This window comes from Parasteatoda tepidariorum, chromosome 5 (genome assembly GCF_982258835.1).
Source record: "Parasteatoda tepidariorum strain Cologne lab strain chromosome 5, Ptep-v5.0, whole genome shotgun sequence".
NCBI lineage: Eukaryota > Metazoa > Arthropoda > Arachnida > Araneae > Theridiidae > Parasteatoda > Parasteatoda tepidariorum.
The window spans coordinates 80,410,184-80,618,361 of NC_141759.1; the positions used below are offsets into that span (position 1 = coordinate 80,410,184).

At 30.6% G+C, this 208,178-nt stretch overlaps 4 protein-coding genes and 53 non-coding genes across 59 annotated transcripts; 4 read left to right on the forward strand and 53 right to left on the reverse strand.

The window, feature by feature from the left end:
* Positions 1 to 76,400: 76,400 nt before the first annotated feature.
* LOC107457206 (uncharacterized) lies at positions 76,401 to 112,261 on the forward strand. 3 transcript variants are annotated; one of them, XM_016075306.5, is made up of 11 exons: positions 76,401 to 76,627; positions 93,629 to 93,808; positions 94,964 to 95,322; positions 96,407 to 96,554; positions 99,253 to 99,330; positions 101,096 to 101,263; positions 101,990 to 102,059; positions 103,144 to 103,235; positions 104,517 to 104,668; positions 105,890 to 106,054; positions 109,693 to 111,140. In XM_016075306.5, exons 1-11 carry the CDS (start codon positions 76,574 to 76,576, stop codon positions 109,859 to 109,861), a joined length of 1,635 nt encoding a protein of 544 aa, XP_015930792.1. In that variant the 5' UTR covers positions 76,401 to 76,573; the 3' UTR covers positions 109,862 to 111,140. The 3 variants fall into 3 exon arrangements, with proteins under 3 accessions (XP_015930792.1, XP_042908524.1, XP_015930793.1); XM_043052590.3 differs by having other exon boundaries at positions 109,682 to 109,818; XM_016075307.5 differs by lacking the exon at positions 76,401 to 76,627 and adding an exon at positions 89,289 to 89,586 and having other exon boundaries at positions 109,693 to 112,261.
* Positions 112,262 to 116,036: 3,775 nt separating this feature from the next.
* LOC147809546 (uncharacterized) lies at positions 116,037 to 118,334 on the forward strand. Its single transcript, XM_087162873.1, has 2 exons — positions 116,037 to 116,346; positions 116,389 to 118,334. Exons 1-2 carry the CDS (start codon positions 116,037 to 116,039, stop codon positions 118,332 to 118,334), a joined length of 2,256 nt encoding a protein of 751 aa, XP_087018999.1.
* Positions 118,335 to 118,670: 336 nt separating this feature from the next.
* On the forward strand, positions 118,671 to 119,633 carry LOC147809547 (uncharacterized). The gene has a single exon (XM_087162874.1). The coding sequence runs from the start codon at positions 118,671 to 118,673 to the stop codon at positions 119,631 to 119,633; it is 963 nt and encodes a 320-aa protein (XP_087019000.1).
* Positions 119,634 to 119,795: 162 nt separating this feature from the next.
* LOC147809548 (uncharacterized) lies at positions 119,796 to 120,950 on the forward strand. The gene has a single exon (XM_087162875.1). It carries the CDS (start codon positions 119,796 to 119,798, stop codon positions 120,948 to 120,950), a length of 1,155 nt encoding a protein of 384 aa, XP_087019001.1.
* Positions 120,951 to 123,383: 2,433 nt separating this feature from the next.
* Positions 123,384 to 123,545, reverse strand: LOC147809549 (U1 spliceosomal RNA). The gene has a single exon (XR_015434457.1). It is a non-coding gene; the product is annotated as a U1 spliceosomal RNA (small nuclear RNA).
* Positions 123,546 to 124,155: 610 nt separating this feature from the next.
* Positions 124,156 to 124,296, reverse strand: LOC147809550 (U4 spliceosomal RNA). Its single transcript, XR_015434402.1, has one exon. It is a non-coding gene; the product is annotated as a U4 spliceosomal RNA (small nuclear RNA).
* A 1,462-nt stretch (positions 124,297 to 125,758) lies between these two features.
* Positions 125,759 to 125,876, reverse strand: LOC147809551 (U5 spliceosomal RNA). The gene has a single exon (XR_015434374.1). It is a non-coding gene; the product is annotated as a U5 spliceosomal RNA (small nuclear RNA).
* Positions 125,877 to 126,734: 858 nt separating this feature from the next.
* On the reverse strand, positions 126,735 to 126,895 carry LOC147809552 (U1 spliceosomal RNA). The gene has a single exon (XR_015434462.1). It is a non-coding gene; the product is annotated as a U1 spliceosomal RNA (small nuclear RNA).
* Positions 126,896 to 127,505: 610 nt separating this feature from the next.
* Positions 127,506 to 127,646, reverse strand: LOC147809553 (U4 spliceosomal RNA). The gene has a single exon (XR_015434438.1). It is a non-coding gene; the product is annotated as a U4 spliceosomal RNA (small nuclear RNA).
* Positions 127,647 to 129,110: 1,464 nt separating this feature from the next.
* On the reverse strand, positions 129,111 to 129,228 carry LOC147809554 (U5 spliceosomal RNA). The gene has a single exon (XR_015434375.1). It is a non-coding gene; the product is annotated as a U5 spliceosomal RNA (small nuclear RNA).
* An 858-nt stretch (positions 129,229 to 130,086) lies between these two features.
* On the reverse strand, positions 130,087 to 130,247 carry LOC147809555 (U1 spliceosomal RNA). Its single transcript, XR_015434463.1, has one exon. It is a non-coding gene; the product is annotated as a U1 spliceosomal RNA (small nuclear RNA).
* Positions 130,248 to 130,857: 610 nt separating this feature from the next.
* On the reverse strand, positions 130,858 to 130,998 carry LOC147809556 (U4 spliceosomal RNA). Its single transcript, XR_015434439.1, has one exon. It is a non-coding gene; the product is annotated as a U4 spliceosomal RNA (small nuclear RNA).
* Positions 130,999 to 132,462: 1,464 nt separating this feature from the next.
* Positions 132,463 to 132,580, reverse strand: LOC147809557 (U5 spliceosomal RNA). Its single transcript, XR_015434376.1, has one exon. It is a non-coding gene; the product is annotated as a U5 spliceosomal RNA (small nuclear RNA).
* Positions 132,581 to 133,438: 858 nt separating this feature from the next.
* LOC147809558 (U1 spliceosomal RNA) lies at positions 133,439 to 133,599 on the reverse strand. The gene has a single exon (XR_015434464.1). It is a non-coding gene; the product is annotated as a U1 spliceosomal RNA (small nuclear RNA).
* Positions 133,600 to 134,209: 610 nt separating this feature from the next.
* Positions 134,210 to 134,350, reverse strand: LOC147809559 (U4 spliceosomal RNA). Its single transcript, XR_015434440.1, has one exon. It is a non-coding gene; the product is annotated as a U4 spliceosomal RNA (small nuclear RNA).
* A 1,463-nt stretch (positions 134,351 to 135,813) lies between these two features.
* Positions 135,814 to 135,931, reverse strand: LOC147809560 (U5 spliceosomal RNA). Its single transcript, XR_015434378.1, has one exon. It is a non-coding gene; the product is annotated as a U5 spliceosomal RNA (small nuclear RNA).
* An 859-nt stretch (positions 135,932 to 136,790) lies between these two features.
* On the reverse strand, positions 136,791 to 136,951 carry LOC147809561 (U1 spliceosomal RNA). The gene has a single exon (XR_015434472.1). It is a non-coding gene; the product is annotated as a U1 spliceosomal RNA (small nuclear RNA).
* Positions 136,952 to 137,561: 610 nt separating this feature from the next.
* On the reverse strand, positions 137,562 to 137,702 carry LOC147809562 (U4 spliceosomal RNA). The gene has a single exon (XR_015434429.1). It is a non-coding gene; the product is annotated as a U4 spliceosomal RNA (small nuclear RNA).
* A 1,466-nt stretch (positions 137,703 to 139,168) lies between these two features.
* On the reverse strand, positions 139,169 to 139,286 carry LOC147809563 (U5 spliceosomal RNA). The gene has a single exon (XR_015434379.1). It is a non-coding gene; the product is annotated as a U5 spliceosomal RNA (small nuclear RNA).
* Positions 139,287 to 140,145: 859 nt separating this feature from the next.
* Positions 140,146 to 140,306, reverse strand: LOC147809564 (U1 spliceosomal RNA). Its single transcript, XR_015434473.1, has one exon. It is a non-coding gene; the product is annotated as a U1 spliceosomal RNA (small nuclear RNA).
* Positions 140,307 to 140,916: 610 nt separating this feature from the next.
* LOC147809565 (U4 spliceosomal RNA) lies at positions 140,917 to 141,057 on the reverse strand. The gene has a single exon (XR_015434430.1). It is a non-coding gene; the product is annotated as a U4 spliceosomal RNA (small nuclear RNA).
* A 1,466-nt stretch (positions 141,058 to 142,523) lies between these two features.
* LOC147809566 (U5 spliceosomal RNA) lies at positions 142,524 to 142,641 on the reverse strand. The gene has a single exon (XR_015434380.1). It is a non-coding gene; the product is annotated as a U5 spliceosomal RNA (small nuclear RNA).
* Positions 142,642 to 143,499: 858 nt separating this feature from the next.
* LOC147809567 (U1 spliceosomal RNA) lies at positions 143,500 to 143,661 on the reverse strand. The gene has a single exon (XR_015434377.1). It is a non-coding gene; the product is annotated as a U1 spliceosomal RNA (small nuclear RNA).
* A 610-nt stretch (positions 143,662 to 144,271) lies between these two features.
* Positions 144,272 to 144,412, reverse strand: LOC147809568 (U4 spliceosomal RNA). Its single transcript, XR_015434401.1, has one exon. It is a non-coding gene; the product is annotated as a U4 spliceosomal RNA (small nuclear RNA).
* Positions 144,413 to 145,878: 1,466 nt separating this feature from the next.
* LOC147809569 (U5 spliceosomal RNA) lies at positions 145,879 to 145,996 on the reverse strand. Its single transcript, XR_015434381.1, has one exon. It is a non-coding gene; the product is annotated as a U5 spliceosomal RNA (small nuclear RNA).
* An 858-nt stretch (positions 145,997 to 146,854) lies between these two features.
* LOC147809570 (U1 spliceosomal RNA) lies at positions 146,855 to 147,016 on the reverse strand. Its single transcript, XR_015434388.1, has one exon. It is a non-coding gene; the product is annotated as a U1 spliceosomal RNA (small nuclear RNA).
* Positions 147,017 to 147,626: 610 nt separating this feature from the next.
* LOC147809571 (U4 spliceosomal RNA) lies at positions 147,627 to 147,767 on the reverse strand. The gene has a single exon (XR_015434403.1). It is a non-coding gene; the product is annotated as a U4 spliceosomal RNA (small nuclear RNA).
* Positions 147,768 to 149,233: 1,466 nt separating this feature from the next.
* On the reverse strand, positions 149,234 to 149,351 carry LOC147809572 (U5 spliceosomal RNA). The gene has a single exon (XR_015434382.1). It is a non-coding gene; the product is annotated as a U5 spliceosomal RNA (small nuclear RNA).
* An 858-nt stretch (positions 149,352 to 150,209) lies between these two features.
* Positions 150,210 to 150,371, reverse strand: LOC147809573 (U1 spliceosomal RNA). Its single transcript, XR_015434394.1, has one exon. It is a non-coding gene; the product is annotated as a U1 spliceosomal RNA (small nuclear RNA).
* A 610-nt stretch (positions 150,372 to 150,981) lies between these two features.
* LOC147809574 (U4 spliceosomal RNA) lies at positions 150,982 to 151,122 on the reverse strand. Its single transcript, XR_015434436.1, has one exon. It is a non-coding gene; the product is annotated as a U4 spliceosomal RNA (small nuclear RNA).
* A 4,655-nt stretch (positions 151,123 to 155,777) lies between these two features.
* LOC147809575 (U5 spliceosomal RNA) lies at positions 155,778 to 155,895 on the reverse strand. The gene has a single exon (XR_015434391.1). It is a non-coding gene; the product is annotated as a U5 spliceosomal RNA (small nuclear RNA).
* An 858-nt stretch (positions 155,896 to 156,753) lies between these two features.
* Positions 156,754 to 156,915, reverse strand: LOC147809576 (U1 spliceosomal RNA). Its single transcript, XR_015434467.1, has one exon. It is a non-coding gene; the product is annotated as a U1 spliceosomal RNA (small nuclear RNA).
* Positions 156,916 to 157,525: 610 nt separating this feature from the next.
* On the reverse strand, positions 157,526 to 157,666 carry LOC147809577 (U4 spliceosomal RNA). Its single transcript, XR_015434404.1, has one exon. It is a non-coding gene; the product is annotated as a U4 spliceosomal RNA (small nuclear RNA).
* A 1,466-nt stretch (positions 157,667 to 159,132) lies between these two features.
* Positions 159,133 to 159,250, reverse strand: LOC147809578 (U5 spliceosomal RNA). The gene has a single exon (XR_015434383.1). It is a non-coding gene; the product is annotated as a U5 spliceosomal RNA (small nuclear RNA).
* An 858-nt stretch (positions 159,251 to 160,108) lies between these two features.
* LOC147809579 (U1 spliceosomal RNA) lies at positions 160,109 to 160,270 on the reverse strand. The gene has a single exon (XR_015434413.1). It is a non-coding gene; the product is annotated as a U1 spliceosomal RNA (small nuclear RNA).
* A 610-nt stretch (positions 160,271 to 160,880) lies between these two features.
* LOC147809580 (U4 spliceosomal RNA) lies at positions 160,881 to 161,021 on the reverse strand. Its single transcript, XR_015434405.1, has one exon. It is a non-coding gene; the product is annotated as a U4 spliceosomal RNA (small nuclear RNA).
* A 1,466-nt stretch (positions 161,022 to 162,487) lies between these two features.
* On the reverse strand, positions 162,488 to 162,605 carry LOC147809581 (U5 spliceosomal RNA). The gene has a single exon (XR_015434384.1). It is a non-coding gene; the product is annotated as a U5 spliceosomal RNA (small nuclear RNA).
* Positions 162,606 to 163,463: 858 nt separating this feature from the next.
* Positions 163,464 to 163,625, reverse strand: LOC147809582 (U1 spliceosomal RNA). The gene has a single exon (XR_015434358.1). It is a non-coding gene; the product is annotated as a U1 spliceosomal RNA (small nuclear RNA).
* A 610-nt stretch (positions 163,626 to 164,235) lies between these two features.
* LOC147809583 (U4 spliceosomal RNA) lies at positions 164,236 to 164,376 on the reverse strand. The gene has a single exon (XR_015434406.1). It is a non-coding gene; the product is annotated as a U4 spliceosomal RNA (small nuclear RNA).
* Positions 164,377 to 169,048: 4,672 nt separating this feature from the next.
* On the reverse strand, positions 169,049 to 169,166 carry LOC147809584 (U5 spliceosomal RNA). The gene has a single exon (XR_015434392.1). It is a non-coding gene; the product is annotated as a U5 spliceosomal RNA (small nuclear RNA).
* An 858-nt stretch (positions 169,167 to 170,024) lies between these two features.
* LOC147809585 (U1 spliceosomal RNA) lies at positions 170,025 to 170,186 on the reverse strand. The gene has a single exon (XR_015434468.1). It is a non-coding gene; the product is annotated as a U1 spliceosomal RNA (small nuclear RNA).
* Positions 170,187 to 170,796: 610 nt separating this feature from the next.
* LOC147809586 (U4 spliceosomal RNA) lies at positions 170,797 to 170,937 on the reverse strand. The gene has a single exon (XR_015434407.1). It is a non-coding gene; the product is annotated as a U4 spliceosomal RNA (small nuclear RNA).
* Positions 170,938 to 172,402: 1,465 nt separating this feature from the next.
* LOC147809587 (U5 spliceosomal RNA) lies at positions 172,403 to 172,520 on the reverse strand. The gene has a single exon (XR_015434385.1). It is a non-coding gene; the product is annotated as a U5 spliceosomal RNA (small nuclear RNA).
* An 858-nt stretch (positions 172,521 to 173,378) lies between these two features.
* On the reverse strand, positions 173,379 to 173,540 carry LOC147809588 (U1 spliceosomal RNA). Its single transcript, XR_015434465.1, has one exon. It is a non-coding gene; the product is annotated as a U1 spliceosomal RNA (small nuclear RNA).
* Positions 173,541 to 174,150: 610 nt separating this feature from the next.
* On the reverse strand, positions 174,151 to 174,291 carry LOC147809589 (U4 spliceosomal RNA). The gene has a single exon (XR_015434408.1). It is a non-coding gene; the product is annotated as a U4 spliceosomal RNA (small nuclear RNA).
* A 1,467-nt stretch (positions 174,292 to 175,758) lies between these two features.
* On the reverse strand, positions 175,759 to 175,876 carry LOC147809590 (U5 spliceosomal RNA). The gene has a single exon (XR_015434386.1). It is a non-coding gene; the product is annotated as a U5 spliceosomal RNA (small nuclear RNA).
* Positions 175,877 to 176,735: 859 nt separating this feature from the next.
* LOC147809591 (U1 spliceosomal RNA) lies at positions 176,736 to 176,896 on the reverse strand. Its single transcript, XR_015434471.1, has one exon. It is a non-coding gene; the product is annotated as a U1 spliceosomal RNA (small nuclear RNA).
* A 610-nt stretch (positions 176,897 to 177,506) lies between these two features.
* LOC147809592 (U4 spliceosomal RNA) lies at positions 177,507 to 177,647 on the reverse strand. Its single transcript, XR_015434409.1, has one exon. It is a non-coding gene; the product is annotated as a U4 spliceosomal RNA (small nuclear RNA).
* Positions 177,648 to 179,112: 1,465 nt separating this feature from the next.
* Positions 179,113 to 179,230, reverse strand: LOC147809593 (U5 spliceosomal RNA). Its single transcript, XR_015434387.1, has one exon. It is a non-coding gene; the product is annotated as a U5 spliceosomal RNA (small nuclear RNA).
* Positions 179,231 to 180,088: 858 nt separating this feature from the next.
* On the reverse strand, positions 180,089 to 180,250 carry LOC147809594 (U1 spliceosomal RNA). Its single transcript, XR_015434466.1, has one exon. It is a non-coding gene; the product is annotated as a U1 spliceosomal RNA (small nuclear RNA).
* Positions 180,251 to 180,860: 610 nt separating this feature from the next.
* LOC147809595 (U4 spliceosomal RNA) lies at positions 180,861 to 181,001 on the reverse strand. Its single transcript, XR_015434410.1, has one exon. It is a non-coding gene; the product is annotated as a U4 spliceosomal RNA (small nuclear RNA).
* A 1,466-nt stretch (positions 181,002 to 182,467) lies between these two features.
* On the reverse strand, positions 182,468 to 182,585 carry LOC147809596 (U5 spliceosomal RNA). The gene has a single exon (XR_015434389.1). It is a non-coding gene; the product is annotated as a U5 spliceosomal RNA (small nuclear RNA).
* An 858-nt stretch (positions 182,586 to 183,443) lies between these two features.
* On the reverse strand, positions 183,444 to 183,605 carry LOC147809597 (U1 spliceosomal RNA). The gene has a single exon (XR_015434369.1). It is a non-coding gene; the product is annotated as a U1 spliceosomal RNA (small nuclear RNA).
* Positions 183,606 to 184,215: 610 nt separating this feature from the next.
* LOC147809598 (U4 spliceosomal RNA) lies at positions 184,216 to 184,356 on the reverse strand. Its single transcript, XR_015434411.1, has one exon. It is a non-coding gene; the product is annotated as a U4 spliceosomal RNA (small nuclear RNA).
* A 1,467-nt stretch (positions 184,357 to 185,823) lies between these two features.
* On the reverse strand, positions 185,824 to 185,941 carry LOC147809599 (U5 spliceosomal RNA). Its single transcript, XR_015434390.1, has one exon. It is a non-coding gene; the product is annotated as a U5 spliceosomal RNA (small nuclear RNA).
* Positions 185,942 to 186,800: 859 nt separating this feature from the next.
* On the reverse strand, positions 186,801 to 186,962 carry LOC147809600 (U1 spliceosomal RNA). The gene has a single exon (XR_015434400.1). It is a non-coding gene; the product is annotated as a U1 spliceosomal RNA (small nuclear RNA).
* Positions 186,963 to 187,923: 961 nt separating this feature from the next.
* Positions 187,924 to 188,064, reverse strand: LOC147809601 (U4 spliceosomal RNA). Its single transcript, XR_015434435.1, has one exon. It is a non-coding gene; the product is annotated as a U4 spliceosomal RNA (small nuclear RNA).
* Positions 188,065 to 208,178: the final 20,114 nt, after the last annotated feature.

Below are 208,178 nucleotides of genomic sequence, written 5' to 3' on the forward strand. Positions count from 1 at the left end.
CATAAAAAGAATAAACATCATCAGTTAGTCAATATTCTTTCATAACAGCAATCATATGTAATAAAGATTTTTAATCTTTAAATAATTTTAATGTAATTATTTTATAGAAAAGAAGAAAAAAAATTTGCTACATGATTCCCTAATTCACCATTTAAAAATTCTGTGACAAGATTATTGTGGTGGGTTTGTTGCTGGATTGACTGAAAATAATAAATAAATGCATTCGTCATCATAAAAATTTGATTATGTAAAATTTTTAATTAAGCTTTCAAATTTTGATTAGACTACCCCACAATCAAATAATATTAACATCTTCGCAAGTGTTATAAAATAGAGAAAAGATAGGAAACTTTTCCCGTATTTGCATGAAATTGACAAATATTTGTCATCGACAAAGAAAAGGTTATGTAAGCGATAGATAGTTGGACCACTACCATGTCTGTGACTCTGCAGTACCACTCGTTTCTGAGTTTTTCATCACACTACAGTTTTTAATTAATCATCCCCGCGGTTGAGGGTTGCTCGTATACAGTGGAGCCGATGAATTATCACTCTTGAGCATTAATGAGTAGAGAGCCTATATAAAAAATGCGATAGTACGTTCTCACTTCCCGACTGATTGGGGCAGAGCGAGGGAAGGGAAACTGTATGGTGTATATCTTTACCGATCAGTTGCTCTAGTTGATCATGAGCGACGATCATTAATGTACTTTGCTTTCCTCTCAATAAGTTTTACTAACCCATACCTGCCAACTTTTACGCATTTGGCGTAAAATTTTATTTTTACATTTAAAGTGGTAGTAAATATGTGCTATTATTTCTTTTATAAACTGATTTTTAAATGATTTTGATCACCACTATTCTTAAAAAAATTAATCATATATATTAATATGTGCTACTGTCATGGTTTATAGTTTAAGCTTTTTCAAATCCATCGTATTTTTGTGCTTAAAATCGAAATTTTAATTCCATTTTAATACCACTGGGAAAAATAATAATGGAAGGGATAAAAAGTTGGCAGGTATGCTAACCAACGCTCTTTTATTATTTAATATAACTTAAATATTGTTAATAAAGTGGTATTTTATTTTCTACAAATCGGATAAAATATTGTTAAAAGGTAACGCCTACTTTATACAACTGATAAGGTATATTATACTAAAGCAGTTGTTCCCAACCTGGGGGCGATGAGTCAACACCTACTAGTACTATGTATTAATAACAAAAGCTATTTGAGATCGAAATTGAAAACACGTATGAAACTTATGGTTCTGGTGTAGACAAGGAATTATGATAGTTAAAAATTAAAAAATTTCAAGTACCTCATCGTTTTCGTCATACGTTTTGGCATCGCAGGCGGAAATCTGACTTTTAAAAATTATCTCTTGTTGAAAGACAAGGTTTTTTTATAAACTTCTTCTCAAATGTTCCTCTCTCGTCTCGTTCCCTGCCCCCTGATTTTAAAAGGCATGTAATAGGAGAAACGGATTGATAGACGAAATATTTATAGCTAGATAACTCTACTGTTTGGCAGTTATAATACGGCTTTCAGGAAAACTCCAGACAACAGTGTCGCGTCGTTGCTAGTGCTATGGTTACGAGGAAAATTCACTTTGTATAGGTGAGCGTGAGAAAAATAGTTTTGTCTTAATCTTGACATAGGTCACCGCAGGTAAACCAATCGTCACATTCAATTCCTTCATTGCACCTCCGTTAGAAATGTGCTGTTGCTTGTAACCATAAAAGCAGACATCCCCAGACCAGTTTCTTATAGACCTGAGAGCTATAAGAAAGTTGGAGAGAGAAAGGTGGGAAATGTAACACTAAACTTTTGAAAAGTAGTTCCGCATTTCCTTGAAATTAATTACAGTTTTAGTATGAGTACAATTATAAAGATGTATTGCATAGTAAGACGATTTTATCTTGAAACATGTATTTGAAGTTTTTTCGTCTTTAAATGTATTCTTCCCATAAATAAGCTTTCAGAAACGCAAATGTATAAAGGTGTTTTAATTTGGCGATGAATTAGTTTCCAAGGCTAAATAATTGGCGCTTTGGCTATGTTTTTGTACTGGTCAGCCAACTCTATGATTCTCCTCGCCATTGCTATAGTGTCCTTACTCTTGTGCAGTTCTTAAATCGATTTATTTCCCTCGCTTCGCTTAATTGTTTTTTTCCTTTTTAAATTTTGTTATTAGTTTTTGACTGTCAATTGTTAGGATATTTTATATCGTTATTAATTGTTTTTATCGTTATTAATTGATACTTGTTTTTCACCGTCAATTATTGTTAGCTTGTTTTGCACAGCCATAAATTGCTTGCTTATTTTTTATAGTTATAGCTTCCATCCATTTTTATTGAAGCGTCAATGGATTCGAAAAGAAAGTGTCGTCAGTATTCGGTTTTCATCATAAATTCCGTTTTATCGCGTCATTAAATGAACAGTTTCCATATTGTCTTTTGTGTGCTAAAACATTTACTAGAAATAAGGTGATGAAACCCTCGCGAATGAGAGACCATTTATCGAGATTACATAGTGACAAAGTAAGCAAACCCCTAAGTTATTTTCAAGATCTGAAATCTAAATTTGAAAAACAGCCTAATTTAAATGAACTATTTAAAAAACAAACAACCGATCTTGACAAAGGTCTTCTTGCTTCCTACGAAGTTTCCTTATTGTTTGCTAAATGTGATAAACCTCACACAATTGGCGAAACTCTTAATTTACTTGCTACTAAAAAAATTGTTGAAATCATGTTGGGTGAGGGATCGAACAATAAGATAAGTCAATCTGTTCCTCTGAGCAATAATACTGTTTCCAGGCGTATTGATGAGATGGCCGAAGACGTTGAATCAAAACTCATCAAAATTTTGAAGGAAGATAAATTTGCGTTGCAGATTGATGAATCAACTGTGATAGATAACAAAGCTATTGTATTAGCTTACCTGAGATTCATAAATGAGAGTAAGGAGATTAATGAGGAAATGTTGTTTACAAGAACTTTGATCACTGATACAAAAGGATCATCGATTTTTAAATTGCTCAAAGAATATTTTGAGGAAAAATAAATTCCCCTTACAAAAAATGTAACTGCTTGTGCAAAAGATGGTGCTCCTGCCATCCCTGGTCGTCATACTGGGTTTCTGGCACACCTTAAAAAAGAAGTACCGGAGGTCATCACCATTCATTGTGTCATTCATCGCTAACATTTGGCTGCAAAAAAGTTGAGTGGTGCCCTGCACGACACTTTACAATTCGTTATTTTTGGCATCAATAAAATCAAAGCTAATTCTCTCAATCACCGTTTGTTCCGAGAATTTTGCCAAGAAAATGATGAGATGCAGGGGCCCCCATAAGGGGGGAAGGTGGGCGCAAGATTCGCCCACTTAAAGCTTGGGGGGGATTTTTACACTGAATAAAACGAATAGTTTGGGGGGGGGGAATTTAGACGAGAGAATTTGTTTTTTTTTTAAGTACATAAATAAAAAAAAGCTAACATGGAAAGGGGAAGTTAGCAAATTTTTTGGGGGGAGGGGGGATGAATGCGCCTAAGAGCTTGGGGGGATGGGGGCACTGATGAGCTGAGCCATCTCACAGCTGTGAGATGGCTTTCAAAAGTTTCTTCGGATTGTTTGACTTAGTTACTGAGTTTCTCGACACCACTGATCATGTTTTAAGTGAGAGTTTGAAGCAACTCAAGTTGGAAACTGCGTACCTCACGGATATTTTTGAAAAAATGAACGAAATCAACGTAAAACTTCAAGGAAATAAAATGAACATAATCAAGGCTAAGGGAATCATATCTTCACTCATCGCCAAGTTTGATACAAGCCAAACATTGGTCACAAAGAGCTATACAATTTTCAACTCTTAAAAAGTGTTCAATGGCAGATATCGAGATTCTCGAAAATAAAATCTTAATTTTTACTGATCACCTTGATCAGTTAAAAACTGATATGGAATGAAGATTTAAAGATTTGATGAAATTAGAAATTCCGGATTGGAATTTCGATCCTTTCTCTTTTGAAGTTGTGGATAAGTGGACAAGCTCACTTCCTCTTTGCAGACTGAGTTTTCAGATTTGAAGTATGACTGTGAGGCTAAAGACGTCTTTAAAAAATATGGGTACGAGTTGGCTTGGGTAAAGCTTTTGAACACTTATCCACATTTGTGGAAACAAACTGAGCAGCTCTTCATCTCGTTCCCGTCAACATAATTAGTGGAGAGAGGATTTAGTTCTGTCTTCCAGCTGCTCACACATAAAGCAAAGAAATAGGTTAGACATTTGCTTCAAAGGAGACCTGCGTTTAAATCTGACGAACATAAAACCTGACATTCAAGCTTTAACTGAAATACACCAAGCACAGGGCAGTCATTGAAGTGATAAAAATATATTGTACTTTCTCACTCTTCATTTTTTTTTCTCAAATTTTAGTTGCTAATGTTTTAATTTTTTCTTGATTACATTAAAATATGAATTTTAAAAAAATGTACTTTTGTTTTGATTATTCCGTTTTAAATATAATTTCTTTCTGGAAAAAAAAAGATGCACAATCTTTTTTTAATTAATAAAAATGGCAGGATAAAATTGCCTCCTTATTTGCATTACAATTTAAATTGAAATCAAATATAATTTAGCATATTTTCATTGTTTTTTTGCTCACAAGCGACAATGAACGGTTTTTGAGCAAAAGGAGAAAGGGGCGATGCGTGTCAGCCAACCCCAAGAGGGGGGCGATGGTCCACAAATGATTGGGAACCACTGTACTAAAGGATTTTACACTTAAGTAGATGTATATTCTACACCTACTTTTTTAATGAAAGTTTTTTCTTGGAAGCGAGACTAACTTATGTATTGATAGTCACATAGTACTATGTAATGCTGCACTTAGAATAGAGCCGGGATAGCCTTGTTGATAAGGCACTGGACTCACGTTTTTGAGAAAGCGAGTTCGAATCCAGCCGGCCGAAGACTCCTGTGTAGTGGATGGTGACTGGTGCTCATTAAATCTGTCGGGTCACAAAGTTCTCAATATGCCCATAGCAAATTATACCTTTGGAGATTGATCGTTTTCTGGTTCAGGTCAAAATATTGTGAAAGAGTGAGAGTTTTGAATCATCATTTATTATTAATGCTTAATTCCAAATGTAGTACATGGCATTTGTAATTGATCGTAATAGTTTATTCCGTACAATGTTAAGTTTATTTAGTAAGTGATGTAGTGCTGTGACCCAAGTTGGTGAAGCATACGTGGCCATCGATTTTATGTCTTGTTCATATATTAGAGTTTCTTTAGATGAAGTGGCATATCTAAGTTCTTTCCTATGAGGAGTCTCAGAGCTTTGATCACACCCCAGGTTTTTGAGATGATGTGTAGGGTAGGTAGGGTACTTGTAGAATAAGGATAGTAACGCCTACTCTTTAAAATATTAACCATAAGGTACATAAGGTTTCTTTAGATGAAGTGGCATATCTGAGTTCTTTCCTATGAGGAGTCTCAGAGCTTTGATCACGCCCCAGGTTTTTGAGATGATGTGTAGGGTAGGTAGGGTACTTGTAGAATAAGGATAGTATCGCCTACTCTTTAAAATATTAACCATAAGGTACATAAGGTTTCTTTAGATGAAGTGGCATATCTGAGTTCTTTCCTATGAGGAGTCTCAGAGCTTTGATCACGCCCCAGGTTTCTGAGATGATGTGTAGGGTAGGTAGGGTACTTGTAGAATAAGGATAGTAACGCCTACTCTTTAAAATATTAACCATAAGGTACATAAGGTTTCTTTAGATGAAGTGGCATATCTGAGTTCTTTCCTATGAGGAGTCTCAGAGCTTTGATCACGCCCCAGGTTTTTGAGATGATGTGTAGGGTAGGTAGGGTACTTGTAGAATAAGGATAGTATCGCCTACTCTTTAAAATATTAACCATAAGGTACATAAGGTTTCTTTAGATGAAGTGGCATATCTGAGTTCTTTCCTATGAGGAGCCTCAGAGCTTTGATCACGCCCCAGGTTTTTGAGATGATGTGTAGGGTAGGTAGGGTACTTGTAGAATAAGGATAGTAACGCCTACTCTTTAAAATATTAACCATAAGGTACATAAGGTTTCTTTAGATGAAGTGGCATATCTGAGTTCTTTCCTATGAGGAGTCTCAGAGCTTTGATCACGCCCCAGGTTTTTGAGATGATGTGTAGGGTAGGTAGGGTACTTGTAGAATAAGGATAGTAACGCCTACTCTTTAAAATATTAACCATAAGGTACATAAGGTTTCTTTAGATGAAGTGGCATATCTGAGTTCTTTCCTATGAGGAGTCTCAGAGCTTTGATCACGCCCCAGGTTTTTGAGATGATGTGTAGGGTAGGTAGGGTACTTGTAGAATAAGGATAGTAACGCCTACTCTTTAAAATATTAACCATAAGGTACATAAGGTTTCTTTAGATGAAGTGGCATATCTGAGTTCTTTCATATGAGGAGTCTCAGAGCTTTGATCACACCCCAGGTTTTTGAGATGATGTGTAGGGTAGGTAGGGTACTTGTAGAATAAGGATAGTATCGCCTACTCTTTAAAATATTAACCATAAGGTACATAAGGTTTCTTTAGATGAAGTGGCTATCTGAGTTCTTTCCTATGAGGAGTCTCAGAGCTTTGATCACGCCCCAGTTTTTTGAGATGATGTGTAGGGTAGGTAGGGTACTTGTAGAATAAGGATAGTAACGCCTACTCTTTAAAATATTAACCATAAGTTACACGTAAGATTAAATAACTTAGCTCAAATCTGCCGCCAAGGGGCATTAACTGAATCGTCTGATTTTTAAAACATATAATGGAGGAATGAGGGGGTGAACTATGAATTGAGAGTAGAATTTGGGAAAGGGTGTGCCAAGCACTAAATAATAAAGTCATGAGTGGGAAACCAGTCTGTTGAACATATGATGAAATCGATAGGAAATTAAACGTAATTGAGATTAAACTAGTTTAGAATCTAATAATATTTACAGGGATCAGAATAATAGCAACAATTACATAGGTGTAATAAAATAGAAAATAATAAAGAAAAGATATGAAACTTTTTTACGTATTTACACGAAATTGACAAATATTTGTCAACGACAAAGAAAAGGTTATACTATTAGCCATAGATAGTCCGGCAACTACCTTGTCTGTGACTCTGTTATAGTGATTACCCAAGAGTCCTGGTAATACCACTCGTTTCTGAATTGCTCATCACACTAAAGTTATCAATTCATCATCTCCTCGGCTGCGACCCATTTGGGTTGCCCGTATACTGTGGTGCCGATGAATTGTCGTGTTTTAAACTCTGAGTGTTTTTTTGAGATTAAATTAATGGAGTGATAATTTTGGGGAAAGGGCAGCGTCTGTATTACTCTAGGAAGATTGGGGCTATATTTTGTGTTGTCATCAATAAGATCATTGTCTAGCAATAAGTTGAAGTCATTTGTAGTGCAATCGTATGCTTTTTCATAAAATCTGGTGTTGAATTTGCTTATTAAGATGTCTATGTCCTTTATCTTTAAATCGATTCTTATACTGTTGAAGCTAGTGCACCTTAAGAAAACGTCAGTCAAAAGTAGCGTTTCTTAAACTTTTCGGTGTGGCCACTCCATAATATACGAAAATCTTGAGGGACCCCAAACGCATTGTCCGAATCCGACACACACGTGAGTGAAATTGTCAGTTTCTTCACTTGTACTGTAATATACTATTGCTATTGTACTTGTACTGTAACTGTACTGTACACTTGTACTGTAATATACTATTGTAATATACATATATTAATATACTTGTACTGTATTAAGTAAATAACTTTAATTTTAAGGCACAGAACTCTGTGATAGTTTTGAATAAGCAAAAAACTTAATAAAGTTAAATTATAATAAAGTAAATTTAAGTTCTTGGGTGAAATGAAACATTAACTATAATATGTCCATCAAATGTAGTTAGCCACTTGAAAGGTAACTTATTGAGTTAAGCCACTTAACTTCTTTCAGCGCGTATGCGATAATTAAGTATCAATGGGGAGGTTGCGCATGTTTATTTTTAATTAAATTATCAAATCTTAGTAAAATAGTCTATTCTGACGATCATTAGATTTCACCGACACTTTGATTCTCTGGTGGTTAAAAACGAAAACATCGTCTCACACAAATGTGTCGTAAAAAAAAAGAAGATAAAAGCAAGTTCATGGCAGTTTCAGAAATTATTGAACATTTTTTGCGACACGTGGAAATCAAGTAAAATGAACGATATTATAAAATAATGCTTCGAAGCGTTTTTTTTTTTCTTTGTCTGTATTTTTTTTATTTTTTTTTAACACTATTTTCAGATGCGTTTTGTAAAAATATTTGGTTATTATCGTAAGTTAAAAAATTATCAAAATTATAAACATTTTTGGAGACCGTTGATTTACCCGACCCCAATTGGGTTCGTAATTCGCAGTTTAAGAAACTCTGTTCCAGGGTGTACCGGGCAATGTCACTTAACCTTAAGAAAAACATTAGTGCAGGGTGAACTCGGCAGTGGCATTTAACCTTAAGAAAAACATTAGTGTAGGGTAAACTCGGCAGTGGCACTTAATCTTAAAAAATATATCAGCTAAGAGTATACCGGGGCAAATTTATACAGTATTTTACAGGGAAGTGGTACTTTAAACAAATTGTGGGGTATACTGGACAATGGCACTCACACTCCTTAATAAATTATTAGATTTTATATATATATATATATATATATATATATATATATATATATATATATATATATATATATATTACAAAATTTAAGTAGCAAATAATTTATCTCCACACTTCTCATATTATTAATCAAAGAATCGACAGTATTTCAAACAGGGAATTTTATTGTTAGAATTACCCCTTTTTTAGAATTGCATTTTTCCATTAGAAAAAGAAAAAAATATAATGAAAAGTAGAGTAAAGGTTATAGTCAGAAAATTTGTGAAATTAAGTAGTTTAGAATTGCTTCAGAAAAATATTCTCGTTTTAGTCTTGACAATGAGGGAGATAAATTTCTGAAGTTATGAGGAGTTCCCTTTGACGACTGTGTCTTTGATCAGCTGCGCAAAATACTTCTCTCTAACCTCTTGCGGTATTTTTCGAAAATATCGAATCGATTTTTAAGATTGTTCCACGAACACTTTCAGCGTTTGTTTGTTTTGACAAGCAGAACATCTGTCTTCCAAACCTTTTCATATTCGTAATTTTTCTAAAAGTAGACATAAATAAGTTACTTTTTTTTTCTTTGTATCTATCGATTTCTGCGCAATCTGTAATCACAACTTCAAATGGTGGATGAATATCTTTAGAATCTTTTGTTGTTCTCGAAATATGTTTTGCATCAAGTGATATGGAAATTGTTTTTTTAATCTTGAAACGAGAATCCATGTGCTTTGGAAACCTCGTGTTGGGAAGATAATTACCAATCATGTAAGCTTCAAGCTCATTTTCCCTCGAACTCATACTATCATTTGAAGAATGAACAAAGTTTTTATTATATGTGGATAAACCAGCTTCGAATTTTTGATCAACTGTGCCGTTTAGATCTTTAGTACTCTTTATATATTTTTTATGTTGATGGGACTTCACGCTGTTTTTACTTAAATTTTTAATTATGCAATTCTTGGAGTCGAAACCATTGCTACATGAATCTACAATTTCAGATTCACTGATAAAAGTTTTTTCCGATTCTTTTGATAACTTATTTTCGCCATTTTGATTTCGTTCCAGTTTCGTTTGAATGAAGTGTTCCATCTTTCTATATGATTTTGCAGAATTTTCTGTAAATTTTAACTCAGTTTCGAGTTCTTCAACAGATATAGTACTCAAGCCAACATTTCCAAATTGTTTAGATTCCATATTCTTAATACTCGAATTCTTAATTTTCAATTTATTGAAGTCTAAACAACTATATGTTTCGTCAGCATTAAACTCAGTGACCGAATTTTTTTCTGTCTCCGCTAATAAGCCATTTTCTCTAGAACATTGTATTACCTTACCTGATTCTGAGAGGTTTCGTGTAGATTTCTTTTTATCTTCAAAAGCTTCATAAATTGTAGATTTTGTTTCAGCTTTGCTAGGTACACAAGCTCTATATCGCTTAGAAATCGTGTTTTCTCTACCCGGGGCATTTATAATGTTTAAATTCCCCCAGTCTGAATTCTCAGCTTCACATCCATTTTCTTTAATTTCTTCTCTTAGCTTTATTATGTCTTTTTGAGTTTCTTTAAACTCTTTTGGATTAGAATAGTTTATTTTCCCAGTTGATTTATCGTGGCTTTGTATAGTTTTCTTCAACTTAGTATCGAACTCTCCATGGGATGTGGAACCCTTACAATTTTTACTAGATACATAAGTTCTAGCTGGTTTGAAATTTGAATTTATACTTGGACTATTAGCATTTGATTGATTGAAGTTTAGACTTGCATCATGTGTTTGACATCCTGTGTTCTTATTTTCATCATTCTCCTTCAGTAGCTTTAATGTACCATTTTGATTTTCTCTTAACTCCTTTTGGCTAGAACATTCGAACTTTCTCGGGGATTCATTTGAATTTCGAATAGATTTCTTTAACATTCTCTCTTTACTTAATACATAAGTCTGAGATAGATTTAAATTTGAACTCTTATTACTTCGAGTTCCAGCTTTAGAAATTTTGATGTTCAAATTAGCGTTTCTCAAACTAATTGTATCCTGTTCAATAATAAACTTTTCTCTCGTTTTTGTTGATGACTTAAATTTATCTCTTTTTATCTCTTCATTTCTACCAGAACATGTTCTTTTTTCTGTTAGTTCAGCTGAATTTTCGACAGATTTATTTAACCTAGATTCGAAGGCTTCATAAGACACAGAACTCACTCCCTTTTTACACGAAAAATTAGTTTTAGACTGTTCGGAATTTGAACTTTCAGAACTCAATTTCTTAATTTTAAATTTCTTCAAGTTCAAATCCACTTTACGTGAACCTGTGGTCTTACACTCACTGACAAAGTTTTCTTCTGGCTCCTTTGATAAAGAGATTGTATGATTTTGATTCGGTTTTAACGCCATTATATCAAGATTCAAACCATTTTTCTCACCAAAGATATTTTTTCCGGAGGAAGTAGAAGAAATATTTTCGTCGGAATCATCAACCTCTTTAATTATTCTGCTATCATAGGTTGGGGACGAAAAAGACAGACTTGATAATTTGCCACTAGAACTTGAGTAATGGCTCTTTTTAGATTCATAAAAATTTGGATGAGAAGTTGTTTTTTTGACTGGTGATTCTTGGTAGCATTGATTAGACTGTCTGCATTTGTACATCTCAAAGCTTGACAACTGTCGTCTAGTTTTGTTTTTCTTCGAGTTGACTAAGCTACTTCTGAGTTCTTCAACTAAACTAGTTTTTAGTTCATTAACTACACTAGTCTGGTGGCTTTGAACGGATTTATTAGTTGATGCAGTAGATTTTTTCAGATTACTCCTTTTTCGTTGTTTAGGTCTTTTAAGATGTGTTTTTGATTTAATTTTCAAAGCATTTTGCTTTTCAATATTTGATTTCTCGGAGTCAAATTTCCGCCAATAATTTCTGGCACGTTTATCAATTCTTTCGCATCTCATGTTTAGAAAACTGAAAGAAAGCGCTCCACTTGCAGATATCCTATTATGTGGATTTTCTGCAAGGAGTGCTCCGAGAAAGGTTTTTAAATTTAAGACGCTTTCATCAAAGTTCGAACCAAAGTTAACCTGGTTAAGCAGATCGATTGTCAAACCATTTAAGATATTGTTTCCATGATTGTACGATGGTAAAATGTATCTTGTAAACATTTGTAAGCATATTATTCCACACGACCAAATATCAATAGCAGGACCATCAATTTTTCCACAAGCAATCAATTCCGGTGGTTTTGAAACTCCAGGATGGGAAATGTTATAAATCTTAATATCATCAATTGACGACAGAGTGCTGAAGTTGCAAATAATAGCACTCTCAGTTTGTTTACATATAGCTATATTTTCATCACAAACATTAAGCAGACAAAGGGATTTTTGGTGGAGGTATTCCAAACCTTTGAGTATACCTTTGACAAAGAATAACTTGCGTTGAAAGCACTTTGGATGTTGTAGGAAGACACTAGAGTTTAAAACGTCCCGCAATGTTTTTCTTTCAAAAGGCGAAATGAAAATGTACATATCCTGGCCAGCAGTTACTACATGCAGGAGAGGATTTAGATTGATTTGGCGCAATTCTGACCAATAATGCAATTCTCCAACTGCTGGCTTAACGACAAGTTTGGCGATGATCTCCTTTTTGGAATATTTATTCTTAAAAAGAATGCACCGAGTAAAGTTACCTTTATTTAGAAATTGATTAAATTCGTAACTTTTACTCTCTAGAAATTTTAATACCTCCTTCAAGCGGGATGGCTTAATTAGTGATCCATTCATCCTAATTTGATCTGAAGAAATTTAAGAATCAATTATATGGTAAAAAAATAAGTAAACTTCTGATATTTTGAAATCCATTACTTAAAACAAATGTTTATTTATTTTATGTTTGTTGCCATTTTGATTGACAGAAATAAATTCGGAAATTAATTTTTAAGCTTCATTCTTATAAGCATGTGTTTAATGCAGATAATTTTCGTAATGGTGGGTCAAAAGCCAAGGTTGAACTAGATCAACGATTAAAGATGTTCAGCTTTTTTGAGATAGGAGTTTTTTCTTTCTAATCGAATGTGGTTGCCACCCCTATGATGACCGTCGAAAAAATATGAGAACCTGATTAAGTGAAACATTTTTTTTATTTTTTTTTATTTCCTATGAGCTGCACAATTCGCGATCGCAACGAACTATAGGGGGCGTTGTTGTATGAGACTAATACCTGCGATTTCTATATGAACAGTCATTCATTTACTCTAGAGACGTCTTAAATGTAGCGTGTAGCATTGCAACGTTCCTTTTTTATCGTGACTAATTAAATTTAAAAAAGAAAAATGTTTAATGTCCTTTCTTATGTAAACGAAAACAAAATGGTATTTCTTTTTTTTTTTTTTTTTTAGAGAAGGAACATCCAAAACACATCGATAAAATATTTGCACATAAACAGAAAAAAATATGTATATTCTTATAAGAGTTAAAACCTAATGCCCGAAAAATAGTTTTACTAAATTTAATGATTTAAGATGATAGGCCTATTTAAACTTTACATTCCATAGTTTTAAAAATCATATTAGTTCAAAAATTAAAATGAACAAAAAAGTATACATAAGCCTCATAATTTTATGAAATTTAATTTAGTAAAAAAGGTTTTTTTACAAAAATTTTTATAAAAAAATTTCAAGTATCAATAAAAGTCATTATTTAAGAACCAAAAAACGTAAAATAAAGAATGCTTACGATACAAAGTAAAAACCAATTCTAAAAATTCCTTACATTAAAATAAACAACTTTCATGATTTTTCTTTTTTGATATATAATCGGACGCAGAAAACCATTTTATAAAAAACTATCATCAAATAAGAAAAAAACTACTTAAAAGAAAAAATTTTTATTTTATAAAAATTAACACTTACCTGTTTTATAAATCAGAAGAATTCCAAAATGATTTGTTCTTCGATTTTTGTAGCCATTTTTTAGTGCTACGAAAATGCGCCTTTGGGATTTGCCAAAAATAGAACAAGATGCAATTTTATTTTTTCAGGAGCGAAATATTTTGCCCATTGTCCACCGAAATCCGATAAACTACTTTGATTTTAAATAAAGTGTTTCATTTTATGATTTGTCACAAGAATTTTAGGAGTAGATTGGCGGCACTTAGAAACCGCCAAATCTGTAGCTGCTGTAGCGTTAATACATAAGTACAGAATTTTTATTGATACTTTTCTGAATCATATTACTTGAAACATTAGAATATGCAAGAAGTATACATAAACACATAATGTTATACCATTTATGTTTTCAAAAAAAGTATTTTGACAACAATTTTTATCAAAACGGAAAATAAAGAATTCTTAGGATAAAAAACGATTTTAAGAATTCTTTACATTGAAATAAAAACTTTCATATTGTTTCTTTTCTTATTATTCTCATAGTTCTTAATCAGATGTAAAAAAACCATTCCGTAGAGAACTATCATCAAATAAGAAAAAAAAATTTACAAGCTAATTTTTTATTATAAAAATCATAACACTTACTTGATTTATATAATTCCGGAGAATTCCAAAATGATATGTTCTTCGTTTAAAAGTTTTATTTTCAAATAATATGTACATAAATTATTCCTTTATTACTTTTAGATAACATACCACACAACAAAATTTTATAATTGTAAGATCTCGATATAAATTTGAATATGTAGCTTACAAGAACAGCTGAATTCTAGTTGAAATTATCTATTCTTTCAAAACTAAAAAATACTTACCAAGAAAATGATAAAAAATTTATTATTCATCAGCACAAGTGACACTATTTCAAGTAATTTGGTTGATTCATTATTTTTGCTTTCCGAATTATATTGATACAGAAATATATACTGTGTTCTATAGCAAAGAAGAGTATTCTGTAACTATTACAGTTCTTACCGCTCTGAATTCACATTTATTTATTGAAATGACGAAAGCAATGTTGATTTCACTTTAATTCGTAATGAATTGAAGACAGAAGAAATGCATTTTATCTTAATACACACATCTGTAACAGTATGCGATAGCGAAATTGGAAGTTATAAGTTGCAAGTTTGTTGATAATAGAAGTTGAAAATTATTGAGGAATTTTCTTCAAATGTTTGGCGTGTTCTATTTCTGAAAGCTTTAACAATGTTTTGGAGAGTTTTTTCAAGTTTTTTGGCCTTTTCCTTAGGGAAATTTTGCTTCTTATTTCGTGCAAAGAAAATGGCGACCGACTCTGTCAGTGATTTTGACGGAACTGAATGAAAACGTGATAAATTAATGTCCGATATTTACAGGCTCCCGTTAGAGGGCGTACTCGAGCGTTGCGATCGCGAATCAGTCCTCCCGATGAGCAGACCTAGTGCGTTCTCCAGAAGTGGCATCTACTCTTTTAGGACCACCACAATGGGTGAGATACCGTTGGCCATGTTAATTTGAACGTCTAGTTTCTGACGCACTAGATGACAGCACCGAGACTCTATTTGAATGCTAAAGTGCATCAGGAATTTAATTTTGCCGGAAATGCCAAGAGCCAATAAGGCACTCCAGGGATCTTTTACATGCCGCATAATCATACGACATGGCCGCTGAGGATTTTCTGCAACCTGAAAATCCGGTGTCTGGGCCGGGGATCGAACCCGCAGACTAGGGCTCAGAAGGCCAACGACAAACCAACTGCACCTCCCAGCCACGAGTGAAACATAGTTTCCTGCGAAAAGCTCATCAATTAGGTTCTCTATTTTCCTCGAAGGTGCGGTAACCGAATGAGAATGCTAAATTAGTTCACAGCGAAGAGTGATATATCCGTGCAACGCGTGTTCAATTCCTTTTCTGAGAGCTAGAAGTGAATTTTTTGCCATTTTTCTGGCAATATATTTCAATGTCAATTGAAATTCCAATCACAATTTGCCTAGCTAAAGTGAACAAATATAAATTTTTTAAATTTATCTTTATCTTATCTTATTTAAATTGTAATTTTAAATTAATAAATCGAAATTCATCTCCATTATATGGCTAATAGAAATTTTTACCTTTTTTTGACAAAAACCATGCAACATACAAAAAGTTTTTTTTTTTTTTTTTTTTTAAGAAAGAGAATAAAGTAATTTAAAAATAAGAAAATAAAATAAATTTTAAAAATTCAGTTTTTCAAACGAACTTAAAAGTAGAAAACTATTCTGTTTTTCTTACACACACGGTTGGCCTGACACCAAGGGGAATCTAACCCATGATCCGTTTACCACTGTGGATATATAGCGTTAGCACTGTGGGTGCTGTGTGCTGATTGAGGAATTCATTTTGGCCATCATTAGGATTCGAAACCGGGCCACATCATTTGGAGACGACTTCATCTCATTGAGCCATTACGTTACCTCACTGAGGAACCACCGCTCTAGTTTTCAGAATTTAAAAAAAAATAATAATAAATCTGAAGGGTGTGTTTTTCTTTTTGGTCAGCAAAAGAAATAATGAACAAATAAATAAAAAGTAACTAAAATAAATCAATATTTTTTGCAGCATTATTTTTTTTAATCGTTTTTACCGCCCAACCTCCGTTGTTTTTTGTCAGCCATTATTGTTTTGTTCCTTAAAAGTCGATAAAAAATCATTTTGCTTATAAAATATTCTGTTATTATAATTTCATTTAAGTACATTTTAGAAATAAGTGAATCAAAAAAGCATGAAAGGATATCTGGATTTGAAAAATAATCAACTGTACCTGAAAAAAAAATTAAACCTAGAGGTTTTTTCATTCTAATTTTTTTTTATTAAATTAATCAGTTTTTTTTATTTTCATTTCTTTTTTCGTCATATGTATTCATTTTTTAAAAATTACTTTTGACATCAAGTCAAAGGCAAGCTTATAAAATGTAGATTGCGAGAGAGTTTAATTTTTCTACAACAATGGAAAAATAATTATTATTTAAAGCAAAAAATGTTTTTAAAAAATCATGAGAATATAGTACTTAATACTAACTTACAGTAATTATCGGACAAATTTGATTTTCGAAAAAAACTCGTTATTTTATAAAAAGGCCTTTCGGCTGGTCAAATTTCAACATTTTAATTGCATTACCATAGACTTCATAACGGTTCGCTTATTTCTTTTTCTTACTTTAAAATAACAGTTAATATTTTTCGAATTAACGGTTTTATAAAGAAATTCGGTTTACCGAAAAACGGAATGTCAATTTTTTTTATTCACTTTCTACACACTTTTGAAATTTTAAGTCTCTATACTTATAGTTTTTGCACAACAAAACAATGTAACGTAAAGCATAAGAAGTGTGAAATTTTTTGTGACATTAGTTGTCATGACTACTGAACAAATTGTAATTTCTATTTAGTTCATAAACAAATATGGTTCTATCAGTCTAATTTCAACCAAAGAATATAGAAAGGAGAAGCATAAGAAGCTCATCGAATACGCGAGAATCTTTTTGGTGAGGTATGCTATACCAGAAGAATAACTTATCGAATGAGCAACATACTCAGGTATAGCAAAACATCATATGTACTAAAAGATACAGTGCATGCTAAAAAGAAACAAAATGACAGGAAGAACGTGCCCTGAGAATTGATTGTTAGACAACTCTACGTGTATGGTTGCATACGCTGTTACCCACCAACCTCCATTTTATTCTCTCTTTCTATCTCAAAATATGTTAGCAGATTTACTCAACATCGATGATATAAAAAATGTAAATGGATGATATGTAAAATATATATAGCTTAACCCTTTAATGGGTCCTTTATTTCTAGTAAAGGTAAATTAAAGTATTTTTGGAATTGAAATTGTTTTAAGAACAGTAATTGATATAAAAAAACTAATTTAGTTTATAAAAATGCCATTTTTTTGGTGGTAAATATATTTAACATGATCTATTAGGAACTTACTGACTTTTATTTTTCTTTATTTATAAAATAAATTCCTTAAATGCTACAAACTTCAAAAGAAATTATGTATTTTATAACTTTTATACGTTTTTTAAAAGTTGCAAATGGTTACCAATTTTATTCAAACTCACTTCAAGAAAGCTGAAGTTATTGAAAAATGGAAACCTAAATTAGAAGTGGTAAAACGTGGTGGTAAGTATACTTACCACGGCCTTCAAAAGGGTTAGGTAAAAATAAAGTTCTGTTTATAAGTAGTGCAAAAATGCAGAATAAACCAACACTTTAAATTTTTTATTTATTTTTTATTTATTTTTTATTTTTATTTAAACTATATGATTTTTCTTTTTTAATGTCAAGACAGTTCTTTTCAGCTAGACAACATTTTTCACTTTTTTAACTTTCTTATTTTTACTGTTTAATCTATTATTTCCGTTAAGTCAAGACAGTTTTTTTTTCAGCAAAAGAATTTTATTATTATTATTATTATTATTTTAACAATTTAATCTATTATTCCGTTTTAATGTCAAGACAGTTGCTCTCTGCAAGATATTTTTTTTTTCTTTTTTTTCATTTTCTTATTTTAACTACTGGATCTATTTATCTGTCTTAAAATCAAGAGAGTTTTTTTCAGCAAGATAATTTTTTTTTTTACGTTTTATTTTTGCTATTTGATCTATTTTGCCGTTTTAAAGCCATGACAGTCCTTTTCAGTAAGATAATAAGGTTTAAAATTAAAGCTTCGCTTAGAGACTAAGGTGTGATTTTCATTTTCCTAGAAAAACAACTCCTTTAAATCTTCCCTCGAAATCATGAGATTCGTAAATATAGAATCAGCTTTATATAAATAAACAATCAAATCTTGAATGAAGCGTAGCCATATCGCCAACTTTGTTTATGTTTTTCTAAACACTATTATTTCCTCATCGATAATACATAAAGAAGCGGCTTATTTGTCCAACCGTTCAAAACATGGAATATAACTTCACACTACCAACTGAATCAATAATGTTTATGTTTTTCGTTTTCTTTTGAATAAATTTCTACCAAGTAACAAATGTATCCTAAATTAGCACAAGTCTGTCCGCGTGACGAAAATTCGTCATTTCGCTTTCAACCATCCGTTGCCAAATGACAAAAATTCGTACTTTGTATATTGCAGTAATTAACTATCAAAAAAAGGTATAAAGTATTCGAGTTCGTCTCCAAATCATTAAATTACTATAAAATATCAGTTTCTGGGCTTCTTTGAATGAAAATTTTAACACTAACATTTCATTTTTTAAAAATTATAATCGGTGTTGACCAGACAACCCAATTCTTAATTTACGACTATCAATGTTCAATCCTGTAGCATTATAATTATGAATCCAACCCAAAAGACAAGAGAAATCCTAGATCAAGTATTTGGACAAACTAAGTCTTCATGAAAGACTTTTTTGATAGAACTAACCCAATTTTGCGTTGCTTGGAGAGAAAAAACCACGAAAACATCCTACGGTTAACCAGATGGCAAGAGGGCTGTAACGATGGTTTATCTACCACTGATGATATTTTACCTCAACACTGTGGTCGGTGCAACTCGTGAGTAGAATTCATATCAACCAGACACCACTGGAATTCGTACCTAGGTCACCTCATTGGGAGAACACTCTATCCCCTGAGCCACCAAGGCTTCTTTTCACACTAATAACTATGTATAAAACGTAAAACTAATATAGGATCTAGATAATTTAATTAAATAATATTTCATCTTCGTATGTTCAAATGCGCATGAATAGCCAGCTTATAACGGGAATCGTACCTCGCACCGTAAGATGATTGTTCCAGATATGGGTTGCTATGGAAATCTCTAAGTTTGAAACCTCTGTACTGAATCACTCTGTTCTTTAATCTTAATCGGAAAGCGAACTAGATCTTGAAGGCGGTTCTATGTATTCATGTAGGACGCCATACTGAAGAAACGGTTGGTCAAGGAAGGGATTTTATAAATACTGAATAAAATCTTTTTAACCCTTTCGAAGGACGTGGGAAGTATACTTCCCACCACTTTTTTACCACTTTTAATTTAGGTTTCCATTTGTTAATAACTTCAGATTTCTTGAAGTGCGTTTGAATAAAATTGGTAGCCATTTGTTAGTTTACAAAAACGTATAAAAGTTATAAAATACATAATTCCTTTGAAGTTTGTAGCATTTATGAAATTTATTTTATAAATAAAGAAAAATAAAAGTCAATAAGATGCTAATAGGTTGTGTTAAATACATTTACCTCCAAAAAAATGGCATTTTTATAAACTATATGAGTTTTTTTTTCTTATATCAATTACTATTCTTAAAACAATTTCAATTCCAAAAATACTTTAATTTACCTTTACTAGAAATAAATGGCCCTTTAAAGGGTTAAAGTTACATTATACTTTTTCTAATACAAATCAGCGATGACATTTTGATTTAAACGCTAACATACAAGAATACATTTAGGTACATTTAATTTACCCTTTCAATTTGGAATAGCAACAGGACGTGAATATAGAAGGCGTTTCTTAAATACAAGTAGGACGTCCCACAATAGAATTGGTTTAGAAAAGGAATTTATAATTTGCTTTTAATTGTTTTAAAAAGTGTGTTGCGTTTGTACTCTTTCTTGTACAAATTAGATTTTAGTCAAAATTTAAGTTTATCAACCAACTTTTACGAATTTTTGTAACTATTATTATTCTTTTATTTCTATTGACAGCTCTGTTAGATAAATATATAAATAAAAGTTTTGAAGTATTAAATCGTACCACTTTAAAAAATTACATTTTTAACCATATGTATATATACCTAAAAGTAGGAGAAGATGGTTTGGGAATGATGTACCGTGTTTCATCTGATTAAATGATTACTTCTAATTACTAACCCAAATTCAACGATTCATAGCAAAGCTATCTTGTTAATTAGATTCGATTGTCAATGCATATTAAGTTTTAATTTTTCCTCAAATTTAATTTGCAAACTATTCATTTATCGCTTATTAGTTCCAATTTTATCTTAGTTTCGCATGAACATTTCTTATGCATATTCTATTTTCATTTTCAATGTATTTCGTTTCGAATTCAACACATGGAATCATAGCAAATCTGTCTCGTGATTTTGAATCATCTTAATTGTTAATACAAATTACATGATATGTTTTCCAATAAATGTATTTATAAATTATTCCTTTACCTCTTGCAGTTTCGCATGAGCATTTCAAATCCGTATTCTATTTTCATTTTCAATGTATTTCGAATACCGAATTCAACTCATCGAATCATAGCAAATCTATCTCGTGACTAAGAATCATCTTAACAATTGTTAACACAAGTTATATGATAAATTTTCCTATAAATGTATTTATAAATTATTTTTTTATCTCTTGCAGTTACGCATGAACATTTCAAATCCGTATTCTATTTCTATTTTCAGTATATTTTCTTTATTATATAAAAATTATAAATTCCGCTATTTTTTTTATTGAATGTAAAAATTAATAATCTCTGAATTTTATTTATTTAGTACAAGCACTTTATAAAAAAAATGCTTCCTATTTAGCTTTCATTTATAGGTTAATATTTTTTCATCTCATTTTTTAAGTGAAAACGGAGTATTACAATCGTTAAATTTAGTTTTGTAATCAGTTGAGGGCTACCCATAAATGATGTCACTGTTTTCCATTATTTTTGAGCCATCCCTATGTCACAAAGTATCAATATTTAACAATACATTTTATCTTGTCACATATAACGGATAGGATACATAAGCATATATTTGCAGTTCAGAAACAAACCATGACACGTTGAATCTTATTTTAAGTTTTGTTTCTAAAATTTAAACATGCGTTTTAATGAAGTTTGTGAGCATAACAATAATTTTATATGACTACCAATTTTGAAGGAAATAAAGAAAAGTTTTTTTAACAGAAATTTGTTTTTACAAAACAGCAATAGAATCCTTGAATTTGATTTATATTGCCTTAAATCTTATACGTATTTTATACCTGCCAACTTTTAATCCCTTCCATTATCATTTTTCCCAGTGGTATTAAAATGGAATTAAAACTTCAATTTTTAGCAAGCAAATGCGTTGTATTTGAGAAAACTTAAATTGACAACCATGATAGTAACGCATATTAATATATGTGCTTTATTTCTGTAAGAATAGTGGTGATCAAAATCATTTGAAAATTAAGTTTATAAAAGAAAAAAATAGTATATATTTACTACCACTTTAAATATTAAAATAAAATCTTCCGGAAAATCCGTATGAGTTAGCAGACATGTATCTTGAAAAAGATTTACAATCTCGGTTTTGAGCGCGAAACGCCACTAACCGATTAATCTAAACTTTCAGCTTCGTCTACATTGGACCAAAGAAAATGAAAGTAAAAGTAAACATATTTATATATATGCTTAATTGTTTTAAAAATAGTGGTGGTTTTAAAGATTGTATATTAAGTTTATAAGTACAAAAAATAAAAAGAAATTATATATTTTACTACCATTTTAAATATAGAAATAAAATTGCACACCAAATGCGTAAAATTTGACAGGTATGTATTGAGATCGATTTTAAAACAATTGAAATTTTTTTTACTAATTTTTTTCATTTATTTTTTTAATATTTTTTTTATTGACGCAAATGTAAGCGACAAATTAAACGAAATCAGTGATGGATTTCATCCTATGAGACTTTTGGGTGGACCAGAAATAAATTTTCAAAAAGAGATCTGTGAATAACTTTGAGCCCCCACAGAGACACGGTAGAAAGTAACGCCTACTTTCTACTTCCTGCTACTCGAAATTCCGAAATGCATATTGATCAATACACGGGAATTTAAAAGTAACAAGTAAAAATATCTGTGCATAAAGCAGAATTACGGTCAAAAGTAAAAAATATATAGATCAAGAAAAAAGTAACGAGTAAAAATTAAAAGCATAAAACAAAATACTAACAACTAATAGATAAATTAAAATTTAAATGTTTTGTGTTTGTTCGCCCCTATTTGATTATTCAAAGGCACGTTTCTATCACTTTCTATCGTAACCATATCGAATGAATCTACGAAAGCAGTCGAGCAACAAGACAAAATCCAAAATTCTGAAATATTTCGCTTTTAATTGATTTTAACTCTATCAGATATTTCGCAAAAAAGGGTAGAAGTTAGCAGCCCTAATTATTGCCCTAAAAATTGTATAATTTAAAATTTCGTGTAAACTAATGTTCTTTCAATTCGAAATTTTTTTTCCATTATTATATAAAATTTTAAGAAAAATTTAAATGATTCTTAAGAATTATTTTTTTTTTGTGACATTATCTTGGGGTAGACGAGTTTCATAATAGTCTACCCCAAGATAATGTCACAAAAAAAATTAATTCCTAACAATTTAATTTAATTTTTTAAATTAATTAATTAATTAATTAATTTTTTTTGTGACATTATCTTGGAGTAGACGAGTTTCATAATAGTCTACCCCAAGATAATGTCACAAAAAAAATTAATTCTTAACAATCATTTAGGAATTAATTTTTTTTTGTGACATTATCTTGGGGTAGACTATTATGAAACTCGTCTACTCCAAGATAATGTCACAAAAAAAAATTAATTCTGAACAATCATTAAAAAATTTTTTAAATTTTATATAATGGAAGAAAAATTTAAATGATTGTTAAGAATTACTTTTTTTGTGAAATTATCTTTTTTTTTTTTTCTTTTCTTTTCTCCAAGCTTTGGACATGTACCTAGGTCATGTGAAATTATCTTGGGGTAGACGAGTTTCATAAGAGTGTGCAAAAAGTGTCAGATTCTCTTAAAGAGTGCTCGAGACAGGTCCGGATTACCCATTATGCCAGACTAGGCCATGGCCTAGGGCCCCCAATGATTAGGGCCCCCTTAAAATGTTTTTTTTAAAATAAATTTTAAAAAATTAAAAGAAACAATGATTTTTCAAATTGTTATGATTATTTTTTTAGTTCTAATTTAATAAAATAAAGTAAAATTTAAATTATTATTATTTATTTTGAACATGCCTTCTTAAATGAAAAGATATATAAATACTTTTATATTTGAATATATAGAAAATATACGAGAAAAAAATTTAATCTAAGGGCCCCAAAAATTTGAATGGCCTAGGGCCCTTAATCCGCCCCTGGCTCGAGATATGATCCGTTATTTTTGAAAGTGGAATAAGTCCAGCTTCAGAGGAAAAAAAAGTTTGTTAATAGTAATTTTAATGAGTTACAAATATTCATTTTTTATGTTCATACATTCAATGGAGTGTGATTTGAAAGAAGAAAAAAAATTTAGCTAAAAATTTTACGACAAATTTTTGTGGAATAATAAAGTGGAATAAGAAGTGATAAGAATTATATATATATATATATATATATATATATATATATATATATATATATATATATATATATATATATATATATATATATATATATATATATATATATATATATATATATATATATATATATATATATATATATATATATATAATTCTTAATTCTTAGTTATAATTCTTATCACTTCTTATTCCACAAAATTTTAGGAAGTGATAGCGCACCCAAGCAAACAAGTTTTATCAAAGAATGCATGGTCGAAATCAAAATGCAAAGGTGCTGGCGCATTTGGAAAGTTGTTTGATGTAAACGTGAAAGCTCCATTCCTGTTGCGAGTTACTGCGCTGCGTTACTTGTAGCCAAGCTTCGGCCGCTGCAGGGAAAGTTCGTGATATGCCTGGTGTGTTTCAGAATGTTCGCCTACCTTTTCTTCGCCGTTGTACTGCGTGCATAGCCGCTGCCGGCCACTGTTTTGAACACTTATTGTAATCGCATGCCATTAAATTTGCTTTTATAACTTAACTTCATCGTTCTTTGTGTGTTTTTGCCTCATCTAAGAACATAAACTTTGACACCCTCTAGCGGTTTTGCATTTTGGTTTCGACCATGCATTCTTTGATAAAAATTGTTTGCTTGGGTGTGTACTATCACTTCCTAAAATTTTGCCCATCTTTTTAGAATCACCCTGTATATAAACTAACTTAATTTTGAAAAAAAAATTGCATTAAAAAAAACCTTAAGTGAAACATAGTTTACGATTCGTTTATTTTCAAACCCAACATAACTAATATCAGGTTTACGCAATCCAGCAATGATTTACTAATACATTTATAAAATTATTTAAATTTGGATGCATTAATATGTTGTTTTTAAAAATCTTATATTATAATTTATTTAATTAACCCTTTAACGGGCCCTTTATTTCTAGTGAAGGTAAATTAAAGTATTTTTGGAATTCAAATTGTTTTAAGAACAGTAATTGATATAAAAAAGAAAAAACTCATTTAGTTTATGAAAATGCCATTTTCTTGGTGGTAAATATATTTAACATGACCTATTAGGAACTTACTGATTTTTATTTTTTTTTATTTATAAAATAAATTCCTTAAATGCTACAAACTTCAAAAGGAATTATGTATTTTATAACTTTTATACGTTTTTTAAAAGTGACAAATGGTTACCAATTTTATTCAAACTCACTTCAAGAAAGCTGAAGTTATTGAAAAATGGAAACCTAAATTAAAAGTGGTAAAACGTGGTGGTAAGTATACTTACCACGGCCTTCAAAAGGGTTAAGTAAAAATTAAGTTCTGTTTATAAGTAGTGCAAAAATGCAGAATAAACCAACACTTTAAATTTTTTATTTATTTTTTATTTTTATTTTAACTATATGATTTTTCTTTTTTAATGTCAAGACAGTTCTTTTCAGCTAGACAATATTTTTCACTTTTTTAATTTTCTTATTTTTACTGTTAATCGATTATTTCCGTTAAGTCAAGACAGTTTTTTTTTTCAGCAAAAGAATTTTATTATTATTATTATTTTAACAATTTAATCTATTATTCCGTTTTAATGTCAAGACAGTTGCTCTCTGCAAGATATTTTTTTTTTCTTTTTTCCATTTTCTTATTTTAACTACTGGATCTATTTATCTGTCTTAAAATCAAGAGAGTTTTTTTCAGCAAGATAATTTTTTTTAACATTTTTATTTATTTTTTAATTTTTTTTTTGTTGCTATTTGATCTACTTTTTCCGTTTTAAAGCCATAACAGTCCTTTTCAGCAAGATAATAAGTTTAAAAATTAAAGCTTCGCTTAGAGATTTTGGTGTGATTTTCATTTTCCTAGAGAAACAACTCCTTTAAATCTTCTCTCGAAATCATGAGATTCGTAAATATAGAATCAGCTTTATATAAATAAACAATCAAATCTTGAATGAAGCGTAGCCATATCGCCAACTTTGTTTATGTTTTTCTAAACACTATTATTTCCTCATCAATAATACATAAAGAAGCGGCTTATTTGTCCAACCGTTCAAAACATGGAATATAACTTCACACTACCAACTGAATCAATAATGTTTATGTTTTTCGTTTTCTTTTGAATAAATTTCTACCAAGTAACAAATGTATCCTAAATTAGCACGTGTCTGTCCGCGTGACGAAAATTCGTCATTTCGCTTTCAACCATCCGTTGCCAAATGACAAAAATTCGTAATTTGTATATTGCAGTATTTAACTATCCAAAAAAGGTATAAAGTATTCGAGTTCGTCTCCAAATCCTTAAATTACTATAAGATATCAGTTTCTGGGCTTCTTTGAATGAAAATTTTAATACTAACATTTCATTTTTTAAAAATTATAATCGGTGTTGACCAGACAACCCAATTCTTAATTTACGACTATCAATGTTCAATCCTGTAGCATTATAATTATGAATCCAACCCAAAAGACAAGAGAAATCCTAGATCAAGTATTTGGACAAACTAGTCTTCATGAAGGACTTTTTTGATAGAACTAACCCAATTTTGCGTTGCTTGGAGAGAAAAAACCACGAAAGCATCCTACGGTTAGCCAGATGGCAAGAGGGCTGTAACGATGGTTTATCTACCACTGTTGATATTTTACCTCAGCACTGTGGTCGGTGCAACTCGTGAGTAGAATTCATATCAACTAGACACCACTGGAATTCGAACCTAGGTCACCTCATTGGGAGAACACTCTATCCCCTGAGCCACCGAGGCTTCTTTTCACACTAATAACTATGTATAAAACGTAAAACTAATATAGGATCTAGATAATTTAATTAAATAATATTTCATCTTCGTATGTTCAAATGCGCATGAATAGCCAGCTTATAACGGGAATCGCACCGTAAGATGATTGTTCCAGATATGGGTTGCTATGGAAATCTCTAAGTTTGAAACCTCTGTACTGAATCACTCTGTTCTTTAATCTTAATCGGAAAGCGAACTAGATCTTGAAGGCGGTTCTATGTATTCATGTAGGACGCCCTACTGAAGAAACGGTTGGTCAAGGAAAGGATTTTATAAATACTGAATAAAATCTTTTTAACCCTTTCGAAGGACGTGGGAAGTATACTTCCCACGGCCTTCGTGGTGGGAAGTATACTTCCCACCACTTTTAATTTAGGTTTCCATTTGTTAATAACTTCAGATTTCATGAAGTGCGTTTGAATAAAATTGGTAGCCATTTGTTAGTTTACAAAAACGTATAAAAGTTATAAAATACATAATTCCTTTGAAGTTTGTAGCATTTATGAAATTTATTTTATAAATAAAGAAAAATAAAAGTCAATAAGATGCTAATAGGTTGTGTTAAATACATTTACCTCCAAAAAAATGGCATTTTTATAAACTATATGAGTTTTTTTTTCCTATATCAATTACTATTCTTAAAACAATTTCAATTCCAAAAATACTTTAATTTACCTTTACTAGAAATAAATGGCCCTTTAAAGGGTTAAAGTTACATTATACTTTTTCTAATACAAATCAGCGATGACATTTTGATTTAAACGCTAACATACAAGAATACATTTACATTTAATTTACCCTTTCAATTTGGAATAGCAACAGGACGTGAATATAGAAGGCGTTTCTTAAATACAAGTAGGACGTCCCACAATAGAATTGGTTCAGAAAAGGAATTTATAATTTGCTTTTAATTGTTTTAAAAAGTGTGTCGCGTTTGTACTCTTTCTTGTACAAATTAGATTTTTGTCAAAATTTAAGTTTATCAATCAATTTTTACGAATTTTTGTAACTATTATTATTCTTTTATTTCTATTGACAGCTCTGTTAGATAAATATATAAATAAAAGTTTTGAAGTATTAAATCGTACCACTTTAAAAAATTACATTTTTAACCATATGTATATATACCTAAAAGTAGGCGAAGTTTTTTGGGAATGATGTACCGTGTTTCATCTGATTAAATGATTACTTCTAATTACTGACCCAAATTCAACGATTCATAGCAAAGCTATGTAGTTAATTAGATTCGTTTGTCAATGCATATTATGTTTTAATTTTTCCTCAAATTTTATTTGCAAACTATTCATTTATCGCTTATTAGTTCCAATTTTATCTTAGTTTCGCATGAACATTTCTTGTTCATATTCTATTTTCATTTTCAATGTATTTCTTTCGAATATCGAATTCAACACATCGAATCATAGCAAATCTATCTAGTTATTTTGAATCATCTTAATTGTTAATACAAATTACATGATATGTTTTCCAATAAATGTATTTATAAATTATTCCTTTACCTCTTGCAGTTTCGCATGAGCATTTCAAATCCGTATTCTATTTTCATTTTCAATGTATTTCGAATACCGAATTCAACTCATCGAATCATAGCAAATCTATCTCGTGACTAAGAATCATCTTAACAATTGTTAACACAAGTTATATGATAAATTTTCCTATAAATGTATTTATAAATTATTCTTTTATCTCTTGCAGTTACGCATGAACATTTCAAATCCGTATTCTATTTTTATTTTCAGTATATTTTCTTTATTATATAAAAATTATAAATTCCGCTATTTTTTTTATTGAATGTAAAAATTAATAATTTCTGAATTTTATTTATTTAGTACAAGTACTTTATAAAAAAAATGCTTCCTATTTAGCTTTCATTTATAGGTTAATATTTTTTCATCTCATTTTTTAAGTGAAAACGGAGTATTACGATCGTTAAATTTAGTTTTGTAATCAGTTGAGGGCTACCCATAAATGATGTCACTGTTTTCCATTATTTTTGAGCCATCCCTATGTCACAAAGTATCAATATTTAACAATACATTTTATCTTGTCACATATAACGGATAGGATACATAAGCATATATTTGCAGTTCAGAAACAAACCATGACACGTTGAATCTTATTTTAAGTTTTGTTTCTAAAATTTAAACATGCGTTTTAATGAAGTTTGTGAGCATAACAATAATTTTATATGACTACCAATTTTGAAGGAAATAAAGAAAAGTTTTTTAACAAAAATTTGTTTCTACAAAACAGCAATAAAATCCTTGAATTTGATTTATATTGCTTTAAATCTTTACGTATTTTATACCTGCCAACTTTTAATCCCTTCCATTATCATTTTTCCCAGTGGTATTAAAATGGAATTAAAACTTCAATTTTAAGCAAACAAATACGTTGTATTTGAAAAACTTAAGTTGACAACCATTCATTTCATTTCATTTATTAACAGAAAATTGGGTACCTGGGCCGCGCAGCGGCCCCTATCCCATACATCATGAATTAAAAACATTGTGTGAAAACATTTTGATTTTGCAACATTATGGTATGCAATGATAAGTTGACAACCATGATAGTAAGCATATTAATATATGTGCTTAATTTTTGTAAGAATAGTGGTGATCAAAATCATCTAAAAATTAAGTTTATAAAAGGAAAATAGTATATACTTACTACCACTTTAAATATGAAAATAAAATCTTCCGGGAAATCCAGAAGAGTTGGCAGGTATGGTATTTACTTAATAAACGAAAAATGCTCTTAAAAAAAGTTTTTTTTTATTTTTAATAATAATCTTTAAGTTACTTCACTTTATTTGTCTTATTTATTAATGTCACATTATTTGTGACATAATGAAATGCAACAAATAAAATAAGTAACGCATATTAATATATGTGCTTAATTTTTGTAAGAATAGTGGTGATCAAAATCATTTGAAAATTAAGTTTATAAAAGAAAAAATAGTATATATTTACTACCACTTTAAATATGAAAATAAAATCTTCCGGAAAATCCGGAAGAGTCACCATGCATGATCCATTTGCGTTTGAAACCGACTGGTCGAAGCATGATTCGCAAGTAGGAGTCTTATTGTCCTTCGGGTCCTCGCCCAGTTTAGTTACTTACTAGCGGAGACTGGAGATGTTAATTATGAATTCGAGATAAGTAATCTTAAAAACAGAGAGATGTTTTCCTCAAGCAAAGCACAGTAGACTTCATTTTTGTTGATCACTCTCAACTCTTTTTCAAGTCACCACAGCTTTTCCGCACCATGGCAATGCGCCATTTTCTCCCCACTTCAACCTTAGCATTATGCTTATCACCTCAACGATCCTTACTTCATGATGAAGGGGTAAAGGGCCTTCTTGGCCTCAAGGACCCCGACCAACCAACAAGACCATGCATGATGTATCTTAAAAAAGCTGTACTATCTCGGTGTTGGGCGCGAAGCGCCACTAACCGATTAATCTAAATTTTCAGCTGTATTTATTTAGGACCAAAGACAATCAAGGTTCAAGCAAACATATTTATATATATGTCTAATTTTTTTAAAAATAGTGGTGGTTTTAAAGATTGTATATTAAGTTTATAAGTACAAAAAATAAAAAGAAATTATATATTTTACTACCATTTTAAATATAGAAATAAAATTGCACACCAAATGCGTAAAATTTGACAGGTATGTATTGAGATCGATTTTAAAACAATTGAAATTTTTTTTTACTAAATTTTTTCATTTATTTTTTTAATATTTTTTTTTATTGACGCAAATGAAAGAGACAAATTAAACGAAATCAGTGATGGATTTCATCCTATGAGGTTTTTGGGTGTAGCGTGGACCAGAAATAAATTTTCAAAAAGAGATCTGTGAATAACTTTGAGCCCCCACAGAGACACGGTAGAAAGTAACGCCTACTTTCTACTTCCTGCTACTCGAAATTCCGAAATGCATATTGATCAATACACGGGAATTTAAAAGTAACAAGTAAAAATATCTGTGCATAAAGCAGAATTAAGGTCAAAAGTAAAAAATATATAGATCAAGAAAAAAAGTAACGAGTAAAAATTAAATGCATAAAACAAAATACTAACAACTAATAGATAAATTAAAATTTAAATGTTTTGTGTTTGTTCGCCCCTATTTGATTATTCAATGGCACGTTTCCATCACTTTTTATCGTAACCATATCGAATGAATCTACGAAAGCAGTCGAGCAACAAGACAAAATCCAAAATTCTGAAAGATTTCGCTTTTAATTGATTTTAACTCTATCAGATATTTCGCAAAAAAGGGTAGAAGTTAGCAGCCCTAATTATTGCCCTAAAAATTGTATAATTTAAAATTGCGTGTAAACTAATGTTTTTTCAATTCGAAATTTTTTTTCCATTATTGTATAAAATTTTAAAAAAAATTTAAATGATTGTTAAGAATTATTATTTTTTTTTATGACATTATCTTGGGGTAGACGAGTTTCATAATAGTCTACCCCAAGATAATGTCACAAAAAAAAATTAATTCCTAACAATTTAATTTAAGTTTTTAAATTAATTAATTAATTAATTAATTTTTTTTGTGACATTATCTTGGAGTAGACGAGTTTCATAATAGTCTACCCCAAGATAATGTCACAAAAAAATTAATTCTTAACAATCATTTAGGAATTAATTTTTTTTGTGACATTATCTTGGGGTAGACTATTATGAAACTCGTCTACTCCAAGATAATGTCACAAAAAAAATTAATTCTGAACAATCATTAAAATTTTTTTTAAATTTTATATAATGGAAAAAAATTTTAATGATTGTTAAGAATTACTTTTTTTGTGAAATTATCTTGGGGTAGACGAGTTTCATAAGAGTGTACAAAAAGTGTTAGATTCTCTTAAAGAGTGCTCGAGACAGGTCCGGATTACCCATTATGCCAGACTAGGCCATGGCCTAGGGCCCCCAATGATTAGGGCCCCTTAAAATGTTTTTTTTAAATAAATTTTAAAAAATTAAAAGAAACAATGATTTTTCAAATTGTTATGATTATTTTTTAGTTCTAATTTAATAAAATAAAGTAAAATTTAAATTATTATTATTTATTTTGACTATGCTTTCTTAAATGAAAAGATATATAAATACTTTTATATTTGAATATATAGAAAATATACAAGAAAAAAATTTAATCTAAGGGCCCCAAAAATTTGAATGGCCAAGGGCCCTTAATCCGCCCCTGGCTCGAGATATGATCCGTTATTTTTGAAAGTGGAATAAATCCAGCTTCAGAGGAAAAAAAGATTGTTAATAGTAATTTTAATGAGTTACAAATATCCATTTTTTATGTTCATACATTCAATGGAGTGTGATTTGAAAAAAAAAAAATTTAGCTAAAAATTTTACGACAAATTTTTGTGGAATAATATATATATATATATATATACAGTGGAGCATCGTTTATACGACGGTGGTCGAACACGTATCCGGACTTGAAAACAAGTGAATATTGCGGGTCATGTGATTATGATAAAAGATAGGTGAGATAGGTCGTGCAAAATTTCCGATTCGTTCAAAGTGATCCTGAAAACGATATAAGGATTGATGGAGTAAAATTATTCTACAGGTATGATTTCTTTCTTAGTGAATTGATAAAGTTATATTTGATCTACAACAACGATTGTTGTGACCAGATATTGCAGTGACAAAGTTTTGTGCCGCAAAATGTGATGCCTATTTGAAAACAGACTTATTTGTTTACTACCGCCATTGGGGCGTATCACGCTAACTTCTACAATTTGTGTTTACGATTTGGATTGCAAATTTCAGTTTCAATAGTGCTTACGTCAACAATTATAGTGGGCGTCTCACGAAAACTTGAAATAAATTAATAGTGTGATTTATGACTACAAAAGCTGATTATTTGTGATTATTTGCAAACATTTGTGCATTCTGAAACTTTTATTTATCCTGGTCACGGCACCAAATAGAGCTTCATAGTGCGAGTTGCACTAAGACAATTTTGTTTTCTTGTCAGCATAAAGTTTATGCTGAACCACAATTTTATTTACAGATTATAATTTTCGAGCAGCGGTAGCTGCATTTATTCCAAGTAAGTGCAGATAAATATATTTTATAAACTTTATAATTATTTCTGTGCATACAATAACACTATAATGTCTAATACAATTCAAATTAGTGAAAGTGCTGTTCCCAGCAGGGTAATGGACACTATGGATATACTAAAGCAACAACTTCAACAACAAACCGAACTCAACAAAACTCTATCTCAGCAAATAAATGACATCAAAACAGTTTTTGAAACTAAGATGACCACACTGCAAGAAAGTATGGATAAGATCCAAGCTGAAAATGATGAATTAAAAATAGAAAATAGACATCTACAAAAAATCAACAAACTGAATGCAGAGTCAGAAATAATAATCCCAAGCAATCCCACGATATCCATAGCCACTCCAGTAAAGAAAAACAAAAATCGAAGGAAATCATCAACAAAAGCCAATACGAATAACAACCAACAAAAAACAATCAGTGACGAAGGAAAACAACAAGCAGTTACAAAAAGAACCAGATCATCCAGTTCGGAGGAAGATGAACCCACCAACAAAAAATTTCCCAATGCAAAAAATTTTATTCCAATTCAAAAACAACAAACCAACACCACAGCAGCTCAAGATGGAGCCACCATAGGGCAGACATCAATAGCGACCACCTCTAAGGAATGCCAGTATGGGGAACCGCCCGCTACATCCGAACCTAGGAGAAACCAACTGAACCAGCCTAATGACGTCATTGAAGAAGCAATGGAAGAAACAACAGATTTTCAATACCAGAGAGCAAGCAAACCCAGGATTCCACCGATAATAATAAAAGATAACAGCGTACAATGGCTAAACCTAAAGAAGAAGCTTCAAGACCAGCAAATAACCAATTTTGAAGGTAAACACACAGGAGAATATTTAAAATTACATTTTTTTGAAATTGATATGAGACGTCGTGCCATAGATATACTAGATGACCTACAGATAAAATACCATACTTTCCAATTAAATGAAGAAAAGCCAATCAGAGTTGTCATTAAAAGTATTCCGGTAGAAATTACAGAAGAACAAGTGAAACAAAACCTCATATTATATGGATTCACTCCGAAAAAAGTTACGCAGATGACAAAATTTACTGAGCAAGGCAGGACAAAATTACCTCTACATATTATCACATTTGACAAAACGGAACAAAATAAAGATATCTTCTACCTAACCCGATTCATGGATCTTGTTGTCTCAGTAACGAGTTACAAAGGGCGCCGAGGACTCACACAGTGTCATAGATGTCAACAATATAACCACGTCCAGGCCAGCTGCAGACATACACCTAAATGCTTGAAGTGCGGTCAGGAGCACCTAACTCATCTCTGTCAGAAAACCAAAGATACTCCAGCTACATGTGCCAACTGTGGTTGACCACATCCGGCCAACTACAAACAGTGCCCAAAATATCCGACTCTCAAGATCAACAGCTTCAACAATCAAAACAACAGAATTACTCCTGGCAGCACAAACAGCTATGCAAAAATCGTAAAATCAGCATATCAACCAAATACCAGCAATAATCTACAAACAGACATAACCATCATCAAGGAAGCAAAATCACTACTATCAGAGCTCAAGCTCTTTGTGAACTTTTTACAAAGCAACGAAAGCTTTAACATGTTCAAGAAAATCCAAAAAGCAGTTTACTCAGAAGAACAAGAAGCAATAGATTCAGAATACTAAGATCAGCACTGAAACCAACCATCAATATTTATTTTTGGAACGCTAATGGTATAATCGAAAAACAGCATGAACTAAAAAACTTTATAATAGAACACAATCCTGATATATTCATAATAACAGAAAGTCATCTAAATGCAACCCAAAATCTTAAAATAGCCAACTATACAATCTACAGATGTGATAGAAGGTACAGAGGGGGCGGCGTAGCACTTCTAGCAAAAGCCAACTTATTAACAACAGAATATAACTCAAAAGATGATAATGGATATGAGCAAATTTCTATTTTATTAAGCTACAGAAACAAGAGCATCAAAATCACAGGAATTTATAATTCTCCAAAAAATAAATTAACAGATAATGATATGAACCTCCTATTTCCAGCCACCCTAGATACAATAGTTGCAGGTGACTTTAATTCCAAACATCCAATATGGGGCTGCAACAACTTCAATCACAGTGGTTCAAAATTGAAAGATCTTATAAGCAAATATCAATTAACAGTAGTAGCACCAACAACTCCAACTTACATTCCAAATCGGATTAACCATAGTCCGGACATACTAGACTTCGCAATAACAAACATGCATGTTCCTATGCTCGCCTGCGCTCATAACCATTTGTCATCAGATCATCTGCCAGTTCAACTGCTCGTTGGGGAAACCATAGAACAATCTGAGAAACCAAATTATAAAACTGACTGGAACCATTTTCAAAATACTCTTACAATCAATGGAACAGACCTACCATCCTTGGAAAACGAAACTGCAATAGAAAACTATATACAGCAAATCCAGAATGAAATAACAGATGCTTTTAAAAACGCTTCCACAGAAACCAAGTATATTGCCAATCATTACAGATTACCACCTGAAATAAAGAATATAATAAGATTAAGGAACTCGCACAGGAAATGGTACCAAAGAACTTACGACCCAGCACACCTGCACGCAATAAAACAACTCAATAACCAGATTAAAAAACACAGTAAAAAATATAAAAAACAACTGTGGCAGGCAAAAATCGCCTCCCTCTGCACTACCAGCAACTCTATATGGAAAATGGCCAAGAAACTGAAAACAACTCCTCAAATAGACAGACCAATAATTGGACCATCAAGCACAGCTTACACAATATCAGAAAAAATCGAAATATTCGCAGATTCACTTCAAAATCAATTTTCACCACATATCAACTCTGACCAAAATCATCACAATATCATCACAAAAGAAGTTAATAATTTTCAAACTGAACACCTCATCCCAGAAACAATAAATTCAACCAATAATCAAGAAGTTAGCTGTATCATACAAAAACTGAAAAACAATAAAGCTCCAGGTGAGGACGGGATAAAGAATAAGATGATAAAACTATTACCAAACAACTACATCTGCAAAATCACGCATATTTTTAATGTCTGCCTTGCTCATAATTACTACCCACAAATCTGGAAAAACGCATCAGTCATTCTATTTCTCAAGAAAAATAAGAACCCAAGCTGCCCTGAGAGTTATCGCCCAATCAGTCTACTTAACATACTTGGAAAAATATACGAAAAAATCATCTACAATAGAATAAAACCACTTCTTACAGCCCTCCCCGACGAACAGTATGGATTCCGACAAAAACTAGATACCACCAAACAGTTACTCCGAATAATAGACTATACTGGCAGAGCAATCATAAATAAAGAAACAATAACCTTCCTGATGATCGACATATCCAAAGCATTTGATAAAGTATGGCACACTGGTACAATATATAAACCCATACAGCTGAATTTTCCACCCGGCATAATCAAACTCCTATCCTGCTATCTTTCTAATAGAACATTTCAAATCACCATCAAAAACAAAAAATCCACAAAGAGAAACATCACAGCCGGAGTACCACAGGGCAGCATTCTGGGACCGATATTATACATATTATACACTTATGATTTTCCTGTAAACAAAGCCGATTATAACAGCATAACAGCCTATTACGCAGACGATACCGGTATTATTATTAAATCCAGAAACCCAAATCATGCTCTTCAAAAACTACAAGACCATATAGACGAAATAGAAGACTGGTGCTTAAAATGTAAAACTGCAGTAAATGCTGGAAAATCACAAATATTAATTATACAAAAAAGAAGAATTAAAATACTTCCACAACTTCAACCAAAAATGTTCAACATACCAATACCAATAGTTAAAAAAGCAAATTATCTTGGCCTTATAATCAATAGCAAACTCACCTGGAATGATCACATCAAAAGCACAATAGATAAAGCAAATGCAGCAATAATAGCCATACAACCATTAATATATAATCAGAATATGTCACTTAAACTAAAGAAGCTACTATATACAGCAATGATCCGCCCAATACTTACCTATGCCTCACCTGCCTGGACAACGATACCTCAACATCTACTGAAGAAATTAAACCAATGCCAAAACAAGATCCTTAGAAAAATAACCTGTGCAAGATGGTTCATCCGGATTACCAATATACATGCAGACCTCAAAATACCAACTCTATCACAGCATATATACAAGCTAAACGCAGATTTTTTCGATAAAGCCATAGAATGTATTTTAACAGCAAATTTTAATGAAATCTTTAAATTTGAAAATTATATCAAAGATAAAAACTACAGACCAATAGCTGCACATTTCACCTCCGACGCCTCATATCATAACTATCAAAACAAATAATTTCATGAACCTTTCTGAAAATAACGTTTACTCATGCTGATACAATTCTGAACAACTCCAAAATCAAACAAACACAGTTTAGAGCAAGCTGCTCAATTTATTTTTGATTCCTTTTTAGTTATTCAAGCAAAGAACTTGAAACATTCATAAAAGCAACTCCATTGCCTGCTTACCTCATTGTTCAACCAAAACTGTTCTAAAATTCCAGATGAATGGGATAGGGGCCGCTTCGCGGCCCAGGAGCCCAATAAAATCAAAACACCAGGACTAGGACGTTTATACGACGGCGAAGGGACCACCGAAAAACGTCGTATAAACGATAACGTCGTATAATCGATTTTTACTTCTAAAACTGAAACTAACTCTGTTTTAAGTTAATTTTAATGTTTAACGTGTTGATTTACATAAATTTCTAAATTAGACAAAGCAAAACAAACAAATAACCAGAGAAGAAAAATTGCAGTGAGCAATTTGAATGAATGTTACCTTTAATTATACTTTCTTGCTATTAGTTTCTACAATGCTTTGAATAGCGAGTTGAACTTACTGCTTTCTATGATGCAATTTTAGATTTCTAATCACGACCAAATCTAATGACTGAAGCGCACTTGTGCAATTTGCAGGAAAAAAGAGAGCTTTTACATTTTCCAAAATAATTATTATCGATGGGTGCGCTGGACATTGGTCGATGAATAGCAAAATTTTTCGTTTTTGAATCTTCATAACATTGTCTAGTTTTTTCAGTCATCTAGGAAAAATTACGGTCGTCATCCAAGCATTCTTGTTGGTACCCTTTTCTGTATCATTCATGTCGGCAAATTCTGCCCTTTTTTAAAATACACAAGAAAAATTAAATAAACGTGAACAAAATCTAAAACCCGACGTATAACCGATTCTGTCCGTCGTATATATATATATATAATTCTTAATTCTTTCTTATAATTCTTATCACTTCTTATTCCACAAAATTTTAGGAAGTGATAGTACACACCCAAGCAAACTAGTTTTATCAAAGAATGCATGGTCGAAATCAAAATGCAAAGGTGCTGGCGCATTTGGAAAGTTGTTTGATGTAAACGTGAAAGCTCCATTCCTGTTGCGAGTTACTGCGCTGCTTGTCGCCAAGCTTCGGCCGTTGCAGGGAAAGTTCGTGATATGCCTGGTGTGTTTCAGAATGTTCGCCTACCTTTTCTTCGCCGTTGTACTGCGTGCATAGCCGCTGCCGACCTCTGTTTTGAACACTTATTGTAATCGCATGACATTAAATTTGCTTTTATAACTTAACTTCATCGTTCTTTGTGTGTTTTTGCCTCATCTAAGAACATAAACTTTGACACCCTCTAGCGGTTTTGCATTTTGGTTTCGACCATGCATTCTTTGATAAAAATTGTTTGCTTGGGTGTGTACTATTACTTCCTAAAATTTTGCCCATCTTTTTAGAATCACTCTGTATATAAACTAATTTAATTTTGGAAAAAAATTGCATTAAAAAAAAACCTTAAGTAAAACATAGTTTACGATTCGTTTATTTTCAAGCCCAACATAACTAATATCAGGTTTACGGAATCTATAAATGATTTACTAACACATTTATAAAATTATTTAAATTTGGATGCATTAATATGTTGTTTTTAAAAATTTTATATTATAATTTATTTAATTAACCCTTTAACGGGCCCTTTATTTCTAGTGAAGGTAAATTAAAGTATTTTTGGAATTGAAATTGTTTTAAGAACAGTAATTGATATAAAAAAGAAAAAACTCATTTAGTTTATGAAAATGCCATTTTCTTGGTGGTAAATATATTTATCATGACCTATTAGGAACTTACTGATTTTTATTTTTTTTTTATTTATAAAATAAATTCCTTAAATGCTACAAACTTCAAAAGGAATTATGTATTTTATAACTTTTATACGTTTTTTAAAAGTGACAAATGGTTACCAATTTTATACAAACTCACTTCAAGAAAGCTGAAGTTATTGAAAAATGGAAACCTAAATTAAAAGTGGTAAAAGGTGGTGGTAAGTATACTTACCACGGCCTTCAAAAGGGTTAACGTATGCATAAATGTTTAATACGCCAGCAAGTATTAAATGGATTTATTAATTAGAACTCAATCTGGATTTTCACGAACCTTATTATTTTTAAAGACTGGTAACGAAACGATAACAAACCTCGATTACATTTCTGACTTTAATATGCATATTATTTTTGCAACGGTAATATATCTTAGTGAAAACTGTGTTCTGTCATACCCCCAAAAGTTAAGGTAGTATAAGAAGTATGTTTAAAAACAAAGGAAGTAGTATGTTAAAAAAAGAAAGTAATTTATTAAAAGAAAGTAGTATGTTAAAAGAATAAAATAGTATGTTAAAAGAAAGAACATGCCTAGAAGTATAAGTGCCATTTAACTAACCCATGAAAACCATGCTGAATTAACTAATTTTAATATGATTAATTATTAACTTTTCTGCAAAAGAGGTTCTTTCTACAATTTAAATAAAAGAACGCAACCATTAAGCGTTTATAAGACAAAATGCACTCCTAGTCCTAGTGTTTTGATCTTATTGAGCACCTGGGCCGCGAAGCGGCCCCTATCCCATTCATCTGGAATTTTAGAACAGTTTTGGTTGAGCAATGAGGTAAGCAGGCAATGGAGTTGCTTTTATGAATGTTTCAAGCTCTTTGCTTGAATAACTAAAAAGGAATCAAAACTAAATTGAGCAGCTTGCTCTAAACTGTGTTTGTTTGATTTTGGAGTTGTTCAGAATTGTATCAGCATGAGTAAACGTTATTTTCAGAAAGGTTGATGAAATTATTTGTATTGATTATGATATGAGGCGTCGGAGGTGAAATGTGCAGTTATTGGTCTGTAGTTTTTATCTTTGATATAATTTTCAAATTTAAAGATTTCATTAAAATTTGCTGTTTTACATTCTATGGCTTTATCGAAAAAATCTGCGTTTAGCTTGTATATATGCTGTGATAGAATTGGTATTTTGAGGTCTGCATGTATATTGGTATTCCGGATGAACCATCTTGCACAGGTTATTTTTCTAAGGATCTTGTTTTGGCATTGGTTTAATTTCTTCAGTAGATGTTGAGGTATCGTTGTCCAGGCAGGTGAGGCATAGGTAAGTATTGGGCGGATCATTGCTGTATATAGTAGCTTCTTTAGTTTAAGTGACATATTCTGATTATATATTAATGGTTGTATGGCTATTATTGCTGCATTTGCTTTATACAAAATGCACTCAATGCAAAACTACCATAATAGCACATAGAGACCAATAAATAAAGTGGTTATTAAGCATTGAAGAGTAAAAATTTTAACATTCTGAGTAATTTATGGTGCCGGAGAGGCGCCTTCCAGTAGAAAGGGTTAAATTTTAAGATCATGAAAGTTATTAACTAATTATGTAAGTCTTGTCCATTTCATTATCCATTTAGTCCGCCTATCTTGTCCATTTCAGTGCTAAATATTTCCAAAATACGCTAACACTATCGGAAGAAGATTATTACTATTTCCTCAGATAGGTTGGATTTTTGTCTGTTAGTCCACCGGAGGTAGTTGTGAAAGTCAAATTACAATATTTAATAAAATTAATATGCGTTTTTTATGGGAAGGGGGAATAAAACATTTTGAACAAAAACAAACTTATTGGTGGTTTGCTATTTTTTGATTGGGTCTGATAAAACCACGAAAACCTTACTTAGAACCTCAGTAACTCAAGGGATAGAACATTCGCACAGATTCGAATGCCAGGGATTGCTGATTGATACGAAATCTGTTTCCGGGTTGCATCAATCACAGTGTTGATATAAAATATCCTCAGAGGTAGAAGGATCATAAGTTAGAATCCCCTTCAGACTAACCGTGGTCTTTTTTAGTGGTTTTCTCCTCTATGCAACGCAAATGCTGGTTAGTTCCATCAAAAAGTCCACCACAAAGTTTGTCCCAGTGCTTGATCCTACAGTTCCCTTGGGTTAGGTTCAAAATTACAAGGCTACGGAGTTGAACAGGTCGTAAACACAGAATTCGATAGGCTGTTCAATGTCGGTTATAAGATAAACTAAAAACCTTACTAACAAAATAATAGAATAACCTCTTAGGGTTCAATAAGACCTTGAATATTTATCCTTCAATTTCTATCTAAGAAACTTTTATTTTAAGAAATCAAATTAGTAATTTAAATTTCGAAAAAAGGGGGGAATCTTATAGGTAGTTTGCGATTTCCTACTTTTAAATTGAATCCAAAACCATCAAAACAATTCTTGCGTAGTATTTGAAAGGTCTTTTAGGGACCAATAAGTCTTGAATATTTACCTTTCAATTTCCGCCTAAGAAGCTTTAAATTTAAGAAAATCAAATTAGCAATTTAAATCTTGGAGAAAAAATGAGAGAAAAAATCTCGTAGGTAGTTTGAGATTTCCTACTTTCAAATTGAGTCCAAAATCATCAAAACAACGCTTGCATACTATTTGAAAGGTCTTTTAGGGACCAATAAGTCTTGAATATTTACCTTTCAATTTCCACATAAGAAGCTTTCAATTTAAAAAAATCAAATTAGCAATTTAAATCTTGGAGAAAAAATGAGAGAAAAAATCTCGTAGGTAGTTTGCGATTTCCTACTTTCAAATTGCGTCCAAAATCATCAAAACAATGCTTGCATACTATTTGAAAGATCTTTTAGGGACCAATAAGTCTTGAATATTTACCTTTCAATATCCACCTAAGAAGCTTTCAATTTAAAAAAAATCAAATTAGTAATTTAAATCTTGAAGAAAAATGAGAGAAAAAATCTCGTAGGTAGTTTGAGATTTCCTACTTTTAAATTGAATCCAAAACCATCAAAACAATGCTCGCATAGTATTTGAAAGAAAGGTCTTTTAGGGGCCAATAAGTCTTGAATATTTACCTTTCAATTTCCCCCTAAGAAGCTTTCAATTTAAAAAACATCAAATTAGTATTTTAAATCTTGAAAAAAATATGAGAAAAAATCTTGTAGGTAGTTTGCGATTTCCTGCGTTTAAATTGAGTCCAAAATCATCAAAACAATTTGTGTACAGTATTTGAATGGTCTTATAGGAACTGATAAGACCTTGAAAATTTATCCTTCAGTTTCCACCACATAAGCTTTTACTTTTGGAACTTAATCCCATTCCATTTAGAACATGTCAGTCGAATTTGCTGAATTGTCCTGACTTACTTATTCTGACCAGAACGACACTGACACGCGCGTTCATGGTCACTCAAATGAACTGCTCGTAAACACACGATATCTTCGACAGGTGCCCTCACCAAAATAGAACGAATTGAAAAAAATCGTCAGTAGTTTAATACCCGTAACTTTGTTTTAAAAAAGAAAAACAATCCGCGCAGGTGGAAAAATAACGGATCTTACCAATGAACTCATTAATGATTCTATAGTGATAAAAATATAGGGGCTGCGTTGGAAGAAATTTCAGGCGTAGAACGATTGTCAAATGTTCGTATTAAAAGGTCGATGGCATACAAATGAGAAAAAAATTGAAACAACTAAAGAGGCGTTTAATGAAAAAAGACATTTTCTTATGATTAAACAGAAATTAAAAATAAATAATAAACTTGTTTACCTCGACTGATCATGGTTCGAAGTATATTTACTTTATATATATTTTTAAAATGCCAACAAAAAAAAAAAGAATAAAAAAAGGGGCTAGTGGAGGTTCTTGTATCAAGAGAAAAACAAAAACTTTCTCGAAATACAATGAATCACTCATAAATTATGCGGGTCAGAAAGCTTTATAACTTTTTGTTTGTCGGGGAAAGTAGAGAGAAGTTTGAAGATAATTATTAGAAACACTTTCAAGTTTCATCAGATAATCAAACTGGTTTTGATGATGATTCTCAATCAGCTTTCCTCACGAGTGATTCGTCAAATTTAACAGCGTCATTGTTTTTGTTCTCGCTCAAATATTAATTTTCTACTTCTCGGTATAATTTGCAACATTTTTTAGTTTCACTAATGGGTTATTTTAAAGGATATATATATATATATATATTTTTACTTTTTAAAAAAATTTGTGTAAAAAAAAAAATCTTGAAAAAGACGCAAATGCCATCAAATAAGATACATATTATAATAAATATAAATTTGATACATAAGCTCTCTTTTTAATGCTGCTTTTTTTTTTTTTTTGTTTTGTTTTTTTGACATGGTTAGTTTCACTAATGGATCATTTTAAAAGATGTATATATATATATATTTTTTTTTACTCTTTAAAAAAATTTGTGTAAAAAAAAATCTGGAAAAAGACACAAATGCCATCAAATAAGATACATATTATAATAAATATAAATTTGATACATAAGCTCTCTTTTTAATGCTGTTTTTTTTTTGACAAGGTTAGTTTCACTAATGGATTATTTTAAAGGATATATATATATATATTTTTTACTTTTTAATAAAATTTGTGTAAAAAAAAATATCTGAAAAAAGACGCACATGCCATCAAATGTGATACATATTATAATAAATATAAATTTGATACATAGGCTCTCTTTTTAATGCTGTTTTTTTTTTTTTTTTTTTGACAAGGTTAGTTTTACTAATGGATTATTTTAAAGGATATATATATATATATTTTTTTACTTTTGAAAAAAATTTGCGTAAAAAAAAAAATCTGGAAAAAGACACAAATGCCATCAAATAAGATACATATTATAATAAATATAAATTTGATACATAAGTTCTCTTTTTAATGATGTTTTTTTTTATCTGCATTTAAAATGTCAAAGTTCAAGGGCGTTTAACTCGAAGATCGGAGCCGTGTATATTTATTATACTACATCTCTACGATAACGTGACGCAATGACCTAGTTGGTTACAAATATAAATTTATATCCTACGTATCGTAAACTTCATCACGCATTTTTACTCGCACCATATGTTTATTCCTTGGAAGTGGTTGAATTCACAAATCTATTTTTGGAGACTATTTATTATTTGACCAGATGACTTCATTTTGATGTATCAACTTCAGTGTGTCGTAATAAATATAGATGGACTTTCATGCGTAGAACGTCGTGGATGCATGCAAAGGGTACAGAAACAGACATTATGTTTATAGATTATTGAAAAATATGTTTATAAGTAAAAAATGAGACAAATTTATATATTTTCAGTTTTAAACGCACAGTAAAATCTGCCAGGGTTAGAATGTCTCTAACGGCCACTCTATACATATATATATATTAAATTGTTTAGTTGTCGTTTTTTTCTTATGGTGAAATAATATTTTATTGAATGAAGTAGAGTGTTAATGAGAGTTCTGGACCAGGGGAATCAAAAACGGAATGCGTAACCCAATTTTTATAACAGTGGTGTTGAAAAACACCATAATATATAAACACACATACATAAATACATCTAATTGGACATGGAGACCACTAGTCTCCCCCACCACTTATTATCGATGATGCTCCGTGGGTGATCCCCCTGAGAGCTTAATGCAAATAGCATTACACTACTCGCGAAAGCTGACTGGGGATCGAACCAGCGATCTTTCTGGTTGCTAAGCGCTTAGACTGTGTATTTAACCACGGAGCTATGGGTACCCAGTCATTATCAACTTGTCATCCTTATAAGCCTCACACCACAGACGAAAATCATCGAAAAACAGTTTAAAACAAGTCATTTTCCAGGTATTATGCGTCGAAACCGGACAGAGATTTTTGATAGCCTAGCTCTTGTCCAAGATGTTCTTTATTGTTTCTTCTGAATGATATACTGCCCATTCTGGTTCAATACCTTTTGCCATCCCTCTGACATGATTCCTCACGCATAAAAGTTTTGTTCTTAGCTGGTAAAAAACTGATCCAGTTGATTTTTAACCTGTTTATTTGAAGTAAAGGTTTTATCGTTTAAAAAAGCTTTGAAAAGTCCGGAAAGGCCATTTCTCGTCTTCGGTAATAATGCGCTTCAAAAATATGTAATTTTGTTGACGTTTGAGAAGCAAATTACAGACGTCAACGCGATGGCACAAATTTTTTTCGGTACGAATATGAGAAAACCCATATATCGAGCTTCTAAATTAAATTTTTCATGATCCATTATTCGCAAGTTTGCATCAATTAATACCCTAATTGTGTTTTCATCAACTTCAATGGACATGGTGCATCTACGTGCATTTTAATCGAAATTTTGCCAGATGTAAATTTTACAAACCAGTTTTGGCCCTAGCATAGTGCCAATACACCTTCTCTATGCGCATCGGATATTTTTCTTCTTAATTGTAGAGTATTTTTACACTTTCGATAGTAAAAAGAATAAAATATGCCGACAATTCTACTTCTTGATTTCCTGATTTGCAAGGGCACCAACCAAAAACTACTGAGTAGAATCAATAGAAACTAAACTAAACTCAGCGGCGCGACAGCCCTTGAGGGCCAAGGCCTACTGTGCCCATTTCAGTTTTCTTGACCTTGGGCTCTGGGGTGCAGAAGCAGATGTTCCGGTCAGGTGGTCAGCCGATCGGAGAACCCCCAGTGATTAGTTCCCAAGCATGCTTGGTACTCATTTATCGACCCACTGAAGTGATGAAAGGCTGAGTCTACCTTGCCCGGCCCGAGGATCGAACCAGGGACCTGTGGCACGACAGCGCGAAGCGCTACCGCTCAGCCACCGGGCGTCAGAATCAATAGAGCTTTTTCACAATCAAGTCTTGTTTTATCAGGAGCCGAAATGGCTCAGGGGATCGAGCATTCGCCTTCCAATGAGGTGAACCGTGTTCGAATTTCAGAGATGGCTGGTCGATACGCATTCCGCATCCGGCGTGCACCGACCACACTGCTGACGTTGAATATCCTCAGTGGTAGACGGATCATGAGTTTGAGTCCCCTTGCCGTCAAGCAAACTATGGAAGGTTTTCCACGCCATGTAAAGCAAACTCGGGTTAGTTCCATCAAAAAGTCCTCCACGAAGGCAAATTTCTCTCAATACTTGATCCAAGGCCGGGATAGCCTGGTCAGTGGGGTGCCGGGCCCATGTCCAAGAGTTCGTGGGTTCGGTCCCCGCCGGTCGAAGAGCCGGTGTAGTAAATGGTGACTGATGCACGTTAAATCAGTCGAGTCTCAAAGTCCTCCATGTTCCCATAACAAATCAATACCTCTGGGGGATTGGTTCAACCTCTGGGGGATTGGACCTCTGGATTGGTTCAAAATTACAAGGCTACGGCGTTGAACATTAGTAGTCGTAAACCCAAAAATTGGGTCGACTGTTCAACGGCGGTCATAAAATAAAATAAAATAAAATACTTGATTCAGGAGTTCCCTTGTCTTCTGGACTGGGTTCAAAATTACAAGGCTGCGGAGCTGATCATTAGTAGTCGTAAACCCAAAAATTGGGTCGGCTCTTCAAGGACGGTTATAAAATTAAAATAAAATACAGTCTTGCTATCAGCTTGCTGTCAAAATATACAATAATTATGCCCTTTAAATGTAAAGATGGCAGTGAACAATTATAACAACCATATATATTATAAAAAATCTTTGCAAAAATGAAATTAAAAAACAATTGCAAAGTAGGACTTGCAATTCAAGCAAGGCAACTATCAATATAAATTTTCAATTTGAAAATAACGTATCAGACTCGAATGAATAATTATACAGAGGTTGAACAAAGCAAATGTGAAAGCGAAATTATCGAAATCGTATTTATTTGGAGATGAAACTATTATTGTTGATTGGTAACGTGAAACGCATTACATTACCAAAAGACAAAAAATTAATTTTAGATGATTCTAGCTATAGTTGATCGATCATGGTTTTTCAGAATATTCCCCAGTTTTAATACTGATACATCAGTATATATGGTTAAAAAATTTTAAAAGTGATAGCCAATTAATATTCATCACTATGCTTCATATTTCTGAATATCTAGTCACGATATCCAAAGTGTAGACTTTTTAAATAAAAGTTAATAAAAAAATGTGTAACTTTTTTATTAGAATAATAATACGAAATTTATAATTTTCTGAGGGCTGTTGGAACCATGCATATGCATACCCTCCAACTTATGAGGATTTTGAAAATAATTCTTTCTAGTGGTAGCGAACCAAAGTAGAAATTTTTAAAGCAAATGGATCTCTCATAAAACTTTTATCAGAACTTAAGAATCTAGCCATATGGCCTGCACTTTTATAAGTAATATTGGACAAGTTACGCTAAAATAAATTTTTTTTAAATATTAAGACATTAATTTTGCTACCGTCTGAAAAGAAGATTTTTGAAACTACGGAAATTCTGTAGCAGTTGGAGGGTATGCATATGTTACAATCACATTTTTACATATGAAAATGTATTCAACAAAAGAAAAACTATAAAAATAAAATCACCACTTTAAAATTTAAAAGAAAAGCAATAAATAATGCATAGTTTAGCTCTTATTAACAGAGCTCGGCCGGAGGCCGATGCCGGGAGGAGCGAAGGACCAGCTCAAGCCTTGCTAGAGACAAGACGTGTTTTTCTCTGCTCCGCAATTATGCCGTATCACCGAACTGCCCGCGGCGGAAAAGTTTTCCCTTCCGGCCGCATGCCAGCATCAGACTTATATGAGACATCTTCGATCGTCAAAAGGTTTTTACCGGCCAGATCTATGAACTACGCACTTTACTCAAAGTTTCTTCTAGAACAAACTACTGATATCGTGGAACTTCGTAAGCTGCGAGATTCCATTGGAGAGATTTCTACCTCAACACCAAGTAGATATTACAACGAACTCTTTAACGCAGCGGTGTCCGCAATTCAAACTGTTGAGTCGAGTCAAAAGAAGGCAACTGCCTCAACTACAATGGAGACAACTATCACTGAGACAGCGGAAATCCCTGTGACCATCCCAGAAAGTAGTGTTACTAATGAAATAGAGACTGAGCCCGTTTCCGAGCACAGTGTTCCGAATAATATCACAACTCCTTCCAGTAAAGATTTGAATATGGATATAGACGAAGAGACATCAGCCTCTGAACCTGAGATCCAAAATAGAAACAAAGAGCCACCAGCTAAAAAGAGAAAGAAGAGGAAGAAAAAGTCTGCCGCAGCTACAGAAAATGTTGACCCATCCAAGACCCAGAAAAGCTGCACTCCTCCGGAATCTCTTTTCATGCCGGAGCCCACCCCTATTACTGCATCAGAACCTACGGAGGAGACTACCAACAAAGCCACAGAGCCTTCCACTTCAGTAGAAAAAGCTCAGCCAGTTAAAAATGCTAAAGTCCTCATCCGTGGCCTTCCTGATGATTTTAGTACAGATGAAATATCCCTTGAATTAGGGAAGCGGAACATTGAAATCCTGAAAATAGTCCAGTTTAAGAAGAAAGTGGGTGAAGCCTTTAGGCCCCTCCCCCTGTACCTCATCGTTATGCCAATGCTAGCCAATCACGAGATGATCTACCATATTGAGAGCATCAAGCAGATCCCGATCAGCATAGAGAAATACCACGGCGGCCGCTGCAGTGTTTTCGATGTCAGAGTTTCGGCCACACCCAACGTTCCTGCTCCTCCAGCCCAAGATGCATGAAATGTGCCGAAGGGCACTATTCATTCCAGTGCAGAAAGAGCCGAGACTCCCCAGCTAAATGCTGCAACTGCATGCAAAACCACACCTCAAATTTCACTGGGTGCGAGGCCCGTCCCAGTCGAAAGAGAAAAACGACCAAGGACACGACTACTTCTACAGCCCACAGACTTGTTAGCCTCATCAGTGAACTTAAAGACTTGCTGAAGGACCAAGACGTACTGCATCTTCTCACAACTTTAATCCAGGGGAATTCCCCATACAACTGATGTACTACTGAATCAACTCATGCCTCACCTCATCATGGACTTATTATCTGATCCTAACTTAGAACTATGAACTGTATATGACCTCTGGACTAAATGCCAAAACAGTATAGATGAATCGGTTAGAAGCGCTTCGCGCTTAACACCGAGATTCCACTCATATCAATCAATCAATCTTATTAACAGAGATGTCAACTTGCTTCAGACAGCAAATGTATATTTTAAAGTGGTAGCTTATCAATTGTGATTCTTGGTTTAATAAATTCAATTTAGTAGATTTTTATCCACCACTATTTCTAAATAATTCGCAGACTTATATAATTCATCACTTTATTAATACCTGCCAACTTTTACGCATTTGGCATAAAAAAAATTTTCTATGTTTAAAGTGGTAGTAAAATTTATGCTTTCTATATATTCCTTGCATTTATAAACTTAATTTATAATCTTTTTGATCCACCACTATTTTTAAAAAAATTAAGCATATATATAAATATGTAATACTGTAAGAAGAAATTCCGCATAAGCTTACTCAAATTACAGCAAATGTTTCTGCTTAAAATTTTATTTTACTACCACTGGGGAAAATCATCCTTGAAAGGATTAATAGTTGGCAGGTATGCCATACCTTTTAGAAAGCAAATAAAAAAAATCAAATATTTTCAAAATTTAGTTTGTAGTTATTTACCACTTTATTAATTATTTTGGAGTGTCCGGAGCAGTTGGCATCTCTGTATTAATATCATCACTCTAATAATTAATCACAAAAAACCTCGAATAATCACATTTTCAGAGTTGCAACAGACTGCTAGTGGTGACTAATAAAATAAAAAATTTTCTTTGAAAAACCTTAAAATTGGCAACTTTTTATAGCTTTTTATGTCAGTTTACTATTGAAAATGAATGCACTGCATGTTTTTGTTTTAAATATGAAGAAATTGAATCTTGAGTCCTAGTGATAATTACGAATTAATAATTAAATAGTTAATAAATTAATTAGGGGTAATTTAGCTTCTACCACTTTTTACATTTTTAGTAGCTTGTGGCATCCCTGTATTTCAATAACTGAAACACATATAAGGTGTAAAAAAAGTTTTGAAACTGGCAAGTATCTAGAGAAATATATATCAGATCGAAAAAGTGAAACTAGAAGCTTCGAAGCAGTCACTATTTTCTAACAACTATCTAATGATACCAAAATCTATCTTCCCCCTGAGAAAAAGGGCCATGAACGCAACTTTGAAATTATAACCTTTCTTTTTTTCTTTCTTTTTTTTTTGATGCAGATTCGGATTCTCCAGAAAAAAGTATTCTTATAGAGGTTTATGCATTTTACTTCAATAATGGCGTAGTTACCGAGATAATTTAAACAAGGTGCAAGCTATTTAAAATTGCGGTATCTTGCGACCCATCAAATTGAAAAAAATAAGATAAAATATAAATGTTTCGTTTTTTTTTTTCAAGAAAAACTTGAAGAAAAAAAAAATCAAAATTTGTCTATTTAAGTATAAAACTATTTTCAGTTACATGCTTTTTTCCGTAAAATTTTTTAAAAAAGAATCGAAACATGTCTGTTTTTATGTTCTTCATCTGAAGGGCGTCATTTATAGCATTTTGCACCCCTTTTTTTAATTTTCTCATTTAAAATTCTTAAAGCAAATTCTCATTCTTAAAGCATATACCTATAAATAAAATGGGGTTATTTTTTCTAGAGAATCCAAATCTGCAATAAATAAATAAAAACAATAAAATAAAATAGGGGTTTATATTTAAGATTTCAAAGTTGCTTCTCATCTTAGTTTATTATCATTTCATAAAATTTTAAAAAAAAATATTGAATGCGTCTATTTAGACTTTTTCGATTTGATGAAAATTTTTAGAGTTAGTTGATCGGTTCCAATTTTTTTTGTACACTCTGTACTTAGAAATTTGTAATGAATCTGGGGAAAATTGACAACATTTAAGTGATTGCAGAAGGAGGTGAATTTTTATTGCTTTCATGATAAATTAACTACCACTATAACATTTTGAGGGATGACTGATCGCCCTGACATTATAATAAAATCTTGAAATAAAGAAGAAAAAATTGATAGTCATTATAAAATGAAGAGAACGTGAGCTTTATTGAGTAGTTTGAAGACAGTAAAAGAATAAAATCAGCTCATTAAAATTCTCTCTCGATGTCTGTAAAATTGTTGAACTATTGAAATAGAAATGGCGCTTCAAGTAAAAAAATCACGTATTGAGTAAATTCGTAGAATATTTAGGTGTTCAATTTTTTATTCAATAGGTCAGAACCAAAAATCTTTCGAAATAATTTTATTGTAATTGTAAGACAGGAAAAAAGAACTAATTGCTGTTCGTGACAAATGTCAGGCGGAAATAATTAAACTAAAGAAAGTAAAGAAAATAAAAAGGAATAAATAAATCTCTATTTTTTTTCTTTCACTTTTTGTTGAAAGCTTTCAAGTGAAACTAATTCTAAAAACCTGTGGATATGTCTTTCTAGTATAAGAACAATACTCTTTTATTTTATTGATTGCAGGTTGATTTGAAATAATAGTTTTTTACTTACGTATGCATTTAATCAACTTGATACAATTTAGATTTGAGATTAAAATTGAAGCGCAGTTAAAAATCAATAAATGAAACTCAGATGTTTTTTCTGAAGATTTATTAAAACTCAATTGAAACTAGTATTTGAAATGCGATAGGTTAAATGGGATTACACTTTCTGAAAGGCAATTATCTATTGATAAATTAAATAAAAATAGTAACTTAATCTGAATAGTAATTTAATTAAATTCAATTACAATTAGTAAATAGAATAAGACTGATTTTTATGTTCAAGCTTTTGAAAATGCAATTCAGTTGATAAATGCAATTAGAATACATCTTTTGAACAGTAATTGAAAGTAATTGAAATTCAATTACAATTAGCATATTGAATGCGACTGATTTCTTTGTTTAAACTTTTGAAAAAGCAATTAAAAATTATTAAATTAGAATTCATCGTTTGAAAAGCTATTAAAATTTATTGAAACTCTATTACAATTAGCATACAGAATATGATTGATTTCTATGCTTACATTCTTTAAATAACAATTAAAATGAGATAAATTAAATTGAAATACATCGCTTGAATAAAAATTAAAATTTGTTGAAACGCAATTACAATTAGCACGTTGAATATTGCCTGACTTTTATGCTTACACTTTTTAAAATGCAATTAAAAATTTATAAATTGAATTAAAATACATCGTTTGAAAAGCAATTGAAGTTTACTGAAACTCAATTAAAATTATCATATAGAATATGACTGATTTCAATGTTTACACTTTTTAAGATGCAATTGGTGCAATTAAAAAGTAATAAACTATGCTGCAATGTTATATCCGAACAGTAGGTAAATTTTATTAAAATTCAATTACAATTCAACGATTACACTTCTAAATATAGACATAAAAATGTGTGATGCTTAAACGTGTAAATAGATATCTGTAATAAATAAATAAAATTGAAAGAAATGAATAAAAGTTAAGAAAAGCAAATTAATAATAAATTAAATTCATTAATAAAAAAATTAATTAATTTTAAAACATTATCTTTCCTATGTATCGTAATTTTGGATAATTCTGAAATAAGTATTAAAATCAATGGCGAATTGATTTATAAAATTATTCATAAATATTGATAAATAAAAAAAAAATAAAAAAAAAGTTTGTAGTTATTTACCGTGTGGCCAGGCGGGCAAGCCATGTAAAATTAGCGTGGCATTCAAGGTGTTAATAGTTATTTCATTACCCTCAAGAAAAAGCATTTTTGAAGAGCATAAAAGTTGCCAGATATGAGGTTTCTTGAGCTTATATAATTAGCTGCAAATAAATCATAAAATAAGCAGAATTATAGCCTTCGAAAAGAAAAAAAACTCTCATAAACGTCGAGAATTATCAGAGAACCGTAATTCGTTGTTCTTGAATTTGGTTATTTTATTCTGATGTGAAAAAAGTTCGACGAGAAATACTGATAATTTTTTTTTAGAAATTTTACCCTTTTTTTCTTTTTCTATGGCATTTTACTAAAATAATTTAATAAAAATGACCTAACAATCAAACAAATTATGGTTTATTGTTTTGATGTAAACATATTTACAAGTTCCAAAATTTATTACTGATTTCAGGGATGTAACAGGTGATTAAAAATGTACGAAGCGGTATAAACTCAAATCATTTTTTATTTATTCAATTTATTTAATTACTAAATCATAACTACCACTATGACATACATTGTACATTATTTATATTTAAACCGAAAAAATCAACTTCAATGGTTCAGCTTGGGAGTATACCCCTTAGATTTAAAATTAATTGTATTCGAACTTCAATTCTTATTATTAGATATTTATTAAGTTTTTTTTATCTATTTTATCATATATTATATCTTTACTTATAAATCATTACCTGAGCTTTGCACCACAGCATGCTATTTCAGCCGCCAACTGCCTCATTTGTCTCGAATTATCATGCTAACAATCCCAGCTGCCTTAAGGCAAATTCCAGATGAAGAAGTGTGGTGCCGGCTGCCGCTGGCAGGAATTTCAACAAATTCCAACATCAAGTCAAGTCAATCTTCAATAATAAACTGAAAAAAATAAAATAAAACGAGTTGTTAATTTTAATCACTTTTAATAATTTTTTGATTTTAATTAATCACTACTTTTCACAGCGTTTAGTCGACGGTAGTATCCCTTTGATTAAAAGAATTTAAAACCCCTGAGACCCTTCCACGGAGTCCCATATGGGAACTGCCGTTGTAGATTATGTTTAATCAGGGGTCAAAGCCCTTACTTAGCCACCTATAAAAAATTAAAATTCGATAACCGATTTACTTTAAACTATCAATTTAGTTTAAAATTAACAACGAAACCAATTTAGGAACTAAATATTATTACTTATGTTGTTAACATAACATGGCAGTTAAAATATTTCATTTTATCCAAAAAATAAACGAAAAGTGTTTTAAATCTCTTACCACAATTTTAACTTTAATCGGAGGCTTTCACATTTGTTTTATGAATTCAACGAATTTCAAAAGAAGTACTTTATGAATCATGTTTAAGGTTTTTGAACGTGGCACGACTTTCTGAAGAATCAATATATGTATACCAAACAAAATTGATTTTGTGTTCTTATTTCAAAATAATTTCATAAATAGAACATTTTAAAACTTGAGAAAGATAAATTTTCTGAGACGGATTGTTTTTCGAAATCATTTTCAATTCTTTAATTTCCTTTCGAAAAAGAAATATTTCAGAAATACGAAATTTCTTTATTGTTCTCTTTTAAGAGTATTGTCGAAACAGATGTTGGAATAAGCCTACAGCACTCATGATTGTTTCTTAGAATAATATATTTATCCCCAATCCTTAAGGGATCAATAGCACCTGGGTTTGAGAGTGCCTCATTCATACAGTTAGTTGAAATGCATAGATCTCATTTCTACAAATGCATTAATATTTCTTTTCTCTTTTAAATTTTTAGTTTAAGATTCTAAAAAAAGTTCTTTTCATAAATCAGCGAGGAAATAATATTGACTAGGCTTATGCATAAAATTTAAATAGGTTTCTATCGAAAAAATTTACTAGGGGAAAAAATATACACAAAATTTTAGACCTATGAGGATTAAAATAAATTGGCTGTTAAATCATTTAAAGAAAAAGGACGAAGGAACATATTTGTAACCACCATTATGTGTAATTTTCCAAAAACAAAAGCGCAAATTGAGCATAACTAGAGGAGTTTTCTTTCAAAGTGCACTTATTGCGCTTTTATTTTCATAATTTGCAATCTGGCAATCTTATTACGAAAATATTTTTTAAATTATTCTTGAAAAATTTCCCGTTCATGTAAGTACATTTGAATTCGCTACTCGCTTTATAGATTATGTTTTATTATGTTTTTTCCTTTTATTCTATTTTATTTTCTGTTTTTACGTGTTATTTTTACTTATTGTGTTCTATTTTATTTGTTGTAATTTTTGTAAAAAAATTTTTGTGTGCTCCTCACACTACTGTATTGATATATTTTGCTTTGGCTATATGGATACAATATCAGGAAGTATTCTTTTTTGTGGATATAATCGTGTGGGCTGATGAAAAGTTTATATCTTTCATTTTTCGGATTTTTTAAAAAAAATTTATCCTTTTTTTTTCCCCAGTTGTTTGTTATTTTTTTTTATATTTTTTTTTCTCCCCCCCCCCTTTTCATAAGTCTGTAATTTTCCTTTGTTTTATCTTCATTTTGAGTTCTGTTTTATGATCATTTTGAGTTCTGTCTAATGAGTTCTGTTTTCTTGGAGCTAATGCGCAATAAATGAAACTTATTGTTTTTCTTAATTTTTTTCGTGTTTTCTTTTGCATTTATTTATTTTGCTCTGTGTATATATATATATATATATATATATATATATATATATATATATATATATATATATATATATATATATATATATATATATATATATATATATATATATATATATAGGAATTTTAAATTTTGCACAAACTGACAGGATCTAAATGGCAAAAAAAGTTAAGTAACGAAAATATGGTTCCTATTGTAAAAAAAAAAATAATTCACGCTTGCTAAACAGCGAGAATTTTTGAATTCTTATCGCGATTAAACATCGGCAATCTGCCTTTGCCTATGTGTATTCTTTATCTATGCACCAGCCTCAGAATGGGTTTTATCACATTCCTCTGCATGCATGGAAATGATGAATAATTTGGAGCGAAGTTATGAAAAAAGTTCAGAATAAGAATTCGGTTATCACAGCAGAGCTGCGGTAGTCTTGAACGACAGTTCATGAGTGAGTTTAGGTCGTAACATTAGTGAGTAGCTCGAAATAATTTTCCTTTTTAAAAATTATTTTTATTTTAATTTTAAATTAAATAATGGTAGCAATTTTTTTAATAAAAATATCCATTTCGTTTTTTTTTTAAACTTATTGAAACAAGTACAATCGCGTCCTGTCTCACTTCTGCAGAAAAGAAGACATGAGCAATAAGTTTTAGCCGACATTCACCTCAATAGAGCTAAGAAGTTTCACAAATTTTTGGAAGATTTTTTTATATATTATAAGTGGCAATACAATTTATACTTTTCTGTTCATATTTTGAATTTATTAATTCAGTTTAGAATTCTTTTGATCATCTATATAAACGCATGATTATCATAAAATGGTGTGATTTGATATTCCCCAGAAATTAAAAAGTATTTCTACCTACAAATGTGATTCATTTATTATCGCACTACCACTTATAAAAATCTACCCCCGAAAGAGCAAAAGATGGCAGGTATTCTCCAATACTTACGAAGCTTCTGTTGCTTTCCTTAATGTAGATTAAGAGATTTCGTAATTTGACCTTTCAGACCATTCTTCTGTAAAAGCACTTTTTTCAAACATTCTGCTTTAGTTTGTCACTGGTAAAAATATATAATATAAAACCAGTTATATTGTTAATCAGAAACAACTTTTAATTTGACCTTTAAGACCTTGTTCTGTAAAAACAATTTTTTTTCTCAAAATTTTTGTTTTATTTTGCCAATGAATATATAACAAAAAACTTTTAATATTATTAGACATAAGCAACTTTCAATTTGACCTTTCAGACCTTGTTCTTTAAAACAACTTTTTTTTTCAAAATCTCTGCTTTAGTTTGTCACTGGTAAAAATATATGACAAAAAACCTGTAATATTGTAAATCATAAACAACTTTGTATGCTGCTTATTCCATCACAATCATATCCTGATTTTTCAGGATTATTACCGATATCTTTATAACGACAATTGTGAAAGACTCGGCATTAGGCACTAAAGAATTACGAGCTTCTGAAAAAAATGAGTTTCTGAAAATTATCTAATTTTAATATTACTTATCTTTATACATATAATAAATTTTTTAAAACTATTAATTGAATTCAACCCGTTCAAATATAAATTCGAACACATTTTTCATTATTTTGTATTAACTTAAGTCAAAATAAATAAAAATATTACATTTAACATTTGAATATAACTTGTGGTTATGAAATACAGCATGAAACACCGGTGTCCTTTTCTGTGTAAAAGATAATAAAATCTAAACACGTCTCACTTCCAAACATTTACTTTTCTGAATTGCACTTATTTAAAGTTATTTAGAACTAAACTATTAGAAAACTATTAATTGAATTCAACCCGTTCAAGCATAAATTCGAACACATTTTTCATTATTTTGTATTAACTTAAGTCAAAATAAATAAAAATATTACATTTAACATTTGAATATAACTTGTGGTTATGAAATACAGCATGAAACACCGGTGTCCTTTTCTGTGTAAAAGATAATAAAATCTAAACACGTCTCACTTCCAAACATTTACTTTTCTGAATTGCACTTATTTAAAGTTATTTAGAACTAAACTATTAGAAAACTATTAATTGAATTCAACCCGTTCAAGCATAAATTCGAACACATTTTTCATTATTTTGTATTCACTTAAGTCAAAATAAATAAAAATATTACATTTAACATTTGAATATAACTTGTGGTTATGAAATACAGCATGAAACACCGGTGTCCTTTTCTGTGTAAAAGATAATAAAATCTAAACACGTCTCACTTCCAAACATTTACTTTTCTGAATTGCACTTATTTAAAGTTATTTAGAACTAAACTATTAGAAAACTATTATTTGAATTCAACCCGTTCAAGCATAAATTCGAACACATTTTTCATTATTTTGTATTAACTTAAGTCAAAATAAATAAAAATATTACATTTAACATTTGAATATAACTTGTGGTTATGAAATACAGCATGAAACACCGGTGTCCTTTTCTGTGTAAAAGATAATAAAATCTAAACACGTCTCACTTCCAAACATTTACTTTTCTGAATTGCACTTATTTAAAGTTATTTAGAACTAAACTATTAGAAAACTATTAATTGAATTCAACCCGTTCAAGCATAAATTCGAACACATTTTTCATTATTTTGTATTAACTTAAGTCAAAATAAATAAAAATATTACATTTAACATTTGAATATAACTTGTGGTTATGAAATACAGCATGAAACACCGGTGTCCTTTTCTGTGTAAAAGATAATAAAATCTAAACACGTCTCACTTCCAAACATTTACTTTTCTGAATTGCACTTATTTAAAGTTATTTAGAACTAAACTATTAGAAAACTATTAATTGAATTCAACCCGTTCAAGCATAAATTCGAACACATTTTTCATTATTTTGTATTAACTTAAGTCAAAATAAATAAAAATATTACATTTAACATTTGAATATAACTTGTGGTTATGAAATACAGCATGAAACACCGGTGTCCTTTTCTGTGTAAAAGATAATAAAATCTAAACACGTCTCACTTCCAAACATTTACTTTTCTGAATTGCACTTATTTAAAGTTATTTAGAACTAAACTATTAGAAAACTATTAATTGAATTCAACCCGTCCAAGCATAAATTCGAACACATTTTTCATTATTTTGTATTCACTTAAGTCAAAATAAATAAAAATATTACATTTAACATTTGAATATAACTTGTGGTTATGAAATACAGCATGAAACACCGGTGTCCTTTTCTGTGTAAAAGATAATAAAATCTAAACACGTCTCACTTCCAAACATTTACTTTTCTGAATTGCACTTATTTAAAGTTATTTAGAACTAAACTATTAGAAAACTATTAATTGAATTCAACCCGTTCAAGCATAAATTCGAACACATTTTTCATTATTTTGTATTAACTTAAGTCAAAATAAATAAAAATATTACATTTAACATTTGAATATAACTTGTGGTTATGAAATACAGCATGAAACACCGGTGTCCTTTTCTGTGTAAAAGATAATAAAATCTAAACACGTCTCACTTCCAAACATTTACTTTTCTGAATTGCACTTATTTAAAGTTATTTAGAACTAAACTATTAGAAAACTATTAATTGAATTCAACCCGTTCAAGCATAAATTCGAACACATTTTTCATTATTTTGTATTAACTTAAGTCAAAATAAATAAAAATATTACATTTAACATTTGAATATAACTTGTGGTTATGAAATACAGCATGAAACACCGGTGTCCTTTTCTGTGTAAAAGATAATAAAATCTAAACACGTCTCACTTCCAAACATTTACTTTTCTGAATTGCACTTATTTAAAGTTATTTAGAACTAAACTATTAGAAAACTATTAATTGAATTCAACCCGTTCAAGCATAAATTCGAACACATTTTTCATTATTTTGTATTAACTTAAGTCAAAATAAATAAAAATATTACATTTAACATTTGAATATAACTTGTGGTTATGAAATACAGCATGAAACACCGGTGTCCTTTTCTGTGTAAAAGATAATAAAATCTAAACACGTCTCACTTCCAAACATTTACTTTTCTGAATTGCACTTATTTAAAGCTATTTAGAACTAAACTATTAGAAAACTATTAATTGAATTCAACCCGTTCAAGCATAAATTCGAACACATTTTTCATTATTTTGTATTAACTTAAGTCAAAATAAATAAAAATATTACATTTAACATTTGAATATAACTTGTGGTTATGAAATACAGCATGAAACACCGGTGTCCTTTTCTGTGTAAAAGATAATAAAATCTAAACACGTCTCACTTCCAAACATTTACTTTTCTGAATTGCACTTATTTAAAGTTATTTAGAACTAAACTATTAGAAAACTATTAATTGAATTCAACCCGTTCAAGCATAAATTCGAACACATTTTTCATTATTTTGTATTAACTTAAGTCAAAATAAATAAAAATATTACATTTAACATTTGAATATAACTTGTGGTTATGAAATACAGCATGAAACACCGGTGTCCTTTTCTGTGTAAAAGATAATAAAATCTAAACACGTCTCACTTCCAAACATTTACTTTTCTGAATTGCACTTATTTAAAGCTATTTAGAACTAAACTATTAGAAAACTATTAATTGAATTCAACCCGTTCAAGCATAAATTCGAACACATTTTTCATTATTTTGTATTAACTTAAGTCAAAATAAATAAAAATATTACATTTAACATTTGAATATAACTTGTGGTTATGAAATACAGCATGAAACACCGGTGTCCTTTTCTGTGTTAAAGGTAATAAAATCTAAACACGTCTCACTTACAAAGATTAACTTTCCTAAATTGCACTTATTTTAAGTTATTTAGACCTAAGAGAAACAGTTATTCATCATTGAAATTTCTTTAATTAAAAGAAAATCAATTATTGATACATTTTTAAACATCAATGAAAAAAAAAAGTTCAGTTTACTTTGTTTTTCTTTTTGGATTTTATATTTTCGCACAAATATAATTCCGATAATCTCACACATTTTTTCAGCAACTATTAGACTGAATTTTATAACCGTTGTTAAACAGCTGACCCAAGTTTTGGGTTTACGACTGCTAATGTTCAGCTCCGTAGCCTGGTAATTTTGAACCCAATCCAGAAGAAGGGATCACCTGGATCAAGTATTGGGGGAAATTTACCTTTGTGAAGGATTTTTTGATGGAGCTAAACCGCATTTGCGTTACATCGAGAGAAAAACCACGAAAACCTCCCACGGTTTGCCTGACGGTAAAGGAACTCTAACCCATGATCCGTCAACTACTGGATACTTTACGTTAGCACTGTGGCTCGTGCAAGCTGGATGCGGAATTCGTATCAACCAGCCATCCCTTGGATTTGAACCCGGTTTACCTCATTGGAAGGAGAACGCTCTATCCCTTGAGCCATCACAGCTCATTTTTTATAACAAAAAAAAATTCACAAAACAAGTTGCACCAGAAAAAGTATACATACAAAATGGACATCGGTGCTAAAGGGTTAAAGACTATTAGAAGAAGTACATTGTATTTAATATTGCGCAAATAAGTGACAAGGCATTCACGAAATTCCGGCAGCGCCATGAAGGGAATAATAAAGCACGCTTTAAAATATGCGATTTCTAATGTAAACAAATTTATTAGAGAACTTTCGATGCCGTAATTTCAAAGAGGAAAAAAAAATCCATGGTCATTTGCATACAAATTCGCCCTTGAATGACATCTGGTTGAAGGATTCACAAATATCAATCGATGATCTCTAACATAAATCTCCTTCATCCTTCTCAAGCTCTTTTCCGGCTGATGTATTTTAGGATTAACATTTCAGTAGCCTAAGATAACATAGGAAGAGCTGTCAGTAAAACGCAAACATATATCTAATTGAGAAACTTTATTTGACGCCAGATCAAGCACTAAAATAGAAATTGATGCCAAAGAACTCATACGCAGCTGATAGAACATTTCGGAAACGTCATAATATCTGGCCGTGACGTCATTTCAAACCGATGTTTTCGTTTCGCATGGTAAGCGAACCTTTAATAAGTAGTTCTTGTTTTTGTTAAATAATTTGTATATTCATGCTTCGGCTTTTTTGTCTCCAAAAAACCCGATTTTATCTTTTAAAAAATAGAATGTATCATATTCTTTTAAGAGCGATTTTTCAGGATGATGCAAGAACCTTAAATCAATTTAATTGCTTGCAAATTTCGTTTGCAAATTGAATATTTAAAATTGTTTGCTCGAACATTTTAAAAGATGGTGCGAGTCAAAAAAAAGGAGAGAAAAAAAATGTCGACTTAAATTAAATAAACAACCGGTCGCTTTTTCCAATCGCTTTTTTTAAAAATCGTTTGATGATTAAAGCACATCAATATGAGAAGAAATTCTGGAAAACGGAATTTTCATTAAAATGTCACCATTCAAAATATTGATCTTTCTGGAACCATCAATTGGTGGAGGAAAGATTCGTGTGGAAGGCGAGTTTTTTTAATAATTCACATATTTCAAATTTGTAATGTATACATCAAATGTATTTAGCCTCCCAAATTTTTTATAATTAAGTCCTTTAAAGTCAGTATGTTATCTAAATTTTGTTACAAATTAATATTATATTTATTGTTGAATTAACTTTTTATAGCTGTAGATTATTTCTAATATTGATTTTCTTAAAACTTTACATACACTAAATGTGTATTTTGCCTCCCAAATTTTCTTATAATAAAGTCTTTTAAAGTCAGCATGTTTAACTAAATTTTGTTACAAATTAATATTAATTTTCTTAAAACTTTACATACATTAAATGTGTATTTTGCCTCCCAAATTTTTTTATAATAAAGTCTTTTAAAGTCAGTATGTTTAACTAAATTTTGTTACAAATTAATATTAATTTTCTTAAAACTTTACATACATTAAATGTGCATTTTGCCTCCCAAATTTTTTTATAATAAAGTCTTTTAAAGTCAGTATGTTTAACTAAATTTTCTTACAAATTAATATTAATTTTCTTAAAACTTTACATGCATTAAATGTGTATTTTGCCTCCCAAATTTTTTTATAATAAAGTCCTTTAAAGTCAGTATGTTTAACTAAATTTTGTTACAAATTAATATTATTTTTATTGTTAATTAACTTTTTATAGCTGTAGATTATTTCTAATATTATTTTTTTTTAATTTTATAATTTAATCTTATCAAACAAAAATTTGCAAAAAGTGGCTATTAAATAAAAAGGACCTATCGATATTGGTGCCGACTCATTAAGTTTGAAGAAAAAAAAGCTACTAAGTTATTAGAGTCTAACGGCCACTGGCGACTAACTGAAAATTTAAATATTTTGGTCTACGTAGTGGTGTTATATTCATTTTTAACCATGATTAAACTGAGTAGAAATTTTCTCTTTTATTAGCTATTATTTCAATGTTAAAAATATCCTAGCTGCTTCACAACAAACATTAAATTAGATATTAAATTTTATAAAGTATTCGAGTGCTCATAGATTATTTCGAATTTCTTTGAATAATATTCATAACATAATAGCTCTCCCATCGCTTTTTATGTTTTGAACTGTTTTATATAAATATAAATAAATAAAGTAATTAAAATACAAAATCACCGTGTTTCAGGGGATATAGCGTTCACATCCAAATGAGGAGACCCAGGTTCGAATCCCAGCGGTCACTGGTTAATAGGAATTCTGTTCCCGGCTAGCACCGACTACAGTGCTGACATGAAAATATCCTCAGTGGTAGGCGGATCATGGGATAGAATCCCTTTGCCATCGGGCTAACAATGACAGGTTTACGTGATTTTCCTCACCATATAACAAAAATGAGGCTTAGTTCCATAAAAACGTCCTCCATGAAGGCCAGTTCGTCCCAATGCTTTATCCATGAGCTCCCTTTTCTTCTGGTTTGGTTCAAAATTTAAAAGGATACAGAATTTAACATTGAAAGTCGTAAACTCAGAATTGAGCCGATAAAAAAAAAAAAAAAAAAAAAAAAAAAACTTATTTTCAAATTGCATGAGGTCTTAGAAGGTTATAACGTCAGATTATACCGTACACAATCGTAAAAAACACCCATAAATTCAAATAACTTTTTCGGAGAATGTTTGGCGCAATATTTTTCTTTTAAGATGTCTACAAAAAAGTTTTGAAATTTGTTAAAATTGTTAAAGAATATACTTTGTTCAAATAGTCGGAACTTGATAACCCAGTAAGCTGTCTAGACAAGCTTTCGTAAAAATGTAAATAATTCATGAATTTTTTTATTTGATTTTATCCCTTGAAAAAATTGTTAGAATAAGTCTTCAGAAATAATTTTTAAATCTAAACTTTACGAATAAAGAAGGACATTCTGACAAATATGCCGCTGTTTTTATGGAGAATGAAGAGATTTACTTAACAAATCACGTATTAGTAACTAATTTCCTCTAAAAACAAACAAAATCTTAAAAAAAAAAATAATAATAATTTCTATAAACCCTATAAATTTTAACCTGTATATACGTTCTTTAAGTAGTGGTAGTCATAGTATCAAATCATTCTGAAACTGACAGGTTATTAAGTAAGTCTACCACCACTTTTAATGCTATATATAGCATTGCTCCTTATTTATCTGGACAACTGCGGTGACTGCTAAAGCCACAAGTTAAAAAAGATTGAAACAATGTATCACTATCTTATAGCATCGTTTTTTCTTGGCAATTAAAACTATGACACATGCATTTAAACTCTTAACACTGACCATGATGTTAATCCTGAGGGAATACTGGGGTAAAAAAGAGCTAAATAAATGCTAAAATTTGAAAAATAAGTCTATACAGGTGCATGAAATCATTTCTTTGGCTGTCAAAATTATTAGGACTAGGTTGAATAAATGACGTCACCAAAAAATGACAGCAGCTTAATTTATAATGTAAAATAATGACATAATTTTAACTTATAAACTAAAACAGGCCACTGAATTGAAAAATTACGCAAGAGTTAAGCTCTAGCCAACTAAGAAATATTTAAATTCATAATTATTGTTTGATTGTCCGGTCGTTTCCAATAATCAAAAATTATTGTCCATATAACATTCAGGGCCGTGCTTAGGGATCAGTGAGCTGGGCCAACGCCTCCTGCAATTGAAAGCCTCCACAAGGTTTTTTATAGGTAGTCCGATCAGACCACTGTGAAGGATATCCACTCTCCGAACGAGTCACTTAATACAAAATCTAGTAAAATAAGAAAGTGGTAGCAAATATATGACTAAAAATTTGTTTTATTTATGAATATTATTGGTTTGCCTTATTCACTTGTCAACCACTACAGATTCAATTCTCAAATTTATAAGATGAATTTCTCTCAATTACTTTTATAAAAGGTTTTGGGTTCATGCGCACAACTGGTTCACTTTTTAAATAGTCTGCGCGGACTACTTATAAAAGACCGTGTGGAGGCTTTTTGATGTAGGAGGTGATGGCTGGGCGGCCGCCCAGAGCCGTTAAAATTTCTGAACGATTAAGAGTTTTTACTTTTACATTGTATAAATCTTGGATATATTTTTACTATTCCGTGGATATATAATTCATACGAGTTATTATAATTCACGTTTCCAAACATGAATTTCATTTCTATTAATGTTCCTTTATATCAGGAGTGTAATTTTTAAAATAACAACATGGAACTTTTTTCCCACTTTCAATCTTTATGTCATAGAAATTAATTGTATTAAGAATTTCAACTATTGACGATATGTTAGCCTGTGTGCAATCCCTTATTACTGCTGTGGAAAATGTCAAGAAAAATAAAAAATAGGGTTGGAATGATTTAAAAATATTGATTGAAAAAAATCATTGATTTGAATCACATGATTTTTTTTAAAATCACATATTTATTTCAAAAATATTAATACAGTACTCCATTAACTAATATAATATACTTAAGGCTGGGATAATAAACCATTGATATCAAATCTCATTAATAATAAAAGTTTTATTCATAGAATCAAGAATTAAGTTAATTAAATACGAAACAAAATATCTCTTTTTTTAAGAGCGTAAATTTAGAAAAAAATGTATTAATTAAATCACGTACAATAATTTGAAATTTTATTATCAATAAATATATTTCAATTCGATTCATTTAATTTTATACGCATTTATTTTAATACAAGTAATTTTAAAACTTATTAAACATCAACTTGTAAATAAAGACTTGTTCTGTCAAGAATAGTTTATTTTTAAAAAAATTTTTTTAACTAAATTATACTTTTCATTCGGCAAGTTGGTTCTCTGCCTTTATTAATGTTTTTAGTTTGATAAAAAAAAAAATAACTGACTTTATTTATTCAGTAATTAGTTTTCAATTATTAAATAATAATATTAACCTTTTTCTTATTAGAGGTATTAAAAAATTTAATTGGAGTATTATTGTTAAATAATATCAAGTATTATTTATACATTTTGTCATATCGTAAAACGCGAAAACAAATTTTATAAAAAAAATGCGACTGAAATAAAACAAAAATCAAATACTTAATATATACTTTGTAAAGCAAAACATGATTTTTATTATCCATGATAAAATACCTTAATGTTTCGTCCAAGGTGGCTAAAATCCTAAGCACATCTCTGATCACAAACTCTGATACCAGAGTTAAAAATAATCATTTGAATGTCACGGTGAATAAAGCGTAATAAATACGTCTAATTAGAGTTACGCGTGCACATCTGAAACTAATATTTTCTTAATTTTTAACGGAAAGAGAAATAAACTCTTGTCAAATAATGCAACAAAATATTTGGCCCTCTCAATGTAGCTAATCTCAACTTCAGGTTATGAAGTAAAAAAACACTATATGACACCGGCACACATGCACCGCTTGTACTTCTCTTTGGTATTTGACCTCATTGTATAAAGTCATATTTCTAAAGTATGTGCCTATTATTGTAATTCTCGTATTTCCTTAGCAAAATAATGAAGTAACTCAGTTTAAAAATTTGACCATTTATCGTCAGAAGTTTTGCGGATTTTCAGGATTTTGTGTTTAAATTTAAAGCCGCTGTAAAATATATGCTTTTTTTATTTTTAGTTAAATAAGTTAATTTTAAAATAATTTTAACCACGACACCACTATTTGTAAATAACTTAATGCCTCCAGCTTTACTTTACGAGTAAAAGTGAAATATCGGAGTTCAGGAAATTATTAGCAAAATAAAAATCTTCCCGAAGAGAAAACCTGTAAAAATTTTCGGAAAAAAAGAAGAAAAAATGCTCCATTTATTGTAAATATGCATTCTATCTTATAAATACATTTCAATTTTGATAAGCATAAGCACTTCAGGCCCTAGTTCCTCAAAGAAAGAAAAAAACTATAGCGTGTTTATGTAGTGACAAAATAAAAATAGATATTTTCCTGCTACCGTAATTTATCAGTCATTTCACTACCAGTTGGAAAAATAAAAGTTGGCAGGTATATAACTGTGCCCCCCCCCTCAAAGAGTGTTTCACATAAATAATAAAAAAAATTAATATATGTTACTAGTGCCGTTTTATAAAAAGAAAACAATAAGTTCAAAATTTAACGGTCATAATCTGTTATGAAATGAGCTTATAAGTTAAAAAATTTTCTTCTATTTTTTTATTCCACTATCGCTTAAAACAGGAAGAAATAACTATAAGTAAAAGATGAAACGATGTAAATTAATTTAAAACAAATCTCAATTTATTTTCTCGCGTGCATGTAGTCATTCCAAACCGTCAATTATTTCAATCATAATCATTCGCACAGCCCAAGACTTCAATGCATCATTGACCAAGAAGAAAAAAGTTTCAAAATGAGCTCCTTTTTTTAAAAAATTTCTTTTTTTCCTCATAAAGTAAACAACACTTAAGACATTTTTGCTGATATGGAAAATATAAGAGTATAAAATAATTTGTTAATTCTTTAGAGTAGATTTTCTTTTTTGCACTAAATTATAAAAAATTTAGAAATCATGTGCAGAGACGGTTTAATTCGGAACTATTACTTGACAAATAGGCTATCAAAAAAAAAAAAACTTATATAAATATTGAAGGGGGGGCATTGTTTCGCTTGATGCAGGAATACCACAGATTACTAAAAATGTAACAAATGGTAAAAACTCAATTCATTTTTCTTTATTTAATTTATATAAATATTCAACCGCAACTACCATCATGACATTGTAAATTATTCAGATTTAAAACGAAAAAAAAAAGTCTTTGCAATCACTTTCAATAGTTATCTGAAAAACATATGTTACAAAATGTTTCTAATTTTTATCTCTTTGGAAAAATTTTTGCTTTTAATTAACCCGTTATGTCCCGAATTTATACATTGAAATGATACAAAAAGTGGTATAATATATTATCGAATTTAATTGGTTTTTCTACTGTTAGAGCATTCAAAAAGTCTTTGATAGATCAAAAAGTACTTGCTCCTTATAATTTTTGTTCTAATCAGAAATAACTAAATCATTATGGTATCTGAGAATCTTTTAATTCACCCAGATAAATGAAAATACTGAAAATAGTTTCCCATCACATTGAATGTCTTTGAAAAAAGGAACTGTCCTAAATAAATGACGCTGGGCGTTAACCGCTTAATCAACACTTTTTACAATTTTTGCAGCCTGTGGTATCCCTGAAATTGTAAATAAACTAATTTCAGTAAAATTTTCGATAATTTTGAAAATTTCCAATGAACATTTAAGAAGCATTTTATAAATAAATTTCACATAGAGAAGCAGTTAAGATCTATTTTTACCTATTTTAGGGCAGCAAATTGCGAGTAATAATTTTCATCAGGGAGGTCATTAACAAGTGCGACCTCAGACGGTGAGCAAACTAACTGAAACAACATACTTAAATTCTTTGCTGTTTTTTTTTTTTTTTTTTAACTTTATTTATGAAAAATTGGGCACCTGGGCCGCGCAGCGTCCCCTATCCCATACATCTAGAAATTTACATAAGTTTAAAGTGACATTAATTGAACAGTGACAGTTTAAAGTGAATTAACATTTTGAATTTAGCAGTCGATGTGGTTGCTAATACAAAACTACAAGCACTTTGCTTGGGTAAACAAACATTTGAATATCGAAATTAAATTTACAGATATAAGCATATAAATATAAACATAATTTGAAATATATATACATAGGTTGACATAGATAAATATAGTAGATATAACATTTGAATATCGAATCTAAATTGACACATATTGTCATATATTCAATTATGTCAATTTCAAATTATGTTTATATTTATAAACATAATTTGAAATTCTTTGCTGTAGCGGGTGCTATGCGTTTAAAAACAATTATAAACAACATTTCCAGTGGTTTGTAATATTTGTTGGATTAGTGTTGCCAGACTGGTTACAGTGCACCGGAAAGGGTTAATCAGATTTACTTAGTCAGGAGTTAAAAATAAAAGCTTAACCTTTTCTGCTATACTTAACTATTTTTCCTCACAAAGAGCAGCAAGTTGGCATCTCTGATGTAATCACATTAATAAAAACTTTAAATTTTCTGGAAACTATAATAGGTTTAAAACATTGATTATTTTGTTTAAAACTATACAGGGGAATTAAAATATTTTTTTATTAATAAAACAAATACAAGTATTGAAAAAAAAACTCGTGAAAACTGATGTTTTTCAGAAAATAAGAATGGTTAAATAAGTTTAATTTTGCTAGGGTCTGTAATAGATGTAAAATTTTAGATTTTTATTTATTTATTTACTTTTTTTTAAAAAAAGAACTTTTCTTAAACAACAAGGCATAAGTTTAACCCTTTGCGAAGTGAATAATTTTAATTAAAAAATTTAGTCAAGAAAAGCCAAGAGAATTGTAGTCATCTTACGTACATTCATAATGAAGTTATTTACTTTATATTTACATTTTTTACAGAATAAAAATTAATTGATGAATAAACACTTTATTTAAGAGATAAAAACTATTACAATTTTATTAGTTTATATTATTGTCAAAAATAAGTGGGGCAGTTTTTATCACATCATCCCTGAGAAGGATATATATAAAAAAATTCCCTTATGAATATCTGATGTCAGCTAGAAAATAAATAACGACAGAAAAGTTGCCAGCATTAGTCAGGAAATAACAATTCCGAATTTCAAGAATCATATATGATTAGTCAGCCTTCCTATCTTCAAAAATTCTAATTTGGAAAAACACAGTCCTTGGCAATCTCTTATTCACAATTTTGATCCTGAAAGACATGATTTTGAGTTCTTTCTCACAAAAACAAGATCTTAAATATTCAAAATAACATGATCCTGGCATCATACCTATTTACGCGTAGATTTTTAACAAAAAGAGATTTTTTACAAAAGGTTTGAACAAGCCACCGTTTTTCTTTATTTTTTTGTGAAAAAATTTATAAAAAAAACCCTAATTTTTGAACACACGCGAAATTATGAATAGATTTTTCAAGATTTCACAAATCTGTGACTTTTTCAGGCATTCCAACTACTACGCTTATTTTATGGAGAGGTTGAACTTTAAAAACCAAAGGTTTCCCAATTTTTGATAATTTTGCTTACATTTTAAAAACCTCATAAATAAAAAAGAAAAGTAACAAATCTCTGAATTTATATTTAAAATGCAGAATACATTTTTAAAAATTCAAGAAGAAAATAAGAAGTTATAGTAATCTGTTTTACTCCTCCCATTCTGGAGGCACCTAAATAAGCTGTGTGGGCTCTGAAAAACCTCTGAATATACACACTATAGAATGAATTTTTATAAATTTTAAAAAGTTATCCTAAATAATTTGTGGTTCTTGGGCTCTGAAAAGCCTCTGCATTTATATTCTATAGAAAATTTTTTTAAAAATTTTAAAAAGTTTACCGTAATTAGTTTTACTCCCCTTTATTTTTGCACCCTTAGCTGGGCCTCTAGTTACCCTAGACCGCTTAAGGACTTAGGGGTCTAGGGCTGTACCCCTAGTATCTTCCCTTTTATCCGGTTTAGCATGTAGTTTTTAAAAAGCAATATGAAACGAAGTTTAATAAAATCTAGCAGTTCTTAAAATCTAACAGTTTCATTTCTTCATTATTGATCTTATCTTTATGCAATTGAAGATAATGGAATATCTTTAATGCAGTTACTTAGTATCTTTCGTTCAACTCTTCTATTGTTTTCACTGACAAATCGGCATTTATCAATTATACGGAACTATCTGTTGCTGAAAAGTCGCTTCCGGCTTTTTATCGAAGTCGGTGCCATTTCTCAGAACTGAGGGAATTAGGAGCTATTAGCGGGGAACAAAACGATTGTTTCAAAAAGTATAATTGAAATGCTTTTCAGTAAGGGGCCGATCAAATATTGCGCTAGTACCTAACGGGAAGTTGGTTTTATTATTTTGTAGAGCGGTTTTGTGAAAATGATAAAATAAATAACTATGGAAAAAATTCAGATTTTGAATAAGAGTTGAGTTTTGAAAAATTTAGAAAAAAATTTCTTCGATGTAAAGGTCTAGAGCAGGGGTTTCCAACTGGCGGCCCGGGGGCCGTATCCGACCCGCGAAGCCTTTTTTTGTGGCCCCCGAACTAAAATATATTAGTTGTCATTTTTTTACGAACAATTTTCGTAAAAAATCTATATGGGTTTAAAATACTTTTCTTGTTAATAAAAACCTAATTTCTTCGTTTCCGTGAAATTTAACATACCAACGGTGCAAATAAATTTATTTTTCAGGTTTTGCTTCCAAGGAAATATTTATTCAAATACAAATATAATTGTGTATGTTGCTCTTTTTTAATTTCATTTTTTTTTTTGTATTTTGTGAATATAATTTAACTTGCGTGTATCAGAAATTTTCTCGAAGAAATTCTCATATTTAACTTTTTGAAACCACTCATTTTGGACGAAAATATTTTCACACACATTTGTAAATTTTAAATTTAAATATTTATTCTCCGGTGGTTGCAGCAGACAAACCTCAATTTTCTCATTGAATATTTTGTGTGCTACTATGCAAGTTTTAATACCTTAACAATTAGATATCTGTTGCACATTAATTGTTTAATACATAGGAGCGCATTAAGTTATTGTAGCCCGAATTTTTATTATTTATTTAATATTTTTTAAAATATTATTAATAACAAATAAATATTTTTAAAAATCCACTTCTTTTTTAAGTTGTAATTCAATACTTTTGCTTCGTACAACTTGGTAAAACTCTGACAGCAATATTTAATGTTCCTTCAAACATAAAAGAGTCCTACAAAAAATTTTGATAAAGGTGCGGCCCGCCATTTGATTTGTGTTTTTAATTGTGGCCCCCGGCCTCATGCAAGTTGGAAACCCCTGGTCTAGAGTTTTGAGCCCAGAAGGAATTCTAATTGAATAATTCTATTCAAGATTTTAATAAATGGATTCGAACGCAAACTTTGCAGCGATGTCAACCACTTCGATTTGGATCAAATATTTTAAAAAAGGAAGTGAACAAAGAACTAAAATTTGCAGATTTCAGGTTAATTTTGCCAATTTTTTAAAATGTTAAGCACAGCTTAAATGCATCAAAGTTTCGTATGACATAAGCCTTTGAATTACTTCGAAGTAGAGGTGAATAAGAACTCTATAAATCGAATTTACTAAATCAAGAATTATACATTTAAAGACTACCACATGAAAATATTTATCCGCCATCGAAGCGAGTTCGCATCTCCGACTTTAGCACCTGTAAATTTAAGTTTTCATTTAGTAGCAAGAGGCCAGTAGACTCTGTTAACTTTGTAGCCACTTTTTCTTCAAACCTAATAAGTTTGTGGCTGGTATCGATAGGTTCTTTTCATTTAATAGCCATTTTTCAAACCATTTTTTTTTTGTTGCTTTGATTATGTATTAAAGATGTTTTTTAAAAAATTATGTATTTTTAGAAAAAAAATAGTATTAGAAATCATCTGCAGCTATAAAAAATTAATTCAACAGTAAAATAATCTAAACATGCGACAAAATTTAGTTTTACAAATTAATTTTGAAGGACTTTATTTAATTATATTTGAAGAAGCAGAATATATTTAATGTTTATGTTAAATATCATGGATCTAAATTTGTTGTTGTCGCCATGTAAAAGACATTTTGTCAGTTTGGCTACTTTTTCTTATAATGTTTTGTTTCTGTAATTATTGCATATTCGTTCTTTCGATGAGGATACTCTATGGTGAGCGCTCAAGAACAAAACTGTGGATAATCAATTAAAAATATATTGTTCTTCTATGGGACATTCTATGGTGAACGTCCTGTAAAAAAATATTTGCTAATTTTACAGTCCACTCGTTAATCTTCGAAAACAGTATACATTACAACCTTAAAATAATATGAATTGTCAAGGAACTCTCTTTTCACCACAAATTGATGGATTCTGAAAAATCAAAATTTTGAATGGAGACATAGGGCATCTTAATGATAATTCCAGAATCTCTTTCTGAATTGATGTACTTTACTCAATAAACAATTTAAAAAAGTCCAAAATTTTCAAAAACATGCTAATGTAATATATGATCGGACCCCTAAGCAGTAAAGGATTTTTTTTTACAATTATTATTTTTAAAGATGACATTGAACTGATCTGTTTTGTTCTTTGATCAGATCGATTACACATCTTCTTCAATAACACTTTAAAGCATTTTAATGCCGCTCTTTGTTTATTCTAATAAAACTCTTCGTGATATCTTACACTGATTTATTGATTGATAAAACTGGACACTTCCGTGTTACGAGTTATTTTACGCACAAATAATTAGCCAATAGCTCATTAAAAAGCGTACTGAGAAGTATAAACAATCTTTTATCAGTAATATTTTTGATGCAGCAACTTCTCTATTTTTGCATTTGACTCTAGATCTTGATATTATTTGATCTTGATATTATTGATTTATGAATTAGTACAAAAACACTATATTATTTAGAAATAATTTTTTATATTATTATTAATGTATTATTGCGATCAAAACTAATTGTGGGGTGGGACTCATACCTATTACAGAATTTTCGTAGTTTAAGGAAATATTTTTCCTACTCGTTGGCTTGTAGAAAAAGTAATGTATCAATATTTTAATAAATTAGAATTCTGCCACCACTTAAAATAATATTCATAAATAATTTTGAAAATGTATGTAAAAATTCAAATATGCTCAGGAAGGTTGTGGTTAAAATTTTGTTGCTAACCATAACACTTTAATAGATCGTATAACTTGCTACTTTGTTTGAATTATTTTTTAGTTAGCCTTTTAAAGTATTGGTGAATTTAAAAACGCAATTAAATAAGCTAAATGTTTAACTCCCTATCACCCCTTAAAATCTTTTACGGAAAGCAAAGCAATTGGCATTACACCATTCCTGGCGACTTTTACCCAGAATGAGTTGTAGAAGTGGTAACGAAGTTATAACTAAATTGCAATTAAGAGCAAAAATATTTTTACAATTCTGTATAGCTTCTCTAAGCTAACCTGAAATGACTTGATATGAGTTAAACGAACTCATTACTCATTTTAATCTTTACTTTACTTACAAAAATTGGGCACCTGGGGCGTGCAGAAGGCCCATATCCCATACATCATGTAATATTACTTCTTCTTCTTCTTCTTCTTCATAAGCGCAACAGCCTTTCACAGGCCAAGGCTGACTCACAGATTTTCCTCCATCTGGCCCTGTCCGGTGCGACGGCCCGCCATCGGTTGACTCCCAATGGCTTGAGGTCCTTTTCAATGTCGTCTATCCATCTTGTAGGTGGTCGTCGGTGATGTAATCTTACAGAAATTTAAAATAAAAAACACTTTGAGTTTAGCAGTCTATGGGGTGGCTGTGAAGAACCAATAATCAATAGAGCCAAATGACTTTATTTATAAAATAAATTAATCTACAGTGGTGGTTAAAATCACTTTAAATTATATTTATAAAATGAAAAAAAAAAAAAAAAAACTTAAATTTTGTCACCACTTTAAATATAAAATCAAAATTTTCCCTGAAAATCCAAATGATTCTTAGACTGGATTAGTTAGCATAAAAACGTTCATTCTGGAATATCTTAGGTCATGACAGTAAATCCCAAGATTTCGCAACGTCCGATGTATTATCCAATTCAGTACTTAAACTAAGCCTTTGCGGTAAATCCTAGGAGTATTAAAAGCCTAAAACGAGGGATTTATTTATTTACATAAATTTTTTTTTTCAAATATATTATGAGTACTACTCAATTAAAGGAAAACGAAAATGAAAAGATAATTAAATCGTATCGAGCAAATTAGAGACCACAAAGACTACACTTCGCTTATACGGAGTAATGGCACTTAACCTTAAAACAATATTAGTGCAGAGAGAGTATATCGAACAGCGGCAATTAACCTTAAATTTAAAAAAAGTAAAATAAATAAATAAAAAAAACTCAGAGTAGGGCAGCGGTTAGCAAATGGTGCTCCATGGAACACTGGGGTCCTGTGGAAGGCTCACAGTGGTTCCGAGAGCTCAAATTTTTTTAAACCAATAATGATTTTTGAAATCTGTCTTATATCCAAACAATGAACCATCATTTATTTGGCATTTTGGTTATTTTTAGGAAATTATTTAGGTTAAATATCAATAATAAAAAAATTGCTAAGAAGAAAAATTTTAAAAGGAATTTTTTCGAAAAATATTTCTTCCGAAAACAATATATTGAATAAATTTTGAAATAGATATATGTCTTTATAAAGAACTGCATTATTATTTCTCATCCAACTTTTCAATTCAATATAAAATGATCAAATCCTAGAATATAAAATTATGTTTCTCTGATAACTATTCTCAATATTTGTAAAAAGTTCTTTTCCTTTTCATTCGAACAAACGCCAAAAACAAATTTAAAACTTGTCTAGATGATACTCCAGACATGCAAATTCTAGTTACTGATATAAATCTATAACTTTAAGTCTGTTACTGATAAAATATTGACTAAATAAATTTCATTCTTTACATTAAATATGATCAAAATACTTTACAGTTTTTTTTTTCTTCTCTTTTTCGGTTAGTATATTCAGAGCTACTAATTTTGTTTATTATCTTGAAGTTCCACAAAAGATGTTTGATCATTTAGGGTTCCGTAGCAGTGAAGAATTGAGAACAGCTGGTGTAGTACCAGGCAGCGGCACTTAACCTTGAAAAAAAAATCAGTGTAGAGTAAAGCGGGCAAATACATACCAGGTAGTGTCACATCGAAGAATTAATAAAATTCTTTTAAAAATAGTGTTACAAACTTAGTATAATGTTAGCACATCCGTTACTGTTTTGCTCTTCATCTTTGTCCTTTCTCATAACCGCACTTAGATCCATTTTTTTTTATAAACAGACGGAAAAAAGTTTTGTTCCATATGTTTATTAAGTTTGATCATGAAATTCGTTTGTTTATAATTAAACTAAAATCTGGAAAATGGGTAAAGTGCAATAACATTTTGAACTTTTATTACTCATAAGAAAATAAGTTTTTCTATAAGAGTAGGAAATAGAGCATGTAAAAATAGAGTGCTTAAAAAAAGTCCGAAAAAGTCAAACATGTTGACGTAATTGTGTAATTTTACCCATTATTTTTCAAAAATCTATCTAAACAATGAAACTACGGACATCACAAATCTGTCACAAAATAAAGAAGCAGTAAAATCTTTTGCTCTCTCATTCTACCTTCAAGCAAGGTGTTGAAAACTGTATTTATTACCATGACGTACCATTCTACGCTTAGATTTTTTTTTTTTTTTTTACTTATTATTTTAAAAATCTAGCAGCTGCTGAAAGAAAGCGCGCTTATCTCCATACTGCCTTTCTAACCTTTTTGACAAGCAGGTTTTATCCACAAATGAGATTGCGAGAATGAACTTTCCTTTTGTTTCACTCCTATTTGATAAGATTTCGCTGAATACGTTGCCAGATTCTTCCACCGGAACATTACGTCACGCGTCGGAACTGAAAACGATTTATTTACTTTACGGAAAAGTTAGAAGGTGTCGTCTGCTCAAAAAAGAAGGTTTATGATTTTCGCTTCAAATGGCTCTATGTTGGGAATTGGGAGGTGTATTTTGAATTTTTTCACTTAAACTTGCGATTTTTTGTTGGGAGATCGTTTGGATATGGTACTTTGGAAAAAAAGGCGGTTATTTTTTACCACTTCTAATATCATCCGAGTAAGTTTTATTATTTATTTATTCCCTTAATTTATCTATCGATTTATCATCTACTGACGCTGAAAACCACCCGATAGACATCATCATTATCATATATATATATATATATATATATATATATATATATATATATATATATATATATATATATATATATATATATATATATATATATATTACCTTCCACTTATTATTTTATACTATAAAGCTAAACGCATATTCAATATATTTTTTTTCTTCTTTGCGATATTTTTTTACTGTTATCTAATTTCAACATATTTTTATTTTATTTTACTTCATATCAGTAAGTTTGTTTGCTGCTTTTCATCTTTCACCTTAAACTCATTTACAATTACTATTTTTTTAATTTTTTAGGGGCAAAGATGTGTTATAAAAAATAAATGATTTTTATTTTAGAATAACTATTCTTTATTTTGAAAAGTCTCGCAGTCTTAATGGAATGCGATATATATAGATACATAGATGGATATAGATAGATAGTTATAATGTTATTTATTATTTATCACTCGAAATTTCTCTGCAAATTTTGGCAGACTGGTAAATCTGTGTTACACACTTTCATATATAGTTGCATGACAAAGCACTTGATTGCTTATTAGCGAATAAAAAAAAACAAGGTTTTTTGTTATAGAAAAATAACTTTTTAATTTTTGCTTTAATTTATACCATGAACTATTTTATTCGTCGTTTTAAATAATAGAAGTCCTTATACAGGGTTGGCACGGGCGATTAAAAATGCAAAACGTTGTGACAAATAAAATTCAAAATTTTATTAAGAAATAAAAATTAGCTACCCTTTCTAGCAAATTTTTTTTCTCCCCAATTTACTCTTGGAAGAGCAAATAAATGATGTTTTTGTTTTAAATATAAATTAATTTGAAATGTAAATTATATTGGTGGTTACGGAGTTTCTGCCACTTTACATTTTCAGTCGTCCATGACATCCCTGATCATATTATGAGTGAATATGCTTATTACAAATTTTAGTAATCATATCTGATTTACCTTCCGTTTAATGAACCCATTATGAGTCTGCACGCACGAACTAAGTACTTCACGGGACTAGTGTGGACCAGGGGTGAAAGCGAGACGGAAAAGAGGAAAGGCTGGTAGTAAAACCATTTCAGTTATAGCTAGTTTTGGGAAGGAGTTTACTTATTCTTTTTTTAAATTTTTCAACAATATCTACTTTATCTTGGAAAAGAAGCAGTTTCATATATATGCCCGAATTATAAAAGAAATCTTGATAGTTACAGATATTTCATTTTTTCGAAAAAAATGCTGGAATGAAATGTTTTACATACCAGGTTTTTCTCTTTTCCGTCTTGCTATATAAGGGCTTTCACCCCTGGTGTGGACATACAGTTGGCTGTGGGGTTATCTTATTGTGGTACTAAATTCACAATAATGTTAGAAGGAATTTATTTTTAAGGATACCAAGCTAGCGATTAGATATCTGGTTGGGCACAGTTCTTATACAGATATATTTTCTTTGCAAAGTAATGTATAGTGGTGATCACATATATATTAACACGTTGAACGCCACGCTAATTTTACATGCCTTGCCCTTCAGGCCACAACGGTAAATAACTACTAACTAAATTTGCAAACATTAGACAAATTTTGCTAGTTTTTAGAAGGTTTAGCATGACCTATGCGAAAAAAGTGGTGAATTATATAAGCCAACGAATTGTTTAGAAATAGTGGTGGTTAAAAACCTAGTAAATTGAATTTATTAAACAAAGAATCTCAATAATTAAGTAAATTTTGAATCAATTTTCTGCAATTCCATAAAAGAGTGTAAATTTTATAGTTCTATATCATGTTATACGCTGTCAGCCAGCTGTTTTTCGCGGCCTATGTGAAAGGTCAGCAAGCGGTGGCAGACGCAGCCTAAGTGTAATTTCAGTGTCAGCCACCTGTGGTTGACGCAGCCTAAATGTAATTTCAGTGTCAGCCACCGGTAGTTGACGCGGCCTAAATGTAATTTCAGTGTCAGCCACCGGTGGTTGACGCGGTCTAAATGTAATTTTAGTGTCAGCCACCGGTGGCTGACGCGGCGCTCAACGTGGTAACTGATCAAAACTTGTCTTATTTTTATTGAAGCTTTATCACCATTAAAAGTCATAGCTTTGATAAAATATTTAGAGCGATGCTAACTTGCTCCGCTTTGTAAAAAAAATATCTACTAGTGTCAATACAATTTAAGTTATTTTTAGTTTACTATTTTTCATTTTAAAGTAATTTTTCCACCACTACATATTAAAAATTCAAAATATCATAAATGCAACTTTGTTGTAATTTACTTCTAAATCAGATTCTTAGCCTCCTATTTCACTAGTGTTGATAATTCACAAGTTTAATTTATTTAATTGTTCCCTATTTGTAATCTTTTATTGGTATTGAAAAAAATTTAATTTTTAGCTTCAAATTAAAACACAGCAAATGATTGGCGCTGCGGTCGTTCCTTTAACTGTTTGTAACTCTGATTTCTTATTGTTGCTGAAATTTAGCCAATGGCGTAGCTATTGCAACTAATTGTTGCTTATTATTTTTATTTTTTTCTATATCATGATTGTATTACCTTTATTTTTATTTTTTGTTTTCAAAACTCATTATGAAAATTAATTCACGATTTCACAAATCGAGATGAAAAGGTAAAAGACTCCTTCTGGGCTTAAAAGCCTTGAGCAATAATATAACTCAGCAGTTACAATCTAATCCCTATTCTACAAGTTTTACTAATTAATTCGTTAACAATTTATCAAAACTTTTGCAGGAAGCGGTGCAGTTGGCATCCCTGTATTTATGTATTTACCGAGACGGAAGTTACATATTTGTACAATATTTTCAGTACTTGTGTAAGATTAATTATGGTGAACAAAAGTTAGTTTAATTGTTGCCATCATTTAACACGTTGTATGACACGCTAATTTAATACGGCTTGCCCGTCTGGCCAAACGGTAAATAACTACAAACTAAATTGCAAATATCAGACAGATTCTGCTAGTTTTTTAAAAGGTTTCGCATGACATATCTGATAAATGTGGCGAATAGTATAAGCCTACGAATTGATTAGAAATAGTGGTGGATAAAAATCCATTAAATTGAATTTATTAAACCAAGAATCACAATTAATAAACTATACCACTTGAAAATATTTATTAGTTGTTTGGAGCAAGTTGGCATCTCTGTGTATATAAATATAACTATTTTTGTGTGTTCTATATTGCATTTATTTCTTCAAATCATTTTAATAACGATAATAATATAAAAAATTAGAAATTTTCTCGAATTATATGTTTCTTATAATCTTGGCTTCGCCGGTCATCGGTGATCCCCGTGAGGCTACGAACAAACTCAGTGCCGGTTACCGGTGACCCCCATGGCATTCAACGTGTTAAAATCTTCCTTGCACCATTATCAGAATTTTTGGTAATTTTATCAACATTTACAAGCCTCCCCACCGAAGAGCCGATTCATCTTACATGGTAACTATTGTTACTATATTCAACTTCTATTGCAATTGAACAATGTGAGTTTTATGTAAACTTATATGTCATTTGCATGTAGTGGTGTGTAAAAGGGCTTTAAATCAAATTTACAAGACATATAAAATAAATTAACCCTTTTCGAAGAAGCAAATTTCGATTGAAAATTTTAGTCAGGTAGCACATAATCAAGTGCGACCTTAGACAGAGCTCATACCCACCAAGCATTCATACTCAAAAAATAAAAACTGGTAGAAATGTTAATCATTTTTAATTTTATTAATTTTGTAGCTATCTTTTCTTCAATTAAATATATTGTGATCCGAAAGTGGTGGCAGTTAAATTTTAATTCGACAGTGAAAGCTAATATTAAGTATTTTCAGCTTCTTAATAAAAAAATTAATACCAGTTATTCATTTTTTTCAGGTGCGTAAGAACCCTGTGAGACCATTCTTATTCGCGCGACAATTTTAACGCTAGGTTGCTTATAAAATAGAGGTTGATAAACGTTTATGCGTAATAAGTTTCATATTTCTTGTTGTTTGCAATATTTGCTGAATAAGTGATGCCATACTAGCTATAACACATCGGCTGATAAGTTCCCGGTCTAATGAAGTAAACACAACTTTTTCAGTAAAATTCAAATTTATTCATCAACATAGTCTCCTTTAAGAGATATACAATCACTCCATCGCCTCTCTAACATCTCTATACCTTTCTTAAAAGAACCATCTTTGGCCTCAAAATAGGCGTTTGTTTCGCAATCACTTCCTCATTCGTGCTGAATCTCTTACCCGCGAAGCATTTTTTTCAAGTCTGCAAACAAGTAGAAGTCACTAGGAGCCAAATCTGGTGAATAGGGTGGGTGCGGGTAAATAGGGGGTGTCTGACACAACGTCAAACAGCTCTCGGAATCATCAATTCGTTGTTGTTTTTGGTCAACTGTTAGCACACGCGGCACCCACTTCGAAAACAGCTTTCTCATAAACAAATGTTCGTGCAAAATAAAGCCTACACGCTCTTTTGGTATATTTAGAGTATCAGCTATGTCATGCAACTTCACTTTGCCGTTTTCCATAACAATTTTGTGGACTTTTATTATGTTTTCCGGATTAACCACATCTTTAGGGCGTCCAGAGCGTGGCGCATCTTCAACATTTGTACGACCACGTTTAAAATCAGCAAACCAGTCAATAATGATCGATTTTTCTGGTGAAGAACCCGGATAACATCGAGCCAAGCTTCAGTTTCTACCGTGTTTTTCCCCATTAAATAACAATGTTTAATAAGAACACGAAATTCTTTTTTATCCTTTGTTTCAATAATATAAATTGGTGTTCGATTAAAATCACTGTAACTTTAAAATCAATCGGCAGATCGTTATAAAATTTTGACACCTTTTACTTGAAGGTTAGGACTTGCTAAACAAAATACTAATTCTGCATTTCGGGCGCCATCTGTATGTCAGACCCGAAACTTATCTGCCGATGTGTTACACTGCACAGGAAAGGTTCAAAGTACAATAGCTACCACAAGAAATTTTTCGAGGAGAAAAAAAAAATAAAGGGTTTTATGTAGAAAGTGTCGATTTTTCTACCACTCTGAATGCCAAGAGTTTTACAATTTAGTTTTTATTAATCAATTTATTTAATGGTCTTTAGATTATATAAGTGAAAATTGTGTAATTCGCCTTGGAAATCCTTAGTTTTTTTTTCTTTCTAATAGTCGGAAGAACCATAGGTACTTCGATTTACTCTTCAAAAGTAATTTTATTTTCAAAAAACCTTTCACCCTATTATTTATAAAATACATAATATTTTTAATTATAAATAAAAACAATAAAAAGGTGTTTTCAACATTTTCATAAACCATAGAAAGCAATACCCCATATTAGTCCTTGCAAGAACTTAAAAGCGATATTCAATTCCTCCAATGCCTAAGAATAAAAACAAACTCAGTCGAACAGAAAATAGAACAAATAAATTTTCGTTTTCGAGAAATCGGATATTTTCCTCCATTCTATGTTTCCGTTCAACGTCTTTTATCGGAGCGGAAAACTGAAATGTATTCCATTATTTTTTCCAAACGACTTTTTAAATGGCTGATATCTATTCCGAAAAAGAGCAGGGAACATCATCATCCCCTCTTCCACTGACCACTACCTAGTAGGGTTTTTTTAAAAAATTTACTTTGTTTTCATATTATTATTTTTATTTCCCTGAGAAAAAGAACTATCAAGTTTTAATATTGATAAAAGCGAAATGGTTTTTCCATATTTTCAAATGACTCAAAATGATGTAAATGTTTAGAGGTTCCAAGCGTAATAAGAAATCGGATCTAATTCAGATAACAAAGATTTGGAAATAAACATTTTACATAAAATGCATAGCTGTCGAATCTTCTATTCTTTTGGAAGATTTTTATTTTTAAAATGATAACAAAATGTATAGGCTAATACTTTTGACTTCGTTTAACAAAGTTTATTTATCATGATTTTTTCCATCACTACAAATAAGTAATTTAAATAAATATATAAATATCCTAACTATATTCTTTAAATATGTTAAGTATTTGGTATCTCGATCCTGATTGGTTGTGGAAACGTGGTATTTGTTTACGTTGGCTACTTTCTTTCCATTCTATTTCGAGTAAGCCAAACTAGCCAAGTATCAATTCTCGTAAGTAACTCATTCTATTCTTTCGCAAAGATTTCAATTGGCAATCGTTAGAAGATAATTATTTTATATTTCTAATGGTTTGTAACATTTTAGTAACTCTATGTCGGAAAAGATTAAATTTAGAAATAAATGTTCTACGAGGTTGCCAACTACTAAACTTTTTACAAAACATCTGTTATAGTTGTTTGCAGTTAAAAACTTAAGTTTTTAGAATTTTTCATAATATTGCAAACATTTTAAGTCTTACCACGGGAGAGTTGGAACAAAGTGGCATTTTATATAAACTTTTGAATCATTTACATATTGTGATGTGTAAAATATCAAATAATCAATCAAATTTAATGAAATCAAATTAAATAAAACTTATGAAACAAAGCCAATATCTAATTTCACAAGTAATAATTCGAATAATTTGCACAAAATCAAATTACTTTATATAAAATTTACGAAACAAAAACATGTAGTTACCACTAGAAGAAATTTTCCCAAAAAGCATAAAAAGTTGGCAGCCCCAAGCAGATGCAAAAATAATAATAAAAAAAGTCACTTTAACATTTCCTTTTCACATGTAACTTTTAATTAACATAAAAACTTCTAATATTATTTTTTACTGGAACAATAAAAAATTGTATGAAGTTTTTTAAAAAAAATTTATATAAACTTAAAAAATGCAATAAATAAATAAAATAATATCCAATTTTAAAAAAAAAAGATGCCCTAAAGATATAAAAAAGGAAAAAATCAAAATCTGGGCTTTTGATAATTCATGACAGTAAGAGTAATTCATGATAATTTATGGTAGTCATGAGAGAGATAATTCATGATAGTCTATTATTCTCTTACAAAGCTAAAATGAAATAGTTTTACTATTAGCTTTTTTTCTATAAACGGAAAATTACAGACATAATTGATTGTTAGCCACCAAAAGTGTTCTATACATGACAAACACGTCTATGTCTAATATACCCTCTGTCTCTATTTATTAATATAGTATTAATCCAAACATTAATATCATATAAGATCCAAGTATTAATATTAATGCGAAAGCTTGACAAAGACAGGGGCCCCTAAATAGAATTGAAAGTTTATTTTAGGCTTCCTTCATTAATATACTTTTTTTAAGCAAAATATCAGAACAGAGTAAAATCCGTCAGTTTTATGTTAACTTCTTCATTAATATATCGTATGAACACAAAAAATCTATATTTCGTAAATCCATGGCTTTCTAGTGCGGGATACAGCTAAATTTTCACAATTACGATGGACAAATTTATCCAATAAAAAGCCTGTATTTTTACATATAGCAAAATGCGATATGTTTACAAAAACACAGGCTTCTGATTGGCTTTAAGTGAGCCATCCTAATTGCGAAAATTTAGCTGAATTCCGCCCTAATGTCAGCAAGGATATGAATTTTTCGCAGATCGATGACAAAGTTAACAACCAGAAAACTGCATTTGGTATGATGGGCAAAGAATTGTCAGAAAATCAAGAAAATGGACTGAGCGATATTTCGTCTGACAATTGGGGGGGGGGGGGACTTGAATTGGACTTGCTATTTTAGGTCTTGTTATACATATATAATGAGGTGAAAAATTTATATACCAAAATGAATTGAAGAGGGGGGCCCCTAAAGAAGTTTTTGCCCCGGGACCCACAAGTCGGGCCCTGATTAATGCATAGATCTGAAATAAAGCACTTTTCTTCCATGGTAAAAAGGATAAGTAACTGAGGAAATTTTATACTCAGTTAAAACGCAGATGTTGTAATATTTTTTTCTTCACATCATGGCAATATTAGTGATTGAATACTATTAAGTTAAAGCACGCAGAATGAATTAAAATAAATACATCTGCTTTCACTTGATTGTGGTGATACTATATACTTTACTTATAGTTGATGATACTATACGTGATTAACGCAGCTCACATATTTGGTTTATCAAAGCATCTCTAGAATTACTTAGAAAAATGATTTCGTTAAAATTACTGTTCCTGAGTAGTATTTTTTAAAGGATTAAGTAGACTTTTTCCACAGTTATACAACTTCGGTATCAAATTTCGGGCTGCATTTCTCCCCCCCCCCTTTATTTTGTTTGAACAGCATAAATTGCCTATGTTTTACTCGTATGGTTTCCATAGTATGGTGGTTGAAGAATTTTTTTCTTAATGGTATCACCATTAATGTAAGTTTTGGTTTTTATCTTGGTATTTATTGACTTTACCGAGAACTTCTAATATTGCTAGATATCGGAATAATAAAAAAATTGAAACCATTGAAAAAAAATCAAACTTTAATACATTAAACTTGATATATATCTTGGTTTTTCAGTTACAAAATAATAATAATAATAATAATAATAAATTTAAAAGAGAAAAGATATTTAGGAAACGAAATGTTTTAGTTACTAATCAATGGTTACCAGAAAATATTTGCTAATAAAATGAAGTATAATTAGTTACTAAAACTGTCCAATTAAATTCTTAAAATTAAACAGAAGTCAAAATGTATAACATTTCCATCCGTCGTACAAAATATTTATCCCCATTTCTTAAAATTTTGCGTAGATTTTACCCAGAATCACAACTTTTCGAAATAGAGAGTTAATAATTATTTTTTTTTTAATGGCGGGCACTTGGGACATTGGCCACAGGAATGCCAGAACTGCTACTCTCTTCTCGTTACCCAGTGGGCACCTGTGTCAAAGCCACGGTGGTAGGGCAGCGTCGCCCACGTCACATAACCACAAACCCGCTTATAGGGCGTGTCACATTCACACAATCACACACAAAAGAGAAAGGACATAGAACACAGAGAAAGAGAAAGAAACATCCATGCCCTGAGCAGGATTCGAACCCGCGATCAGATGGCAGGTCACACATCTGAAACGCGATGGAGCGCCGGAATACAAGCGGTTATCGTTATCATCTATGGGCTAGAGAATATAAAAGAACTAATAGAAAAATTAGCAGAGCACACTACCACTACAAGTGACAACAGAAGTGAAGCTACAATTCTGTTGCAAAATATACTAACCTTTAGTTTTATAACTTTAGTTCATTTCTGGTATGAAATCTTAAGAAGGATTGATCGTGTGCAGCTCAGATTACAAGATCCTAGAATGAATTTTAGAGAAGTGTTCCATGATCTTGAATCTTTAGCGACTGAACTAGACGAAATTTGAGACAAGCTCTGTAGAGAGGCAATTAAAAAAGCAGAGTCTCTTTGTGAAAAATGGGATATGGATACAACAACACGTGCCTGGAGAATTGGCTATGGTGGTCTTTCCGCAGAAAGTGAAATTTCTCGCGTTATGAAAAACACTCTTGATCGTCTCCAACGAGAAATGTGTACACGATTTACACGATTAAGTGACCTTAATTTCAAATTTGGATTTCTACTAGACGTTGAAAATTTATTAAACAAGTATAAAATTGATAACGACCTTGAAAAAAAATTGTAAAAATCTGGGTGAATTTTATAATACAGATTTCAATGCAATAGAACTTTTTATCAAAATATGTGACAGCAAAATGTTACTCCGCAGTAGAAAAGAAATTAAACCTAAAACTCCATTAGAATTTCTTACTTTTATAATCGATCTCGAATGGAGAAGATGTTTTTCCAAATCTGAGAGCGGTATTTCAAATACTCCTGACTATCTCAGTATCAATTGCTAGCTGCGAACGTTCATTCAGCAAATTAAAATTAATTTTGACAGATCATCTAAGTGACCTCGCATTTTTAAGTGTGGAAAGAGAAAAATTTTAAATGATCAATTTTGATGATATTATTGATACATTGCTTCATCAAAAGCACGGAAAATTTAGATACAGTAATTAATTTTATAAATGTATTATAATCATATGATTATTAAATATATGTATCTCCTTAGAGATAATAAATATTTACTTTTTTATTGTTTTAAAACTGCGTGTTTTTAAAATATTTCTTTATAAATATGTAAAATAAATAATAGGATATTTTTTGAACTAATTCTAGATGATCATATACATTTCAAAATCTAGTCTTGTTCTCTCAACTACATTTTTTGTCTCAAATTTAAAGCCTAGCTTGAGTCTACGACTTTATTTATTTTACTTTATTTATTTATTAATTTGCGAGTATATTTTACATATAAGATAATATGGTTTTAGAATTGGGGGGGGGGGGCACTAAAAGGGTATTGTGCCCCGGGCGTGAGTTAAGCTCGCTACGTCACTGTCTCTTTCACTTCTTAAAATCTATTAGTGAAAGTGGTGCAGTTGGCATCCCCGTATTCAGAGAATGGAGACTAATTTATTTTAAAATAAAGCAAAACAAGAAACAAAATCGAATAGGAAAAAGGAAAAACTTTTTCCTTAGCGGATCAACTAATCCAACCGTTAATAATGAGCGCATCCATCTTCCAGCATTCAAAAAAGTTGCGGGAAACTATAAATGAAGGATATTATAGAGAAAGAAGGTAAAAGAAAAACGAAAACCGAAATTACGAAAAAAACTTTTTTTCTGCAAATATGATAATGCAAGAACAGTGACTCTTTTCGCGAATTTTCCTATTATTAATTAATTTTGAAGCATTAGTACATTTTCCACAAATTTTAAACAATTCTAAACTTTCCAAAAATTCTTTTGATATTGAAAAATTTCTCATAGTTTGGAACAGAGGTTCCTAAATGGTGTTCCGCGGAACTCTCTGGTTCCTTGAAAGGGTCACAGGGGTTCCGAGAATTTTTTTTAACCAGTTATGGTTTTCGAAACCTGCAATTAAATTCAAAGCCAATTTATAATCCATTATTTAGTTAACATTTCCTTTATTTTTATGAAATTATTTAATTGAAATGCTTGTGAAGAAAGAAATTTATTAACAATGTCTTTCTAATTACAATATGATGAATAAATTGTGTTAAAGTTATGTTCATTAGCATTTCGCATCGAATAAAAATAACCAAATTCGAAAATGTAGAAGCATTGGTTCTCTGATAACCATATTTATTTTCTTCCTTTTCTGCTTTTATTTTAATGTAAACTATATTTCAGCTCATTCATTTTCTGTTTATGCATGCAAAATCAAATTAAGAATTAAACTAGATGCTGCTCTAACCCTAAGAACTCACCTGTTTGACGAAAAACCCAGTTTTAAGACTAATATTGATTTAAACGATATGATACAAATAATTTCATGACCAAGATCATCTTTTTTGCTGCTTTTTCTTGTGCTTTTTTTTTCGTTTGTTAAGTCAGACATAGTTTTTAGCTAATCTGATTTTGTTAATATGCAAAAGCATCTTTTGTTTTTAATTTCGAGTTAGGAGTAGTTTTTGCCGTGTTAAGTTCCAGCATCCTTAAATTGAAAATTCAATCAATAAAATATGAATCTTAGAAATCTTTTTTATCATCATATTATGTTTTAAAATTATATAAAGTTTATAGTACATGATGTCACATACATGTAGCAAATGTTAAAGAAAAAAAAGAAAAAAACAGAATGAAACAGTTCTTTCAAAGTTGCAGTTTTTATTATATATTTTTTATTCTTTTATTTATTTACTTATTTATTTATATACTTATTTATTTATTTACTTATTTTTGCAATTATCTCTTGAGTGATATGATTAAAATAATATATTAAGAAATATGAAAAAATTTGTTTAATAAGTTAGGTTCGATTATATTATTTATTTTTATTTATTCATTTTTATTTATTTATTTATTTTTGAATGTGTGCTATTTTTTTTGATGTTTTGATTAATTAATTTAATGACATTTCTTTATTTTATATAAATTGTACATATTTTTTTAAACCTAAGTATGAAACAATGAAAAGGAGAACATTAAATTAAATAGATAAAAATTCTTTGTAGAATGTTTTTTACTTTAAATTTTTCAGAGCGTTAGTCATATAGATTTTAAAGGAAATTTTGGATGGTATAAAATATGTTATTTAAAGGTACTATTTCTGTCGAAATGTTATTTATGCCATATTTCACGCAGTAAAATAAAAAATAATAAAAGAATAAAAAACTATGGTTTAGTTCGGTTACGTAATATGTATAAATTTTAACGCTATGCTAAAGAGGAAAAAACAAATTTTTAAAAAAGTTTAAAAAATTTACTTTTTTTTTTATTGAACTGTCAAACAGATTTAGTTAAATAGTTTTAATATTTTTTACTTATTTGTTTTAGAATCTCCTTTTTAGTACTGTTTCATGTTCTGTTGGATCATAATTTTTAAATTTTGCAACAAAAACATTTCTAAATAGTAAAAAGGAAAAAAATATTAATAAGTAAAAATTCTTCTTTACTTTTAGTATATATATCGAATAAAGCTAAACGTGTTTCCAAAAATAAATCCAATTGATATTTCTACGAAAATCTAGAATAAATTGTAATTTAGCTGCAATTATTTTATCCCATCACGCTAGCTGTGGTGTTTTCCCGCCCTAATCCCAACTTGGCGTGATTTTTGGCACCCTTTCCTGCGCCTCAGAAAGATCGCGCGCAGATGGCAACATTTCCCCATTTACGTGAGGAAGTGAAGACTTCACTGCTTATTGAATGTGTTTATACTGCAACAAAAGCATGAGGGCTTCCCAGCTACACATCTGTCACTGCAAGAACATGTGGATAAAGTGATCGAGTTTTTGAATATCTTTGTCTGCTGGGTTTTTTACTCCTCACAACAACGGGTAACCAACAGTGTGATGTACCGGCTGCTCTCATCGATGGAGGCGAAGACCTAAAAGAGCGTACCGTTTACAAAAACATGGTGGGGTATTTAATTTATTGATGTTATCATTCGTTTTCTGATTATTAAAAAAAATGCCGTCCGCTCCCCTACCTTTCTTTTGCATCCACATCTTCCATTAATATTAATTTAATGCTGTACATTTCCGAAATGCTTTGAACTTAATCTTCAATTTTTAATATTAACTATTCCGAACATACGCATATATTTTTAATTGCTGGCTTGCGCAAAAATATGTTATTATTGATTTTAAAATATTGTACTATATTTGTATAATCTACTATATTTTTCGTTATGTATAGTTAGAATGTATGGCAAGCATTAATAAACTAAGTATTTCCAATTAACAAACAAATGACTGCTGTGTTTGGAAATTTCGAATTTTTTGCTTTTTATATTTATTGGTTTATAAATACTACATCATCTTGCATATATATTTTGATCATATGCAAGATATATTTATTAGTTAAAGCAATTTTTTTAACAATGTAAAAATTCTATTATAATTTTTATATCCTATTATTAAGCTTTTCTAGTGTTTAATGAATCCTTTGACTGTTAATGTATTTTAGGTTTGTTTTTAAAATACTTATATGAAATTGAACATGAGAAAGAATGATGATTATATTCTTTTTATAAAGCGTCCATTTATTCTTTATTTATTTTGCTAATTGATAAACAAGCTAATAAAACGAATGGTCCTACTAACTTTATGTTATCCTACACTTATATTTTATTAACATGCCATATATATTTGTTAGTTAAAGCAATTTTTTAACATTATTAAAATTCTATTATAATTTTTATATCCTATTCTTAAGCTTTTCTAGTGGTTAATGAATCCTTAGACTGTTAATATATTTTGGGTTTGTTTTTAAAATACATATATAAAATTGAACATGATGAGTATATTCTTTTTTTAAAGAGTCCATTTATTCTTTATTTATTTATTTTGCTTATTCTGAAACAAGTTAGTAAAACGAATGGTATTAAATTTATGTTATCTTACACTTATATTTTGCGTGATAACATGCCAGGTATATTTATTAGTTAAAGCAATTTTTTTAACATTATTAAAATTCTATTATAATTTTTATATCCTATTATTTAGTTCTCTAGTGGTTAATGAATCCTGACTGTTAATATATTTTAGGTTTGTTTCTAAAATGCATGTATGAAATTGAACATGATAAGTATATTCTTATTTTAAAGAGTCCATTTATTCTTTATTTACTTATTTTGCTTATTCTGAAACAAGTTAATAAAACAAATGGTATTAAATTTATGTTATCCTACACTTATATTTTGTGTGATAACATGCCAGATATATTTGTTAGTTAAAGCAATTTTTTAACATTATTAAAATTCTATTATAATTTTTATATCCTATTATTAAGTTCTCTAGTGGTTAATGAATCCTGACTGTTAATATATTTTAGGTTTGTTTCTAAAATGCATGTATGAAATTGAACATGATAAGTATATTCTTATTTTAAAGAGTCCATTTATTCTTTATTTACTTATTTTGCTTATTCTGAAACAAGTTAATAAAACAAATGGTATTAAATTTATGTTATCCTACACTTATATTTTGTGTGATAACATGCCAGATATATTTGTTAGTTAAAGTAATTTTTTTTAACATTATTAAAATTCTATTATAATTTTTATATCCTATTATTAATCTTTTCTAGTGGTTAATGAATTCTTAGACTGTTAATACATTTTAGGTTTGTTTTTAAAATATGTATATGAAATTGAACATGAGAAAGAATGATAATTATATTCTTTTTTTTTAAAGCGTCCATTTATTCTTTATTTATTTTGCTTATTGTGAAGCAAGTTAATAAAACGAATGGTATTAAATTTATGTTATCCTACACTTATTTTAATAACATGCCAGATATATTTATTAGTTAAAGCAATTTTTTAACATAATTAAAATTAAATTATATATTTTATAATTCAATTGTATTATATTTTTCATAATACATATATCCTATTATTAAATTTTGCTAGTGGTCAATGAATTCATAGGCTATGTGTTAATATATTAGGCTTGCTCTTAAAATAACTATAACATGAGAAAGAATAATGATTAAATTTTATTTTTTTAGGCGTCCATTTACTAATTTTTTAGCTTGTGAAACAATACGAATGGTATTAAATTAGTGAGGAAATTGATTTGATAGATTTCTTGTTTTAAGTTTCACTTCTATTTTTAAAAACAAATTTCAATTGTTAATTAACTATGTCTCATAATAAATATTTAGTAGCAATCACTATTGTGAAAAACATTATTATTAGAAATGAATTAAAATCGATGCCTACCCCATTATTTGTTCTCTTTTAAAACAATAAATGCGGTTTATCATTGTTTTATATTAGATCTTTTTTGTTGATATTTTTGCTGTTTATGCTGCACTTACAGATTTAATGGAAATTGTTTGTATAATGCATTAAGTAGGAGTATTTTACTATAATTATGTCATTCTAATATACTAAATAATGTTATAATGAACTATATTATTAAAATATATGCTTGAAAAAGAGTACTTATTAATGAACATTATTAAGGTATTTTATTCAAAATTGATATTTTTGCTGTTTATGCTGCACTTACAGATTTAATGGAAATTGTTTGTACAATGCATTAAGTAGGAGTATTTTACTATAATTATGTCATTCTAATATACTAAATAATGTTATAATGAACTATATTATTAAAATATATGCTTGAAAAAGAGTACTTATTAATGAACATTATTAATGTATTTTATTCAAAATCGTCCTTAGTCTTTTAAGGAAAAATTAACTGCACAATTTCATCATTATCAAAAAAATTTAAAAAAAAGAGCTAGAACATAAAACATTTTGTAACCTTTATTTTTCACAGCTTTTACTGAGAGTGTTTTAGAACCTTGAGAATTATTGTAATATTAGGAGTAATGTTAATATTTTTTTTAAATGGACTTCTGTGAACATACAAGATATTTTGATTGAAAAATTATTTTACTACAATTATTTCAATTATAATGGTTTATAAATTTATTAATTATTTACTTCATATGAATACTGTAAAATAAGATATTGTATTAAATGTTAAAATATATGTCCAAAAATAGCCTTAGTTTCTTAAAACTAATAAATATAATGAATTTCTCAACTCGATAAATAACTTTATTGGACTAGCGTGCTGCATGAAATTAATATTAATTTAGGAAGTTATAAATTTGTTTTCTTCTTGTTTTTCCTTCTCCTTCATTTTTCATTCTTTACTATTTAAAAACTCTAAACTTTTTATAAAAAAATTAATAAGCAGTAAAATTTATTTAATGCTTTGTTAAACATAATTGAAGCATTTTATTGATTTAGTCATGTTCCAAATTCAGTTTTTTTTTTTTTTTAATTAATTTTTTTTTCTAACTTATTAGATAGAAACTCTTTATGTTAAGAATATGTTTCAAGTCAATGATTATAAAATTAATAAATATTTAAAATTTGTGTTGTTGGTGTAAAATTTGTATTGTTTCTACTCTTATTTCAATTCCATTTGAAATATTTTACCAATTTTCGGTAAGATTAGGAGTTTTGAAAATGTTAAACCATAACATACACAATAAAACCTATTTTGCAAATTTTTTGATAGTATACCCAGGGTTCTGTCCAGGCCAAATTTACTACCATTTAGCGGTACCTTCACAAATTCAACGTTGGGAAAAACGGTAGTTTCACAAAATACTTTTTCTTAAAATTTTATTTTTGTATCACATAGGAAACGATAAATCCATATTTTTTGTGCTGGTTTTTAATATAATTTTTAATTTTCACAAATTATGTCTAAATTTTCACAAAATAGGTAGGTACCTCTCAGAGAAACCTAGACAGACCCCTGATATCAGTTATGAAGTAAATAAAAGCTTCTTAAACAGTAAAAAAAAAAAATATGTTTCCTTTGAAAAAATCTGAAATTTTTAATCTATTTTGTCTTTCGTCCTTGTTCTATTCTATATATTTAATATTTCTGTTATCTCATATTATGAATTTCTATTAACGTTTTCAGAATGAAGATGAATGGGATGAAATTCTACAACGCTTCCGAGAAGAGGGCCTCGACACAAACCTCCCAGATGACAGTAAGCTTCTTTACGTATGGCGGTGGCTGGTGGATGCAGAAACAAATTGCATATCTCTTCGACATCAGTTGGACAAGCTCAGTAGGAGACAGTCTGATGAATTGGAGGTATATCTTGGATTATTACTTACTAACAGGGTTGGGTTTATGGTGTCAAAAACTAGTTTTTTTGGCATGATAAGTGTCAAAAAGTGCTCAAAACCTTTAAAAACCACCATAAAATTAATATGATAATAAAGATAAAAAGCTAATGTTAAAATTCACAAATCAATATATTTCATTTGTTAATATTGCATACAGGTTTCAATGCTATATTGGAACATTATCTTTAGTGCAACATGCAGAAAAAATGTGATGTATGTTGAATTGAAGTTGCTGCTGAATATGTTATGCATAATAATGTCTATGATGCACAGTATTTAATTTTTTAAAAAATTGAAAATTTTTAAAATTTACTAAAACATAGCAAAGAGTAGATTTAACGATAATTATTCAAATTACTGAATTTTGTTTTTAAAATTTTTATGTATTTAAAGTTGTAAATATAGCATTTGCAAATAAAGGAATTTTGTAACGTGTTTAGAATAAAAAAATAAAGATCGGGAACTTAGTTCAGACATTACATTTTATGTGTATACTGTAATTGCACTGACTATAAATGAAGGACTTTGAGCAATCTAGCATTATCTTAAAGCATAATTTTTTTAAAATTAAAATGTTCCTTGGTATTGTTTCCAGATAAGTACTCTAAAAGTTCTTTGGAACGCCTCTAGATAACACTCCACTAGTATGTAAAGATAACACATACATAGAATAATACACAAAAACATCTTACTGCAATTTTAATTTGTGGTTTATCATTATATTGCTCTAAGTTATTTTGTTGATCTGTTGCCTCCTGTATACAATTTTCTGTGCTTTAAATTTTTTTTTAACTCTAAATTTTTTCTCATCAACCATTTTAAAATCCTATGTTTTCAAAGTAAGTTTAAATTTTCTTACATATTGTTATAATAAATAAAGTAATGGAGAACTTTTTGATTAATCAATACTCAGTATGAAACATATGTTACTAAAAGTTTTTCATCATTAACAGAAGTTGAGTTTATGTTTTATTTTAATATCCATATCTTATGTAATAAATGTTAGGAGCTATGATAGTTTAAATTTACTTCATGGTAATAAAATCAATTTTCCCCTCCAAAACTTATAATATTTATCATGCTGGGTTTACCTAAGAAATGTATTTTTTTTTTTTAAAAGGAGATCCGTAGCTGCATGGAACAGATGTGCAATGCTTGGGAGGTTAAAGTATCCCGCCTGGAAGAAGAGAATAAAATATTTCATGAACAGCTCAACTTTACTGGACAGAATTCTGGACGAATGGTCAGTGAGGAAATCGGCCGCATGATTCAAGAGGAAGGACTTTCTGAAATTTTAGAACTTAGTGTTATAGAAAAATTTGCCTATTTATTAGATTTAAGGACTCGTTTGCAAACCAAATTAGAACAAGAAATGGTTTTACGTAGAAAGTGTGAGCAACTGATTCGCATTTCGTCCAATCTTCCAGACTGCTTAAAACTGAGTTCTCCTTATATTCAAAGGATACTTGAAAGGCAGAAGTTAGTTGTTTGTTTACATTTTATTTATAGTATTTTTATTTGTATATTTTGATGTGACTTGTCTTTTCTATTAAACTTTTCCACACTTCTGCAGTTCCTGACTTATCAGGGAACGCAAGAGGACCTAGCCTGGAGCCCCTCAATTTTATTTTCTTTCTTTCTTAAGAATAGCTTGCCAATAGAAATTTAAATCAATATAAGCTCATATATGTAATAATTTACTAATATATATAATTTCGAAGCATATTTTATCTAAACAAATAAATTTGGTTTTAAGTATGATAAGTGAGGACCCCAGACAGTTTGTGTTTACAGACCCAGATTTCTAAATCTGGTTCTGGCACCCAGGCTTTTGTTTTAATTCAGTTAAATTATATTAGTTTTTTGCTTTCTCTGTTAAAAAAAATGTCTTTATTTTTTACAGTATATATAAATTGTTTCAATTTCCAGATTAATTTAAATCTTTAAGCTATGCTTATTTATCTGTTCTAATTATCGAAGATTTTCTTTGAATCTTGTAGCTTATTTCAATTAATTCCTCAGCATTTCAAATTTTACTATTATATAATGTGTGGTTTGTCAAAGCTTATTAAAGGGATTTCTTTTAATGTAACAAATTTTTTTTTTTACCTTTTCTTATGGTAATTTTTGCATTTTTTAAAATTCATTTTGTGCCAGTTGACAGTCTGATTTTTAATTTTATAGTTTTTATCTTGACATTTTTTTTAATGTTTAGTTTTGCTCTCTCATTTCATCTGTTCCTTTCTTTTTACAGGACTGAGTTTTCTAACAACATCTAATACTTGTTATATTAAATTTTTGTACAAGTTTCTTTTTTCCTAATTTTTAATATAGAATGCTTTACTAAAATTTTATTGATTTTATGTGAAAAATTATTACAAACTTTCACTATAATTTTACCAGTCAATTAATGATTATTATTAACTGTATACTTTTTTGAGGGAGTATATTATTAATTGTATACTTTTTTGATGGAGTAGGCGGCTTCTATGTTGTTCACATTATAATAGTTGTTATTATTTCATAATAAACATGTCTCATTACTTTTTTTTTGTTTTTGAAGGGATGAATATGAGGAAGAAATCAGAAACCAGCAAGAGGCCATGAAGCATGTCAAAGAACAGCTGAAGCAGGTGCATGAAGATGAACTTCAGCGACTGACTGCTGAAAATGACCGCTTGAATACAGAGCTTAGTAAACTTAGTCAAAAGGTTGAGATTGATATTTATGCAGTTTTGCTTTGTTTACATTTATTGTGTTTAAGCGGTCCATTTAAATTTAGCTATTAGTTCAGTTTTTATATTTAATCTTACCTAAATCTTATTAAAAAAAAATATTTATGTCCCTGCTGATGTACAAAAGTCAGTTATTTGAGGCAATGTGCATTTTAACTAGAGTGATCTTTTAAAGTGTCAAAAATTATTTAATTTCTCTTATTGCCTAGATAATTCATACATTAAGTATTCAGGGCTGATTGTGCTCCGGAAAAAATCCGGATTTCCGGATTTTTCGCTAACAGTGATCTGGAAGTTTCCGGAGATCGAAGGTCCAGACGTTTCAAAAAATCATTGATCACAGAAGTTTCCGGAAATCAAATTTTCAAAAGTGGAACTTAAAAACACAATTTATTTTGTTTGTAAGGGAGAGCCAGATACATTTTTTATCAGTAAATAGTTATAATCATAAACTCAAGAAAGTAAGACATATTTGTAAATTTTAATTACTTCTCCTAAAAAAACCTAGTTTAAATTTTTTTCAATTGAATTTTTTTTTTTTTAAGCTCGGGAAATTTTCCGGAATTTTGACTTGGGCTCACAATCACTCCTGAGTATTAGACTCTCATTGTATTAATACAACTACAAATAAGATCTTGGCTGGAATAATTGCAATGTTTCTGAATTTATTTAATGTTATTTATTTTTCTATACCTATAGAATATAGTTAATGCCATCAAAATATCAGCAAATAATTTGTAAGGATCAATCATTAATGAAATGAAAAACTATTGTAGAAAGAATCAAGCAGTTTTAAATATTATCATGGAGAAAATTAACTTTATTATTTATTTTCAATGTTTAAAGAATAAAACTAATTCAATCTAACAAGCAAAAAATAATTGGTTGATTGAATCAATAATTTAAAATATTATGATGCAAAGAATCAAAACATTTGTACTTTAACAATACAAAGCCATTAATGTACACATAAGTTAGGTATAATGAATCAGGGATGCGGAAAATTCTCAAAGCCCTAATAATTTCTCAGAACAATTATTATTATAATTATTTTTTAATTTCTTTTATAATTACAATATATTTTTTTTATTAAGTTACAATATCTTTTTTAGAAAGCAAAGTTTATATATTATTAAAAATTTTTGATTACTTTTTCTAAGAAAAATAATTACAGTAGGGAACTGATTATCCGGAACGATCGGGACCATCGCTATTCCGGATAACTGATTTTTCCGGTTTTCTGAATCGCTACAAAAAGCCGTTTTTTTTATTGTTAAACCCAACTAAAAAAAAAAAACAAATTTGGGAAATAATCTTCAAAAGAAGAAAAAACAATGAAGTAATACACTAATGATTATTTCCAAAATGATGGTAAAGTAAAAATCTTTCAAAAAAGAAAGAAAAATCCTAAAATCTTCTGAGGAAAAAAAAATTTTTTTCTTTTAAAAATGGCGGGAAAATTCATCGAATTCTGATTTCCGGATAACGGGTTCTGTACTGTATTTTAATTTTTGCAATTCTTGAATAAATAAAAAAAATGTAAAATGAAAGCATTTTTTACAATAAAAAAAAGTTTTCAACCCCTTTTTTTTAAAAAAAAATTAAACACAAAACTTCCACAGAACTACCTGAGTTTTCCCTCACTTCGTTTACAAAGTCAGACATTTTCTGCACCCCTGAAGTAAGGAAAACTATTGTATTTCCTTACTTAATGGATTCTCTAGTTAATCTGCACATTATTAGGTGATGCATATTTTGGTGGTAACATACAAATATACTTATTAGAAGTCAATCACTATTAATATTTTGCAAAGTTAAATTTGTTGTGACCATGAAACTATGTTTTCCAAGATCAGTTTAGCCATCAAAACCATTCATATTTATAATAGGTGTTTAATTTTTATGTCGCAATTTATTCTTATTTAATTAAAATTTTACGTCTGTGAAATTCCATTATTATGAGAACTTTTTTAAACACTGCATTTTCTGACTTGTTCCTCTCTTGATCCTCCTGTTATGAGAAAAAATTTATGCTGTGAAATTTTATTCAGAATTATTAAATTCAAAATTTTGAAGCAGCTAATAATCAAAAGTATTTTTTTTTATAAATTTTATTCCCGTCAAATAATCTTACTGATTACTTTTAAAATGTATTTATTTTTAATTCTATTTTTGTCTCTCATCTTTTTCCTATTTTACTTTTCTTTTTTTTTTCGGTCTTAGGCCTATTTATAAAGATATAAGATTTTTCTTGTTTTTGGTGTAAATGTAAATATAAAATTAAATTGTAGTGAAACTTTTATTAAACTTACTGTAGTTTTCATTAACATTACTTGATTTAAAAGTAAATTAAATTGATTATCTATAGCTGTTGCTATTTTCTCTCTCCTTCCGTTTGGTTTATTTAGATCTGTATTGATGTATTTTCCTTTATATTTGTTTTTCTTCATATTTATAAATTTTTTTATCTAAATGAAGATTTGGTTTACCACATTTTGAGCATGATTACATTAGGAACCAGCATTATAAGATTAATGAACATTCGTCATATATATTTTTTTCTTATTTAAACCTTTGTTGTATTTATAACTGTTTATATATTACTTAAAATATTTTCAAATTAAGACAATTATATTCTTTAAACTTTATTCATTTTTTTTCTCTTCCAATTAAGCTTCAAGAACTAGTCACTCATGTTGCCAAGCAACAGGAAAAAGATACTTCTTCAGTGCCATGGGTTCAGCATATTTTGGTAATATTTAATTTTTCAGGCATTTCATACCACTGTGTTTTGTTATTTTTTATGTGTTTTTCTAATTTCCTGACAATTATCCTTTAATTTTTTTTAAATTCAATTTGCTGTCATCTATAATCCCCAATTGTTCAGACATATTCTAATACTTTTCTCTAGGGAATACTCAGATGTGTATAGGAAAAATGTTGAAATGAAAACTACTGCCATTAGAAGGCAACTAAAGAGTGTGATAAAATTCTTTGATTTTACCCCCATGATTAATACCAGATTTTTACCCCCATGATTGCTAAGTAATGGAATTTATCCAAGAAGAAAGTTCCTTAAATATTGTTGAGTGTTTTCTTGTTAGTGTTAAGTCTGTGAATAAAATTATGTGTTAAAAAGTTGGTGAATGTTTTGAACTCTTAGTATAATGTTGTTTTCTAGTTATATATGTATTATGGTTTTGCCAAATTGAAAACAGAAATGAAATTTTGACTAAATTATTTTAATGATCTTTTATTGTTCTAATTGATTCGAATTTATCTATAATATGTTAAAATAATGAAAAAGAGCAAAAAAAAGAAAACCCTTTTAAATGATTTATAATTAGAGTTTGTCTTCAATAATATAGAGCTAAGTATAAAAATTAATTTGAAGACATATGCAATATTTAAGAGAAATATGCTTTATTTCATTTATTTATTTTTTTAAGAAATATTTTTTATATCAGTAAATAGTTGTTTTAATCTGCTTTTATGCCTTCAATCATTTCATTCAAATTGCTGTACTCAGTGAATTTTATATAATCAGGTTTTTGTTTATCTGACTAATTTTGAATCGTAAAATTCATAGCTTTGATTTTCAATATATTTTTTTATTTTATTCTTATTTATAATATGCTATTTTAATTTTTTAGGTAAGCATTTTATCAGGTATTTGCTTTAATAATGCTTTTTCATAATCATTTTTTTTAAAACTTGTTTTCTATAGTTATACAGCATATTTAATGAATTATTTAAGTCACGATTGAAGAGCTTTATTTTATATTAAAGTACATCAAATCCACTTAAAGGTGTTAAATTATCTACGTTACACTTAATGTGTCACTTTTTAAGCGGCTGAGAGTATTTTGCTCAATTTTTTATTATTAAACTAAATGTAAATGTGAAGCCTTTGTAAAAATCCCTTTTGGGTCATAGAGCTTGAAGCTCCATAATTATGTGACCAATAGCATAATTCTGACAATATGATTAGCATTGTGTACAAGCCGCATTTTCTTTTCATTCAAGCTGGAGTCCATTGATCTGAAATTGGGCTGATCTGAACCTGCCATTAATGTTCAAACTGCATTAAAATAAGATGTAAACTGCAAAAAATAAGATGATAATAAATGTTTATTGTTAGCCTAATTGAGCTTAAGAGCTTATTTCTTTAATACTTGGTTATTGTAAAACATGCTAAATTTATTGATTCTGATAAATTTTAATTTTGAACAGAATTTATTTCATTTCATTTCTATCTACTGAAAAAGGGTTTTTAATAAGTTATTTTAATTTCAGTCATTTTCCCCGTTGAAAGAGCTTGTCAATTTTTTGTTACAAAAAAGCATAATTCCTTGAAATAATTATTTCTGTTATCTAAAGTGTAAAGAATCTTCCAGCATAATTTTTGCATTGTATTTATTTTGTTATGTAAATAAATATTAATAATTGAGTTTATTTTTTATTGTACTTAAAAAAAATTTAATCCAAAAAAAATAATGGTTCTCTTACTGTTCTAGGATGGCACACATGATAAAGAAATGAAATCTTTTAAAGAAGAGGTAGATAGACTGAAGTCTGTGTGCCAAGAGCAACAAAAGCAGGTTCGGGAACAGTGTGAGACTGTCCGCATATTGGAACGCACCAACAAACAATTAGAACTAGACAATGAAACTTTAGCCTTTAAGGTGAGAATAAACACGAGCAAAACTTTCTTGTATACAATAATTTTGTTATACCATGTCAAATAAGCTGAAAATAGTAAAGGGGACAAGAAAAAATGTTATGGTGTAACATTGGGAATGCATAGTTTTTATTCCAAAGTGTGTGTCCATGGTCCTGTACTGGTTCGTCCGAAAAATCTGAAATCTACCCAAATTCTATAACATTTTTGTTTTAAGGTCTTATTTGAATAGTGAATTCCACTTATTGAATATGTTATTTAAATTTGTTTTCCAATTATAAAAACAGAAAAGAGTTAATTTTAATTTCATGCTCATAGAAGTAATTTCCATCCATTTAAAGTAATTTTAGAGATAACCTTCAGCTTAAACTCTATTAAGGCTCTATATCTATAAAGAAACTAAAAGTGGAGTCAGTCCAGTATTCAAGTAGTGCCTTATATTTAAACAAATTTAAATTATTTGTGAAATTTAAATTAAACGTTTTCAAGCAAGAACTGAAAGTATATCCTAAAAGGACTAGAGGATTGCATTTTATTGTTATTGATCAGAACCCCCTTCTTATTCTTTATTTTTTTATTTTAATCTATTGGTTATGAAAACCCTTTTTTAGAATTAATCTTTTTATTAAATCCATGCCATCATTTAAGAACAAGCTTTGGACTAAGACAAATGTCTAATTACCATGAATTGTCATTTTTAAATTCTTCACTGTATTTTTCTGTTTTTTAGCTTTCTGAATCTTTAGCTCAATTTGATGAACTTGAAGATCAGCTCAGACGGGAAGCAACGCGAGCTAGAAGTAAGTGGGACTCATAACATTTCTTTAGTTGTATTTGCATATTGATGCTTCTTAGGATCAAAATATTCTTGCCTATATTTTATGTTTATGTTTTATAATATAGAATGCATGAATCTCACTCAAGCTCATCCTGCACTAGAGCAGAAGACTATTTATATATCCTATTTATTATTTTTATGATAAAATTATTTTTTATTTATTTTATTGTCCTTGTGTTCATAATTTTTTTTTTCTATTTCTTTCAGAAAACCTCTTTCTTTTTCTGCTGTTCCACAATTTTTATAAAGAGTTACAAAAATAGAGTTTAGTGCCTACATTTGTTATTTATGTTGACTTTTATACCTTTTGCTTTCTTAATTTTTTTATTTGGAATAAATTTTTCTTTTCCATTCAGTTTTTTTTTTCTACAGTGTTTAAATTAAAAATTAATTTAGTGCCACATCATTTAGTTTATTGACTTTTCAACCTATTCAGCATGCAAATGGTTTTCCTATTTCTAATCTTAACATCTTTATAATTTTTTTTCTCCAGTGTCTTAAATAAGATGCATTTAGCTCCTCATTGTTTTCTTATGTGATCACTGATGTTATAATTTTCATTTGTTTAGTTTTACTCACTATTGAAAACTAATGCAAAATCCTCTCTCATCTTAACATTGCAATTTTTCTTGCTATAATTATTTTTTGTATATAATATTGTCTGAACTTATAACATTACTTATTTTAAAGAAGTAAAGAATTTCCTTTTACTTATTCATACTTTAAACTCAAATTTTTGTGTTAGTACAATCACAATTGCAAAGCTATAGCACAATGTTTAATGGATTGATCGCAGATCTGGGTATATAGCCCATTGCTTGATTTCTCATAAATGTTAAATGTCATTATAAATTTCTCATTACAAATATTATATTGAGAACTCCTAACCTATACAATAATTGCTACACATTTTTTAAAGTTTATTACCCTTTTATTCATTTATGTTTATTTCTTATTTATTTATTAATTTTAATCTTTGATGTTAAAGTATTGATATTGCAGTATTGTCTTTGGCTTTGAGGTAAAATTTTGATTTATTTTTGTAGGAGAATCTCTCTTTAAACAATTAGCAACCAAAGAATCTATGAGTGTCAAAAATAATATAAATAAACTATTGGACAACAGGCCAAACTTACAAGTAAGTGCATGCTTTTTGTGTTATTAAATTTGAACTTGAACACTTGACAAACATTTTAAAATCTGCATCTATACAATGGTGCACAACCTGTGTCCCTTTAAGGATTTATTTATGACAAATTTATTGAAAGAATTCCTTATTCAAATAATGTTATTTAAAATTTGGATTGGGAAAGAAAAATTTTTAAAAAAATTAATGTAAATTTTTTAAGCTGCACTGATGTGTTTCATAAGTACTATGAGTATTTATTTTCAATAGAATAAATTTTTGTTTAGTTAGAAAAAATTAAATCTAAACCATTAAAATAATGGTAAAAAAGTTTAATGCAGTTTATGTCCAAATCATTTTATATAAATAATAATTGTTGAATATTAAAACTACTTTAATTGACAAAATAACTTTTTGCATTGATGTAATTCTTGAATGCTCGGTTTTAAAAAATGGCTCACTTTTCGAAATCATTTAGCACCCCAACTATCCAATTTAGTTTGCTACTTTAAAAATTTTAATTTTATATTTTTAGTAGGGATTGTATTGTGACTTTTTCTATGCATAAAAGTAAATTAGACATTCACAAAAGGGTTTAAAAATTTTGCTTTTATGTATAAATATAATGAAAAAAAAGTCTAATTATAAACCACCTGAGCAACCATTGGCTTTTTTCTGATTCATTGCTGACAAAGTTGGTTTATTTTCACCAAGCTTCATCCGATGCTTAACTAATTGATTGATACCTTTTCATTATATTCTGCTTAGGATATATTGATCTCAATGTTTCTCTTGAGAAAATACTCTTCTTGCATTAGGCAATCAATGGAGTAAAATTGCTTGTTTTTTTTTTCTTAATATTTTTAATAAACTAATAAATGTTTCTGCATGAAATAATTATATCTGTTATTAAAACTTTTCTATTAGTATTTTATAATACCAGAAAATATATAATTTATTATTTCTTTCATTAGGAAAGGTCTCTTCTTTCTTGTATATTTTATTTTATTTTTCATTTTATAAAAAGATTTACATTTTATGTTAATGATTTCTAGTATTTTTCTTTTTTTAAAGATTAACATTAAATTGATCTCATTGCTTCTCTCGAGAAAATGCTTCCATTAGGCAATCAATGACATTATATTGCTTGGTTTCTTTTTAATATTTTTAATAAACTGACAAATAATTTTTTTTTGTGAAACAATTGTATCTGTCATTAAAACGTTTCTATTAGTATTTTTAATCTTTGATAATACCTGAAAATAGGATAAATTCTATTGCTTGCTTCATTAGGATACTGCATCTGATGAACAAGTGAAAAAGTTAAAAGAGGAATCAGAAAACTTGAAAGAACAGTTAGAGTCTATACAGCAGCAACTAGATGTGATGTCTCTAAAATATCAACAAACTAAAGACAAATACAGAGAGAAAATGTACAGAATGCGGTAAGTTTAAATACTTGTATTCAACAGATTTGTTAATTCATTGTGAGTAAAAAAAATTAAATTGTGTTTGTTTCTCTACATATTTTTTATAAAAAGATTTTTGTCTTAAAAGATTTTCATAAGCAGCAAATAATTGCTTTTGAAATTTCTTGTAAATTCTTTGTTGTTGTACAAAAATAAGGACTTTTGAATTGCTATAATAATTTTTGCAGCTCTATTTTGATATGTTGCTGATACTAAGATATGAATTGTGAAAAATGTCTGTATAGGTTACTGACTAAAGCTTATTAAAAAAAAATTAAGTAACTTATATTTAGTTAAAATGTATCATTTTTTATGTTAAATGCTTCGTAAAACATATTAAATAAATATTTTTCTTGTAGTGTAAAAAATAAAATATTGTTGCTATTTTTTAAATGACCAGTTCAATCTTTTTGCCTTAAATTATTCCCATTTTTACTGTTTCTTACACTATGATTTGATTTCACTTAAATGAAGAAGTGGCTGTTTGACCCAAAGTTATCCAATAACTCAATATTTAGATTCTTTAACATCCACTTATTTTTGCTATCAGTTCATTGAATTTTGAATTCTAAAATTTTTGAATCCAAAGGATTAGCCTTTTTTGTTCAAAATGGACGGCAGCATTAGGATTGCGGTTAAAAAAGATTCTCTGTTGTAACTCTTTTGATTAATATTTTTTTAGTACTAAATTTTTCTGTAACTTTATCTTTTATTTTTTCTATAAATTCCAACTTTATTTTTCAAAATTATTTCTCTTGTAAACTTGAATAGGTGAAAAAAGGGATCGTCAAAACATTACACTCTTATACATTTGTACTGAGTCGTTATGACTCTTTGCTTAAGGTACTGAGCTGTTACTGTAAAGATGCATGGTTTTAATTCCAGTGGTGACTTGAAGCCAGTTTCAGATGGTTAGTTACTGGCTTGTTTAGGAAGCAAAGGTGGCTAGTCACCCTCATGGTTTTTCACGAGAAATTGTGTGGCTTTAACCTACTGACTCCTTTCATGAGGCTGTTGCAAGAATATTTTATTTATTTATTATTATTTTTTTTACTTAAGAAAAATTTCATCTTTATTTAATCCAGAATATTGTGATATAAGAAATCATAACTGTATTATTATTTTTTTTTTTTACAAATTACTTTTTGTTTTTATGTGCTATTATTGACCATCAAAATGTATTGATATAAATTGTAGTGAAGTGCAAGAACAGGAACAGCAAGAGTGGAAAGAAAGGTTTGAAAACTGTGAGAAGGAACTTTCCATCTTGCGAGAGATGCTTTCCCGAGAGCAAAAGTGGAGGGTTCAGATAGAAGCCGACTGCAGAAAACTGAAAAGTGACAACCAACTTCTGAAAACAGAGTAAGTGATATTTTCAACTTCCTCTTATTTCTGAAATCAATTTAAATTTCATGATTTCAATATTGCTTAATACAAGGGGTGATCAAATGAAAAGGTACGAAACGACACGGTGGGTACAAATGTAGACTTCATTCAAAATATGCACCATAGTACGAGCACAACGATCCCACTGATGAACAAGCCGCAGGATTCCTTGTTCCCAGAGTTCCTGTGGCCGTGACGAGACCCAGTCCTTCACAGCGCCCTTGAGTACGTTGTCCGAGTTGAAGAGCTTCCCTTTCAGGTGTTTCTTCAGTGGACCAAACACATGGAAATCGCAGGGCGACATGTCCGGACTGTAGGGCGGATGGTCCAACGTCTCCATCTTGAACAGTTCCATGTGTTTGACTCTGGAGACGTGAGGACGCGCGTTATCATGGAGCAGAACCACATCCTCCGTGAGCAGCCCGGTCTTTTGTTCTTGATGAACCTGCGTAGGCGTCAGAGTGTCTCACAGTACAAATCAGAGTTGATGGTTTTTCTGTGCTCGAGGAAATCGGATAACACCTCGCTGCTTCTCATTCCTCGAATTTTGCAACGCGACCGCCATCCTGTCCTTATACGGACTGCCGCATCATTTGGACGCCGATTTTGATAAGAGCCTCTGCTCTCTTCTGCGTATGTGGGCTCCTGCGCATGCTCCGATCCAAGTCAGAGACTCCAATCGCATCCTGAGATGTCTCGCTAAGTTCTCCCATGACGGAATATGCAAATATTTAACTGTTACGTTTTTACGTTGTTTCGTACCTTTTCATTTGATCACTCCTTGTAGATAAGTGTTATTTTCTGATATAGTATTTGCATTAAAGCAAAGTGACTAAGCACCAGTTTAGATATTAACAATTTAGTATTATTTACAGAATATTTGCAGCATTTGCTAAAAAACTTGCATAGGGCAGGTATCTAGCAAATCGAAAATACTCTGAAAAATGAGACAACAACAGAAAATTCATATTTTTTCCAAGCTGTTCTGTTGTCTTAGCACCATCTCGTTGTTAAAAAAATATGTAAGAAATTATTTCTCTTGTGTTATATTTAATGCTTTACAGTATTGTCCTTCAAGAGCTCTGTCCTCATATGAAAGGTTGAAAATATGCTACTTTTATAATTGTTATGAGTTCATAACTGTTATTAATGTTATTAGTTTTGTCGCTTGTTTTTTTTTTTTACCGGTGCCCTGTATGTTGCTTATAATTATGACGCAAAATGTTATTATCAAACACTTTGTAATTTAAACATTGTCTCTTAATGTATTAATTGTCTATTCAAATGATTTGGCTTTAGAGAAAAAACTCCTAAGACCTGGAAAATTACAGTAAGCGAAATCAATTGTTTTGTCAATATGTTATCAGGCAAAAAAAAAAAATCAACCTTTTTTTTTAATGGCGGGCACTTGGGGGTTGTCCCATTGGCCACAGAAATGCCAGAACTGCTACTCTCTTCCCGTTACCCAGTGGGCACCTGTGGTGAAGCAGCATCGCCCACGTCACACAACCACGAACCCGTTTATAGGGCGGGTCACAATCACACACAAAGGAGAAAGAACATAGAACACAGAGAGAAAGAAACATCCATGCCCTGCGCAGGATTCGAACCCGCGACCAGCGGCTCCGCAGTCAGGCACGCTAACCACTTGGCCACCAGGTCGGCACAACAAGTTCTCCCCTTATTTTTTGTTACTTTCAAACTTTGTTTCATATTTTTAGATAATTTAGTTATTTTATAGCTCAGGTTTAAAATTATGTTTTAATCCATTATTTATTTTTGCTTGTCTGTTGATAAAGCAATATTTTTTTAAATTTATTTATCCTATTTTATTTAATTTAATAAATATGGATTAATTTTAATTAAATATTGATAGTTTATGTGTTTGTTAGTTTCTTTTTTTATGTTATAGTATGCTTTTATAAATATATGTGTTTCAAGTTAAAAGTATGCTTTTTTTTAAAAAATTTTCTTTTTAAACCTGTATCAATCTTATTAACTTGCTTCGCAGTCTTATTAGTGTTATCTGTTCCATAATTAATTTTTTACTGATGCTAATTTATTAGATTTTAATTATTTATTGCGTTTTCATTTTTAAAAATGTTCTTATATTGATCAAAGGCAATTTATTTCAATTATACTCAGATTATTTATATTTTTTTTACAACTTTGTACTTATCAAGAGTTTGATTATTTTTTTTAAAATCGCCCAGTAAATTCCGTTTGACTTATTATCCCTTTCAATCATGTTTATAGTTCTGACAATTTATTATTTCTAATCAGAGTTCGTATTGTTAAGTAATGAATGAGAAAATAAATAAAAAGAATTTATGAATAATTTTTTTAGCATTGCAATTTTGTTATTTTTAAAAATAAAAAAAAATCCTGGAATTTTACGTAAATCTACCTTGAACAGTCAGTCGAAAAATTCTTTATTAGTATGAGCCCTGTGAACGTTGTTATTTTATGGTCACCTTTTTTAAAAAAATACAGCAATGTGAAAAAAATTACGATTTACTTTTAAAAGTAACTCAATTTCTTCAATCAGAATGTTTAAAAAAAATATTGTTTAAAAATTAAGTATAGTTTTTGTTTCTTCTAGCTTTTTTGTTTTTTAAAAACATTTGTTTTTTTGAAAATACGATAATTGGAAAACTGAGATGTTTAGCTTTAAAATTTTCTTTCAAAAATTAAGATCGGTTTCTATTTTTTCTGTTTTGCTTTTGTATATGATCTTTTTTCATGGCATTTTTATGATAGCACTGTATTTTTATAGGTTATTACATCTCCTAACGTTTTATGGATAATTTTTAGCAGTTACTCAGTTTTTATTTATCTTTTCTGTTCAGTTTTTATTTATCTCCTTTTTATTTATATCTAATTGTCTTTGTTATCTTAAATATTTTTATTATAGTTTTTTTTTCCTCCACATAGTTAAGAGATGATTATCTTTCAATAATGACTGAACTTATTTATATCTGAAACTATTTATAACTTTTTATCTATACAAATAATCATTAATAATATTTATTAATGATTTTTTTTAACAAATGTTGCTGTTCAGCCGACGAGTTTTCAGTATTTGACCAATTGTTTTTGGCCGAATATTCTGCTATTTGCCCAAATTGCTCTTCCTTACTTGGAAATATGTAATGACTATAATGGCATAATAGTTAGAATTTTGAAAAATATGTGGTGTTGTGATTCTTGCCTCACAGGGTTTTAGTTTAAAAAAATTTTTTAAATATTTGTTAAATGGTAAAAATGTTTTAGCAAAAAAAAAAGAAGAAAGAAATCTCTTTGTTTTATTTTAACATATTTAGATGATCTTTTCTTATGCCAAAAATGTTATCATAGCAAATTTTGAATTCAAAATTATTATTTATTTTTCTTTTTAAATAGTATCTGCTTATATGTCATTTTATGAAAATATATTTCCAAATTTGTTTTAATAAATGAAGTATTTATTTGTGTTAAAGATATTTCATTTAAACTATCCAAAATATGCCATTGCTTTGTATCTTTGAAAAGTAATATGTAGCAAGAGATTATTTTACTTAAAATTTATTTTTTTATAAGTATTTTTAACCAATAACAAAAAAGTTATTTTACAGAATAATGGAAAAGGAGAAGGCAGAAAGAGAAAAAACTGCAGAGTTAACCACAGTCCAACGAGAAGTTGAAAAAGTGAAAGCATCAACATCCCGTCCTTCAACTTCAACTGCATCGCCATCTCGAAGGCACAGTGTCTGGCCTGTTGTATCCTATCCAAAGAAATGGTGACACTTATCATAAACTATTTTAACTGCTACCCTCATATTCTTCCTCCAAATTCTAGAATAATTAGTGAAACTTAAACGAACTGAGAACGATCTCATTTATCCTCATGTTAGTGTGAATCTTTTATACCATGACTAGCTCTAGATATCAAAATGTGAGTGATATTGATTACTGCATGGAACTGACTATTTGTGTTAAAAACGATTTCCAACTTTGGAGAAGATAAAAGGAATGAGTTTTGTATCATGAAGCTAGTGTAAGTAGCTCCAAATGGGTGAAAAGGTTAAAATCATTTTAGTACATAAAAAGTTTAAACCTATTTATGCATTGGATAGGGAAAAGAAGATATTTTCTCGTGTTCTTTTTTATGTAAACAAATGATTTAGTGTTAAATGTTTTAAAAACTATTTTTCATTTGTGATGAAAAATAGTTTCTATCTTTATACCAACTGAATAATACATAAAATATAAAATATGCTCTATAAAATTGAGAATTTGATTTTGGCAGACTGGTCAAAACAGACCCAGTAAATACATTCCATAAATATCTGAAAATGATAAATTCAATATTGTTTTTTATTAAAATTTTAATCTGTTATGATTTGTTTTTCTTGCAGAATTAAAATTATTATAAAAGAATTATTAAATAAGAAATTATAATCTCGCAGATAAAATATGAACTAAATTGTTCAAAAAGTTGACTCACTTTACAGTTGTTTACATTTGAAAAGTTTATGTAATTTAGAAGGGTTCCACTGGCTCTATGGTACAAAATTCACCGAATGACTGCTAGTTGACAACCATAAGTAAGTCCTGTAACTGGCATGATAATGCTTTTTAATTCCCTCCAAAAATTTTAATTATCTGCTTAACATTTTTGTGTTTTTGTAACTTAACTGATTGCCAGATTCTGGACTAACAAGTTGTCAAATAGTAAATTAATGCTGTCTGTGTAGATTTAATTTTGAATTAAAAGTTTTAACTTTTATGTTCTTACATAAAATATTTTAATTCATTATATAATATTTTATTTGTGTCATCTTTTAATTTATGATTTGTTTTCCCAGTGATCTTATTTTTTACATATCATTCCTGCCAAAGTTTTTTCCTCAATCTTTATCATTTATATATAAGGTAAATCATTATTTACTGTTTTGGTTTAATGTGATTTAAAAGGCGAATCTGTATCCAAACAAATCCAATTTAAAATACCCATGAATACTTGTTATTTTAATAAACCAAGGTGGGCATAAAACAGGGAAATTGGAATGGACAAGAAAAATTTAGGAAATTCAATCAATATAAAAAAAATTCAGGAAAATCTCAAATTTAACTAAAATACTTTAAAAGTCAGGGAAAATTAATAATAAGTTCATAGGGAACCTTAAAATTCAATTTTTTTTTGTAAAAAAAAAATAAAATATTATAATGGGAAGAATAACATTTATGTCGCTGACTTAAAAAAATCAGGGACATTCGATGAAATTAGTCTGGTAAACTCAAGAGACAATTATATTTCTAAGTGTTTATGCCCTCTCTGCTATCTTCTTGAATTTCAATTGTTTTTAATATCATCAATTAAATGTTAATTAATTATTCAATGTTCCTTTCTTTTAATGCTTCATTTTGTACATCTTTGATTAAATTTTAACCTACATTTATTTTTATTAATACTAAATTTAGTGAATAAGTAGCTCAATATTTTCTTTTTTTAAAATATTAAACAGGAGAACTTTTATCATTGCAAAACTATTTCAATTAATAGTTAAAATAGTTTTAGTTTGATAGGTTATTTTATTCGGTCCTGATAACATAGAAAATAGTTTATCTTCTAATAATTTAAAATAAAGTTCTTTAGTTAAAAATATATGTAATTGAAAAAATTCTTTTTATTTGATGCCCTCTGGTCAACACAAATAAGAAAGTCTTTAAAAGAACAAAGCTCGATATTTTACGATTTAACTTAATTGCTAGTTAAGCTATTTTTAAAGTTTTTTAAGCCTTGTATACATTCAATTCTTACATTCCATATATTAATTTTAAAATTCTGAATGTCATTCAGTCTGCTGTTTTACTATTTTAAATATGAATTATATTTTTCTTGTTTTGTTTTATGATTATCTATTTACTTATAATTCTTAGTGCCACTGTAAATATATCATATCAGTTCCTGTTTTTCCAGATGTTTTTAAATCTCATCCAAATATAGTCTAGTCCAAATGTGTTGTCATAAATTTTCGTTGTGATGTAGCTGGTAGTTCTATCTTGCTGCCTTAAGATATAAAGCAGTTATCTTTATTATGTTATTTATAATCTATGTAATTTTTAATGGTAGTTTTGGTTTTGTCTTTTTTTTTCCTTCCTGTGTTTCCAAGATAATATAAAATAGGTTAGTTAGGTTAAGATTGAGTTCTTCACTGCTTTTCTAAAAAAAAAAAAATTTTTTTTTTTTTTTTTGCACCACTTTTCCAAAAAAGTTCTTGCACTCTTATGTTAGATTAAAAATATTTTTTTCTAATTACAATTATTAAATAAAAATATCAAGAATTTTATTTTTTTTAAAATTATTAATTGGATTACCATAATGTTTGCACATTTAATTATAATTTATAAGTTTAATTTATGAAATTATTTAATTGATGAGATACTCCCTTTTAGTAAATATGAAAAAAGTTAATTTGCTTTTTTATACCCATTCTAAATATAATAAGTAAATAGTAATCTGAATTTGATTTAATTATTTTTCAAGGAAATCATGTTTGAATCAAAACTGCCATTTAAAATTACTTTGAATACAAAGAACTTTTTTTGGTCATAAGAGAGTGCCATACTAAGGAACTAGTTCCTTAACTTTCTTTACTCTCATAATAAATTATGTGTTTAAAATATCTTATCAATTCAAAACTGTGTTTAATGTGTTTGTTCTTTTAAGTTTCTTAAATGAGTTATTTCAGTTTCATATACTAAACCTTGAAATAGATAAAAAAAATTTTAAGAAATAAAAAAGTTTTTTTAATAACTATCCGATTGATATGCGATTTTTTGATTTAGTAGTTTAGATTAGCGATTTTTTTTTTTTTTTTTTGAAGTTCTCTAACAGCCATTCTTTGTCCAAAAAATCTTGCCTGTTATATTTAATAAAATATTTTTTAAAAGTAATTATTTTCTGGAGCCATTAATCATAAAGTTGAATTATTTTTAAAGTTTGTTTATCAATGATTGCATAGCAAATGACACAGCCCTTGAATTGTCCTAATTTCGTTTCAACTGATAATGCTTATTAGAATTGAGTAGAAATTAGATAATTTATTATTATTATTATTTTTAAATAAACAAAAATATTTGTTACTCGATATAGCACCCCCATTATTGTAAACTAAAATAGGCGTTGTAACATGATTGAAGGTACAAGACTGATTTTGACAAAATTGTATACAATCACCTTGTTTCATGATCAATGTTTAAAAAAATCCATATTTCACCAATTTCAATGATCATAACTACTTTACTTAACCTAAGAGGTTGTGTATCTTTCTTCAAAGGGAATTTGAGATGATTTCTTCAAAAGGATTTATGTATGAAGAGCTTAGTGAATTGGGTTTCAAAGTGACTTAAAAAAGAAAAAAAAAAGAATTTTCGGTGAAAGATTTTAATTTTGTCTAATTTCACAACGTTTATTTATTTTGCCAAGTCAACAGATGAATGTAAATAAGGGATAGTCTTTTTTGTTTTTCAGACTGGAAAAATTATCAAAGTGCATTTACATCAGCCAATGATAATGTTAATAGGTACTTTTGGCAGCCTGAATAAAACGCCAAGAATGCAGACGCTATGACAGGAACTGAAATTAATGTTATTGTTAGCATTCACTTATTGGAATCTTGTGTTGAAGAAATTAAGGCAAGGTATAATTTTTATTTTCTCGCTCACCAGAAAGAGGCAGGTATAATTATTGAAGCTAACGCCTTCAAATTCACTAAAATATTTAAAACCCTTCATCCAATTTGCTCTTCATTTATGAAACTGAATAAATTATACTATTTTTATTTGAGCTCAACATCCTTATGAATTGTAATAACACTGATCCAATTCGTCAGTTAGATTTCAAGCAAAGAGTAAATTAAGAGGAAGAATCATTAAAAAAAAAAAAATTCTGAAAATAAATATTCTTGTCTGAACTTTCTTCATTATTTGATGACTCTAAAACGAATAAACTCATACCTGAAGAAAGTAGGTATATTTAAAATACATTTAATAATTAACAGATTTTTTAATTTTACATTTAGTCTTTTTTTTTTTCTTCTATGTTCTCGTAATCAATTCATAACTTACATTCTTCCGCTCCTTTATTTTCGGAAAAAAACTTCATCCTCATGGAAATCCAGTTTAAAGAAGAAAAAAACCATATACACCACCTTACTATATAGCATATAGACTTAAACCAATTTTTTTTTTTCTTTTCTTGTGGAAAGTAAGTGATTTAAATCATGTAACTCTGGTAGTAGTTCTCTTAAAAATTTTATTTATCTCTTGATCAATTAGTTCCGTGCAAGGGCGAGTGTCATAGCAATGAAAAGAAAGTTTTTAAATCTGTACATAAAAACATTACATGCTAGTTCATTAATGTGAATTATCTATAATCTATATGTACAATATATATGTGATTTAAAAATATCTTATCCATCCAATTAATGGTAGAATTATTGAATATATTTGAAATCTGCCCATTTTCTATAAAAAAAAAATATTATGTTTTGTTACAAAACAGTTAACTGATCTGATATCAATTGTAAAAGTATTCCTTTTTTTAAGAGATTACTTTGTCTGACTAGTCACATTCCATATGAAGTGAAATTTTTATATTTTATTACTAAGTCACTGTTAAGTATAGCACAAATTTTAATTTTTTTAATTTATTTTTATCTTTCATTGATGATGAGGTCGTTATTGTTTTACTTGTTGGCATATTTATAAAAGGATGGAAAACATTCCTTTTATGTATATACATAGTTGCTCAAATAAAATTGTTCTTAAATGGCTTGTTCTCTTTTGGTTGATAATTACAGTAAAAACTTGGTACAATATTTTAGGAACCAATTAGTTATATCAGCGGAAACCTAAATGATTGGACTTTTTTGACGGAACCCCGAGACTTGATGAAAAATCATCAGCAATTGTGAATATATTAATTAACGAAAGATTATAAATTATTTTGAAAAAATTAATGATCTAAATTTTATTAATTATTTTGAAAATATTTACTGAACGCATAAAGAATGAAATCTTATTGCTTTATCAATATTCGTTTCAGAGATGCCAACTGCTCCGGACACGCCAAAATAATTTTAAGAAAAACGGTAAATAACTACAAGTAAATTTTGCAAATATTTTACTATTTTTGCTTTCTTTTTAAAAGGTATAGCATGACAAAAGTACTATTAAGTGGTGAATTTTATAAGCCTACGAATTATTTAGAAATAGTGGTGGATTAAAACCTACTAAATTGAATTTATTATACCAAAATTCACAATTGATAAACTACCACTTTAAAATATATATATTTCCTGTCCGGAGCAAGTTGGCATTTCTGTCGTATTAAAATTGATTTTTATGTCAAGCAGTTGAGTTCACAGGTCTGGAGCGACATCTATTCGAGTTCTTAATTTAATTTTAATGTATGAATCAGGGTTGGCAGGTTTTTGACATGTGACAGTTTTTGACAGTTTAAACCGTCACGTCATAAACCTCACTGTCAAAAATGTCTAAAATGTCAAAAACCTATATTCATATGTGAAATTTAATTAATACATAAAATTTATATATTTTTTATAAAGGATAGTGTTTGTTCCAGACGCAGATGCGTGAATGCAGATGCAGTGATTACCAGACGCAAATGCGTGAACGCAGATGCGGTGATTATTTATTATATTATTTCTTACATTATTCTTTTGTTGGCAACATGTATATATTCGTTGTGTACACTTGTGATAGTAAAAGAGTTTGTTCTATGAGATACTTGTTTTAGTGTTGATTGTAATTAGAAAACATTTACGCTTACAACCAACACATTTTGGTGCCGAAACAACTCGGTTTAAAATTAAATACGAATCAGATGAATAATTTACGCAGTCACTCTTTTAAAAACTAACGAAACGTCAAACATCAGTATTGCTCAATGATGGAGAAACCAAACGATAAAGAACTTGGCGATAGTCTGGCACTTTTGAAAAGAAAAAGAAGAACAGTGCGAGGTAATGTTACTCGATTTATTACTCAATTAAATTCCGATCTTTCTGCAACCTCTGACACTTTAAATGAAAATGTCGAATATATTACTCATCGGCTTTCCGATTGCTTGTTAGAAATGAAGAAATTGGATAACGACATTCATAGTTTATTAACAGATGATGATTATGACAATGATATTATTCAATGTGAAGAATACGTGGATAATGCCGAGCTCGCTATCTTTAAAGCAAAAAAATTTGGTAGTAGAAATAATTTTGAATATAATACGTTCCAATCGCCAGAAGTAACCGTTTCTCAAATACCTGTTACACAAGTACCCGTTATGCAATTACCCGTTTCTCAATCTCACACAGTGAAACTTCCTACTATTAAACTGGATACTTTTCGAGGTGATATTGAACAATGGCAGTGTTTCTGGGAACAATTTAAATCTTCTATTGACGATAATAATAGTCTATCATTAATTGATAAACATGTGTTTTTGCGAGGATATTTAGAAGATGAACCTAGACGTTTAGTCGACGGAATCAGTGTTAGTGCCAGCACATATGAAACTACAAAAGCTCTTCTTCAAAACCGATATGGCGACAAAAACAGAATAATTCAAGCCCATTTAGACTTTTTGGAAAATATTTCGCCAATACGTAATCCCACTCTTATTGCATTGAATGAAGTATTTATAGAATGCAACAGAAGACTAAACGCTTTAACGGCTTTAGGAGAGGATATCAACGCTTACGGGCGAGTTTTAGCTCCAAAAATTTTACGTGCCTTTCCGGATGATATTTGTCGCCGATGGATCATTTACGCAAAAAGAGAGAAAATATCTGAAGGTGATATGAATAAACTAGTGCAATACTTATCTGAAGAAGTAGAAGGTGCTCTCACAACACTAAAAATTCGAGGTGAGCAAAACTTTGATTACACATTTAAGACATCTGCAGCAGCCTTGCATGTGAATTCTAAAAAGGTTAACCAGATTAAAAAACCATCTCCATTTTGCCCCTTCTGTGAAATTAACGGTCACTGGCCGCAAGATTGTACGAACATAACTGATATTGATACTCGAATCCAAAAATTAAAAACCTCAGGTAGATGCTTCCTGTGTACTAATCGTGGCCATAGTATAAAAAATTGCCTTCGCAAAGATAAAGCGTTCTGCATAAGATGCAAAAAGAAGCACCATGTCTCTATTTGTAGAAACCACAGTTCAAATCAATCTAGCCACTCTATTTCTACAAATAACATAGATACTCGTACACCAAATTTTACTCACTTACAGACTGCTCGAGTATATATAACTGGCCCAACTGGCATTACTAAGCTTATAAGATGCATTTTAGATTGTGGAAGTCAAACCAGTTTCATTCATTCACATCTTGTAGACTACCTAAAATTAGATGCTATTAGCTCTGATTCACTTGAAATTCATGCATTCGAATCATCATCAAATCAGGCTCAATCGAGACGAAAAGTAAGATTTAAACTATCAAGTATTTGGAATCAGTCAGAAATTTATCTACATGCATTTGAAAGTCCTAATAGATATGCAGTTCATCCATCAGTTCCATTAGAGATTGCTTCTATGGCTAACAAGAAAAAATTTAAGCTTGCTGACCCGAATGACACTCTGCAAGACATGCCTATAGAAGTTTTGATTGGTGCAGATTTTTATTGGACGGTGGTGAATTCTGAGATTCCTTTCAGACTTTCGGAAACAATTGTGCTCATTCCATCAATCTTTGGCTGGATTTTGTCTGGATCCAGATCTCATACATCTGTCGCTTCTTTATCGTCAGTTCATAATATCAGCATCACATTACCATATATTTTGGATGATCAAGTTAGGAAATTCTGGGACTTAGATACTTTAGGCATTAAAGTCATGCAAGACAAAGAAATGTCCATTCGCAATTCTGAAATATTGGAAGACTTTCGAAGTTCTTATGAAGTCCTAGAAAATCGTCGTGTTGTTAGATTACCTTGGAGGAAAGACGTTACCCTTTCTTCAAATAACTATCACGTAGCATCAAAACGCTTCAATACATTGTGCAAGAAGCTCCAAACAGATCCTAGCTTAAAGGAAATGTATATTACACTCATTGAAGATTACATAGACAAAAGGCAAGTTGAAATAGCACCGGAAAATCATGATAAAGAAGAAAAAAGCTATTACATACCCCATCATGTAGTCATTAAAGAGAAGAACGCAGAAATTAAGGGATGAATAGTGTTCGACGCCTCTTCTCACACACCAGGCCATCCATCATTAAACGATGTTCTAGAACAAGGTCCCAACTTACTTCCAGAAATTTTAGCCACTTTATTACGATTTCGTCTTCACAAACAAGCAATTATTAGTGATGGAAGTCAGGCTTTTTTACAATTAACCTTGTGGGAAAAAGACAGATGTGCTACTAAGTTTCTATGGTTCAAAACTAGGAAAAATGATGAACATTTGCAGCTAGAGAATGAAATTGTGGTCTACCAATTTACACGTTTACCCTTTGGATTAACCAGCAGTCCATTCCTTCTTTCAGCTACACTTGACGAATTATGCTGCATGTACTCCAACATTTATCCCACAGCAGCTAAACATCTAAAAGGCAATATTTTGATGGATGATTTCGTTGTGGGAGTTGATTCAGAAATCGAAGCGAAGACCCTATATCACGAAATGCAAGAACTCACGAGTCTTATAAGCCTTCCCTTAGCGAAATGGAGCACCAACTCACAAGTTTTGGAAAACGAATGGAAGAAAGAAAAAATAAAGTTTAAAAGTAAGACTCAAGTCTTAGGTGTTCATTGGGATACAGAAGAAGATTCATTTCATCAAAATATTAAGGAGCATGACCACGATTTATTTGAGGAACCGGTCACTAAACGCTTACTTCTAAAAACAATCTCAAAGATTTTTGATCCCTTGGGAATTTTCTCACCATCTACTGTAATAGGAAAAATTCTCTTTCAAGATACATGGCTATGTGGTATTGACTGGGACGAGCTCTTACCCCCATCTATCGCATCAAGGTGGTCAAAATGGATTATAGACATTCGAATCCCCAGATGGATTGGAATATCTTCTGCTGATGTTACCATTCACGTATTCTGCGATGTTTCGGAACGTGCTTACGGAACAGTGCTATATGTACGATTCACAGAAGATACTAAATTTCATGTTCGAATGGTTTGCAGTCGTAATAGACTTTCTCCTCTGAAAAGAATAACACTTCCCCGCTTAGAGCTGTTAGCCGCATTATTGGGTGCTCGATTACTCCATTATTTTTGTACAGAAACTAAACTGGATAGGAACACAGCGACACTTTGGAGTGACTCAACAGTTGCCTTAAATTGGATACAAGGTGATCCAAATCGGTGGAAAACTTTTGTCTGTAACCGAACGAACGAAATTCTCAATTACTCAAATCCAACACAATGGCGGCATTGCCCTGGCAATGAAAATCCTGCCGACCACTTGTCTCGTGGTGTTGCACCAACAGAGCTTAAATCATTGGATCTTTGGTAGCTAGGACCAACCAGGCTAACACAATCATCAGAGTTTTGGCCTTCAAAACAACTGAGTTACGCTAATCCAGATATTCATGCTGAACTACGTAAACCGGCTTCTCAATCTTCATTGATAACTTCTTACCAACCTCTTATTGATATATCGCGCTTCAGTTCATTTATGAAACTTCTTAGAGTTACAGCATGGATATTTCGCTTCTTGTATAACTGTCGATCCAAGCAACGCATTTCTATTGATCTCACATGTGATGAGCTTAACACAGCAAAAAACTATTGGATTCTTACAGTGCAAAAGCAATGCTTTTCGGCAGAGCTTGACGCTTTACAAAATAATTCCCCTTTGCCAAAATCTTCAAAAATTAGCCGCTTTAACCCGTTTCTTCAAGAAAATCTCATACGATTAGGAGGTAGATTACAGTTCGCATCGCTCAAAAATGAGCAAAAACACCCTTTGCTTCTTGATGGTTCTCATCCTTTTGTACATCTTTTCATATACTACACACATGTGAAGCTTCATCACTTAGGTGTTCAAATAGTACTTTCAGAGATTCGTTCCAACTTCTGGATAATACGAGGACGTGAAGCCATTAAACGAGTGCTCTATAAATGTCTACCTTGTAAACTCTCACAGGCATCTAGAAGTCAACAAATCGAAGCTCCTTTACCAAGGGACAGAATTACACCTTGCCTTCCATTTACTACTATTGGCATAGATTTCGCTGGCCCGCTATATGTTCGTAACTTGAAACCTTTAAATACAGCCTATATCGCACTTTTCACTTGCTCAACTACTCGTGCTGTACATATTGAACTAGTTTCTGACCTCACTACTGACAAATTTCTCATGGCCTTAAAAAGATTTGTAGGTAGAAGAGGAATTCCTCATACAATATACACTGACAACGCCACTACCTTCCATGCCGCTAATAAAGAGCTATCCATTTTATGGGACAACTTAACATCATCAAAAGTTCAGCAATATTATGCCCAGACTGGAATTAAGTGGAAATTTATTGTTGCACGAGCGGCTTGGTGGGGAGGATGGTGGGAACGTTTGATCGGACTAACAAAAGGATGTTTGCGAAAATCCCTAGGTCGAACCTTGTTAGATGAAGAAGGTCTTTCTACAGCATTAGTTGGTGTTGAAGCCGCATTAAATTGTCGACCATTAGTTTATGAACAAGGAAATGATGATCCTGAAGAAACATTAACACCATCCCATTTTCTTACCGGTAAAAGACTTACAACCATACCTTCACAACCTGCAGCATCTACTAGAAATCTCCCGACCTGTTCAACTGATCATTCCTCTTGAGGTTGATCAGGGTGGGGAGGATGTTCCAGACGCAGATGCGTGAATGCAGATGCAGTGATTACCAGACGCAAATGCGTGAACGCAGATGCGGTGATTATTTATTATATTATTTATTATATTATTTATTATATTATTTCTTACATTATTCTTTTGTTGGCAACATGTATATATTCTTTGTGTACACTTGTGATAGTAAAAGAGTTTGTTCTATGAGATACTTGTTTTAGTGTTGATTGTAATTAGAAAACATTTACGCTTACAACCAACACAGTGTTTCTAAATATGTTCTAGAAAAAATAAATTTAAAATTTTGAAGAAACACTTATATCTTGAATAGTAACCAAAATCTTGTACTTTTGAAAGCTCACATCTTTTGTAATATTATGTATTCATTTTCATGTGTTATTGAAAATCTGCAGTGATATTATTAAGAAATTTATTTATAACCAAATTTAGTGTATAGTATAGATTATACTAAAAATTAGACATTTTTAAAGATAAACGTTAGCAGTTTTGTACATTAGACATTTTTTAAAGAAAAATCTTTTTAATATTCTTTTAAATCTTCTTAATAATCTTTTTAACAAAAGACAATACAAATTTAAGTGCTTTCTGTTAAATACACAGAGTAGTTAGTGTCGATTTACAGTATATTCAGCCTATTCATTTACTATGCTGAAAATTTAGTTTATCCAAATACTTGTGAATTTCATTTTGCTGAATACTATATAGTTTTGTTGAATATCTAAATATTCAGCTGTTGAATAATTACTTCTTGCTTTCAAGATATGCATTATTTGTATTCTTAATACAAGTGGGGGAAAAAATTAAGAGGTAAAAATTGTTTTAAAATGATAAGTGTAATAATTATAAATAAATATAATAAACAATATGAATTATATTTATCATTATTCCCAAATATAACTACTTTTAAATTCAAATTAGCATACTGCATAATAAAGATATTCGGTATAACATTAAAATTTTTTTTCATACACTTGTATCAAGTTTGTATTTATACAACATAACTTGTAAGTTCCTTATAAATATTAGTTATATGTTCCTTAAATGTCAAAAATGCATAGTAATAAACTTTTAATTTTCTTCAGTATCAAAAAAAAAAAATCTTTTTTTTCCAAAATATAAATATGTATTTAAAAAAATTTTGTGCAAAATTTTTCTGCACATGCATTTGAATATAATTTTCTGAGATTTTAGATCTGTTATTTTACCTTAATTTTAATTAAAAAATATTTTAAAACCTGCTGATTACCTATAGTATAATTAAATTTCAATATAATGCATGGCAACTGTTGGTAGTTTTGAAGTTTATATATTTTCTTGGCAAACTTTAGTTTTTGACATTTTTGACGGTTTAAACCAGTATTATACCCTTGTCATGTCAAAAACCACTTTTTGACGTCAAAAACCCAACCCTGGTATGAATAAACTGAAAATGAATGAGAAATACTCATGGAATTTTTCATAAATGAATATCCTTGACATAATTCATTTATTATATTCTTATTAGCAAAAATATTGTTTTAAAATTTATTTCTTCACAAGGATTCCAATTTAATGATTTCATAAAAGTAATGAAAATATTAAATAAATAATGGTTATCAATTGGATATAAATTTAATTACAGGTTTCGAAAAGCATTGCTGGTTAAAAAAATTCGTAATTCCCGGAACGCCAGTTACTCTTCCATGGAACCCTAGTGTTCCGCGGAACACCAATTGGAACTCGCTGAATTATATTTATATAAAGTGATAGGAACCCTCTACAAAGTTATAGAAAAATACTCTAGTCCGTCTATACGTCTCAATGTAAAGAAAAGAACTGGATACATAAAATACTACAATAAGATCAAATTTGAGTTTTAATCATTTGATGTTTCTTATTCCCCAAATGTCCCTCTCTATAAATGCGTAAAACAAATTGAGAAAAAAAAATAATAATTTTGGAAGACATTCGCTTCTAATTTTATTATTGCGCCCCAATTGAAATCACAAATACTGAGGGTTCGAGAAGGATCCACAAGAAAAGGAACGAAAAATGATGCCTACTTCTTTGCTAAGTCTTGGCGCGGATTTGCGTCAAAATCAAGGCTATTTCCTCTTCTAAGCTTTGCATGCGATTGCGAACACTGTAATTTAATGATAATCTTTAAAAAATTGAATACGAGATTTCATTAAACTTCTGCTCCTAATCGTTACAAAATCTAAAAGATTGAAGTTGTTAAAACTATAAAATCTAACACATCCAATGAAAAACGCACGACCAAGAGTATATTATGAAACATTCGAATAGAAAGTAAGGGAAACAGATCGGTAGTTGTCTTCATTAACAACGTGATATTGACTGAAATTTCCTCTCGCTTCTGCACATACTTCTAACTCTGGTGTTAAGTTCTATCTTTTTTGTCTCGAAATAGGGACAGCGCGTACGCAGTCCCAACTACCAAAAATTTTGCACCCCAAGCAACCACAATTTGTGGATGTGGCGAGCGTCAACCTGTCGCAGTGCAATGAAAGGTCTCTGCTCGGGAGAGCCTCCTCGGTGATCAAGGCTACTCCAGTACCAGGTAAGTATGCCAAAAGTGCGAGTGTTGAATTACTAAACTATTAAAGTAGTTTTATTTTTGTGGTATTTATATTTTGAACAGGAAGAAAAACAAATTGTAACATCAATAGAAGCATATGAATTGCAAGTAGTCAGAGAGCAACACGTAACTTATAAAAAAATATTATAATGATGTAAGGAATTTCATTTAATGAATAATTTTACTATCTTTAATAGTTTTGTCTTTGGAATTTTTTCTAAAGTATTTAAAAACCTGAAAAAATATTTCATTTCCGAGATGTGTGCGCAATGTCGTCGTGCATTAAAGCTGCTCTTATTCACATTTTTAGAGAAATTAATATAACGGGTAGGCACTTCCACATATTTTGCTGAGATTTAAAAGGTAAGAATTTTTGTGAGTTTCGACAAGAAAAACTTAATAGAATATTGTCCTTTAATTGATGTAAAGGCAATCGTAACGGTAGCAACACCACCATTTATAGTGAGTGTAAGTGGTACGGGAAGTATAACTGACTACTCTCCGAAAGGGATACTCCATTCCGTGATAAAACGACGGTGGAGAACATAGACTTTGATTTTGGATATTTAATTTTCATGTACCTTCTCTTGTGAAAATAAACCTCCGAAGAGGCTCCCAAAAATTGCCTATGCCGTCGGTTTTGCACGACGACATGGCGGGGTATTGGGAAAAGTTTTCAACTAGCAATAGTCACGCCTCGGTAGAACCTCATTGGCTATGACACTGCCTCTGCGCAAAGCTAAAGAGAAGACGGAAAACGAATTATATGTTAAAAGAATTTAATTTATAAGCATGGTAGTTTAAAATACGATAAAAAAATCTTTTTTCGATTTTAATGTTTAATTTATGGAAAGATGTTGACTGACGGAATAAAATATGAGCACACATAAGCATTTGTTTTCATCAAATTCGAATACTCTCAAAAGTTATGAAAGGAATTTAATATTTGTGGAAGTCATTAAAATTTATTTGTCGTTATCCATTTAAATCTGTGAAATATTTTAAAATTTTTCTCTGTTCAAGAGAGATTATTTTCGTACTATTGGTGTATGTCTGCCATAGAATATGCAATTTTATCTTTGACATTAAAATTTCACAGATAGTATGAATTTTCGATCATGAAAAAAACCATTTGTGTTTATTCTCAAGAGAGGTTTGAAATCAGTTTTGCTCCTGTTTCTAACTTCATATTGGCCGCAGGTAGCTCTACTAAAAGGAATCAAGGCTTTACTGTAGCAAATTTTGCTATATAGAATATACGAGAGATATGTGGAATGCACACAATTTTTTCATGAACTGATATTCCCTATGTAAGATCTTAAAAATAGAAATTTTCACGGTTTTGTCTTTCGCTTAAGAGCGACACTCACGTTTCAGATTTATTTAAAAGTGCTCTTTAGATAGAAATATCGACATTGTGCTGCTGATAATGCTTTTTTGTGTAACGCCTACAATCATATTAAACTGAGCGTTATTTTATACAGCTTTCCAAATTTTTAATTAATGTCCTGTTTTCCCTAAATCAATTCTTCATATGAATCAATTTTTATTAACTATTTTCTTTTAATTTAAAAAAAAAAATGTCTCTTCTTACGAAAGTGCAAATGGGATGTATCAAAATACCTTTGAAACGATGTGGTGAAGGGAAAATAGCACATGAATCTCCACTTCAAAAATCTGCGAAGCACGATTTTAACTAAAAAAATTATTTCGAACGAAGATAAGTTTATTATGAATTTGTAATAAACTATTGTAAAAATGAACTGTTAAAAATCTTTTGAATTGAAGATATGCTGAAAGAAATTCGCCAGATTATGCAGATTACCTAAGTCGATTTAAATACAAAATTTTGAGCTAGAACTGCGCAAGGAGGAAGTTCCTCTCTCTGAAAAGCATGTGTAACATGATATAAATTATCAAGTGTAAGCTTTATTCAAGGAATAACCACAGCTCTAAAATAAAATATAAATTACACAATTGCATCTTCTTCAAATTTACGACCAAAATTATGATAAAATGAGACATTCATTCAAGGTTATTGGTTATTTTGTATAATGCAAATATATTTACCTAATAAGGTTTTGAAGCAACCAAAATAATTCCTTATTTCACTAATTATTTGCGTATTCTTTCAATATTTGTACATTCAAAATAGCTCACACCCCTGACGCTTCATTACATCTCAAAACTACTTTTATGCATATAATCCCAACAAATGGGATTCCAAAAATTTGCTTAAGCTCATTAGGATGCTCCTCTCCACGGTAATCTTTAGTAAAAGGCGAAAGATTAGCACGATTGATGAAGAGAAGCCAGAGCATTCGGGTGGCAACATTTTCAATTAAGGTGAGGAATTTTATTTTGAATTTGAATTGGTAGTTTTATGATGATCGAAAAATTAATTTCTTTTGCGCACTGAGTGGCTCTTGACATGTGATTCCGTTTTTTTAACTAATGTCGGTAGGAATTTATTTTTTCGGTACTGATTCTGCATGTATAAAAGTAAAACAACTTTCTAACATTAGGCCTGATATTGCAGCTCCGGTTTCAAGGAAACAATTGCATACGTCTCAATGTAAAGAAAAAAAACTGGATACATAAAATATTACAATAAGATGTAATTCAAATTTAATTCATTTGATGTTTTTTAATCCCCAAAGTCCCTCTCTACAAATGCGTAAAACAAATTGAGGAAAAAAAAAATAATTTTGGAAAACATTCGCTACCAATTTTATTATTGCGCCCCAATTGAAATCACAAATACCGAGGGTTCGAGAAGGATCCACAAGAAAGGGAACGATAAATGATGCCTACTTCTTTGCTAAGTCTTGGCGCGGATTTGCGTCAAAATCAAGGCTATTTCCTCCTCTAAGCTTTGCATGCGATTGCGAACACTGTAATTTGATGATAATCTTTTAAAAATTGAATACGAGATTTCATTAAACTTCGGCTCCTAATCGTTACAAAATCTAAAAGATTGAAGTTGTTAAAACAATAAAATCAAACACATTCAATGAAAAACACACGGCTAAGAGTATATTATAAAACATTCGGATAGAAAGTAAGGAAAACAGATGAGTAGTTGTCTTCATCAACAACGTGATATTGACTGAAATTTCCTCTCGCTTCTGCACATACTTCTAACTCTGGTGTTAAATTCTATCTTTTTTGTCTCGAAATAAGGACAGCGCGAACGCAGTCCCAACTACCAAAAATTTTGCACCCCAAGCAACCACAATTTGTGGATGTGGCGAGCGTCAACCTGTCGCAGTGCAATGAAAGGTCTCTGCTCGGGAGAGCCTCTTCGGTGATCAAGGCTACTCCAGTACCAGGTAAGTATGCCAAAACTGCGAGTGTTGAATTACTAAACTATTAAAGTATTTTTATTTTTGTGGTATTTATATTTTGAACAGGAAGAAAAACAAATTGTAACATCAATAGAAGCATATGAATTGGAAGTAGTCAGAGAGCAACACGTAACTTATAAAAAAATATTATAATGATGTAAGGAATTTCATTTAATGAATAATTTTACTATCTTTAATAGTTTTATCTGTGGAATTTTTTCTAAAGTATTTAAAAACCTGAAAAAATATTTCATTTCCGAGATGTGTGCGCAATGTCGTCGTGCATTAAAGCTGCTCTTATTCACATTTTTAGAGAAATTAATATAACGGGTAGGCACTTCCACATATTTTGCTGAGATTTAAAAGGTAAGAATTTTTGTGAGTTTCGACAAGAAAAACTTAGTAGAATATTGTCCTTTAATTGATGTAAAGGCAATCGTAACGGTAGCAACACCACCATTTATAGTGAGTGTAAGTGGTACGAAAAGTATAACTGACTACTCTCCGAGAGGGATACTCCATTCCGTGTTAAAACGACGGTGGAGAACATAGGCTTTAGTTTTGGAGATTTAATTTTCATGTACCTTCTCTTGTGAAAATAAACCTCCGAAGAGGCTCCCAAAAATTGATTATGCCGTCGGTTTTGCACGACGACATGGCGGGGTATTGGGAAAAGTTTTCAACTAGCAATAGTCACGCCTCGGTAGAACCTCATTGGCTATGACACTGCCTCAGCGCAAAGCTAAAGACAAGACGGAAAACGAATTATATGTTAAAAGAATTTAATTTATAAGAATGGTAGTTTAAAATACGATAAAAAAATCTTTTTTCGATTTTAATGTTTAATTTATGGAAAGATGTTGAATGACGGAATAAAACGTGAGCACACATAAGCATTTGTTTTCATCAAATTCGAATACTCTCAAAAGTTATGAAAGGAATTTAATATTTGTGGAAGTCATAAAAATTTAATTGTCGTTTTCCATTTAAATCTGTGAACTATTTTAAAATTTTTCTCTGTTCAAGAGAGATTATTTTCGTACTATTGGTGTATGTCTGCCATAGAATATGCAATTTTATCTTTGACATTAAAATTTCACACATAGTATGAATTTTCGATCATGAAAAAAACCATTTGTGTTTATTCTCAAGAGAGGTTTGAAATCAGTTTTGCTCCTGTTTCTAACTTCATATTGGCCGCAGGTAGCTCTACTAAAAGGAATCAAGGCTTTACTGTAGCAAATTTTGCTATATAGAATATACGAGAGATATGTGGAATGCACACAATTTTTTCATGAACTGATATTCCCTATGTAAGATCTTAAAAATAGAATTTTTCACGGTTTTGTCTTTCGCTTAAGAGCGACACTCACGTTTCAGATTTATTTAAAAGTGCTCTTTAGAGAGAAATATCGACATTGTGCTGCTGATAATGCTTTTTTGTGTAACGCCTACAATCATATTAAACTGAGCGTTATTTTATGCAGCTTTCCAAATTTTTAATTAATGTCCTGTTTTCCCTAAATCAATTCTTCATATGAATCAATTTTTTTTAACTATTTTCTTTTAATTTAAAAAAAAAAACTGTCTCTCCTTACGAAAGTGCAAATGGGATGTATCAAAATACCTTTGAAACGATGTGGTGAAGGGAAAATATCACATGAATCTCCACTTCAAAAATTTGCGAAGCACGATTTTAACTAAAAAAAATTATGTCGAACGAAGATAAGTTTATTATGAATTTGTAATAAACTATTGTAAAAATGAACTGTTAAAAATCTTTTGAATTGAAGATATGCTGAAAGAAATTCGCCAGATTATGCAGATTACATAAGTCGATTTAAATACAAAATTTCGAGCTAGAACTGCGCAAGGAGGAAGTTCCTCTCTTTGAAAAGCATGTGTAACATGATATAAATTATCAAGTGTAAGCTTTATTCAAGGAATAACCACAGCTCTAAAATAAAATATAAATTACACAATTGCATCTTCTTCAAATTTACGACCAAAATTATGATAAAATGAGACATTCATTCAAGGTTACTGGTTATTTTGTATAATGCAAATATATTTACCTAATAAGGTTTTGAAGCAACCAAAATAATTCCTTATTTCACTAATTATTTGCGTATTCTTTCAATATTTGTACATTCAAAATAGCTCACACCCCTGACGCTTCATTACATCTCAAAACTACTTTTATGCATATAATCCCAACAAATGGGATTCCAAAAATTTGCTTAAGCTCATTAGGATGCTCCTCTCCACGGTAATCTTTAGTAAAAGGCGAAAGATTAGCACGATTGATGAAGAGAAGCCAGAGCATTCGGGTGGCAACATTTTCAATTAAGGTGAGGAATTTTATTTTGAATTTGAATTGGTAGTTTTATGATGATCGAAAAATTAATTTCTTTTGCGCACTGAGTGGCTCTTGACATGTGATTCCGTTTTTTTAACTAATGTCGGTAGGAATTTATTTTTTCGGTACTGATTCTGCATGTATAAAAGTAAAACAACTTTCTAACATTAGGCCTGATATTGCAGCTCCGGTTTCAAGGAAACAATTGCATACGTCTCAATGTAAAGAAAAAAAACTGGATACATAAAATATTACAATAAGATGTAATTCAAATTTAATTCATTTGATGTTTTTTAATCCCCAAAGTCCCTCTCTACAAATGCGTAAAACAAATTGAGGAAAAAAAAAATAATTTTGGAAAACATTCGCTACCAATTTTATTATTGCGCCCCAATTGAAATCACAAATACCGAGGGTTCGAGAAGGATCCACAAGAAAGGGAACGATAAATGATGCCTACTTCTTTGCTAAGTCTTGGCGCGGATTTGCGTCAAAATCAAGGCTATTTCCTCCTCTAAGCTTTGCATGCGATTGCGAACACTGTAATTTGATGATAATCTTTTAAAAATTGAATACGAGATTTCATTAAACTTCGGCTCCTAATCGTTACAAAATCTAAAAGATTGAAGTTGTTAAAACAATAAAATCAAACACATTCAATGAAAAACACACGGCTAAGAGTATATTATAAAACATTCGGATAGAAAGTAAGGAAAACAGATGAGTAGTTGTCTTCATCAACAACGTGATATTGACTGAAATTTCCTCTCGCTTCTGCACATACTTCTAACTCTGGTGTTAAATTCTATCTTTTTTGTCTCGAAATAAGGACAGCGCGAACGCAGTCCCAACTACCAAAAATTTTGCACCCCAAGCAACCACAATTTGTGGATGTGGCGAGCGTCAACCTGTCGCAGTGCAATGAAAGGTCTCTGCTCGGGAGAGCCTCTTCGGTGATCAAGGCTACTCCAGTACCAGGTAAGTATGCCAAAACTGCGAGTGTTGAATTACTAAACTATTAAAGTATTTTTATTTTTGTGGTATTTATATTTTGAACAGGAAGAAAAACAAATTGTAACATCAATAGAAGCATATGAATTGGAAGTAGTCAGAGAGCAACACGTAACTTATAAAAAAATATTATAATGATGTAAGGAATTTCATTTAATGAATAATTTTACTATCTTTAATAGTTTTATCTGTGGAATTTTTTCTAAAGTATTTAAAAACCTGAAAAAATATTTCATTTCCGAGATGTGTGCGCAATGTCGTCGTGCATTAAAGCTGCTCTTATTCACATTTTTAGAGAAATTAATATAACGGGTAGGCACTTCCACATATTTTGCTGAGATTTAAAAGGTAAGAATTTTTGTGAGTTTCGACAAGAAAAACTTAATAGAATATTGTCCTTTAATTGATGTAAAGGCAATCGTAACGGTAGCAACACCACCATTTATAGTGAGTGTAAGTGGTACGAAAAGTATAACTGACTACTCTCCGAGAGGGATACTCCATTCCGTGTTAAAACGACGGTGGAGAACATAGGCTTTAGTTTTGGAGATTTAATTTTCATGTACCTTCTCTTGTGAAAATAAACCTCCGAAGAGGCTCCCAAAAATTGATTATGCCGTCGGTTTTGCACGACGACATGGCGGGGTATTGGGAAAAGTTTTCAACTAGCAATAGTCACGCCTCGGTAGAACCTCATTGGCTATGACACTGCCTCAGCGCAAAGCTAAAGACAAGACGGAAAACGAATTATATGTTAAAAGAATTTAATTTATAAGAATGGTAGTTTAAAATACGATAAAAAAATCTTTTTTCGATTTTAATGTTTAATTTATGGAAAGATGTTGAATGACGGAATAAAACGTGAGCACACATAAGCATTTGTTTTCATCAAATTCGAATACTCTCAAAAGTTATGAAAGGAATTTAATATTTGTGGAAGTCATAAAAATTTAATTGTCGTTTTCCATTTAAATCTGTGAACTATTTTAAAATTTTTCTCTGTTCAAGAGAGATTATTTTCGTACTATTGGTGTATGTCTGCCATAGAATATGCAATTTTATCTTTGACATTAAAATTTCACACATAGTATGAATTTTCGATCATGAAAAAAACCATTTGTGTTTATTCTCAAGAGAGGTTTGAAATCAGTTTTGCTCCTGTTTCTAACTTCATATTGGCCGCAGGTAGCTCTACTAAAAGGAATCAAGGCTTTACTGTAGCAAATTTTGCTATATAGAATATACGAGAGATATGTGGAATGCACACAATTTTTTCATGAACTGATATTCCCTATGTAAGATCTTAAAAATAGAATTTTTCACGGTTTTGTCTTTCGCTTAAGAGCGACACTCACGTTTCAGATTTATTTAAAAGTGCTCTTTAGAGAGAAATATCGACATTGTGCTGCTGATAATGCTTTTTTGTGTAACGCCTACAATCATATTAAACTGAGCGTTATTTTATGCAGCTTTCCAAATTTTTAATTAATGTCCTGTTTTCCCTAAATCAATTCTTCATATGAATCAATTTTTTTTAACTATTTTCTTTTAATTTAAAAAAAAAAACTGTCTCTCCTTACGAAAGTGCAAATGGGATGTATCAAAATACCTTTGAAACGATGTGGTGAAGGGAAAATATCACATGAATCTCCACTTCAAAAATTTGCGAAGCACGATTTTAACTAAAAAAAATTATGTCGAACGAAGATAAGTTTATTATGAATTTGTAATAAACTATTGTAAAAATGAACTGTTAAAAATCTTTTGAATTGAAGATATGCTGAAAGAAATTCGCCAGATTATGCAGATTACATAAGTCGATTTAAATACAAAATTTCGAGCTAGAACTGCGCAAGGAGGAAGTTCCTCTCTTTGAAAAGCATGTGTAACATGATATAAATTATCAAGTGTAAGCTTTATTCAAGGAATAACCACAGCTCTAAAATAAAATATAAATTACACAATTGCATCTTCTTCAAATTTACGACCAAAATTATGATAAAATGAGACATTCATTCAAGGTTACTGGTTATTTTGTATAATGCAAATATATTTACCTAATAAGGTTTTGAAGCAACCAAAATAATTCCTTATTTCACTAATTATTTGCGTATTCTTTCAATATTTGTACATTCAAAATAGCTCACACCCCTGACGCTTCATTACATCTCAAAACTACTTTTATGCATATAATCCCAACAAATGGGATTCCAAAAATTTGCTTAAGCTCATTAGGATGCTCCTCTCCACGGTAATCTTTAGTAAAAGGCGAAAGATTAGCACGATTGATGAAGAGAAGCCAGAGCATTCGGGTGGCAACATTTTCAATTAAGGTGAGGAATTTTATTTTGAATTTGAATTGGTAGTTTTATGATGATCGAAAAATTAATTTCTTTTGCGCACTGAGTGGCTCTTGACATGTGATTCCGTTTTTTTAACTAATGTCGGTAGGAATTTATTTTTTCGGTACTGATTCTGCATGTATAAAAGTAAAACAACTTTCTAACATTAGGCCTGATATTGCAGCTCCGGTTTCAAGGAAACAATTGCATACGTCTCAATGTAAAGAAAAAAAACTGGATACATAAAATATTACAATAAGATGTAATTCAAATTTAATTCATTTGATGTTTTTTAATCCCCAAAGTCCCTCTCTACAAATGCGTAAAACAAATTGAGGAAAAAAAAAATAATTTTGGAAAACATTCGCTACCAATTTTATTATTGCGCCCCAATTGAAATCACAAATACCGAGGGTTCGAGAAGGATCCACAAGAAAGGGAACGATAAATGATGCCTACTTCTTTGCTAAGTCTTGGCGCGGATTTGCGTCAAAATCAAGGCTATTTCCTCCTCTAAGCTTTGCATGCGATTGCGAACACTGTAATTTGATGATAATCTTTTAAAAATTGAATACGAGATTTCATTAAACTTCGGCTCCTAATCGTTACAAAATCTAAAAGATTGAAGTTGTTAAAACAATAAAATCAAACACATTCAATGAAAAACACACGGCTAAGAGTATATTATAAAACATTCGGATAGAAAGTAAGGAAAACAGATGAGTAGTTGTCTTCATCAACAACGTGATATTGACTGAAATTTCCTCTCGCTTCTGCACATACTTCTAACTCTGGTGTTAAATTCTATCTTTTTTGTCTCGAAATAAGGACAGCGCGAACGCAGTCCCAACTACCAAAAATTTTGCACCCCAAGCAACCACAATTTGTGGATGTGGCGAGCGTCAACCTGTCGCAGTGCAATGAAAGGTCTCTGCTCGGGAGAGCCTCTTCGGTGATCAAGGCTACTCCAGTACCAGGTAAGTATGCCAAAACTGCGAGTGTTGAATTACTAAACTATTAAAGTATTTTTATTTTTGTGGTATTTATATTTTGAACAGGAAGAAAAACAAATTGTAACATCAATAGAAGCATATGAATTGGAAGTAGTCAGAGAGCAACACGTAACTTATAAAAAAATATTATAATGATGTAAGGAATTTCATTTAATGAATAATTTTACTATCTTTAATAGTTTTATCTGTGGAATTTTTTCTAAAGTATTTAAAAACCTGAAAAAATATTTCATTTCCGAGATGTGTGCGCAATGTCGTCGTGCATTAAAGCTGCTCTTATTCACATTTTTAGAGAAATTAATATAACGGGTAGGCACTTCCACATATTTTGCTGAGATTTAAAAGGTAAGAATTTTTGTGAGTTTCGACAAGAAAAACTTAATAGAATATTGTCCTTTAATTGATGTAAAGGCAATCGTAACGGTAGCAACACCACCATTTATAGTGAGTGTAAGTGGTACGAAAAGTATAACTGACTACTCTCCGAGAGGGATACTCCATTCCGTGTTAAAACGACGGTGGAGAACATAGGCTTTAGTTTTGGAGATTTAATTTTCATGTACCTTCTCTTGTGAAAATAAACCTCCGAAGAGGCTCCCAAAAATTGATTATGCCGTCGGTTTTGCACGACGACATGGCGGGGTATTGGGAAAAGTTTTCAACTAGCAATAGTCACGCCTCGGTAGAACCTCATTGGCTATGACACTGCCTCAGCGCAAAGCTAAAGACAAGACGGAAAACGAATTATATGTTAAAAGAATTTAATTTATAAGAATGGTAGTTTAAAATACGATAAAAAAATCTTTTTTCGATTTTAATGTTTAATTTATGGAAAGATGTTGAATGACGGAATAAAACGTGAGCACACATAAGCATTTGTTTTCATCAAATTCGAATACTCTCAAAAGTTATGAAAGGAATTTAATATTTGTGGAAGTCATTAAAATTTAATTGTCGTTTTCCATTTAAATCTGTGAACTATTTTAAAATTTTTCTCTGTTCAAGAGAGATTATTTTCGTACTATTGGTGTATGTCTGCCATAGAATATGCAATTTTATCTTTGACATTAAAATTTCACACATAGTATGAATTTTCGATCATGAAAAAAACCATTTGTGTTTATTCTCAAGAGAGGTTTGAAATCAGTTTTGCTCCTGTTTCTAACTTCATATTGGCCGCAGGTAGCTCTACTAAAAGGAATCAAGGCTTTACTGTAGCAAATTTTGCTATATAGAATATACGAGAGATATGTGGAATGCACACAATTTTTTCATGAACTGATATTCCCTATGTAAGATCTTAAAAATAGAATTTTTCACGGTTTTGTCTTTCGCTTAAGAGCGACACTCACGTTTCAGATTTATTTAAAAGTGCTCTTTAGAGAGAAATATCGACATTGTGCTGCTGATAATGCTTTTTTGTGTAACGCCTACAATCATATTAAACTGAGCGTTATTTTATACAGCTTTCCAAATTTTTAATTAATGTCCTGTTTTCCCTAAATCAATTCTTCATATGAATCAATTTTTTTTAACTATTTTCTTTTAATTTAAAAAAAAAACTGTCTCTCCTTACGAAAGTGCAAATGGGATGTATCAAAATACCTTTGAAACGATGTGGTGAAGGGAAAATATCACATGAATCTCCACTTCAAAAATTTGCGAAGCACGATTTTAACTAAAAAAAATTATGTCGAACGAAGATAAGTTTATTATGAATTTGTAATAAACTATTGTAAAAATGAACTGTTAAAAATCTTTTGAATTGAAGATATGCTGAAAGAAATTCGCCAGATTATGCAGATTACATAAGTCGATTTAAATACAAAATTTCGAGCTAGAACTGCGCAAGGAGGAAGTTCCTCTCTTTGAAAAGCATGTGTAACATGATATAAATTATCAAGTGTAAGCTTTATTCAAGGAATAACCACAGCTCTAAAATAAAATATAAATTACACAATTGCATCTTCTTCAAATTTACGACCAAAATTATGATAAAATGAGACATTCATTCAAGGTTACTGGTTATTTTGTATAATGCAAATATATTTACCTAATAAGGTTTTGAAGCAACCAAAATAATTCCTTATTTCACTAATTATTTGCGTATTCTTTCAATATTTGTACATTCAAAATAGCTCACACCCCTGACGCTTCATTACATCTCAAAACTACTTTTATGCATATAATCCCAACAAATGGGATTCCAAAAATTTGCTTAAGCTCATTAGGATGCTCCTCTCCACGGTAATCTTTAGTAAAAGGCGAAAGATTAGCACGATTGATGAAGAGAAGCCAGAGCATTCGGGTGGCAACATTTTCAATTAAGGTGAGGAATTTTATTTTGAATTTAAATTGGTAGTTTTATGATGATCGAAAAATTAATTTCTTTTGCGCACTGAGTGGCTCTTGACATGTGATTCCGTTTTTTTCACTAATGTCGGTAGGAATTTATTTTTTCGGTACTGATTCTGCATGTATAAAAGTAAAACAACTTTCTAACATTAGGCCTGATATTGCAGCTCCGGTTTCAAGGAAAGAATTGCATACGTCTCAATGTAAAGAAAAAAAACTGGATACATAAAATATTACAATAAGATGTAATTCAAATTTAATTCATTTGATGTTTTTTAATCCCCAAAGTCCCTCTCTACAAATGCGTAAAACAAATTGAGGAAAAAAAATAATAATTTTGGAAGACATTCGCTACCAATTTTATTATTGCGCCCCAATTGAAATCACAAATACCGAGGGTTCGAGAAGGATCCACAAGAAAGGGAACGATAAATGATACCTACTTCTTTGCTAAGTCTTGGCGCGGATTTGCGTCAAAATCAAGGCTATTTCCTCCTCTAAGCTTTGCATGCGATTGCGAACACTGTAATTTGATGATAATCTTTTAAAAATTGAATACGAGATTTCATTAAACTTCGGCTCCTAATCGTTACAAAATCTAAAAGATTGAAGTTGTTAAAACAATAAAATCTAACACATTCAATGAAAAACACACGGCTAAGAGTATATTATAAAACATTCGGATAGAAAGTAAGGAAAACAGATGAGTAGTTGTCTTCATTAACAACGTGATATTGACTGAAATTTCCTCTCGCTTCTGCACATACTTCTAACTCTGTTGTTAAATTCTATCTTTTTTGTCTCGAAATAAGGACAGCGCGAGCGCAGTCCCAACTACCAAAAAATTTGCACTCCAAGCAACCACAATTTGTGGATGTGGCGAGCGTCAACCTGTCGCAGTGCAATGAAAGGTCTCTGCTCGGGAGAGCCTCCTCGGTGATCAAGGTGACTCCAGTACCAGGTAAGTATGCCAAAAGTGCGAGTGTTGAATTACTAAACTATTAAAGTATTTTTATTTTTGTGGTATTTATATTTTGAACAGGAAGAAAAACAAATTGTAACATCAATAGAAGCATATGAATTGCAAGTAGTCAGAGAGCAACACGTAACTTATAAAAAAATATTATAATGATGTAAGTAATTTCATTTAATGAATAATTTTACTATCTTTAATAGTTTTGTCTTTGGAATTTTTTCTAAAGTATTTAAAAACCTGAAAAAATATTTCATTTCCGAGATGTGTGCGCAATGTCGTCGTGCATTAAAGCTGCTCTTATTCACATTTTTAGAGAAATTAATATAACGGGTAGGCACTTCCACATATTTTGCTGAGATTTAAAAGGTAAGAATTTTTGTGAGTTTCGACAAGAAAAACTTAATAGAATATTGTCCTTTAATTGATGTAAAGGCAATCGTAACGGTAGCAACACCACCATTTATAGTGAGTGTAAGTGGTACGGAAAGTATAACTGACTACTCTCCGAGAGGGATACTCCATTCCGTGTTAAAACGACGGTGGAGAACATAGGCTTTAGTTTTGGAGATTTAATTTTCATGTACCTTCTCTTGTGAAAATAAACCTCCGAAGAGGCTCCCAAAAATTGCCTATGCCGTCGGTTTTGCACGACGACATGGCGGGGTATTGGGAAAAGTTTTCAACTGGCAATAGTCACGCCTCGGTAGAACCTCATTGGCTATGACACTGCCTCTGCGCAAAGCTAAAGAGAAGACGGAAAACGAATTATATGTTAAAAGAATTTAATTTATAAGCATGGTAGTTTAAAATACGATAAAAAAATCTTTTTTCGATTTTAATGTTTAATTTATGGAAAGATGTTGAGTGACGGAATAAAACGTGAGCACACATAAGCATTTGTTTTCATCAAATTCGAATACTCTCAAAAGTTATGAAAGGAATTTAATATTTGTGGAAGTCATTAAAATTTATTTGTCGTTATCCATTTAAATCTGTGAAATATTTTAAAATTTTTCTCTGTTCAAGAGAGATTATTTTCGTACTATTGGTGTATGTCTGCCATAGAATATGCAATTTTATCTTTGACATTAAAATTTCACACATAGTATGAATTTTCGATCATGAAAAAAACCATTTGTGTTTATTCTCAAGAGAGGTTTGAAATCAGTTTTGCTCCTGTTTCTAACTTCATATTGGCCGCAGGTAGCTCTACTAAAAGGAATCAAGGCTTTACTGTAGCAAATTTTGCTATATAGAATATACGAGAGATATGTGGAATGCACACAATTTTTTCATGAACTGATATTCCCTATGTAAGATCTTAAAAATAGAAATTTTCACGGTTTTGTCTTTCGCTTAAGAGCGACACTCACGTTTCAGATTTATTTAAAAGTGCTCTTTAGAGATAAATATCGACATTGTGCTGCTGATAATGCTTTTTTGTGTAACGCCTACAATCATATTAAACTGAGCGTTATTTTATACAGCTTTCCAAATTTTTAATTAATGTCCTGTTTTCCCTAAATCAATTCTTCATATGAATCAATTTTTATTAACTATTTTCTTTTAATTTAAAAAAAAAAAAAACTGTCTCTCCTTACGAAAGTGCAAATGGGATGTATCAAAATACCTTTGAAACGATGTGGTGAAGGGAAAATAGCACATGAATCTCCACTTCAAAAATCTGCGAGGCACGATTTTAACTAAAAAAATTATTTCGAACGAAGATAAGTTTATTATGAATTTGTAATAAACTATTGTAAAAATGAACTGTTAAAAATCTTTTGAATTGAAGATATGCTGAAAGAAATTCGCCAGATTATGCAGATTACATAAGTCGATTTAAATACAAAATTTCGAGCTAGAACTGCGCAAGGAGGAAGTTCCTCTCTTTGAAAAGCATGTGTAACATGATATAAATTATCAAGTGTAAGCTTTATTCAAGGAATAACCACAGCTCTAAAATAAAATATAAATTACACAATTGCATCTTCTTCAAATTTACGACCAAAATTATGATAAAATGAGACATTCATTCAAGGTTACTGGTTATTTTGTATAATGCAAATATATTTACCTAATAAGGTTTTGAAGCAACCAAAATAATTCCTTATTTCACTAATTATTTGCGTATTCTTTCAATATTTGTACATTCAAAATAGCTCACACCCCTGACGCTTCATTACATCTCAAAACTACTTTTATGCATATAATCCCAACAAATGGGATTCCAAAAATTTGCTTAAGCTCATTAGGATGCTCCTCTCCACGGTAATCTTTAGTAAAAGGCGAAAGATTAGCACGATTGATGAAGAGAAGCCAGAGCATTCGGGTGGCAACATTTTCAATTAAGGTGAGGAATTTTATTTTGAATTTAAATTGGTAGTTTTATGATGATCGAAAAATTAATTTCTTTTGCGCACTGAGTGGCTCTTGACATGTGATTCCGTTTTTTTCACTAATGTCGGTAGGAATTTATTTTTTCGGTACTGATTCTGCATGTATAAAAGTAAAACAACTTTCTAACATTAGGCCTGATATTGCAGCTCCGGTTTCAAGGAAAGAATTGCATACGTCTCAATGTAAAGAAAAAAAACTGGATACATAAAATATTACAATAAGATGTAATTCAAATTTAATTCATTTGATGTTTTTTAATCCCCAAAGTCCCTCTCTACAAATGCGTAAAACAAATTGAGGAAAAAAAATAATAATTTTGGAAGACATTCGCTACCAATTTTATTATTGCGCCCCAATTGAAATCACAAATACCGAGGGTTCGAGAAGGATCCACAAGAAAGGGAACGATAAATGATACCTACTTCTTTGCTAAGTCTTGGCGCGGATTTGCGTCAAAATCAAGGCTATTTCCTCCTCTAAGCTTTGCATGCGATTGCGAACACTGTAATTTGATGATAATCTTTTAAAAATTGAATACGAGATTTCATTAAACTTCGGCTCCTAATCGTTACAAAATCTAAAAGATTGAAGTTGTTAAAACAATAAAATCTAACACATTCAATGAAAAACACACGGCTAAGAGTATATTATAAAACATTCGGATAGAAAGTAAGGAAAACAGATGAGTAGTTGTCTTCATTAACAACGTGATATTGACTGAAATTTCCTCTCGCTTCTGCACATACTTCTAACTCTGTTGTTAAATTCTATCTTTTTTGTCTCGAAATAAGGACAGCGCGAGCGCAGTCCCAACTACCAAAAAATTTGCACTCCAAGCAACCACAATTTGTGGATGTGGCGAGCGTCAACCTGTCGCAGTGCAATGAAAGGTCTCTGCTCGGGAGAGCCTCCTCGGTGATCAAGGTGACTCCAGTACCAGGTAAGTATGCCAAAAGTGCGAGTGTTGAATTACTAAACTATTAAAGTATTTTTATTTTTGTGGTATTTATATTTTGAACAGGAAGAAAAACAAATTGTAACATCAATAGAAGCATATGAATTGCAAGTAGTCAGAGAGCAACACGTAACTTATAAAAAAATATTATAATGATGTAAGTAATTTCATTTAATGAATAATTTTACTATCTTTAATAGTTTTGTCTTTGGAATTTTTTCTAAAGTATTTAAAAACCTGAAAAAATATTTCATTTCCGAGATGTGTGCGCAATGTCGTCGTGCATTAAAGCTGCTCTTATTCACATTTTTAGAGAAATTAATATAACGGGTAGGCACTTCCACATATTTTGCTGAGATTTAAAAGGTAAGAATTTTTGTGAGTTTCGACAAGAAAAACTTAATAGAATATTGTCCTTTAATTGATGTAAAGGCAATCGTAACGGTAGCAACACCACCATTTATAGTGAGTGTAAGTGGTACGGAAAGTATAACTGACTACTCTCCGAGAGGGACACTCCATTCCGTGTTAAAACGACGGTGGAGAACATAGGCTTTAGTTTTGGAGATTTAATTTTCATGTACCTTCTCTTGTGAAAATAAACCTCCGAAGAGGCTCCCAAAAATTGCCTATGCCGTCGGTTTTGCACGACGACATGGCGGGGTATTGGGAAAAGTTTTCAACTGGCAATAGTCACGCCTCGGTAGAACCTCATTGGCTATGACACTGCCTCTGCGCAAAGCTAAAGAGAAGACGGAAAACGAATTATATGTTAAAAGAATTTAATTTATAAGCATGGTAGTTTAAAATACGATAAAAAAATCTTTTTTCGATTTTAATGTTTAATTTATGGAAAGATGTTGAGTGACGGAATAAAACGTGAGCACACATAAGCATTTGTTTTCATCAAATTCGAATACTCTCAAAAGTTATGAAAGGAATTTAATATTTGTGGAAGTCATTAAAATTTATTTGTCGTTATCCATTTAAATCTGTGAAATATTTTAAAATTTTTCTCTGTTCAAGAGAGATTATTTTCGTACTATTGGTGTATGTCTGCCATAGAATATGCAATTTTATCTTTGACATTAAAATTTCACACATAGTATGAATTTTCGATCATGAAAAAAACCATTTGTGTTTATTCTCAAGAGAGGTTTGAAATCAGTTTTGCTCCTGTTTCTAACTTCATATTGGCCGCAGGTAGCTCTACTAAAAGGAATCAAGGCTTTACTGTAGCAAATTTTGCTATATAGAATATACGAGAGATATGTGGAATGCACACAATTTTTTCATGAACTGATATTCCCTATGTAAGATCTTAAAAATAGAAATTTTCACGGTTTTGTCTTTCGCTTAAGAGCGACACTCACGTTTCAGATTTATTTAAAAGTGCTCTTTAGAGATAAATATCGACATTGTGCTGCTGATAATGCTTTTTTGTGTAACGCCTACAATCATATTAAACTGAGCGTTATTTTATACAGCTTTCCAAATTTTTAATTAATGTCCTGTTTTCCCTAAATCAATTCTTCATATGAATCAATTTTTATTAACTATTTTCTTTTAATTTAAAAAAAAAAAAAACTGTCTCTCCTTACGAAAGTGCAAATGGGATGTATCAAAATACCTTTGAAACGATGTGGTGAAGGGAAAATAGCACATGAATCTCCACTTCAAAAATCTGCGAGGCACGATTTTAACTAAAAAAATTATTTCGAACGAAGATAAGTTTATTATGAATTTGTAATAAACTATTGTAAAAATGAACTGTTAAAAATCTTTTGAATTGAAGATATGCTGAAAGAAATTCGCCAGATTATGCAGATTACATAAGTCGATTTAAATACAAAATTTCGAGCTAGAACTGCGCAAGGAGGAAGTTCCTCTCTCTGAAAAGCATGTGTAACATGATATAAATTATCAAGTGTAAGCTTTATTCAAGGAATAACCACAGCTCTAAAATAAAATATAAATTACACAATTGCATCTTCTTCAAATTTCCGACCAAAATTATGATAAAATGAGACATTCATTCAAGGTTATTGTTTATTTTGTATAATGCAAATATATTTACCTAATAAGGTTTCGAAGCAACCAAAATAATTCCTTATTTCACTAATTATTTGCGTACTCTTTCAATATTTGTACATTCAAAATAGCTCACACCCCTGACGCTTCATTACATCTCAAAACTACTTTTATGCATATAATCCCAACAAATGGGATTCCAAAAATTTGCTTAAGCTCATTAGGATGCTCCTCTCCACGGTAATCTTTAGTAAAAGGCGAAAGATTAGCACGATTGATGAAGAGAAGCCAGAGCATTCGGGTGGCAACATTTTCAATTAAGGTGAGGAATTTTATTTTGAATTTAAATTGGTAGTTTTATGATGATCGAAAAATTAATTTCTTTTGCGCACTGAGTGGCTCTTGACATGTGATTCCGTTTTTTTAACTAATGTCGGTAGGAATTTATTTTTTCGGTACTGATTCTGCATGTATAAAAGTAAAACAACTTTCTAACATTAGGCCTGATATTGCAGCTCCGGTTTCAATGAAACAATTGCATACGTCTCAATGTAAAGAAAAAAAACTGGATACATAAAATATTACAATAAGATGTAATTCAAATTTAATTCATTTGATGTTTTTTAATCCCCAAAGTCCCTCTCTACAAATGCGTAAAACAAATTGAGGAAAAAAAATAATAATTTTGGAAGACATTCGCTACCAATTTTATTATTGCGCCCCAATTGAAATCACAAATACCGAGGGTTCGAGAAGGATCCACAAGAAAGGGAACGATAAATGATGCCTACTTCTTTGCTAAGTCTTGGCGCGGATTTGCGTCAAAATCAAGGCTATTTCCTCCTCTAAGCTTTGCATGCGATTGCGAACACTGTAATTTGATGATAATCTTTTAAAAATTGAATACGAGATTTCATTAAACTTCGGCTCCTAATCGTTACAAAATCTAAAAGATTGAAGTTGTTAAAACAATAAAATCTAACACATTCAATGAAAAACACACGGCTAAGAGTATATTATAAAACATTCGGATAGAAAGTAAGGAAAACAGATGAGTAGTTGTCTTCATTAACAACGTGATATTGACTGAAATTTCCTCTCGCTTCAGCACATACTTCTAACTCTGGTGTTAAATTCTATCTTTTTTGTCTCGAAATAGGGACAGCGCGAACGCAGTCCCAACTACCAAAAATTTTGCACCCCAAGCAACCACAATTTGTGGATGTGGCGAGCGTCAACCTGTCGCAGTGCAATGAAAGGTCTCTGCTCGGGAGAGCCTCCTCGGTGATCAAGGCTACTCCAGTACCAGGTAAGTATGCCAAAAGTGCGAGTGTTGAATTACTAAACTATTAAAGTATTTTTATTTTTGTGGTATTTATATTTTGAACAGGAAGAAAAACAAATTGTAACATCAATAGAAGCATATGAATTGCAAGTAGTCAGAGAGCAACACGTAACTTATAAAAATATATTATAATGATGTAAGGAATTTCATTTAATGAATAATTTTACTATCTTTAATAGTTTTGTCTTTGGAATTTTTTCTAAAGTATTTAAAAACCTGAAAAAATATTTCATTTCCGAGATGTGTGCGCAATGTCGTCGTGCATTAAAGCTGCTCTTATTCACATTTTTAGAGAAATTAATATAACGGGTAGGCACTTCCACATATTTTGCTGAGATTTAAAAGGTAAGAATTTTTGTGAGTTTCGACAAGAAAAACTTAATAGAATATTGTCCTTTAATTGATGTAAAGGCAATCGTAACGGTAGCAACACCACCATTTATAGTGAGTGTAAGTGGTACGGAAAGTATAACTGACTACTCTCCGAGAGGGATACTCCATTCCGTGTTAAAACGACGGTGGAGAACATAGGCTTTAGTTTTGGAGATTTAATTTTCATGTACCTTCTCTTGTGAAAATAAACCTCCGAAGAGGCTCCCAAAAATTGCCTATGCCGTCGGTTTTACACGACGACATGGCGGGGTATTGGGAAAAGTTTTCAACTAGCAATAGTCACGCCTCGGTAGAACCTCATTGGCTATGACACTGCCTCTGCGCAAAGCTAAAGACAAGACGGAAAACGAATTATATGTTAAAAGAATTTAATTTATAAGAATGGTAGTTTAAAATACGATAAAAAAATCTTTTTTCGATTTTAATGTTTAATTTATGGATAGATGTTGAATGACGGAATAAAACGTGAGCACACATAAGCATTTGTTTTCATCAAATTCGAATACTCTCAAAAGTTATGAAAGGAATTTAATATTTGTGGAAGTCATTAAAATTTATTTGTCGTTTTCCATTTAAATCTGTGAAATATTTTAAAATTTTTCTCTGTTCAAGAAAGAGATTATTTTCGTACTATTGGTGTATGTCTGCCATAGAATATGCAATTTTATCTTTGACATTAAAATTTCACACATAGTATGAATTTTCGATCATGAAAAAAACCATTTGTGTTTATTCTCAAGAGAGGTTTGAAATCAGTTTTGCTCCTGTTTCTAACTTCATATTGGCCGCAGGTAGCTCTACTAAAAGGAATCAAGGCTTTACTGTAGCAAATTTTGCTATATAGAATATACGAGAGATATGTGGAATGCACACAATTTTTTCATGAACTGATATTCCCTATGTAAGATCTTAAAAATAGAAATTTTCACGGTTTTGTCTTTCGCTTAAGAGCGACACTCACGTTTCAGATTTATTTAAAAGTGCTCTTTAGAGATAAATATCGACATTGTGCTGCTGATAATGCTTTTTTGTGTAACGCCTACAATCATATTAAACTGAGCGTTATTTTATACAGCTTTCCAAATTTTTAATTAATGTCCTGTTTTCCCTAAATCAATTCTTCATATGAATCAATTTTTATTAACTATTTTCTTTTAATTTAAAAAAAAAAAACTGTCTCTCCTTACGAAAGTGCAAATGGGATGTATCAAAATACCTTTGAAACGATGTGGTGAAGGGAAAATAGCACATGAATCTCCACTTCAAAAATCTGCGAGGCACGATTTTAACTAAAAAAATTATTTCGAACGAAGATAAGTTTATTATGAATTTGTAATAAACTATTGTAAAAATGAACTGTTAAAAATCTTTTGAATTGAAGATATGCTGAAAGAAATTCGCCAGATTATGCAGATTACATAAGTCGATTTAAATACAAAATTTCGAGCTAGAACTGCGCAAGGAGGAAGTTCCTCTCTCTGAAAAGCATGTGTAACATGATATAAATTATCAAGTGTAAGCTTTATTCAAGGAATAACCACAGCTCTAAAATAAAATATAAATTACACAATTGCATCTTCTTCAAATTTCCGACCAAAATTATGATAAAATGAGACATTATTTCAAGGTTATTGTTTATTTTGTATAATGCAAATATATTTACCTAATAAGGTTTTGAAGCAACCAAAATAATTCCTTATTTCACTAATTATTTGCGTATTCTTTCAATATTTGTACATTCAAAATAGCTCACACCCCTGACGCTTCATTACATCTCAAAACTACTTTTATGCATATAATCCCAACAAATGGGATTCCAAAAATTTGCTTAAGCTCATTAGGATGCTCCTCTCCACGGTAATCTTTAGTAAAAGGCGAAAGATTAGCACGATTGATGAAGAGAAGCCAGAGCATTCGGGTGGCAACATTTTCAATTAAGGTGAGGAATTTTATTTTGAATTTAAATTGGTAGTTTTATGATGATCGAAAAATTAATTTCTTTTGCGCACTGAGTGGCTCTTGACATGTGATTCCGTTTTTTTAACTAAAGTCGGTAGGAATTTATTTTTTCGGTACTGATTCTGCATGTATAAAAGTAAAACAACTTTCTAACATTAGGCCTGATATTGCAGCTCCGGTTTCAATGAAACAATTGCATACGTCTCAATGTAAAGAAAAAAAACTGGATACATAAAATATTACAATAAGATGTAATTCAAATTTAATTCATTTGATGTTTTTTAATCCCCAAAGTCCCTCTCTACAAATGCGTAAAACAAATTGAGGAAAAAAAATAATAATTTTGGAAGACATTCGCTACCAATTTTATTATTGCGCCCCAATTGAAATCACAAATACCGAGGGTTCGAGAAGGATCCACAAGAAAGGGAACGATAAATGATGCCTACTTCTTTGCTAAGTCTTGGCGCGGATTTGCGTCAAAATCAAGGCTATTTCCTCCTCTAAGCTTTGCATGCGATTGCGAACACTGTAATTTGATGATAATCTTTTAAAAATTGAATACGAGATTTCATTAAACTTCGGCTCCTAATCGTTACAAAATCTAAAAGATTGAAGTTGTTAAAACAATAAAATCTAACACATTCAATGAAAAACACACGGCTAAGAGTATATTATAAAACATTCGGATAGAAAGTAAGGAAAACAGATGAGTAGTTGTCTTCATTAACAACGTGATATTGACTGAAATTTCCTCTCGCTTCTGCACATACTTCTAACTCTGGTGTTAAATTCTATCTTTTTTGTCTCGAAATAGGGACAGCGCGAACGCAGTCCCAACTACCAAAAATTTTGCACCCCAAGCAACCACAATTTGTGGATGTGGCGAGCGTCAACCTGTCGCAGTGCAATGAAAGGTCTCTGCTCGGGAGAGCCTCCTCGGTGATCAAGGCTACTCCAGTACCAGGTAAGTATGCCAAAAGTGCGAGTGTTGAATTACTAAACTATTAAAGTATTTTTATTTTTGTGGTATTTATATTTTGAACAGGAAGAAAAACAAATTGTAACATCAATAGAAGCATATGAATTGCAAGTAGTCAGAGAGCAACACGTAACTTATAAAAAAATATTATAATGATGTAAGGAATTTCATTTAATGAATAATTTTACTATCTTTAATAGTTTTGTCTTTGGAATTTTTTCTAAAGTATTTAAAAACCTGAAAAAATATTTCATTTCCGAGATGTGTGCGCAATGTCGTCGTGCATTAAAGCTGCTCTTATTCACATTTTTAGAGAAATTAATATTACGGGTAGGCACTTCCACATATTTTGCTGAGATTTAAAAGGTAAGAATTTTTGTGAGTTTCGACAAGAAGAACTTAATAGAATATTGTCCTTTAATTGATGTAAAGGCAATCGTAACGGTAGCAACACCACCATTTATAGTGAGTGTAAGTGGTACGGAAAGTATAACTGACTACTCTCCGAGAGGGATACTCCATTCCGTGTTAAAACGACGGTGGAGAACATAGGCTTTAGTTTAGGAGATTTAATTTTCATGTACCTTCTCTTGTGAAAATAAACCTCCGAAGAGGCTCCCAAAAATTGCCTATGCCGTCGGTTTTGCACGACGACATGGCGGGGTATTGGGAAAAGTTTTCAACTAGCAATAGTCACGCCTCGGTAGAACCTCATTGGCTATGACACTGCCTCTGCGCAAAGCTAAAGACAAGACGGAAAACGAATTATATGTTAAAAGAATTTAATTTATAAGAATGGTAGTTTAAAATACGATAAAAAAATCTTTTTTCGATTTTAATGTTTAATTTATGGATAGATGTTGAATGACGGAATAAAACGTGAGCACACATAAGCATTTGTTTTCATCAAATTCGAATACTCTCAAAAGTTATGAAAGGAATTTAATATTTGTGGAAGTCATTAAAATTTATTTGTCGTTTTCCATTTAAATCTGTGAAATATTTTAAAATTTTTCTCTGTTCAAGAAAGAGATTATTTTCGTACTATTGGTGTATGTCTGCCATAGAATATGCAATTTTATCTTTGACATTAAAATTTCACACATAGTATGAATTTTCGATCATGAAAAAAACCATTTGTGTTTATTCTCAAGAGAGGTTTGAAATCAGTTTTGCTCCTGTTTCTAACTTCATATTGACCGCAGGTAGCTCTACTAAAAGGAATCAAGGCTTTACTGTAGCAAATTTTGCTATATAGAATATACGAGAGATATGTGGAATGCACACAATTTTTTCATGAACTGATATTCCCTATGTAAGATCTTAAAAATAGAAATTTTCACGGTTTTGTCTTTCGCTTAAGAGCGACACTCACGTTTCAGATTTATTTAAAAGTGCTCTTTAGAGATAAATATCGACATTGTGCTGCTGATAATGCTTTTTTGTGTAACGCCTACAATCATATTAAACTGAGCGTTATTTTATACAGCTTTCCAAATTTTTAATTAATGTCCTGTTTTCCCTAAATCAATTCTTCATATGAATCAATTTTTATTAACTATTTTCTTTTAATTTAAAAAAAAAAAACTGTCTCTCCTTACGAAAGTGCAAATGGGATGTATCAAAATACCTTTGAAACGATGTGGTGAAGGGAAAATAGCACATGAATCTCCACTTCAAAAATCTGCGAGGCACGATTTTAACTAAAAAAATTATTTCGAACGAAGATAAGTTTATTATGAATTTGTAATAAACTATTGTAAAAATGAACTGTTAAAAATCTTTTGAATTGAAGATATGCTGAAAGAAATTCGCCAGATTATGCAGATTACATAAGTCGATTTAAATACAAAATTTCGAGCTAGAACTGCGCAAGGAGGAAGTTCCTCTCTCTGAAAAGCATGTGTAACATGATATAAATTATCAAGTGTAAGCTTTATTCAAGGAATAACCACAGCTCTAAAATAAAATATAAATTACACAATTGCATCTTCTTCAAATTTCCGACCAAAATTATGATAAAATGAGACATTCATTCAAGGTTATTGTTTATTTTGTATAATGCAAATATATTTACCTAATAAGGTTTTGAAGCAACCAAAATAATTCCTTATTTCACTAATTATTTGCGTATTCTTTCAATATTTGTACATTCAAAATAGCTCACACCCCTGACGCTTCATTACATCTCAAAACTACTTTTATGCATATAATCCCAACAAATGGGATTCCAAAAATTTGCTTAAGCTCATTAGGATGCTCCTCTCCACGGTAATCTTTAGTAAAAGGCGAAAGATTAGCACGATTGATGAAGAGAAGCCAGAGCATTCGGGTGGCAACATTTTCAATTAAGGTGAGGAATTTTATTTTGAATTTAAATTGGTAGTTTTATGATGATCGAAAAATTAATTTCTTTTGCGCACTGAGTGGCTCTTGACATGTGATTCCGTTTTTTTAACTAATGTCGGTAGGAATTTATTTTTTCGGTACTGATTCTGCATGTATAAAAGTAAAACAACTTTCTAACATTAGGCCTGATATTGCAGCTCCGGTTTCAATGAAACAATTGCATACGTCTCAATGTAAAGAAAAAAAACTGGATACATAAAATATTACAATAAGATGTAATTCAAATTTAATTCATTTGATGTTTTTTAATCCCCAAAGTCCCTCTCTACAAATGCGTAAAACAAATTGAGGAAAAAAAATAATAATTTTGGAAGACATTCGCTACCAATTTTATTATTGCGCCCCAATTGAAATCACAAATACCGAGGGTTCGAGAAGGATCCACAAGAAAGGGAACGATAAATGATGCCTACTTCTTTGCTAAGTCTTGGCGCGGATTTGCGTCAAAATCAAGGCTATTTCCTCCTCTAAGCTTTGCATGCGATTGCGAACACTGTAATTTGATGATAATCTTTTAAAAATTGAATACGAGATTTCATTAAACTTCGGCTCCCAATCGTTACAAAATCTAAAAGATTGAAGTTGTTAAAACAATAAAATCTAACACATTCAATGAAAAACACACGGCTAAGAGTATATTATAAAACATTCGGATAGAAAGTAAGGAAAACAGATGAGTAGTTGTCTTCATTAACAACGTGATATTGACTGAAATTTCCTCTCGCTTCTGCACATACTTCTAACTCTGGTGTTAAATTCTATCTTTTTTGTCTCGAAATAGGGACAGCGCGAACGCAGTCCCAACTACCAAAAATTTTGCACCCCAAGCAACCACAATTTGTGGATGTGGCGAGCGTCAACCTGTCGCAGTGCAATGAAAGGTCTCTGCTCGGGAGAGCCTCCTCGGTGATCAAGGCTACTCCAGTACCAGGTAAGTATGCCAAAAGTGCGAGTGTTGAATTACTAAACTATTAAAGTATTTTTATTTTTGTGGTATTTATATTTTGAACAGGAAGAAAAACAAATTGTAACATCAATAGAAGCATATGAATTGCAAGTAGTCAGAGAGAAACACGTAACTTATAAAAAAATATTATAATGATGTAAGGAATTTCATTTAATGAATAATTTTACTATCTTTAATAGTTTTGTCTTTGGAATTTTTTCTAAAGTATTTAAAAACCTGAAAAAATATTTCATTTCCGAGATGTGTGCGCAATGTCGTCGTGCATTAAAGCTGCTCTTATTCACATTTTTAGAGAAATTAATATAACGGGTAGGCACTTCCACATATTTTGCTGAGATTTAAAAGGTAAGAATTTTTGTGAGTTTCGACAAGAAAAACTTAATAGAATATTGTCCTTTAATTGATGTAAAGGCAATCGTAACGGTAGCAACACCACCATTTATAGTGAGTGTAAGTGGTACGGAAAGTATAACTGACTACTCTCCGAGAGGGATACTCCATTCCGTGTTAAAACGACGGTGGAGAACATAGGCTTTAGTTTTGGAGATTTAATTTTCATGTACCTTCTCTTGTGAAAATAAACCTCCGAAGAGGCTCCCAAAAATTGCCTATGACGTCGGTTTTGCACGACGACATGGCGGGGTATTGGGAAAAGTTTTCAACTAGCAATACTCACGCCTCGGTAGAACCTCATTGGCTATGACACTGCCTCTGCGCAAAGCTAAAGAGAAGACGGAAAACGAATTATATGTTAAAAGAATTTAATTTATAAGAATGGTAGTTTAAAATACGATAAAAAAATCTTTTTTCGATTTTAATGTTTAATTTATAGATAGATGTTGAATGACGGAATAAAACGTGAGCACACATAAGCATTTGTTTTCATCAAATTCGAATACTCTCAAAAGTTATGAAAGGAATTTAATATTTGTGGAAGTCATTAAAATTTATTTGTCGTGTTCCATTTAAATCTGTGAAATATTTTAAAATTTTTCTCTGTTCAAGAGAGATTATTTTCGTACTATTGGTGTATGTCTGCCATAGAATATGCAATTTTATCTTTGACATTAAAATTTCACAGATAGTATGAATTTTCGATCATGAAAAAAACCATTTGTGTTTATTCTCAAGAGAGGTTTGAAATCAGTTTTGCTCCTGTTTCTAACTTCATATTGGCCGCAGGTAGCTCTACTAAAAGGAATCAAGGCTTTACTGTAGCAAATTTAGCTATATAGAATATACGAGAGATATGTGGAATGCACACAATTTTTTCATGAACTGATATTCCCTATGTATGATCTTAAAAATATAATTTTTCACGGTTTTGTCTTTTGCTTAAGAGCGACACTCACGTTTCAGATTTATTTAAAAGTGCTCTTTAGAGAGAAATATCGACATTGTGCTGCTGATAATGCTTTTTTGTGTAACGCCGACAATCATATTAAACTGAGCGTTATTTTATACAGCTTCCCAAATTTTTAATTAATGTCCTGTTTTCCCTAAATCAATTCTTCATATGAATCAATTTTTATTAACTATTTTCTTTTAACTTAAAAAAAAAAAACTGTCTCTCCTTACGAAAGTGCAAATGGGATGTATCAAAATACCTTTGAAACGATGTGGTGAAGGGAAAATATCACATGAATCTCCACTTCAAAAATTTGCGAAGCACGATTTTAACTAAAAAAAATTATGTCGAACGAAGATAAGTTTATTATGAATTTGTAATAAACTATTGTAAAAATGAACTGTAAAAAATCTTTTGAATTGAAGATATGCTGAAAGAAATTCGCCAGATTATGCAGATTACATAAGTCGATTTAAATACAAAATTTCGAGCTAGAACTGCGCAAGGAGGAAGTTCCTCTCTCTGAAAAGCATGTGTAACATGATATAAATTATCAAGTGTAAGCTTTATTCAAGGAATAACCACAGCTCTAAAATAAAATATAAATTACACAATTGCATCTTCTTCAAATTTCCGACCAAAATTATGATAAAATGAGACATTCATTCAAGGTTATTGTTTATTTTGTATAATGCAAATATATTTACCTAATAAGGTTTTGAAGCAACCAAAATAATTCCTTATTTCACTAATTATTTGCGTATTCTTTCAATATTTGTACATTCAAAATAGCTCACACCCCTGACGCTTCATTACATCTCAAAACTACTTTTATGCATATAATCCAGAGTTGGCCGTTGATTACAGTAATCGATTACAACTGTAATTGATTACAGATAATTACAGCTATGTAATCAATTACTTGTAATCACGATTACAAGTAATCAATTACTTGTAATCGTGATTACAACTTTCAAAAAATTTTGATTACAGCTGTAATCATGATTACAATTTTGATTACAGTAATCAATTACTTGTAATCACGATTACAAGTAATCAATTACTTGTAATCGTGATTACAACTTTCAAAAAATTTTGATTACAGCTGTAATCATGATTACAATTTTGATTACAGTAATCAATTACTTGTAATCATGATTACAAGTAATTGCGATTACAAGTAATCACAACAAAAACGATTACAAGTAATTATGATTACAAGTGATCAAAATATATGATTACATGTAATCATGATTACATGTAATTTGATTACATGTAATTGTGATTACTTGTAATCAAACTATACGATTACAAGTTATTACGATTGTATACTATAGTCAAATTTTCTATGTAAGCATTCATGTGTTTACATATTTTTATGTACATAGAATGTACGCACGCATGAACGTACAATTTGCGATTCCTATACATACAATGTATGCACAAACGTTCTTTGTACGTACAATATTCATAATTATATTGTAATATACTTAATGCAATGCGCATATGCTTAGTACATATAATTATTCATTTATGATACATGTACGCATGTATGTTAGTTTGTACAAAAGGGCAATGTTTTGTATCTTTGTATACATAGACAATGTATGTATGAACGTATATGAAAATAATGTTTATGCGTTTGCATGCTTTTATGTACTTAAGTGCATATATTGTATAAATTTACGATAATAGCACGTATATACAATGTACGTTTGTATATAAAATTGTATGTATTTGCGTACAATATGTAAAAATGTTATTTAAAGGTACAATATATGCACATAGTTGCGTAAATAAAATGCGCACATGTATACATGCATATTTATATGTACATCGATATATGTGCACGCAAAGTATGTACTTATGTACAACTTACGTATGTACTTGTATAACTACATACTTTGTTAATACTTATGCGCATGTAATGCATGGATGTACAAAAAAATAGTTATATGCACAATGTATGCATGTGCATACAACGTATACATGTACATAATTACAAGTAATGTACAAATACGTGCGTACATTTAAATATATGTAATTACAATATACACATACATTGTGCATACATTAAAAAAATTTATATGAGTAAAGTTATTAAAATTTGTTTTAAAATTATTCTAAGGTATATGAAACTCGACCTCATATTTTTTAGAAAGCAAACGATAATTTTATTTGGAATTTCTAAATATTAATTCCACACATAAAATTTACCGTTTTTCTTACCATTTAAAAAATTTCTATGAATCATGCATTATGTTATAAAAAAAATAAATCTGTATTGTCAAACACTTCATGAAAATACCTGAAAATAATTTTTTATTCAGAGAATTTCAAAATGATATAGAACAATTAAAGCTGAAAACTAAATTTAAATATCGTTTGATTTTGTCATTTAACTTGCTTGAGTCATTAAAAGTTAACTTACATGCATTTTATTTATTGCATTGTACACATATTTCGACATAAATGTAATGTACATATGTATACGTGTAATGTATGTACGCATGTACAATGTATGTACATACATTCATGTATTGTACGTGCATATATAGTACATATGGATATGCATACATGGAACATACGTGTATTGTACATGTGTGGATACATTCATTGTACATATATACATTGCACCATATGCATAGATAGGGATAGCATGCATGTACACATGAAAAATTTGTACGAGAGAATTATGCCCAATATATTTATGCACATACGTACTGTATATGTACACACATATGTACATTATATGAACATTATATGTTCATTTCATCATATGTACATTATATGAATATACATCTGTACGCTATATGTATATACATCTGTACGCTATATGTACATACATCTGTACAATATATGCATCTCAAATGTGTGTATGTACGTACGTTATGCATGTCGAATGCATGTATGAATATATGTGAAATATAAATACGCCCCATGTACGTACAATAGTTCACAAATGTATTATGCATATTTGGATACTTACATTGAGCATGAACATATTATGTACATGTACATAAATACACTGGACATGCATATCATGCACATGTATACATACATATATTGTACATCCTACAGATATACCTATATTGTACATGCATACATATATTGTACTGTTCATAAATAAATTGCACATACATGCATGAGACATACATTGTACAGACAATGTATGTATGTTCGTACAAACACAAGTACTTGTATATACATGCGTACATGAACATAGATATACATTTTACATACACATATATTTGCATAAAATGCATATATTCATTGTGTATAAATGTACATGCCTACATTGTTTGCACATACATACGTAATTATTATCTATATACATACGTACATATATTTTATACCTACAATATAAGTGTATGTACATGTGTGTGATACTAAAATGTCTGAACATATGCACTAGATAAAATCATATGTACACACATTTCAGTTACATTCATTTGTACGTATACAAATACGTACAAAATGCTGTACATGTTAATACGTGCAAAATGTATCATTATAAAATACATTCTACTATCTACTGTAAAATATAATCATTTATAAGAATACAATAGTCTTGTAATCTGTAATTAGATTACATGTAATCATAATTACATGTAATCAAATTACATGTAATCAAATTACATGTAATCATATATTTTGATTACTTGTAATCATAATTACTTGTAATCGTTTTTGTTGTGATTACTTGTAATCGCAATAACTTGGAATCATGATTACAAGTAATTGATTACTGTAATCAAAATTGTAATCATGATTACAGCTGTAATCAAAATTTTTTGAAAATTGTAATCATGATTACAAGTAATTGATTACTGTAATCGACTATGTAATCATGATTACAGCTGTAATCAATTTTTGTAATCACGATTACAAGTAATTGATTACTGTAATCAATATTGTAATCATGATTACAGCTGTAATCAAAATTTTTGACAATTGTAATCATGATTACAAGTAATTGATTACTGTAATCAAAAAATGTAATCGATTACATTTTTGGCCAACTCTGATATAATCCCAACAAATGGGATTCCAAAAATTTGCTTAAGCTCATTAGGATGCTCCTCTCCACGGTAATCTTTAGTAAAAGGCGAAAGATTAGCACGATTGATGAAGAGAAGCCAGAGCATTCGGGTGGCAACATTTTCAATTAAGGTGAGGAATTTTATTTTGAATTTAAATTGGTAGTTTTATGATGATCGAAAAATTAATTTCTTTTGCGCACTGAGTGGCTCTTGACATGTGATTCCGTTTTTTTAACTAATGTCGGTAGGAATTTATTTTTTCGGTACTGATTCTGCATGTATAAAAGTAAAACAACTTTCTAACATTAGGCCTGATATTGCAGCTCCGGTTTCAAGGAAACAATTGCATACGTCTCAATGTAAAGAAAAAAAACTGGATACATAAAATATTACAATAAGATGTAATTCAAATTTAATTCATTTGATGTTTTTTAATCCCTAAAGTCCCTCTCTACAAATGCGTAAAACAAATTGAGGAAAAAAAATAATAATTTTGGAAGACATTCGCTACCAATTTTATTATTGCGCCCCAATTGAAATCACAAATACCGAGGGTTCGAGAAGGATCCACAAGAAAGGGAACGATAAATGATGCCTACTTCTTTGCTAAGTCTTGGCGCGGATTTGCGTCAAAATCAAGGCTATTTCCTCCTCTAAGCTTTGCATGCGATTGCGAACACTGTAATTTGATGATAATCTTTTAAAAATTGAATACGAGATTTCATTAAACTTCGGCTCCTAATCGTTACAAAATCTAAAAGATTGAAGTTGTTAAAACAATAAATTCTAACACATTCAATGAAAAACACACGGCTAAGAGTATATTATAAAACATTCGGATAGAAAGTAAGGAAAACAGATGAGTAGTTGTCTTCATTAACAACGTGATATTGACTGAAATTTCCTCTCGCTTCTGCACATACTTCTAACTCTGGTGTTAAATTCTATCTTTTTTGTCTCGAAATAGGGACAGCGCGAACGCAGTCCCAACTACCAAAAATTTTGCACCCCAAGCAACCACAATTTGTGGATGTGGCGAGCGTCAACCTGTCGCAGTGCAATGAAAGGTCTCTGCTCGGGAGAGACTCCTCGGTGATCAAGGCGACTCCAGTACCAGGTAAGTATGCCAAAAGTGCGAGTGTTGAATTACTAAACTATTAAAGTATTTTTATTTTTGTGGTATTTATATTTTGAACAGGAAGAAAAACAAATTGTAACATCAATAGAAGCATATGAATTGCAAGTAGTCAGAGAGCAACACGTAACTTATAAAAAAATATTATAATGATGTAAGGAATTTCATTTAATGAATAATTTTACTATCTTTAATAGTTTTGACTTTGGAATTTTTTCTAAAGTATTTAAAAACCTGAAAAAATATTTCATTTCCGAGATGTGTGCGCAATGTCGTCGTGCATTAAAGCTGCTCTTATTCACATTTTTAGAGAAATTAATATAACGGGTAGGCACTTCCACATATTTTGCTGAGATTTAAAAGGAAAGAATTTTTCTGAGTTTCGACAAGAAAAACTTAATAGAATATTGTCCTTTAATTGATGTAAAGGCAATCGTAACGGTAGCAACACCACCATTTATAGTGAGTGTAAGTGGTACGGAAAGTATAACTGACTACTCTCCGAGAGGGATACTCCATTCCGTGTTAAAACGACGGTGGAGAACATAGGCTTTAGTTTTGGAGATTTAATTTTCATGTACCTTCTCTTGTGAAAATAAACCTCCGAAGAGGCTCCCAAAAATTGCCTATGCCGTCGGTTTTGCACGACGACATGGCGGGGTATTGGGAAAAGTTTTCAACTAGCAATAGTCACGCCTCGGTAGAACCTCATTGGCTATGACACTGCCTCTGCGCAAAGCTAAAGACAAGACGGAAAACGAATTATATGTTAAAAGAATTTAATTTATAAGAATGGTAGTTTAAAATACGATAAAAAAATCTTTTTTCGATTTTAATGTTTAATTTATGGCTAGATGTTGAATGACGGAATAAAACGTGAGCACACATAAGCATTTGTTTTCATCAAATTCGAATACTCTCAAAAGTTATGAAAGGAATTTAATATTTGTGGAAGTCATTAAAATTTATTTGTCGTTTTCCATTTAAATCTGTGAAATATTTTAAAATTTTTCTCTGTTCAAGAGAGATTATTTTCGTACTATTGGTGTATGTCTGCCATAGAATATGCAATTTTATCTTTGACATTAAAATTTCACAGATAGTATGAATTTTCGATCATGAAAAAAACCATTTGTGTTTATTCTCAAGAGAGGTTTGAAATCAGTTTTGCTCCTGTTTCTAACTTCATATTGGCCGCAGGTAGCTCTACTAAAAGGAATCAAGGCTTTACTGTAGCAAATTTTGCTATATAGAATATACGAGAGATATGTGGAATGCACACAATTTTTTCATGAACTGATATTCCCTATGTAAGATCTTAAAAATAGAATTTTTCACGGTTTTGTCTTTCGCTTAAGAGCGACACTCACGTTTCAGATTTATTTAAAAGTGCTCTTTAGAGAGAAATATCGACATTGTGCTGCTGATAATGCTTTTTTGTGTAACGCCAACAATCATATTAAACTGAGCGTTATTTTATACAGCTTTCCAAATTTTTAATTAATGTCCTGTTTTCCCTAAATCAATTCTTCATATGAATCAATTTTTATTAACTATTTTCTTTTAATTTAAAAAAAAAAAAACTGTCTCTCCTTACGAAAGTGCAAATGGGATGTATCAAAATACCTTTGAAACGATGTGGTGAAGGGAAAATATCACATGAATCTCCACTTCAAAAATTTGCGAAGCACGATTTTAACTAAAAAAAATTATGTCGAACGAAGATAAGTTTATTATGAATTTGTAATAAACTATTGTAAAAATGAACTGTTAAAAATCTTTTGAATTGAAGATATGCTGAAAGAAATTCGCCAGATTATGCAGATTACATAAGTCGATTTAAATACAAAATTTCGAGCTAGAACTGCGCAAGGAGGAAGTTCCTCTCTCTGAAAAGCATGTGTAACATGATATAAATTATCAAGTGTAAGCTTTATTCAAGGAATAACCACAGCTCTAAAATAAAATATAAATTACACAATTGCATCTTCTTCAAATTTACGACCAAAATTATGATAAAATGAGACATTCATTCAAGGTTATTGTTTATTTTGAATAATGCAAATATATTTACCTAATAAGGTTTTGAAGCAACCAAAATAATTCCTTATTTCACTAATTATTTGCGTATTCTTTCAATATTTGTACATTCAAAATAGCTCACACCCCTGACGCTTCATTACATCTCAAAACTACTTTTATGCATATAATCCCAACAAATGGGATTCCAAAAATTTGCTTAAGCTCATTAGGATGCTCCTCTCCACGGTAATCTTTAGTAAAAGGCGAAAGATTAGCACGATTGATGAAGAGAAGCCAGAGCATTCGGGTGGCAACGTTTTCAATTAAGGTGAGGAATTTTATTTTGAATTTAAATTCGTAGTTTTATGATGATCGAAAAATTAATTTCTTTTGCGCACTGAGTGGCTCTTGACATGTGATTCCGTTTTTTTAACTAATGTCGGTAGGAATTTATTTTTTCGGTACTGATTCTGCATGTATAAAAGTAAAACAACTTTCTAACATTAGACCTGATATTGCAGCTCCGGTTTCAAGGAAACAATTGCATACGTCTCAATGTAAAGAAAAAAAACTGGATACATAAAATATTACAATAAGATGTAATTCAAATTTAATTCATTTGATGTTTTTTAATCCCCAAAGTCCCTCTCTACAAATGCGTAAAACAAATTGAGGAAAAAAAATAATAATTTTGGAAGACATTCGCTACCAATTTTATTATTGCGCCCCAATTGAAATCACAAATACCGAGGGTTCGAGAAGGATCCACAAGAAAGGGAAAAATAAATGATGCCTACTTCTTTGCTAAGTCTTGGCGCGGATTTGCGTCAAAATCAAGGCTATTTCCTCCTCTAAGCTTTGCATGCGATTGCGAACACTGTAATTTGATGATAATCTTTTAAAAATTGAATACGAGATTTCATTAAACTTCGGCTCCTAATCGTTACAAAATCTAAAAGATTGAAGTTGTTAAAACAATAAATTCTAACACATTCAATGAAAAACACACGGCTAAGAGTATATTATAAAACATTCGGATAGAAAGTAAGGAAAACAGATGAGTAGTTGTCTTCATTAACAACGTGATATTGACTGAAATTTCCTCTCGCTTCTGCACATACTTCTAACTCTGGTGTTAAATTCTATCTTTTTTGTCTCGAAATAGGGACAGCGCGAACGCAGTCCCAACTACCAAAAATTTTGCACCCCAAGCAACCACAATTTGTGGATGTGGCGAGCGTCAACCTGTCGCAGTGCAATGAAAGGTCTCTGCTCGGGAGAGCCTCCTCGGTGATCAAGGCGACTCCAGTACCAGGTAAGTATGCCAAAAGTGCGAGTGTTGAATTACTAAACTATTAAAGTATTTTTATTTTTGTGGTATTTATATTTTGAACAGGAAGAAAAACAAATTGTAACATCAATAGAAGCATATGAATTGGAAGTAGTCAGAGAGCAACACGTAACTTATAAAAAAATATTATAATGATGTAAGGAATTTCATTTAATGAATAATTTTACTATCTTTAATAGTTTTGACTTTGGAATTTTTTCTAAAGTATTTAAAAACCTGAAAAAATATTTCATTTCCGAGATGTGTGCGCAATGTCGTCGTGCATTAAAGCTGCTCTTATTCACATTTTTAGAGAAATTAATATAACGGGTAGGCACTTCCACATATTTTGCTGAGATTTAAAAGGTAAGAATTTTTGTGAGTTTCGACAAGAAAAACTTAATAGAATATTGTCCTTTAATTGATGTAAAGGCAATCGTAACGGTAGCAACACCACCATTTATAGTGAGTGTAAGTGGTACGGAAAGTATAACTGACTACTCTCCGAGAGGGATACTCCATTCCGTGTTAAAACGACGGTGGAGAACATAGGCTTTAGTTTTGGAGATTTAATTTTCATGTACCTTCTCTTGTGAAAATAAACCTCCGAAGAGGCTCCCAAAAATTGCCTATGCCGTCGGTTTTGCACGACGACATGGCGGGGTATTGGGAAAAGTTTTCAACTAGCAATAGTCACGCCTCGGTAGAACCTCATTGGCTATGACACTGCCTCTGCGCAAAGCTAAAGACAAGACGGAAAACGAATTATATGTTAAAAGAATTTAATTTATAAGAATGGTAGTTTAAAATACGATAAAAAAATCTTTTTTCGATTTTAATGTTTAATTTATGGCTAGATGTTGAATGACGGAATAAAACGTGAGCACACATAAGCATTTGTTTTCATCAAATTCGAATACTCTCAAAAGTTATGAAAGGAATTTTATATTTGTGGAAGTCATTAAAATTTATTTGTCGTTTTCCATTTAAATCTGTGAAATATTTTAAAATTTTTCTCTGTTCAAGAGAGATTATTTTCGTACTATTGGTGTATGTCTGCCATAGAATATGCAATTTTATCTTTGACATTAAAATTTCACAGATAGTATGAATTTTCGATCATGAAAAAAACCATTTGTGTTTATTCTCAAGAGAGGTTTGAAATCAGTTTTGCTCCTGTTTCTAACTTCATATTGGCCGCAGGTAGCTCTACTAAAAGGAATCAAGGCTTTACTGTAGCAAATTTTGCTATATAGAATATACGAGAGATATGTGGAATGCACACAATTTTTTCATGAACTGATATTCCCTATGTAAGATCTTAAAAATAGAATTTTTCACGGTTTTGTCTTTCGCTTAAGAGCGACACTCACGTTTCAGATTTATTTAAAAGTGCTCTTTAGAGAGAAATATCGACATTGTGCTGCTGATAATGCTTTTTTGTGTAACGCCAACAATCATATTAAACTGAGCGTTATTTTATACAGCTTTCCAAATTTTTAATTAATGTCCTGTTTTCCCTAAATCAATTCTTCATATGAATCAATTTTTATTAACTATTTTCTTTTAATTTAAAAAAAAAAAAACTGTCTCTCCTTACGAAAGTGCAAATGGGATGTATCAAAATACCTTTGAAACGATGTGGTGAAGGGAAAATATCACATGAATCTCCACTTCAAAAATTTGCGAAGCACGATTTTAACTAAAAAAAATTATGTCGAACGAAGATAAGTTTATTATGAATTTGTAATAAACTATTGTAAAAATGAACTGTTAAAAATCTTTTGAATTGAAGATATGCTGAAAGAAATTCGCCAGATTATGCAGATTACATAAGTCGATTTAAATACAAAATTTCGAGCTAGAACTGCGCAAGGAGGAAGTTCCTCTCTCTGAAAAGCATGTGTAACATGATATAAATTATCAAGTGTAAGCTTTATTCAAGGAATAACCACAGCTCTAAAATAAAATATAAATTACACAATTGCATCTTCTTCAAATTTCCGACCAAAATTATGATAAAATGAGACATTCATTCAAGGTTATTGTTTATTTTGAATAATGCAAATATATTTACCTAATAAGGTTTTGAAGCAACCAAAATAATTCCTTATTTCACTAATTATTTGCGTATTCTTTCAATATTTGTACATTCAAAATAGCTCACACCCCTGACGCTTCATTACATCTCAAAACTACTTTTATGCATATAATCCCAACAAATGGGATTCCAAAAATTTGCTTAAGCTCATTAGGATGCTCCTCTCCACGGTAATCTTTAGTAAAAGGCGAAAGATTAGCACGATTGATGAAGAGAAGCCAGAGCATTCGGGTGGCAACGTTTTCAATTAAGGTGAGGAATTTTATTTTGAATTTAAATTCGTAGTTTTATGATGATCGAAAAATTAATTTCTTTTGCGCACTGAGTGGCTCTTGACATGTGATTCCGTTTTTTTAACTAATGTCGGTAGGAATTTATTTTTTCGGTACTGATTCTGCATGTATAAAAGTAAAACAACTTTCTAACATTAGACCTGATATTGCAGCTCCGGTTTCAAGGAAACAATTGCATACGTCTCAATGTAAAGAAAAAAAACTGGATACATAAAATATTACAATAAGATGTAATTCAAATTGAATTCATTTGATGTTTTTTAATCCCCAAAGTCCCTCTCTACAAATGCGTAAAACAAATTGAGGAAAAAAAATAATAATTTTGGAAGACATTCGCTACCAATTTTATTATTGCGCCCCAATTGAAATCACAAATACCGAGGGTTCGAGAAGGATCCACAAGAAAGGGAAAAATAAATGATGCCTACTTCTTTGCTAAGTCTTGGCGCGGATTTGCGTCAAAATCAAGGCTATTTCCTCCTCTAAGCTTTGCATGCGATTGCGAACACTGTAATTTGATGATAATCTTTTAAAAATTGAATACGAGATTTCATTAAACTTCGGCTACTAATCGTTACAAAATCTAAAAGATTGAAGTTGTTAAAACAATAAAATCTAACACATTCAATGAAAAACACACGGCTAAGAGTATATTATAAAACATTCGGATAGGAAGTAAGGAAAACAGATGAATAGTTGTCTTCATTAACAACGAGATATTGACTGAAATTTCCTCTCGCTTCTGCACATACTTCTAACTCTGGTGTTAAATTCTATCTTTTTTGTCTCGAAATAGGGACAGCGCGAACGCAGTCCCAACTACCAAAAATTTTGCACCCCAAGTAACCACAATTTGTGGATGTGGCGAGCGTCAACCTGTCGCAGTGCAATGAAAGGTCTCTGCTCGGGAGAGCCTCCTCGGTGATCAAGGCTACTCCAGTACCAGGTAAGTATGCCAAAAGTGCGAGTGTTGAATTACTAAACTATTAAAGTATTTTTATTTTTGTGGTATTTATATTTTGAACAGGAAGAAAAACAAATTGTAACATCAATAGAAGCATATGAATTGCAAGTAGTCAGAGAGCAACACGTAACTTATAAAAAAATATTATAATGATGTAAGGAATTTCATTTAATGAATAATTTTACTATCTTTAATAGTTTTGTCTTTGGAATTTTTTCTAAAGTATTTAAAAACCTGAAAAAATATTTCATTTCCGAGATGTGTGCGCAATGTCGTCGTGCATTAAAGCTGCTCTTATTCACATTTTTAGAGAAATTAATATAACGGGTAGGCACTTCCACATATTTTGCTGAGATTTAAAAGGTAAGAATTTTTGTGAGTTTCGACAAGAAAAACTTAATAGAATATTGTCCTTTAATTGATGTAAAGGCAATCGTAACGGTAGCAACACCACCATTTATAGTGAGTGTAAGTGGTACGGAAAGTATAACTGACTACTCTCCGAGAGGGATACTCCATTCCGTGTTAAAACGACGGTGGAGAACATAGGCTTTAGTTTTGGAGATTTAATTTTCATGTACCTTCTCTTGTGAAAATAAACCTCCGAAGAGGCTCCCAAAAATTGCCTATGCCGTCGGTTTTGCACGACGACATGGCGGGGTATTGGGAAAAGTTTTCAACTAGCAATAGTCACGCCTCGGTAGAACCTCATTGGCTATGACACTGCCTCTGCGCAAAGCTAAAGACAAGACGGAAAACGAATTATATGTTAAAAGAATTTAATTTATAAGAATGGTAGTTTAAAATACGATAAAAAAATCTTTTTTCGATTTTAATGTTTAATTTATGGATAGATGTTGAATGACGGAATAAAACGTGAGCACACATAAGCATTTGTTTTCCTCAAATTCGAATACTCTCAAAAGTTATGAAAGGAATTTAATATTTGTGGAAGTCATTAAAATTTATTTGTCGTTTTCCATTTAAATCTGTGAAATATTTTAAAATTTTTCTCTGTTCAAGAGAGATTATTTTCGTACTATTGGTGTATGTCTGCCATAGAATATGCAATTTTATCTTTGACATTAAAATTTCACAGATAGTATGAATTTTCGATCATGAATAAAACCATTTGTGTTTATTCTCAAGAGAGGTTTGAAATCAGTTTTGCTCCTGTTTCGAACTTCATATTGGCCGCAGGTAGCTCTACTAAAAGGAATCAAGGCTTTACTGTAGCAAATTTTGCTATATAGAATATACGAGAGATATGTGGAATGCACACAATTTTTTCATGAACTGATATTCCCTATGTAAGATCTTAAAAATAGAATTTTTCACGGTTTTGTCTTTCGCTTAAGAGCGACACTCACGTTTCAGATTTATTTAAAAGTGCTCTTTAGAGAGAAATATCGACATTGTGCTGCTGATAATGCTTTTTTGTGTAACGCCAACAATCATATTAAACTGAGCGTTATTTTATACAGCTTTCCAAATTTTTAATTAATGTCCTGTTTTCCCTAAATCAATTCTTCATATGAATCACTTTTTATTAACTATTTTCTTTTAATTTAAAAAAAAAAAAAACTGTCTCTCCTTACGAAAGTGCAAATGGGATGTATCAAAATACCTTTGAAACGATGTGGTGAAGGGAAAATATCACATGAATCTCCACTTCAAAAATTTGCGAAGCACGATTTTAACTAAAAAAAATTATGTCGAACGAAGATAAGTTTATTATGAATTTGTAATAAACTATTGTAAAAATGAACTGTTAAAAATCTTTTGAATTGAAGATATGCTGAAAGAAATTCGCCAGATTATGCAGATTACATAAGTCGATTTAAATACAAAATTTCGAGCTAGAACTGCGCAAGGAGGAAGTTCCTCTCTCTGAAAAGCATGTGTAACATGATATAAATTATCAAGTGTAAGCTTTATTCAAGGAATAACCACAGCTCTAAAATAAAATATAAATTACAAAATTGCATCTTCTTCAAATTTCCGACCAAAATTATGATAAAATGAGACATTCATTCAAGGTTATTGTTTATTTTGTATAATGCAAATATATTTACCTAATAAGGTTTTGAAGCAACCAAAATAATTCCTTATTTCACTAATTATTTGCGTATTCTTTCAATATTTGTACATTCAAAATAGCTCACACCCCTGACGCTTCATTACATCTCAAAACTACTTTTATGCATATAATCCAGAGTTGGCCGTTGATTACAGTAATCGATTACAACTGTAATTGATTACAGATAATTACAGCTATGTAATCAATTACTTGTAATCACGATTACAAGTAATCAATTACTTGTAATCGTGATTACAACTTTCAAAAAATTTTGATTACAGCTGTAATCATGATTACAATTTTGATTACAGTAATCAATTACTTGTAATCACGATTACAAGTAATCAATTACTTGTAATCGTGATTACAACTTTCAAAAAATTTTGATTACAGCTGTAATCATGATTACAATTTTGATTACAGTAATCAATTACTTGTAATCATGATTACAAGTAATTGCGATTACAAGTAATCACAACAAAAACGATTACAAGTAATTATGATTACAAGTAATCAAAATATATGATTACATGTAATCATGATTACATGTAATTTGATTACATGTAATTGTGATTACTTGTAATCAAACTATACGATTACAAGTTATTACGATTGTATACTATAGTCAAATTTTCTATGTAAGCATTCATGTGTTTACATATTTTTATGTACATAGAATGTACGCACGCATGAACGTACAATTTGCGATTCCTATACATACAATGTATGCACAAACGTTCTTTGTACGTACAATATTCATAATTATATTGTAATATACTTAATGCAATGCGCATATGCTTAGTACATATAATTATTCATTTATGATACATGTACGCATGTATGTTAGTTTGTACAAAAGGGCAATGTTTTGTATCTTTGTATACATAGACAATGTATGTATGAACGTATATGAAAATAATGTTTATGCGTTTGCATGCTTTTATGTACTTAAGTGCATATATTGTATAAATTTACGATAATAGCACGTATATACAATGTACGTTTGTATATAAAATTGTATGTATTTGCGTACAATATGTAAAAATGTTATTTAAAGGTACAATATATGCACATAGTTGCGTAAATAAAATGCGCACATGTATACATGCATATTTATATGTACATCGATATATGTGCACGCAAAGTATGTACTTATGTACAACTTACGTATGTACTTGTATAACTACATACTTTGTTAATACTTATGCGCATGTAATGCATGGATGTACAAAAAAATAGTTATATGCACAATGTATGCATGTGCATACAACGTATACATGTACATAATTACAAGTAATGTACAAATACGTGCGTACATTTAAATATATGTAATTACAATATACACATACATTGTGCATACATTAAAAAAATTTATATGAGTAAAGTTATTAAAATTTGTTTTAAAATTATTCTAAGGTATATGAAACTCGACCTCATATTTTTTAGAAAGCAAACGATAATTTTATTTGGAATTTCTAAATATTAATTCCACACATAAAATTTACCGTTTTTCTTACCATTTAAAAAATTTCTATGAATCATGCATTATGTTATAAAAAAAATAAATCTGTATTGTCAAACACTTCATGAAAATACCTGAAAATAATTTTTTATTCAGAGAATTTCAAAATGATATAGAACAATTAAAGCTGAAAACTAAATTTAAATATCGTTTGATTTTGTCATTTAACTTGCTTGAGTCATTAAAAGTTAACTTACATGCATTTTATTTATTGCATTGTACACATATTTCGACATAAATGTAATGTACATATGTATACGTGTAATGTATGTACGCATGTACAATGTATGTACATACATTCATGTATTGTACGTGCATATATAGTACATATGGATATGCATACATGGAACATACGTGTATTGTACATGTGTGGATACATTCATTGTACATATATACATTGCACCATATGCATAGATAGGGATAGCATGCATGTACACATGAAAAATTTGTACGAGAGAATTATGCCCAATATATTTATGCACATACGTACTGTATATGTACACACATATGTACATTATATGAACATTATATGTTCATTTCATCATATGTACATTATATGAATATACATCTGTACGCTATATGTATATACATCTGTACGCTATATGTACATACATCTGTACAATATATGCATCTCAAATGTGTGTATGTACGTACGTTATGCATGTCGAATGCATGTATGAATATATGTGAAATATAAATACGCCCCATGTACGTACAATAGTTCACAAATGTATTATGCATATTTGGATACTTACATTGAGCATGAACATATTATGTACATGTACATAAATACACTGGACATGCATATCATGCACATGTATACATACATATATTGTACATCCTACAGATATACCTATATTGTACATGCATACATATATTGTACTGTTCATAAATAAATTGCACATACATGCATGAGACATACATTGTACAGACAATGTATGTATGTTCGTACAAACACAAGTACTTGTATATACATGCGTACATGAACATAGATATACATTTTACATACACATATATTTGCATAAAATGCATATATTCATTGTGTATAAATGTACATGCCTACATTGTTTGCACATACATACGTAATTATTATCTATATACATACGTACATATATTTTATACCTACAATATAAGTGTATGTACATGTGTGTGATACTAAAATGTCTGAACATATGCACTAGATAAAATCATATGTACACACATTTCAGTTACATTCATTTGTACGTATACAAATACGTACAAAATGCTGTACATGTTAATACGTGCAAAATGTATCATTATAAAATACATTCTACTATCTACTGTAAAATATAATCATTTATAAGAATACAATAGTCTTGTAATCTGTAATTAGATTACATGTAATCATAATTACATGTAATCAAATTACATGTAATCAAATTACATGTAATCAAATTACATGTAATCATATATTTTGATTACTTGTAATCATAATTACTTGTAATCGTTTTTGTTGTGATTACTTGTAATCGCAATAACTTGGAATCATGATTACAAGTAATTGATTACTGTAATCAAAATTGTAATCATGATTACAGCTGTAATCAAAATTTTTTGAAAATTGTAATCATGATTACAAGTAATTGATTACTGTAATCGACTATGTAATCATGATTACAGCTGTAATCAATTTTTGTAATCACGATTACAAGTAATTGATTACTGTAATCAATATTGTAATCATGATTACAGCTGTAATCAAAATTTTTGACAATTGTAATCATGATTACAAGTAATTGATTACTGTAATCAAAAAATGTAATCGATTACATTTTTGGCCAACTCTGATATAATCCCAACAAATGGGATTCCAAAAATTTGCTTAAGCTCATTAGGATGCTCCTCTCCACGGTAATCTTTAGTAAAAGGCGAAAGATTAGCACGATTGATGAAGAGAAGCCAGAGCATTCGGGTGGCAACATTTTCAATTAAGGTGAGGAATTTTATTTTGAATTTAAATTGGTAGTTTTATGATGATTGAAAAATTAATTTCTTTTGCGCACTGAGTGGCTCTTGACATGTGATTCCGTTTTTTTAACTAATGTCGGTAGGAATTTATTTTTTCGGTACTGATTCTGCATGTATAAAAGTAAAACAACTTTCTAACATTAGGCCTGATATTGCAGCTCCGGTTTCAAGGAAACAATTGCATACGTCTCAATGTAAAGAAAAAAAACTGGATACATAAAATATTACAATAAGATGTAATTCAAATTGAATTCATTTGATGTTTTTTAATCCCTAAAGTCCCTCTCTACAAATGCGTAAAACAAATTGAGGAAAAAAAATAATAATTTTGGAAGACATTCGCTACCAATTTTATTATTGCGCCCCAATTGAAATCACAAATACCGAGGGTTCGAGAAGGATCCACAAGAAAGGGAACGATAAATGATGCCTACTTCTTTGCTAAGTCTTGGCGCGGATTTGCGTCAAAATCAAGGCTATTTCCTCCTCTAAGCTTTGCATGCGATTGCGAACACTGTAATTTGATGATAATCTTTTAAAAATTGAATACGAGATTTCATTAAACTTCGGCTCCTAATCGTTACAAAATCTAAAAGATTGAAGTTGTTAAAACAATAAATTCTAACACATTCAATGAAAAACACACGGCTAAGAGTATATTATAAAACATTCGGATAGAAAGTAAGGAAAACAGATGAGTAGTTGTCTTCATTAACAACGTGATATTGACTGAAATTTCCTCTCGCTTCTGCACATACTTCTAACTCTGGTGTTAAATTCTATCTTTTTTGTCTCGAAATAGGGACAGCGCGAACGCAGTCCCAACTACCAAAAATTTTGCACCCCAAGCAACCACAATTTGTGGATGTGGCGAGCGTCAACCTGTCGCAGTGCAATGAAAGGTCTCTGCTCGGGAGAGACTCCTCGGTGATCAAGGCGACTCCAGTACCAGGTAAGTATGCCAAAAGTGCGAGTGTTGAATTACTAAACTATTAAAGTATTTTTATTTTTGTGGTATTTATATTTTGAACAGGAAGAAAAACAAATTGTAACATCAATAGAAGCATATGAATTGGAAGTAGTCAGAGAGCAACACGTAACTTATAAAAAAATATTATAATGATGTAAGGAATTTCATTTAATGAATAATTTTACTATCTTTAATAGTTTTGTCTTTGGAATTTTTTCTAAAGTATTTAAAAACCTGAAAAAATATTTCATTTCCCAGATGTGTGCGCAATGTCGTCGTGCATTAAAGCTGCTCTTATTCACATTTTTAGAGAAATTAATATAACGGGTAGGCACTTCCACATATTTTGCTGAGATTTAAAAGGTAAGAATTTTTCTGAGTTTCGACAAGAAAAACTTAATAGAATATTGTCCTTTAATTGATGTAAAGGCAATCGTAACGGTAGCAACACCACCATTTATAGTGAGTGTAAGTGGTACGGAAAGTATAACTGACTACTCTCCGAGAGGGATACTCCATTCCGTGTTAAAACGACGGTGGAGAACATAGGCTTTAGTTTTGGAGATTTAATTTTCATGTACCTTCTCTTGTGAAAATAAACCTCCGAAGAGGCTCCCAAAAATTGCCTATGCCGTCGGTTTTGCACGACGACATGGCGGGGTATTGGGAAAAGTTTTCAACTAGCAATAGTCACGCCTCGGTAGAACCTCATTGGCTATGACACTGCCTCTGCGCAAAGCTAAAGACAAGACGGAAAACGAATTATATGTTAAAAGAATTTAATTTATAAGAATGGTAGTTTAAAATACGATAAAAAAATCTTTTTTCGATTTTAATGTTTAATTTATGGCTAGATGTTGAATGACGGAATAAAACGTGAGCACACATAAGCATTTGTTTTCATCAAATTCGAATACTCTCAAAAGTTATGAAAGGAATTTAATATTTGTGGAAGTCATTAAAATTTATTTGTCGTTTTCCATTTAAATCTGTGAAATATTTTAAAATTTTTCTCTGTTCAAGAGAGATTATTTTCGTACTATTGGTGTATGTCTGCCATAGAATATGCAATTTTATCTTTGACATTAAAATTTCACAGATAGTATGAATTTTCGATCATGAAAAAAACCATTTGTGTTTATTCTCAAGAGAGGTTTGAAATCAGTTTTGCTCCTGTTTCTAACTTCATATTGGCCGCAGGTAGCTCTACTAAAAGGAATCAAGGCTTTACTGTAGCAAATTTTGCTATATAGAATATACGAGAGATATGTGGAATGCACACAATTTTTTCATGAACTGATATTCCCTATGTAAGATCTTAAAAATAGAATTTTTCACGGTTTTGTCTTTCGCTTAAGAGCGACACTCACGTTTCAGATTTATTTAAAAGTGCTCTTTAGAGAGAAATATCGACATTGTGCTGCTGATAATGCTTTTTTGTGTAACGCCAACAATCATATTAAACTGAGCGTTATTTTATACAGCTTTCCAAATTTTTAATTAATGTCCTGTTTTCCCTAAATCAATTCTTCATATGAATCAATTTTTATTAACTATTTTCTTTTAATTTAAAAAAAAAAAACTGTCTCTCCTTACGAAAGTGCAAATGGGATGTATCAAAATACCTTTGAAACGATGTGGTGAAGGGAAAATATCACATGAATCTCCACTTCAAAAATTTGCGAAGCACGATTTTAACTAAAAAAAATTATGTCGAACGAAGATAAGTTTATTATGAATTTGTAATAAACTATTGTAAAAATGAACTGTTAAAAATCTTTTGAATTGAAGATATGCTGAAAGAAATTCGCCAGATTATGCAGATTACATAAGTCGATTTAAATACAAAATTTCGAGCTAGAACTGCGCAAGGAGGAAGTTCCTCTCTCTGAAAAGCATGTGTAACATGATATAAATTATCAAGTGTAAGCTTTATTCAAGGAATAACCACAGCTCTAAAATAAAATATAAATTACACAATTGCATCTTCTTCAAATTTACGACCAAAATTATGATAAAATGAGACATTCATTCAAGGTTATTGTTTATTTTGAATAATGCAAATATATTTACCTAATAAGGTTTTGAAGCAACCAAAATAATTCCTTATTTCACTAATTATTTGCGTATTCTTTCAATATTTGTACATTCAAAATAGCTCACACCCCTGACGCTTCATTACATCTCAAAACTACTTTTATGCATATAATCCCAACAAATGGGATTCCAAAAATTTGCTTAAGCTCATTAGGATGCTCCTCTCCACGGTAATCTTTAGTAAAAGGCGAAAGATTAGCACGATTGATGAAGAGAAGCCAGAGCATTCGGGTGGCAACGTTTTCAATTAAGGTGAGGAATTTTATTTTGAATTTAAATTCGTAGTTTTATGATGATCGAAAAATTAATTTCTTTTGCGCACTGAGTGGCTCTTGACATGTGATTCCGTTTTTTTAACTAATGTCGGTAGGAATTTATTTTTTCGGTACTGATTCTGCATGTATAAAAGTAAAACAACTTTCTAACATTAGGCCTGATATTGCAGCTCCGGTTTCAAGGAAACAATTGCATACGTCTCAATGTAAAGAAAAAAAACTGGATACATAAAATATTACAATAAGATGTAATTCAAATTTAATTCATTTGATGTTTTTTAATCCCTAAAGTCCCTCTCTACAAATGCGTAAAACAAATTGAGGAAAAAAAATAATAATTTTGGAAGACATTCGCTACCAATTTTATTATTGCGCCCCAATTGAAATCACAAATACCGAGGGTTCGAGAAGGATCCACAAGAAAGGGAACGATAAATGATGCCTACTTCTTTGCTAAGTCTTGGCGCGGATTTGCGTCAAAATCAAGGCTATTTCCTCCTCTAAGCTTTGCATGCGATTGCGAACACTGTAATTTGATGATAATCTTTTAAAAATTGAATACGAGATTTCATTAAACTTCGGCTCCTAATCGTTACAAAATCTAAAAGATTGAAGTTGTTAAAACAATAAATTCTAACACATTCAATGAAAAACACACGGCTAAGAGTATATTATAAAACATTCGGATAGAAAGTAAGGAAAACAGATGAGTAGTTGTCTTCATTAACAACGTGATATTGACTGAAATTTCCTCTCGCTTCTGCACATACTTCTAACTCTGGTGTTAAATTCTATCTTTTTTGTCTCGAAATAGGGACAGCGCGAACGCAGTCCCAACTACCAAAAATTTTGCACCCCAAGCAACCACAATTTGTGGATGTGGCGAGCGTCAACCTGTCGCAGTGCAATGAAAGGTCTCTGCTCGGGAGAGTCTCCTCGGTGATCAAGGCGACTCCAGTACCAGGTAAGTATGCCAAAAGTGCGAGTGTTGAATTACTAAACTATTAAAGTATTTTTATTTTTGTGGTATTTATATTTTGAACAGGAAGAAAAACAAATTGTAACATCAATAGAAGCATATGAATTGGAAGTAGTCAGAGAGCAACACGTAACTTATAAAAAAATATTATAATGATGTAAGGAATTTCATTTAATGAATAATTTTACTATCTTTAATAGTTTTGACTTTGGAATTTTTTCTAAAGTATTTAAAAACCTGAAAAAATATTTCATTTCCGAGATGTGTGCGCAATGTCGTCGTGCATTAAAGCTGCTCTTATTCACATTTTTAGAGAAATTAATATAACGGGTAGGCACTTCCACATATTTTGCTGAGATTTAAAAGGTAAGAATTTTTATGAGTTTCGACAAGAAAAACTTAATAGAATATTGTCCTTTAATTGATGTAAAGGCAATCGTAACGGTAGCAACACCACCATTTATAGTGAGTGTAAGTGGTACGGAAAGTATAACTGACTACTCTCCGAGAGGGATACTCCATTCCGTGTTAAAACGACGGTGGAGAACATAGGCTTTAGTTTTGGAGATTTAATTTTCATGTACCTTCTCTTGTGAAAATAAACCTCCGAAGAGGCTCCCAAAAATTGCCTATGCCGTCGGTTTTGCACGACGACATGGCGGGGTATTGGGAAAAGTTTTCAACTAGCAATAGTCACGCCTCGGTAGAACCTCATTGGCTATGACACTGCCTCTGCGCAAAGCTAAAGACAAGACGGAAAACGAATTATATGTTAAAAGAATTTAATTTATAAGAATGGTAGTTTAAAATACGATAAAAAAATCTTTTTTCGATTTTAATGTTTAATTTATGGCTAGATGTTGAATGACGGAATAAAACGTGAGCACACATAAGCATTTGTTTTCATCAAATTCGAATACTCTCAAAAGTTATGAAAGGAATTTAATATTTGTGGAAGTCATTAAAATTTATTTGTCGTTTTCCATTTAAATCTGTGAAATATTTTAAAATTTTTCTCTGTTCAAGAGAGATTATTTTCGTACTATTGGTGTATGTCTGCCATAGAATATGCAATTTTATCTTTGACATTAAAATTTCACAGATAGTATGAATTTTCAATCATGAAAAAAACCATTTGTGTTTATTCTCAAGAGAGGTTTGAAATCAGTTTTGCTCCTGTTTCTAACTTCATATTGGCCGCAGGTAGCTCTACTAAAAGGAATCAAGGCTTTACTGTAGCAAATTTTGCTATATAGAATATACGAGAGATATGTGGAATGCACACAATTTTTTCATGAACTGATATTCCCTATGTAACATCTTAAAAATAGAATTTTTCACGGTTTTGTCTTTCGCTTAAGAGCGACACTCACGTTTCAGATTTATTTAAAAGTGCTCTTTAGAGAGAAATATCGACATTGTGCTGCTGATAATGCTTTTTTGTGTAACGCCAACAATCATATTAAACTGAGCGTTATTTTATACAGCTTTCCAAATTTTTAATTAATGTCCTGTTTTCCCTAAATCAATTCTTCATATGAATCAATTTTTATTAACTATTTTCTTTTAATTTAAAAAAAAAAAAAACTGTCTCTCCTTACGAAAGTGCAAATGGGATGTATCAAAATACCTTTGAAACGATGTGGTGAAGGGAAAATATCACATGAATCTCCACTTCAAAAATTTGCGAAGCACGATTTTAACTAAAAAAAATTATGTCGAACGAAGATAAGTTTATTATGAATTTGTAATAAACTATTGTAAAAATGAACTGTTAAAAATCTTTTGAATTGAAGATATGCTGAAAGAAATTCGCCAGATTATGCAGATTACATAAGTCGATTTAAATACAAAATTTCGAGCTAGAACTGCGCAAGGAGGAAGTTCCTCTCTCTGAAAAGCATGTGTAACATGATATAAATTATCAAGTGTAAGCTTTATTCAAGGAATAACCACAGCTCTAAAATAAAATATAAATTACACAATTGCATCTTCTTCAAATTTACGACCAAAATTATGATAAAATGAGACATTCATTCAAGGTTATTGTTTATTTTGAATAATGCAAATATATTTACCTAATAAGGTTTTGAAGCAACCAAAATAATTCCTTATTTCACTAATTATTTGCGTATTCTTTCAATATTTGTACATTCAAAATAGCTCACACCCCTGACGCTTCATTACATCTCAAAACTACTTTTATGCATATAATCCCAACAAATGGGATTCCAAAAATTTGCTTAAGCTCATTAGGATGCTCCTCTCCACGGTAATCTTTAGTAAAAGGCGAAAGATTAGCACGATTGATGAAGAGAAGCCAGAGCATTCGGGTGGCAACGTTTTCAATTAAGGTGAGGAATTTTATTTTGAATTTAAATTCGTAGTTTTATGATGATCGAAAAATTAATTTCTTTTGCGCACTGAGTGGCTCTTGACATGTGATTCCGTTTTTTTTAACTAATGTCGGTAGGAATTTATTTTTTCGGTACTGATTCTGCATGTATAAAAGTAAAACAACTTTCTAACATTAGACCTGATATTGCAGCTCCGGTTTCAAGGAAACAATTGCATACGTCTCAATGTAAAGAAAAAAAACTGGATACATAAAATATTACAATAAGATGTAATTCAAATTTAATTCATTTGATGTTTTTTAATCCCCAAAGTCCCTCTCTACAAATGCGTAAAACAAATTGAGGAAAAAAAAAAATAATTTTGGAAGACATTCGCTACCAATTTTATTATTGCGCCCCAATTGAAATCACAAATACCGAGGGTTCGAGAAGGATCCACAAGAAAGGGAAAAATAAATGATGCCTACTTCTTTGCTAAGTCTTGGCGCGGATTTGCGTCAAAATCAAGGCTATTTCCTCCTCTAAGCTTTGCATGCGATTGCGAACACTGTAATTTGATGATAATCTTTTAAAAATTGAATACGAGATTTCATTAAACTTCGGCTACTAATCGTTACAAAATCTAAAAGATTGAAGTTGTTAAAACAATAAAATCTAACACATTCAATGAAAAACACACGGCTAAGAGTATATTATAAAACATTCGGATAGGAAGTAAGGAAAACAGATGAGTAGTTGTCTTCATTAACAACGAGATATTGACTGAAATTTCCTCTCGCTTCTGCACATACTTCTAACTCTGGTGTTAAATTCTATCTTTTTTGTCTCGAAATAGGGACAGCGCGAACGCAGTCCTAACTACCAAAAATTTTGCACCCCAAGCAACCACAATTTGTGGATGTGGCGAGCGTCAACCTATCGCAGTGCAATGAAAGGTCTCTGCTCGGGAGAGCCTCCTCGATGATCAAGGCTATCCAGTACCAGGTAAGTATGCCAAAAGTGCGAGTGTTGAATTACTAAACTATTAAAGTATTTTTATTTTTGTGGTATTTATATTTTGAACAGGAAGAAAAACAAATTGTAACATCAATAGAAGCATATGAATTGCAAGTAGTCAGAGAGCAACACGTAACTTATAAAAAAATATTATAATGATGTAAGGAATTTCATTTAATGAATAATTTTACTATCTTTAATAGTTTTGTCTTTGGAATTTTTTCTAAAGTATTTAAAAACCTGAAAAAATATTTCATTTCCGAGATGTGTGCGCAATGTCGTCGTGCATTAAAGCTGCTCTTATTCACATTTTTAGAGAAATTAATATAATGGGTAGGCACTTCCACATATTTTGCTGAGATTTAAAAGGTAAGAATTTTTGTGAGTTTCGACAAGAAAAACTTAATAGAATATTGTCCTTTAATTGATGTAAAGGCAATCGTAACGGTAGCAACACCACCATTTATAGTGAGTGTAAGTGGTACGGAAAGTATAACTGACTACTCTCCGAGAGGGATACTCCATTCCGTGTTAAAACGACGGTGGAGAACATAGGCTTTAGTTTTGGAGATTTAATTTTCATGTACCTTCTCTTGTGAAAATAAACCTCCGAAGAGGCTCCCAAAAATTGCCTATGCCGTCGGTTTTGCACGACGACATGGCGGGGTATTGGGAAAAGTTTTCAACTAGCAATAGTCACGCCTCGGTAGAACCTCATTGGCTATGACACTGCCTCTGCGCAAAGCTAAAGACAAGACGGAAAACGAATTATATGTTAAAAGAATTTAATTTATAAGAATGGTAGTTTAAAATACGATAAAAAAATCTTTTTTCGATTTTAATGTTTAATTTATGGATAGATGTTGAATGACGGAATAAAACGTGAGCACACATAAGCATTTGTTTTCCTCAAATTCGAATACTCTCAAAAGTTATGAAAGGAATTTAATATTTGTGGAAGTCATTAAAATTTATTTGTCGTTTTCCATTTAAATCTGTGAAATATTTTAAAATTTTTCTCTGTTCAAGAGAGATTATTTTCGTACTATTGGTGTATGTCTGCCATAGAATATGCAATTTTATCTTTGACATTAAAATTTCACAGATAGTATGAATTTTCGATCATGAATAAAACCATTTGTGTTTATTCTCAAGAGAGGTTTGAAATCAGTTTTGCTCCTGTTTCGAACTTCATATTGGCCGCAGGTAGCTCTACTAAAAGGAATCAAGGCTTTACTGTAGCAAATTTTGCTATATAGAATATACGAGAGATATGTGGAATGCACACAATTTTTTCATGAACTGATATTCCCTATGTAAGATCTTAAAAATAGAATTTTTCACGGTTTTGTCTTTCGCTTAAGAGCGACACTCACGTTTCAGATTTATTTAAAAGTGCTCTTTAGAGAGAAATATCGACATTGTGCTGCTGATAATGCTTTTTTGTGTAACGCCAACAATCATATTAAACTGAGCGTTATTTTATACAGCTTTCCAAATTTTTAATTAATGTCCTGTTTTCCCTAAATCAATGCTTCATATGAATCACTTTTTATTAACTATTTTCTTTTAATTTAAAAAAAAAAAACTGTCTCTCCTTACGAAAGTGCAAATGGGATGTATCAAAATACCTTTGAAACGATGTGGTGAAGGGAAAATATCACATGAATCTCCACTTCAAAAATTTGCGAAGCACGATTTTAACTAAAAAAAATTATGTCGAACGAAGATAAGTTTATTATGAATTTGTAATAAACTATTGTAAAAATGAACTGTTAAAAATCTTTTGAATTGAAGATATGCTGAAAGAAATTCGCCAGATTATGCAGATTACATAAGTCGATTTAAATACAAAATTTCGAGCTAGAACTGCGCAAGGAGGAAGTTCCTCTCTCTGAAAAGCATGTGTAACATGATATAAATTATCAAGTGTAAGCTTTATTCAAGGAATAACCACAGCTCTAAAATAAAATATAAATTACAAAATTGCATCTTCTTCAAATTTCCGACCAAAATTATGATAAAATGAGACATTCATTCAAGGTTATTGTTTATTTTGTATAATGCAAATATATTTACCTAATAAGGATTTGAAGCAACCAAAATAATTCCTTATTTCACTAATTATTTGCGTATTCTTTCAATATTTGTACATTCAAAATAGCTCACACGCCTGACGCTTCATTACATCTCAAAACTACTTTTATGCATATAATCCCAACAAATGGGATTCCAAAAATTTGCTTAAGCTCATTAGGATGCTCCTCTCCACGGTAATCTTTAGTAAAAGGCGAAAGATTAGCACGATTGATGAAGAGAAGCCAGAGCATTCGGGTGGCAACATTTTCAATTAAGGTGAGGAATTTTATTTTGAATTTAAATTGGTAGTTTTATGATGATCGAAAAATTAATTTCTTTTGCGCACTGAGTGGCTCTTGACATGTGATTCCGTTTTTTTAACTAATGTCGGTAGGAATTTATTTTTTCGGTACTGATTCTGCATGTATAAAAGTAAAACAACTTTCTAACATTAGACCTGATATTGCAGCTCCGGTTTCAAGGAAACAATTGCATACGTCTCAATGTAAAGAAAAAAAACTGGATACATAAAATATTACAATAAGATGTAATTCAAATTTAATTCATTTGATGTTTTTTAATCCCTAAAGTCCCTCTCTACAAATGCGTAAAACAAATTGAGGAAAAAAAATAATAATTTTGGAAGACATTCGCTACCAATTTTATTATTGCGCCCCAATTGAAATCACAAATACCGAGGGTTCGAGAAGGATCCACAAGAAAGGGAACGATAAATGATGCCTACTTCTTTGCTAAGTCTTGGCGCGGATTTGCGTCAAAATCAAGGCTATTTCCTCCTCTAAGCTTTGCATGCGATTGCGAACACTGTAATTTGATGATAATCTTTTAAAAATTGAATACGAGATTTCATTAAACTTCGGCTCCTAATCGTTACAAAATCTAAAAGATTGAAGTTGTTAAAACAATAAATTCTAACACATTCAATGAAAAACACACGGCTAAGAGTATATTATAAAACATTCGGATAGAAAGTAAGGAAAACAGATGAGTAGTTGTCTTCATTAACAACGTGATATTGACTGAAATTTCCTCTCGCTTCTGCACATACTTCTAACTCTGGTGTTAAATTCTATCTTTTTTGTCTCGAAATAGGGACAGCGCGAACGCAGTCCCAACTACCAAGAATTTTGCACCCCAAGCAACCACAATTTGTGGATGTGGCGAGCGTCAACCTGTCGCAGTGCAATGAAAGGTCTCTGCTCGGGAGAGCCTCCTCGGTGATCAAGGCGACTCCAGTACCAGGTAAGTATGCCAATAGTGCGAGTGTTGAATTACTAAACTATTAAAGTATTTTTATTTTTGTGGTATTTATATTTTGAACAGGAAGAAAAACAAATTGTAACATCAATAGAAGCATATGAATTGGAAGTAGTCAGAGAGCAACACGTAACTTATAAAAAAATATTATAATGATGTAAGGAATTTCATTTAATGAATAATTTTACTATCTTTAATAGTTTTGACTTTGGAATTTTTTCTAAAGTATTTAAAAACCTGAAAAAATATTTCATTTCCGAGATGTGTGCGCAATGTCGTAGTGCATTAAAGCTGCTCTTATTCACATTTTTAGAGAAATTAATATAACGGGTAGGCACTTCCACATATTTTGCTGAGATTTAAAAGGTAAGAATTTTTGTGAGTTTCGACAAGAAAAACTTAATAGAATATTGTCCTTTAATTGATGTAAAGGCAATCGTAACGGTAGCAACACCACCATTTATAGTGAGTGTAAGTGGTACGGAAAGTATAACTGACTACTCTCCGAGAGGGATACTCCATTCCGTGTTAAAACGACGGTGGAGAACATAGGCTTTAGTTTTGGAGATTTAATTTTCATGTACCTTCTCTTGTGAAAATAAACCTCCGAAGAGGCTCCCAAAAATTGCCTATGCCGTCGGTTTTGCACGACGACATGGCGGGGTATTGGGAAAAGTTTTCAACTAGCAATAGTCACGCCTCGGTAGAACCTCATTGGCTATGACACTGCCTCTGCGCAAAGCTAAAGACAAGACGGAAAACGAATTATATGTTAAAAGAATTTAATTTATAAGAATGGTAGTTTAAAATACGATAAAAAAATCTTTTTTCGATTTTAATGTTTAATTTATGGCTAGATGTTGAATGACGGAATAAAACGTGAGCACACATAAGCATTTGTTTTCATCAAATTCGAATACTCTCAAAAGTTATGAAAGGAATTTAATATTTGTGGAAGTCATTAAAATTTATTTGTCGTTTTCCATTTAAATCTGTGAAATATTTTAAAATTTTTCTCTGTTCAAGAGAGATTATTTTCGTACTATTGGTGTATGTCTGCCATAGAATATGCAATTTTATCTTTGACATTAAAATTTCACAGATAGTATGAATTTTCGATCATGAAAAAAACCATTTGTGTTTATTCTCAAGAGAGGTTTGAAATCAGTTTTGCTCCTGTTTCTAACTTCATATTGGCCGCAGGTAGCTCTACTAAAAGGAATCAAGGCTTTACTGTAGCAAATTTTGCTATATAGAATATACGAGAGATATGTGGAATGCACACAATTTTTTTATGAACTGATATTCCCTATGTAAGATCTTAAAAATAGAATTTTTCACGGTTTTGTCTTTCGCTTAAGAGCGACACTCACGTTTCAGATTTATTTAAAAGTGCTCTTTAGAGAGAAATATCGACATTGTGCTGCTGATAATGCTTTTTTGTGTAACGCCAACAATCATATTAAACTGAGCGTTATTTTATACAGCTTTCCAAATTTTTAATTAATGTCCTGTTTTCCCTAAATCAATTCTTCATATGAATCAATTTTTATTAACTATTTTCTTTTAATTTAAAAAAAAAAAAACTGTCTCTCCTTACGAAAGTGCAAATGGGATGTATCAAAATACCTTTGAAACGATGTGGTGAAGGGAAAATATCACATGAATCTCCACTTCAAAAATTTGCGAAGCACGATTTTAACTAAAAAAAATTATGTCGAACGAAGATAAGTTTATTATGAATTTGTAATAAACTATTGTAAAAATGAACTGTTAAAAATCTTTTGAATTGAAGATATGCTGAAAGAAATTCGCCAGATTATGCAGATTACATAAGTCGATTTAAATACAAAATTTCGAGCTAGAACTGCGCAAGGAGGAAGTTCCTCTCTCTGAAAAGCATGTGTAACATGATATAAATTATCAAGTGTAAGCTTTATTCAAGGAATAACCACAGCTCTAAAATAAAATATAAATTACACAATTGCATCTTCTTCAAATTTACGACCAAAATTATGATAAAATGAGACATTCATTCAAGGTTATTGTTTATTTTGAATAATGCAAATATATTTACCTAATAAGGTTTTGAAGCAACCAAAATAATTCCTTATTTCACTAATTATTTGCGTATTCTTTCAATATTTGTACATTCAAAATAGCTCACACCCCTGACGCTTCATTACATCTCAAAACTACTTTTATGCATATAATCCCAACAAATGGGATTCCAAAAATTTGCTTAAGCTCATTAGGATGCTCCTCTCCACGGTAATCTTTAGTAAAAGGCGAAAGATTAGCACGATTGATGAAGAGAAGCCAGAGCATTCGGGTGGCAACGTTTTCAATTAAGGTGAGGAATTTTATTTTGAATTTAAATTCGTAGTTTTATGATGATCGAAAAATTAATTTCTTTTGCGCACTGAGTGGCTCTTGACATGTGATTCCGTTTTTTTAACTAATGTCGGTAGGAATTTATTTTTTCGGTACTGATTCTGCATGTATAAAAGTAAAACAACTTTCTAACATTAGACCTGATATTGCAGCTCCGGTTTCAAGGAAACAATTGCATACGTCTCAATGTAAAGAAAAAAAACTGGATACATAAAATATTACAATAAGATGTAATTCAAATTTAATTCATTTGATGTTTTTTAATCCCCAAAGTCCCTCTCTACAAATGCGTAAAACAAATTGAGGAAAAAAAATAATAATTTTGGAAGACATTCGCTACCAATTTTATTATTGCGCCCCAATTGAAATCACAAATACCGAGGGTTCGAGAAGGATCCACAAGAAAGGGAAAAATAAATGATGCCTACTTCTTTGCTAAGTCTTGGCGCGGATTTGCGTCAAAATCAAGGCTATTTCCTCCTCTAAGCTTTGCATGCGATTGCGAACACTGTAATTTGATGATAATCTTTTAAAAATTGAATACGAGATTTCATTAAACTTCGGCTACTAATCGTTACAAAATCTAAAAGATTGAAGTTGTTAAAACAATAAAATCTAACACATTCAATGAAAAACACACGGCTAAGAGTATATTATAAAACATTCGGATAGGAAGTAAGGAAAACAGATGAATAGTTGTCTTCATTAACAACGAGATATTGACTGAAATTTCCTCTCGCTTCTGCACATACTTCTAACTCTGGTGTTAAATTCTATCTTTTTTGTCTCGAAATAGGGACAGCGCGAACGCAGTCCCAACTACCAAAAATTTTGCACCCCAAGTAACCACAATTTGTGGATGTGGCGAGCGTCAACCTGTCGCAGTGCAATGAAAGGTCTCTGCTCGGGAGAGCCTCCTCGGTGATCAAGGCTACTCCAGTACCAGGTAAGTATGCCAAAAGTGCGAGTGTTGAATTACTAAACTATTAAAGTATTTTTATTTTTGTGGTATTTATATTTTGAACAGGAAGAAAAACAAATTGTAACATCAATAGAAGCATATGAATTGCAAGTAGTCAGAGAGCAACACGTAACTTATAAAAAAATATTATAATGATGTAAGGAATTTCATTTAATGAATAATTTTACTATCTTTAATAGTTTTGTCTTTGGAATTTTTTCTAAAGTATTTAAAAACCTGAAAAAATATTTCATTTCCGAGATGTGTGCGCAATGTCGTCGTGCATTAAAGCTGCTCTTATTCACATTTTTAGAGAAATTAATATAACGGGTAGGCACTTCCACATATTTTGCTGAGATTTAAAAGGTAAGAATTTTTGTGAGTTTCGACAAGAAAAACTTAATAGAATATTGTCCTTTAATTGATGTAAAGGCAATCGTAACGGTAGCAACACCACCATTTATAGTGAGTGTAAGTGGTACGGAAAGTATAACTGACTACTCTCCGAGAGGGATACTCCATTCCGTGTTAAAACGACGGTGGAGAACATAGGCTTTAGTTTTGGAGATTTAATTTTCATGTACCTTCTCTTGTGAAAATAAACCTCCGAAGAGGCTCCCAAAAATTGCCTATGCCGTCGGTTTTGCACGACGACATGGCGGGGTATTGGGAAAAGTTTTCAACTAGCAATAGTCACGCCTCGGTAGAACCTCATTGGCTATGACACTGCCTCTGCGCAAAGCTAAAGACAAGACGGAAAACGAATTATATGTTAAAAGAATTTAATTTATAAGAATGGTAGTTTAAAATACGATAAAAAAATCTTTTTTCGATTTTAATGTTTAATTTATGGATAGATGTTGAATGACGGAATAAAACGTGAGCACACATAAGCATTTGTTTTCCTCAAATTCGAATACTCTCAAAAGTTATGAAAGGAATTTAATATTTGTGGAAGTCATTAAAATTTATTTGTCGTTTTCCATTTAAATCTGTGAAATATTTTAAAATTTTTCTCTGTTCAAGAGAGATTATTTTCGTACTATTGGTGTATGTCTGCCATAGAATATGCAATTTTATCTTTGACATTAAAATTTCACAGATAGTATGAATTTTCGATCATGAATAAAACCATTTGTGTTTATTCTCAAGAGAGGTTTGAAATCAGTTTTGCTCCTGTTTCTAACTTCATATTGGCCGCAGGTAGCTCTACTAAAAGGAATCAAGGCTTTACTGTAGCAAATTTTGCTATATAGAATATACGAGAGATATGTGGAATGCACACAATTTTTTCATGAACTGATATTCCCTATGTAAGATCTTAAAAATAGAATTTTTCACGGTTTTGTCTTTCGCTTAAGAGCGACACTCACGTTTCAGATTTATTTAAAAGTGCTCTTTAGAGAGAAATATCGACATTGTGCTGCTGATAATGCTTTTTTGTGTAACGCCAACAATCATATTAAACTGAGCGTTATTTTATACAGCTTTCCAAATTTTTAATTAATGTCCTGTTTTCCCTAAATCAATTCTTCATATGAATCACTTTTTATTAACTATTTTCTTTTAATTTAAAAAAAAAAAAAACTGTCTCTCCTTACGAAAGTGCAAATGGGATGTATCAAAATACCTTTGAAACGATGTGGTGAAGGGAAAATATCACATGAATCTCCACTTCAAAAATTTGCGAAGCACGATTTTAACTAAAAAAAATTATGTCGAACGAAGATAAGTTTATTATGAATTTGTAATAAACTATTGTAAAAATGAACTGTTAAAAATCTTTTGAATTGAAGATATGCTGAAAGAAATTCGCCAGATTATGCAGATTACATAAGTCGATTTAAATACAAAATTTCGAGCTAGAACTGCGCAAGGAGGAAGTTCCTCTCTCTGAAAAGCATGTGTAACATGATATAAATTATCAAGTGTAAGCTTTATTCAAGGAATAACCACAGCTCTAAAATAAAATATAAATTACAAAATTGCATCTTCTTCAAATTTCCGACCAAAATTATGATAAAATGAGACATTCATTCAAGGTTATTGTTTATTTTGTATAATGCAAATATATTTACCTAATAAGGTTTTGAAGCAACCAAAATAATTCCTTATTTCACTAATTATTTGCGTATTCTTTCAATATTTGTACATTCAAAATAGCTCACACGCCTGACGCTTCATTACATCTCAAAACTACTTTTATGCATATAATCCCAACAAATGGGATTCCAAAAATTTGCTTAAGCTCATTAGGATGCTCCTCTCCACGGTAATCTTTAGTAAAAGGCGAAAGATTAGCACGATTGATGAAGAGAAGCCAGAGCATTCGGGTGGCAACATTTTCAATTAAGGTGAGGAATTTTATTTTGAATTTAAATTGGTAGTTTTATGATGATCGAAAAATTAATTTCTTTTGCGCACTGAGTGGCTCTTGACATGTGATTCCGTTTTTTTAACTAATGTCGGTAGGAATTTATTTTTTCGGTACTGATTCTGCATGTATAAAAGTAAAACAACTTTCTAACATTAGGCCTGATATTGCAGCTCCGGTTTCAAGGAAACAATTGCATACGTCTCAATGTAAAGAAAAAAAACTGGATACATAAAATATTACAATAAGATGTAATTCAAATTTAATTCATTTGATGTTTTTTAATCCCCAAAGTCCCTCTCTACAAATGCGTAAAACAAATTGAGGAAAAAAAAATAATAATTTTGGAAGACATTCGCTACCAATTTTATTATTGCGCCCCAATTGAAATCACAAATACCGAGGGTTCGAGAAGGATCCACAAGAAAGGGAACGATAAATGATGCCTACTTCTTTGCTAAGTCTTGGCGCGGATTTGCGTCAAAATCAAGGCTATTTCCTCCTCTAAGCTTTGCATGCGATTGCGAACACTGTAATTTGATGATAATCTTTTAAAAATTGAATACGAGATTTCATTAAACTTCGGCTCCTAATCGTTACAAAATCTAAAAGATTGAAGTTGTTAAAACAATAAAATCTAACACATTCAATGAAAAACACACGGCTAAGAGTATATTATAAAACATTCGGATAGAAAATAAGGAAAACAGATGAGTAGTTGTCTTCATTAACAACGTGATATTGACTGAAATTTCCTCTCGCTTCTGCACATACTTCTAACTCTGGTGTTAAATTCTATCTTTTTTGTCTCGAAATAGGGACAGCGCGAACGCAGTCCCAACTACCAAAAATTTTGCACCCCAAGCAACCACAATTTGTGGATGTGGCGAGCGTCAACCTGTCGCAGTGCAATGAAAGGTCTCTGCTCGGGAGAGCCTCCTCGGTGATCAAGGCTACTCCAGTACCAGGTAAGTATGCCAAAAGTGCGAGTGTTGAATTACTAAACTATTAAAGTATTTTTATTTTTGTGGTATTTATATTTTGAACAGGAAGAAAAACAAATTGTAACATCAATAGAAGCATATGAATTGCAAGTAGTCAGAGAGCAACACGTAACTTATAAAAAAATATTATAATGATGTAAGGAATTTCATTTAATGAATAATTTTACTATCTTTAATAGTTTTGTCTTTGGAATTTTTTCTAAAGTATTTAAAAACCTGAAAAAATATTTCATTCCCGAGATGTGTGCGCAATGTCGTCGTGCATTAACCCTTTCGCGCCGACTGTCACAAATACGTGACAGCATAAGATCGTATCAATCAGGGTAAAAATATAAAACTGGTAATCAAAGTATTTCTTTAGCAGTTTATTTGTGGGCGGAGTTATAATTGTTTGATTTATTTAATTCACCATTACTTTGTTCAAAATAAAACTATTTAGTTATACTTTGAATTAACATTGATTATATATATGTTTAAACTAACAATAATTAAAGTAAAAGCAAAGTAAGTCTGTCAAATCAGCAACGACTACATTTAAGTTACCGTTTTTTATTTAATTACAACTTGATTCTGATTTTGCACGAATGCTTTTCTGAATCACCCGTCCCCAAGGGGTTAAAGCTGCTCTTATTCACATTTTTAGAGAAATTAATATAACGGGTAGGCACTTCCACATATTTTGCTGAGATTTAAAAGGTAAGAATTTTTGTGAGTTTCGACAAGAAAAACTTAATAGAATATTGTCCTTTAATTGATGTAAAGGCAATCGTAACGGTAGCAACACCGCCATTTATAGTGAGTGTAAGTGGTACGGAAAGTATAACTGACTACTCTCCGAGAGGGATACTCCATTCCGTTTTAAAACGACGGTGGAGAACATAGGCTTTAGTTTTGGAGATTTAATTTTCATGTACCTTCTCTTGTGAAAATAAACCTCCGAAGAGGCTCCCAGAAATTGCCTATGCTGTCGGTTTTGCACGACGACATGGCGGGGTATTGGGAAAAGTTTTCAACTAGCAATAGTCACGCCTCGGTAGAACCTCATTGGCTATGACACTGCCTCTGCGCAAAGCTAATGACAAGACGGAAAACGAATTATATGTTAAAAGAATTTAATTTATAAACATGGTAGTTTAAAATACGATAAAAAAAATCTTTTTTTGATTTTAATGTTTAATTTATGGAAAGATGTTGAGTGACGGAATAAAACGTGAGCACACATAAGCATTTGTTTTCATCAAATTCGAATACTCTCAAAAGTTATGAAAGGAATTTAATATTTGTGGAAGTCATTAAAATTTATTTGTCGTTTTCCATTTAAATCTGTGAAATATTTTATAATTTTTCTCTGTTCCAGAGAGATTATTTTCGTACTATTGGTGTATGTCTGCCATAGAATATGCAATTTTATCTTTGACATTAAAATTTCACAGATAGTATGAATTTTCGATCATGAAAAAAACCATTTGTGTTTATTCTCAAGAGAGGTTTGAAATCAGTTTTGCTCCTGTTTCTAACTTCATATTGGCCGCAGGTAGCTCTACTAAAAGGAATCAAGGCTTTACTGTAGCAAATTTTGCTATATAGAATATACGAGAGATATGTGGAATGCACACAATTTTTTCATGAACTGATATTCCCTATGTAAGATCTTAAAAATAGAAATTTTCACGGTTTTTGTCTTTCGCTTAAGAGCGACACTCACGTTTTAGATTTATTTAAAAGTGCTCTTTAGAGAGAAATATCGACATTGTGCTGCTGATAATGCTTTTTTGTGTAACGCCTACAATCATATTAAACTGAGCGATATTTTATACAGCTTTCCAAATTTTTAATTAATGTCCTGTTTTCCCTAAATCAATTCTTCATATGAATCAATTTTTATTAACTTTTTTCTTTTAATTTAAAAAAAAAAACTGTCTCTCCTTACGAAAGTGCAAATGGGATGTATCAAAATACCTTTGAAACGATGTGGTGAAGGGAAAATATCACATGAATCTCCACTTCAAAAATTTGCGAAGCACGATTTTAACTAAAAAAAATTATTTCGAACGAAGATAAGTTTATTATGAATTTGTAATAAACTATTGTAAAAATGAACTGTTAAAAATCTTTTGAATTGAAGATATGCTGAAAGAAATTTGCCAGATTATGCAGATTACATAAGTCGATTTAAATACAAAATTTCGAGCTAGAACTGCGCAAGGACGAAGTCCCTCTCTTTGAAAAGCATGTGTAACATGATATAAATTATCAAGTGTAAGCTTTATTCAAGGAATAACCACAGCTCTAAAATAAAATGTAAATTACACAATTGCATCTTCTTCAAATTTACGACCAAAATTATGATAAGATGAGACATTCATTCAAGGTTATTGTTTATTTTGTATAATGCAAATATATTTACCTAATCAGGTTTTGAAGCAACCAAAATAATTCCTTATTTTACTATTTATTTGCGTATTCTTTCAATATTTGTACATTCAAAATAGCTCACACCTCTGACGCTTCCGTTTTCTTACATCTCAAAACTACTTTTATGCATATAATCCAAACAAGTGGGATTCCAAAAATTTGCTTAAGCTCATTAGGATGCTCCTCTCCAATACCGTAAATTAATGCATATAGGCATACCTGCCAACTCTTCCGGATTTTCCCGAAGATTTTATTTTCATATTTAAAGTGGTAGTAAATATATATATTTTTTTCTTTTATAAATTTAATTTTTAAACGATTTTGATCACCACTATTCTTACTAAAATTAAGCACATATATGAATTTTGCGTTACTATCATGGTTGTCAACGTAAGGTTTCTCAAATACAAGATATTTGTTTGCTTAAAATTGAAGTTTTAATTCCATTTTAATACCACTGGGAAAAATTATAATGTAAAGGATTAAAAGTTGGCAGGTATGTATAGGTATAGATGATACTCGGCGAGAAAAGGTTAAATATTCAGTCTTTCGTGTTGGCAGAAATGAAATTGTACTCTACTACTGCTTGTGATCATTGAAAATTGCCATAGATGAAGAAATTGATGGCAAGGAAAGTTGTGTCCGAAAACATTTGAGCAATGTTAATCATATTCATAATACAACATTCGCCAGAAATTCGATAGTTCCAGCAAATGTTTTTTATAAGAGATTTGCAATGACGTCAAAATTCAAAATTAGAATTTGGTATCTAAAATCATGATAAATTTATATTTTTAATTAAAGTGGTAGATTAATTTTTTTTTAAAGAAAATTGTGCCTTTGGCATACCTGCCAACTTCCACCCTTTCCGAGAATGGATTTTTAGAGTGGTTGTAAGAGAATAAACGAAAAACAATCTGACTCAAAAATATATATATTTTGATCCCGTTGAAATTCGCTTGAGCAAGGCTTGGCTTGAACTTGGATAGGTATTTTATCGAAGTACCTGCCCGCGAATGCGGGCACCTCACCTCTTCATCTATTTATTGGCCCTAGGGCAACTGTGACTAGTGGCTTTGGACTTGAGCAAGGATTATTATGCTTTGATATATTTATTGTAATTATTTATATGCAGTGGTGGTCAAACTCATTTATAATTATCATTATAATTCAAAAAATTAATTGGAATAACCTGAGTATTTTTACCACTTTAAATATGAAAATAAAATCTCCTGGAAAATCCGGAAGAGTTGGCAGGTATGCTTTGGAAAATCAAATTTTTTCCGCATTTTTCAGAGCCTTAATTTGACAAAAAGAAAGAATCTCAACTAGCGGAGCGTCTCCTTCACCATTTTAGAATGACTAGATAGAAAAGAATATTGATGCTTCCTACACGCAGTAAAGAGAAAATATTTTAGCCAGTTTCAGAGGAGGTGCACTAGAAGTCTTAATTGCAGATTTAAAAAAAATATATATATACTTTGCACAATTTTTATTGAACCCCTCAAGAAATCGTTAAGCACAATTTGAATAGCACTTTTACTAAGAAAAGTCTTCATTGGCAAACCTATGTATCGAGTCCCTTATACTAAATCTGGTGGTCTGTATGGATTTGCCTTCTATGAAAAGTAACGCCTACTCAAAATTTTCTCTGAGATATGAGGTGATAAAAATTTACTTTTAGAAAACAGTGCACGAGTGAATAAATATTTATTTTCCGGTATATTTCCGTATGGCAGTGTTTCCCAAAGTGTGGTACGCGTACCCCCAGGGGAACGGGAATAGTTTAGCGGGGGTAGGCGTTTTTATACAATAAAAAACGAAAATTTCAATTTTTTTTTATTTTTAGAAAAACAAAGGTACCTATGAAAATTTACGATTACGTATTTTTCTATTGGCTATTTTTTGCAGAAGTAACAGTTATTAATTAGTGGTGTCAACAGCCAGTTGTGATTTTTAACTTTTGTTAAAATGTTTGATAGAAAAAAAATACATTCATTTTTTATTAGTGGTACACAGCGTTGCGAAAAATATAGAAATGGTACACAAAAGTCATAAGTTTGAGAAACTCTGCCGTATGGTAATCTATTGTGTGAGCTATAGCCGCAAAATCACTAAATGAATTTAAAACTTGCAAATATTAAAAAAAAAAAAAAAAAAAAAAGAACAAATACCTATTGATATGACTGGTAGTGACCTAGACGTTTCGAGATAATCCCTTTTTGTGCGGTAATAAGTTTTGTCAGAAATTAATGCAGCGTGATCAATGGTTAACCCCTTGGGGACGGGTGATGCAGAAAAGCATTCGTACAAAATTAGAATCAGGATGTAATGAAATAAAAAACGGTAACTTAAATGTAATAGTTGCTAATTTGACAGACTTACTTTCCTTTTACTTTAATTATTGTTAGTTTAATCATATATACAATCAATGTTAGCTCAAAGTATAACTAAATAGTTTTATTTTGGACAAAGTAATGGTGAATTAAACAATTATAACTCCGCTCACAAATAAACTGCTAAAGAATTACTTTGATTACCAGTTTTATCTTTTTACTCTGATTGATACGGCTTTATGCTGGCACGTATTTGTGACAGTCGGCGCGAAAGGGTTAACTACGACCCAGATGACCCTAAGAGCAGGAGACGGCCTAAGGCAATTCTCCATTACTATAAAAATCTTCAAGACATCGTTTGAGTCGTATTGCTGATTTTTCCTTCCTCTAAGGATTTTTCTATCCCCCTGACTGGCTCCTTATCTCCTCTATCATCATTACCCTTTTCCACCTTCTTGGGTTGGTCCAATCCTTCGCGGAATTACTGCGGCTCATTCTGATTCAATTTACTAATACAACTACTAACAATGCTAATCACTAACTGCTTATTTGTCAATAATTATAAATAAAAGATAAACAATAATTTATAGTAAATAATTTTTTTTTTCATTGTTTATGTTATTACCTGTCTGTGTTATCCCCGTTCTATCTTCGTTTCCACAATATTATTTAACTACTAACATTAAGTTCACTAACCCAAATAATTTTAATATCAATGCTCTTTGATTCAGTTTGTAGTCATATAATTTACGGAGGTGGCCTTTTTGGCCAGGTACTCCGATGCACCAATTATTAGTTTCCGCAGTTTCATTTTCCGGAAATATTTCCGTATCGTAATCTATGGCGCGAGCTAAATTTGCCAAATCAGCAAATGGATTTTAAACTTGCCTGTATCCGCCGGTGAGTTAGCTGGGATCGTAATCATAAATCTAGTTTTTCACAAAGTTACACCTTCAACGACTGTGCCACCAAATCGCTGCGCTTTAAATACACACGAGGATAAGATTAATGAGAATAAGATAAGATTAATGAGAATAAGACACATGAGAATAAGATCCAGAGAATAAGATTAATGTTTCAAAAAGCAGACTTTGCAAAGTAGTGAGGTAGTTACTACAATTCCAAAGTAGTTTGTAGTCACTACATTTAAAAAAAAAGTATTTGTTGTTATAATTAACTATGTTTGTTACAAATTAGATGTAGTTGTAACAAATCACAGAAAATTCATACAAATTACAATAATTCATAATTTTTATACATCTTGAAAAACTTACCAACTTCCTAGTCTTTAGACCAGGGGTTGCCAAACTTTTTGATCATCGACCCCTACATAATTTTTCGAAATCTCCATCGACCCCCATAACAATAATTTTCTGTTAATTAAAATAAAACTCTATTAGATACTGTGCTTGCACATTTATTTTATGGTTTTGAACATTTATTAAAGTAATAGTACATAGTGTAACGATAGTTTTATGAAAAATATATTAATGTTGAAATATAAATACCTTAATATTTATGAAATAATAAGTAATCAGTAGTAAGTAGAAATAATAAGTAAAGTAACTACGGATTTATTGTTTCTTAATCAATGACATAAGTGTGCCTGGTGCTTTTTTCTTTTTCTTTTGCAAGGTTCGTTATATTGGGTTCAAAATTGGTCAATTTTAATCTTAAATCCCCTCGAAACTCCACATTTAATTTATTTCTGTTCTTAGTTAAGATTGAATTTACATGACTGAAACTGGTTTCAACCATATAGGAACTTGGAAATGCTATCATAAATGGCTGAGCTATTTCGTAAAGTCTTACATATTTTTACATTATATTTATATTTGTCCAAAATTTGCCTATTGTTAAATTTTTAAAAAGCGTCTTTGCTTCAAATCCCCATAATAATTCAGCAAGCTCATCTTCCAGGTTGATGTCCACGTTTTCAATTTGAGCAGAAAATGGCACAAATCATCCAATCAGAGATGTCAATGTTTTCCAAATCAACAAAACGCAGTTTAAAATCGTCGCTCAATTTTTGAAGATTACCTGTATATATTTCCAAGTCTTCTTCTTTTATTTCTAATTGTCACATATCTGAAAAATACTGATAATCCTTCGACCCTTCCGGTTCGGATCGACCCCTGCTTATGTTAAATAGACCCCTGGGGGTCTATATAGACCACTTTGGTGACCTCTGCTTTAGACAGACACTTTTGTATAGATCAATTTCGGGGTTCAAGTGAGTTTTTTGTATGAAAACTAAGAATATTTCATTTTTAAATAATTTCAGCTCATATTTTACATTAATATAAATATTGAAATAATACGCAAATAATTGTTAAAAAATAATTCTTTTGCTTGTTTCAAAACTTTATTTGGTTAATATAATGGCATTATACTAAATGAACAATAACCTTGAATGAATGACTCATTTTATCATAATTTTGTTCGTAAATTTGAAGGAGATGCAATTGTGCAATATATATTTTATTTTGTAGTTGTGGTTACTCCTTGAATGAAGCTTACACTTGATTTATTTATATCATGTTATACATGTTTTTCAAAGAGTGGTACATGTATAACATGATACATGTACAATATGATATGTGTAACATGATGTCCTTGCGCAGTTCAAGGTCGAAATTTTGTATTTACATCGACTTATGTAATTTGCATAATTTGGAGAATTTCCTTCAGCATGTCTTCAATTCAAAATATCTTTGAAAGTTCATTTTTACAACAGCTTGTTACAAAATTCATAATAAACTTATCTTGTTTCGAAATTTTTTAAAATTAAAATCGTGTTTCACAAATTTTTAAGGTGGAGATTCATGTAATATTTTCTCTTCACCACGCAGTTTGAAAAGTAATTTGATACGTTTCATTTGTGCTTTCGTAAGGAAAAACAAGAAGTGTTTTAAAATTTAATGAAAATAGCTAATACAATTGATTCAATAAAGGAATTGATTTAGGGAAAACAGAACATTAATTAATAGTTCAGAAACCGGTATAAAATATTGCTCATTTTAACTTGATTGAAGGCGTTACTCAAATAAGCATTATCAGCAATATGTTCAAGCTGTTAAAGCGTGGAAAAATTATAAAAAGTATATATACACTTTTCTTTAATTTAAACTTTACTCATAATAATAAAAAAAAAGCTTTATAATTTTTATTGTATCATTTCTAATATTTGAAGAATTTGGCGGTACACAAAAGTGCCGCGGCACAGTGGTTGAGAATCACTGATCTAAACTCTATTGAACTGTCTACTACGGAAGAAATTGATATGATCATCAAAAAATTTCAAAATAATAAATCGCCTTCACAGCACAAAATCAGCAACAATATAATCAACTCACATAATTGAGCAAATCAAACTCTTACAGCTGAATCAAATATTTTCCTCAGCAGTGGAAACACACAAAAGTTAAACCTTTTCCGAAACCGAAAAAAAATCATCTAATTCCTGATAACTACAGGCTGATTTGTTTACTCAAAACTTGACTACGTCGAAGAGTTAAATGGGTTCTGAGAATTTCATATCAGTTTCGTCAATTTCAGTTACACGCTATGATGAATGTGATAAAGCTCCCAACTGGGCACAGTAAATTAATGTAGTAGTATATAGGTATATGTGATACTCGGAGAGAAAAGGTTAAATATTCAGTCTTTCGGGTTGGTAGTAATGAAAATTGCCATAGATGAAGAAATAGATTGTGAAGGATTCTAGTTGCGTCCGGAAACATTTGAGCAGTATTGATACATTTAAAAAAAATTAATAAAAGAAAAACACTGTATTAATTGTTATTATCACAGATGTGAAGTTCTACCAACACACATATAATCATTGGATTGAAACATGAAGATGAAACACATTAAAAAAGCAAAACTAATCCATCATACAACATTCGCTAGAAGTTCTTCACTTCAAGCAAATGTTTTTTATATATTACGCAGACCTGCCAACTTTTAATACCTTCCATTATCATTTTTCCCAGTGGTATTAAAATGGAATTAAAACTTCAATTTTAAGCTAACAAATACGTTGTTTTTGAAAAAAATTAAGTTGACATCCATGTTAGCAATGCATATTAATATATAAGCTTAATTTTTGTAAGAATAGTGGTGATCAGAATCATTTAGAAAATAAAATTTATAAAAGAAAAAAATAGTATATATTTACTACCACTTTAAATATAAAAATAAAATCTCCCGCAAAATCCGGGAGAGTTGGCAGATATGTATTACGTCATACTAACTCTATCGAGAAGCATACAGAAATGAAGTCTTTAAAATAGATTAAATCTATTATTTTAATTAAAGTGGTAGATACATTTTTTTCTTAAAAATAATATAGTGTTTTTGGAGAGTCAAATTTCTTCCGCATTTTTCAAAGCCTTATTATAACAAACTAACAAATTTCAGATAGGAGAACATCTCTTTCACCGTATTAGAATGGCTATATGAAAAGAATCTTAATGTTTCCTACATGTAATAAAGAGAATATGTTTTAGCCAGATTCAAAGGAGGTGCACTAGTAGTCTTAATTGCAGATTAAAAAAATAATACTTTGCACCATATTTATTGAACCCCTAAAGAAATCTTTAAGAACAGAAATAGAATAGAAATAGAAACCTGTAAATAAATGCGTGAAACGCAATCAAAATTTATTTTATTATTATTTAAACCATTCTATGGGCCATTTATTTCGAGTAAGTGTAAATTAAGGTTTTGGAACTTAAGCTGAAGTTTTTACAATAAATTTTCTAATAATTATGCTTAAGAAATTATTGAATTTTACTTTCAACTACTGAATTATTGAATTGAATTTGAATTCCTTTTATAAAATATTTTTTTAACTTTACAAACTGCAAATGGAATTATTCAATATTTTTACTTCATATACGTTTTCTAAGACTGGAGTATGGTCCCTATATTCAAAAATATTTCTTAATACAACGGATGGAACCCCTTTCTTGGTATCAAATAGAATATATTTTCAGAGAAAACGAAACATTTAGTTGCTCATCCCGAGGAGTCGATTATGTTCTTAAAGCGAGGAAAAGTAACGCCCCCTTGCTACAGAAAACTGTACATTGCGTTGAAAAGATGATCATAGGAATATTTTCTAAAACGGTGCACAGTGGAACCAAATCAGAAAAATGCGGCCAAAATTAGAAAATTAACTTCAATGTTCTAAAAATTGATCACTTATAGGTTTTTTGGGTCGCTGATTTCAAATATGAAGTCAAAATTTCAAAAAAACAAAATGGAGGATGATTATTGAAAAAATTGTAAATAAATAAATAAAAATTATTTACTAGTAGTTTTTAAGATCTTTGATAACAAATTTGTATTCAATAATTTTAATAAATAAAATAATGGATGTAAAATCGCAAATATTTATCAAAACAAATTTAAACTAAATAAATTGAATCAAAATATTTAAGATTGTTAGTTACAAATTCGATTATCGAGTTTAAAAAAAATAATGAATCTATTTTGCTAGATATAAAAAATTTTGAAATGTTATAACAAAAATAATAATCTCAAGTTTTTTTTAATAATTTTTTCATTAATTTTATCATTATTATAAAAATGACACGAACTACAAAAATCGATACATCAGCCAAATTCGCAAATATTCGCAGCTAATTTTTTTTTAGTTCTTGAGTATATATACCAAACAAATGTACAAATTTTTTTTTTACCTCGGCAACGTAAGGCTTTTTTTATAGATCACCCTAGAGTTACAATTTCATTGTACAAGGCAGAAATAGGGAAATGGCTCTGGTTTTAATAGTATTTATGTAAGATAATGAATTCATATATATCTTAGAAATACATTTATGTATAAATCATGCATAGTTTTAATATTTTTATTTACTATAAGGATTTATCATATTAATAAAAATTTAACTGAAAAATTTAAATTTTTTCTTTGACTTTGTTTTCATTTAATTGCTATTTCCATTAATAAACCAAAAAAACAAAATACACCGTCATATTCCTTGGACATTTTACTACAAAAAACCATATTGAGATTTTTTTTTCCTATAACTTCATTTTTTTTATTTTTGACAGCGAAAAATTAATTTTGTTCCACAGTGCAGCGCGACTAGTATATGAAATTTCATTTTAATTACAGCCGTTAATTTTAATATTTTATCTGAAAAGAATCAAATGAAATTAATTCAAATGAAAATTATTCAAACTATTTTTTAATCCTGTTTAAATATTTGGAAAAAATCTAAGGCCAATTTGTGAAGCGTGTAAGTTTACCGCATTTTGAGGCAGCCTTTCCAACGATGTCCTAAAAATGCAATCTATAAACATCATATCGTACAGATACACCAAGAATGCTCAAGACCCCACAGCGTCATTTAGGGTTTTATATTTTAACAGCTGCAGACAGGACTGTGTAGGGGTCATGGAACTGGCCTTGTATCGAAAGGTTCTGGGTTCGATTTTCGGGCAAGGTATGGATATTCTTTCATTCTCTGTACCATATGTCCTTACTGTGGGAGCAACGTTGATCTACCTAATATGGTGCCTCTGAAAGAGTTGCCAACGAATCTGTCCTGTAAAATCCCTGAATTGACGAAATGTTAACACAGGTAGGCATTCGAAATAAAAAGTAAAAAAACAAATAAAAAACTAACAGCCATGTTAGGAGTGCCACGTAAATTTGACACCACTAATAGCACCAAACGTCGTGGTACCTCTGAAAGAGTAGCCAACGAATCTGTCTTGTAAAATCCCTGAATTGACGAAATGTTAACACAGGTAGGCATTCGAAATAAAAAGTAAAAAAACAAATAAAAAGCTAACGGCCATGTTAGGAGTGCCACGTAAATTTAAAAAAAAAAAAAAAAAAAAAAAAAAAAATTAACAGCCATGTCAGGAGTGCCACGTAAATTTGACACCACTAATAGCACCAAATGTCGTGGTACTTGACAGGAGCATCACCAAAGTTGATATTTCCCTCTCCAAACTTCCACATCAAACCAACGAGAGGACAAATAATAAGAGGATGCCATACCGCGGATGAACGCTTTCATCACAAATTCTCTTTCACCTCCATAACTAATTTAAAGTCTAGAGAAAGTGAGTTTAGACAAACCTAGAGTAAATCATTAAATTTCAAATACTGAAAAAAAAAATGTCGAAATGCAAACAATTTATTGGAAGACAACTTCTCCAATGCGTAATCGTAGGTTATCTAGTCATCATTTCTTTTCATTTTGATCTTTGAAAATTTCATTTCTTTTCGATCTTTAAAAATTTCTTTTCAGTATTTAAACTTCCATGGCTTACCTTAGGTTTAATTGAACTCACTTTTTCTGTGAACTCACTTTTTTGGTCTAATCTTCATGTTCTAGGACTAAATCTTAATGATTTGAGGGGGTGATCTCAAATAAGCTAATTATTTAATTCAGGCGATATTTTAAGTTGCGAAATCAGACACGAAAACATACTTTATACCTGTGAAATCGAATTTTAAAAAAATCAGATATTTATAGTTCGATCGATTTCGCACTGATTTTTCCGAGCATCAGACGTAGATCTTTTAAACGGTCAGCCACAGACACATCATCATTGCGTGCGTTGACGGTCTCGCGAAGAATTTGCACCTATCAGATGAGATAAATTTTTTGCGTTTGAAATTTGCTTCTTTACTCAACTAACGTTAAAAGTAGTTAGTATTCATTTTAATAGTATTTCACGCAATATGAATACTCTGCGGTCTATATTGTATTGAAAAATGGAAGACTTTAAATTCATTTATTTACAGCTCTATGGTTTCTAAACGTGCTTGCTTAATTAAACAACAGTAACACAGCAGATTTTCAATTTCCTTTAAATAATCTTCCAACCAAACATATCATAGATTAACTGTTACACCAGTTCGGGAAGATATTGCCAAATTGAGTGGATGCTTGAGCTAAGCTTTACAACATTCGCTAGAAGTTTCTGGTTTCCAGCAAATGTTCTAATAAATGTTATTTTTTCTATTAATAATCTACGCAATTTATGATAAAACTAAAATAATTATAATTTTATAGTTTAAATTAAAGTGGTAGATAATATTTTTAAGAAGGATATCGTGTGTTTGGTAAGTCAAATTTCTTCCGCATTTTTCAAGGCCTTAATTTAACAAAATGACAAATCTCAGCGAGAGGAAGACCTCTTTCACCATATTAAAATGGCTATATAAAAAAATTATTAATGCTTCCCACAAGTGTTGAAATGGAGTAAAGAGATGGAGACTTAATGGAGTAAAGAGAACATGTTTCAGCCTAATTTAAAGGAGATGCACTAAAAGTCTTATTCGCAGATTAAAAGAAATTTATTTGTAACCATTTTCATTGATCCCATTAGGAAATCGTTCCGCACAATTTGAGGAGAGCTTTTGAAAAGAAATTGTTTATTGGTAAACATGTTACACTATGTACTTTATGTACTGCGTTATACAAAATGGTATACTAAATCGAGTGGTCGGTATGGATTTGCATTCTATGTAAAGTAACGCCTACTCAAAGTTTTCTCTGAAAAATTAGGTAACAAAAATTTTCTTACAGAAAACGGAGCACGAGTGTATAAATTATCATTTTCCGGAAATATTTCAGTATCGTAATCTATAGCGCGAACTAATTCTGCCAAATCACCAAATGAATTTTAAACTTGTCTGTACCGGCCGGACAGTTAGCCGGCCGGTACAGGATCATATTCACAAATCTAGTTTTTTACAAAGTAACGCCTTTAAAGACTGCGCCACCAAATCGCTGCTTTTTAAATACACATGAGAATGAGATTAATGCGAATAGGATAATGAGATAGAAATGTTACGGCGAATGAGCGAAATAGGTGGTTGTTGACTTTAACCCTTTCGCTACCACCGGGACATATATGTCCCGCAGGCAGTTTCGAAGAACCCTATGGGCTACATATGCTTTGTATTATTATGAATGCATGTCCCACTATTATTCCTTGATATCACTGACAATTCAGTAATTTTTTCCCTTTTTTAAAATTTTATCGATATTTGCATTGTAACTGATATATTTAATTACTTAGTTCATTTTTTTCTCAGAAAAAAAAATTGGTAGTGAAAGGGTTAACCGGTGAATGTCGGCAAACACCAAATACGTAGGTGAAAGATCGAATATTTCATTACATTCTTGTACAATCGGACCCTCACCGGTGTATGTCAACAATCACATAGTCGCTTTGGTGAATGTCCGAAATATTTGTTATATCCAATTTTATATTAATTTATTCGCTAATATTATTATAGTATTTATTTGATATATTTATATTTATTCTGTATTTTAATACTTACTGGCGATAGATTAGAAGAAACATCAGTGTTTGGAGTATCGGGCAAATATATACCGGGCAATGGCACTTGACCTTCAAAAACATCAGTGTAGGGCAGGGGTCGCCAAACTTTTTTGATCATCGACCCCTACATAATTTTTCGAAATCTCCATCGACCCCCCGCAAAAGTAATTTTCTGTTAATTAAAATAAAACTCTATTAGATACTGTGTTTGCACATTTATTTTATGATTTTGAACATTTATTAAAGTAATAGTACATTGTGTAACAATAGTTTTAAGAAAAATATATTAATATTGAAATTTAAATACCTTATTCTTAAATAATAAGTAATTATGCATAAGTAGATATAATAAGTAAAGTAACTAAAGATTTACTGCTTCTTGATCAATGAGATGGGTGTGCCTGGTGTTTGTTTGCAAGGTTCGCTATATTGGGTTCAAAATTCGTCAATTTTAATTTTCGTCAAAATTGGTCAATTTTGTAATTTTCGTAAAAAAATACAAAGTGTGCTATAGTTTTGTCGCGGGCTGTACTAATCCATATTATTAATGCTTACCTTCTTTTTTGGGCATTGATAATTCAAATTGATATCTAAACCAAACGAATGGTTTTATCGAAACAATAATTATCCAAAACTATAAAAGTTTTAATAATGGCATTGCAAATATTCAACGCAGTTTGCAAAGATAGCTGAAACTGTGTATGATATTTGCATTTGTAACGTCAATGCTCGTCACACGTGACATTTGGACAAACGCACATATGCATGACTTATAAACTGCGCTGTGTTCGTGCCACTGCGCGGTGGTACATAAATACTTGTTTCACCCCAATAAATATACGTTTATTAATTTATGTTTTATAAAGAAACTGATATTGAGTCAATTATAAAAAAAAATTCACAAATTTTACATTCTTAATTTGGTATGTGTGATTTGCATATTGAGAAGTGTTTTTTCTTTCGACCCACAATCGACCCTTCCGATTCGGATCGACCCCCATTCGCCCCCCTGTCTCAAATCGACCCCCGTTTTTGTTAAATAGACCCCTGGGGTCTATATAGACCACTTTGGCGACCTCTGGTGTAGGGTATACCTAGCCACTTAAGGTTAAGTGCCACTGCCCGGTATACATTTGCCCGGTATACCCTACACTGATGTTTTTTAAAGGCTAAGTAGCACTGCCCGGTATACCCTACACTGATGTTTTTTTAAGGTCAAGTACCACTGGCCGGTATACATTTGCCGTGTATACCCTACACTGATGTTTTTTTAAGGTCAAGTGCCATTGCCCGGTATATATTTGCCCGATACTTGGTGTATTCCGGGCAGTGGAACTTAACCTTAAAAAAACATCAGTGAAGGGTATACCGAGCCACTTAAGGTTAAGTGTCACTGCCCGGTATACATTTGCCCGGTATACCCTACACTGATGTTTTTTTAAGGCTAAGTACCACTGCCCGGTATATATTTGCCCGGTATACCCTGCACTGATGTTTTTTTAAGGTCAAGTGCCACTGCCTGGTATATATTTGCCCGTTACTTGGTGTATATCGGGCAGTGGCACTTAACCTTAAAAAAACATCAGTGTAGGGTATACCGAGCAAATGTATACCGGGCAAATGTAAATGTATGGCCCGATACTCCAAACACTGATGTTTCTTCTGATCTATCGTCAGTAAGTATTAAAATATCGAATAAATGTAATTATATCCACGAATAAATTCATATCAAATCGAATGTAATAAATATTTCGGACATTCACCAAAGCGACTACGTGAATGTTGACATTCACCGGTGAATGTCGACATGTTCGAGATTTCGGTCATTCACCGTAACAGAAAGATTAATGAGAATAAGATAAGATCAATGAGAATAAGACACACGAGAATAAGATCCAGAGAATAAGATGATTAAAGTAGATTTACAAAGCAGATTTTACAAAGTAGTGAGGTAGTTACTACAATTCCAAAGTAGTTTGTAGTCACTGCATTTAAAAAAAAGTATTTGTATAATTAACTATGTTTGTTACAAATCAGTTGTAACAAACTTCAAAAAAAAAAAAAAAAATGTAGTTTTACCAAACACTGGCTACGACGTAACCACAGTACCGATGATATATGAATAAAAAAAAATGTGGAAGAAGCAAGTGAAAATAAGGAAGCTGTTTGAAAATATTTAAAGAATAGTTAACTTAAACTAAAAGAAATGCTGTTTTTACCTGCTATTTCATATTCCTATTAAGTTCGACAATTATTACATTTTTCTTCCAAAAAATACCGAAAAAATTTTAAGATTGCCAGTCCTTAAATGATTTGAAACCCATCACTGTGATAATGAACAAAATGGTTTACTATAATCGTTAATAGTTTACTATAATAGTTAAGGGGTGGAGAATATAGAAACCGCGGCCTGCATGTAGTATATCGGAAAAGGGGCAAATCGGTACCAACTTCATCAGAATTGAAATTATTAATAGTTAGCAGCTCAAAAATTATTTAAAAACTATTAAATACGGGGAAAATTATTCTACCATAAATTGGCGGTAAGTGTTGAAACCACAGTCAAAGAAAGGGGTAAAAAATGCTAATGAATGTGTGCAAATATAACTATAATGGATTTGTTTATCTTACCGCAATAACACACTTTTCTAAAAAAAACTATTCGATTTTTAATTTCATTCGATTTTGTTCTTAAATTAGAGCTCTGAAATTAAAGCAGTGGATTTGTCATTTTCGAGTTCTACTTTTTTTAAGAGCTCGACTTCGATTCGAACTTCAACTTAAAAAAAATTCATTAAAATTTTCACCGAACCCTGGAAGAATACTTTTTTTTTCGAATGGCAGGCCCTGAACTTCATTCGTTTCGCCTCAGAAGATGCCAGAGTTGTTATTCATTTCCTGTTACCCACTGGGCACCTGTGAACCAAAGTCACGGAAGCGAGTAACACTGCCCACGCCACACTGCCACAAACTCGTTCATAGCGTGGGCCACATTCACTCATCACACACAACAGAGGACAACTCAAGAGAGAGAAACATCCATGCCCAGAGCGGGATTCGAATCCGCGGCCATTGGCTTCGCAGTCAGGTGCGCTAACAGCTCGGCCACCTGGCAGGCCCTGGAAGAATACTATTAATGAATAAATATTATAATATTAATTAATATTAAATTAATTATAATTAATTGATTATTATGTTAACCATTATGTATGTTTACAATTAATTATTAATAACTATAATTAATTATGGTAATTATCATTAATTACAATTAATTTATAAATTAATTATTAAAATAATTATTTTGAATCATTAAATTAATTATTAAATAAATTATTATTAATTATTAAATTAATTAATTATAATTAACTATTAAATTAATTAATTATAATTAATTATTAAATTAATTAATTATAATTAATTATTAAATTAATTAATTAATATTACTTATTAAATTAATTAATTAATATTACTTATTAAATTAATTAATTATAATTAATTAAATATTTAATTAATTACTTAATTAGTTATTATTAATTACAATTAATTAATTTTTAATTGATTATTATTAATTATAATTGAATATTACATTAATTGTTAATTATAATTACTTTCTATATTAATCATTGATTATAATGAACTATTTCTGGTTAACTATTATTAATTATAATTAACTTTCAAATTATTTATATTATTAAAGAGCCGAGTAAATGAAGCGAGTAGTTTACATTTTAATGGTTATTTATTGATTTGTGAAAATAACATAAATTGATCGTATCGATATGGGTATGTTTAATGTAACAGAATTGTTTTTTCTTTCACTTTCCGCATTAGTTTTGACTGTGCTTGCATGATTTTCATGTAAATTTAAATGAAGCAGAGAGTGATTAGCCTGCTTTCTAATAAATCTATTACCAAACAGTTTGGAGACTACGTTTATTTACTTCTTTCACAGATTACAGTCACTACCCTTTTCTGTTCAATGTAGTTTTTTTTAATGTACAATTGGTGAGTAGTTGGTGTTTTATTTAAAATTAGATATTGCGTTAAAAAATAACAGATGACAAAAAAAAAATTGTACATTTGAATAGTAAAAATTTTGTACAAACATGGAACTTGTTCGATTAAAGCTGAACACTCTGAAAATATCAAGAAAAACAAATATTTTTTAAGTCCATAAATTAAAAAAGTTTCAGCATATTGGTAAAGTTACAGATACATCAAAATTTAAGTATGTAAATAAATTATGTACACTTTAAAAACAAATTTCAATCCGATCATGTGACTTAATAAGAAATTAATGCTTTTTATCAAAAAATATCGCAGCGATTTCTGAAATCAATTCTTGTTTAAAAAACATTAAGCCTGTAAAATAACAAAAAATATAGCACTTGTGGAGTCAGTACACTATTATGAATCCTTGATTGGGTACCTGCTTTTCCTAGAAATACAATAATAATATCTAAAAAAATAACGAAGTGTTAATCTAATGAAGAAAAGCCCAAAAGTCATCAAGAAATATTACAATAATAACAACTACGTACAATAATATAATAAATGGATAGGGAAATAATTTTTTTTACAAGAAAATGCAGTAACTAGTTTAAAAAATTTATTATTCAACTATTATTAAACATATTCTTTGCTGACTCAATAAAATTATGCGCCTTATCAATTGGAAAATATTTTTCCACGAGAAAGAATAGTAACTGAGTTAAAACTGTAACCTTAACCAAATAATAATAAGTTGAAAAATCACAAATATTTCCTTTAACAATTCAGCAAAAAATAATGTCTTGCCATCAATTGGGAATTAACTTTATCTTTTCATACAAATACAGTGATTTTGTCAAAAATATATTCTTCACCAAATAATAATATGCCAGAAAATAATTATTCTATGACGACTCTTCAATTATTCAATTATATTCTATGACGACTTAATGCAATAAAATTGCTCATTAATTATGAAATACTGAATTTAACAGAAACATTGTCAAAAATGTATTGTTTATCAAATAGTAATTGGTCAAAAAACCCTCAGGAGATATATTCTTTGATGATTTAATGCAATAATCAATAATGCAACCCACTAATTGTGAATTACTGCTTCTTTCCAGAAAATACAGTAAATGTCTCGTTTATCAAATATGAATATGCCAGAAAGCTACCAAGAAATATATTCCTTGACTAATTAACACGTTCATGCCACGGTGACCCACCGGTGGGTCACGCTAGATTGTTTCATCTTGGCAGCGCACCGGAGTAAAAACTGGTAACAATAAATTTCATTTTTTAGTTTTTTTCCGTGAATAATAAAAATCCATAACTACTAATTGTTTTTAACGGATGCAATTTTTATATTGAATTGCTTCTTCTCCGTGATAAATTTCCTTACAGTGAATTGTTATTGTTGAGAATAGATTAACACCTCCCGAATATTATCTAATATTGAAATAGTTTTTCTACCAGTATTTTCTTTTTTCCCGTACCAGTATTTTCACTTTTCCCGGCTTGAACGTGTTAATGCAATAATGCAATTCACTAATTATGAAATACTGCTTGTTAAACAGAAAGTGCAGTAACATTGTCAAAAAAGTTGTTTATCAAATAGTAATATCCCAGAAAATCATCAGGCAATATGTACGTCGAGGACTTAATGCAATAATACAACTCACTAATTGTGAAACACTGCTTTTCAACGGAAGATGCAGTAATATCGTCAAAAAATGTATTGTTTATCAAATAGTAATATGACAGAAAATCATCAGGCAATATGTATGTCGAGGACTTTATGCAATAATACAACTCACTAATTGTGAAATACTGTTTTTTAACAGAAACTGCAGTAACATCGCCAAAAAATGTATTCTTGTCCAATTAATAGTATTCCAGAATGTATTGATCACGCAGTACTGATAGGTTGTTTTCTCGCAAAAAATATATTTGGTTTACAGCTATTTATTCCGAATAATAGACAAAATTTCTTAATAATTATCCAGAATTGGAATATATCAATAATACGCGTATTAAACAATTTTAGTAATAAATATTGAAAAACAATCTGCATCTTTTGATAAACGCAGCAATTTGCTCGAAATTCGAAATCGTTTGTAACGAATGGGGGATAAACAAGTTCGATATCGTTTTTGACCGTTAGATATCTATTCAATACACGATATCAAATAATGTATTTACTGCGGAGAAATTTTCAAAAACGGATGCAATATATCATCCAGAAAATATCTGATATGTTTTTAGAAATGTTCTCAAAGCTATTACCGTGTCTATGCACACATGTTGAAAGAGAACTAATATTCAAAACGTTTATTTATTCCAATAAGAAGGGAATAATGTCTTATGATCCTGGCTTTTTACTGATATTATCATTCCATTGATTTTCAAAGTCGAAAAGATGACCAGAAGCTGCTGCAGAAGTGGTCTAAGTCAAAATGTGCAACAAAAATGATAACAGCAACTCTGAAATTTCTTATTACTAGTGGGCTCCTCCCCCTGCTCGCTAACGCTCGCTAACACCCGAAAATTGCTACGCAATCCTTTATGGTTTGCTTCGCAAACCAAGCTCGCTTCGCTCGCTACTAACTTAGGTACATTGCAAATGCACAAAATTCTAAGAATTCAAAACAATCATTCAAATCCATATAAAAACTTTTTTTTTTAAAAAATTACATCTTTTTAGTAAATACTAAGTCATTAAAATAAATTTGAATTTAAATAAATGACATGCAATTCGTTAAACCTATTAGAAATGTGCTATAGTATAATTCGCAACATAAATCAAAAATCGTCAAATAAATTCGTTATATATAAATTCGTGAAAAAAGCGCTTTCGACAAAATACTAAAATAGAGATCTATCGACAAAGACTACTCACTTCTGCCTAGCTTAATAGTATGAGATTGCCGCAGCTGATGCTCTCTAGTTATTTCAGTTTCCGTTTTTAAAAGCGCTATATGTTGAGCCACCTCATCGAGATTTGGCATGTGACATTTTTAGCGGCAATCATTGGTCGATACGCCGTGTAAGAGAAATAGTAATGTAAACAAAACAATGCAAACATTGCCACCGGCGGAAAAG

Excerpts from the sequence above, each read along its gene's own strand:
- LOC147809547 (XM_087162874.1), top strand. The coding sequence starts at position 118,671 with ATGTACTCCAACATTTATCCCACAGCAGCTAAACATCTAAAAGGCAAT.
- LOC107457206 (XM_016075306.5), top strand. The coding sequence starts at position 76,574 with ATGGTACTTTGGAAAAAAAGGCGGTTATTTTTTACCACTTCTAATATC. Across the intron at positions 76,628-93,628 it reads CCACTTCTAATATCATCCGA|AATGAAGATGAATGGGATGA; the intron begins GTAAGTTTTATT and ends TAACGTTTTCAG. Across the intron at positions 106,055-109,692 it reads AACCAACTTCTGAAAACAGA|AATAATGGAAAAGGAGAAGG; the intron begins GTAAGTGATATT and ends GTTATTTTACAG.
- LOC147809546 (XM_087162873.1), top strand. The coding sequence starts at position 116,037 with ATGGAGAAACCAAACGATAAAGAACTTGGCGATAGTCTGGCACTTTTG. Across the intron at positions 116,347-116,388 it reads CTTTAAAGCAAAAAAATTTG|AAGTAACCGTTTCTCAAATA; the intron begins GTAGTAGAAATA and ends TCCAATCGCCAG.
- LOC147809548 (XM_087162875.1), top strand. The coding sequence starts at position 119,796 with ATGAAACTTCTTAGAGTTACAGCATGGATATTTCGCTTCTTGTATAAC.